This window comes from Bombina bombina, chromosome 6, assembly GCF_027579735.1.
Source record: "Bombina bombina isolate aBomBom1 chromosome 6, aBomBom1.pri, whole genome shotgun sequence".
Lineage (NCBI taxonomy): Eukaryota > Metazoa > Chordata > Amphibia > Anura > Bombinatoridae > Bombina > Bombina bombina.
This window is the reverse complement of record NC_069504.1, coordinates 475,945,360-476,233,717: the sequence shown is the minus strand read 5'-3', so window position 1 is coordinate 476,233,717 and position 288,358 is coordinate 475,945,360. Positions and strand designations below refer to the sequence as shown.

The 288,358-nt window shown below is 39.7% G+C and overlaps 1 protein-coding gene across 1 annotated transcript; it reads left to right on the top strand.

Moving 5' to 3' along the window:
• Window positions 1–67,330: 67,330 nt before the first annotated feature.
• On the top strand, window positions 67,331–265,136 carry LOC128663111 (uncharacterized). The gene is made up of 5 exons (XM_053717275.1): window positions 67,331–67,556; window positions 157,612–157,744; window positions 158,791–158,976; window positions 195,312–195,482; window positions 261,690–265,136. The coding sequence occupies exons 1-5, from the start codon at window positions 67,410–67,412 to the stop codon at window positions 262,142–262,144; spliced, it is 1,092 nt and encodes a 363-aa protein (XP_053573250.1). The 5' UTR covers window positions 67,331–67,409; the 3' UTR covers window positions 262,145–265,136.
• Window positions 265,137–288,358: the final 23,222 nt, after the last annotated feature.

The following is a 288,358-nucleotide window of genomic DNA, read 5'->3' as shown; positions in this document are numbered from 1 at the left end:
TCAATGGGAAAACATTAAAGGGACAATGTACTCAGGCAAGTAGCTGATGAGAGATCATTTTATTCCAAGCACTGGGAACAACCTCCCACAGTGAAGTTGATTTCTGCTGATGCCTATTGAAACTACTGCAGTATTTATATTTTCAGCAAAGGTTTCAACAACCAAATGTCAAACTTTTTCAAATGTCAAATAAACTAAAGGTAAAGTTGCAATTTGTAAATAATTCAATACACTCCAGAAGGTAAAATAGATCACTGGGAACACATGGTTACATATAGTGTATAGTGTAGTATAGTAACATTAGGGTTTTATTGTTTGGGGAAATTTTAATGATGGTAGTTAACTTTTAAAATTCTACAAGGAATCATCATGGTAAGTTTATCTTGCTAATTGTTATAAACCTAAGTTTAACAATAAGATTTTATGTGAAACAGACATATTCTTCAAATTAAAATGAAGTGACAGCTAGAAAGCAGCGCAGGCAATAGAAGTCACAATACAATGGGTTAGGTGCTATCTGCAGTCGCATTGAAATTAGCTCTAGTGCATCCTTTCTAGATTCAACTATCAAACTATATATAACAATAAGGTAACCTATTAATGTCCTTAGGCCTAGATTTGGAGTTTGGCGGTAGCCGTGAAAACCAGCGTTAGAGGCTCCTAACGCTGGTTTCAGGCTACCTCCGGTATTTGGAGTCACTCAAAAAAGGGTCTAACGCTCACTTTTCAGTCGCGACTTTTCCATACCGCAGATCCCCTTACGTCAATTGCGTATCCTATCTTTTCAATGGGTACTCCGGTATTTAGAGTCGTGTCTGAAGTGAGCGTTAGAATTCTAACGACAAAACTCCAGCCGCAGAAAAAAGTCAGTAGTTAAGAGCTTTCTGGGCTAACGCCGGTTCATAAAGCTCTTAACTACTGTGCTCTAAAGTACACTAACACCCATAAACTACCTATGTACCCCTAAACCGAGGCCCCCGCACATCGCCGCCACTCGATTAAATTTTTTTAACCCCTAATCTGCCGACCGCCACCTACGTTATCCTTATGTACCCCTAATCTGCTGCCCCTAACACCGCCGACCCCTATATTATATTTATTAACCCCTAACCTGCCCCCCACAACGTCGCAGCCAGCTACCTACAATAATTAACCCCTAATCTGCCCCCCTCAACGTCGCCTCCACCTGCCTACACTTATTAACCCCTAATCTGCCGAGCGGACCGCACCGCTACTATAATAAAGTTATTAACCCCTAATCCGCCTCACTAACCCTATAATAAATAGTATTAACCCCTAATCTGCCCTCCCTAACATCGCCGACACCTAACTTCAATTATTAACCCCTAATCTGCCGACCGGAGCTCACCGCTATTCTAATAAATGTATTAACCCCTAAAGCTAAGTGTAACCCTAACACTAACACCCCCCTAACTTAAATATAATTTAAATCTAACGAAATTAATTAACTCTTATTAAATAAATTATTCCTATTTAAAGCTAAATACTTACCTGTAAAATAAATCCTAATATAGCTACAATATAAATTATAATTATATTATAGCTATTTTAGGATTAATATTTATTTTACAGGTAACTTTGTATTTATTTTAACCAGGTACAATAGCTATTAAATAGTTAAGAACTATTTAATAGCTAAAATAGTTAAAATAATTACAAAATTACCTGTAAAATAAATCCTAACCTAAGTTACAATTAAACCTAACACTATACTATCATTAAATTAATTAAATAAAATACCTACAATTACCTACAATTAAACCTAACACTACACTATCAATACATTAATTAAATACAATACCTACAAATAACTACAATGAAATAAACTAACTAAAGTACAAAAAATAAAAAAGAACTAAGTTACAAAAAATAAAAAAATATTTACAAACATAAGAAAAATATTACAACAATTTTAAACTAATTACACCTACTCTAAGCCCCCTAATAAAATAACAAAGACCCCCAAAATAAAAAATGCCCTACCCTATTCTAAATTACTAAAGTTCAAAGCTCTTTTACCTTACCAGCCCTGAACAGGGCCCTTTGCGGGGCATGCCCCAAGAAGTTCAGCTCTTTTGCCTGTAAAATAAACCATACAATACCCCCCCAACATTACAACCCACCACCCACATACCCCTAATCTAACCCAAACCCCCCTTAAATAAACCTAACACTAAGCCCCTGAAGATCATCCTACCTTGTCTTCACCTCACCGGGTATCACCAATCGGTCCTGGCTCCAAAATCTTCATCCAACCCAAGCGGGGGCTGGCGATCCATCATCCGGTGGCTGAAGAGGTCCAGAAGAGGCTCCAAAGTCTTCATCCTATCCGGGAAGAAGAGTAGATCCGGACCGGCAACCATCATCTTCCAAGCGGCATCTTCTATCTTCAGCCGATGAGGACCGGCTCCTCAAGATCAATCCGATTGGCTGATCCAATCAGCCAATCAGATTGAGCTCGCATTCTATTGGCTGATCGGAACAGCCAATAGAATGCGAGCTCAATCTGATTGGCTGATTGGATCAGCCAATCGGATTGAACTTGATTCTGATTGGCTGATTCCATCAGCCAATCAGAATATTCCTACCTTAATTCCGATTGGCTGATAGAATCCTATCAGCCAATCGGAATTCGAGGGACGCCATCTTGGATGACGTCCCTTAAAGGAACCGTCATTCTTCAGTTGGACGTCGCCGGATGAAGATGGGTCCGCGGTGGAGGTCTTCAGGATGGAGCCGGTCCTCATCGGATGAAGATAGAAGATGCCACTTGGAAGATGATGGTTGCCGGTCCGGATCTACTCTTCTTCCCAGATAGGATGAAGACTTTGGAGCCTCTTCTGGACCTCTTCAGCCACCGGATGATGGATCGCCAGCCCCCGCTTGGTTGGATGAAGATTTTGGAGCCAGGACCGATCGGTGATACCCGGTGAGGTGAAGACAAGGTAGGATGATCTTCAGGGGCTTAGTGTTAGGTTTATTTAAGGGGGGTTTGGGTTAGATTAGGGGTATGTGGGTGGTGGGTTGTAATGTTGGGGGGGGGTATTGTATGGTTTTTTTTACAGGCAAAAGAGCTGAACTTCTTGGGGCATGCCCCGCAAAGGGCCCTGTTCAGGGCTGGTAAGGTAAAAGAGCTTTGAACTTTAGTAATTTAGAATAGGGTAGGGCATTTTTTATTTTGGGGGTCTTTGTTATTTTATTAGGGGGCTTAGAGTAGGTGTAATTAGTTTAAAATTGTAATATTTTTCTTATGTTTGTAAATATTTTTTTATTTTTTGTAACTTAGTTCTTTTTTATTTTTTGTACTTTAGTTAGTTTATTTCATTGTAGTTATTTGTAGGTATTGTATTTAATTAATGTATTGATAGTGTAGTGTTAGGTTTAATTGTAGGTAATTGTAGGTATTTTATTTAATTAATTTATTGATAGTATAGTGTTAGGTTTAATTGTAACTTAGGTTAGGATTTATTTTACAGGTCATTTTGTAATTATTTTAACTATTTTAGCTATTAAATAGTTCTTAACTATTTAATAGCTATTGTACCTGGTTAAAATAAATACAAAGTTACCTGTAAAATAAATATTAATCCTAAAATAGCTATAATATAATTATAATTTATATTGTAGCTATATTAGGATTTATTTTACAGGTAAGTATTTAGCTTTAAATAGGAATAATTTATTTAATAAGAGTTAATTAATTTCGTTAGATTAAAATTATATTTAAGTTAGGGGTGTTAGTGTTAGGGTTAGACTTAGCTTTAGGGGTTAATACATTTATTAGAATAGCGGTGAGCTCCGGTCGGCAGATTAGGGGTTAATAATTGAAATTAGGTGTCGGCGATGTTAGGGAGGGCAGATTAGGGGTTAATACTATTTATTATAGGGTTAGTGAGGCGGATTAGGGGTTAATAACTTTATTATGATAGCGGTGCGGTCCGGTCGGCAGATTAGGGGTTAATAAGTGTAGGCAGGTGGAGGCAACGTTGTGGGGGGCAGATTAGGGGTTAATAAATATAATATAGGGGTCGGCGGTGTTAGGGGCAACAGATTAGGGGTACATAAGGATAATGTAACCAAAGTTATTTTTATGGTGCGGCCAGAGAAAAGCCAGCGTTAGCTACGCGGGTCCTTACAGACAAAACTCTAAATCTAGCCGTTATATTTTTATCAGTGTTAAAAGTAAAATTTTCCATTTTATAGACTTTACATTGTGACACATATTAGGCAGTTATCGGTTGGCAACTTGAAATGAAAGCTGAAATCCACAGTGTACAATCACTGGCTTGGGCTAAGTAATACAAAATCAGGTCCTACTCCCTGCCCCACTTCACACTCATTGATGCACACTTAACTTACCCCAGATCGATATAGAGGCCTATATTTATCAAAGTCTGGTTGACCTGATCCGACAGTGCGGATCAGGTCCGCCAGACCTTGCTGAATGCGGAGAGCAATACGCTCTCCGTATTCAGCATTGCACCAGCAGCTCACAAGAGCTGCAAGTGGAGTGGGGTGGGGTGTGCTGCGCACAGCGCACTATGTTGACAAAAGTCAAAATTTTAAGGCACCGCACCTCTGCTGCAAGTTAGCCTTAAGTAAGTCCCTACCTGACTGGTGGTGTCACCCCCCTCCAGCATGTCACCCGGGGGCAGTCCGCACCTCCCAAACACCCCAGTGACGCCACTGTTTCCAATGTACTTCTATATAATTAAATTTTCTTCTTAGAACAGCAGGAAGGTAAGTTCAGGAGTGTGCACGTGTCTGCGATATTATATGGCAGCAGTTTAGTTGCAACAATGTTATACATTAACAATAGCACTTGATAGCAGAATTTAATAAAAGTTGAGTCTTAAAAATATTGTGATAGAATCTGGAAAGAGATGTATTATATTTGACTGTTGGGGTGATCCAACAGATATTCCCACATGACAACAACTAACATTACCATGTATTGTGACATGGAAGGGGTTCATTTACTTTAATGCTGCAGTACGATGTATGTAAATGTTTTTCATTTTCACATAAAAATAAACTTAACTTATTTAAAAAAAAAATGCTTGTGTAATGCTCTCTTTCTCTCACACTTACTTGTGTGATGCCCCCCTCTCACACTTGCTTGTGTAAAGCTTTCCTTCTCTCACACATGCTTGTGTGATGCCCCCCCTCTCACACTTCCTTGTGTAATGCTTTCCTTCTCTCACACATGCTTGTGTAATGCCCCCCTATCACACATGCTTGTGTAATGCTTTCCTTCTCTCACACATGCTTGTGTAATGCTTTCTTTCTCTCACACTTGCTTGTGTAATGCTTTCCTTCTCTCACACTTGCTTGTGTAATGCTTTCCTTCTCTCACACATGCTTGTGTAATGCTTTCTTTCTCTCACACTTGCTTGTGTAATGCTTTCCTTCTCTCACACTTGCTTGTGTAATGCTTTCTTTCTCTCACACATGCTTGTGTAATGCTTTCTTTCTCTCACACATGCTTGTGTAATGCTTTCTTTCTCTCACACTTGCTTGTGTAATGCTTTCCTTCTCTCACACATGCTTGTGTAATGCCCCCCTATCACACATGCTTGTGTAATGCTTTCCTTCTCTCACACATGCTTGTGTAATGTTTCCTTCTCTCACACTTGCTTGTGTAATGCTTTCCTTCTCTCACACTTGCTTGTGTAATGTTTTCCTTCTCTCACACATGCTTGTGTAATGCCCCCCTATCACACTTGCTTGTGTAATGCTTTCCTTCTCTCACACTTGCTTGTGTAATGCTTTCCTTCTCTCACACATGCTTGTGTAATGCCCCCTATCACACTTGATTGTGTAATGCTTTCCTTCTCTCACACATGCTTGTGTAATGCCCCCCTATCACACTTGCTTGTGTAATGCCCCCTTCTCTCACACTTGCTTGTGTAATGCTTTCCTTCTCTCACAGATGCTTGTGTAATGCCCCCTATCACACATGCTTGTGTAATGCTTTCCTTCTCTCACACTTGCTTGTGTAATGCTTTCCTTCTCTCACACTTGCTTGTGTAATGTTTTCCTTCTCTCACACTTGCTTGTGTAATGCTTTCCTTCTCTCACACTTGCTTGTGTAATGCTTTCCTTCTCTCACACTTGCTTGTGTAATGCCCCCTTCTCTCACACTTGCTTGTGTAATGCCCCCTTCTCTCACACTTGCTTGTGTAATGCTCTCCTTCTCTCACACTTGCTTGTGTAATGCTCTCCTTCTCTCACACTTGCTTGTGTAATGCCCCCTTCTCTCACACTTGCTTGTGTAATGCCCCCTTCTCTCACACTTGCTTGTGTAATGCTCTCCTTCTCTCACACTTGCTTGTGTAATGCTCTCCTTCTCTCACACTTGCTTGTGTAATGCCCCCTTCTCTCACACTTGCTTGTGTAATGCCCCCTATCACACTTGCTTGTGTAATGCTTTCCTTCTCTCACACTTGCTTGTGTAATGCTTTCCTTCTCTCACACATGCTTGTGTAATGCCCCCTATCACACTTGCTTGTGTAATGCTCTCCTTCTCTCACACTTGCTTGTGTAATGCCCCCTTCTCTCACACTTGCTTGTGTAATGCCCCCTTCTCTCACACTTGCTTGTGTAATGCTCCCCTTCTCTCACACTTGCTTGTGTAATGCTCCCCTTCTCTCACACTTGCTTGTGTAATGCCCCTTCTCTCACACTTGCTTGTGTAATGCTCTCCTTCTCTCACACTTGCTTGTGTAATGCTCTCATTCTCTCACACTTGCCTGTGTAATGCCCCCTCTCACACATGCTTGTGTAATGCCCCCCTTCTCTCACACATGCTTGTGTAATGCTTTCCTTCTCTCACACTTGCTTGTGTAATGCTTTCCTTCTCTCACACATGCTTGTGTAATGCTTTCCTTCTCTCACACTTGCTTGTGTAATGCTTTCTTTCTCTCACACTTGCTTGTGTAATGCTTTCCTTCTTTCACACATGCTTGTGTAATGCTTTCCTTCTCTTAAACTTGCTTGTGTAATGCCCCTTCTCACACATGCTTGTGTAATGCCCCCTTCTCTCACTCTTGCCTGTGTAATGCCCCCTTCTCTCACACATGCTTGTGTAATGCCCCCTTCTCTCACACTTGCTTGTGTAATGCCCCCTATCACACTTGCTTGTGTAATGCTTTCCTTCTCTCACACTTGCTTGTGTAATGCTTTCCTTCTCTCACACATGCTTGTGTAATGCCCCCTATCACACATGCTTGTGTAATGCTCTCCTTCTCTCACACTTGCTTGTGTAATGCTCTCCTTCTTTCACATTTGCTTGTTTAATGCTCTCCTTCTATAACACTTGCTGGTGTAATGCTCTCCTTCTCTCACACGTGCTTGTGTGATGCTCTCCTTCTGTAACACTTGCTTGTTTAATGCCCAATTCTCTCAGATTTGCTTGTGTAATGCTCTCCTTTTGTAACACTTGCCTGTGCAATGCTCCCCTTCTCTCTCACTTGCCTGTGTAATGCCCCCTTCTCTCACACATGCTTGTGTAATGCCCCCTTCTCTCACACATGCTTGTGTAATGCCCCCTTCTCTCACACATGCCCGTGCAATGCTCCCCTTCTCTCACACTTGCTTGTGTAATTCCCCCTTCTCTCACACTTGCCTGTGTAATGCCCCCTTCTCTCACACTTGCTTGTGTAATGCCCCCTTCTCTCACACTTGCTTGTGTAATGCTCTCCTTCTCTCACACTTGCCTGTGTAATGCCCCCCTCTCACACATGCCTGTGTAATGCCCCCCTCTCACACATGCTTGTGTAATGCCCCCCTTCTCTCACACATGCTCGTGTAATGCTTTCCTTCTCTCACATTTGCTTGTGTAATGCTTTCCTTCTCTCACACATGCTTGTGTAATGCTTTCCTTCTCTCACACTTGCTTGTGTAATGCTTTCTTTCTCTCACACATGCTTGTGTAATGCTTTCTTTCTCTCACACTTGCTTGTGTAATGCTTTCCTTCTCTCACACATGCTTGTGTAATGCCCCCCTATCACACATGCTTGTGTAATGCTTTCCTTCTCTCACACATGCTTGTGTAATGCTTTCCTTCTCTTAAACTTGCTTGTGTAATGCTTTCCTTCTCTCACACATGCTTGTGTAATGCTTTCCTTCTCTCACACATGCTTGTGTAATGCTTTCCTTCTCTCACACATGCTTGTGTAATGCTTTCCTTCTCTTAAACTTGCTTGTGTAATGCCCCCTTCTCTCACACATGCTTGTGTAATGCCCCCCTATCACACTTGCTTGTGTAATGCTTTCCTTCTCTCACACTTGCTTGTGTAATGCTTTGCTTCTCTCACACTTGCTTGTGTAATGCTTTGCTTCTCTCACACATGCTTGTGTAATGCCCCCTATCACACTTGCCTGTGTAATGCTTTCCTTCTCTCACACATGCTTGTGTAATGCCCCCCTATCACACTTGCTTGTGTAATGCTTTCCTTCTCTCACACTTGCTTGTGTAATACCCCCTTCTCTCACACTTGCTTGTGTAATGCTTTCCTTCTCTCACACATGCTTGTGTAATGCCCCCCTATCACACTTGCTTGTGTAATGCTTTCCTTCTCTCACACTTGCTTGTGTAATGCTTTCCTTCTCTCACACATGCTTGTGTAATGCTTTCCTTCTCTCACACTTGCTTGTGTAATGCTTTCCTTCTCTCACACTTGCTTGTGTAATGCTTTCCTTCTCTCACTCTTGCTTGTGTAATGCCCCCCTATCACACATGCTTGTGTAAAGCTTTCCTTCTCTCACACTTGCTTGTGTAATGCTTTCCTTCTCTCACACTTGCTTGTGTAATGCTTTCCTTCTCTCACAATTGCTTGTGTAATGCTTTCCTTCTCTCACACTTGCTTGTGTAATGCTTTCCTTCTCTCACACTTGCTTGTGTAAAGCTCCCCTTCTCTCACACTTGCTTGTGTAATGCTATCCTTCTCTCACACTTGCTTGTGTAATGCCCCCCTCTCACCCATGCTTGTGAAATACCCCCCTCTCACACTTGCTTGTGTAATGCCCCCCTTCTCTCACACATGCTCGTGTAATGCTTTCCTTCTCTCACACTTGCTTGTGTAAAACCCCCCTTTCACACTTGCTTGTGTAATGCCCCCCTCTCACACATGCTTGTGTAATGCTCTCCTTCTCTCACACTTGCTTGTGTAATGCTCTCCTTCTTTCACATTTGCTTGTTTAATGCTCTCCTTCTATAACACTTGCTGGTGTAATGCTCTCCTTCTCTCACACGTGCTTGTGTGATGCTCTCCTTCTGTAACACTTGCTTGTGTAATGCCCAATTCTCTCAGATTTGCTTGTGTAATGCTCTCCTTTTGTAACACTTGCCTGTGCAATGCTCCCCTTCTCTCTCACTTGCCTGTGTAATGCCCCCTTCTCTCACACATGCTTGTGTAATGCCCCCTTCTCTCACACATGCTTGTGTAATGCCCCCTTCTCTCACACATGCCTGTGCAATGCTCCCCTTCTCTCACACTTGCTTGTGTAATGCCCCCTTCTCTCACACTTCCCTGTGTAATGCCCCCTTTTCTCACACATGCTTGTGTAATGCCCCCTTCTCTCACACATGCTTGTGTAATGCCCCCTTCTCTCACACTTGCCTGTGTAATGCCCCCTTCTCTCACACTTGCTTGTGTAATGCCCCCTTCTCTCACACATGCCTGTGTAATACCCCCTTCTCTCACACATGCTTGTGTAATGCCCCCTTCTCTCACACATGCCTGTGCAATGCTCCCCTTCTCTCACACTTGCTTGTGTAATGCCCCCCTATCACACTTGCTTGTGTAATGCCCCCCTATCACACTTGCTTGTGTAATGCTTTCCTTCTCTCACACTTGCTTGTGTAATGCTTTTCTTCTCTCACACATGCTTGTGTAATGCCCCCTATCACACTTGCTTGTGTAATGCTTTCTTTCTCTCACACTTGCTTGTGTAATGCTTTCTTTCTCTCACACATGCTTGTGTAATGATTTCTTTCTCTCACACTTGCTTGTGTAATGCTTTCCTTCTCTCACACTTGCTTGTGTAATGCCCCCTTCTCTCACACTTGCATGTGTAATTCCCCCTTCTCTCACACATGCTTGTGTAATGCCCCCTTCTCTCACACTTGCTTGTGTAATGCCCCCCTCTCACACTTGCTTGTGTAATGCTTTCCTTCTCTCACACTTGCTTGTGTAATGCTTTCCTTCTCTCACACTTGCTTGTGTAATGCCCCCTATCACACTTGATTGTGTAATGCTTTCCTTCTCTCACACATGCTTGTGTAATGCCCCCTATCACACTTGCTTGTGTAATGCTTTCCTTCTCTCACACTTGCTTGTGTAATGCCCCCTTCTCTCACACTTGCTTGTGTAATGCTTTCCTTCTCTCACATATGCTTGTGTATTGCCCCCCTATCACACATTGCTTGTGTAATGCTTTCCTTCTCTCACACATGCTTGTGTAATGCTTTCCTTCTCTCACACTTGCTTGTGTAATGCTTTCCTTCTCTCACACTTGCTTGTGTAATGCTTTCCTTCTCTCACACTTGCTTGTGTAATGCTTTCCTTCCCTCACACTTGCTTGTGTAATGCTTTCCTTCTCTCACACTTGCTTGTGTAATGCTATCCTTCTCTCACACTTGCTTGTGTAATGCCCCCCTCTCACACATGCTTGTGTAATGCCCCCCTATCACACATTGCTTGTGTAATGCTTTCCTTCTCTCACACTTGCTTGTGTAATGCTTTCCTTCTCTCACACATGCTTGTGTAATGCTTTCCTTCTCTCACACTTGCTTGTGTAATGCTTTCCTTCTCTCACACTTGCTTGTGTAATGCCCCCTTCTCTCACACTTGCTTGTGTAAAGCTCCCCTTCTCTCACACTTGCTTGTGTAATGCTATCCTTCTCTCACACTTGCTTGTGTAATGCCCCCCTTCTCTCACACTTGCTTGTGTAATGCCCCCCTTCTCTCACACTTGCTTGTGTAATGCTTTCCTTCCCTCACACTTGCTTGTGTAATGCCCCCTTCTCTCACACTTGCTTGTGTAAAGCTCCCCTTCTCTCACACTTGCTTGTGTAATGCCCCCCTTCTCTCACACTTGCTTGTGTAATGCTTTCCTTCTCTCACACTTGCTTGTGTAATGCTTTCCTTCTCTCACACTTGCTTGTGTAATGCTTTCCTTCTCTCACACTTGCTTGTGTAATGCCCCCTTCTCTCACACTTGCTTGTGTAAAGCTCCCCTTCTCTCACACTTGCTTGTGTAATGCCCCCCTTCTCTCACACTTGCTTGTGTAATGCTTTCCTTCTCTCACACATGCTTGTGTAATGCTTTCCTTCTCTCACACTTGCTTGTGTAATGCTTTCCTTCTCTCACACTTGCTTGTGTAATGCCCCCTTCTCTCACACTTGCTTGTGTAAAGCTCCCCTTCTCTCACACTTGCTTGTGTAATGCTTTCCTTCTCTCACACTTGCTTGTGTAATGCTCCCATTCTCTCACACTTGCTTGTGTAATGCTATCCTTCTCTCACACTTGCTTGTGTAATGCTATCCTTCTCTCACACTTGCTTGTGTAATGCCCCCCTTCTCTCACACTTGCTTGTGTAATGCCCCCTTCTCTCACACTTGCTTGAGTAATGCTTTCCTTCCCTCACACTTGCTTGTGTAAAACCCCCCTTTCACACTTGCTTGTGTAATGCCCCCCTCTCACACACTTGCTTGTGTAATGCTCTCCTTCTCTCACACTTGCTTGTGTAATGCTCTCCTTCTTTCACATTTGCTTGTTTAATGCTCTCCTTCTATAACACTTGCTGGTGTAATGCTCTCCTTCTCACACGTGCTTGTGTAATGCCCAATTCTCTCAGATTTGCTTGTGTAATGCTCTCCTTTTGTAACACTTGCCTGTGCAATGCTCCCCTTCTCTCTCACTTGCCTGTGTAATGCCCCCTTCTCTCACACATGCTTGTGTAATGCCCCCTTCTCTCACACATGCCTGTGCAATGCTCCCCTTCTCTCACACTTGCCTGTGTAATGCCCCCTTCTCTCACACTTGCTTGTGTAATGCCCCCTTCTCTCACACTTGCTTGTGTAATGCTCTCCTTCTCTCACACTTGCTTGTGTAATGCTCTCATTCTCTCACACTTGCCTGTGTAATGCCCCCCTCTCACACATGCTTGTGTAATGCCCCCCTTCTCTCACACATGCTTGTGTAATGCTTTCCTTCTCTCACACATGCTTGTGTAATGCTTTCTTTCTCTCACACTTGCTTGTGTAATGCTTTCCTTCTCTCACACTTGCTTGTGTAATGCTTTCTTTCTCTCACACATGCTTGTGTAATGCTTTCTTTCTCTCACACTTGCTTGTGTAATGCTTTCCTTCTCTCACACATGCTTGTGTAATACCCCCTATCACACTTGATTGTGTAATGCTTTCCTTCTCTCACACATGCTTGTGTAATGCCCCCCTATCACACATGCTTGTGTAATGCTTTCCTTCTCTCACACATGCTTGTGTAATGCTTTCCTTCCCTTAAACTTGCTTGTGTAATGCCCCTTCTCTCACACATGCTTGTGTAATGGCCCCTTCTCTCACACTTGCCTGTGTAATGCCCCCCTATCACACTTGCCTGTGTAATGCCCCCCTATCACACATGCTTGTGTAATGCTTTCCTTCTCTCACACATGCTTGTGTAATGCTTTCCTTCCCTTAAACTTGCTTGTGTAATGCTTTCCTTCCCTTAAACTTGCTTGTGTAATGCCCCTTCTCTCACACTTGCCTGTGTAATGGCCCCTTCTCTCACACTTGCTTGTGTAATGCCCCCCTATCACACTTGCTTGTGTAATGCTTTCCTTCTCTCACACTTGCTTGTGTAATGCTTTCCTTCTCTCACACATGCTTGTGTAATGCCCCCTATCACACTTGATTGTGTAATGCTTTCCTTCTCTCACACATGCTTGTGTAATGCCCCCCTATCACACTTGCTTGTGTAATGCTTTCCTTCTCTCACACTTGCTTGTGTAATGCCCCCTTCTCTCACACTTGCTTGTGTAATGCCCCCCTCTCACACATGCTTGTGTAATACCCCCCTCTCACACTTGCTTGTGTAATACCCCCCTCTCACACTTGCTTGTGTAATGCCCCCCTTCTCTCACACTTGCTTGTGTAATGCTCTTCTTCTTTCACACTTGCTTGTGTAATGCCCCCCTCTCACACATGCTTGTGTAATACCCCCCTCTCACACTTGCTTGTGTAATGCCCCCCTTCTCTCACACTTGCTTGTGTAATGCTTTTCTTCCCTCACACTTGCTTGTGTAATGCTATCCTTCTCTCACACTTGCTTGTGTAATGCCCCCCTCTCACACATGCTTGTGTAATACCCCCCTCTCACACTTGCTTGTGTAATGCCCCCCTTCTCTCACACTTGCTTGTGTAATGCCCCCCTTCTCTCACACTTGCTTGTGTAATGCTCTCCTTCTTTCACACTTGCTTGTGTAAAACCCCCCTTTCACACTTGCTTGTGTAATGCCCCCCTCTCACACATGCTTGTGTAATGCTCTCCTTCTCTCACACTTGCTTGTGTAATGCTCTCATTCTCTCACACTTGCCTGTGTAATGCCCCCCCTCTCACACATGCTTGTGTAATGCCCCCCTTCTCTCACACATGCTCGTGTAATGCTTTCCTTCTCTCACATTTGCTTGTGTAATGCTTTCCTTCTCTCACACATGCTTGTGTAATGCTTTCTTTCTCTCACACTTGCTTGTGTAATGCTTTCCTTCTCTCACACTTGCTTGTGTAATGCTTTCTTTCTCTCACACATGCTTGTGTAATGCTTTCTTTCTCTCACACTTGCTTGTGTAATGCTTTCCTTCTCTCACACATGCTTGTGTAATGCTTTCCTTCTCTTAAACTTGCTTGTGTAATGCCCCTTCTCTCACACATGCTTGTGTAATGCCCCCTTCTCTAACACTTGCCTGTGTAATGCCACCTTCTCTCACACTTGCTTGTGTAATGCTTTCCTTCTCTCACACTTGCTTGTGTAATGCTTTCCTTCTCTCACACTTGCTTGTGTAATGCTTTCCTTCTCTCACACATGCTTGTGTAATACCCCCTATCACACTTGATTGTGTAATGCTTTCCTTCTCTCACACATGCTTGTGTAATGCCCCCTCCTATCACACTTGCTTGTGTAATGCTTTCCTTCTCTCACACTTGCTTGTGTAATGCCCCCTTCTCTCACACTTGCTTGTGTAATGCTTTCCTTCTCTCACACATGCTTGTGTAATGCCCCCCTATCACACATGCTTGTGTAATGCTTTCCTTCTCTCACACTTGCTTGTGTAATGCTTTCCTTCTCTCACACTTGCTTGTGTACTGCTTTCCTTCTCTCACACTTGCTTGTGTACTGCTTTCCTTCTCTCACACTTGCTTGTGTAAAGCTCCCCTTCTCTCACACTTGCTTGTGTAATGCTATCCTTCTCTCACACTTGCTTGTGTAATGCCCCCCTCTCACACATGCTTGTGTAATACCCCCCTCTCACACTTGCTTGTGTAATGCCCCCCTTCTCTCACACTTGCTTGTGTAATGCTTTCCTTCCCTCACACTTGCTTGTGTAAAACCCCCCTTTCACACTTGCTTGTGTAATGCCCCCCTCTCACACATGCTTGTGTAATGCCCCCTTCTCTCACACATGCCTGTGCAATGCTCCCCTTCTCTCACACTTGCTTGTGTAATCCCCCTTCTCTCACACTTGCTTGTGTAATGCCCCCTTCTCTCACACTTGCCTGTGAAATGCCCCCTTCTCTCACACTTGCCTGTGTAATGCCCCCTTCTCTCACACATGCTTGTGTAATGCCCCCTTCTCTCACACATGCCTGTGTAATGCCCCCTTCTCTCACACATGCCTGTGTAATGCCCCATTCTCTCACACATGCTTGTGTAATGCCCCCTTCTCTCACACTTGCTTGTGTAATGCCCCCTTCTCTCACACTTGCCTGTGTAATGCCCTCTTATCTCACACTTGCCTGTGTAATGCCCCCTTCTCTCACACATGCCTGTGTAATGCCCCCTTCTCTCACACTTGCCTGTGTAATGCCCTCTTCTCTCACGCATGCTTGTGTAATGCCCCCTTCTCTCACACTTGCTTGTGTAATGCCCCCTTCTCTCACACATGCCTACGTAATGCCCCCTTCTCTCACACATGCCTGTGTAATGCCCCTTCTCTCACACATGCTTGTGTAATGCCCCCTTCTCTCACACATGCTTGTGTAATGCCCCCTTCTCTCACACTTGCTTGTGTAATGCCCCCTTCTCTCACACTTGCCTGTGTAATGCCCCCTTCTCTCACACTTGCCTGTGTAATGCCCCCTTCTCTCACACTTGCCTGTGTAATGATTTCCTTCTCTCACACTTGCCTGTGTAATGCCCCCTTCTCTCACACATGCTTGTGTAATGCCCCCTTCTCTCACACATGCCTGTGTAATGCCCCCTTCTCTCACACTTGCCTGTGTAAAGCCCCCTTCTCTCAAACATGCTTGTGTAATGCCCTCTTCTCTCACACATGCCTGTGCAATGCTCCCCTTCTCTCACACTTGCGTGTGTAATGCCCCCTTCTCTCACACATGCCTGTGTAATGCCCCCTTCTCTCACACTTGCCTGTGTAATGCTTTCCTTCTCTCACACTTGCTTGTGTAATGCTTTCTTTCTCTCACACATGCTTGTGTAATGCTTTCTTTCTCTCACACTTGCTTGTGTAATGCTTTCCTTCTCTCACACATGCTTGTGTAATGCCCCCTATCACACATGCTTGTGTAATGCTTTCCTTCTTTCACACATGCTTGTGTAATGCTTTCCTTCTCTCACACATGCTTGTGTAATGCCCCCTATCACACATGCTTGTGTAATGCTTTCCTTCTTTCACACATGCTTGTGTAATGCTTTCCTTCTCTTAAACTTGCTTGTGTAATGCCCCTTCTCTCACACATGCTTGTGTAATGCCCCCTTCTCTCACACTTGCTTGTGTAATGCCCCCTTCTCTCACACTTGCTTGTGTAATGCCCCCTTCTCTCACACTTGCCTGTGTAATGCCCTCTTCTCTCACACTTGCCTGTGTAATGCCCTCTTCTCTCACACTTGCCTGTGTAATGCCCTCTTCACTCACACATGCTTGTGTAATGCTTTCCTTCTCTCACACTTGCTTGTGTAATGCTTTCTTTCTCTCACACATGCTTGTGTAATGCTTTCTTTCTCTCACACTTGCTTGTGTAATGCTTTCCTTCTCTCACACATGCTTGTGTAATGCCCCCTATCACACATGCTTGTGTAATGCTTTCCTTCTTTCACACATGCTTGTGTAATGCTTTCCTTCTCTTAAACTTGCTTGTGTAATGCCCCTTCTCTCACACATGCTTGTGTAATGCCCCCTTCTCTCACACTTGCCTGTGTAATGCCCCCTTCTCTCACACATGCTTGTGTAATGCCCCCTTCTCTCACACTTGCTTGTGTAATGCCCCCCTATCACACTTGCTTGTGTAATGCTTTCCTTCTCTCACACTTGCTTGTGTAATGCTTTCCTTCTCTCACACATGCTTGTGTAATGCCCCCTATCACACTTGCTTGTGTAATGCTTTCCTTCTCTCACACTTGCTTGTGTAATGCTTTCCTTCTCTCACACTTGCTTGTGTAATGCCCCCTTCTCTCACACTTGCTTGTTTAATGCTTTCCTTCTCTCACACTTGCTTGTGTAATGCTTTCCTTCTCTCACACATGCTTGTGTAATGCTTTCCTTCTCTCACACTTGCTTGTGTAATGCTTTCCTTTTCTCACACTTGCTTGTGTAATGCCCCCTTCTCTCACACTTGCTTGTGTAATGCTATCCTTCTCTCACACTTGCTTGTGTAATGCCCCCCTCTCACACTTGCTTGTGTAATGCCCCCCTTCTCTCTCACTTGCTTGTGTAATGCTTTCCTTCCCTCACACTTGCTTGTGTAAAACCCCTCTTTCACACTTGCTTGTGTAATGCCCCCCTCTCACACATGCTTGTGTAATGCTCTCCTTCTCTCACACTTGCTTGTGTAATGCTCTCCTTCTCTCACACTTGCTTGTTTAATGCTCTCCTTCTATAACACTTGCTTGTGTAATGCTCTCCTTCTCTCACACGTGCTTGTGTGATGCTCTCCTTCTGTAACACTTGCTTGTGTAATGCCCAATTCTCTCAGATTTGCTTGTGTAATGCTCTCCTTTTGTAACACTTGCCTGTGCAATGCTCCCCTTCTCTCTCACTTGCCTGTGTAATGCCCCCTTCTCTCACACATGCTTGTGTAATGCCCCCTTCTCTCACACATGCTTGTGTAATGCCCCCTTCTCTCACACATGCCTGTGCAATGCTCCCCTTCTCTCACACTTGCTTGTGTAATGCCCCCTTCTCTCACACTTGCCTGTGTAATGCCCCCTTCTCTCACACTTGCCTGTGTAATGCCCCCTTCTCTCACACTTGCTTGTGTAATGCCCCCTTCTCTCACACTTGCTTGTGTAATGCCCCCTTCTCTCACACTTGCTTGTGTAATGCTCTCATTCTCTCACACTTGCCTGTGTAATGCCCCCCTCTCACACATGCTTGTGTAATGCCCCCCTTCTCTCACACATGCTCGTGTAATGCTTTCCTTCTCTCACATTTGCTTGTGTAATGCTTTCCTTCTCTCACACATGCTTGTGTAATGCTTTCTTTCTCTCACACTTGCTTGTGTAATGCTTTCCTTCTCTCACACATGCTTGTGTAATGCCCCCTTCTCTCACACATGCCTGTGCAATGCTCCCCTTCTCTCACACTTGCTTTTGTAATTCCCCCTTCTCTCACACTTGCCTGTGTAATGCCCTCTTCTCTCACGCATGCTTGTGTAATGCCCCCTTCTCTCACACTTGCTTGTGTAATGCCCCCTTCTCTCACACATGCCTGTGTAATGCCCCTTCTCTCACACATGCTTTTGTAATGCCCCCTTCTCTCACACATGCTTGTGTAATGCCCCCTTCTCTCACACTTGCTTGTGTAATGCCCCCTTCTCTCACACTTGCCTGTGTAATGCCCCCTTCTCTCACACTTGCCTGTGTAATGCCCCCTTCTCTCACACTTGCCTGTGTAATGATTTCCTTCTCTCACACTTGCCTGTGTAATGCCCCCTTCTCTCACACTTGCTTGTGTAATGCTCCCCTTCTCTCACACTTGCTTGTGTAATGCTCCCCTTCTCTCACACTTGCCTGTGTAATACCCCCTTCTCTCACACTTGCCTGTGTAATGCCCCCTTCTCTCACACATGCCTGTGTAATGCCCACTTCTCTCACACTTGCCTGTGTAAAGCCCCCTTCTCTCAAACATGCTTGTGTAATGCCCTCTTCACTCACACATGCCTGTGAAATGCCCCCTTCTCTCACACATGCTTGTGTAATGCCCCCTTCTCTCACACTTGCCTGTGTAATGCCCTCTTCTCTTACACATGCTTGTGTAATGCCCCCTTCACTCACACTTGCTTGTGTAATGCCCCCTTCTCTCACACTTGCTTGTGTAATGCCCCCTTCTCTCACACATGCCTGTGCAATGCTCCCCTTCTCTCACACTTGCTTGTGTAATGCCCCCTTCTCTCACACTTGCCTGTGTAATGCCCCCTTCTCTCACACTTGCCTGTGTAATGCCCCCTTCTCTCACACTTGCCTGTGTAATGCCCCCTTCTCTCACACTTGCTTGTGTAATGCCCCCTTCTCTCACACTTGCTTGTGTAATGCCCCCTTCTCTCACACTTGCTTGTGTAATGCTCTCATTCTCTCACACTTGCCTGTGTAATGCCCCCCTCTCACACATGCTTGTGTAATGCCCCCCTTCTCTCACACATGCTCGTGTAATGCTTTCCTTCTCTCACATTTGCTTGTGTAATGCTTTCCTTCTCTCACACATGCTTGTGTAATGCTTTCTTTCTCTCACACTTGCTTGTGTAATGCTTTCCTTCTCTCACACTTGCTTGTGTAATGCCCCCTTCTCTCACACATGCCTGTGCAATGCTCCCCTTCTCTCACACTTGCTTTTGTAATTCCCCCTTCTCTCACACTTGCCTGTCTAATGCCCTCTTCTCTCACGCATGCTTGTGTAATGCCCCCTTCTCTCACACTTGCTTGTGTAATGCCCCCTTCTCTCACACATGCCTGTGTAATGCCCCTTCTCTCACACATGCTTGTGTAATGCCCCCTTCTCTCACACATGCTTGTGTAATGCCCCCTTCTCTCACACTTGCTTGTGTAATGCCCCCTTCTCTCACACTTGCCTGTGTAATGCCCCCTTCTCTCACACTTGCCTGTGTAATGCCCCCTTCTCTCACACTTGCCTGTGTAATGATTTCCTTCTCTCACACTTGCCTGTGTAATGCCCCCTTCTCTCACACTTGCTTGTGTAATGCTCCCCTTCTCTCACACTTGCTTGTGTAATGCTCCCCTTCTCTCACACTTGCCTGTGTAATACCCCCTTCTCTCACACTTGCCTGTGTAATGCCCCCCTTCTCTCACACATGCCTGTGTAATGCCCCCTTCTCTCACACTTGCCTGTGTAAAGCCCCCTTCTCTCAAACATGCTTGTGTAATGCCCTCTTCACTCACACATGCCTGTGAAATGCCCCCTTCTCTCACACATGCTTGTGTAATGCCCCCTTCTCTCACACTTGCCTGTGTAATGCCCTCTTCTCTTACACATGCTTGTGTAATGCCCCCTTCACTCACACTTGCTTGTGTAATGCCCCCTTCTCTCACACTTGCCTGTGTAATGCTCCCTTCTCACACAAACGCCTGTGTAATGTTCCCTTCTCTCACACATGCTTGTGTAATGCCCCCTTCTCTCACACTTGCCTGTGTAATGCCCCCTTCTCTAACACTTGCTTGTGTAATGCCCCCTTCTCTCACACATGCCTGTGCAATGCTCCCATTCTCTCACACTTGCCTGTGTAATGCTCCCATTCTCTCACACTTGCCTGTGTAATGCCCCCTTCTCTCACACTTGCCTGTGTAATGCCCCCTTCTCTCACACATGCTTGTGTAATGCCCCCTTCTCTCACACTTGCCTGTGTAATGCCCCCTTCTCTAACACTTGCCTGTGTAATGCCCCCTTCTCTAACACTTGCTTGTGTAATGCCCCCTTCTCTCACACATGCCTGTGCAATGCTCCCATTCTCTCACACTTGCCTGTGTAATGCTCCCATTCTCTCACACTTGCCTGTGTAATGCTCCCATTCTCTCACACTTGCCTGTGTAATGCCCTCTTCTCTCACACATGCTTGTGTAATGCCCCCTTCTCTCACACTTGCTTGTGTAATGCCCCCTTCTCTCACACATGCCTGTGCAATGCTCCCATTCTCTCACACTTGCCTGTGTAATGCTCCCATTCTCTCACACTTGCCTGTGTAATGCCCCCTTCTCTCACACTTGCCTGTGTAATGCCCCCTTCTCTCACACATGCCTGTGCAATGCTCCCCTTCTCTCACACATGCCTGTGCAATGCTCCCCTTCTCTCACACATGCCTGTGTAATGCCCCCTTCTCTCACACTTGCTTGTGTAATGCTTTCTTTCTTTCACACTTGCTTGTGTAATGCTTTCCTTCTCTCACACTTGCTTGTGTAATGCTTTCTTTCTCTCACACATGCTTGTGTAATGCCCCCTTCTCTCACACTTGCTTGTGTAATGCCCCCTTCTCTCACACATGCCTACGTAATGCCCCCTTCTCTCACACATGCCTGTGTAATGCCCCTTCTCTCACACATTCTTGTGTAATGCCCCCTTCTCTCACACTTGCCTGTGTAATGCCCCCTTCTCTCACACTTGCCTGTGTAATGCCCCCTTCTCTCACACTTGCCTGTGTAATGCCCCCTTCTCTCACACTTGCCTGTGTAATGATTTCCTTCTCTCACACATGCCTGTGTAATGCCCCCTTCTCTCACACTTGCTTGTGTAATGCTCCCCTTCTCTCACACTTGCCTGTGTAATGCCCCCTTCTCTCACACTTGCCTGTGTAAAGCCCCCTTCTCTCAAACATGCTTGTGTAATGCCCTCTTCTCTCACACATGCCTGTGCAATGCTCCCCTTCTCTCACACTTGCGTGTGTAATGCCCCCTTCTCTCACACATGCCTGTGTAATGCCCCCTTCTCTCACACTTGCCTGTGTAATGCCCCTTTCTCTCACACTTGCCTGTGTAATGCCCCCTTCTCTCACACATGCCTCTGTAATGCCCCCTTCTCTCAAACTTGCTTGTGTAATGCCCCCTTATCGCACACTTGCCTGTGCAATGCCCCCTTCTCTCACACATGCTTGTGTAATGCCTCCTTCTCTCACACATGCCTGTGCAATGCTCCCCGTCTCTCACACATGCTTGTGTAATGCCCCCTTCTCTCACACTTGCCTGTGTAACGCCCCCTTTCCTCACACTTGCCTGTGTAATGCCCTCTTCTCTCACACATGCTTGTGTAATGCCCCCTTCTCTCACACATGCCTGTGTAATGCCCTCTTCTCACACACTTGCCTGTGTAATGCCCTCTTCTCTCACACTTGCCTGTGTAATGCCCTCTTCTCTCACACTTGCCTGTGTAATGCCCTCTTCTCTCTCACATGCTTGTGTAATGCCCCCTTCTCTCACACATGGCTGTGTAATGCCCTCTTCACTCACACATGCTTGTGTAATGCCCCCTTCTCTCACACATGCCTGTGTAATGCCCCCTTCTCTCACACTTGCCTGTGTAATGCCCTCTTCTCTCACACATGCTTGTGTAATGCCCCCTTCACTCACACTTGCTTGTGTAATGCCCCCCTCTCACACATGCTTGTGTAATGCTCTCCTTCTCTCACACTTGCTGGTGTAATGCTCTCCTTCTCTCACACGTGCTTGTGTGATGCTCTCCTTCTGTAACACTTGCTTGTGTAATGCCCAATTCTCTCAGATTTGCTTGTGTAATGCTCTCCTTTTGTAACACTTGCCTGTGCAATGCTCCCCTTCCCTCTCACTTGCCTGTGTAATGCCCCCTTCTCTCACACATGCTTGTGTAATGCCCCCTTCTCTCACACATGCTTGTGTAATGCCCCCTTCTCTCACACATGCCTGTTCAATGCTCCCCTTCTCTCACACTTGCTTGTGTAATGCCCCCTTCTCTCACACTTGCCTGTGTAATGCCCCCTTCTCTCACACATGCTTGTGTAATGCCCCCTTCTCTCACACATGCCTGTGTAATGCCCCCTTCTCTCACACTTGCCTGTGTAATGCCCCCTTCTCTTACATTTGATTGTGTAATGCCCCCTTCTCTCACACTTGCTTGTGTAATGCCCCCTTCTCTCACACATGCTTGTGTAATGCCCCCTTCTCTCACACATGCCTGTGCAATGCTCCCCTTCTCTCACACTTGCTTGTGTAATGCCCCCTTCTCTCACACTTGCTTGTGTAATGCCCCCTTCTCTCACACTTGCCTGTGTAATGCCCCCCTATCACACTTGCTTGTGTAATGCTTTCCTTCTCTCACACATGCTTGTATAATGCTTTCCTTCTCTCACACTTGCTTGTGTAATGCTTTCCTTCTCTCACACTTGCCTGTGTAATGCACTCTTCTCTCACACATGCTTGTGTAATGCCCTCTTCTCTCACACATGCTTGTGTAATGCCCCCTTCTCTCACACTTGCTTGTGTAATGCCCCCTTCTCTCACACTTGCCTGTGTAATGCTCCCTTCTCTCACACATGCCTGTGTAATGTTCCCTTCTCTCACACATGCTTGTGTAATGCCCCCTTCTCTCACACTTGCTTGTGTAATACCCCCTATATCACACTTGCCTGTGTAATGCCCCCTTCTCTCATACTTGCTTGCTTAATGCTTTCCTTCTCTCAGACTTGCCTGTTTAATGCCCCCTTCTCTCACACTTGCTTGTGTAATGCCCCCTTCTCTCACACTTGCCGGTGTAATGCCCCCTTCTCTCACACTTACCTGTGTAATGCCCCCTTCTCTCACACTTGCTTGTGTAATGCCCCCTTCACTCACACTTGCTTGTGTACTGCCCCCTTCTCTCACACTTGCCTGTGTAATGCTCCCTTCTCTCACACATGCCTGTGTAATGTTCCCTTCTCTCACACATGCTTGTGTAATGCCCCCTTCTCTCACACTTGCTTGTGTAATGCCCCCTTCTCTCACTTGTCTGTGTAATGCCCCCTTCTCTCACTTGTCTGTGTAATGCCCCCTTCTCTCACACTTGCCTGTGTAATGCCCCCTTCTCTCACACTTGCCTGTGTAATGCCCCCTTCTCTCACACTTGCCTGTGTAATGCCCCCTTCTCTCACACTTGCATGTGCAATGCTCCCTTTCTCTCACACATGCCTGTGTAATGCTCCCTTCTCTCACACTTGCCTGTGTAATGCCCCCTTCTCTCACACTTGCTTGTGTAATGCTTTCCTTCTCTCACACTTGCCTGTGTAATGCACTCTTCTCTCACACATGCTTGTGTAATGTCCTCTTCTCTCACACTTGCTTGTGTAATGCTTTCCTTCTCTCACACTTGCCTGTGTAATGCACTCTTCTCTCACACTTGCCTGTGTAATGCTCTCCTTCTTTCACATTTCCTTGTTTAATGCTCAACTTCTATAACACTTGCTGGTGTAATGCTCTCCTTCTCTCACACGTGCTTGTGTGATGCTCTCCTTCTGTAACACTTGCTTGTGTAATGCCCAATTCTCTCAGATTTGCTTGTGTAATGCTCTCCTTTTGTAACACTTGCCTGTGCAATGCTCCCCTTCTCTCTCACTTGCTTGTGTAATACCCCCTATATCACACTTGCCTGTGTAATGCCCCCTTCTCTCATACTTGCTTGCTTAATGCTTTCCTTCTCTCAGACTTGCCTGTGTAATGCCCCCTTCTCTCACACATGCTTGTGTAATGCCCCCTTCTCTCACACATGCCTGTGCAATGCTCCCTTCTCTCACACTTGCTTGTGTAATGCTTCCTTCTCTGACACTTGCCTTTGTAATGCCCCCTTCTCTCACACTTGCCTTTGTAATGCCCTCTTCTTTCACACATGCCTGTGCAATGCTCCCCATCTCTCACACTTGCTTGTGTAATGCCCCCTTCTCTCACACATGCCTGTGTAATGCCCCCTTCTCTCACACTTGCCTGTGTAATGCCCCCTTTTCTCACACTTGCCTGTGTAATGCCCCCTTCTCTCACACTTGCTTGTGTAATGCCCCCTTCTCTCATACTTGCCTGTGTAATGCCCTCTTCTCTCACACTTGCCTGTGTAATGCCCTCTTCTCTCACACTTGCTTGTGTAATGCCCCCTTCTCTCACACATGCCTGTGTAATGCCCCCTTCTCTCACACTTGCCTGTGTAATGCCCTCTTCTCTCACACTTGCCTGTGTAATGCCCTCTTCTCTCACACTTGCCTGTGTAATGCCCTCTTCTCTCACACATGCTTGTGTAATGCCCTCTTCTCTCACACATGCATGTGTAATGCCCCCTTCTCTCACACTTGCCTGTGTAATGCCCCCTTCTCTCACACATGCTTGTGTAATGCCCTCTTCTCTCACACTTGCTTGTGTAATGCCCCCTTCTCTCACACTTGCCTGTGTAATGCTCCCTTCTCTCACACATGCCTGTGTAATGTTCCCTTCTCTCACACATGCTTGTGTAATGCCCCCTTCTCTCACACTTGCTTGTGTAATACCCCCTTCTCTCACACTTGCCTGTGTAATGCCCCCTTCTCTCATACTTGCTTGTTTAATGCTTTCCTTCTCTCACACTTGCCTGTGTAATGCCCCCTTCTCTCACACTTGCTTGTGTAATGCTTTCCTTCTCTCACACTAGCCTGTGTAATGCACTCTTCTCTCACACATGCTTGTGTAATGCCCTCTTCTCTCACACTTGCTTGTGTAATGCTTTCCTTCTCTCACACTTGCCTGTGTAATGCCCTCTTCTCTCACACATGCTTGTGTAATGCCCCCTTCTCTCACACTTGCTTGTGAAATGCCCCCTTCTCTCACACTTGCTTGTGAAATGCCCCCTTCTCTCACACTTGCCTGTGAAATGCTCCCTTCTCTCACACATGCCTGTGTAATGTTCCCTTCTCTCACACATGCTTGTGTAATGCCCCCTTCTCTCACACTTGCTTGTGTAATACCCCCTATATCACACTTGCCTGTGTAATGCCCCCTTCTCTCATACTTGCTTGCTTAATGCTTTCCTTCTCTCAGACTTGCCTGTTTAATGCCCCCTTCTCTCACACTTGCTTGTGTAATGCCCCCTTCTCTCACACTTGTCTGTGTAATGCCCCCTTCTCTCACACTTGCCTGTGTAATGCCCCCTTCTCTCACACTTACCTGTGTAATGCCCCCTTCTCTCACACTTGCTTGTGTAATGCCCCCTTCTCTCACACTTGTCTGTGTAATGCCCCCTTCTCTCACACTTGCCTGTGTAATGCCCCCTTCTCTCACACTTGCCTGTGTAATGCCCCCTTCTCTCACACTTGCCTGTGTAATGCCCTCTTCTTTCACACATGCCTGTGCAATGCTCCCCATCTCTCACACTTGCTTGTGTAATGTTCCCTTCTCTCACACATGCCTGTGTAATGCCCCCTTCTCTCACACTTGCCTGTGTAATGCCCCCTTTTCTCACACTTGCCTGTGTAATGCCCCCTTCTCTCACACTTGCTTGTGCAATGCCCCCTTCTCTCATACTTGCCTGTGTAATGCCCTCTTCTCTCACACTTGCCTGTGTAATGCCCTCTTCTCTCACACTTGCCTGTGTAATGCCCTCTTCTCTCACACTTGCCTGTGTAATGCCCCCTTCTCTCACACTTGCCTGTGTAATGCCCTCTTCTCTCACACTTGCCTGTGTAATGCCCTCTTCTCTCACACATGCTTGTGTAATGCCCTCTTCTCTCACACATGCTTGTGTAATGCCCCCTTCTCTCACACTTGCTTGTGTAATGCCCCCTTCTCTCACACTTGCTTGTGTAATGCTTTCCTTCTCTCACACTTGCCTGTGTAATGCCCCCTTCTCTCACACTTGCTTGTGTAATGCTTTCCTTCTCTCACACTTGCCTGTGTAATGCACTCTTCTCTCACACATGCTTGTGTAATGCCCTCTTCTCTCACACTTGCTTGTGTAATGCTTTCCTTCTCTCACACTTGCCTGTGTAATGCACTCTTCTCTCACACATGCTTGTGTAATGCCCTCTTCTCTCACACATGCTTGTGTAATGCCCCCTTCTCTCACACTTGCCTGTGTAATGCTCCCTTCTCTCACACATGCCTGTGTAATGTTCCCTTCTCTCACACATGCTTGTGTAATGCTCCCTTCTCTCACACTTGCTTGTGTAATACCCCCTTCTATCACACTTGCCTGTGTAATGCCCCCTTCTCTCATACTTGCTTGCTTAATGCTTTCCTTCTCTCAGACTTGCCTGTTTAATGCCCCCTTCTCTCACACTTACCTGTGTAATGCCCCCTTCTCTCACACTTACCTGTGTAATGCCCCCTTCTCTCACACTTGCCTGTGTAATGCCCCCTTCTCTCACACTTGCCTGTGTAATGCCCCCTTCTCTCACACATGCTTGTGTAATGCCCCCTTCTCTCACACATGCCCGTGTAATGCCCCCTTCTCTCACACTTGCCTGTGTAATGCCCCCTTCTCTCTCACATGCCTGTGCAATGCTCCCCTTCTCTCACACTTGCTTGTGTAATACCCCCTTCTATCACACTTGCCTGTGTAATGCCCCCTTCTCTCATACTTGCTTGCTTAATGCTTTCCTTCTCTCAGACTTGCCTGTTTAATGCCCCCTTCTCTCACACTTGCCTGTGTAATGCCCCCTTCTCTCACACTTACCTGTGCAATGCTCCCTTTCTCTCACACATGCCTGTGTAATGCCCCCTTCTCTCACACATGCTTGTGTAATGCCCCCTTCTCTCACACATGCCCGTGTAATGCCCCCTTCTCTCACACTTGCCTGTGTAATGCCCCCTTCTCTCTCACATGCCTGTGCAATGCTCCCCTTCTCTCACACTTGCCTGTGTAATGCCCCCTTCTCTCACACTTGCCTGTGTAATGCCCTCTTCTCTCACACATGCCTGTGCAATGCTCCCCTTCTCTCACACTTGCTTGTGTAATGCCCCCTTCTCTCACACATGCCTGTGTAATGCCCCCTTCTCTCACACTTGCCTGTGTAATGCCCCCTTCTCTCACACTTGCCTGTGTAATGCCCCCTTCTCTCACACTTGCCTGTGTAATGCCCCCTTCTCTCACACTTGCCTGTGTAATGCCCCCCTCTTTCACACTTGCCTGTGTAATGCCCCATTCTCTCACACATGCCCGTGTAATGCCCCCTTCTCTCACACTTGCCTGTGTAATGCCCCCTTCTCTCTCACATGCCTGTGCAATGCTCCCCTTCTCTCACACTTGCCTGTGTAATGCCCCCTTCTCTCACACTTGCCTGTGTAATGCCCTCTTCTCTCACACATGCCTGTGCAATGCTCCCCTTCTCTCACACTTGCTTGTGTAATGCCCCCTTCTCTCACACATGCCTGTGTAATGCCCCCTTCTCTCACACTTGCCTGTGTAATGCCCCCTTCTCTCACACTTGCCTGTGTAATGCCCCCTTCTCTCACACTTGCCTGTGTAATGCCCCCTTCTCTCACACTTGCCTGTGTAATGCCCCCCTCTTTCACACTTGCCTGTGTAATGCCCCCTTCTCTCACACATGCCTGTGTAATGTTCCCTTCTCTCACACATGCTTGTGTAATGCCCCCTTCTCTCACACATGCTTGTGTAATGCCCCCTTCTCTCACACATGCCTGTGTAATGTTTCCTTCTCTCACACATGCTTGTGTAATGCCCCCTTCTCTCACACTTGCTTGTGTAATGCCCCCTTCTCTCACACTTGCCTGTGTAATGCCCCCTTCTCTCAGACTTGCCTGTGTAATGCTCCCTTCTCTCACACATGCCTGTGTAATGTTCCCTTCTCTCACACATGCTTGTGTAATGCCCCCTTCTCTCACACATGCTTGTGTAATGCCCCCTTCTCTCACACATGCTTGTGTAATGCCCCCTTCTCTCACACATGCTTGTGTAATGCCCCCTTCTCTCACACATGCTTGTGTAATATCCCCTTCTCTCACACATGCTTGTGTAATGCCCCCTTCTCTCACACATGCTTGTGTAATGCCCTCCTTCTCTCACACATGCGTGTGTAATGCCCCCTTCTCTCACACATGCCTGTGTAATGCCCCCTTCTCTCACACATGCTTGTGTAATGCCCCCTTCTCTCACACATGCCTGTGTAATGCCCCCTTCTCTCACACATGCTTGTGTAATGCTCCCATACACAAATCTTTTGGGGCTTTTTATATTTTTTGCCATTTAGACTTATAGCACAAAAATTATCTTGTGAAAATTATCTACAATGAGCTTGTTGGCCTCTCAAGTGTCTTTCCAAAAATAAGTAAAATACAAAGCAGCTTATTGGTTTGCAGCTTCTATAAATCTCCCTTCTACAGCTGTGCTGATAGAATCTGTGGAGGAGCAATCACTCACCACCTCCATAGTGTGGTTTACACTTTTAGTGTCTGGTCTTATGTGATACAGAGGTCCATGACCATGATAAAAAATCATGCAAAGAAGACTTCAAGAAGGGAAAACAGTGTCATGTGTAAAGCTTTATTATAGCTGCTACTTAGTTATGGTTGGTGCATTACAACTGCTTAAGGAAAAAATTTTCTGAGAATTGCTGCACAACCTGCATATCTTGAAGAACCACATGTGTGACCTCTAAATACTGAAATTAATTTCTCCTACGTAATGACTTCTAAAACCTTCAGCAATAAACAAACAAAAAGAGGCTGGTTAGTGAAGCTCTGAACCTTCACATTTTGTGACACAGTGGGCAAGATTACAAGTGGTGAGCGAACATTAGCACTAACTTGCACATGAATTGCAGGTTGAAATTTGCACTTGTTGACCTTGCATAAAGTAAAGGGTTAGGGCTAAAATAAAAGTTGCATTAAACACCACATAAATACATATCAAATAAAGTGTTACACTCATATATATATATACTGTCTAATAAAAGTTATTCATGTAAATATCAATTAAAATATTTTATAATGGTTAAAAGGTATATGGTATATCATAGGGTATTTGAATGGATAGGCCTTTGTTATATTAATATTTATATATATATATATATATATATATATATATATATATATATATATATATATATATATAGAGAGAGAGAGAGAGTGGGTGTCTAAATATGTGTTTGAGGGTATATATATATATATATATATATATATATATATATACTTACCATAATTTTTAGAGGTGAAACTGAGACCACCTAGCGCAGTGCCAGCGGGGGTGTGGTCAGGGGTGTGGTCAGGGGCATGGCCAAGGGTGGGGCATTTGCCGACCAGAACTAATTTTTAAGTTAAAGATAAATTTGACAGTTAAAAATAAGAAACTAAACTTTTTTTCAAAATAACATTTTATTAGTCAGGAGGTAATGTAAAACAAAAAAAACACTTAGTGCAACATTAAGAACTTGCAAAATCCTCCTTAGGATGTGTCTCTATGCATCCCATAGATAAAATGACTTAATAATCGAAAATGCAATGCAATACACTCTCCCTTTTGTTAACAGAAAAATAAAACCATAACAATAAAATCAAAGTGAAATATATCTGTTTGGTGAATTTGAGGCCCAGATGTGGTGATTCAACATATTTTTCTTGACAGGTAATATTTTATTCAATCACTAGTACTTCCATATTTTTCACTTGAAACAACTTTTCTGAGAAATTGTTTGTTTCTTTTAATTTTTTCATAAAACTCTAAACAGCTTAAAGGCAAATTTATTTTAACCATCAAAAGACCCCTGACTGTAGCTTCCAACATTTGACCCCTGTCTTCTGACCATACATTATTAATTATAGAAAACACTCGTTCAACTGGTGCAGAAGTACCAGGAAGACAAAGAATGTATTCTACTAAAGCATTAAGATTTTGTACCAATATGTTTTTTTTCTTTGCAATGGACAAAAAAATCTTTCCACTTTTCTTCATAATTAAAATTTTGTATTGGCCAAATTTCTTCCCTAGAAGCCCAAAAGCTCTTAGCAATAACCACCTCATCAAATAATTGATCAATGTTTATTGCTTGCTTGCCTATCTTTTTATTTATCGTAACTGCAGACTCTTCAACAGTTGGCCAAGATATGTCTCCAGAATTTAACCAGACAAAGTCTTCTGCCTGTCCAAAGCTTTCCTTCCATAGGTCTAGGTATGAAAGACATCTTTCATAAAATCTTTCAAATTCTCCCTTCACTTTTTCAATGTTACCACCATTTTCTTCAAGTTTTCTCAGCAAAGCCTTTGCTCCTTGAGGTATAAATTCACACTGTTTCCGTTCATTGATATTTGTAATCAATGTTTGCATTTCTAGTGTGACATCTGCTGCACTGGCATTGTTCTTCTCCATGACCAAAATCACTTTGTTGAAAAGGCTAAGTTGCCCGTGTACAAACCATAAATATATTTCACCACATTCATTGTCAAAGAATTGTTTTATCAATTCTGGGCAGTGTTCTTCAGAACAAAAGTAGGATTTCAAGCCCTCAAAAATGTAAAGAATTCTTTCAACTGCTGGCAGCATTGACAAAAATCTGGTATTACCATGTTGTAATAGTTTTTTGTATTCCACTCCGACAAAGTCACAAAATTCCTTTAAATGAGTTACACAAACTGTGTATATGTGAAAATATTTAAAAATTTTGACAACAAGTGCTTCAATGTCAATTGGTAATACGTCAACAGCTGTTTGGAGACAGTTGTACACAATGTGTGCACCACAGCCAATGCCAACAAGGTCCCTTGCTAGTTTAGCTTTTAATCGGCTAAAAACATTGTTCTTGCCTTTTCGTTTTACACCGCCAAAATTTGTGTTACAATTGTCTCCACAAAATCCAACAACTTTTTCGTTTAACCCGTATTTGTCAATAACCGAGAATAAGGCATCAGTCAAGATCTCAGCCGTCTCACCAGGAACAGTTTGCATATCTAAAAATTTGACTTGTACCCCTTGACCAGGTATATAGTATCGAATCATGAAAGGTATCATTTTTACATCTTTTCTATTTGAAGCATCCATAGAAATTGTGACAAAATTTGCCACTGCTAGGTCTTCAGTAAGTTCAGATTTGGCCATTGGTGCAATAACATTCAAAATCACTGCTTCACATTTTGTTCGTGCCAGATGAAATTTTGGCTCAAAGAATTTTGAGACCAACTTTGACGAACAGTCGGATGTCTTGAAACTCAAGTCATGGGAAACTGTGTGAAAAGCAAAGGTAGCTTCTTTAGCGGCAACGAGAAGTTCCAACTCGGTTGATTCTGAGCTTTTAAAAAAACTATCTACTCGTGATGATGTAGCAACTGAGGCAACACTCACCTTGTGTTTTTGAGTTTGCAAATGGTTTTTAATATCAGACCTCCCTCCGTGAGACACCGAGAACACTGCAAGACAATGATCACATTTTACCCTGTCCAAAGAAAGCTTTTTTAAAAAAGGGTATTCCTGTTCTAGTTCTTTGCTAAATGTGCATGCTCTTTTCGGCATATTAAATTAGAAATTTAAAACTACAAATAAAACTACAAAATCTTTGCCAAAGTAAAGTTCAAAATTTTGTGAATGTCAACAGTCTCTTGCACATGAGCTGTGACCACTGTGCAAAGTCCTAAGTGTTCCCCCTCAGCACCTCAGCTTCTTTGTCTCTATGGTAGGCTTCACCTTGGATTAAGTAGAGCTGTGGGATGCCTGAGGCTACGACCAGCAGCTCACTATCTGGTGCACTCCTGTAGAAAAGAAGGGTTAGTGAGTGGTGAGCAAAGTTCAAATGAAAGATCCTTTGCAACCACTTCATTAAAGTCTTACCTGTAAATCTCCAAGATCGTGGCTCCTGCGAACACTACACTAAACTACACTCCAAAGTGTCAAAATTATTCTGAAAAGAAAATATAAATATAAATATAAGTGGTGAGCAAAGTTCAAATGAAAGATCCTTTGCAACCACTTCATTAAAGTCTTACCTGTAAATCTCCAAGATTGTGGCTCCTGCAAACACTACACTAAACTACACTCCAAAGTGTCAAAATTATTCTGAAAAGAAAATATAAATAATATATATATAAATATAAGTGGTGAGCAAAGTTCAAATGAAAGATCCTTTGCAACCACTTCATTAAAGTCTTACCTGTAAATCTCCAAGATCGTGGCTCCTGGCGAACACTACACTACACTACACTCCAAAGTGTCAAAATTATTCTGAAAAGAAAATATAAATATATTCATTAAATCATTACTACCAAGGTTCTCTCAGTACAAATACATGGCGAGTCTGAGTGCTGACCTCTCAAAAACCCTTCTAGTCACCAATAGCTGGGTGGAAGGATTCCGTATAAACCCCTTCACCTGCTGAGCAGAAGGGGAGGTGTTAAGTATAAATGGGAAAGCACCAGGTGCTTCCCTCCTATACCAATATATGTGGCTGAGGGGGTCACTTTGAAAATATAGAATAATGAAATAATAACAATAATAAACAGGAATTAATACACAAACATTTAGTGAACATCTCAACTAAATCAGATCGTTGATTTCCTGGCCTTTGGAATCAATGCCTTTCCATTTTACTTGTATACCTAGATAGGCTCAGAAGTAGCAATACACAACTAGGAGCTATCTGATGATTGGTGGCTGCACAATATGCCTCTTGTCATTGACTTACCAGATAGCTGCTCCTTCACAAAGGATACAAAGAAAATTAAGGAAATTTAATTATAGATGTAAATTGGAAAGTTGGTAAAAATGATATGTTCTATCTGAATCATGAAAGAAAAAAAATATTTCATACCTCTTTAAATTCATGTCCAAAATCAAGGTTACCTTATAAGCACACCCTTATTAATTATTTCATGACCCCAGCAGCACACGGTTATTAATTATTTAATGACCCCAGCAGCACACTCTTATTTAATTACCCCAGCAGCACACCCTTATTATTTAATGAACATAGCAGCACACCCTTATTATTTAATGAACATAGCAGCACACCCTTATTATTTAATTACCCCAGCAGCACACCCTTATTTAATTAACATGGCAGCAAACCATTATTATTTAATGACCCCCGCAGCAAACCATTATTATTTAAATTAAATAATTGTATGCTGCTGGGGTCATTAAATAGTAAGTGTGTGCGGTTACTGTTATAATAGTTAATAAGATAAGTATTATTTATTTATTAGTATTATTTCAACAAGCCTGCTTTAAACAAACATTACACTCCCCAGTTGAAAAATACATAGCTTCTTGCACAGTAGCCCACACAAAAGTATTGTTCCATTGTTTGACATTTCTGAGTTACTCAAACAAAATGATTTTGTTATTTAATTATTTATTTATTTATTTATTTATTTATAAATAATTAATGATGACCCTAGCAGCACAATATAACCATAATAAATGATGAAGACCCCAGCAACACAATTAACACAATTAATGGATGATGACCCCAGCAGCACAATTAACACAATTAATGATGATGACCCCAGCAGCACAATCAACACAATTCATGATGACCCCAGCAGCATAATTATATTGCAATTATTAATGATGATGACCCCAGCAGCACAATTATATTGCCATTATTAATGATGATGACCCCAGCAGCACAATTGACACAATTAATGATGACCCCAGCAGCACAATTATATTAACACAATTAATGATGACCCCAGCAGCACAATTATATTAACAATTAATGATGACCCCAGCAGCACAATTATATTAACATAATTAATGATGACCCCAGCAGCACAATTATATTAACATAATTAATGATGACCCCAGCAGCACAATTAAATTAACAATTAATGATGACCCCAGCAGCACAATTATATTAACATAATTAATGATGACCCCAGCAGCACAATTATATTAACACAATTAATGATGACCCCAGCAGCACAATTATATTAACAATTAATGATGACCCCAGCAGCACAATTATATTAACATAATTAATGATGGCCCCAGCAGCACAATTATACTAAAGGGACAGTCTACACCAGACTTTGTATTGTTTTAAAAGATAGATAATCCCTTTATTACCCATTCCCCAGTTTTGCATAACCAACACAGTTATATTAATACACTTTTAACCTCTGTGATTATCTTGTATCTAAGGCTCTGCAAACTGCCCCTTTATTTCAGTTATTTTGATAGACTTGCAGTTTAGCCAATCAGTGCCTGCTCCCAGATAACTTCACGTGCACAAGCACAGTGTTATCTATATGAAACACATGAACTAACACCCTCTAGTGGTGAAAAACTGTTAAAATGCATTCTGAAAAGAGGTGGCCTTCAAGGTCTAAGAAATTAGCATATGAACCTCCTAGGTTAAACGTTCAACTAAGAATACCAAGAGAACAAAGCAAAATTGGTGATAAAAGTAAATTGGAAAATTGTTTAAAATTACATGCCCTATCTGAATCATGAAAGTTTATTTTGGCCCTTCAACATAATTAATGATGATGACCCCAGCAGCACAATTATATAAACACAATTAATGATGATGACCCCAGCAGCACAATTATATTAACATAATTAATGATGGCCCCAGCAGCACAATTAAATTAACATAATTAATGATGATGACCCCAGCAGCACAATTATATTAACACAATTAAGGATGATGACCCCAGCAGCACAATTATATTAACACAATTAATGATGATGATCCCAACAGCACAATTAAATTAACACAATTAATGATGATTAATGACCCCAGCAGCACAATTATATTAACAATTAACAATGACCCCAGCAGCACAATTATATTAACATAATTAATGATGACCCCAGCAGCACAATTATATTAACATAATTAATGATGACCCCAGCAGCACAATTATTTTAACAATTAATGATGACCCCAGCAGCACAATTATATTAACATAATTAATGATGACCCCAGCAGCACAATTATATTAACACAATTAATGATGACCCCAGCAGCACAATTATATTAACAATTAATGATGACCCCAGCAGCACAATTATATTAACATAATTAATGATGATGGCCCCAGCAGCACAATTATACTAAAGGGACAGTCTACACCAGACTTTGTATTGTTTTAAAAGATAGATAATCCCTTTATTACCCATTCCCCAGTTTTGCATAACCAACACAGTTATATTAATACACTTTTAACCTCTGTGATTATCTTGTATCTAAGGCTCTGCAAACTGCCCCTTTATTTCAGTTATTTTGATAGACTTGCAGTTTAGCCAATCAGTGCCTGCTCCCAGATAACTTCACATGCACAAGCACAGTGTTATCTATATGAAACACATGAACTAACACCCTCTAGTGGTGAAAAACTGTTAAAATGCATTCTGAAAAGAGGTGGCCTTCAAGGTCTAAGAAATTAGCATATGAACCTCCTAGGTTAAACGTTCAACTAAGAATACCAAGAGAACAAAGCAAAATTGGTGATAAAAGTAAATTGGAAAATTGTTTAAAATTACATGCCCTATCTGAATCATGAAAGTTTATTTTGGCCCTTCAACATAATTAATGATGATGACCCCAGCAGCACAATTATATTAACACAATTAAGGATGATGACCCCAGCAGCACAATTATATTAACACAATTAATGATGATGATCCCAACAGCACAATTAAATTAACACAATTAATGATGATTAATGACCCCAGCAGCACAATTATATTAACATAATTAATTACATTAATTATGGTAATATAATTGTGTTGCTGAGGTCATCATCATTAATTATGTTAATTTAATTGTGCTGCTGGGGTCATCATCATCATTAATTATTATGTTAATTTAATTGTGCTGCTGGGGTCATCATCATCATTATGTTAATTTAATTGTGCTGCTGGGATCATCATAATTAATTATGTTAATATAATTGTGCTGCTGGGGTCATCATCATCATTAATTATTATGTTAATTTAATTGTGCTGCTGGGGTCATCGTCATCATTATGTTAATTTAATTGTGCTGCTGGGATCATCATCATTAATTATGTTAATATAATTGTGCTGCTGGGGTCATCATCATCATTAATTTAATGATGATGACCCCAGCAGCACAATTTTATATTAACATAATTAATGACCAGCAGCACAATATTACCATAAATTATAATTAATGATGATTGATCAGTGACCCAGCAGCAATAATTATATAAATTACACAGCAAATATCATCATAATATAAATATTATAAATAAATATAAATAAAATAATATAACTTGACTTGAATGTACATATTACAATCAACACATAGCCTAGCTGTTAGTAACTAAGTCTATACCAGTGGCAGTTTCTAACTTAGTAACTGCCACTGGTATAGACTTAGTAAGTAGTAAAAAACGACACATATACAGTACTTATGTTATTTTATTTAACTTATTTAAAAATTATCCTCAAGTTACCTTACCAGGCTCAAGAAGATCGGCAAGCTGCTGCAAGAATCAGATTCACAAATGTTCTTTTTTTTTTCTACCGCTGCACACACAGGCAGTCTGACAGTCTAGTCACAGACAGTGTGCAGCCGCACGATGCTTTTTCAGAACCGGCGCCTAAAACATAGGATGAAGAAGAGGAGGAGCAGTGGAACACAAGCTATCTGTCGGATTCTGCGACCCGTCTGTTGTGGTGACGTCACAGTCGCACATTCCGACAGGTAGCAGAGAGCAGAGTGAGACAGCTGTAAAAGGCAGCGCATGCGCAAAACGCTGGATGACAGTAGAACACCGGCGGCCGGGACAAAATGTAAAAACGGGTGGGACACTGGGACAGGGGCTCAAAACAGGGACAATCCCGGTAAAAACGGGACGTATGGTAAGCCTATATATATATATATATATATATATATATATATATATATATATATATATACACATACACAGTATCTCACAAAAGTGAGTACACCCCTCACATTTTTGTAAATATTTTATTATATCTTTTTATGTGACAACACACATATTTAGACATGTATATGTATAACACGTGAGACCTCATATCTTTGAGCCCTTATAACTTTTTAATGCAAAAGTTGTGTGTGTGTGTGTATATATATATATATATGTGTGTGTGTGTGTGTATATATATATATATATATATATATATATATATATATATATATATATACACACACACAGTATCTCACAAAAGTGAGTACACCCCTCACATTTTTGTTAATATTTTATTATATCTTTTCATGTGACAACACTGAAGAAATGACACTTTGCTACAATGTACAATGTATACAGCCTGTATAACAGTGTAAATTTGCTGTCCCCTAAAAATAACTCAACACACAGCCATTAAAGGGACAGTCAAGTATAAATTAAACTTTCATTATTCAGATAGGACTTTTAATTTTAATTGACTTTCCAATTTACTTTTATCATCAAATTTGCTTTTTTCTCTTGGTATTCTTAGTTTAAACTAAACATAGGTAGGCTCATATGCTAATTTCTAAGCCTTTGAGGGCTGCCTCTTATCACATGCTTTATAAATCTCTTTTCAACACAAAGAAACAGAAATTACACGTGGGCTATATAGATAACACTTTGTTCAGGCACAGAAAGTTATTTAAGATCTAGCACAACACAATGCTAAATTTAAGACAATAGATAATAAACGGTCACAGTCATGTGATCAGGGGGCTGGAAGAAGGTTCCTAGATGCAAGGTAATCACAGAGGTAAAAAGTACATTAATATAACTCTGTTGGTTATGCAAAACTGGGGAATGAGTAATAAAGGGATTATCTTTCTTTTAAAACAATAACAATTCTATGGTTGACTGTTCCTTTAATGTCTAAACCATTGGCAACAAAAGTGAGTACACCCCTAAGTGGAAATGTCCAAAGTGGGCTCAAAGTGTCAATATTTTGTGTGGCCACCGTTATTTTCCAGCACTGCCTTTACCCTCTTTGGCATGGAGATCACCAGAGCTTCACAGGTTGCCACTGGAGTTCTCTTCCACTCCTCCATGACGACCTTGTGGAGCTGGTGGATGTTAGAGACCTTGCGCTCTTCCACCTTTCATTTGAGGATGCCCCACAGATGCTCAATAGGGTTTAGATCTGGAGACATGCTTGGACAGTCCATCACCTTTACCCTCAGCTTCTTTAGCAAGGCAGTGGTTATCTTGGAGGTGTGTTTGGGGTCGTTATCATGTTGGAATACTGCCCTGTGGCCCAGTCTCTGAAGGGAGGGGATCATTCTCTGCTTTAGTATGTCACAGTACATGTTGGAATTCATGGTTCCCTCAATGAACTGTAGTTCCCCAGTGCCGGCAGCACTCATGCAGGCCCAGACCACGACACTCCCACCAATATGCTTGACTGTAGGCAAGACACACTTATCTTTGTACTCCTCACCTGGTTGCCGCCACACATGCTTGACATTATCTGAACTAAATAAGTTTATCTTGGTCTCATCAGACCACAGGACATGGTTCCAGTAACCCATATCCTTAGCCTGCTTGTCTTCTGCAAACTGTTTGCGCGCTATCTTGTGCATCATCTTTAGAAGTCCAATGCAGACCAATTTGATGCAGTGTGCGGCGTATGGTCTGAGCACTGACAGGCTGACCCCCCACACCTTCAACCTCTGCAGCAATGCTGGCAGCACTCATACGTTTATTTTCCAAAGACAACCTCTGAAGCACGTGCACTCATCTTCTTTGGTTGACCATGGCGAGGATTATTCTGTGTGGAACCTGTCCTGTATGGTCTTGCCCACCGTGCTGCAGCTCAGTTTCAGGGTCTTGGCAATCTTCTTATAGCCTAGGCCATCTTTATGTAGAGCAACAATTCTTTTTTTCAGATCCTCAGAGAGTTCTTTGCCATGAGGTGCCATGTTGAACATCCAGTGACCAGTATGAGAGAGTGTGAGAGCGATAACACCAAAATTAACACACATGCTCCCCATTCACACCTGAGACCTTGTAACACTAACAAGTCACATGACACCGGGGAGGCAAAATGGCTATTTGGGCCCAATTTCCACTTAGGGGTGCACTAACTTTTGTTGCCAACGGTTTAGACATTAATGGCTGTGTGTTGAGTTATTTTGAGGGGACAGCAAATTTACACTGTTATACAGGCTGTACACTCACTACTTTACATTGTAGCAAAGTGTCATTTCTTCAGTGTTGTCACATGAAAAGATATAATACAATATTAACAAAAATGTGAGGGGTGTACTGACTTTTGTGAGATACTGTATATGTGTATATATATATATATATATATATATATATATATATATACACACAACTTTTGCATTAAAAAGTTATAAGGGCTTAAAGATATGAGGTCTCACGTGTTACACATATACATGTCTAAATATGTATGTATATATATATATATATATTATACATAACAAGTCGAATCTGCACTCTCTGGACTTATAATGATAGTAGAAAATTTATTTCAGTGACGTTTCGGAGCCCAGGAAACCCTTATTATGAAAATGCTAATTTCGGAGCCCAGGAAACCCTTATTATGAAAATGCTAATTTCACTAATATAAATAATCTGGTTAATTTATATATGTTTAAAGTGGAATTTAAATGGTGCTTTATTTAATTTGGTATGATCGAGCCCATCTATTTGTTTTACATTATGGATCACTTGATATTCACATGATATTTGACTATATAGTTATACACATTTATGTCCTGATACACAATATATATATTTTTAGACACCATGGCCTCTAGTTATCAACGTGTCTACTTACCTGCCTTCGCCGGCCCCAATACGCCCGCCTAAGCTCGCCTACCATCGCCGCCGCGGACCTGAATACGCTCGCCAAAGTTATCAATAAATCTGTCAAAAAGCCGCGCACAAAGTACGGGGCGATGAGCAGCGGACTATGATAGTTATCACTCATCCGATCTCGCTGCTATTCGGCTTTTTGACAGCTTTATTGACAAGCTGTCACTAAGCACCAACACTAAACTACACTGTTCTACCCCCTATACCGGCGCCCCCGGAGCCCCCTGCAACTAAATAAAGTTATTAACCCCTAAACCGCCGCTCCCGGACACCGCCACAACTATAATAAATGTATTAACCCCTAAACCACCGCTCCCGGAGCCCACCGCCACCTACATTATACCTAGTAACCCCTATCCTGCCCCCCCTATACCGCTGCCACCTATAATAAATTTATTAACCCCTATCCTGCCGATCCCGGACCCCGCCGCAACTAAATAAATTGTTTAACCCCTAAACTGCCGCTCCCGGACCCCGCCACCACCTATATTAAACTTATTAAACCCTATCCTGCCCCCCCTACACCGTCGCCACCTATAATACATTTATTAACCCCTATCCTGCCCCCCCTCACCGCCGCCACTATGATAAAATTATTAACCCCTAAACCTAAGTCTAACCCTAACACCCCCCTAACTTAAATATTAATTAAATACATCTAAATAAATTTAACTCTTATTAAATTAATTATTCCTATTTAAAACTAAATACTTACCTTTAAAATAAACCCTAATATAGCTACAATATAAATAATAATTTTATTGTAGCTATCTTAGGATTTATGTTTATTTTACAGGTAACTTTGTATTTATTTTAGCTAGTTAGAATAGTTATTAAATAGTTATTAACTATTTAATAACTACCTAGCTAAAAGAAATGCAAAATTACCTGTAAAATAAATCCTAACCTAAGTTACAATTAAACACACAAAGATGAACAGTGGCACTACTTAGACTTTTCCTCTTGTAATAAATCAAAATCAGAGGTAAGAGTTAGATTAATTTTACTGTATGTTAGAGGAAATGGTGCTTGTGCACAAATATAAATATATACACAAAGGAAGAATGGTATAAAGGATACCAGACTACCCAAAGTATGCACTTGCAGCACTCTAGGTCTGAACTAAAGATTGGGATTCCGTAACAGGATATTAAAATATAACTTTTATTGGTATTAAAGTTAAAAAACCAAAATTTGTTTGGTTGATACACACACGATTAAAATTTGCTCCAGTGCTTGAATCAGTATAATGAGTTACACATTAGATCACTATTCATGATAATTCGGCCTGAATAAATTCACTAGTTATAGTGATCTAAAAAGTTCAATGAATCAACTTGCTAATGGTTACCAACAGAGTGTTCATCTGAATAGTAGAGCTTATATATAAATTCTGGTCAAGGTTGTGTACTCTCAGCTATATAGGCTCCTGCTATCCTCATTCAATATAATGGATGATAGCAGAGTAAAGATTATTAATAATGATTATCCACAAATAGGGGTACTGGTGAATTAAATATTCACAAAAACGAGGGTTTGATCGATTCTAACCTAGGTTATAATTTTAACCTGTTTATTGGTATAAATAGTAATGTGTGCGTGCTTGGTGTTACTGTAGTTTTCGAAATTTCATTAGGTATATAATTGGAGTACAGTTATAATCACAATAAGCCTAGTTCTGTGTAGCCCAGACCTTCGATCTGGCCACTTTGGTTCACTAAAGTTATTAAATAGTTAGACCCTGATTAGTCCATATAGCAATGGCTGTAAAGGTTACTATGGATTAGGTTAATCCACCTTTATAAATTTTAGGCGTATGTTTCATGAAAAACTAAATCTACTATCCCAGCGACTCCCAGATTTGTATCAGTTGACAAGTGTCCCAAAGTTTATTAACAGTGCCACAAATTATTATTATTCTGATCCAGTGTATGGAAATTCAGATTGATTGCCTTTTGGCGCAGCCACTGTTATGGTCACAAGTCTTATAATTATCAGTCCTCAGTTTGTAACATTCTTCTCATAGGACATTTATACACTGGGTTTTATAACTACAGTTAAGTTTGGCATACCCACTTTCAATAAATGTTTCTTATGATTTAGTTTCAATTAAATAACCGTGTTATGATATCAATTAATTTCGAAAGCTCTGAAAGCTGTGTTCAAAGTTAAAGCTCGGTCTGGCACAGCTCAGATTATAAATATAGAGTTAACAGTCCATTTGTTTAATTCGCAACTAAGTTGCAGTTTGATATATATGTTTCGGTTTAAGCGCTGTGTGGTACAGCTAATGCTGTCACTATCGGGTAGTGTCAACCGCACTCATACGTTTGTAAGGTCTTACAATACACGCACATTCACACACTAATTAGATAGTTTAAGTTAAAACTGGCACAACCCAGTTATTATAGTAATATCCACAATGTGGCATATAATTTTTAAAGAAACTTAGTTAACTATTAATGGAATAAAGTCTGGCACAACCCAGGCTATATGGTATTAGCTCGTTATTGTATATATAGTAAGAAAGATTTTTCTATAAGCACCATGTAACGGTCCCTATTAGGTACCCTGACCAGATAACTATTAATGGAATAAAGTCTGGCACAACCCAGGCTATATGGTATTAGCTCGTTATTGTATATATAGTAAGAAAGATTTTTCTATAAGCACCATGTAACGGTCCCTATTAGGTACCCTGACCAGATAGGTCAAATATCAAAGTTATAGCTCTATAATTGCGGTAACCCTTTGCTCCACATGATTTTAGCGATACTGGGCTTGTTTAAAATACATAAAGAATAGAGCGTGAACGAGTTCAACACTCTCCCCTGACGCCTTACTATATATACAATAACGAGCTAATACCATATAGCCTGGGTTGTGCCAGATACCAATACCAAAGCTTTAGGACACGGATGAAGGGAGGGACAAGGCAGGTACTTAAACGGAAGGTACCACTGCCTGTAAAACCTTTCTCCCAAAAATAGCCTCCGAAGAAGCAAAAGTATCAAATTTATAGAATTTTGAAAGGGTATGAAGCGAAGACCAAGTCGCCGCCTTGCAAATCTGTTCAACAGAAGCCTCATTTTTAAAGGCCCATGTGGAAGCCACAGCTCTAGTAGAATGAGCTGTAATCCTTTCAGGAGGCTGCTGGCCAGCAGTCTCATAAGCTAAGCGTATTATACTCCTTAGCCAAAAAGAAAGAGAAGTTGCCGAAGCCTTTTGGCCTCTCCTCTGTCCAGAGTAGATAACAAACAAAGCAGATGTTTGACGAAAATCTTTAGTAGCTTGTAAATAATACTTTAAAGCACGAACCACGTCAAGATTGTGTAATAGACGTTCCTTCTTTGAAGAAGGATTAGGACACAATGACGGAACAACAATCTCCTGATTGATATTCTTATTAGATACCACCTTAGGTAAAAACCCAGGTTTGGTACGCAAAACTACCTTATCTGCATGGAAGATCAGATAAAGGGAATCACTTTGTAAGGCAGATAACTTGGAAACTCTACAAGCCGAGGAAATAGCTACCAAAAATAGAACTTTCCAAGATAAAAGTTTGATATCTATGGAATGAAGAGGTTCAAACGGAACCCCTTGAAGAACTTTAAGAACCAAATTTAAACTCCATGGTGGAGCAACAGGATTAAACACAGGCTTGATTCTAACTTAAGCCTGACAAAATGCCTGAACGTCTGGAACATCCGTCAGACGCTTGTGCAAAAGAATAGACAGAGCAGAAATCTGTCCTTTTAAGGAACTAGCTGACAATCCTTTCTCCAATCCTTCTTGGAGAAAAGATATTCTGGGAATCCTGACTTTACTCCATGAGTAACCCTTGGATTCACACCAATAAAGATATTTACGCCATATCTTATGATAGATTTTCCTGGTGACAGGCTTTCGTGCCTGAATTAAGGTATCAATAACTGACTCGGAGAAACCACGCTTTGATAAAATCAAGCGTTCAATCTCCAGGCAGTCAGTCTCAGAGAAATTAGATTTGGATGGTTGAAAGGACCCTGAAGTAGAAGGTCCTGTCTCAGAGGCAGAGTCCATGGTGGAAGGGATGACATGTCCACCAGATCTGCATACCAAGTCCTTCATGGCCACGCAGGCGCTATCAAGATCACTGATGCTCTCTCCTGCTTGATTTTGGCAATCAGACGAGGGAGCAGAGGAAACGGTGGAAACACATAAGCCAGGTTGAAGGACCAAGGCGCTGCTAGAGCATCTATCAGTGTTGCCTTGGGGTCTCTGGACCTGGATCCGTAACAAAGAAGTTTGGCGTTCTGGCGAGACGCCATGAGATCCAGTTCTGGTTCACCCCAACGTTGAACCAATTGTGCAAATACCTCCGGAGGGAGTTCCCACTCCCCCGGATGAAAAGTCTGTCGACTTAGAAAATCCGCCTCCCAGTTCTCTACACCTGGGATATGGATAGCTGATAGGTGGCAAGAGTGAATCTCTGCCCAACGAATTATCCTTGAAACTTCCAACATCGCTAGGGAACTCCTTGTTCCCCCTTGATGGTTGATGTAAGCCACAGTCGTGATGTTGTCTGACTGAAATCTGATGAACCTCATTGTCGCTAGCTGAGGCCAAGCTTGAAGAGCATTGAATATCGCTCTTAGTTCCAGAATGTTTATTGGGAGGAGGGTCTCCTCCTGAGTCCACGATCCCTGAGCCTTCAGGGAGTTCCAGATTGCCCCCCAGCCCAGAAGGCTGGCATCTGTCATTACTATTGTCCAATCTGGCCTGCGAAAGGTCATACCTTTGGACAGATGGACCCGAGATAGCCACCAGAGAAGAGAATCCCTGGTCTCTTGATCAAGATTTAGTAGAGGGGACAAATCTGTGTAATCCCCATTCCACTGACTGAGCATGCAGAGTTGCAGCGGTCTGAGATGTAGACGGGCAAACGGCACTATGTCCATTGCTGCTACCATTAAGCCGATTACTTCCATACACTGAGCCACCGAAGGGCGAGAAGTGGAATAAAGAACACGGCAGGAATTTAGAAGTTTTGATAACCTGGTCTCTGTCAGGTAAATCCTCATTTCTACAGAATCTATTAGAGTTCCCAGAAAGGAGACTCTTGTGAGAGGGGATAGAGAACTCTTTTCTTCGTTCACTTTCCACCCATGCGACCTCAGAAATGCCAGAACTATGTCCGTATGAGACTTGGCAATTTGTAAATTTGACTCCTGAATCAGAATGTCGTCTAAATAAGGGGCTACTGCTATGCCCCGCGGCCTTAGGACAGCCAGAAGTGACCCCAAAACCTTCGTAAAGATTCTTGGGGCTGTAGCTAACCCAAAGAGAAGAGCTACAAACTGGTAATGCCTGTCTAGGAAGGCAAACCTGAGAAACCGATGATGATCTTTGTGTATCGGAATGTGAAGATAAGCATCCTTTAAATCCACTGTAGTCATGTATTGACCCTCTTGGATCATAGGCAGGATGGTACGAATAGTCTCCATCTTGAATGATGGGACCCTGAGAAATTTGTTTAAGATCTTGAGATCTAAGATTGGTCTGAAGGTTCCCTCTTTTTTGGGAACCACAAACAGATTTGAATAGAATCCTTGTCCCTGTTCCTCCTTTGGAACTGGGTGGATCACTCCCATAACTAGGAGGTCTTGAACACAGTGTAAAAATGCCTCTCTCTTTATCTGGTTTGCAGATAATTGTGAAAGGTGAAATCTCCCTTTTGGAGGAGAAGCTTTGAAGTCCAGAAGATATCCCTGGGATACAATTTCCAACGTCCAGTGATCCTGGACATCTCTTGCCCAAGCCTGGGCGAAGAGCGAAAGTCTGCCCCCTACTAGATCCGTTACCGGATCAGGGGGCCAATTCTTCATGCTGTCTTAGAGGCAGCAGCAGGCTTTTTGGCCTGCTTACCTTTGTTCCAGGTCTGGTTAGGTCTCCAGACCGGCTTGGACTGGGCAAAAGTTCCCTCTTGTTTTGCATTAGAGGAAGTTGATGCCGCACTCGCCTTGACGTTTCGAAAGGCATGAAAATTAGTCAGTTTGGCCCTTGATTTGGACCTATCCTGAGGAAGGGCATGACCTTTTCCTCCAGTGATATCAGAAATGATCTCCGTCAAACCAGGCCCGAATAGGGTTTGCCCCTTGAAGGGAATGTTAAGCAGCTTAGACTTTGAAGTGATGTCAGCTGACCATGATTTAAGCCATAGCGCCCTGCGCGCCTGAATAGCAAAACCAGAATTTTTAGCCGTTAGTTTAGTTAAATGAACAATGGCATCAGAAACAAAAGAATTGGCTAGCTTAAGTGCTCTAAGCTTGTCAAGTATGTCATCCAATGGAGTCTCTACCTGTAAAGCCTCTTCCAGAGACTCAAACCAGAAAGCCGCAGCAGCAGTGACTGGGGCAATGCATGCAAGGGGCTGTAGAATAAAACCTTGTTGAATAAACATTTTCTCAAGGTAACCCTCTAACTTTTTATCCATTGGATCTGAGAAAGCACAACTGTCCTCGACAGGGATAGAAGTACGCTTAGCTAGGGTAGAAACTGCTCCCTCCACCTTAGGGACTGTCTGCCATAAGTCCCGTGTGGTGGCATCTATCGGAAACATTTTCTTAAAAATAGGAGGGGGAGAGAACGGCACACCTGGTCTATCACATTCCTTAGTAATAATTTCTGTAAACCTTTTAGGTATTGGAAAAACATCAGTGCACACCGGCACTGCATAGTATTTGTCTAATCTACACAATTTTTCTGGCACTGCAATTGTATCAGTCATTCAGAGCAGCTAAAACCTCCCTGAGCAATACGCGGAGGTGTTCAAGCTTAAATTTAAATATTGACATATCAGAATCAGGTTGAATCCTCTTCCCTGAATCAGAAACATCACCCACAGAAAGAAGCTCTTCTTCCTCAGCTTCTGCATATTGTGAGGGAGTATCAGACATAGCTACAAAAGCGTCAGTATGCTCTGTATTTCTTCTAACTCCAGAGCTATCTCGCTTTCCTCGAAACCCAGGTAGTCTGGATAATACAGCTGACAGTGTATTATCCATGACTGCCGCCATGTCTTGTAAAGTAAACGCCATGGGCGCCCTAGATGTACTTGGCGTCATTTGAGCGTGAATCCCTTGAGCGGGAGTCAAAGGGTCTGACACGTGGGGCAAGTTAGTCGGCATAACTTCCCCCTCGTCAGATTCCTCTGGTGATAAATGGTCTTTATTACTTAAAGTGAAATCAGTACATTTGGTACACATTCTAAGAGGGGGTTCCACCATGGCTTCTAAACATAATGAACAAGGAGTTTCCTCTATGTCAGACATGTTTAAACAGACTAGCAATGAGACCAGCAAGCTTGGAAAACACTTTAAATCAAGTTAACAAGCAAAAAATAAAAACGGTACTGTGCCTTTAAGAAAAATAAAAAAGGTCAGAATTTGAAAAACAGTGAAAAAAAGCAGTAAATCAAACGACTTTTTTGCAGTGTGTATAATAGGCTAACAGAGCATTGCACCCACTTGCAAATGGATGGTTAACCCCTTAGTTCAAAAAACGGATAAAAAAAACGATATAGACGTTTTTTAACAGTCACAACAAACTGCCACAGCCCTGCTGTGGCCCTACCTTCCCAAACAAACGACTTTGGAAAGCCTAAGAGCCCTTTAGAGAGGTCCTATTACATTCAGGGGACTCCTGGAGGAAAACTTTATGTCTTAGTCTGTAAAAGTTACTGTGCAATAAAGCGCTAAATTAGGCCCCTCCCACTCATGTCTAAGCAGTGGAAAGCCTAAGGAAACTGTTTCTAGGCAATTTTAAGCCTGCCATGTGGAAAAAAACTAGGCCCCAATAAAGTTTTATCACCAAAGTACATATAAAAACGTTTAAACATTTCCAGCAAACGTTTTATATTGAAAATCTATAAGAGTAATACCTCTGAAAGTAAGCATGATACCAGTCGCTATTAAATCACTGTATTCAGGCTTACCTTACATAAATCTGGTAACAGCAGCATTTTCTAGCATTTACATCTCTAGAAAAAAATTTTAACTGCACATACCTCATAGCAAGATAACCTGCACGCCATATCCCAGCTGAAGTTACCTCTCTCTTCAGTTATGTGTGAGAACAGCAATGGATCTTAGTTACAACCTGCTAAGATCATAGAGATCAAAGGCAGATTCTTCTTCTATTTTCTGCCTGGGACAAAAATAGTACAACTCCGGTACCATTTAAAAATAACAAACTTTTGATTGAAGAAAAAAACAACTACGTTTCACCACTTCTCTCTTACTACTTCCATGCTTGTCGAGAGTTGCAAGAGAATGACTGGATATGGCAGTTAGGGGAGGAGCTATATAGACAGCTCTGCTGTGGGTGATCCTCTTGCAACTTCCTGTTGGGAAGGAGAATATCCCACAAGTAATGGATGATCCGTGGACTGGATACACCTTACAAGAGAAATAAAAATACAACCCCCCCAACATTAAAACCCACCACCCACATACCCCTACTCTAACCCAAACCCCCCTTAAATAAACCTAACACTACCCCCCTGAAGATCATCCTACCTTTAGCCGTCTTCAGCCAGCCGACCACCGATGGAACCGAAGAGGAGATCTGGAGCGGCAGAAGTCATCATCCAAGGGGCGCTGAAGAAGTCTTCCATCCGATTGAAGTCATCATCCAGGCGGCATCTTCAATCTTCATCCATCCGGAGCGGAGCGGAGCCATCTTCAGACGAGCCTACGCGGAGCCATCTTCTTCCACTGACGGATGAAAAGTCTGTCGACTTAGAAAATCCGCCTCCCAGTTCTCTACACCTGGGATATGGATAGCTGATAGGTGGCAAGTGTGAATCTCTGCCCAACGAATTATCCTTGAAACTTCCAACATCGCTAGGGAACTCCTTGTTCCCCCTTGATGGTTGATGTAAGCCACAGTCGTGATGTTGTCCGACTGAAATCTGATGAACCTCATTGTCGCTAGCTGAGGCCAAGCTTGAAGAGCATTGAATATCGCTCTTAGTTCCAGAATGTTTATTGGGAGGAGGGTCTCCTCCTGAACCGAAGAGGAGATCTGGAGCGGCAGAAGTCATCATCCAAGGGGCGCTGAAGAAGTCTTCCATCCGATTGAAGTCATCATCCAGGCGTCGTCTTCAATCTTCATCCATCCGGAGCGGAGCCATCTTCAGACGAGCCTACGCGGAGCCATCTTCTTCCACTGACAACTGAACGACGAATGACGGTTCCTTTAAGTGACGTCATACAAGATGGCGTCCCTCGAATTCCGATTGGCTGATAGGATTCTATCAGCCAATCAGAATTAAGGTAGGAAAAATCAGCTCTGTCTGACTGAAAATCTATTCAGTGCGCATGGACTTCAACGAGTCACTGCATCAAACATATATGCAATGGGCAATATAATTCCCCCATCTTCACCATCTTTTTTGCCTCTGCCTGGGGGGTTCAAGGGGGGCAAAGCCCCCCTATTAAACCTTATTCCCCATGGTTCACTATGGGTGGATGCCAGAGGATTGGTGGGGCACCCTCCTTGACAGAGGTAAAACCCCCAGGCAGAGGTAAAAAAAATAGTGTAGATGGGGGAATTACAGTGTCCATTGTATATATGTGTGGTTAGCAAGTGTAGAGATTAACTGCGGTGGAGCGCATGCGCAGTGATTCAATTTTTGCTCAGACTTTCTCGGCCCCATAAAAATGCTGGACCGAGGCCAATGGAATGATGTGATGCGCTGGATAATGCAGTGATGCGGTGGAGCGCCTGCGTAGTGTAGGAATTTGCACTCAAACAGCCTATTTCTACATCACCGGAAGTTACTCTGTCCAGCATTCGTATGGGGTTGAGGAAAATTATAGAACACCGGCATGGAGAGATATCACACAAAATCTTTGGGATTTTTTTGAGACCTTGTATTGTAATGTAGGAGTCTCTGTTTCACTTAAAGAACATAGCAACATAAACATTTCTCAAGATAAAATTTGTGTTTTTAATTTTTTTTCAATTTTTCAATTCTTGTGTTGAAGTGATACTCGCAAGGGTTGCAGCACCCAGTGTGCTAAGTGGTGCAGGCTGGGGACTCACAGTCGCCCAGCAACACTGATCATCGGATAACAAAAATACATGAGCTCCAGGTGGTGGGAGAAGCAAAACAGGCTCAGGCTTCCAATAAAATCGACATATATTTATTAAATATCTTATTAAAAAAATGGGTGTAGTATGCACCCAAATAAGTAAAAAACAATGGGAGTTACAGATCGCAACGTGTTTCTCAGCTTGTCTAGCTGTTTCCTCAAGCATCTGTTCATTGTGAGGAAGCTCTAACTTTTAAACCTGTTCAAGAGCCCATGTGCACCTATCTGCACCCTAATAGACAGGTGTAACAAATTAGTGATCTACCTAATTGGTATGTGTCATCTGACACCTTAAACAAGAAATAATACATATTATTTTAAAACAACCTGTGATCTTTTAAAAAACAAGTCAGAGGTGCTAAACAATTAAACAATAGGTGCCAAAGATCCTCTACCAGTGGTCTATCACACCGGTAAAAGCCTATAATCTTAATAATAGTGGTACAAACACATACCTCATATGGATTCCCCTTCCTTGGAAAATATCAATGTTTCACTGACATGCGAATAAATATATTTATAATCATGTCTGGCGTCTGTTCGGTTCTCTCAGGAGTTTATTAATGCCAATATGTGTTTGTGTTAGTGCAAGCTTTGTTAGTGACAATATTGTTCCGGTAAATTTGATGCTTATACATATTCACATAGTGCCTATAAGCTTGGAATCTGTTTGATATAGTCAACATATAACAAGCGCAACACATATTTATAGTAATAGACCTTATATTACTGGTCAGATGGCATGCAAATGTTTTGTTAAACGTACTGCTTAGTGTAGACGTCATAAGTGGGAGTGGGAGATCTTTAGGCTTTGATAGGGTTTGTTTAGGCAGATGGGAGGATTGAATGTCTCTTTCATCATACTGGGGGAGTGTGTATTCCCTGTTTCTTGATAGGGTGGCGGAGCCATGAGGGAATGAGCGCCTTACGTGGTGTGTGGGTGGGGGGAGGGGAGGGATGGAGACGTGGCCAATCTGTGATTAGAATAATAGAGGAGCGTGATTATCTAATGTCCCATCGATCTACACATTTTATCGATCTACACATATAATCTTAAATAGTATAGGGGAGGAGTGTACTATAATAAATCGCGCAGAAAAGACTTATTATAAAACAGGTAATCTTTTAGTCTAAGACGTTATCTCAATGAGCTCTCTAAAAATCTATTGTGAACATGGTAACTAATGAAAACTTAGACTGCCCTCCTATATTCTGGTGTGTGAGAGAAGGGAGGCTTATTGTTAGCCAATTGGTAAATTACATGATCATATAAGGAACGATTCATACCCTAATTTGGAGAGGTGTCTGCAGATAGTGTGTGAGTGTAAAGACAGTGTAATAACTATAGGTGACTGTGAATCAACCTAAATGGGTTAGTGCTGCATGTGTGTGATAGCATGATGTGCTATTATGTACTAATTGGGAGTGGTATTTGTGTGGAAAGGGGGGAAAATTGCTATCATGAAAAGGTGAGAAAAAAAACGCCCTATATGATTTGTTATATACAGTATATGGGTTATGGTTTACAATAATAGACGATATGTAAAATGTAAGGTACTGGCCATCCAGTAGATTGTTAGTGTAATCTTAGTACCAATAGTAGTAGTACCGTATGGGCGTGAAGTGTGATCGTGTTAATTAGAAAAATACTACTGATAGGGATATGTAGTAGTGAACAGTGTGATAAATATCATATCTCCCCTATTGGACTAAATAAAAAATTAAATGTGTGTCTCCAGACTACAAGTGAGATAACGATTGTACTATGATAGGGAAGGAATACGTGTATGTAAAGGAGGGAACCTGGTGTTGAATAGCTCACCGTAGTCTGGTGTATACCAACCATGTACAGGGAAACTGCTGTAAGGTCCACAAGGGGATCTGTATATTGATGGTGGAATGAACATAAAAATAAATTATTAAAAGAGTAATGGTGGATGGGGACAGTAGGACTTCAGTGATGAAGGGATGTGACTATTAAATATAGTATTGTGATATATGATGGGGAAGGGGGTGCTATAAAACTGTGAGTGATATAATTTAGGCTCATATAATCCAGACTCAGAGGCGGGTGGATCATACCCTACATTGATGAATAGCTATATATATATATATATATATATATATACATATAGAGTGAGGTGTGTATAGAATAAAGTGCTGTTATAAAACTATGGTCGGTGTGGTTATTGACTCAATAACCACCTAACTCAGTGATCGAATCTTAGGTGTGTCATTCACACCTGTTGGAACAAATAGTATTTCGACATCTACAAAAATACTGTTAAAATTATATGAGTGATATTCTGATGAATCGATGAATCTGCTACTTCCAATCTCTAAGACCGTGGAATAATGATATCTTGGTGATAGTGCTTATGGAGTATGAGCCAGTCCTTATAAAGTATGTGTTGAGTGTGGTAACAGATCCACATTGACATGTTCCAAAGGAAGAGAATTACAACTTATCAGTACATATGGGATCAATTTCGAAATGCTGCCATGTCTATGTTTCCATTTAACCCCTCCTTTACTTATATTATCAAATTTGCTCCATTCTCTTGTTACCCTATGTTGATAGAGCAGCAAAGAACTACTGGGAGCTATACACATTATGTGAGCCAATGAAATGAGACATATATGTGCAGCCACCAATCAGTATCTATTTCCCTGTAGTATATTGCTGCTGCTGAGCCTACTTAGGTATACTTTTCAAAAAGGGATATCAAGAGAATGAGGCAAATTAGATTAAAGAAGTAAATTGGAAAGGTGTTTAAATGTTTGGGTTTCATGTCCCTTTAAAGCAACAGTCTACACCTTATAGTCATCTTAAAGTCTTACTTTAGATTAAGCAGCAAATATCCTCCTGCACCCTTTCTATATCATGCAGCAGTAACAGTAAAAAAAGTTATTTTAAAGTGAATATTGTTTCTGGTCACTTTAAAATGGCTGCCAAGCCCTTCCCACTGATGACATCACCATCTGAGCTGCATCTATGCTCTCTGCTGAATAGAATTGACAGTCTGTTGAGTCTAACTAGTGAGACATTTGTAACTAGTGAAGCCTTTAATGCAGGTCAGATCATGATGCCATCAATGGGCAGAGCTTGGCAGCTATTTCAAAGTGACCAGAAACACTATTCATTTTGGGGGTCTCCATTTCAGCCACACTCCTAGGTCTGGTAATAGACAAGGAGGTGGTGTTGGTATTTTACTTTCCTCTCGTTGCACCTTTCAACAAATACAGGCCTTCTCTTCCCTCACATTTTCTTCATTTGAAGCACACATGATTAGTTTATTTTCTCCCCTCTCTATACATGTTGCAGTCATATACCACTCCCCTGGCTCCCCAACTCAATTTTTAGATCACTTTGCTGCCTGGTTCCTTATTTCCTTTCCTCAGACACCCCTGCCCTCTATCTTGGTGACTTCAACATCCTTCTTGACAATCCCACTGCCTCCTCTGCAAAACAACTTCTGCAACTCACTTCCTCTTTTGGCCTCTCACAATGGACTGACTCTCCCACTCCTCTCACAATGGACTGACTCTCCCACTCACAAAGATGGTTACTCCCTTGATCTAATTTTCAGCTATCGATGCACTATCTCAAATTTCACAAACTCCCCTTTTCCTTTTTCTGACCATCATCTCCTAACTTGCAACATAACTTTCCTCCCTACAACCCCCCCTTCCTCTACCCCTTACACCAAACTTCACAGAAGCACTAAGTCATTAGATCAGCAACAGCTCGCTAGCTCTCTTGAACCTCTCCTCTCTTCCATCACCTCATTTTCCTGCCCTGACCAATCTGCCACTATAACTCCACCCTTACATCGGTCATTGACACTCTGGCCCCTCCTACCATAGCTCAGAAACCACACTCTCAGCCTAGGCATACTCCTCGTACCTACGCAGATGTTCCCGTACTGCTGAGTGACACTGGAGGAAATCTCAGAGTTCAGTTGACTTTCTTCACTACAAGTTCATCCTGAACTCCTACTATTCTGCCCTTAATCTTTATAAGCAACAATACTTCGCTAATCTCATCTCTACTCTTTCCTCTAACCCAAAACATCTGTTTTCCACGTTCAATACTCTTCTCCGCCCACCCCTACCTCCTAATACAACTTCTCTCTCAGCTCAAGATTTTGCCAGCCACTTCCATAACAAAATTGACTCCATCAGAAATGAAATCACCTCTCAACTTACTACCAATCTCCCACCCCCTCAAAAGCTCACAATCATCTAAAACACAAATACCCTTCAATTTATCTCTTTTGCCCCTGTTACAGAGGAAGAAGTTTCTGCCCTTATACTGTCCTCCCACCTCACTACCTGTCCCCTCGACCCTATCCCCTCATAGATACTCCCCTCCCTCTCTTCTACCCTCACCCCCATACTCACACACATTTTCAACCTCTCCCTCAGCACTGGTATATTTCCCTCATTTCTAAAACATGCACTGGTCACACCTATCCTCAAAAATCCTTCCCTCGATCCAACCTCCCCGTCCAACTACCGTCCTATTTCCCTACTCCCTCTTGCCTCAAAGCTCCTTGAAAAGCTAGTATATGCACGTCTATCCCATTTCCTTACACTAAACTCTCTTCTTGACCCACTGCAATCTGGATTTCATCCCCATCACTCCACAGAGACAGCAATTGTCAAGGTTACCAATGACCTACTTACAGCAAAATCCAAAGGCCACTTCTCTCTGCTTATCCTCTTTGATCTGCCTGCAGCCTATACAACATTGACCACCCTCTTTTGCTCCAAACCCTCCAATCCTTTGGCATCTGTGACACAGCTCTCTTGTGGTTCTCTTCCTATCTATCTAACCGTACCTTTAGTGTAGCCTTCTCCGGAGCATCCTCTGCCCGGTTACCACTTTCTGTTGGGGTACCTCAAGGCTCTGTCTTCAGTCCCCTTCTCTTTTTAATCTATACATCATCATTAGGTTCCTTAATAAAGTCCCATTGGTTTCAATATAATTTGTATGCCGATGACACCCAAATCTACCTCTCAGCACCAAACCTACCTCTTTCCGTACTAACCCGTGTCACTAACTGTCTTTCTCATATCTCATCTTGGATGTCCTCTCACTACCTTAAGCTAAATCTCTCCAAAACTGAACTCCTTATTTTTCCCCCTTTTTCCAAAATCTCCACCCCCCAATTTTCTATAACTGTTGATAATTCCATCATTACCCCTATCCCGCATGCCCGATGTCTTGGGGTCACACTTGACTCAGACCTTTCCTTCACTCCTCACATTTAGTCCTTGGCTAAAGTCTGCCACTTCCACCTTAAAAACATCTATAAAATTAGACATTTCCTTACACAAGACACAACTAAGATTTTTCCCGTCTCGACTACGGCAACTCCGTCCTCTCTGGTCTACCTAGATGCCGCCTAGGTCCTTTACAATCCATAATGAATGCCTCTGCCAGGCTCATCCTACTTACACGTCGCTCTTCATCTGCTGCACCTCTCTGCCAAACCCTTCACTGGCTTCCTTGAGCCTCCAGGATTAAACACAAAATCCTCACTCTGACATACAAAGTCCTCAACTGCACTGCTCCCCCCTACATTTCAGACCTTGTCTCCAGATACTCTCCCTCCCGTCCCCTTTGCTCTGCTCATGATCTCCTCGTCTCCTCCTCTCTTGTTACTTCCTCACATTCCCCTTTACAGGACTTCTCCAGACTGGCCCCATCTTGTGGAACTCCCTGCCTCAGTGGCGTCACTAGGGTTGGTGTCACCCGGTGCGGTAAGTCATGGTGTCACCCCCCCCAGAAAGCAGACACACACAAAAACACAGGCAAACACACATACAAACACTCAGACACACTTAAAAACATACTCAGATGCACACAAAAACACTCAGAAACAAACTCAGACACACACACAAAAACACTTAGACACACAAAAACTCAGACACACACATACAAAATATGTAAACTGCACTGCATTAATTATGAAGCTCATCCCTAGAGCTGCTCCCTGGCTCAGCAGAACATCAAATGAAAGATAAACAGAGCACTCTAAAATAAATCACTGAAGAAAAGGGTTAGGTGCGCAAACTATGAAAATTCTGCTCTCTGACTCTGTTCCAAGTCTGTCAGTGCACAGACTTGGGAGCAGTGAGCACAGATAGGCAGGCAGGTTTAGGCTAGCAGCTCAACTTTGCAAGCCCCACGGCACACCCACAACATTCATAGTGAAATTGGGCAGGGGAGGAGCAAAGTACAAACAAGCAAAAGCAGCAGGGAAAACTATTTGTTGAAATTGCAGCACTGGCTCAAGGGGCAAAAAAATTGTGTGTCTACAACTTCCCCAGTCCCACTAATGTTCACAAATGCCAGCCTCTAATAAAATAATCTATGCATCTCAACATTGTATTTCTTTGAATTTCAATAAAATTAAAAAAAAAAAAATTTTTTTTTGGTGTCACCCCCTGGAGGGTGTCACCCAGGTGCGGCCCGCACCCCCCTAGTGACGCCACTGCCCTGCCTCGCTCCACATGATTCTCCCCTAGTTTTAACAGCTTCAAGCGCTCCCTAAAGACTCTACTATTCAGGGATGCATACAACCAACACTTACCTTTCCTAACTCCCTTGCTTTCCCCATGAACGCCTTAGAATATAAGCCTATAAGCGCAGCTGTTTGTAGATCAACTTCATGAGAGCCGACTACAACAGTGCAACTCTTGGCAGGGCCCTCTACCCATTTGATCCCTATAAATGTTATCTTGTATACCGCCTATGTTTATAGTGCTGCGGAATCTGTTGGCGCTCTACAAATACCTGTTACTAATAATAAAAAAATAATAAAATAACTTTTTTACTGTTCCTGCTGCATGATATAGAAAGGGTGCAGGAGGCTATTTGCAGCTTAATATAAAGTAAGACTTTAAGATGACTAAGGTGTAGACTGTCCCTTTAAAGTAACCTATATACAAGAAGCTCACATTTATCAATTCTATTTTTTTCTCTAACACCAGCCCCTCTTCTGCCCACAGCCAATTTTCTTCATATGGAGAACTTTTTACGCATGTTTAAGCACAGATTTAGGCAGTGGAAGGACCAAATGGGACTGTAGCAATCTAAGGGTTAAGGCTGTAGTGAGTGAGATAGGAGTGAGGGCTGGGTAGTGAAGTAGTGCAACATTGTTGCTAGTTTAGGGAGGAGCCCCAGCCTGACCTTAAAATGTGCTGACGTCAGTCTCCTTGCCCTCTTCTCCTGGATCCTGAAGCAGAGAAGTTTACCTTCTTTTCTTCAGTCGTTTAGGCCTTGTCTGGTTAGGATGCATCGCTCCAGGCGATCAAGCTTGCCTCCTGTTCGCTTCAGGGAACTTCAATTCCAGAGACCTGCAGACAAAAAGCAGATAAGTAGCACTACCAATATGGAAAATGTAGATGATGTTGTCCCCCCAACTCAGCATCCAAGCGTACACACAGAACAGTTTAGTTCACAGCTGGGGGCCCAGGATGCACTGACAGTGATACCGGAGTCCCCAGAACAGCAACAGCTAGGTTATATACAAATAATTTCTGGCCCAGTTGTTCAAGGGGCTGATGTTAGTGGGGGCCCGTTAGTGAGCGCAGCCATATCTGAAGGCGTAGTCGCTAATTTAATTAGTGGTTCAGGGTCAGGGGAATTGGGGCATCCTGGCATGGCCTCTTTGAATGTTGGCTCTATTGACTCGGTAGGGTGTTCAAATATGCCCCCGGGTTTCTATTAGTGCGGGCCCTTCAAATATGGAGCCGGTTGCTGCAGGGCCTTCAAATTTACAATCGAGTAGTGCGGGCCCTTCAAATATGGCGCCGGTTGCTGCAGGGCCTTCAAAATTACCATCGAATACTGTGGCTGATATTAGTGTAAGCAACATTGGTGGTGCAGGGCAAAATATAAGGGATAAAATGTCTTCCATCCCCCAGATTCAATCCGCCATTTCAGGACCTGCACAGGGCACGTATCTGTCCAATGACATAATTGGTGGTTCAGGGCCTACCTCGGAATTTATCGTGCAGCCCCCTCCATTGCCCCCTGTCTTACCTGCCTCCTCGGTCGAATCCCTCTTTGCGTCGGTCCCTCCTGCAGCGGCATCGGCAGTTTCGGCCTTCCTAGCGTCGGTGGCAGCGGTGATGGCTTCTTCATCTTCCTCTCCAGCGATGGCGTCCTTGTCCTCCATTCCGGTTGGTCCACACGCGATACCGGAAGTCGTCAGCGCGCGTTCCGCCCCTTCCGGTTACATCACCGGCAGTCAGTTGGATAGCGGTCCTCGGCAAGAACGGTCCATCGCTCCTCGGATTGCAGGTGAGCATCACGAGAGAGCTTTGGGCCCGGTAGGACCTGGGCAATCAGGTGTAGATATGCAAAGGGGCAATGAAGCTTCAGGGGCCAATAGTGTTAGGGGGGTATTTCCTACACGGGGGCACACTGGAAATATAGTTTGGGCCAGAGGGCGCGGCACGCCTAGGCAACTTATTGGGAGCAGAAATTCAAAAGGGAAAGCTCCGCTACGTAAAGCACAGGGCAAAAGGCCTGGGCCTAGTAATAATATGCCACGCTATACTGAAGCTGCGCAGCACACGGCAGCATTAAATGTTGATTTGCAACAATCCAGGATTACGCAGCAACAAGCAAATGCTGTAGATGCACAGGGTTTAATGGCAATTAATGTGCAGCACAGCAGGGATGGGCAGTTCATTGCCGCGCATAATATACCACATAGCATGGATGGACAGCACATTGCAGCGCATAACATTAGCGGTATACAACATGTCAGGGATGGACAGCACATTGCAGCTCATAACATTAGCGCAATGCAGCACATTATAGATGGTCATGTACCTTTGAATACACAGCATAGCGGGGCTAATTCAGCAACTCCGAGTCAGGCACAAGCAGATAACGTTTGGCAGAGGGTGAATGTTTTGCAGAATGCTTCACAGGCTCATTGTTCTGGAATGATTGTGATGGATAACACTGGGGGTGTGAATGTGCCAACTAACACTGGCAGGATGAGTGACATGCCCATAATTCATGATGTGAATGTGCCAACTAACACTGGCAGGGTGAATGACATGCCCATAATTCATGATCATCGTACGTATGGGCAGCAAGTTTCACATAATGTACCATTAGCAGCTCCTGACATGCCCCAAATTTCACACAATGTACCATTAGCAGCTCCTGCCATGCCACAAGTTCGCAATGCTCGCGAGTTATTTTCTCTGTTACAGGGGGTCATGCAACCGCAAAACCAGGTGTCCGGCATGAGTTCTCTTCAGGAAACATCTATCCTGCCATCCGCCTCGCAGCAAGCATTAGCGTCTGCAGCAAGCTCTTCAGCGCCCAGCTCTACTCAAGTTCACCATGCTGCAACTTCAGCTTCAGTTCAAGCGGCTTCGGAGCTAACATCGACTCAGGTTCCGCCATCCTCCTCTGCTACTGGTGAGTCATGTGCAAATGTATACAATGAGCATAGTACACCTGCATTCACACATGATAGATCTGATTCGGCTGACTCATCCTTATCCGAATCGGATTCAGGTAGTGACACGTCTTTAGGCTTGAGGGGCAAGGGTCAGAAGAGGATGTTTCATATGGTTAAAAAGATGTGGCGCGAGATGCAGTCAGGAGGGTTTAAGCAGAATACCATGGCTACTGAATTAGCCACGCCAGCGGATGCACAATCCTCGGCGGTCGCGCACTTAGCTCATCAATCCTTGGCGGTCGCAAAGTCAGCTCATCAGGGTAGTCAGCTGCAGAATTCCCCATTGTCTGGTATCCCTGAGAGGAAGGTTGCAATGCACGGAGACACTATTCCCTCGTATATGCCTTCGCTGCATGCCCATTTAAAGACCAAGATTATTAAAAAAATACAGCAGGGGAAATACGTCAATATTTTTTAACTATCCCCTGAGGCTTATAGGCAGAAGGAGAAAAGCACCGATGGAACTGGCCCTAAGAGGTTTAAGCGCCCCGAAACTTTTGAGGAATGGCTCATTTGTTTTAGAGTGTTTTCTTCCTGTTATCTAGAGAGATACCCGAATCAGAACCTCACCATTTTAAAATACACAGATTCAATCCACTGGATTCAAAGGAAATTCAGTGAGGCCGCGTGGCGGGACTATGACTCTGAGTTCAGGCGCAAAATAACGGGTAACCCAGTGCTTACATTTGATTGCACGGATTCCCACCTTTGGCAGCGCCTGGGCCCACAGTGTTCTCCCTCCACGTCAACCACAGCTGTGCCTCAGTCCTTTCGGAACCAGAAGGGTAAGCGTAGGGGTGGATTCTGCTGGGCTTTCCAAGATAACAAATGCGAAAAAGGAAGCGCTTGTGGATTTAAACATAATTGCAAGTTTTGCGGGGGGTTGCACTCAGGTTGCGATTGCAGGAGGAAAGATAGCTCAGTTAGTAGACCCCAAAATAGAATCCTTGCTGGCCAAAAAAGCTCACTCCCCAGTGAGGTCCCACGCGCTTGACTTATGGCTGCGTTGCTACCCCGATCGTGAAGCTGCAAATTTACTAAGAGAGGGTTTCAGCAGTGGTTTCGTCATTCCCGTTAATGCGATTGTTAAGGGGTCAATCAAACATAGAAACTTACGCTCAGTATACGATTACCCTCAAGTAGTGCAGGAAAAATTAGAAAAGGAAATTCGTCTTGGACGCATGATAGGCCCCTTTCGGTCACCTCCATTTCTGAACATGGTCATCTCGCCATTAGGGGTAGTACCAAAAAAAGAGCCGGGAAAATTTCGGCTGATACAGCACCTTTCCTACCCTAGGGGAAGCTCAGTGAATGACGCTATTGATAGCGCTCTTGAGCTAGTCCAGGGGTGTGGTGGAGGTGCTTTATTGGCGAAATTAGATATTGAATCCGTGTTTCGTTTGTTGCCCCTACATCCTTCTGCCTTCCCGCTGATGGGTTGTAAGTTCCAGGGTAGTTTTTATGTAGATTGATGCCTGCCCATGGGCTGTGCCATTTCTTGTGCCTTATTTGAGAAATTGAGCACATTTTTGCACTGGGCCGTGGCTCATAGAGTGGGTAGGGATTGCATTGCACACTATCTTGATGACTTCTTGATTGTAGGTCGGAAGGATTCTGAGGATTGCTTAGGAGCAATGAACATAATACGAGACTTATGGCTTTTTTGGGGGTTCCTCTTGCAGAGGAAAAAACCCAAGGTCCAGTTACTTGCTTAACCTTCCTTGGCATAGAGATTGACACGGTGCAAATGATTTGCAGGTTGCCCATTGATAAGGTGCAGAGCATGCTAGAAGCGGTTAAAGCGGCCGTGTCTTCAAAGTTCGTTACTCTGAAACAGTTACAGTCAATCCTTGGCCTATTGAATTTTGCTAGCCGTGTTATTCCCATGGGGAGGGTATTTAATCGCAGGCTCGAGAGTAAATTAAGTGGCAGGATCAAACCAACAGAAAAAATATATATTTCAGGGGGAATGACTGCCGACCTAAAGGTGTGGGAGTCTTTTCTGCAGCACTTTAATGGCATTCGTTTCTGGCGCTCGGAACCTATCTCGAGTCAGCTGCTTCATTTGTTCACTGATGCTGCAGGATCCGGTGGTTATGGGGCATACTTTCAGGGGGAGTGGAGTGCGGGCCCTTGGCCTGCAGATTGGAAAAGTAGGGGTTTAACCCGTAATCTCACACTCCTGGAATTGTTCCCCATAGTCATGACAGTCGCGTTATGGGGACCACATTTTTCTAATAGGAATGTTGTTTTCTGGACAGATAACCTTAGTGTAGTGCATGCCATCAATAGATTGTCTGCCACTTCTGCTGCTGTGCTCTGTTTGTTATGGCACTTGGTGTTACGCTGTTTGGAACTTAACATTCAGTTTCAAGCTAAACACGTCCCAGGAGTGAATAATGTAATTGCTGACGCCCTATCTAGGTTTGAATGGGCGACATTTAGGCGTCTTGCTCCTTGCGCTGCCAGATCAGGCTTACCATGTCCCCAATTTCTTTGGCAGCTTCTGAATCCTGGGTATCCCTGCTCCCTTTAGTCCGCGCATCATTGGCTCCATCCACCTGGTACTCTTATGTCAGGTCTTGGAGGGAATGGGAGTCCTTCTGCCATGATCAGGAAGTGGAGTCGGTTTCAGCTACGCAAATTGTCTTACGTAACTGGCTGGTGAGTTTATGGTCCCAGTGCCGTTCAAGCTCACATGGCTGCACTCGCCTTTTTCTATCGGGCCCTAGCATTACCTGATCCCACAAATTAATTTTTTGTTCAGCGAGTGCTCAAGGGTTGGGGTCGCTTGCAGCCGCAGAAGAAAGATTCCCGCGAGCCCATTACCCAATAACACTTGGTGAGGCTGGTGGCGGCTTTGGAGGCTGTGTGCTCTTCTCCCTATGAAATAGGTTTATTCCGGTCAGCGTTTGTCTTGGCATACGCGGCTGCCCTGCGCATAGGCGAACTGCTCTCCCCATCTAAAAGTTGCACAAATACAAATACAAATACAGCATATTAAAGCATCACCTGATTCTATTTTGCTCTTCCTCCCCCGTTCAAAAACTGATCAGCAGGGAAAGGGAATTTGGGTGACCATTTCCCCAGTGTCAGGTTGCTGCCCTGTCAAATTAGTGAACCTATATCTAGCTACTCGTCCTCCAGTTCCTGGCCCATTGCTTATGCATGAAAATGGTTCTGCATTGTCCACTTACCAGTTCCGCAGAATACTGTCCCGCACTGCTACCATAGCGGGTCTCGATGCGACCAAAATAGCCCCGCACTCATTCAGGATAGGTGCAGCAACGAACACAGCGACATCAGGGCAATCTGTGGAATCTATTAAGCGCTTAGGGAGGTGGCGTTCTAATAAGTATAGGTCTTATGTACAGCCCCTTGTTTAACTCTGATTGCAGTCAGACACAGTTACTAACCCCTTTTTGTTTTTTTAGGAGCATCCCAAGGCGCAACAAGAATTTGGATTGTAGGGCATTCTTACATACACTGGGCATCTCTCCGGTGTTTATCCCGCCCCGGTGGACAAAGTTTTGTGTTCCCCCCTGCCAGGGCGTCAGTTAGATGGTTAGGGGAGAGAGGAATGTGTTGGCCTAGGCTCCCTCCCCTTTTGTCTGAAGCCCTTAATCGCTGGGGTAAGCCCCATATCATCATTTTGCACTTGGGGGGAAATGATTTAGGTGCCCTTCCTGTCCTGCAGCTGATTAAGATTATGCAGGCTGATATAACATGGATAAAAACCTGTATCCCCAATGTCATCTTGGGTTGGTCCAATATTATACCGAGGCTGGAATGGAGGCACATGTCCTCACATAGTGCAGCGTATAGGTTCAGGAAGAAAATTAATTCAACAGTAGGTAGAACCGTCACAGAGCAGGGAGGTTTCGTGGTCAGACACGATGCCTTAACGGCTGACAAGACTGAGCATTACAGGAAGGATAGGGTACATTTAGAGGATGCAGCCTTGGATATATTTATCAGTGATATTTGAAGGTCTCTTATCCCCTTCCTTTAAGTCAGGTGCTAGGTTTTATTGTGGCGGCAAGGATACCGTCTCCGAGGTTATCTTGTGGCGGGAGGTCGTGGCCTTGTTGCGTGGGGAGAGGGTGAACGGGGGGAGCGGTGGCCAATCTAAAAGTGGGAGGGGCGGATAGCCTCAGGTGCACACGAGGTGCCCCTCCTTCCCCTTGCGGGTGGGTCCATCCGCTTGCTTCCCTCAGTAGCATCTCCCAGGGCAGAGGGGACCCTCCCCTCTGCTGCTGTCTACGTTGGGGCCACTGACCTCCTGTAGCGCTGGGTTAGCCAGCTTGTTTGCCGCCAGCTTTGCCTTGTTGGCTCCTAAGTTATCTCTTATTTTGATAATAAACATAATTTTAACCTGTGACGGTTTAAAATTTATCCACTAAATCTAAGTTGTTGTGTCGTTATTTATAGTTATAAGTTATTATAGAGTATAAGTTATTGTTAGGTATTGGTTAAGTTATATTTCCCTCTCTGCTGGTAACGAGCTGTAGGCCTTTAATCCCTTAAGGCAGTGGAAGGACCAAATGGGACTGTAGCAATCTAAGGGTTAAGGCTGTAGTGAGTGAGATAGGAGTGAGGGCTGGGTAGTGAAGTAGTGCAACATTGTTGCTAGTTTAGGGAGGAGCCCCAGCCTGACCTTAAAATGTGCTGACGTCAGTCTCCTTGCCCTCTTCTCCTGGATCCTGAAGCAGAGAAGTTTACCCTCCCTCCCTTCCCCTTTTTTCTGGCGGCTCGAAATTATAGTATCGCTATGGCATAGTTATGATTAGTCAATCTAAGCTCAGTAAGCCCATAGCTGTAGTATATGATTCTCCATTTACTGCTTTCCTCGGTCCGAGCGGCCTGGGGTGGTAGTTATCCTTACAGGAGGAGAAGTCTTGCACCCTGACTGCGGGAGGTTGTGGCCTTGTTGCGTGGGGAGAGGGTGAACGGGGGGAGCGGTGGCCAATCTAAAAGTGGGAGGGGCGGATAGCCACAGGTGCACACGAGGTGCCCCTCCTTCCCCTTGCGGGTGGGTCCATCCGCTTGCTTCCCTCAGTAGCATCTCCCAGGGCAGAGGGGACCCTCCCCTATGCTGCTGTCTCCGTTGGGGCCACTGACCTCCTGTAGCGCTGGGTTAGCCAGCTTGTTTGCCACCAGCTTTGCCTTGTTGGCTCCTAAGTTATCTCTAATTTTGATAATAAACATAATTTTAACCTGTGACGGTTTAACATTTATCCACTAAATCTAAGTTGTTGTGTCGTTATTTATAGTTATAAGTTATTATAGAGTATAAGTTATTGTTAGGTATTGGTTAAGTTATATTTCCCTCTCTGCTGGTAACGAGCTGTAGGCCTTTAATCCCTTAGTATGCAGGACACACCCTTGTTGTTTTTTCAGCATTTATTGTACACATTGCACATGCTAATTTGCAGCAGCTTATTGTTTTCAGCAACATAAAACATGCCTGGGTAACAGTTATCAGGTACAAATGCTGTGCTTCTTCTTCCAAACTGTGTCAGTGTGATCAGGTATTTTATGTGTATCATTGGCAATTGGCTGGATGTTGTATGGTGCAGTACAAATCCCTACATACATAAACGGTGAACATTGTATAAAGAAGCACTTTGGAAGGCAGTATAGGGACTTTTCAGTTTGACCATATGATGTGTGACAGAACTGCTAATGCTATGTTATGAGAAGTCAAATTAAACTAATAATCGTCATAAATAAACAACTTGTTTTTATCAAACAACCTTTTATAGTTTTATGGTTACGGGTTAGCTGGTAGCCACTAATCATTAAACATGGCTGTTACTGGTAGATAATTAAAGGACCAGTCAACACATTAGATTTAAATATAAATATCCTGCTTTCTACAAACTAAGAAGAAACTATTTGAATAGATGGATAAAACAGCTAGAAAATAGGGTTTTATACATTTGTTATCATTTCAAAGGTAAACACCTAGAAAATGTAATATACTTATTTTATGGGTAGTTACACAACTTTACAAAAGTTCATTATTTATTGTGCCCATGTTTATGTAATTTAGCTCTGAAAAATTCACAGAGTAGTAATTTCATACTGCTGATGTCTCAAGGCTAACCCTGTTTCATATGTTTCTTTAATATGATTTATCTTATAAGGACTGCAAAACATTGCACTTCATACTAGCACATTGACCATGGCTAGTCTTCGCTGCAGACTCAAGCTCAGATTGTCTCTTCCCAATAAAACAAGTGGTGGATGGAGTTTGGAGATTGAAAAACAATTGCAGCAAACACAATGTTTATTTGTTTTTGAATTTTTTTGTAAGATATGCCATTTCTTAGCAATACAAAATAAATTACAAGGTGGTTAATGGGTTAAAGGACCATAATTGTCAATTACATATTAAAAAGACAAAGCAAAACCACTTATCTCCCAGTCCAACACCTTGGAGTTTTGTGCTATCTATCTATCTATCTATCTATCTATCTATCTATCTATCTTTCTATATCTATCTACCAGTCTGTCTATCTATCTATCTATCTATCTTTCTTTACCTAAATCTATCTAACCTTTGGCTTAGCACACCTTTGGGTTAGTGTTGTGTGAAAGCCAGAACAGAGTTTTGTATCATGACCAATAGAAGTGTTGAGGGATTTAGTGCGAACTCGCTATCCGATGTTGAGGGATGTTAGCGCACCTGAGGTTTTCGCTCAAGCATTAACTTTTAACTTTCAACTTTTAATATGAGTGCAAGAATAAGAGCGCTGTTGATTTAAGTTGAACACACAATGTATTGCTTTAAAATAAAGGAATAATCTTTTGGAAATATTCGTGGTGCTGTGGCATTCTGTTTGAACTATTGATTTAAGTTGAGCGGTGTTAGGGCTCAATAGCTCTAATATTTTTGAGTTCCACTTGTAAGTTGGGCCTAAGTGTGGCTTATTACCATTTACATAATCTTCATATCACAGACCGCCCTCTTTCAAATCAGGTTTCTTATCACTGTAAGTGGTCTGGGGCCAGAGATATGGACTTTTGACCTTCCCCAGCTGAAGCTTTGCCAACCAGAAAATCCCTGCACCTGTGTTGCCACATCAGGAGGTGTTCTGGCTAGAGTCAGCGACTTAAGACTTTGAACTTAGTACAAAGGATGGCAAAGTGTTTATCTTCCCCCATAATAAGGTTTCTAGAACCACCGCTGCCCATAACCTTGCATACTGTCAATGTTTTTTAAAAAAAAAATGCTAAAAAGGTATGTATTAATGATGCATTAAAATGCATGTATCACCATGTCTCTATAACATCAGTAATGCAGTGTGCATCCTTATTTAGATGAACATTAAATTTGGTCCCAGCTTAGAGCATATCTCTGTTGAGTCCATTGATTTAAAATTAAAAAAAAAAAAAAAGTTGTATCAAGAAATGTATATTTTGGGATAGAAGAATTATGTTGTGGCACCTTGTTGATCTCTAACAATGTTTAATAGTTGTTAATATAGAGGGGCATGTAAATACTATACAGGTGTGTAATTAGTTAAATGCCTGTGAACATGTTCATTATTTTTTTATATGGCGTTTTATTAAATTATTTTCAGAAGTTTTTTTGTTTTTTTTAATACCAGCAATAGAAAGGAGAATCTATTTAACAAAAGGGGTTAAGTTGCATGAACACCTAACACCCATCCCTTTTCAGAACACCTGACTTGCTTTTTATTTACTCTGAACGACTTCCTGGTTTAATTGCTTTGGGAGTTTTTAGCTGGTGACTTTAAGACAAGACGTTAAATAAGGTTTCTCTTCAGAGAATCAGATATACAGGATGGAGATATCAACACCCATTTGGACGTCCAAGGAGTATACATTGCAGGAATATTTGTCGAAATATGCTGATTCATTCCCAAACATCATTAAAGTTACTGAAGGATACTTAGGAAAACAGGAGATAGACAGCCTTAGCTCCAGCATGGTGAGTGCAATTTTAACTTATTCTTAAGCACGACTATCTACTTAAAGCACTTCTATAACCTAAATAACACCTGTGTCTGAAAGAGAAAGTGTGTTTCACGGTAGTGTGAGCACATTTGTGTATCTGGCAATGGAGTATGTACGCTGCGGAATCTGTTGGCGCTCTACAAATAACCGACAATAATAATAATAATAATAACGCTTCATAGAACAGGTAGAAAAATACAGATAAAACAAAGTTAGTTATAGACTAAATTGTCACAAGCTCTAAACAAGGTATGGGACATTGGCTTGCATTTTTAACTAATCTCCTTTATCCCAGAGACGAGAGTAAATATTATTACAGGGTGAGGTAATTAGGTTTTCCGTATCTTGGATTAAAGAAAACATCACATGCCAATAAAACAAGTGCTTGGAGGCATAAACATACCTGATGCCATGCCAGTTTGTCTATATTTTTATTACAGTTTTAACAATCTTTTTAGAATTTTGCTCATTAAGAAACTGCCTTTTTTTAACTGAATCATATGGAGTGTGGTGTACCATATCAATGTATAATAATAATAATAATAGTAATAATACTCTTCTAACGGCAAATAGGTATTGATGAAAATGCTGGAGATGGAAAGCTAGAGCCGATCTTGCAGGTGTTTCTGTTTGACACTCTATGTGGGATCTGTTCTACAGATTACACTATGGATTAGAAAAATCACATTATAAAATAAAAAATCCCTTCTGTGTGATACGGAGTCAGAAATCTTTGTGATCAAAAGCACATTAAAAGTAATACAATGTTAATAAAATATTTAAGCAACATTACAAAATCTAGATTTTATTATTTAATACACGTTATACATATAGAACAATTTTTTTTAATCAGAAATTGTAAAATGAAAATTAGGTCCAAACTGCAATAAATTATTATCGTTTTAAATGTGACCTCTGTTACAATATATGTCAATTTTCACAAAGACTTTTGATTATTTTTAACAGTATTAATGTGTGAGCGTGAAATAGTGTTTTTTTGTAATAATGCTAGGAAAGTGGTTTTCCAACCTTTCCTCAGGCTGCCCCAACAGACCAGATTTTCAGGTAGATTGCACTTGTTTTTGGTAGATTAGAAATTTGTGAGCCTTGATTAATATTATCAGTGTGTTGTTTTTTTCTATAAATGCAGCACTGAAATGCTTTTGCCATTAATGCCCCATAAACTTGTAATCCTTAACTCCAGAAAATAAAAAGCAAGAAATAGTTATCTGCCTTGTTAATCTGCCCATTTTGCAATCCAAAAGTCAAATGTGCAGGACTAATGAGAAACAAAATGGCGCTTTTGTGTTAATGTTACTAGTTACATCACAGGCTGAAGGGTGTGCATGCTGATTGGTCCATTTTAATAGTATTTTGATGTTAATAGGACACAAGTGTGTAATTGTGTTTGTTTCTCTAAGGGATTTGAAAAGGGGAAGTGACTAAGATAAGGGACATGTGTTTGTTGGGTTATCAATTTGCCTAATTTTTTTATTGTAAAAAAGATTATTATAGTTTGTTTTTTTTATAATCGAGGAAGTGTTTGTTGCGTCCTAAGGTCATGTAATATGACAGCGGTAGTTTCAGGATATTTTCTCCAGGCATTAATAGATCATTTGTTTTTTTGATGCGCAGTTATGAGTTGAGAAGTGTTGTCTGGTGTTTATCAAGTCCTTTTAGCTGTTAACCCCTTAATGACCGAGGACGTGCAGGGTACGTCCTCAAAAAAAAGGCAGTTAATGCCTGAGAACGTACCCTGCACGTCCTCGGTTTGGAAAGCAGCTGGAAGCGATCCTGCTCGCTTCCAGCTGCTTTCCGGTTATTGCAGTGATGCCTCGATATCGAGGCATCCTGCAATAACCATTTGTAGCCATCCGGTGCAGAGAGAGCCACTCTGCCCTCTCTGCACCGGACATTAACGGCTACGTTCGTTGGTGGGTGGGAGCCGGTGTGGGAGGTGGGTGGCGGCCATCGATGGCCTTTGTGATGCGGAGGGGGGCGGGATCGGGGGCGGGGACGACCGGGGGGACGTGCACGGACGCGCGCACGTGCACGGGGAGGCCGGGCGGGCGCGTGCACGGGGAGGGAGTGGGTGGGAACCACTACGCTACAGAAATTTTTTTTGTTAGAAGTGGGGATCAAAGGGGTTAATATGTTTATTTTGGTGATCGGTTTGGCTGGTGGGGTATTGGACTGTGGGGGGGAAGCTACACTACAGAAACAAATAGTAAAAAATTAAAAAAAAAACATTTTTATTAGCAAACTGGGTACTGGCAGACAGCTGCCAGTACCCAAGATGGCCCCAATAAGGCAGAGGGGGAGGGTTAGGGAGCTATTTTGGGGGGATCAGGGAGGTTGGGGGCTAAGGGGGGACCCTACATAGCAGCATATGTAAATATGCTTAAAATTTTTTATTTTTTTTTTATTTTTTTATACCTTTTATTTTAGTACTGGCAGACTTTCTGCCAGTACTTAAGATGGCGGGGACAATTGTGGGGTGGGGGAGGGAAGAGTGCTGTTTGGGAGGGATCAGGGGGTGGGATGTGTCAGGTGGGAGTCTGATCTCTACACTAAAGCTAAAATTAACCCTGCAAGCTCCCTACAAACTACCTAATTAACCCCTTCACTGCTGGCCATAATACACATGTGATGCGCAGCAGCATTTAGCGGCCTTATAATTACCAAAAAGCCATATATGTCTGCTATTTATGAACAAAGGGGATCCCAGAGAAGCATTTAAAACCATTTGTGCCATAATTGCACAAGCTGTTTGTAAATAATTTTAGTGAAAAACCTAAAGTTTGAAAAAGTGAACAATTTTTTTTTATTTGATTGCTTTTGGCGGTGAAATGGTGGCATGAAATATACCAAAATGGGCCTAGATCAATACTTGGGGTTGTCTACTACACTACACTAGAGCTAAAATTAACCCTAGAAGCTCCCTACATGCTCCCTAATTAACCCATTCACTGCTGGGCATAATACACGGTTGGTGCGCAGTGGCATTTAGCAGCCTTCTAATTACCAAAAAGCAAAGCCAAAGCCATATATGTCTGCTATTTATGAACAAAGGGGATCCCAGAGAAGCATTTACAACCATTTATTCCATAATTTCATAAGTTGTTTGTAAATAATTTCAGTGAGAAACCTAAAGTTTGTGAAAAAATTTGTGAAAAAGTAAAATAATTTTTTTATTTGATCGCATTCGGCGGTGAAATGGTGGCATGAAATATACCAAAATGGGCCTAGATCAATACTTTGGGATGTCTTCTAAAAAAAAATATATACATGTCAATGGATATTCAGAGATTCCTGAAAGATATTAGTGTCCCAATGTAACTAGCGCTAATTTTGAAAAAAAGTGGTTTGGAAATGGCAAAGTGCTATTTGTATTTATGGCCCTATAACTTGCAAAAAAAGCAAAGAACATGTAAACATTGGGTATTTTTAAACTCAGGACAAAATTTAGAAACTATTTAGCATGGGTGTTTTTTGGTGGTTGTAGATGTGTAACAGATTTTGGGGGTCAAAGTTAGAAAAAGTGTGTTTTTTTCCATTTTTTCCTCATATTTTATAATATTTTTTATAGTAAATTATAAGATATGATGAAAATAATGGTATATTTTGAAAGTCCATTTAATGGCGAGAAAAACGGTATATAATATGTGTGGGTACAGTAAATGAGTAAGAGGAAAATTACAGCTAAACACAAACACCACAAAAATGTAAAAATAGCCTTGGTCCCAAACGGACAGAAAATGGAAAAGTGCTGTGGTCATTAAGGGGTTAAATTAGATAAGTGAAAATGGCCCCTTAAAGGGACAGTCAAGTATAAATTAAACTTTCATTATTCAGATAGGACTTTTAATTTTAATCGACTTTCCAATTTACTTTTATCATCAAATTTGCTTTTTTCTCTTGGTATTCTTAGTTTAAACTAAACATAGGTAGGCTCATATGCTAATTTCTAAGCCTTTGAGGGCTGCCTCTTATCACATGCTTTATAAATCTCTTTTCAACACAAAGAGACAGAAAGTACCCGTGGGCCATATAGATAACACTGTGTTCAGGCACAGAAAGTTATTTAAGATCTAGCACAATACAATGCTAAATTTAAGACAATAGATAATAAACAGTCACAGTCATGTGATCAGGGGGCTGGAAGAAGGTTCCTAGATACAAGGTAATCACAAATGTAAAAAGTACATTAATATAACTGTGTTGGTTATGCAAAACTGGGGAATGAGTAATAAAGGGATTATCTATCTTTTAAAACAATAACAATTCTATGGTTGACTGTCCCTTTAAATGTGTCTTTATGGTTTGAGAATTTGGATTTTCCTCTTAAATTAAAAGATGAATAAAAGGGACAAACAACATTGTATACTATCATAGATTAGTTTTTTTGTGATTGAACTTTCTGTGACATCACCAGATATGCATATTTATGTGAACTATGGAATAGTTGTCAAAATATGACAGGAAATATTTCAGATTGCATAATGTTACCAGGCAGATATTGTCATATGAAACATTCATCATTTGAAGGTTATCTATATTGAAAAGGACAGTAATGTCAAAATTATACTTCCATGATTCCAATTTGCTCCTATTATCCAATTTTCTTTGTTTTCTTGGTATCCTTTTCTTGAAGAGTAGACTCTGAGCAGCAATACACTACTGAAGAGCTAACCACATATCTATATCTGCAACCACCAATCTCTGTCTAGTTCCCAGCAGTGCATTGCTGAGCCTATGCCTGCCTAGGTTTGTCCTTCAACAAAGAATCCAAAAATAACACAGGAAATTTGATAAAAGAGGTTGCTTAAAATTGCATGCTGTATCTGAATCTTGAAAGTTTAATTTTGACTTTACTGTCTCTTTAAATGCAGTTTATTTGTGTGTATGTGTTTAATTTGCTACACTTCACCTCTGCAGGTAGTGAACAAAATGTTATTGTGACCCCAGTTATGGAAAGGTTAATTTTTTCTTCCCTTGACAGCCACAGAAACAAAATGCTGTTGCACGATAAGAAGCATTTACATTTATATTTATTTTAAGTAGGCATTGTTGCAGGCAAAAGTATTTTCTAAAAAAATAAATATATAAAAATAATTGAATTTAAAATATTTAACATTTCTACAAAATTCCATTGAAAGGTACATGATACTTCATACGCTAAAATAAAATGATTCATAATGCGTTACAAAACTTTGTTTATGGAGTTTTTTGTTTTTCTTTGTTGTTTTTTTCTTCTTTGTTAACCCCTTTTGGACCGGGCATTTCACACTAAAACTTTCCCAAATGACCAAAGCATTTTTGCCATCACTCCATTTAAACAGAAATAGAGCCTTATTGTTTTTTTGTTTTTTTTTACCTATCAAAACTATATATATATATATATATATATATATATATATATATATATATATATATATATATATTTAGTAGACAACACAAAGTATTGATCTAGGCCCATTTTGCAATATTTCATGCCACCACTTCACTGCCAAATGTGATCAATTAGAAAAAAAAAAGTATTTTTTTTCACAAACTTTGGGTTTCTCACTGAAATTATTTACATTCTGCTTGTGCAATCATGGCACAAATGGTTGTAAAAGCTTCTCTCAGATCCCCTTTGTTCAGAATTAGCAGGCATATATGTCTTTGCCATTGCTTTTTGGTAATTAGAAGGCCGCTAATTGCAGCAGTGCACCACACTTTTATTATTCCTAGCAGTGAAGGGGTTAATCAGGTAGCTTGTAAGGATAATTTTAGCTTTAGTGTAGAGATTACCCCCCTGATCCCTACATGATACCTCTCAAACAGCTATCTTCCCTCCCTCCCTCACCCCCCCCCCCCCCACACACACACACACTGGTCACCCTGAACTTAGGTACTGGCAGACAGTCTGCTGGTATGCAGTTTTAGACCTTTTAAAAAAAATAATTTTTATTATTATTTTCTTCTGTGTATGATTACGCCCTTACCTTCCCACCTCCCTTATCCCTCCCAAAATGCTCTCTAACCCTCCCCCCTCTAACAAGTTTCCGCCATCTTAAGTACTGACAGCTGTTTGAAAGCACCCAGTTTTCTATCATTTTTCTTTTTTATTTAATAATATTAGTTTTTTTAAATTCTATAGTGTAGCAACCCCCCTCATTTACCCCACCTCCCACTCTCAGTATTGATTTTTGCTCTAGTGTAGCGGACCCACCCGTTCCTGCCCCTCCCTCCCCCTTAAAGCAATGGGACACCCGCCCGCCTCCCTCCTAACCCTCCCACACCACCAACGATCGGCAACACTGCTACCCGATGCTCAGTCACTCTGCAAGTCTTTTTCTTCACTTCCCCACTTGCCACTTTTAGTGAGATTACGGCAGAGAGAGGCCCAGAACAGCAGATTCTTACAGGGTACTGTGCTGTCCCTTAAGGGGTTAAACAAAGGTTCTTGTTTTGAGTAAACAGTTTTCTGTGGGGGTTGTTACAGTCAGTCAGCAAGAGTCCTAGGACTGAGACTCAGTTGTACATATTATTATCCATGAAGGACAGGTCCACCAGACCTCGCTGAATACGGCGAGCAATACGCTCGCCGTATTCAGCATTGCACCAGCAGCTCACAAGAGCTGCTGGTGCAATGCTGCCCCCTGCAGACTCGCGGCCAATAGGCCGCCAGCAGGGAGGTGTCAATCAACCCGATCATACTAGATTGGGTTGTATTGTGGCGATGTCTGTCCGCCTGCTCAGAGCAGGCGGACAGGTTATGGAGCAGCGGTCCATACGGAGCTTGATACATATGCCCAATTGGGTGAAATGACTGCATTGTTTGTGCTACTGGCAGCTGAGGGGTAAATTCACTAAATTGACTTATGGTTAGCAGCATTCTACTTATTTCAATAAATAAACAAACATGGCTTAGCATAGTGCAGCTTTGATCATGATCTAGAGTAGTACTTAGGCCACAGTTTTGTGGAGGCGCCACTATGTGACTCAGTCACTATTTCTGGGATGTCACCCTAAGGATCATATGAGAAACCAGACATGGATTTCTTGCCCAGGGTGCTTAGAAGGATTGCCTGGTATTTTGGGCTGCACTGACCTTGTTAGACAGGATCAGACTGATATACTTCAGAAAAGTTCTTCTCTGTGAAATGCACTATTGGGCTTAAACAAGGCTGCCCCAGGTTGTAATTCACCATAAAACAAACTACTGAGCTGTTCTTCGTCCCTGAAAGAGCTCTTTTTTATCTGTATGAATATATGTCATTATTTTTCAGATACTTTGTTTATACAGAATTACAAGCAATCTATTTATTTAACGAGGAATATGTGCAACGTGTTTTCTCTGGAATACGGCAAATAACAAATCATTTTAAGCTATGTGAAATTCTTGATAAAAGGTCATTTTGATTTTTTTGCATGCATAAGTGCTCCAAACTTTTAAATTAAATAATGGTTATCAAATAGTGGGAAACATTACATTTAAAGGGTCATTAAACTGTTGGGCTAACTACAAACACATGGTTACTACACAGCACAATATTGTTTTTCCTCCTGTACCAGTAGCTCTCTTCAAAGCTGTTCTCTTGCTTTAACCTCTTACTGGTGCTTCTAATCTTTACACTGGGTGCCGCCATCTTGGACCTTGGGCATTTTTGCACTTTGTGACGTAAGTAGTGCGCATTCACAAATTTAGTAATATTGCAGGCTTTTTGACAAGTTGTACATCAGGTCAGTGTGCATGAGCTTTACATTTGTGCATTGACGGTATTGCTATCAATTATCCATATAAAAACTTTTATGTTTGTTATTTAAGTTTTAAACTTTGCAAAAAATTACAAAACTGTAGACCCTTCCTTCTGTATGGTGCCTATATGGTGTGTACTAACTCTAAGCTTACAATATAGCTGTGAAAAAGAGGCAGCCTTACTGATCTGTGAATTTTCACCACTTCTGTCACAAGCAACAAGAATTCATAAGTGCCAAGATGGTGACGTCCTTTATTAAAATGTGGAGCTTCACCAATCAGTAAAATAAGAGAATGGCTCTAAAAAGAGCTAGGCATAGGAGGAAAAACAATAGCCTGGTGAGTAGTAACTGAGCTGTTGAAGATTGTGTCCAGCAGTTTAACCCCTTTGTGACAAAACAATAATGTTGATGTAAACACTATTAGTAAAAATGACATCACGCGATCGCATTGGCTGGGGGACTGCCTACACTACTAGGCATGCTCCCCAGGCCGATCTTTGCCTATGTCAAAGGGGTTAACTGCAGGACACCATATATGGTAGGACGTTCCATGCCATAATAAACTGTGTTAAAGCCCAGCACTGTTAGGATGGCATGGAATATCCTAACGGTGTAAAGGGGTTAATGCCCCTTTAAACCACTGCAAATATAATTACAAAAAAATCCATTACAAAATACTTTCTCATGGTATTTCTGTAAAGATATTAGCATAGAAGGAGGTTAGATGCCTGTCCCATACCACTAAAGATATTTTTGGTTATGTATCAAAAAGACACAGGAAGCTTTTAGGAATACTGCATTAGGCTTTACTTTAGAACATACCATTCACTTGTAAAACAGTAGTCAGCACACAGAGGAAAAACCAATAGAGAAAAAAAGCACAACTTCCTTCCTGTTGGTGAATAAACAAGTTCACAGATATAAACAATTAGTAATCTAAACTGAACAGCACTATCTACAGCCTTAATGTTGTTTATACATGTGGTACAGTACATGATGTTGTATTTCCCAACACCTCTTCTCAACGGCATGTACGTAATTATACTACATTCAGTTTCTTTTGAAGAAAACAATGACGTTCCTGTGACAACGGTTTAGTGAGTGCGTCTGCAGTCATCTCTTCTGATCGGCAATATTGAATGTCAATAATGCCTTGTTCTTGCATGTCCCTGAGCAAATTATATTTTACATCAATGTGCTTGGTTCGAGGATTGACTCTTTCCGATTGTGTCTGATTGTGTTTATACACCCTTGGTTGTCTTTAAGGATTGGTATGGGTTTAGACACATCCAGTTCCATATCTAGTAGAGGTTGACAAATCCAAATTGCTTTTTGACATGCATGTGCTGCTGCTATATATTCTGCTTCAGTTGATGAGAGTGCAACAGTCCCTTGTTTTCGACTAGACAAACTTATTGTTCCTTCTCCATACTGGAAGATGTAACCACTTGTAGACTTGCAGTCAGTGGTATCTCCGGCCCAATCAACATCAACATATCCAATTAGTTTTGGGTTTGATGTTGCTGTCAGTCACAGCTTCATCGGAATTGTTCCTTTTCGGTTCGGTTCGGATCGATTCGGAATTTTTCAAAGTTCGGTTCAGATCAATTCGAATTCGGAAAATTTCAAATCGATTTGTTTCGGATTCGTTTCGGATTCATTCGGATTCAAAGAAATTCGGCTGGATTCGGTTCGATTCGGTTCGATTCGGTCCGGAAATTCGGCAATTCTGTAAGTGTTAGGTGGGATTAGACTAGTATTATACTGTATATTAGGTGTTAACCTAACATACTGTATAATACTAGTGTAATCCCAATGGCCATCCAAATTTCGATTCGATTCGGTTCGATTCGGAAAATTCTGCAACATTTTAATTTGGAAATTCGGTTCGATCCGAACCGCCGAATTTTCTGAATTTTCCGAATTTCTGAATCGAACCAAACCGAATCGCACATGTCTAAGTATAACACACTTTACGGCATTCCAGTCATGTTGATGTGGTGTTGCAACTTTTCTACAGAGTATACCCACTGCTGCGGCAATGTCTGGTCTTGTCACGGTGGCAATGTATAGCAATTTTCCAATTGCCCTGCGGTAATTGTCATTATTGGGTGAAAAGTTTTCTATTCTGTTGTTTTTCTGGTAACCTGGTTCCATAGGTGTTTTCACTTATTTTGCATCTTGCATGTGAAACTGCTCTGATATTTCTGTAATCTTCTTTGGTTAAGAAGATAGCTTCCATCCTCTTCCCTCTCTATTTGGATTCCTAGATAATGAGTGATGTTCCCAAGTTCTTTAATCTCAAAGTTCTGTTTCAATATGTGAACTATTCGGTCGTAATCCCCTTCTTGTTCAAAACAAATTATGATGTCATCAACATAAATTAGGATGTATATCCATTTGTTTTCGTGATGCCTTGAATATGAACATGGACCTGATATGCTTCCTGAGAATCCTTATTTCATGAGTACTTCGTTCACTTTTTCATTCCACATTCTCGCAGCTTGCTTTAGTCCATAGATGCTCTTTTGAAGTTTACATACAAGGTTCTGTCCCTTCTCAAATCAAGGTGGCTGTTCCATGTAGAGATCCTCCTTGATGTCTCCATATAGGAAAGCAGCTTTGACGTCCAGGTGCCTCACTTGCATTCCCTTTCCGGCTGCAATGCTAAGGAGCACTCTGATGGTGGAGTGCTTTACAACTGGAGCGGATATTTCATCATAATCTTCTCCAAATTTCTGACAGTATCCCTTTGCAACTAATCTTGCCTTGTATCTGTGGATATTTCCTTCTGCATCATATTTTACTTTAAAAGTCCATTTGCTTCCTATAGTTTTGCGACCAGGGGGAAGCTCAGTGAGTGTCCAGGTTTTATTTTCCTGAAGTGATTTTATTTCTTCTTCGGCTGCCTTTCTCTATTGATTGACTACCCTTTTTGGCAATTTTTCTATATCTTCCCAGGATGTTGGTTCGAATGTTCCATGTGTTTTAGCGATGTATGACAGCTTATGGAGTGGTATCCCTTTCATCACCCGAGTTGATTTTCTGATTTCTGGTTGTTCAGTGGGTTCTACTGGTTTGTGAGTAGCACATTTTTCTATTGTAAGCTTTACTTCTTGTTCTGATTCCTGCACAGCTTCACTTTAGTCAGCATCTCTTGTTGGTTCAGTGGACAATTTCTTTTCATGGCTTTTGAGGGACATTTTTTCTGATGGTTGGCTTTCATCAAAATAAACACTGCGGCTTATTGTGATCTTGTTAGTCTTTGGATGAAGGATTCTATAACCCTTACTTTGTTCACTGTAGCCCACCAGAATGTCTTCTATTACTGTGTTCTTAATTTGCAGCGTTTTGCACTTGGAACATGGGCGTATGCTTTACATCCAAATACTCTAATATGCCTCATACTAGATTTTGATCCATTCCACATTTCATATGGGGTACTTTCAATAGTTTTTGATGGTAGCCTGTTCTGTAGGTATGTTGCAGTCATTATTGCTTCACCCAAGTAATGGTTAGGTAAATTGGCATCTCAAGCATGCATCTGGCCATTTCTATGAGGGTGTAATTTTTCCTTTCTGCAACACCATTTTGCTCAGGAGTGTATGGTACAGTTGTTTGGTGTACAATACCTTTTTTGCTTAGGTATGACTCCACCTCCCTACTCATATATTCCCCTCCATTGTTGGTACGTTTTATTCCTGGTTTCCGTTGAAATGTGTTGCTGAATGCAGCTATAAATTCTTGAAGTTTCTCTGATGTCTCGCTTTTGTGCTTCATCAGATATCTTGTTGTGTACCTGGAATAATCATCAATGTGGGGGTTTTCATTGGTCCACACACGTCACTGTGTATGAGTTCCATGGGGTGAGGGTTTTTTCTTTGACTGGCTTGTGGAAGTGGGGATGTGTGGCGTATTAAGGGCGTCAGTGGACAGACTGGATCACTGCACGACTTAACTCAGGTAGGGCAAAGCAGACACTGAAATATCAGACACTGACTACTGTAGAAGGCAATAAAATTTTCACGACTCACTAGGCTAGCAGAGGAGGCATAGCTGGTGGTAGTAACATGTAATGTGTGGAAAGCAGGCACTGATTTTTTGATAATTTAGCCTGTCACCAATTGAAGTCGTCATGCATTTTTGCTTTCTCCACCAACACCTCTTTGTTTTGCTCTGTGTTTACAAATCTTCTAATCTAATCTTAATCCAGCTGCTGGTGTGATTAAGATTAGATTAGAAGACTTGTCTTGTAAGCACAGAGCAAAACAAAGAGGTGTGTTGGGGGAGAAAGCAAAAATGTATGACGACTTCAATTGGTCCTAATGTCCTAAGTGCCAGATGCTGGCCTCACCAAGTGAGCAATCTCAGCTCTCCTACCTAAGTAAAAAAATGTTAACCTCTCCTTTGCTGACAAGGGTGAAACTGGGATGTCTAACTTGATAAAACAAACAAAGAAAGGTTTGAAATGCCCCATTGCATATGTGATGTGTAGGTTAAACCACATGGATTTACACATAGGGGGATCCAGTCATTAATAATACATTCTTTCTCATTCATGTATAGCTCCTGAATATCTCTATTTACAGCTTTTTGTTGTTGTTAATATACCTCAGAGATGGCTTGTAAAAATGTGAACCAATGTCAAATAACCATTAATAACCATTAAATTTTAATAGCTAATACATAGAATGAAGTTAATTGGAGGACAATATTAACTAATAAAGATTTTTTTTTTTTCAAGAAGCAATGTGACAACTCCATGAGCATTTTTACTTGCTTGATACTGAGCAGGGAAAGGGCTAGCAGATAAGAACTAATTCTGGAGTAGAAAATAAATTTGTGACATGACAGATTGAACTGCCCAGGGGTTTCTCTTATAAAACCTTCCTGTGGACAGATAAAGTGGAATTAATATAAAAAAAATAATAGATTAATAAAAAAAAGTCACATTACTTCCTGACCAAAAAAATTATATGGCCAAAAATGGTCTTAATCCAGAAATGTTTACACATTTCCTGGCCTTTTTCCAGCCTCATCTTATAAAGTCTGGGCAGCAAATATAGTTTACTATTTAAGTTTGAACGCTCATGCAGTTTGTGTAGTGCAGTCCACATACCTATAGCTGTGTTTTCTTTTCTTATATGAATGAGTTGATCATCCTCCACTAACAGGCTTATAACTACTTTTGCTTGCCTGTTCTTCGTTTCCCATTCTTCTGGGTTTTCAGTGGGTCTGTTTGTATCCAGCACCTTCCATAAGTAGGGTGACCATATTGCCGCTTTAAAAAGGGACACATATGAAAAATACATATGTCAGGGCTGTTTAAAGAAATGTTTGAAATAATGTTCCATTGTAAGAACCCTATCATATGTATTTTTCATATGTGTCCCTTTTTAAAGTGGCAATATGGTCACCCTACCCATAAGTCATCTTTGGATAACAGCATTTCAAGCTTAAACTTCCACAGCTGGTAGTTGGTATTGTTTAGCTTTGCTATTGCATATTTCACATCTGAACCACTTGCCATCTTTCAGTAAATTGGATGCAGCTCTTGTTTCCTCACACAGTATTTACTTGGATCATAGATGCAACACTTACTGACTTGTAGTTTTCTTTTAGTGTCTGGGCCCATAACCTGTTGGTTATGTATCAAAAAGACACTGGAAGCTTTTAGGAATACTGCATTAGGCTTTACTTATACAGATGCAACAGCAGCATTTAGAACATACCAATCACTTGTAAAACAGTAGTCAGCACACAGAGAGGAAAAAACACAACTTCCTTCCTGCTAGTGAATTAACAAGTTCAGATATAAACAATTAGTAATCTAAACTTAACAGCACCATCTACAGCCTTAGGGGCATATTCATCATGCTCCGTATTTCCGGCAGTACCTAGCATTTGACTCTAAGAGGCCTATTTAACAAAGGTCTGTTGGACCTGATCCGACAGTGCGGATCAGGTCCGACAGACCTCGCTGAATGCGGAGAGAAATACGCTCTCCGCATTCAGCATTGCACCAGCAGCTCTTGTGAGCTGCTGGTGCAATGCCGCCCCCTGCAGATTCACCAACCAGCAGGGGGGTGTCAATCAACCCAATCGTACTCGATCGGGTTTATTTGTGGTGATCTCTATCCGCCTTATCAGAAGCACGGGCCCCCAAGCTCCATTCGGAGCTTGATAAATGGGCCTTAAGATTAAGATGGCAACCACCAGCTTGTTAATTGAACTTTCCACCTTCCTTGATACATATAAAGTGGCTTTTGAGAATGTTTCTGCATGCCTTTAAAGGAACACTGAACCCACATTTTTTCTTTTGTGATTCAGATAGAGCATGCAATTTTAATCAACTTTCTAATTTACTCCTATTTTCAAATTTTCTTCATTCTCTTGGCTACACCTTTGTAAATTACTCTGGCCACACCATGTAGCGCCTAATTCCGAAATTTTTGTTATTCCTCCATGAATAACCTACAATACATTCCCAGTAAAGCTGTATAGTACATATTTCACAGATATGTGCATGTGTATATATATATATATATATATATATATATATATATATATATATATATATACACACAGTATAGTATATATATGTGTGTGTGTGTGTGTGTGTGTATAATGACCATCCATATTTATTTTTCGGTCTCTTTATTAAGATAAAAAAAAAAAACAGGAAATATGTACACAAAATATAAAAAAAACACAATTTTCAGAACAAAATGGCTAAGTCAGTTTAGCGTGATCACCCTTGGCACTAAGCGCATCTTGAACTCTTTTGGGGAGAATGTCCTGAAGTTTTCTAAAGTAATTTTCTGGTATATTATACCAGGCTTCTTTAAGCACTTCTCTATAAATATGATTTCACTGCATTAGCAGTGTTATTGGGATCATTATCATGCTGAAAAATAAAACCATTCCCAATCAGACACTTTCCAGAAGGCATGGCATGATTAATTAAAACCTATCAGTACTTTTCAGCATTCATGAACTTATCAATTCAGACAATATTGCCAACACCACTGGCAGAAATGCAGCTCAAACCAGGAAAGACCCTCCATCATGTTTCACTGAAGGCCACAAGCACTCATTCTTCCAACTTTTTTTCTCACATATTGTCAATGATTGGACCCAAAAAACTTCAAACTTGGATTCGTCACTCCATAATACTCTTTTTCACTGATCTTCATTCCAATCTTTTTGAGCTTTAGCATTTCTTAGCATTTTCACCCTCTTCCCCTTCCGAAAAAGTGGTTTCTTGACTGCTACCCTTCCACAAACACAGTTCCTAATCAAGCTTCTTTGGACTGTAGAATGGTCAACTTTGATGAAGCTGCCAGATGCAGAGTCAGGTCCTTGTTGGACTTTTTCCCGGTCTCTCAAAGAAGAATCTCTGAGAAACTTCTCAGCAGATTTTATAAGTTTTCTTGACCTTCCAGTTCTTTTTTCTTTGACCTGATTCTTCAAATTTCTTTATAATAGCTTGAATACCACATCTTGAATATCCAGTTTGTTTGCTGATTTCCCTTGCTGATGCAAAAGTATGATTTTATGTCTGTCAAATTCTGTGATCTTTGGCATTTTGAAGGGAATGATGTGATAGAAAGTTGGCCTTATTAGCAAGCTTCCAATAAATTAAACTCATACCACATGTTGTATATCTTGCACAAACCTGGTGTAATAGTCATTTTGACATGAAATAACAGGACAAATATAAGTGTTAGCAATAACATTAATTAGGCTTCCCTTCCATTTAGGTTTACAAGAGCCAGGTTGCTGCTATTGCTCAAGTGTAAGGGGGTCCCACTAAATACTTGCCACTTTAGCCTTTAGAAGTTTTTTTTCTGTTTTTTGTTTCTGTTTTTTGATACTGTTAATATAAATATCCTGTATTTTCTGTTTGTATTCTAATAAAGAGACAACAAATCAAATGTTTGAAGGACTTTTGCACAGTACTGCATGCGTGTGTGTGTGCGTATGTATATGTATGTATGTATATATATATATATATATAAAAAAAAGCCACCACAAGTTCATGGCTATGCTTTGGTTTGCCTTATTTGTGCTCCTCCACTGAGTCATAGTTATTAATATTAGTAATTGTTTCTACAGGGAATTTAACTTTTTATAGTCTGAAACTTCCATTGAATTAAGCTGTTATATACTATACATATTTTGTTATTTATAACCTTGTTGTAACTTTAATACCTATCTTATTGTTCTCTATAATGTCAATCACCTTGTTATATTTGAGGGCTGAGTTGTCAGCGTCCGAGGCAGCTTGGCATATTTAATTTTATTATATTACATGCAATAATAACAAGGGATTAATGGTTCATAGATTATTAACACTACCGTTTATTCAGGCTATAAGTCCATAGTATGATTATTTTTGTCTCAGAAATACCTTATCTCAGACACCTACTGGTTTAGTTTTAATATCTGTGATTCAGTGGCAGTTGCTTACTAAAACTGGAGCCTCGTAACACACTTTAAGATTGTAGTGTATTATACTGCTTTTCTTAAGACTGTACTAAGCAAGACTTTTATCCCAGAACTCCTAGTGAGTGGTTATTCTTATATCATAAAACATATATCCTCTCAATTTTCTTTGAAGTCATAATCCTATAGTTGATAGCTAGAATTCATTTTTATTTTAGCATAGGCCCAAGGCTGGCCTGTTCTACTATATATTCCCTATGTTCCCCTATTTTGGTTTCAATGTGTGTTTGGGGTCCAAAAGTGACCTAAATTTTTTAGCTGGTTTAATTTTCTGAGAAATTTTAAAATCTATTTTTTTGTTATTTTCAAGCACTATATAAGCAGTCATATATACAATTCTTTTGTTTTGTTAGTATGAGAATAATGGCAATATTTTAGCTTTGGTCTACACTGTGTTTTTAGAGTATATGTGAATTTACATGTTGATGTATTATCCGATCATCTGATACTACCTGATTTATCTTTAAAGCCTTGTAAGCAGGGGTGTATTATGGCCTAGGCCAACAAGGCCAGTGCCTAAAGCGTCACATTTTTGGAGGGGGCACTTTTTGGCTACCAGATCACACTGACTGTGCTCAATATATATTGCTTGCCGCACAATTTAGTTTCCGCTTGATCTCCTGGGAGGGACTTCCGACTGCAGATTTGCAGGGCCCTAGTAATGTAAGTAAGATAGACTTTGTATAAATATAAAAATATAGTTATATATAAAAAAAAAATCGGTATCCTGAAGCCCCGGCCTCACATTATCCACTATACACAGTTAAATGTGCTAGCGTAGCGGCTAATGGAGGGTGCTGGCAGCCAGACACCACGGCGACTATGCGCTCACATTTCAACTTGATTGGAAGGGAGCAGTAATTCATTTGAAGTCTCTAGTGTCTGAATATGCAGCTGGATATGGAAGTAGGTGGGCTGGGGCCTGGCTGATTATTTATGAGAGGCCACATAGACGGGATCTATCTACGGATTATTACAGTGAGAAAGTTGTCCGCGAAGATGGTAGTAGGACTGAGTTTACTAGAGGGGTTGTACACTGTCTCTGACTATAAGTAAAAAAGTACTTTTCCCTTCTTTTATTTTTGGCTCCTCACAAGTCTCATTTTTCTCTTATCCTTTGCTTAAACATCTACATGACGATCTTTTGATCTGAAACTTCATGTTTTATATAAGTTTGTTATGCTTTGGGAGCAACCGATTATAGTCATTCTTAATCTGGTATTGGGTAGATTTTGATGTGAGCATCACTGTTTAAGTTTCTCTAGCTGCATCTATATGAAGATATATAAAGCTAAGAACTTTTATGAATAGTTACCTAACACCTAGATTACGAGTTTTGAGCGCTATAGAGAAATTAACAAACGCAACAAAAGTTACGTTATTTAATTTCCTATAGCGCTGCCATTGCAAGTTTTCAAACATACGCCTTTTGCGTGCGATATGGTTGCATTGAGCTCCATACCGCACACAATCAGAGCGCTGCTGAGATGTGCTCATGCACAATTTTCACATAGACATCAATGGGGAGAGCCGGCAAAATAAAACTAACACCTGTGATCACGGAAACAAAAGTTCCGTAAACCTAACACCCTAACATAAACCCTATGTCTAAACACCCCTAATCTGCTGCCCCCGACATCGCTGATGCCTGCCTACAGTTATTAACCCCTAATCTGCCGCTCCCGATATCGCCGCCACTATACTACATTTATTAACCCCTAAACCGCCACCCCCCACATCGCAACAAGCAAAATTAAACTATATTAACCCCTAAACCTAACCCTAGCGTAACCCTAACCCTAACGTAACCCTAAACCTAACCCTAACACCCCCTAACTTTAACATAATAAAAATATAGCTAAATTAAATTTACAATTATTAACTAAATAAAACTATTAACCCCTAAACCGCCAACCCCCTCACATTGCAACAAGCTAAATTAAACTATATTAACCCCATTAACCCCTAAACCTAACCCTAAACCTAACCCCCCCTAACTTTAACATAATTAAATTAGATCTAAATTAAATTTACAATTATTAACTAAATAATTCCTATTTAAAACTAAATACATACCTGTGAAATAAAACCTAAGATAGCTACAATATAACTGATAGTTACATTGTAGCTAGCTTAGGTTTTATTTTTATTTCACAGGTAAGTTTGTATTTATTTTAACTAGGTAGACTAGTTAGTAAATAGTTATTAACTATTTAATAACTACCTAGTTAAAATAAATACAAACTTACCTGTGAAATAAAACCTAACCTGCCTTACACTAAAACCTATCATAACAAAAAATAAAAAAAATAACATTACAAAAAATTAAAAAAAAACTACCATTACAAAGAATAAAAAAAACTATTGTTACAAAAAACAAACAAACAAAATTATCCAAAAAAATAATAGATTAATCCTATTCTAATACCCTTTGGGGGGCCCTTAAAAGGGTCTTTTGTAGGGCATTGCCCTAAGTTAAACAGCTCTTTTGCTACAAAAAGAGCACCCCCTAAAAAAATACATTACACAAAATAACAAACAAATTATCAAAAATTAAAAAAAAATATTCCTATTTTAATACCCATAAAAAACACCCCAAAATAAAAAACCTAATCTAAAATAAACTACCAATGGCCCTTAAAAGGGCCTTTTGTAGGGCATTGCCTAAAGATAACAACTCTTTTAGTGAAAACCCCCACCCCCCAAACCCACAAAATAAAAAAAAATATCTAAAAAAACCCTAAGCTACCCATTGCCCTGAAAAGGGCATTTGTATGGGCATTGCCCTTAAAAGGGTATTTAGCTCTTTTACTGCCCAGACCCTAAACTAAAACAAAAACCCACCCAAAAAACCCTTAAAAAAACCTTAAAAAAACACTAACCCCTGATGATCCACTTACAGTTGTTGAAGTCTCGCTTGAAGGATCTTCATCCAGCTGGCGAAGTCATCATCCATGCGGCAAGAAGTCTTCATCTATCCAGTGAAGTCCTTATCCAGACGGCAAGAAGTCTTCATCCAGACGTCCTCTTCTATTTTCATCCAGCCGGCGAAGTCCTCATCCAGGCGGCAAGAAGTCTTCATCCAGACGGCCTCTTCTATCTTCATCCAACCGGCGCAGAGCGGGTCCATCCTGAAGACATCCGGCGCGGAGCATCCTCTTCATATGGTCACCACAGTACACTGAATCTTCAATGCAAGGGACGCCATACAAAATGGTGTCCCTTGCATTCCTGAAAAATTTGAATCAGCCAATAGGAATTAGGGCTGCTAAAATCCTATTGGCTATTCAAATCAGCCAATAGGATTTAAGCAGCTCTCATTCTATTAGCTAATTCGAATTTTGAATCGCGTCCCTTGCATTGAAGATTCAGTGTACGGCGGTGACCATATGAAGAGGATGCTCCGTGCCGGATGTCTTCAGGATGGACCCGTTCCACGCAGGCTGGATGAAGATAGAAGAGGCCGTCTGGATGAAGACTTTTTGCCGCCTGGATGAGGACTTTGACGGCTGGATGAAGACTTCTTGCCGCCTGGATAAATACTTCACTGGCTGGATGAAGATAGAAGAGGCCATCTGGATGAAGATTTTGCCAGATGGATAAAGATCGTTCAAGCGGGACTTCACAGTGGATCGTCGGGGGTTAGTGTTAGGTCTTTTTAAGGATTTTTTGGGTGTTTTTTTTTTAAGTTTAGGGTCTTGGCAGTAAAAGAGCTAAATGCCCTTTTCAGGGCAATGGGTAGCTTAGGTTATTTTAGATATTTTTTTTTATTTGGGGGGGGTTAGTTAGGTGGTGGGTTTTACTGTTGAGGGTGGTGTTTGTATTTTTTTTTACAGGTAAAAGAGCTGATATCTTTGGGGCAATGCCCCACAAAAGGCCCTTTTAAGGGCCATTGGTAGTTTATTGTATTCTAGGGGCTTTTTTATTTTGATAGGGCTATTAGATTAGGTGTAATTTAGTTGTTTTTTTTTTAATTAGATACTTTTTGTAATTTTTAGAGTAGTGTTAGGATTTTTTTATTGGTAATTTAGTTTTATTTAATTGGTAGTTAGTTTAATTTTAGTTCAATAATTATAATAGTTTAATTGTTAGTTTAATTTTTTTTTAATTTGACAGGTAAATTTTAATTAAATTTAAGTTAGGGAAATTGTAATTTTAATAAAAAGTTAGGGGTCATTAGGTTTAGGGGTTACTAGTTTAAATTAGTTTATTTTGTTGTGGGGGGCTTTCGGTTTAGGGGTTAATAGTTTATTTTAGTATATTTCATTGTGGGGGCTTGCGGTTTAGGGGTTCATAGGTTTATTATAGCTGCGGTGTGGGCGGACGGCAGATTAGGGGTTAATAATATTTAAATAGTGTTTGCGATGCGGGAGGTCAGCGATTTAGGAGTTAATAAGTTTATTATAGTGGCGACAATGTCGGGGAGCGGCGGAATAGGGGTTAATACATTTTTTTAGTGGTGGCAATGTTGGGAGCGGCAGATTAGTGGTTAATACATTTATTATAGCGTTTGCGATCTGGGAGGGGTTAATAGGTAGTTTATGGGTGTTAGTGCACTTTCTAGCAGTTTAGTTATGAGTTTTATGTTACAGCTTTGTAGCGTAAAACTCATAACTACTGACTTTAGATGGCGGTACATATCTTGTCGTTTTTGGCTGTAACGCTCACTTTTTAGCCGTACCACAAAACTTGTAATACTGGCGCTATGGGAATCCCATGAAAAAATGTAATTTTTACGTGTGCGGGACTGATGTTGCGTTACAGGCTAAAAGGTATGGGGTACACCTATAGTGACAACACTTGTAATAGCTGCGGTGCTGTTTTAACGCTAAAAATGCCATATTTTCAGCGTTACAAGCCACAATGCAAAACTTGTAATCTAGATGTAACTGTTTTAAGTGATCATCAAGCTGAATGTTTAGCATACACCACTACATTCCGCTTTCAGAGTTTGGATATATCCCATAAGCATAAGCGTTGCGCTACGTCACTTCCGCTGCCCAGTCCTGCAGTCAAGAGGTTCCTCTGGGAACTTGAAGCCAACACGCCCATTCCGGTGCTGTAAGGAATAGGGTAGGGAGGCTTCACCCATGCCTCCCAAACGAAACAAATCCAGCAACGAAACAATCCCAACACTCAAAGGTATGGACACACCAAACTCCAAATGTGTAAAAGCAAAAAAGGATTCTTTATTCCATAGTATAGTTCATAAAAAACAGCAGCAATGTGACAAATCAGAAGGAAGTAGAAGTAATCAGGTCAAACATGTTTAATCTGTAATAACGTAACTTCCTCAATGACCTATAGGATTGGGATCTACCATACATGCTTATATAGGGCAAAAGACCCCCCCCTCCACACAATGTAATATCAGGATTAACCCTTTAATTGATCAAATACAATTTCTCAGATATATATGAATAGAATACCTTAACCTAATAATGGCTACCGTTTGTTATCTAAATAATATGTGCACAAATGTACAATACATAATGTTTTCATATCTGACTATTTTAGTCTATTAATTAGTTAATAATTGCAGTTTACTGTAATTAATTTGAATGAGAACTATTTTGTACACATCTTATGTTATACAAATACATGATTATTCAATGGAACCAAAAAAAGAGAAAGGAGGAATACAGAGTTGGAATAGACATTATTTACATTATTTACATTATTAATATATTTTAGACTGAAAATTTACCTATTCGGGATAACAGTTAACAATTAACAAATTGTGTAGAGCTTAAATCCAAATAAAATTGTTACTTCCCATAAGGTTAACAAATAGCATATTATGCATGACTTTAATCAACAAATAATTTTACATCCCATTCTCTCTTTAGGCCTACAGGGATCCTAGTTCCTAAAGTAAAGATCCAAAAAACGTCCTGTTGTTTTAATGATCTAATTCTATTACCCCCTCTGGGATGTCTAGGTACATGTTCAATGCCCTGTACTTGCAGTAAAGAGCTATTGGATGCATGAAATTTGTGGAAATGCTGGGCTATGGGTGTAGTTGATTCTGGATCATCGATTGCTCGTAAGTGCTCCAAAAATCTGTCCTTAAGACATCTGGTCGTATTTCCTACATACTTTTTTCCACAGTCCCTGCATGTCAGCAAATATACTACATATTTGTCATTACAATTAATATAATGTTTGATGTTATAAGTTTTGGATTCATCTTGCGACCTGAACTAATCTTCAAGAATAATATAGAAACATGTTTTACATCTTCCACTGCCACATCTATGTTATCCTGGCTTTTTACTTAGCCAATTCTTTTTGTTCTCTGAGGGTAACATGGAAGGCGACAACATATTTCCCAGTGTTCTTGATTTCCTGCTTACAAATGTGAGACCTGAGTCTAAGATCTTGTCATCCATGCCATATTATTAAGGCTATACCGAAAAGTCAGTATATGAGGGTAAAGAGAAATTGCACCACAATTGACGACTACAATGTACATTCAAACAAAATCACACAGAGGTTTCTTAATAGAGGCTATAATGCAGGACAGCTTGACATTGCGAAGAGACAGGTTGATAGTATGGATAGGGATTCTATACTTAAATACAAAAGGAAGAAAGGAATAACCCTGAAAGAAAGAATGGCAGAAAGGGTTAAATGACCCCACTAGGAAGCAGGGCATGGGGTGAATTAGAGGGCAAGGGGCTGAGCTAGGAGGGGGGGTTTAAGAGGCTACAACAGGAAGTAGGAGCAGTCACTTTTACAGGAGCAGCACGGTGGGAGCATCTGGTCCTGCTTACCTGCAATGGAGGCCTTGTTAGCTGAGCTGGTGGAGGTGGCCAGACGCAGAGGGGTCAGCTGGATCCAGGAGCGGTTGCTGACGGCTGGAGGGGCAGCCACTAGTCCTGAGGAGGCGAGACCCACTTCTGGGGAGGCAGCAGGCAGGAGGAGCGAACGGCTGACCAGGAGGTCTAGGCCGCCAGAGCGCCTGAGTCCGGAGCTGAGCACCGCTAGGCATAGGAGAGGGAGTGCCGGGCCTAGCGGTGGGGCATCTGAGGGAGAGCGGCAGGAGGCGGGAGCAGGAACTACGGCCAGGCCCAGGACAGGGCTGAGGCCTAGAGCGGGAGCGGTTGATGACGTCACAGACCGGCGTCAGCAGCAGGGGCCTAGCGCAACGAGAGGCAGGCGGCGGAGTTGCCGGTCAGGTGCAAGGAGAGCCATAGCAGGTACCGGGGGTGGCCAAGGGGACTGCTAGGTTGGGAGAGGTGGAGGCGGATGCCGGGCAGGTTGGGTCTGGAGCGGGTGGGTAAGCGGAGTGTGCCTGGAAGGGGGGGGGGTGACTGAGGAGATAGATGGCCCAGCAGAGTGGTGGGTAGTGGAAGGGGTTTGTCGGGCTCAGGCATGGAGGCGGGAGGGGATAAGGAGGTAGCGGTGGTCGGAAGGGGGGGGTTGCTGAGGGAAGGGAGACTTGGTTCCTGCTTACGCGGAGGGCAGCAGGAGTAATGATGAGGGGCTCTGGGGAGCCACAATATACTAAAGGGTGAAAGGGATGTCTGCTGTGTAGCTTGGGGGCTGTGTGGAAGGTAAAGGGGGAGATGGTCCTGTAACAGGGGTTGGTTGGGCAGTTTGGGGGCAGGGGCCAGGGGGTAGTGGGGTTAAGAGGGTGGCAGCCTTCAAGACGTTTGGGGGGTCAGGGGAGGTTAGAAAGGGGGGAGCTGCATGAGTTAGAAGTGCATATATAAGGGGAGCACATTTAAAAAAAAAAATAAAAAAAAATAATAATAAATAAATAAAAAAAAAAAAAAAAAAAATAGGATGAAGAAGGGAAGGAAAAGGGGGCATATAGGGAAGCAGCAGAGGTCCCCTGGGGGGGGGGGGGGGGGGGGTCAAGGGCTGGGGGGGGGGGGCTGGCAGGGTAGCATAAGGTCATGTGGGGGGGGGGGGGAGCTGTTATGGGGTACACAGGGAAGGGGATAGATTGGGGGGGCAAGCTGGGTTTCCAAAGGGGGATAAGGGAAGGGGAAGTGAAGGGGGGATAGGGGTGCAGGTTGTTGACTTGTCATGTTGTTGTTACAGAGGGAAGGGCCAGTACGGCCGAGGGAGAGGCGGCTGGCGAAGCCAGGGATGAGGGCTTGGCAGAACAACCGGAGCTGTGGACGGAGCCACCGCTGGTACTGAATGCTAGCGGTGACTTCAGTGGGGAAGAAGATCCGTTGGAAGGGACATTGGCAGGAGCAGCGACGGCTGGCCAGGTAGGAGACATGACTACTTTGGCGCAGCTTTTGAGATTGTTGTCCCCACAAAGGGAAGGGGAAGGAGGGATGGGGGTAAGGAGTGTGAGGGAGGAGAGGAGGGCTAATGGGCAGAGGGGGAGGGATGTAACTGGCTCCTCTTCCTTACAGGCTGCAAGATCTGGACCAGGTACGGGGAGGGAGAGTACTCCCCTTAGGAGGCGTGATTCGTCTAGAGGACGCAGGAGGTCTCGGTCTCCATGGAGCAGAAGGAGTGGAGGTTTGGATGGGCTGTCGCCTACATGGGCCAGAGTGGACAGGTCCAGGGACAGGAGCAGACACGGCAGAGGCAAATCTCCTGCCAGGAGGGGGCCGGCGAGGCGTCTTCTGGAAGCAGACAGAGGGGATACGGCTAGGAGGCCTGAAGGCCCCAGCCAGGATAGGAGTGCGAGGACGGCAGCAGGAGGCGCAGACGAGGGACGGAGAGAAGGACCAGCAACAGCAGGGCAGTCGGCAGGTGAGGCGACTGGTCTGCTTCCTAGGGTGGATGATGGTTTGACTGGAGAAAGAACGGTGTTGTTAGCGGGGTTGAGAAGTATGATTGCAACCTTGGAGAAGGCCAGAGGGTCGGGAGGATCGCCAGCGGCGGCATGGGTGCAGCCAGGAGGTGAAGGGCAAGCGGTTGCCCCAACACCGGGTGGTACGGTGGCTGGGGGAAGTGTGGGGGCTAGCAGCGGAGGGGAGACATTGAAGGTGCCGGAGGATGCATTAAGGAGGCCGTGCCTATGCTCGATAGGGCCATTGGGTATCCATCTGCCCGTTGAGACGAAGGAGAAGATCTGGAAGAGGGAATTTTTGGAGATACTTTCGGTGCTTCCTCTGGACAACGTGCTGGAGCTGAAGGAGGACGAGAAGGAGAAAGGGAAGAAGGAAGAAGAGGAGAGGAAGAAACGTTGGAGGAAGTTACCTAAAACGTTTGGGAATTGGTCAAGAGCATTCTGCATTTTGGCGAGTGTGGTGAGTGAGAAATTTCCAGAACAGGGGTCGTCTTTGTTTTGCTACTACGATGAAATTGCCAGTGCGTATAGGACGTATGGGGGGATGGCGTGGTGGCGTTATGATGAGAGGTTTCGGCAGCGGATGGCGGTTCGGCCAGAGATGCGGTGGGATGACAGAGACATGGGCATCTGGCTCGAGATCATGACACCCCTGCGAGGGAGTCAGTCCTTTCGGGCAGGGGGGCAGGGAACAAGCAGCGGGGGAACTAGTGGGAGCACGTCCACGGCCATCCGAAAAGGACTGTGCTTTCAGTTTAACGAGGGGCAGTGCAGGTTCGGGACATCCTGTAAATATAAGCATGAATGCTCGGGGTGTGGAGGGATCCATTCATTTGCAAAATGCTTCAAGAAGGCCCGGCAGGGGCCTAAGCCAGGAGAAGTGGGTAATGCGAGCGGTGACCCCGGTGAGGGTAGAAAGGATGGTTCCGTGGCTAAGGGATTACGCCAGTAGGAGAGGGCATGCAGGGGATGCAGAGTTATTGTTGACGGGTTTCAGTTCAGGTTTTGTTATTCCGTTTAAGGAACAGGAAAGTTGGGTTTTTGGGGGTAACTTGAAATCGGCCAGGGAGTTTCCAGCAGTGGTTAGGGAGAAGTTGCGGAAAGAGGTGGCATTGGGGAGGATGGCGGGACCGTTTGAGGGCCCGCCATTAACAGGTTTGCGGATTTCTCCGCTTGGGGTGGTCCCTAAAAAAGGGGCGGGGCAGTTCCGGATGATTCATCATCTCTCGCACCCGGCAGGGTTATCGGTTAATGACGGGATTGATCCGGATCTGGTGTCGGTGAACTACGCTTCGTTTGACAAGGCGGTGGGGTTGGTAAGAGTGGCGGGCCCGGGGGCTTTGTTAGCCAAGGCAGACGTGGAGTCAGCTTTTCGGTTGTTGCCGGTACACCCAAGGTGTCACCATTTGTTGGGTTGCTACTTCGAGGGCTCGTTTTTTTGTGGATCTTTGCCTGCCAATGGGCTGCTCCATCTCTTGCTCATACTTCGAGAAGTTCAGTACATTTGTGGAATGGGTGGTGAAACAACGGTCGGGGAAGTCATCAGTAGTTCACTACTTAGATGACTTTTTGTTTGTTGGAGCAGCAGGATCGGGTGTGTGCGAGCAGTTGATGGAGGCATTCGGGGAGGTGACGCAGGAATTTGGCATCCCAGTGGCGGCAGATAAGTCGGAGGGCCCGGTGACGTCATTGAGCTTTCTGGGTATTCAGCTGGATACCATTCGAATGGAGTGCAGGCTCCCGGAGGACAAACTGTGGGACCTGAAAGAGGTGGTGGGGAAGGTGTCAGCCTCTAAGAAGGTTACACTGCGTCAGCTGCAGTCGTTGTTGGGGAAGCTCAATTTTGCTTGTCGGGTTATTCCGATAGGGAGAGTATTCTGCCGGCGGCTTTCTTTGGCAACGGCTGGGGTATCAGAGCCAAGGCATCACATCAGGGTGACTCGGGAGATGAAGGAGGACCTGAGGGTGTGGTTAATTTTTCTGGAAGAGTTCAATGGGAGATTGATGATACAGGAGCAGGGGCATTCGGGGGACAGCCTGTGTTTGTTCACGGATTCGTCAGGGGCCCATGGGTTCGGGGCTTATCTTCAGGGTAAGTGGTGCGCTGAGGCGTGGCCGGACAGTTGGGGGGAGGCGGGCCTAACGAAGAACTTAACGTTCTTGGAACTTTTCCCCCTAGTGGTGGCACTGCGGGTGTGGCCACACATTTTGCGGGACAAGAAGGTCAGCTTTCATTCAGACAATCTGGGGGTGGTCATGGCTATCAATCGGCTGACGGCCAATTCGCCGCCAGTGGTGAGGTTATTGAGAATGTTTGTGCTGGAATGCTTGAGAAGCAATGTCTGCTTCAGGGCAGTCCATGTACCTGGCAGGTTGAATGTTATCGCTGACTCTTTGTCCCGTTTTCAGTGGGAGCGATTCCGGACGGTAGCGCCAGAAGCAGAGGAGGAAGGTGTTGTCTGCCCGAGGGACCTGTGGAGCTTGGGTGGTCTGGAATAATCAGCATGGTTCAGGGAGCATTGGCTCCGACTACATGGAAGGCTTACGCCCGAGTGTGGAAGCAGTGGTATGATTGGGAAGGAGGCGTTCTTTGGGCAGGGGACAAGGGGAACCGATTGGGGGCTTTGTTATCTTGGGTAAAAAGGTGGGGAGAGGAGAGGCTGTCGCCATCAGAGATAAGGAAAAGGGTGGCGGCGTTAGCCTTCTTGTTTCAGTTGTTGGGGTGGGAGGATCTGACAAAGGTGTTTGTGGTAAGAATGGCAATCAGGGGCCTTTGCAGGGGAAAAGGGCGAAAGGATATTAGGAGGCCAGTGACGTTTGCAATGTTGGAGAAAGTGACGGGTTGTTTGGGGGGTTTGTGTTTTTCAAAATTCGAAGAGGTACTGTTCAGGGCAGCATTTGTGTTAGCATTTTTTGGGGCATTCAGAGTGTCTGAGCTGGTAGGGAAGAACAGGAGGGATACAAGGGGTATAAGTGTGGAGGAAGTGGTGGTGAAGGAAGATATGGTGGAGGTGTGGTTGAGAAGATCCAAGACGGATCAGGCGGGGAGAGGTTGCTGGATAAGATTGCGCGAGGTGGGGGGGGGTGTGTTGCCCGGTGGCTGTGGTCCGTTCCTTCCTCAGTCTCCGCCCGGGTGGGGATGGCCCCCTTTTAATCCATGAAGATGGTTCGGTCCTATCCCGGTACCAGTTCCTATCGGTATTTAGGAAGGCGTTGACAGTGTTGGGCATGGATGGGAAGGTGTTCGGGACTCATTCGTTTAGAATAGGGGCGGCGACTGAGGCGGCGAGGTTGGGGCTGGATGTCTCGGTAATTAAAGGGATTGGGAGATGGAAGTCTGACAGGTATCGGGGATACGTGAGGCTGGGGATGGTGGAATAATTGGGGAGGGGGCAGCTGATACAGCTTTGTTTTCTCTTGCAGGTCCAGTGAGGTGCTGGGTGATCGGGCACTCTTATGTTTATTGGGCCAGGAAAGCCGCTGCGGTGAAGGGAGACGGCAGTCAGCTGGGAATGCCTAGAGAAAGAATTGTGCTAAAATGGTTTGGAATTAGGGGCATGAAGTGGGGGCAATTGGTGGGAAAGGTGGTGGAATATGCCAGGCTGTTTTCGCCTCCTCAGATTTTGGTAGTCCATTTAGGGGGGAACGATTTGGGTTTTATGTCCCAGAAGGAACTGGTGGATGAGATGAAGTGGGGGTTGGAGAGATTGCGGCAGCTTTTTCCTGGTTTGATCATAGTGTGGTCAGAAATTGAGAGCCGGGTGGTGTGGAGGTCTGCATGGGATTTGGGGAGGTTGGAGGCTTCCAGACGGAAGATTAACAGAATGGTGGCTGGTTTTGTCAGGAGGATTGGGGGTGTGGGCTTGAGGCACGTGGAGTTCGAGGGTGAGTCGGGTAGGTGCTTTTATTTAAAGGATGGGGTACACCTGAATGAGGTGGGTTTGCACCTTTTCAATTTCACCCTAAAGGAGGGGATAGAAAAGGCCTTGGCTCTGGGTGGCGGCTCTCACCCGGGGGGTGAGTTGTGGCGGGGTGCTTGCTCTGGTTGGTAGAGGCTTACGCCTGGAATGAGGTAGAGTGGACTTCCTGTTTGAGCAGCAGGGGGTTGGTTTAATGGTGGTAGCCCCTCCCCTGAGGTGGGTGGGGCTTGTGGAATAAATTGAGGGGGCAAGCACTGTGATTGGTTAAGAAGTTTATGTTATTTATGTTATTTATGTTTTGGTTATGTAATAATAAATGAGCTGCGGCCTTTTCAATCCCATGCAAGGTGTGAAGTGTGTTTTGTTTTGGGGAATGGGGTAAATGACAAACTTGACGATGTGGGGTCAAGGAATAACCCTGAAAGAAAGAATGGCAGAAAGGGTTAAATGACCCCACTAGGAAGCAGGGCATGGGGTGAATTAGAGGGCAAGGGGCTGAGCTAGGAGGGGGGGTTTAAGAGGCTACAACAGGAAGTAGGAGCAGTCACTTTTACAGGAGCAGCACGGTGGGAGCATCTCCCGCCCTCCCTCCCTAAATTTGGGCTTTTGGTACTTGTCGCAGCAATGGCGGGGTGCTTGCTCTGGTTGGTAGAGGCTTACGCCTGGAATGAGGTAGAGTGGACTTCCTGTTTGAGCAGCAGGGGGTTGGTTTAATGGTGGTAGCCCCTCCCCTGAGGTGGGTGGGGCTTGTGGAATAAATTGAGGGGGCAAGCACTGTGATTGGTTAAGAAGTTTATGTTATTTATGTTATTTATGTTTTGGTTATGTAATAATAAATGAGCTGCGGCCTTTTCAATCCCATGCAAGGTGTGAAGTGTGTTTTGTTTTGGGGAATGGGGTAAATGACAAACTTGACGATGTGGGGTCATAAGAGTTCAATCAAAAAGTATGATAATAAACCCTTTTTATTACTACTTACAGTAGAGAGTCTAGCCAAATAAGTAATATCATTAAAAGTGCACTACCTATTTTGAGAACTGATAACACTATGAGTGAAATAATAAACTCAGGTCTCACATTTGTAAGCAGGAAATCAAGAACACTGGGAAATATGTTGTTGCCTTCCATGTTACCCTCAGAGAACAAAAAGAACTGGCTAATTAAAAAGCCAGGGTATCATAGATGTGGCAGTGGAAGATGTAAAACATGTTTCTATATTATTCTTGAAGATTAGTTCAGGTCGCAAGATGAATCCAAAACATCAAACATTATATTAATTGTAATGACAAATATGTAGTATATTTGCTGACATGCAGGGCCTGTGGAAAAAAGTATGTAGGTCATACGACCAGATGTCTTAAGGACAGATTTTTGGAGCACTTACGAGCAATCGATGATCCAGAATCAACTACATCCATAGCCCAGCATTTCCACAAATTTCATGCATCCAATAGCTCTTTACTGCAAGTACAGGGCATTGAACATGTACCTAGACATCCCAGAGGGGGTAATAGAATTAGATCATTAAAACAACAGGACGTTTTTTGGATCTTTACTTTAGGAACTAGGATCCCTGTAGGCCTAAACAGCGAATGGGATGTAAAATTATTTGTTGATTAAAGTCATGCATAATATGCTATTTGTTAACCTTATTGGAAGTAACAATTTTATTTGGATTTAAGCTCTACACAATTTGTTAATTGTTAACTGTTATCCTGAATAGGTAAATTTTCAGTCTAAAATATATTAATAATGTAAATAATGTCTATTCCAACTTTGTATTCCTCCTTTCTCTTTTTTTGGTTCCATTGAATAATCATGTATTTGTATAACATAAGATGTGTACAAAATAGTTCTCATTCAAATTAATTATGTGCATATATATGTTTTTTATACAGTAAACTGCAATTATTAACTAATTAATAGACTAAAATAGTCAGATATGAAAACAGTATTATTTATTGTACATTTGTGCACATATTATTTAGATAACAAACAGTAGCCATTATTATATATTATTATAAGGTATTCTATTCATATATATCTGAGAAATTGTATTTGATCAATTAAAGGGTTAATCCTGATATTACATTGTGGGGGGGGGGTGTCTTTTGCCCTATATAAGCATGTATGGTAGATCCCAATCCTATAGGTCATTGAGGAAGTTACGTTATTACAGATTAAACATGTTTGACCTGATTACTTCTACTTCCTTGACACATTGCTGCTGTTTTTATGAACTATACTATGGAATAAAGAATCCTTTTTTGCTTTTACACATTTGGAGTTTGATGTGTCCATACCTTTGAGTGCTGGGATTGTTTTGTTGCCAGAGTTTGTGGCCCTTTACTTACATATTTTTATTTTTATTATACACTATATTTCAGTATAAAAGGGTTTCTACTGTATAATCCTATATCATATAAGAACAACTTAGGTTTCAATTATTATTTGAGAAGATAGCCAATACCTGCTATATATATATATATATATATATATATATATATATATATATATATATACAGTGGATATAAAAAGTCTACACACCCCTGTTAAAATGTCAGGTTTCTGTGATGTAAAAAAATGAGACAAAGATAAATCATTTCAGAACTTTTTCCACCTTTAATGTGACCTATAAACTGTACAACTCAATTGAAAAAGAAACTGAAATCTTTTAGGTGGAGGGAAATAAAAAAATAAATAAAAAAATACTATGGTTGCATAAGTGTGCTCACCCATAAAATAAGACTTTGTTGAAGCATCTTTCGATTTTATTACAGCTCTCAGTCTTTTTGGGTATGAGTCTATCAGCATGGCACATCTTGACTTGACAAGATTTGCCCACTCTTCTTTGCAAAAACACTCCAAATCTGTCAGATTTTGAGGGTGTCTCCTGTGCACAGCCCTCTTCAGATCACCCCACAGATTTTCGATCGGATTCAGGTCTGGGCTCTGGCTGGGTCATTCCAAAACTTTAATCTTCTTCTGGTGAAGCCATTCCTTTGTTGATTTGGATGTATGCTTTGGGTCATTGTCATAATAAAAGATGAAGTTCCTCTTCATGTTCAGGTTTCTAGCAGAAGCAGGAAGGTTTTATGCCAATATTGACTGGTATTTGGAACTGTTCATAATTCCCTCTACCTTGACTAAGGCCCCAGTTCCAGCTGCCGAAAAACAGCCCCAAAGCAGGATGCTGCCACCACCATGCTTCACTGTGGGTATGGTGTTCTTTTGGTTATATGCAGTGTTGTTTTTGCGCCAAACATATCTTTTGGAAATATGGCCAAAAAGTTCAACCTTGGTTTCATCAGATCATAACACTTTTTCACACATGCTTTTGGGAGACTTCAGATGTGTTTTTGCAAAATTTAGCCAGACTTGGATGTTTTTCTTGGTAAGAAAAGGCTTCTGTCTTGCCACTCTACCCCATAGCCCAGACATAGGAAGAATACAGGAGATTGTTGTCACATGTACCACACAGCCAGTACTTGCCATATATTCCTGCAGCTCCTTTAATATTGCTGTAGACCTCTTGGCAGCCTCCCAGACCAGTTTTCTTCTCATCTTTTCATCAGTTTTGGAGGGACGTCCAGTTCTTGGTAATGTCACTGTTGCGCCATATTTTCTCCACCTGATGATGACTGTCTTCACTGTGTTCCATGGTATATCTAATGCCTTGGAAATTCTTTTGTACCCTTCTCCTGACTGATACCTTTTAACAATGAGATACCTCTGATGCTTTGGGAGATCTCTGCGGACCATGGGGCCCATTTATCAAACTCCGAACGGAGCTTGTGGGCCCCTGTTTCTGGCGAGTCTTCAGACTTGCCAGAAACAGCAGTTATGAAGCAGTGGTCTAAAGACCGCTGCTCCATAACACTGTCCAACTGCTCTGATGAGGCGGACAGGAATCACCGGAAATCAACCCGATCGAGTACGGTTGGGTTGATTGACACCCCCCTGCTGGTGGCCCATTGGCCGCGAGTCTGCAGGGGGCGGCATTGCACCAGCAGCTCTTGTGAGCTGCTGGTGCAATGCTGAATACGGAGAGCGTATTGTTCTCCGCATTCAGTGAGGTCTTGCAGACCTGATCCGCACTGTCGGATCAGGTCCGCAAGACCTTTGATAAATAGGCCCCCATTTCTTTTGCTGTAGTATTCAACTAAGAAAATGTCAGGAAAGACCTACTAGAACAGCTGAACTTTATTTGGGGTTAATTAGAGGCACTTTAAATGATGGCAGGTGTGTACTGACTCCTATTTAACATGATTTTGAATGTGATTGCTTAATTCTGAACACAGCTACATCTTCAGTTATAAGAGGGTGTGCACACTTATGCAACCACATTATTTTAGTTTTTTTTGCTTACTAACATCCTCCTAAAATATTTTAGTTTGTTTTTCAATTGAGTTGTACAGTTTATAGGTCACATTAAAGGCGGAAAAAGGTTTGAATGATTTATCTTTGTCTCATTTATTTACATCACAGAAACCTGACATTTTAACAGGGGATGCGTAGACTTTTTATATCCACTGATATATATTTAACATAAAGCCCTGGTGAACATTTAATTTGGAAATTATATGAAAAAAGAAAAGAAAAAAAGAGAAAGTCATGTTAAATTCAAAGAAAAAATATTATGGCCACTGCTTGTAAGGCATTGTATCTCAATGTATATGTGAATGTTCTTGGCAAGGTATTTTTTCATCACCTGTCAAAATGTAATTTGCCTGTTATGTTTTGTTTCTTGGCTTCAATAAAAATGATAAAAACAAACACATTTATGATGAGATCAGATCTAAAACACAGAATCCCACCTAGACAGTAAAAACATAAAATAAATAGATGATTATACAGGTGTAATTTTGCAACAGTGGAAACCTAAGGCAGTAGGTCCGGTCTTTTTGCTATGAGGCATCTTTGTCATTCTTTCTACGTATTTGTGACGTACCCAGTGATGTATTTGTCATGTTTGTGTGAAAAATATAATAAGCATGCACGCTAACTTTTTTTTTCCTCAATACTTTATTGAAATATTTAAATACAATCGTTACAGGAAAATAGAGAATATAACAGTAACAAAGAAACGTTTGCCCATATAACTCAATTTAAAGTCCCACGACTATGGGCCAGATTACAAGTGGCGTGCTGATTTTTTTTTCAATCTTGCGCTGTCCGCATTAATGCGCATATTACAAGTTGAAAGTAAAAAGTTAGCGCAAAAGTGAAAAACACAGGTGCACTAACTCAAGGACTTTGGGTATTGCTATCGTGCTAACTTCTTTTTAGGTACAGTTATGTAGATGGGACTTTATCCAGCTATCATACATAGCCAGTTAGCACACTCTTGAAGAGCAGGTGATTTTCGTTGTTTATACAAGTTACTTTTTCACATCTGTTTCATATCTATCATATTACTTTTTCACATCTGTTTCATATCTATCATATCTACAACTATTTTCCAATGTGTGCCATAGTATAGTCTGAGTATGATATGTTAACTATTTTACCACATGTTTTCATAATAATTTGCATGCAGAGGCCTATATATACAGTATATACTGTGTATATATATATATATATATATATATATATATATATATATATATATATAAAATATAAAGAGACATCCCAACTCTCCCAGAAGCTCCGGGAGTCTACCACATTTTTATCGCATCTCCCTGACACTCGCAAATTATTCAATGGTCATAAAATGTAAGCAAGGATAGAGGCGCCTATGGTGCAGGTAAATGATGGTACAATAAGTGCTGATCGCTCACTCTAACACAATGTACTCACATTTGTTGAAGGCACTCACTTGTGCCTACAGAGGCAGGCTGGATTTTTACAGCAATCCAGCTGGCTGTGACAGGGTGGAAAGGCTGATTATCTGGGTGTCAGAGTAAAAAGACTCTGTAGTAGCATAGCAAGGTGGTACCAAAATGACACTGAGAGTGGATGTGTAATAAAAAATGGATTTATTAAAACATATAAAAAATGAAAAGTTAATCCACTCCTCAAAGTGTTAAAAACAACTGGTACATCAGGAATACATGCGACGCGTTTCTCAGTTACAACTGTTTCATCAGGCATGTTTTTGGTAACAAATCTTTACTCCTTAAATAGGGCTATGCTACTCTGTAACACCCACATCCCACCCCCAACAATTAGCAAGCCATGTACCAATCAGAGTCCCTCAACTATTTGTGGGTCAGCCCCTATGTTTCTAGAATGATAAAAAAGCTGCGATCACAGTACAATGGATTATAATATGACTAAATACCTGGCTGCTTTTTTGTATTTGTATATGTATGTGTAGTTGTTTTGGCATATGATTTAAAATACTGACCGATATTTGATAATAATGAAAAATCGTCAAATCTATGTTTTGATAGGGCGTCCTAGCCATCACTCAAAGTGTGTTAGTGAGCACCTGTGTTTGGTGCTTGTGGTTTGTCCATATGACTGTCAATCAAAATTATTCGTCAGTTGTTACTAATGAGTGAGGCTGCCAATAAAAAAGCTAATAGCAGGCGTGCCCCTGATTTTTACTGACGTCCGTGTTAACCTACAATACACACCCACCGAGGGAGTGTGTTATTTGTTACACTGCAATAAGAAGTGCCATAGTGATTGTAAACAATGTCTCCCATTGGTCCCAATACCGGATAGAATATCGAGGCAAGGAACGTTATTGGTCACTTAAAAAAGTGAACACAAGACTATATTATACCGGACCCCAAATGTTGTCAGTTTGAAAGGGGGCTATCTTACCAAAGAATATGGTGAATGCAAAATATGTTTAGAAATGTGTGAATATGAACATGATGGGAATAAAATAATAATATAAGTGAACAGTTTAAAAGTTATGATAGAGAGCGGAGTGTTGTGACGTGTATAGTGATATTAATGTCCATGGATAGTGGTATGTGGTTATTCATATGATTGCGTCCACAACCCTAAGGGTTATATAAAAAAAGGGAGTAAAAATATATATATATCGAAAATTTACACATATTAATGATAGAGAACGGAGTGTTATGCCGTGTACAGTGATGTAAATGTCCATGGATAGTGATATGTGATTATTCATATGATTGCGTCCACAACCTTAAGGGTTATGTAAAAGTGAGAGAAAAAATATATATATATATCAAAAATTTACACATATTAATGCATACTAATGCATTTAATGCCTCAAAAAATATAACAAGTGCGGATGGAAGTGAATTAAAGTGAGACTTGGAGTGACCAACTACTCGTACGGATAACAACCACCACAAAATGATGGGTGGCCAGAAATAAATAAATATATATATATATGTGTATATATATATATATTAAGTGTAAATATGCCCCTCAAATGGGTAATGTGATATAATTAAAATTGTACACATGTGGGTACAAGTGTTCTATCAAAAAAATGTGTATAAAAGTGAAAGTGATGGTAATAAAAAAAGTAAGTATTTAATGAATTAGTAATTCGAAAGCGCCCACTATTGGATATCTATCAAACTTGAACACTAGTGGGGCAAAGCCAACTCTGGAAACTACCCTATTTTAGTCTCTATTAAGGTGCATAAAACCTATATGTCTAACAAAATGCTAGACAAAAGCCATAGAATCAATGACTTCATTTAGCCCTGTTGGAAATAATGTTTGGAATTTAAATATCCAATAAGTTTCCCTTTGTCTTAGGCGCGTGAATCTATTATACTGGTGACTACTGGGAATGCTCTCCAAAGGTGTAATGTTGAATTGGCATTTTCCTGTCCTGCTATTGATGCAATAGTGCCTTGAAACACTATGTTTAGATGAGTGTTTGATTATATTGCGTTTATGTTCCCCCCACCTCAGACGTATCTTCCTAGAGGTACGTCCAATATACTGTACCCCACACGCACAAGTGAGTGCATAAATCACATAACCAGAATTACATGTTAGATGTTCTCTAATCTGGTGGTTTTCCCCTGTTGCATGTGATATTATGGATTTTTTTCCATGTGTAATGAACTTGCACATATGGCACCGTCTATGTCCACATCTATAGGACCCAACATTGTTGCCATTATTCCCATTTGTGTGATCCTGTCTTCTGGGTCCATATTTGTTGTATTTTTTTGTCATAACTATCTTGCTGGGTGCTAGTTTTTGTTTCAGGGTTGGCGCCCTCCTATACACTATCTTTGGTTGGGGGGCCAGTACTTTTTTTAGTACGGGATCTCTGAGCAGGATATGCCAATGTTTTTTTATAATTCTATTGACTGCCTTGAAGTTGGAATTATATTGTGTGACAAATAAAGGTTGTCCCTGATGGCTTGTATTTTCCATCCCTTTTTTGATCTTACAGGATAACAATGAACTTCTGTCTAATAATCTTGCTTTGTTGTAGCCATTTTCTACTAGATCCTTCGGATAGCCTTTTTCCCTAAACCTCTCCTTCAAAATACAAGACTGTTCATCATACATACTAGTAGAACTACAATTGCGCCTAATGCGGCAAAATTGGCTGTAAGGGATGTTAGTCTTCCAATGATTGTAATGGTTACTGGAGTAATGCAAAAAATTATTACAGTCAACTGACTTGAAAAAAGTGGAAGTATATACTGTGCCGTTGGATCCCCAAGATAACAATAAATCTAGAAATTCAATAGTCTGTGTCTGTATATTGGATGAGAAATCTATACCCATATTGTTATTGTTTAGGGAATCGACAAATTCTTGTGCTTCACACATGGAGCCCTCAAAAATGAATAATAGATCGTCTATATAACGGCCATAGAACACCAGACTGCCCCCCCACTTTGTGTTGTAGATGTAAGTTTCCTCAAAGATCCCCATAAAGAGGTTAGCAAAGCTAGGGGCAAATCTGGTGCCCATGGCCGTTCCCTTAATCTGCAGAAAGAACTGGTCTAAAAATTGGAAGTAGTTGTGTTTAAGTATGAAATCTATCAAAGTTATGAGATATTCCTTTTGTTTGTCAGGCATATATATGTCCCTTTCCAAAAAAATCGAGGTAGTTCTTAGCCCCCATTCATGTGATATGTTAGAGTATAAAGCTCCTACATCGCAGGACAGCCATATATAGTTATTTTTATATTGTACATTTGTAAGTTTTTGTAACAAATCTGTAGTATCTTTAATGAACGAGGGTAGATGTTGGACATATTTTTGTAAGAACGTGTCTACATATTCACTTAGCCTATCGGTTATACTGTTGATGCCCGATATAATGGGTCGCCCCGGTGGTTTGAGGGCATCTTTATGTAACTTTGGGAGATGGTAGTAATAGGGCACGCTAGGATGGTCAGGAAGCAAGTATCTTTTTTCTTTCTTGCTTAGAAATACCATTTTGATCTGCACCATTGGCGCCTCCTTCTTGTCACTTTTTCTTAATAGATTATTCAATGGTCATTACTAATGGTAGACGGTCTCTGGAGAAATCAAGAGAGCGAGTGACAGACGTGGTTAGAGAGTGACACAGCACGCATCCTGATTGGTCTCTCTTTGTGCTAACTAATAATGAAAAATGTATGTCCATATTTGTGCCAGCAAACACAAGAGTGTTAGGAATGAACACTCAAGATATAGTTTCCTGAAAACACCTTAAAGTCACTTTTGGACATTGCTTCTAAAATACAAATTATAGTACAAGAGAGCTCTTACAAATCATATTTTTAGGCCCCTATGAAATTTAAATATGTCCAATAGCTGAATATTACAAGCAAGATAAATAACATTGATTGACAGTTTTTGTATATTTGTTAGCCTCAAACATAAACATGACAACTGTATATTTGTAATGCTAAGTGTGTTTAACTTGAAATACACTACCTATCACGGTTATGAACTCATCTTATTGTATGGTCAGGCTCAATGATTTGCAATGGAGTTACAAATATAGAAAAGCAGGCTTAGCTAATATTATAGTTAATTAAGCAGTTAATAATATAGAGGGAGCCAGAGTATGTGAAATAGCTGGGGGTGATACTTACACTACGTAAGAGATCTTTATTATGTGAATAGGTGTATATAAAAAAGAAAAAGGACAAACAACAACAAAAAAAGTTGAATAAACTTCTGTGGTCAGTAGCTGAGGGGGTGGCTCATAACCCTTTGGTAGTTAGCCTATGTTAATCCCTCTGACCTACTTTCTATGTTTAAACATTAAAAAATCTGGGTAGTATTATATACTAGTCTCCATCTCTCCCTTAACATGTGGTTTCGGTCACACTGAGCCCTTTGAAACTATCATGTCTCATAATTTTTGTTTTTTTTAATGCACTGAAATAGAGATCTTTTGATAAGTATTGTAAATAATACATTATAAGAAGCTAAAACAAGGAAAAAGTCTGTCAAACTTGGCCGCTTCAACACTCCATATTTTAACAAAGCCAACTTGTTTTAAAATGAAAGCAAGTTTGTCAGAGTCCGTTTACAACTTCTGAGTTTTACTGGTTTGTAAATTGAGTTTTCAAAACTTAAATTTAAATGGCTACAAAACTTTGAAGATCACTCTCTCTTTATTTGGCAATTGGCATCTGCACATTGAAGCAACCATGGCATGAAAGACTCTTTTCTCCAAACCTAAGCCTAGATTTAGAGTTTTGCGGCCAAAGGGGTGCGTTAGCTACGCATGCTTTTTTCTGGCCGCACCTTTTAAATACCGCTGGTATTTAGAGTTCACAGAATGGCTGCGTTAGGCTCCAAAAAAGGAGCGTAGAGCATAATTTACCGCCACTTCAACTCTCGATACCAGCGGTGCTTATGGACGCGGCCAGCTTAAAAAACGTGCTCGTGCACGATTCCCCCATAGAAAACAATGGGGCTGTTTGAGCTGAAAAAAAACCTAACACCTGCAAAAAAGCAGCGTTCAGCTCCTAACGCAGCCCCATTGTTGTTCTAAATTACAAAAGTTCAAAGCTCTTTTACCTTACCAGCCCTTAAAAGGACCTTTTGTGGGGCATGCCCCAAAGAATTCAGCTCTTTCGCCTGTAAAAAAAAAAACATACAATACCCCCCCCCCAACATTACAACCCACCACCCACATACCCCTAATCTAACCCAAACCCCCCTTAAATAAACCTAACACTAAGCCCCTGAAGATCTTCCTACCTTGTCTTCACCATGCCAGGTATCACCGATCGTTCCAGGCTCCGAAATCTTCATCCAAGCCCAAGCGGGGGCTAGACATCCATCATCCGGCGGCTGAAGAGGTCCAGAAGAGGCTCCAAAGTCTTCATCCTATCCGGGAGAAGAGGCGATAGAATCCTATCAGCCAATCGGAATTCGAGGGACGCCATCTTGGATGACGTCCCTTAAAGGAACCGTCATTCGTCGGGAAGTCGTCGGAAGAAGATGGGTCCGCGGTGGAGGTCTTCAAGATGGAGCCGGTCGTCATCGGATGAAGATAGAAGATGTTGCTTGGATCAAGATGGTTGCCGGTCTGGATCGCCTCTTCTTCCCGGATAGGATGAAGACTTTGGAGCCTCTTCTGGACCTCTTCAGCCGCCGGATGATGGATGTCTAGCCCCCGCTTGGGCTTGGATGAAGATTTCGGAGCCTGGAACGATCGGTGATACCTGGCATGGTGAAGACAAGGTAGGAAGATCTTCAGGGGCTTAGTGTTAGGTTTATTTAAGGGGGGTTTGGGTTAGATTAGGGGTATGTGGGTGGTGGGTTGTAATGTTGGGGGGGTATTGTATGTTTTTTTTTACAGGCAAAAGAGCTGAATTCTTTGGGGCATGCCCTACAAAAGGTCCTTTTAAGGGCTGGTAAGGTAAAAGAGCTTTGAACTTTTGTAATTTAGAATAGGGTAGGGCATTTTTTTTATTTTGGGGGTCTTTGTTATTTTATTAGGGGGCTTAGAGTAGGTGTAATTAGTTTAAAATTGTTGTAATTTTTTTCTAATGTTTGTAAATATTTTTTTATTTTTTGTAACTTAGTTCTTTTTTATTTTTTGTACTTTAGTTAGTTTATTTAATTGTATTTATTTGTAGGAATTGTATTTAATTTATTTATTGATAGTGTAGTGTTAGGTTTAATTGTAACTTAGGTTAGGATTTATTTTACAGGTAATTTTGTAATTATTTTAACTAGGTAACTATTATATAGTTCTTAACTATTTAATAGCTATTGTACCTGGTTCAAATAATTACAAAGTTACCTGTAAAATAAATATTAATCCTAAAATAGCTACAATATAATTATAATTTATATTGTAGCTATATTAGGATTTATTTTACAGGTAAGTATTTAGATTTAAATAGGAATAAGTTATTTAATAAGAGTTAATTTATTTCGTTAGAATAAAATTATATTTAACTTAGGGGGTGTTAGGGTTAGGGTTAGAATTAGCTTTAGGGGTTAAAAAATTTATTAGAGTAGCGGTGAGCTCCGATCGGCAGATTAGGGGTTAATACTTGAAGTTAGGTGTCGGCGATGTTAGGGAGGGCAGATTAGGGGTTAATACTATTTATTATAGGGTTAGTGAGGCGGGAGTGAGGCGGATTAGGGGTTAATAACTTTATTATAGTAGCGGTGCGGTCCGCTCGGCAGATTAGGGGTTAATAAGTGTAGGCAGGTGGAGGCGACGGTGAGGGGGGCAGATTAGGGTTTAATAAATATAATATAGGGGTCGGCGGTGTTAGGGGCAGCAGATTAGGGGTTCATAGGGATAACGTAGGTGGCAGCGGCGTGCGGTTGGCAGATTAGGGGTTAAAAAATTTTAATAGAGTGGCGGCGATGTGGGGGGACCTCGGTTTAGGGTTACATAGGTAGTTTATGGGTGTTAGTGTACCTTAGAGCACAGTAGTTAAGAGCTTTATAAACCGGCGTTAGCCCAGAAAGCTCTTAACTACTGACTTTTTTCTGCGGCTGGAGTTTTGTCGTTAGATTTCTAACGCTCACTTCAGCCACGACTCTAAATACCGGCGTTAGAAAGATCCCATTGAAAAGATAGGATACGCAAATGACGTAAGGGGATCTGCGGTATGGAAAAGTCGCGGCTGGAAAGTGAGCGTTAGACCCTTTCCTGACTGACTCCAAATACCAGAGGGCGGTAAAAACCAGCGTTAGGAGCCTCTAACGCTGGTTTTCACGGCTACCGCCCAACTCTAAATCTAGGCGCTAGCTTTCTCATTGATTAATTTATCAGAGCAGAGGATATCCAAAGTAAACAATGAGTGGGCTCTTAAAGCTCCAGACTTCTCTGCCTAGGTTTCATGACATGATCTCTTAGAGAGCTAGCAGCACATTATTTTAGATTTCTCCTTGACTCATAAACTACCATTTATGTAATTAAATAAAGCAGGGCAGGCAGGGCTTGATGCCATGCAATGAGCTTCAGAATAAGATACTGTGATATTGACAGTGACACAGTCAGTGACAGACAGTTAAGATAACTTCAGCATTAGTGACTCAGAGTTACCCAGGCAGTCAGTCAAAGTGGCACTGGGTCGTGTGGTCTGGCTGCCGCTGCTGGCCTGGCTTGCTGCACTTCAAGTTCTAACAGTCACACTGTCTGACTCTGGTGTTGGGCAGGCTCAGGCTAAGCAGCTCCTCTCGTTCAGTCAGTCCTCCTGGCTGGGGCCTGGCAGTTTGGCACTGGGCAGCATCAGCTCCGCACCACAACTGACACCTTCTCTCCTGCAGTGCGTCCCCCGGCGGTGACCACAGCATCAAGTGACTCACGTGTCTCTAGACTGTGTCTCACACACATGTGAGTCAGCACTGCAGCTCCCTTTTTCACTTAGTTTCCGCAAGTATGTCTGACTCACATGACGTTACGTTATGTAGTCCACGCCCAGTGTTCTGGTAAGAGGCCAAACTTTTGAAAAGAGCGAACCATGTCACTTCCTGTGACGTTACATCAGCTGTTTTACACATTTTGGCCCTAATGCGCATGCGTGCCAGCGTCATCACATACCTGGCCGCATGCGTCACTAGTAAACTATTTAGACCTGTGAAATTCAGAAGCCTTTCTGTAGCGCATGCGTGAGATTTTCTATCACAAATGGGGGGGGTTTATGGAAAGCTGTTTATTCGTTTTCTCGGCAATATTTGGAAGTCCGCCCCCCCCCCCGCTGCAATTACTCCCATTAAGCTGAGTCTCCGTGCGTGTATGACAAACAGCCACTCGGCTATCGCCACTGCTTCTTCTGCTGATCCAATGCTTACTGCTGCAACAAATGTTTAAACAATGACATTGAAGGGAGCCTGTGAAAAGCTGCATTGGATCAGCAGAAGAAGCAGTGGCGATAGGTCCCCTGCCTTTTATCACTGCATGTTGGGGCTCGTGATAAATAACCAGCCATTACAAGTGGTTGGTTAATGCTACTGCAAGTTTGCGGTAGCAATTAGCGCTCCATAAATTAACCAAGATCAGATCTCTGGTTAAGTTTCCAAAAGTGCCCCAATTGGCCCCAAATCTTAGAGTATTGCAGTTTTTTTTTTTTAAATGTAGTTTTTTTTTTAATAAATATTTTTTTTTTGCACTTAGCAGTTTTTATGAGTTAAAGTTGGTGGGTGTGGGGTGTTATAAAAAAATGGCACTGAAAAGTGCCTTTACATTGCAGTCTTTGGGGAACTGTGTGTTCCCTGTAAATATATACATATAAACACATAAATATATATGTATATATTCATATACATATATATTTAACATTTGCTGTCCATCGCTGCGCGACTGAACCCCTTCACTGCGCTAGGTTCTCATGGCATGAGAACGAGGCTCCCATTGGAGCCTATGGAAGTGCGCTCCCGTGAGCATGTACTGGTATTACTAACTGGAGCACAAGTATCGCTTTCGTGAAAGCGATATTTTGCACGCCACTTATAATCTAGCCCGCAGTGTTTTCAAACCTTGAATAATGCAAAGAAACCAAGTTCATATTTATTTTTAAATAATGCAAGACTAAAGTTTTAACTTCAGAAAACAATATTTGGTGGAATAACTCAGATTTTCAATCACAGCTTTCATGCGTCTTGGTATGCTCTCCTCCTGTCTTTCACATTGCTGTTGGGTGACTTTATGCCACACCTGTATCCAAAAATTGTGATCTGCATCTGCGGTTAAAGGTTACCTTACTGGACTGTACACATGCCCTGCAGAAAACTACTATATATTCACTATACCAGTTCTATACTTTTAGTTTCTGCCACATTCCTTTGTATGCTGCATAACTAGTCAGTTATCAGTGAAAGCTTTCTGTGTGTATTTCCTTGTCTTAGTCATCTGACTTGCACTGTGAAATTAATTTATTATGACTCCCCTTCCATCTCCTCACAGCGACCTCTTACTTCTCACTAACTAATTGATTTCCATTCCCAGATTTCATTTCCTTCTAGTTTCTCCCCTCCTTCTTCTTGACCGCAGAGGCTGAGCTTGTTTGAATGTCACATGTGATGTCACCAGCCTGTGGCTGCAGCTGGTGGGTTCTGAACTACAGTACTAGTGCACCATTGAGCCACACTCTCTCCAAACCGGGACATTTGCATGCTTGGTCCTGACTCATCTGTCCAGGTCATTCTTGGACAAGTGGCAACCCTAATGTAATGGGGTTATGAAGTGAAAACTTGGGAGGGGGATGCTTTTAAACTGAATAGAGATACACTTTTATTTGAATAGTAATGCAAATTATTCACAGCTTATTTTTCTTGCATGATTTAACAAAAAAACAAAACAAATGTTCAGTAAAAATCATTTACATGAAGTGTGTCTTTGATAGGATAACTATATACTTCCATAAGTGATGACATGAAATGATGTCATGAAATGTCAAACCTATTAACATATTAACAGGGCTTTATATATATATATATATATATATATATATATATATATATATATATATATACATCTATAAACACATGAATTTACACATGTATGAATTTATATGTGTGTGCATATCTATCTATCTATCTATCTATCTATCTATCTATCTATATATCTATCTATAGCCTTCCCATTCAATCACCTAGTCATATAACATGTACCTTTGAACCCTTATAAAAAAATGTTATTTTTTTATCAGATAGTGTATATATGAGTGCAAACTTTTATTGCAATGTATTTTTGTTGTCTTTAGTGCAATTTTTTTTAAACTCACTAATCAATGCGACAGTTAGCCCACGCTAACATTAGCACTCCACTTGTAATCTAGGCCACTGTAGGCAGTATATATATATATGTATTTATATGTTGTATATACCGGTATGTATTTACAAACTTAAACATCTAATGGTTAAACCGAAATTTATATATAGGAAAGAACCAACTCTAAAAAATATGTTCATACTAAGTAAGATAGTGGTCAACAGAAATCAAATTTTTTTTATACGTCAGCTTTGACTAAAAAGGGAATGTTTAGATGTCTGACCAAATATTGCAGAATGTGCATTCACATCGGACAGGGGGCGAACAGTTTTGTTTCCCATACAACTGGTCAAAAATATTTTCTACAAAATCACTTCATATGTGCCTCATCATATGCTGTGTATTTGCTCACTTGCCAACTATGTGGGGTACAATACGTAGGCCATACTTGTAGAAAGCTGAGTGACAGATGGAATGAACATGTTCACAATATGAAAAATGATTACAAATATCAGTGTCTCTAGACACTGCAATTACTCACATAATGGTAATTTTAATATTTTCAACATAATCCCTGTAGAACACATTCCCACATCACATCTATGCAACAGATTTAATAGACTACACCAGCATAAGACCTATTGGATATATAGATTAAATACTTTATTTCCAAAAGGTCTGAACATGCATTTAGCAGCTTTTAAAAAATAGATAGAAATTGGGTAGTTAGATTACTTATGATACCAGCTATGAGCCATCCATTCTATGTGCCATTTTTTAATGCTATTTAAACTAATAATGAAGATAGATTGTAAGGAAAGTTTAGATATGGGTTTCACTATTAATTTTAGGATTCATTTATTTACTAGCACATTTTATGCTTGTGAGTTAAATCTGTATCTTACTAGTATACAGTATTGATCTGACACCTCACACCTATATGGGCACTTCTGTCCATAGTCAAGATAATATATGTTTAAATGTATCACCGCACAATTTGGATGAGTTTATTATCCAGCGTCATGTCCACTCACTTTTGATTTAGGTTTAGGAAATGTAAGTAAGAGTGAGCACTTTTTAGATATATTTTTGTATGCTAAAATGATTATGCAATTGCCTTATATAGTTAAATACACTTCACCATTTAGAATAACAACACTATATCTAGTGATCACTTAAAGGATAAGTTATATACTTTAGTAGAACATCATAATGTTTTCAACAATTGAGTATGTTTTAACACGATATACTAGCTAACTACAAAAATAGCACAGGTATTTGTGATTGGCAATGATGACAAGTCATGTCAATTGTGTATATGACTTTGATACTTTGGTATTGGTTTTTGTTTAGTTTTCCACCAGTTGCGATACATGTGTCTGCCAGGAATCCTATTGGTCTATCCACACAACTGTGACGTTAGTTGTTTACATGTTTACATGTACATGTTTACATGTGATTGGATTACCAACAATCACGTGATCTGACTTTTCCACCCAGAATCTACGATTCTAAGGAAATTTAATTTGCAACATTGTTTATAGTATTAGATGTTTTTATGTCTTCTTGCTATTGGATACAATTGATAGTTAACAGACACATACGTATGGAGATACAAGACAACATTAACATATGTATCGGATGTCTTACGAGCTGTTTTATGAAATGTTTTTATAATGAACGCTATACTGGCGCGGTTTTAAACTAAGGGGAGGGGGTTTTGTTTGGTTTTGGGATTGGATCCTTATATGCTGAAAAGTCTTGTATATTCATTGTTAATTATCAGCCTGAGGAAACAGTGTTCAACTGAGAAACGCGTCACTGTATTAGTGTGTACAAATAAAACACTTGACTTTTGAATCTAATTGCTTTGTCGCACTATTGTTCGGACTTTGAATATATGCAGTCTACCAAACTGCCTTGGATCCACCATTGGCAGCTGTAAACTTGACCAACTGACACCCACCTGTTCCAGACATGGGAGGCGAGTTAGCCGGGTTACTCTTGAAGATTCGTCCTGCATGTATAGCACTCTCAGGTGTTTCAACAAATGTGAGTGCACTGATTTCTTAATTGTAACATTTGTTGCACCGTATTGTATTACGCAATGAGGCGCCTTCTTTGATTTATCTTTCATATTTATGCAATATTTATTTTTAATAAATGATTTAACTATGGGGCCAAATTATCAAGCTCCAAATGGAGCTTGATGCCCCTGTTTCCACTTAAACCTTCAGGCTCGCCGGAAACAGCAATTATGAAGCAGCGATCCAAAGACCCCTGCTTCATAACTGGTCCACTGCCTCTGAGGCTGCGGTCTGCAATCCGCCCGATCCTATATACAATCGGGTTGATTGACACCCCTACTAATGGCCGATTGGCCGCAAATATGCAGGGGGCGGCATTGCACAAGCAGTTCTGGTAAACTGCTTGTGCAATGTTAAATGTCAACAGCGAATGCTTTGGGCATTCATCGATGTCTGTCGGACATGATCCACTGAGCGGATCATGTCAGACAGACCGATGATAAATCGGCCCCTATGTATTTATTTTAAACTATCAGAAAAGAAAAAATAGGATCTCATAATATAGAGACTCCTTAAAAAGACAGGGGGCACAGCACTCTTTTAGTATATAAAAAAACACCTATTTATTTATATAGTTCCAAACTCCTGAACTGAAGTAAAAATAAAGTAAAGTATGTATTTACTGTAAATAGTTCACATTCCAAAGTTCTGCACATAGGGAAATATGTTCTATGTATTAATAAATAGATATTCCTATATAATTGTATATAGCTATATACAATCATATAAATGTGTGTTTGTATGTATGTATATGTATATATATATATATATATATATATATATATACTGTATGAAGCTACTGGCACCAATTGCTAATATACTGTATTATTAATCTTCAATATATATATATATATATATATATATATATATATATATATATATATATATATATATATATACTATATGAAGCTACTGGCACCAATTGCTAACATATTATTAATCTTCATAAAAAAAATAGAGCAGAATGAAGGTGCACAGGGAGAGAACCATTCAAAGAAAAAAAGAAGAAATATTGGTCCTGTTAGGGGCCACAAGTCTATCCTAACCAGCACTGATTATAAGACTATAGTTTTAACCCAGTAGTTGGCATATGTCACACCAGACATGTTAAGTACATTAAATTTAAATGTATTGCTAAAGGTACAACTACTATTCATAGGCAACCACATATATTAATGTGACCAATCACTAACAATTAATAGTAAAGCTTCCCGGGAAGTTGAAATAATGAAGCATGCTAGAACTGTAACCAAGTCCATAACACCTGTTGTGAAATCAAAGGATATATACCACAATATAATCAAGGCAAAGATTCCTATATCCGGTGTCCATATGCAACTTGGGCAGCCAAATATAAATTATTCCTTGGGATGTTTTGAGTGGGAACTATGTCTTGCTGAGGCCACCCGCTACCACCGATTTATCATTTGTCTGGCAGAGACATTGATAAATGCTGAAAGCATACGCTGTTGGCATGTTTCACATGATTAAGGGGTAACACCCGAAACGTTGTGGACTTTGTCTGTGCCAGAATAAAATTGGTAAAATACCTATGTTGCTGCTTTCTCTGTTTGTATCTATTTTGGGGTTTGCAGGAACCCTGCAGCGTGCATTGAGCATTTAAGGGTGCTGGACTTTGGATTGTTTGGCATTTATCATTGCACAAGCAGTTCTGGTGAACTGCTTGTGCAATGCCGCCCCCTGCAGATTCGCGGCCAATCGGCTGCTAGCAGGGGGTGTCAATCAACCTGATCATATGAAATCGTGCGGATTGATGTCCGCAGCCTCAGAGGCGGCACACGAGTTAAGGAGCAGCGGTCTTAAGACCACTGCTTCCTAACTCCTGTTTCCGGTGAGCCTGAAGACACGCACGGACACAGGGGTATTTGGCTCCTTGATCCATGCATGGCTTGATTATATAGTGTGTGATCTTATGCCTAGAACCTGTGAGCAGCGTATCATCTCCCACATTTACTCAAAACTGCTGGCATATACAACAACCACTATAAAATGCTGGTGGTATGTGTCACATAAAAAAGCCACCGTGTGTACAAGCCTCATAACTGTCCATCCGCTGAAGGTTGCTTCCATTCGTGGGTGCCTATATCTCAACCACTCGTGCATCCAGATCACTTGCCAGTCAGAGCAAGCAGGGGGTCAGCTGATTCCGCCTGACAAACAAACTTCATTGCTGCTATGCGTGTTTCTCCCAAAACACTCTGGCTTTATCTGACTTGTGTATTGCTTGGCTATTTGCCGAGATATATTTTCGTAGTAGAATACCACCCACTGGGTGAAATAACTTTCTAAACAAACAAGTGGTATGCCAAATAGAAACATTGTTAATCTTTTCTTTACATGTGTAAAATTGTAACCACTTACTCAATATTAATCTATTTTAAATTATACATTTAGTTGTTATTTAAAGGGACATGAAACCCAACATGTTTCTTTCATGATTCAGATAGAGAATACAATTTCAAACAACATTCCAATTTACTTCTGTTATCTAATTTGCTTCATACTTTTGATATCATTTGTCAAAGAAATAGCAATGCACATGGGTGAGCCAATCACACGAGGGATCTGTGTGCAACCATTAATCAGCAGCTACTGAGCCTATCTAGATATGCTTTTCAACAAAGGCTATCAAGAGAATGAAGCAAATTAGATAAAAGTAGTAAATTGGAAAGTTGTTTAAAATTGTATGCTCTTTCTAAACCATGAAACAAAAAATGTGGGTTTTATGTCCCTTTAAATCATTTAACGTTCAATAGAGATCCAATATATTATCCCCATACATGGCAGCTTACTTTTACTTTATTTTGTATATTTTGTATATTTTATATACAATATGAATTTCACAATGATGAACTATACTAGACAATCACACTTTATATAATAATTCTTTATGTGTAGTATTCCTAACAGAATATGGTATTTACTTATTTGCTTAAAAGCCATTTCACTAAATATTTATAGAAATGGTGCATAATTTATTTCTTCATTTAAATCACTTGGAGGTAATCATTTTAGATAAAAAATACACCTACATTCCCTTTTTAGTAACGTTTTATCTATATCTACACCTCTTCTCTAGAGGTTTATTTTTTCCAATCCCATACATTTTAATTGCTCCTTTGCGCTTTAATGGTATTTTTTATAATGACGGGCTACACTACTGTATTTTATCTCATTTTCATATCTCTTTTATGTTCTTTGATTCTTTTTTTTAACTCCATATAGTTTTTCCCAACATAGTACATAGGGCAGTTGCAAAACACAACATAAATATCCCCCTCACTTTTACAATTCATTTTTTCTTTTATTTTGTGGGAATATCCTCTTTTGTCAACAAAATAACTTCCTTGTTGCATATTTTTACAGAACATTTCTTGCATTTTTCATTGCCTTCACGTATTGTCATTTTATTTAGCAAATTTTCCTCCTTCTTCCTAACATACGCCTAGATTACGAGTTTTGCGCTATAGAGGGTGCGAAACGAACGCAACAAAAAGTTGCGTTATATTACCCTCCATAGCGCTGCCATTACAAGTTTCTGAAAAGCCGCCTTGTGCGTGCGATAAGGTGGCGTTAAGCTCCATACCGCACAAAAGCAAAGGGCTGCTTTGATGTGCTTGTGCACGCTTTCCACATATACATCAATAGGGAGAGAGTGTTAGAAAAACACCTGAAACGCGGAATAAAAAGCTCTGTAACGCAACCCCATTGATGTCTATGGGGGAAAAAAGTTACATTTAAACTTAAAACCCTGACATAAACCCCAAGGCCTCTATTTATCAAGGTCTGTCGGACCTGATCCAATACGCTCGCCGTATTCAGCATTGCACCAGCAGCTCACAAGAGCTGCTGGTGCAACGCGGCCCCCTGCAGACTCGCGGCCAATAGGCTGCCAGCAGGGGGGTGTCAATCAACCTGATTGTACTCGATCGGGTTGATTTCCGGCGATGTCTGTCCGCCTGCTCAGAACAGGCGGACAGGTTATGGAGCAGCGGTCTTTGTGACAGCTGCTTCATAACCGCTGTTTCTGGCGAGCCTGAAGGCTCACCAGAAACACGAGGCATCAAGCTCCATTCGGAGCTTGATAAATATGCCCCCAAGTCTAAACACCCCTAATCTGCTGCCCCCAACATCGCCGACACTGAAATAAAGTTATTAACCCCTAATTTGCCTCTCCCGACATCTACGCCACTAATAAAAGTTATTAACCCCTATTTTGCCACTCCCCGACATCGATGCCACTATAATTAAGTTGTTAACCCCTATTACCCCGCACCCCGACATCGCCCACACTATAATAAAGCTATTAACCCCTATTCTGCCGCTCCATGACATTGCAGACACTAAATAAAGATATTAACCCCTAAGCCTCTGGCCTCCCACATCACCGCCACTAAATAAACCTATTTGCCCCTAAATTGCCAGCCCCCCACATCGCAAAAAAATTAATTAAACTATTAACCCCTAAACCTAACAACCCCCTAACTTTATATTAAAATTACATTATCCCTATCTTAAAATAAATAAAAACTTACCTGTGAAATTAAAAAAACCTAAGTTTAAACTAACAATTAACCTAACATAACTATTATACTAAAATTAAAATAACTACCAATTAAAAAAACTAAATTACACATTAAAAAAAAACTAACACTACTAAAAAAATGTAAGTCTTAAATTACAAAACATAAAAAATACCAAATTACAAGAAATAACAAACACTAAATTACGAAAAATAACAAGCGCAATTATCCAAAATAAAAACAATTACACCTAATCTAATAGCCCTATAAAAATAAAAAAGCCCCCCAAAATAAAAAAACCTCTAGCCTACAATAAACTATCAATAGCCCTCAAAAGGGCCTTTTGTAGGACATTGCCCTAATGAAATCAGCTCTTTTACCTGTAAAAACATACAAACCTGATTTAAATAGCCAATAGAATTTCATTAGTTTAAACTTATTTTTTTTTAATTTCACAGTTAAGTTTTTATTTATTTTAAGAAAGGGATATTGTTATTTTAATTTAAAGTTGGGGTTAATAGTTTAATTTATTAGTGGCGATGTGGGGGGCTGGCGGTTTAGGGGTTAATCGGTTTATTTAGTAGTGGCGATGTGGGGAGCTGGTGGTTTAGGGGTTATTAGGTTTAGTTAGTGGCGACGGTGTTGGGAAACGGTGGAATAGGGGTTAATAACTTTATTATAGTGGCAGGGATGTGGGCGGGTGGCAGATTAGGGGTTAATAAGTTTTAAATAGTGTTTGCAATGCGGGAGGGCCTCTGTTTAGGGGTTAATAGGTAGTTTATGGGTGTTAGTGTACTTTGTAACAGTTTAGTTATGAGTTTTGTGAAACATTTTTGTGGCGCAAAACTTATAACTACTGCTTTCAGATAGCGGAATGGATTTAGTCGGTATAGGCTGTAACGCAATAATTTTAGCCTCACCGCACTACTTGTAATACCGGCGCTATGGAAATCCCACGCAAAAACATACGCCTAGATTATGAGTTTGGCGTTAGCCTTAAAAAGCCCGCTGGTATTACGAGTCTGGCAGGTACAGGTGTACCGCTCACTTTTCTTCCACGACTCGAACATTAAAACCCACCATCCACACACCCAACCCTACTCTAAAACCCATCCAATCCCCCCTTAAAAAAACCTAACACTACCCCCCTGAAGATCTCCCTACCTTGAGCCGTCTTTACCCAGCCGGGCACAAGTGGACCTCCAGAGGGGCAGAAGTCTTCATCCGTTCAGGGCAGAAGAGGTCCTCCAAGCTGCAGAAGTCTTCATCCAAGTGACATCTTCTATCTTCATCCATCCGGAGCGGAGCGGGTCCATCTTCAATCCAGCCGACGCGGAGCCATCCTCTTCAAACGAAGTCCAAGCGAAGAATGAAGGTTCCTTTAAATGACGTCATCCAAGATGGCGTCCCTTGAATTCCGATTGGCTGATAGGATTCTATCAGCCAATTGGAATTAAGGTAGGAAAAATCCTATTGGCTGATCCAATCACTTTCTCCTATGTCTAAGAGAGATGGATTTTTATTTTCTATGAAATTTTGGTATTGAATAAAATGTAGGCACTTAATGTTTTTTTTTCTGTCAAATAATCTAATACTTTTTGATTCAATAAGCCCTCTTTGAAAGCTATCTCTAGGATTTCATCAATTTGTATTTATACTTTACCCTTCAGTAAACTTACGTTCCTGTATATAATCTAATGTATTTAATACAGCCACATTTCTACCCTTGTCTGATGGCTTTATTGTAATGGTGGAGTCCTCCCTCAGATGTTTTAAGGCCCTTCTTTGTTCTGAATTTAAGTTGTCTTTAAATCCTATTTTTGTATTGTATTTTTCAAAGTCTCTTGACTAATTTTACAACATTTTGAACACTCGGAACAGCAGATAAAGCTGGCATAAATGTAGAAATATTTCTCAAATTGGTGTATACTATCCCCATATATTTTATAGTCGGATCATTTTTCCATACTAAGTTCATCCAATTCTTGTAACACTAATCTATCATTTAAATTGTCTCTTTATTGGTCTTCCCCAAAAAGGTATTTTTTTGTTTTTTTTAGGATATATTTTCTTGCAAAAAGATTTATATACTTTACTACTGTGAATTTATCAATATAATTTACATGGGCAAAATTTAGACCCTTAGGGGCCTATCTATCAAGCTCCGTACGGAGCTTGATGGCCCGTGTTTCTGGCGAGAACCCTGTCCACCTGCTCTGATGAGGCGGACAGGAATTGCCAGAATTCAACCTGATCGAGTACAGCTGATTGGCCTCAAGTCTGCAGGGGGTGGCGTTGCACCAGCAGTTCACAAGAGCTGCTGGTGCAATGCTGAATATGGAGAGTGTATTGCTCTCCGCATTAAGCGGTCTGTCAGACCTGATCTGCACTGTCGGATCAGGTCCAACAGACATTTCATAAAGAGGCCTCCCTGATAGAACTTATGTCTTAGCCTCTGTTAAAATACTATTTGATAAATTAACAACTTGTTTATAATCTTATTTTTTATTTTTGAGGGTATGTTGATTCCTATGGGGTTACCAACCTTTATCCCCTGAAGTTGGCCCTATGTTTCTTCCCCCCCTCATCTCATTTTCATCTTCCTGGGCATTTGTGACTTAAAAAAACCCTTCTATTATATTGTCCTCTCTAATTGTTTATATTATCTCCTTCTGAAAATTTGGATAGTCCAATATAAATTATGACTTGGGAGATGATACACTGCTTACAAGTTCTTGGCATAAGATCGCACAGTATATAATCAAGCTATACACGGATATAGCGTGTCCTACTATAAGAGAGGTGGTAGCGGGTTGCCTCAGCAAGACATACTTCCCACTCAAAACATTGCGAGGAATAATTTATATTGGACTGCCCAAGTTGCATTTGGACACAGGATATAGGAATCTTTGTCTGGGTTATATTGTGGCATATATCCTTTGATTTCACAGGCATGTTATGGACTTGGTGACATTTCTAAATATTTTATACTGGACTACCCAAGTTGCATTTGGACACTAGATATAGGAATCCTTGCCTGGATTATTTTATGGCATATGTCCTTTGATTTCACAACTAAAATCAATAAATAGAATAAATAGAACATATTCATATTTTTATGTCGGGTTTGTGGACTTGAGAATGTGTTCAGGTTAGCGCGCAAGTGGGGTGTTAGTTTTTTTCCACTTTCTGTTTCTCCATTGACTTCTATGGGGGAATAGGTTATTGCGCACATAATAGTAATCATTTTCTGTATGGCTTTATCAGTTTCTCACATTGTTGTGGAGGAATTTTGCTTCTTTACAACGTTGCTTCAGTTCATTGAGGTTTGCGGTCATTCATTTATGCACATCTCTCTTAATTTCCTGCCACAGCATTTCAATTTGGATGAGGTCTCGACTTTGCCATTGCAACACCTTGATTGTTTTCTTTTTCAGCCATTCTCGTATAGATTTGCTGATGTGCTTGGGATGTCCTGTTTAATGACCCAATTTCAGCCAAGCTGTAGCAGTCGGACAGATGGCCTCACATTTGACACTAGAATACTTTGGTATACAGAAGAGTTCATGGTCGACTCAATGACTGCAAGGTGCCCAGGTCCTGTGGCTGCAAAACAAGCCCAAATCATCACCCCTCCACCACCGTGCTTGACAGTTGGTATGAGGTGTTTGTGCTGATATACTTTGTTTGGTTTTCGCCAAACGTATCGCTGTTCATTATGGCCAAACATCTCCTTGGTCTCGTCTTTCCAAAGGACATTGTTCCAGGAGTCTTGTGGTTTGTTCAGATGCAACTTTGCAAACTTAATCCATGCTGCCATGTTCTTTTTAGAGAGAAGAAGCTTTCTCCTGGCAACCCTTCCATACAATACTTGTTTAGTCTTTTTCTAATTGTAATGTTATGAACTTTAACATTTACCATGCTAACAGAGGCTTGCAGCGTCTGAGATGTAACTCTTGTTTTTTTTTTGCAATTGCTCTGAGCATTGCACGGTCTGACTTTGGTGAATTCTGGTACATTCACTCCTGGAAAGATTGCCAACTGTCTTGAATGTTTTCCTCTTGTGAATAATCTTTCTCATTGTAGAATGATGGACTTCTCTAAGATCAATGCTGATGTCTTTCCTTCTTGGTACACCTGAATGCTCCAGACCAGCAAACCGCTAAAACTTCAGCTTTAATAGAGTTGGTCACACTTGTTGATGATTAATTAATCAAGGGTATTTAATTAACAGCACCTAGGGTTGCCACCCGTCCCTTAAAATACGGCATTGTTCCGTATTTGAGAAAAAAATAGCACATCCCGTTTTGAATCAATATGGAATGAGGTTTGTCCTATATTTTAGTAGTGATAAGTATGAGGCATGGAACTTGGAAGTGCTCTGGGGATCCACGTTATTTGTGGCCGCAGTCGTGCTTGTGTGTGAGACGGCACGTTTGGTACTCCGGGGGTGGGGAGAGCTGCTCATGTCACGGAGTTATGCTTTGTCAGTGGGTAATGGGTGCGGAAGATGGCCTTTCTCCCTCACTGGGCTTGGGCCTTGGTGAAGGCGGTGTACCGTGTGCATGCGGTGGCCCTGCTTATAACCGCCATGGTGCTGGCACTGGCAGGTAAGTGCTGTAAGAAGACCTTGTATAATGTTTTGTATATATATATTGTCTGTGCTGGACAGCCTAGAGTACAAAACACAGATTTTATGATGCGATGCCACAGTATAATGCAGTGTTATCATATTCAACCTGGATGGTTCCCCTTTGAAAGAAAGTGCATTGCATAATAAAAAACCTAACATTGAATATCCATACTAATACATTAGACAGTGAAAGGATGGACATGTTTATTCTCTTTGTTGCATAAGTTAGAAATGTATCAAGCAATGAATATAATTATTTTTATTAACTTTGATATAGAGGGATCAATTTAAGGTGACATACAGTGGGAAAAAAGAGTATTTAGTCAGCCACCAATTGTGCAAGCTCTCCCACTTAAGAAGATCATCATAGGTATACCTCAACTATGAGAGACAAAATGTGGAAACAAATCCAGACAATCACATTGTCTGATTTGGAAAGAATTTATTTGCAAATTATGGTGGAAAATAAGTATTTGGTCAATATCAAAAGTTCATCTCAATACTTTGTTATATATCCTTTGTTGGCAATGACAGAGGTCAAACGTTTTCTGTAAGTCTTCACAAGGTTGTTACACACTGCTGCTGGTATGTTGGCCCATTCCTACATGCAGATATCCTCTAGACTCTAGAGCAGTGATGTTTTGGGGCTGTCGCTGGGCAACACATACTTTCAACTCCCTCCAAAGGTTTTCAATGGGGTTGAGATCTGGAGACTTACTAGGCCACTCCAGGACCTTGAAATGCTTCTTACGAAGCCACTCCTTCGTTGCCCAGGTGGTGTGTTTGGGATCATTGTCATGCTGAAAGACCCAGCCACATTTCATCTTCAATGGCCTTGCTGATGGAAAGAGGTTTGCACTCAAAATCTCACGATACATGGCCCCATTCATTCTTTCATGTACACAGATCAGTCGTCCTGTTCCCTTTGCAGAGAAACAGCCCCAAAGCATGATGTTGCCACCCCCATGCTTCACAGTAGGTATGGTGTTCTCTCTCCTCCAAACACGACAAGTTGTGTTTCTACCAAACAGTTCTACTTTGGTTTCATCTGACCATATGACATTCTCCCAATCCGCTTCTGGATCATCAAAATGCTCTCTAGCATACTTCAGATGGGCCTGGACATGTACTGGCTTAAGCAGGGGGACACATGTGGCACTGCAGGATCTGAGTCCCTGGCAGCGTAGTGTGTTACTGATGGCAGCCTTTGTTACGTTGGTCCAGCTCTCTGCTGGTCATTCATTAGGTCCCCCCGTGTGGTTCTGGGATGTTTGCTCACCGTTCTTGTGATCATTTTGACCCCACGGGGTGAGATCTTGCGTGGAGCTCCAGATCGAGGGAAATTATCAGTGGTCTTGTATGTCTTCCATTTTCTAATCATTGCTCCCACAGTTGATTTCTTCACACCAAGCTGCTTGCCTATTGCAGATTTAGTCTTCCCAGCCTGGTGCAGGTCTACAATTTTGTTTCTGGTGTCCTTCAACAGCTCTTTGGTCTTCACCATAGTGGAGTTTGGAGTGTGACTGTTTGAGGTTGTGGACAGGTGTCTTTTATACTGATAACAAGTTCAAACAGGTGCCATTAATACAGGTAATGAGTGGAGGACAGAGGAGCCATTTAAAGAAGAAGATACAGTTATGTGAGAGCCAGAAATCTTGCTTTGTTTGTAGGTGACCAAATACGTATTTTCCACCATAATTTGCAAATAAATTATTTCCAAATCAGACAATGTGATTGTCTGGTTATGTTTCTACATTTTGTCTCTCATAGTTGAGGTATACCTATGATAAAAGTTACATGCCTCTCTCATCTTCTTAAGTGGGAGAACTTGCACAATTGGTGGCTGACTAAATACTTTTTTTTCCCCACTGTAAAGGGAAATTAAGCATTACTTACAACACAAATGGCTGGATTACGAGTTTTGCGTTAGGCTTAAAAAGCAGCGTTGGCCGGTCCTAATGCTGCTTTTTAATGCCCGCTGGTATTACGAGTCTTGCAGGTACAGGTGTACCGCTCACTTTTTTGGCCAGACTTGGAAATACCGCAAATCCACTTACGTAAATTGCGTATCCTATTTTTTCAATGGTACTTGCATAGCGCCGGTATTACGAGTCTGCCAAAAAGTGAGTGGTACACCCTCTCCTGTCAAGACTGGTACCGCATTTTAAAGTCAGTAGTTAGGAGTTTTATGGTACAACGCCGTAGCATAAAACTCTTAACTAAAGTGCTAAAAAGTACACTAACACCCATAAACGAACTATTAACCCCTAAACTGAGGCCCTCCCGCATTGCAAACACTAAGGCCTAGATTTAGAGTTCGGCGGTAGCCGTCAAAACCAGCGTTAGAGGCTCCTAACGCTGGTTTTGGCCGCCCGCTGGTATTTGGAGTCAGTGATTAAAGGGTCTAACGCTCACTTTACAGCCGCGACTTTTCCATACCGCAGATCCCCCTACGCCATTTGCGTAGCCTATATTTTCAATGGGATCTTTTTAACGCCGGTATTTAGAGTCGTTTCTGCAGTGAGCGTTAGAGCTCTAACGACAAGATTCCAGCCGCCTGAAAATAGCAGGAGTTAAGAGCTTTCTGGCTAACGCCGGTTTATAAAGCTCTTAACTACTGTACCCTAAAGTACACTAACACCCATAAACTACCTATGTACCCCTAAACCGAGGTCCCCCCACATCGCCGCCACTCGATTAAAATTTTTAACCCCTAATCTGCCGACCGCCACCTACGTTATACTTATGTACCCCTAATCTGCTGCCCCTAACCCCGCCGACCCCTATATTATATTTATTAACCCCTAACTTGCCCCCCACAACGTCGCCGCCAGCTACTTAAAATAATTAACCCCTAATCTTCCGACCGCAAATCGCCGCAACCTACGTTATCCCTATGTACCCCTAATCTGCTGCCCCTAACATCGCCGACCCATATGTTATATTTATTAACCCCTAATCTGCCCCCCACAACGTCGCCGACACCTACCTACACTTATTAACCCCTAATCTGCCGAGCGGACCTGAGCGCTACTATAATAAAGTTATTAACCCCTAATCCGCCTCACTAACCCTATCATAAATAGTATTAACCCCTAATCTGCCCTCCCTAACATCGCCGACACCTAACTTCAATTATTAACCCCTAATCTGCCGACCGGAGCTCACCGCTATTCTAATAAATGTATTAACCCCTAAAGCTAAGTCTAACCCTAACACTAACACCCCCCTAAGTTAAATATAATTTACATCTAACGAAATAAATTAACTCTTATTAAATAAAAGATTCCTATTTAAAGCTAAATACTTACCTGTAAAATAAATCCTAATATAGCTACAATATAAATTACATTTATATTATAGCTATTTTAGGATTAATATTTATTTTACAGGTAACTTTGTATTTATTTTAACCAGGTACAATAGCTATTAAATAGTTAAGAACTATTTAATAGTTACCTAGTTAAAATAATTACAAATTTACCTGTAAAATAAATCCTAACCTAAGTTACAATTAAACCTAACACTACCCTATCAATAAAATAATTAAATAAACTACCTACAATTACCTACAATTAACCTAACACTACACTATCAATAAATTAATTAAACACAATTGCTACAAATAAATACAATTAAATAAACTATCTAAAGTACAAAAAATAAAAAAGAACTAAGTTACAGAAAATAAAAAAATATTTACAAACATAAGAAAAATATTACAACAATTTTAAACTAATTACACCTACTCTAAGCCCCCTAATAAAATAACAAAGACCCCCAAAATAAAAAATTCCCTACCCTATTCTAAAATACAAAAATTACAAGCTCTTTTACCTTACCAGCCCTGAACAGGGCCCTTTGCGGGGCATGCCCCAAGAAATTCAGCTCTTTTGCCTGTAAAAAAAAACATACAATACCCCCCCCCCAACATTACAACCCACCACCCACATACCCCTAATCTAACCCAAACCCCCCTTAAATAAACCTAACACTAATCCCCTGAAGATCTTCCTACCTTGTCTTCACCATACCAGGTTCACCGATCCGTCCTGGCTCCAAGATCTTCATCCAACCCAAGCGGGGGTTGGCGATCCATAATCCGGTGCTCCAAAGTCTTCCTCCTATCCGGCAAGAAGAGGACATCCGGACCGGCAAACATCTTCTCCAAGCGGCATCTTCTATGTTCTTCCATCCGATGACGACCGGCTCCATCTTGAAGACCTCCAGCGCGGATCCATCCTCTTCTTCCGACGACTAGACGACGAATGACGGTTCCTTTAAGGGACGTCATCCAAGATGGCGTCCCTCGAATTCCGATTGGCTGATAGGATTCTATCAGCCAATCGGAATTAAGGTAGGAATTTTCTGATTGGCTGATGGAATCAGCCAATCAGAATCAAGTTCAATCCGATTGGCTGATCCAATCAGCCAATCAGATTGAGCTCGCATTCTATTGGCTGATCGGAACAGCCAATAGAATGCGAGCTCAATCTGATTGGCTGATTGGATCAGCCAATCGGATTGAACTTGATTCTGATTGGCTGATTCCATCAGCCAATCAGAAAATTCCTACCTTAATTCCGATTGGCTGATAGAATCCTATCAGCCAATCGGAATTCGAGGGACGCCATCTTGGATGACGTCCCTTAAAGGAACCGTCATTCGTCGTCTAGTCGTCGGAAGAAGAGGATGGATCCGCGCTGGAGGTCTTCAAGATGGAGCCGGTCGTCATCGGATGGAAGAACATAGAAGATGCCGCTTGGAGAAGATGTTTGCCGGTCCGGATGTCCTCTTCTTGCCGGATAGGAGGAAGACTTTGGAGCACCGGATTATGGATCGCCAACCCCCGCTTGGGTTGGATGAAGATCTTGGAGCCAGGACGGATCGGTGAACCTGGTATGGTGAAGACAAGGTAGGAAGATCTTCAGGGGATTAGTGTTAGGTTTATTTAAGGGGGGTTTGGGTTAGATTAGGGGTATGTGGGTGGTGGGTTGTAATGTTGGGGGGGGGGTATTGTATGTTTTTTTTACAGGCAAAAGAGCTGAATTTCTTGGGGCATGCCCCGCAAAGGGCCCTGTTCAGGGCTGGTAAGGTAAAAGAGCTTGTAATTTTTGTATTTTAGAATAGGGTAGGGAATTTTTTATTTTGGGGGTCTTTGTTATTTTATTAGGGGGCTTAGAGTAGGTGTAATTAGTTTAAAATTGTTGTAATATTTTTCTTATGTTTGTAAATATTTTTTTATTTTCTGTAACTTAGTTCTTTTTTATTTTTTGTACTTTAGATAGTTTATTTAATTGTATTTATTTGTAGCAATTGTGTTTAATTAATTTATTGATAGTGTAGTGTTAGGTTAATTGTAGGTAATTGTAGGTAGTTTATTTAATTATTTTATTGATAGGGTAGTGTTAGGTTTAATTGTAACTTAGGTTAGGATTTATTTTACAGGTAAATTTGTAATTATTTTAACTAGGTAACTATTAAATAGTTCTTAACTATTTAATAGCTATTGTACCTGGTTAAAATAAATACAAAGTTACCTGTAAAATAAATATTAATCCTAAAATAGCTATAATATAAATGTAATTTATATTGTAGCTATATTAGGATTTATTTTACAGGTAAGTATTTAGCTTTAAATAGGAATCTTTTATTTAATAAGAGTTAATTTATTTCGTTAGATAAAAATTATATTTAAGTTAGGGGGGTGTTAGTGTTAGGGTTAGACTTAGCTTTAGGGGTTAATACATTTATTAGAATAGCGGTGAGCTCCGGTCGGCAGATTAGGGGTTAATAATTGAAGGTAGGTGTCGGCGATGTTAGGGAGGGCAGATTAGGGGTTAATACTATTTATGATAGGGTTAGTGAGGCGGATTAGGGGTTAATAACTTTATTATAGTAGCGCTCAGGTCCGCTCGGCAGATTAGGGGTTAATAAGTGTAGGTAGGTGTCGGCGACGTTGTGGGGGGCAGATTAGGGGTTAATAAATATAACATAGGGGTCGGCGATGTTAGGGCAGCAGATTAGGGGTACATAGGGATAACGTAGGTGGCGGCGGTTTACGGAGCGGCAGATTAGGGGTTAAAAGTGTAATGCAGGGGTCAGCGATAGCGGGGGCGGCAGATTAGGGGTTAATAAGTGTAAGGTTAGGGGTGTTTAGACTCGGGGTACATGTTAGGGTGTTAGGTGCAGACGTAGGAAGTGTTTCCCCATAGGAAACAATGGGGCTGCGTTAGGAGCTGAACGCTGCTTTTTTGCAGGTGTTAGGTTTTTTTTCAGCTCAAACAGCCCCATTGTTTCCTATGGGAGAATCGTGCACGAGCACGTTTTTGAGGCCGGCCGCGTCCGTAAGCAACTCTGGTATCGAGAGTTGCATTTGCGGTAAAAATGCTCTACGCTCCTTTTTTGGAGCCTAACGCAGCATTTGTTTGAACTCTCGATACCAGAGTTAAATTTATGGTGCGGCCAGAAAAAAACCCGCGGAGCGTTAACAGCCCTTTTACCGCCGAACTCTAAATCTAGCCGTAAAATTACATTTTAATAATAATAATATATTAACCCCTAAACTGCCACACCCCCGCCTTGCAAACATTAGTTAAATATTATTAACCCCAAATCTGCCATCCCTAACATCGCCGACACCTACCTACATTTATTAACCTCTAATCTGCCGCCCCCAATGTCGCTGCCACTATACTAAAGTTATTAACTCCTAAATCTAAGTCTAACCCTAACCCCCCCCCCGAACTTAAATATAATTACAATAAATCTAAATAAAATTCCTATCATTAACTAAATAATTCCTATTTAAAACTAAATACTTACCTATAAAATAAACCCTACGCTAGCTACAATATAACTAATAGTTACATTGTAGCTATCTTACGAGTCCGCCAAAAAGTGAGCGGTACTCCCTCTCCTGTCAAGACTGGTACTGCATTTTCAAGTCAGTAGTTAATAGTTTTACACTACAACGCCGTAGCATAAAACTATTAACTAAGTGCTAAAAAGTATACTAACATCCATAAACTACCTATTAACCCCTAAACCGATGCCCTCCCGCATCGCAAACACTAAAATTAAATTTTTAACCCCAAATCTGCCGAACCGGACATCACCGCCATTATAATAAATATATTAACCCCTAAACCGCCACACTCCCGTCTCGAAAACATCAGTTCAATATTATTAACCCCTAATCTGCCGTCCCTAACATCGCCGACACCTACCTACATTTATTAACCCCTAATCTGCCACCCCCAACGTCTCCACCGTTATGCTAAAGTTATTAACCCCTAAATCTAAGTCTAACACTAACCCTAACCCCCCTAACTTAAATATAATTTAAATAAATCTAAATAAAATTCCTATCATTAACTAAATAATTCCTATTTAAAACTACTTGCCTATAAAATAAACCCTAAGCTAGCTACAATATAACTAATAGTTACATTGTAGCTAGCTTAGGGTTTATTTTTATTTTACAGGCAAGGTTGTATTTATTTTAACTTGGTAGAATAGCTATTAAATAGTTATTAACTATTTACTTACTACCTAGCTAAAATAAATACAAATTTACCTGTAAAATAAAACCTAACCTAAGTTACAATTACACCTAACACTACACTATAATTAAATTAATCCCCTAAATTAAATACGATTAAATACAATTATATAAAATGATCTAAAGTACAAAAAAAAAACAACACTAAATTACATAAAATAATAAACAAATTACAAGACTTTTAAACTAATTACACCTAATCTAATCCCCCTAACAAAATAAAAAGACCCCCAAAATAAAAAAGCCCTACCCTACACTAAATTACAAATAGCCATTAAAAGGGCCTTTTGCGGGGCATTGCCCCAAAGTAATCAGCTCTCTTACCTGTAAAAAAAAATTACAAATCCCCCCTCAACATTTAAACCCACCACCCACACAACCAACCCTACTCTAAAACCCACCCAATACCCCCTTTAAAAAACCTAACACTAACCCCTTGAAGATCACCTTACTGGGAGAAGTCTTCATCCAACCAGGCCGAAGTCCTCAACGAAGCCGGAAGAAGTCTTCATCCAAGCCGGGTGAAGTGGTCCTCCAGATGGGCAGAAGTCTTCATCCAGACGGCATCTTCTATCTTCATCCATCCGGCGCGGAGCGGGTCCATCTTCAAGACATTCGACGTGGAGCATCCTCTTCAATCGACTGCTAACACAGAATGAAGGTACCTTTAAGTGACGTCATCCAAGATGGCGTCCCTTCAATTCCAATTGGCTGATAGAATTCTATCAGCCAATCGGAATTAAGGTAGAAAAAATCCTATTGGCTGATGCAATCAGCCAATAGGATTGAAGTTCAATCCTGTTGGCTGATCCAATCAGCCAATAGAATGTGAACTCAATCCTATTGGCTGATTGGATCAGCCAATTGGATTGAACATCAATCCTATTGGCTGATTGCATCAGCCAATAGGATTTTTTCTACCTTAATTCCGATTGGCTGATAGAATTCTATCAGCCTATCGGAATTGAAGAGACGCCATCTTTGATGACGTCACATAAAGGTACCTTCATTCTGTGTTAGCCGTCAATTGAAGAGGACGCTCCGCGTCGGATGTCTTGGAGATGGACCCGCTCCACGCCGGATGTATGAAGATAGAAGATGCCGTCTGGATGAAGACTTCTGTCCGTCTGGAGGACCACTTCACCCGGCTTGGATGAAGACTTCTCCCGGCTTCGTTAAGGACTTTGGCCCAGTTGGATGAAGACTTCTCCTGATAAGGTAATCTTCAAGGGGTTAGTGTTAGGTTTTTTTAAGGGGGTATTGGTTGTGTGGGTGCTGGGTTTTAATGTTGGAGGGGGGATTTGTAATTTTTTTTACAGGTAAAAAAGCTTATTACTTTGGGGCAATGCCCTGCAAAAGGCCCTTTTAAGGGCTATTTGTAATTTAGTGTAGGGTAGGGCTTTTTTATTTGGGGGGTCTTTTTTATTTTGTTAGGGGGATTAGATTAGGTATAATTAGTTTAAAAATCTTGTAATTTGTTTATTATTATTTTTTTTACTTTAGCTAATTTTATTTAATTGTATTTAATTTAGGGAATTAATTTAATCATAGTGTAGTGTTAGGTGTAATTGTAACTTAGGTTTTATTTTGCAGGTACTTTTATATTTATTTTAACTAGGTAGTTATTAAATAGTTAATAACAATTTAATAACTATGGTACCTAGTTAAAATAAATACAAACTTGCCTGTAAAATAAAAATAAACCCTAAGCTAGATACATTGTAACTATTAGTTATATTGTAGCTAGCATAGGGTTTATTTTACAGGTAAGTATTTCGTTTTAAATAGGAATTATTTAGTTATTAATAGTAATTTTATTTAGATTATTTTAAATTATATTTAAATTAGGGGGTGTTAGGGTTAGGGTTAGACTTAGGTTTAGGGGTTAATACATTTAATATAGTGGCGGCAACGTTGGGGGCGGCAGATTTGGGGTTAATAAATATTGGCTAGGTGTCGGCGATGTTGGGGGCAGCAGATTAGGGGTTCATAACTATAATGTAGGTGGCAGCGGTGTCGGGAGCAGCAGATTAGGGGTTAATAATATAATGCAGGTGTTGGCGACGTCGGAGGCGGCAGATTAGGGGTTAATAAGTGTAAGATTAGGGGTGTTTAGACTCGGGGTGCATGTTAGGGTGTTAGGTGTAAACGTAAATTTTATTTCCCCATAGGAATCAATGGGGCTGCGTTACTGAGTTTTACGCTGCTTTTTTGCAGGTGTTAGATTTTTTTTCAGCCAGCTCTCCCCGTTAATTCCTATGGGGAAATCTTGCACGAGCACGTTACACCAGCTCACCGCTAACGTAAGCAGCGCTGGTATTGGAGTGCGGTAATGAGCAATATTTTGCTCAACTCTCACTTCTTGTCTGGTTTGCAAAAACCTGTATTACCAGCGCTGTCTGTAAGTGAGCGGTGAGCATAAACTGCTCGTTAGCACCGCACAGCCTCTAACGCAAAACTCGTAATCTAGGTGAAAGTTAATCAGTGGCTAATAGGCTTGTCATTGCATTAGTAACTCTTACCTAATGCAGGTCCAAGAGTCCTGATCCTACTGTTCTTTATTAACATCTCCTGGTCTGTTAACTGTTTAAAGCTCTGAAGGAATACAAGTCTGGTCATGTGAAACAGATTATAAATTAACTGGTTTATAATGTCCGTCTATTACCATACCTTGAAATATATTTAACTGTACTGTGCTGCACGTCAAATGTCCATACAAATCTACAGTAGTGTTTTTTCAGCATATTTCTTTCAAAACTTGCGGCTAGATTTAGAGTTTGGCGGTAGCCGTGAAAACCAGCGTTAGAGGCTCCTAACGCTGGTTTTAGGCTACCGCCGGTATTTGGAGTCAGTGATTAAAGGGTCTAACGCTCACTTTTCAGCCGCGACTTTTCCATACCGCAGATCCCCTTACGTCAATTGCGTATCCTATCTTTTCAATGGGATCTTTCTAACTCCGGTATTTAGAGTCGTTTCTGAAGTGAGCGTTAGAGCTCTAACGACAAAACTCCAGACGCAGGAAAAAAGCAGGAGTTAAGAGCTTTCTGGGCTAACGCCGGTTCATAAAGCTCTTAACTACTGTACCCTAAAGTACACTAACACCTATAAACTACCTATGTAACCCTAAACCGAGGTCCCCCCACATCGCCGCCACTCGATTACATTTTTTTAACCCCTAATCTGCCGACCGCCACCTACGTTATACTTATGTACCCCTAATCTGCTGCCCCTAACCCCGCCGACCCCTGTATTATATTTATTAACCCCTAACCTGCCCCCCACAACGTTGCCGCCAGCTACTTACAATAATTAACCCCTAATCTTCCGACCGCAAAGCGCCGCCACCTACGTTATCCTTATGTACCCCTAATCTGCTGCCCCTAACACCGCCGACCCCTATATTATATTTATTAACCCCTAATCTGCCCCCCTCAACGTCGCCGACACGTGCCTACACTTATTAACCCCTAATCTGCCGAGCGGACCTGAGCGCTACTATAATAAACTTATTAACCCCTAATCCGCCTCACTAACCCTATCATAAATAGTATTAACCCCTAATCTGCCCTCCCTAACATCGCCGACACCTAACTTCAATTATTAACCCCTAATCTGCCGACTGGAGCTCACTGCTACTCTAATAAATGTATTAACCCCTAAAGCTAAGTCTAACCCTAACACTAACACCCCCCTAACTTAAATATAATTTAAATCTAACGAAATTAATTAACTCTTATTAAATAACTTATTCCTATTTAAAGCTAAATACTTACCTGTAAAATAAATCCTAATATAGCTACAATATAAATTATAATTACATTGTAGCTATTTTAGGATTAATATTTATTTTACAGGCAACTTTATAATTATTTTAACCAGGTACAATAGCTATTAAATAGTTAAGAACTATTTAATAGTTACCTAGTTAAAATAATAACAAATTTACCTGTAAAATAAATCCTAACCTAAGTTATAATTAAACCTAACACTACCCTATCAATAAATTAATTAAATAAACTACCTACAATTACCTACAATTAACCTAACACTACACTATCAATAAATAAATTAAATACAATTGCTACAAATAACTACAATTACATAAACTAACTAAAGTACAAAAAATAAAAAAGAACTAAGTTACAAAAAATAAAAAAATATTTACAACATAAGAAAAATATTACAACAATTTTAAACTAATTACACCTACTCTAAGCCCCCTAATAAAATAACAAAGACCCCCAAAATAAAAATTTCCCTACCCTATTCTAAATTAATAAATGTAAAAGCTCTTTTACCTTACCAGCCCTGAACAGGGCCCTTTGCGGGGCATGCCCCAAGAAAATCAGCTCTTTTGCCTGTAAAAAAAAAAACATACAATACCCCCCCCCAACATTACAACCCACCACCCACATACCCCTAATCTAACCCAAACCCCCCTTAAATAAACCTAACACTAAGCCCCTGAAGATCTTCCTACCTTGTCTTCACCATCCAGGTATCACCGATCCGTCCTGGCATCCGGTGCTGAAGAGGTCCAGAAGAGGCTCCAAAGTCTTCCTCCTATCCGGCAAGAAGAGGACATCTGGACCGGCAAACATCTTCTCCAAGCGGCATCTTCGATCTTCTTGCATCCGGTGCGGAGCGGGTCCATCTTGAAGCAGCCGACGCGGATCCATCCTCTTCTTCCGGCGTCTCCAGACGAATGACGGTTCCTTTAAGGGACGTCATCCAAGATGGCATTCCTTGAATTCCGATTGGCTGATAGGATTCTATCAGCCAATCGGAATTAAGGTAGGAATATTCTGATTGGCTGATGGAATCAGCCAATCAGAATCAAGTTCAATCCTATTGGCTGATCCAATCAGCCAATCAGATTGAGCTCGCATTCTATTGGCTGTTCTGATTAGCCAATAGAATGCGAGCTCAATCTGATTGGCTGATTGGATCAGCCAATAGGATTGAACTTGATTCTGATTGGCTGATTCCATCAGCCAATCAGAATTTTCCTACCTTAATTCCGATTGGCTGATAGAATCCTATCAGCCAATCGGAATTCAAGGGACGCCATCTTGGATGACGTCCCTTAAAGGAACCGTCATTCGTCGGGAGACGCCGGAAGAAGAGGATGGATCCGCGTCGGCTGCTTCAAGATGGACCCGCTCCGCACCGGATGCAAGAAGATCGAAGATGCCGCTTGGAGAAGATGTTTGCGGGTCCGGATGTCCTCTTCTTGCCGGATAGGAAGAAGACTTTGGAGCCTCTTCTGGACCTCTTCAGCATCGGATGCCAGGACGGATCGGTGATACCTGGATGGTGAAGACAAGGTAGGAAGATCTTCAGGGGCTTAGTGTTAGGTTTATTTAAGGGGGGTTTGGGTTAGATTAGGGGTATGTGGGTGGTGGGTTGTAATGTTGGGGGGGGGGTATTGTATGTTTTTTTTACAGGCAAAAGAGCTGATTTTCTTGGGGCATGCCCCGCAAAGGGCCCTGTTCAGGGCTGGTAAGGTAAAAGAGCTTTTACATTTATTAATTTAGAATAGGGTAGGGAAATTTTTATTTTTGGGGTCTTTGTTATTTTATTAGGGGGCTTAGAGTAGGTGTAATTAGTTTAAAATTGTTGTAATATTTTTCTTATGTTTGTAAATATTTTTTTATTTTTTGTAACTTACTTCTTTTTTATTTTTTATACTTTAGTTAGTTTATGTAATTGTAGTTATTTGTAGCAATTGTATTTAATTTATTTATTGATAGTGTAGTGTTAGGTTAATTGTAGGTAATTGTAGGTAGTTTATTTAATTAATTTATTGATAGGGTAGTGTTAGGTTTAATTATAACTTAGGTTAGGATTTATTTTACAGGTAAATTTGTTATTATTTTAACTAGGTAACTATTAAATAGTTCTTAACTATTTAATAGCTATTGTACCTGGTTAAAATAATTACAAAGTTGCCTGTAAAATAAATATTAATCCTAAAATAGCTACAATGTAATTATAATTTATATTGTAGCTATATTAGGATTTATTTTACAGGTAAGTATTTAGCTTTAAATATGAATAAGTTATTTAATAAGAGTTAATTTATTTCGTTAGATGTAAATTATATTTAAGTTAGGGGGGTGTTAGTGTTAGGGTTAGACTTAGCTTTAGGGGTTAATCCATTTATTATAGTGATATATATAGCGATGAGCTCCGGTCGTCAGATTAGGGGTTAATAATTGAAGTTAGGTGTCGGCGATGTTAGGGAGGGCAGATTAGGGGTTAATACTATTTATGATAGGGTTAGTGAGGCGGGTTAGGGGTTAATAACTTTATTATAGTAGCGGTGCGGTCCGCTCGGCAGATTAGGGGTTAATAAGTGTAGGCAGCTGTCGGCGACGTTGAGGGGGGCAGATTAGGGGTTAATAAATATAATATAGGGGTCGGCGGTGTTAGGGGCAGCAGATTAGGGGTACATAAGGATAACGTAGGTGGCGGCGCTTTGCGGTCGGCAGATTAGGGGTTAATTATTGTAAGTAGCTGGCGGCGACGTTGTGGGGGGCAGATTAGGGGTTAATAAATATAATATAGGGGGCGGCGGTGTTAGGGGCAGCAGATTAGGGGTACATAGGGATAACGTAGGTTGCGGCGGTGTACGGAGCGGCAGATTAGGGGTTAATAATAATATGCAGGGGTCAGCGATAGCGGGGGCGGCAGATTAGGGGTTAATAAGTGTAAGGTTAGGGGTGTTTAGACTCGGGGTACATGTTAGGGTGTTAGGTGCAGATATAGGAAGTGTTTCCCCATAGGAAACAATGGGGCTGCGTTAGGAGCTGAACGCTGCTTTTTTTGCAGGTGTTAGGTTTTTTTACAGCTCAAACAGCCCCATTGTTTCCTATGGGAGAATCGTGCACAAGCACGTTTTTGAGGCTGGCCGCGTCCGTAAGCAACTCTGGTATCGAGAGTTGCATTTGCGGTAAAAATGCTCTACGCTCCTTTTTTGGAGCCTAACGCAGCATTTTTTTGAACTCTCGATACCAGAGTTAATTTTATGGTGCGGCCAGAAAAAAGCCTGCGGAGCGTTAACAGCCCATCTACCGCCAAACTCCAAATCTAGCCGTTGGTTTTTCAACCCTGATCCTAGTGTGTTTTATTTTTTATTTTTCTTACCATTGGATATAGATATACACAGATATATACAGCAATTTCTATTTAAAAATAAATAGAACATATTCTGCTATGTACAAAAAAATGGAATTTGAAATATTTACAGTAAATACACAGTATAACACTATATGAAATTTGAATGTTTTCAGCTACGTGACTGCAAAGGGCTCCAAAGCACACACACACACACACACACACATATATATATATATATATATATATATATATATATATATATATATATACACATATATATATATATATATATATATATATATACAACAAATTGTAAGAGATAGGTTCATAAGAACCAGCAAGTCTATTATAGCCAGCACTGATTATAAAGCCAAAATTCTAATAACCCAATAGAGGGCTGAGAGACACCTAGGGGGACACATCAATTCAAAAGACCGCACCCCAAATCATTGAACTAGTGCATTCATTTATTAAAATACCCTAAACCACTAATAACGTAATAAATTAATGCACTAGTTCAATGATATAGGGTGCGGTCTTTTAAATTTATGTATCCCCCTAGGTGTCTCTCAGCCCTCTATTGGGTTATTAGAATTTTGGCTTTATAATCAGTGCTGGCTATAAAAGACTTGCTGGTTCTTATGAACCTACTTTTTTGTATTATTATAGACTCTATTGCCTGGCACCCCTAGTCTGCCACATACTTAAGATTGCAGATTGGGGTTGATTTTTGCTCTACTAACATTTGGTGCTGTGAGTATACACATGTACGTATGTGTTTATATTGTATATATTTCTGTAAATACATTTATACAGTACACATATAAATGCATATGTAGACACACACACACCTGAGACCTCATCTTTGAACCCTTTTAACTTTTTTTGTGCAATTTTTTTGAATAATTTTATTAGATAGTGTTATTATGAGTATAACAGTAATTTTTTATGTATTTTTGAAGTCTTTTGTGACACTCGTTATCTGGCCCTTAATGCAGTAGAGAGTTTATTAAACAACTTTCCACCACTGAAATCTTATTTCCTTTCACTTGGATATGATGATTGTCATAAGGCAATATGGAAAATAATTTCAGATCAGCTAGTTGAAATTGGAATAAAGAAAACCAACAATATAATATCTTTATTGTACTTACTTTTTCATGTCTTTATTTTTAAATAACCTGCTCAAGTTAGAAAACAAAAAATTTCCAGTGATCTTTATTTATTTTGGAAAGATTTCAAAATTCCTTATAAAAATTAATGAGAATTTTTTGTAATGAAAGTTACATTTCCTTTGCATAAAAATGATTTTACCAGTACATTCAGTTAAAACCTTTAAAAAAGACGCACTAGATGTTTACAAAAGAGCTCTTAATTATCTAGAGAAATGGTATAATTTTGAAAATCCAGTTTATAAAGCTTTAAATGTTTTGAATCTTGAAAAATATAAAGAAATCTCCATCCTTGGAGGAAATAACAGAAATTTGGCTGTTGCCACTTTGAAGAAGCGCATGTGAACATGCGCGAAACATGTCAGATGGTTTGAGTTGTTCCTGTCATCTATTACCTTGCTAATAAACTCTAACTGCACTGGCTACCTGTCCGGATTGGTTCTCTTTTTTCTGCAGTTTGTTGCCACTTTGGAAAGAAGAACTTCATTCTTATTAACACTCACCTAGATTGCGAGTTTTGCGTTGTGGCTTTTAATGCTGAAAAATATGGCAATTTCATTGTAAAAGCAGAAACGCACTATTGGGAGTTGTATCGGTATAGCTGTACCACAAGCATTTTAGCCTGTAACGCAAGTCAATCCCGCACTCAAAAAAATAATGTTTTTGTGTGGGATTTTCCATAGCGCCGGTATTACAGGTTGTGCTGTGAGGCTAAAAAGCTTACGTTACAGCCTATACCGACACAATCCATACCGCCATCTGAGAGCAGTAGTTATGGATTTTGTGTAACAAAAATGTTTCACAAAACTCATGACTAAACTGTTATAAAGTACACTAAGACCCATAAACTACCTAATAACTCCTAAACCGAGGCCCTCCAGCATCGCAAACACTATATTAAACTTATTAACTCTAATCTGCCGCCCACCCACATCGCGGCTATTAAATAAACCTATTAACCCCTAATCTGCTGCCCACCAACATTGCCAACACTATTTAAATATATTAACCCCTATTCCGCCACTCCCCGACATCGCCGCCACTATAATAAAGTTATTAACCCCTATTCCGCCACTCCCCAACATCACCGTCACAAAATAAAGTTATTAACCCCTAAACCTCCGGCCTCCCACCTCTCCGCCACAAAATAAACCTCTTAACCCCTAAACCACCAGCCCCCCATATCGCGAAACACTAAATTAAACTATTAACCCCTAAACCTAACACCCCCTAATTTTAAATTAAAATTACAGTATAACTCTATTTAAATAAATAAAAACTTACCTGTAAAATAAAAATAAACCTAACATTAAACTATAAATTAACCCAACCTTACTATTCTAATAAAATAAAAAAACCTACCAATTAAAATATCTAAAATACAAATTTTAAAAAATCTAACACTAAATATCTAAATTACAACTAAAAAAAACAAATCCTACGAAATATTTATTTTACGAAATATACCAAAAATAATAAACACTAAAATCACAAAAAATAAAAAACACTAAGATTACAAAAATATAAACTAAATGATTTTATAGCCCTATAAAAATAAAAAAGCCCCCCCAAAATAAAAACACCCCCTAGCCTACAATAAACTACAAATAGTCCTTAAAAGGGCCTTTTGTAGGGCATTGCCCTAAAGAAATCAGCACTATTACCTGTAAAAAAATACAAAGTCCTCCCAACAGTAAAACCCACCAGCCAACCAACCCTTCAAAATAAAAAAACCTAACTCTAAAAAAAACAAAACTAAGCTACCCATTTGTATGGACATTGCCCTTAAAATGCCATTTAGCTCTTTTGCATTGTCCTTAAAAGGGCATTTAGCTCTTTTTCAAGTGCCAATCCCTAATCTAAAAAAAAAAAAACACGTATTCTCAACCCTTGGCTTTTGTGCGGTATGGAGCTTAACGCCCCTATATCGCACACACAAGGAGGATTTTCAGAAACTCGTAATGGCAGCGCTATGGGGGGTGAAATAACGCAACTTTTGTTGCGTTCGTTTCACACCTTGTTTAGCGCAAAACTCGTAATCTAGGTATATTTGATTAAAAATCTGGTGTATTTGATCAAAAATCTGCCCCAAGTTTAAGTTTATTTTAGTTCTCTGCATCAATTCCTGTCTCAAATTCTGCTGTGGAAATACATTTTAGTGTCATAAACAAAGTATGGTCAGGTGAACGAAACAGACTGTACATGGAATCAGTGAGAAGTGAAATTTTCTTTAATGGTCCTTCAACTGTTCTGAAGTAAAAGAACAGTTTATAAAAATAATAATATTATAAAATGGCACAATCTAACGGTAAGTGCAACTTCTCTGTTGAAAAATGAAGATGACTGCGTATCACATGCTCTAACTTTTTAAATACAAATCTTAATATCACAGCCTGCCTTCAAGATTTGACACCAAGGGCTCCATGTATGAAGCAGCGTAAGCTGCTCTGGAGCGCTTGCGGGGTAGGTTCGCACATGTGAACCTGCTTCCCGCGATGTAAGGTGGCGAAGAGAAATCACCAAGAGCTTGCTCGCTCTCAGTGATTGACCGTCCCTTCTCTCGCGTGATTGGTCATGTAAGTGAAGGGGTGGGCATTACACACTCAGCGGAGTATGTAATACTGCATACGGGCCAGTGGACTAACAGATCTGCTTGTTTCTATCTCTCTCTCTCTCTCTCTCTCTCTCTCTCTCTCTATATATATATATATATATATATATACACACACAGAGAAATGCACTCATATATATATATATGTCTGATGAAGGGGTGAGATCACCCCTTCATCATTTCTGATTTAATTATATTTTGTGCACAATAAAGCACATTTAAAAATATATAGATATAGATACACACACACACACATATATAGATATAGATACACACACACACACACACACACACACACATATATATATATATATATATATATAAAATCTAAAATAATGTGTGTGGTTTTTTTTCTGCCATAAGACCAACTACCATGCTTCAACCCCCTTTCCCAGGCCATCTTCTATCTAGTAATTTTTTTGAAGGACATCTGGCAAGCCTATCAGGAACAGCACCTTTATAAATCTTGGCCTCAATCACATATGTTACATAAGTTTCAGCGCAACTGCTGAAACCCACGTCACCTGTAAGTTCACCTCGCACATCGGGTGAATCACATAACACACGCCGCAATAGGATATACTGGCGTACCCCAAGGCACAACATGCAGTGATCTGAGATGTCATCGTAGAAAATGCATCATGTCTGTAGAAAGAACAGGACACATGCAGGAACTGTTAGCGATTTAACTTTGTAGCGCTGCTCCTCATTAGGCTGTTCTCTTCAAACAACGCTGTGCTTTGGCTGCACTGAGTATGTTTTCCTTATGCACTGCTGCTTTGGCACTGCAAAGCAGCAGTGCATTTATTGTTGACTGGCTCAAACCCACCCCTTAGCCTTCCCCAGTCTGTAAAGCTGATTTTTCTGAATGTAAGATGTTCTTATGACCAATGCACCTTTTTATTACTATATTTGTATGTAAGATCAAGAGAAAAGGAAACAAATTTATTCAAGAGACATTTTACAATTTCTTTTTTTGACTGCAGCTAATTTGCAATCCAATGTTCAACTATTGCACTATATTATAAAACTTTAAAAATTGCTTTATCCTCCAGTTAACCAACACGCTGCAATTTAATTGGTGCTTTAGTGTAACTACCTCATTTAAAATTGAATTTTATTTAAAAAATGAGCTGCAGAAAATATTTCACTAAGAAAACTCATCGCAGAAAGTGAAAAAAAGTTCTGCCTCTGGGCTGGCGTAAGTTGCAAAAACTGGTGAGGTTTAGAAATGTGCGCAATTACACATTTCCAGTATATTGCACGCGTAACTAAAAAATTAAAGAGTAATTTTATTTTTATGTTAAAAAACTGACACGTCAAAACCCCTAAAACGCCATCCCCCCACATCACAATCACTAATCAAATGTATTAACCCCTAAACCGCCACCACCCACATCGCAATGACTAATAAAAATGTATTAATCCCGAAACCGCCATCCCCCAACATCGCAATCACTAATAAAATGTATTAACCCCTAAACCGCCACCCCCCACATCGCAATCACTAATAAAATGTATTAACCCCTAAACTGCCATCCCCCTCACAATGCAAAGTATTAAACTAATATCTAAGCCCCCTCACCTAACACCCCCTAACTTAACCCCAATTAAAATACACTTAAAAAAAGTTAAAATATACTAACTACCTTAAAAAGTGAAAATAAAATTACAAAAAAAATAACATTACAGAAAATAAAAAACCCTAATATTACTAAAAATATTACATCCTAACATTACCAAAACAATAAAAAAAACTAACTACAAAAACCCCCCAATAATGAAGGGCGGCGCTACAACCTATTGGCTGATTTGAATTTAAAGAATCAAATCAGTCAATAGAAATGCAAGGGTACCCCTATAAAAAAGGGGTACCTTGCATTCAATCTTCAGTGTGCGGCTAGAGAGCTCAGTGTCGTGCGGATGAAGAGGACCACAAATGTCGGCGCCGCCGCCAATGGGATGAAACTAGAAGATGGATGAGGTCATTGGTGAGTACCAATTTTGGGCTTAGTGTTAGGTGTTTTTTTATATTTTGGGTATTTTGTTTAAGATTAGGAATTTTTTTAATTTCGGGCAGCAAAAGAGTTGAATGCCCTTAATTGGGGTTAGGTTAGGGGGTGTTATGTTAGGGGGGTTTAGTTATTAGTTTAATAATTTGCGTTGTGGAGGGATGGCGGTTTAGGGGTTAATAATTGAATTAGGTACTTTGCGTTGTGAGGGGATATCTGTTTAGGGGTTAATAGTTTATTTAAGTACTTAGCGATGTGGGGGGATGGTTGTATGGATGTTAATAGTTTTAGTTAGTTTGCATTGTGGGGGCGTGGCGATTTAGGGGTTAATAGTTTAGTTAGTTTGTGTTGTGGTGGGATGGCAGTTTAGGGGTTAATATTGCGCATGCGTTAGGTGTTTGTTAAGGCTTCCAGGGAGTTACAATGCTTTTTTACTGTGCGCAAGGGTTATTGCGCCTGCCTATGTGTGACGAGATGAAAATGGAGTAAAATACATCCATTCTGCGTGTGTAAGTCCATGCACTGCCTTTGTGATATCAACTGCCGACGCCAGTTCTATGTTAGTTTATGGGAGTAAAAATGCGCACGCCATCAAAAATCAACGTTCTTAACTTTTCTGCTGTGCCGGTATGTGATCGCTCGTTTAAATAAAAATTTGGCGACACTGGTTTTTGCGCACGTCACTAGGTATGTGATCGAAGCCCTTGTGGGGATTTGTCGATCCACCCCCTACTGCTCCCATGGTCTTTATCCATCATAAAGCATGTTTAACATAATATAGTTTCAGTGACCCCTTTTTTAGCAAAAATTCATACCCATGAAGTCCCTAATGTGATAGAAAAGAGATTGTTGTTTCAAATAATAGGTAACTTAATCCTAGGTGAAAGAAATTGGATTTGTCATGAAAACTGCATCATATTCTATATGAAAAATAAGCCAACACATTTTATGGAGCAGTCTTTTGTCTTCAAATAAAGAAATACATTACCTTCTAGAAATTGTATGGCTATAACAATAATTGACTTATCTTGCTCCAGAGTGGGATATTTCCCAAGAACAAATAAACAGCCATCACCAACTCTAGATGTTAACTAGGGATCACTGTCATTATAAAGTTGCAGATGGAAAATTTATTGGGCCAGATTACAAGTAAAGGGCTAAATATCACTTTGAAGAAAGCAATATTTCTGCTCCACTGTGTATAACCAGTGCACAATAATGTGCGTTGGTATTACAAGTTTTCAGCAATGCAAATGCGAGCTCAGGTTCACATTGCTGGGAAGCATTGTGATCATGAGAGCTTGCTTCCATAGGCTACTGTAATGCAGCGCAGCGCAGACAGTAAGCGCAGTGATGGGCAGGAATGTAAAATACACTAAACAGTATTTTGGGGGAAGATTTATAAAGTAGAGTACTGACCTCTGGTTAATTTTATAAGTACTAACTGCTACCGCAAACTTGCGGTTCCAATAACCAGCCACTTGTAATGGCTGATTAATTATTGCACGCCCACAAACGGGCAAATCTACCTGTTTGCAGGTGCGCGATAATTTAGCGCTCCACTTGTGATCTAGCCCTTTAAGTTTAACCTGTTTTTACCCTATATCTCTTAAAGGGACAGTAAACACATTATTACAAGACATTTCTCATGTTTTGATACATAATAACATCTTGTTTGCAGCAATTGTTTTTTTTTTTTTTTTTTTTATTTATTCTTTATTGAATTTTTCAAAAAATACAATATGCAGGCACCAATGGGTTACAATATTTCCAAAAAGCAAAAGTCAATTCTAACACTCTATTCTGTGTTCACACATAGCTGTTTCTAAGTTAGATTGTTTAATTATTGGCAGTCCCAATGGTAGGTATTCTGTATTTGTTCTTCTTACATAAGTATTTCCAGTGTTGTATGATACATAACATTTAACTAAACATAAACAAATTAATATTAGCATCACTAACTAGATCAACTACTTGCAGTCTTTAAATCAGTTCTGAGTTTAACAGGCAAGAATAAATCATCATGTTATCACGTTTGATCGATACAATTTATGCTTCTTATCGTGGCTTGAAAGACACTTGTGAGTAACTATCTTTCTAAAATTATTATTATTATTTTTTGTTGTTGTTATGAACCCACATATGAATCCCAATAGAACATCATATCATGGAACGTTGCCAACCTATTTGTTTTGAGGTAGAAGTACCTCTCTAGCATCAAGGTTCCCCCGACTTTTTCTTTCCAAACCTCCACTGTGGGGGCTTTATCTGATCTCCACATGGAGGCTATGAGTTGTTTTGCTGTGTTTAACATAACATATATAACATTTCTTCTGATAACACATTGAACATCTCTCAACACATTGAAAAGACATTCCAATGGGCCACAAGAGATATTACAGGACATTGCAATGTTTATTTCTTTAACTATATTTTCCCAAAAAGTTTTTATCTTCTCACACGACCACCAAATGTGGCCCATATTACCTGCTTCCTGTTTACATCTCCAGCATTTCTCATTTGCAGATGGAAATAGATATTTCATTCTATTAGGTGTTAAATACCAACGAAATAGTATTTTATAATTTGTTTCCAGGGCATATGTTGTATGTGCAGAGTGGGCTAAGCTATGATAGATCTCTTCCCAAACCTTTGGGCTCTGCGCCCCTAGAAGTTCCCTTTCCCACCCTTTTGTGAAATTGTGAGGTTTTGGGGCAGTTGCTGTGAGTAATAAGTTGTATATGGATGAAATTAACCCTTTTTGTGGTATATTTGATATACACATCTTTTCCAAAGGTGTTAATTGTCTCAGCAAATTATTCCTATCTCTGTGTGTCATAATGTAGTGATTTACCTGGTGGTATCTAAACTATTGGTCAAAGTAGCCAACTCCTGTCTCTTGTATTTCCTTTCTTTGATTCAATTTCCCTGAGGTGGTTATAAGTGTGACAGGAATTAAGTCCCTCAACCCATATCTAACACTTGACTGATGCCCCTGACCTTCTTGAAATTCAGGGTTCATCAATATTGGAGTCAGGGGAGAGTATGTGCTAGAAATGTCTCTATAATTATCACATATGTATTTCCAATCTGATAAGGAGTTTGATACCATATGTGTAGTGTTACTCTGTATCTGAGATAGTAATTTGGGTATCCAGCATACCCCCCCCCCCAATTGTGGCACATCACTAATGTCACATTCTATCTGAATCCAGTGTTTTGGGTCATCCGGGTTATATCTACACCATTCCACCATTCTCTGTAATGATATCGCTTGTTTGTAAAGTGCTATGTTGGGTACTCCCAGTCCCCCCATAGTCTTATTAGCATATAAGGAGGATTTATTTACTCGCGCAGGTTTTTTTTTTTTTCATATAAAGCTAAATAACGCTCTTTGTATTTTTAGGAGGTAACACTGTGTATTGGGGAGTGGTAACGTCTGTAATATATACAGAATTTTTGGCAATAATATAATTTTTGCTGTATTTACTCTCCTTATCCACGATATATTTTTAGATAACCACGAGGAGGCCTGGTTAGTAATAATATTCATGAGTTTGGAGTAATTAAAAGTGCGAATTAGGTCTAAGCTATGTGATAGATATATACCCAGATATTTAATGTATCTCTGTTGAATTGCAAATAGACTGTTTTTTTTTATATTGGTCAATTCCACTGGAGGTATGTGTAAAGGTAATAATTCTGATTTACTAGGGTTCACTAAGAAGTTCGAAACCCCTCCATATTCTAACATTTCTAATTGTACCACGGATAGAGACCCTAAAGGACATGACAAAGACATTAAAACATTGTCCGCGAACATCGATAATTTGTATTCTCTATTTTTGATTATTATGCCCTTTATGTTGTTGTTTAATCTGATTCTGCTTGCAAAAGTTTCTAGGGAAAGGATAAATAAAAGTGGGGATAACGGGCAGCCCTGACGTGTGCCATTTCGTATTTCAAATTGTTCTGAGAGCGTACCATTTATTCTAACTTGGGCGGTGGGAAAGGAGTATAGGGCCATGATTCTATTTATAAAAGGAAGAGGGAAGTTGAATTTGTTTAGAGTTGTCTGAAGAAAGGTCCAATCTAATCTATCGAACGCTTTCTCAGCATCTGTGGAGAGGAATATTGATGGAAGTTTGTTAGTATTAATATATTCTAAAATATTTAATAATTTAACAGTATTATCTTTAGCCTCTCTCCACGGCACAAAGCCCACCTGATCCGGGGAAATCAAAGCTGGGAGTAATTTATTAATTCTGGACGCCAACACCTTGGCCAGTATTTTCAGATCTATATTCAATAAGGATATTGGTCTGTAGTTTGCAGGGGTATCAGGTTTTTTACCCGGTTTAGGGAGAACTGTGATATAAGCTTGTAGCATGGTGTCTGGCAGTGTACCTCCATCATCAATTTGGTTAAAGGTATTTAGTAAATGAGGAGTCAAAATATGAGAGAATGTTTTGTAATATGACCCAGTAAACCCGTCCGGGCCTGGAGCTTTTTCAGGTTTTAAAGATTTAATGGCTACTATTATTTCATTGTGACTAATGGGAGCTTGTAACATTGTCCTATCAACTTCAGGTACCTCTGGGACTCGCACTGACTTTAGGTATTCTAGACATTTAATTTCATGATCTGCACTATCTCTCTTAGGGAAGAGATTGTATAAAGTATGATAATAATTTTTAAAGGTATCAGCTATTCTTTTTGTGTCTTCTACTCTCTCCCCTGTGGTTTTTTTTATAGAGTGTATATAAGTTTTTGCTTGCTTAGACTTGAGTAATCTCGCTAGTTGTCTCCCCGGTTTATTAGCTTCATGATAATATTTCTGTTTAAGCTTGAATGCCGTCGACTGTGCTTTTATATGTAGATGTGATAACATTTTAGCTCTATAAAATTTTAATTGTTGGAGGATGTTGTCATCTTGTGGATGAAGTTTATGCAAAAGGTCTCAATTTCTTTAGCTATGTGATCATATTCCTCTCTCAATTTTTTATTTTTGTTGGCCTTAATTTTAATTAGTGAACCTCTTATGACGCTCTTATGGGCCTCCCACACCATAGCTGGTGCAATGCTCCCTTTAACATTGTGAACAAAGAATTCTGTGATTTCCCCCTCTAGCTTTTCACATACCCTTGGATCCATTATCAATGTCTCGTCGAGTCTCCAATTGAAATCTCTTATTGGGGCTGTAGGCCAAATTACTGAGCATTTGACCATGGAGTGATCTGACCACGCTGTATGCGAAATGTTTACTAGTGTAGCGTTAGATAATGTTAGGTGGTCTATTAGAATATAGTCTATTCTCGAATATGATCTATTGGGATTAGAAAAAAATGTGTAATCTCTTCTATCTGGATTAGCAATTCTGCAAGGATCATGCAATCCAAAAGCATTTAAAAAATGCCAAAGCGACCTCAATGTATTTTTTGCAATGTGTATGTTTGCATTTGAACTATCTAATGAGGGGTTAATTGGCACATTGAAATCACCTAACACCATCAATTGTCCTTTCTGTATATCCCTGAGAAGGGGAATTATAGATTTAAAGAATATGGCTTGTTTATGATTAGGCGCATAAATATTTACTATTGTTACTATTTTATTATAAAGGATTCCGCTTATGGCAAGGAATCTGCCTTCCCTATCTTTTTTCTGTTCTAACAATTTAAATAGGATAGACTTATGTATAAGGATGCTCACTCCGTTAATCTTTTTATTTTTATGCGCACAGTGATAATGTTGTGGATAAACGCTATGCATGAATTTAGGTATGGATCCTCTTTTAAAGTGAGTTTCTTGTAATCCTACAATCTCCCCCCCCTTTTTGTCCTAGATCTCTAAGAGCGATTGATCTCTTGTGTGGGACATTAAAGCCTTTTACATTTTGTGTTATCAATTGAATACATGTATCAACAATTCACATATATCTTACCTCCTCCTCTTTTCCAGCATGACATTTTACCTGTATGTAGGGTTGGGTAAGTCTGCAAGACAACTTCCAAAAAATTTCTAACAACATAACCTATAACAATACATATAACTAATAACTGAACAAAATCATGATAATAGTATGGGGGAATGATTAATCAATTCCGAACGGAATTTACTTAACCCACACATTTTTTCATATGTGTTGCATACCATTCACCTCTTGTTACTCTCAGCTTGTACATTAACTAAACAAACTGAACAATTGGTATGTAAACAATTATACTAAACATTAAAGAAAATGTACCATAGTATTGACTATCGTCTAGGCACTTCTTGAATAGTTGCCATATTCACATAGCTGCTTTTATAGAATAATCAAGGAACATTCAACTTGTGAGACAAGAAACACATTTTTTTCATTCAGACACACATCGTAAATGTATAGCATACACTCTTTCACTAATCTCACCCCTGGTACAGAATGTCCTATATCAGTCTATATTCAACCCAATGGGGTCACAGAGTTCTGTGAAGATTGAGATGATGTTTTCTGAGACGTTGTCAACTTAGTCTTGACCGTCTGCCATTCTCTGCGTTAGGGTAAAGGGGCAATACGGGAAGATGGAGCTGTAGTTCCTGCAAAAGTCTCCAATTTCTGATGGAGATGTACATATTGCCCTCCTGTTCTTCCATATTGCCGTTAAGTGGAAAAGGTGGCCCCATCTGTAGTTGATGCTCTTGGTTTGCAGATGTTTTGTGTGCGGCATTAGCTCTTTCCTCCTAAGGAGAGTTCTGTTAGATAAGTCAGCAAAGAGTTGCAGGGTTGACCCTTCCTTTTGTATCAGGCGTTTCTCTCTTGCCGCTGTCATAATGCTTTCCTTTATTTGATAGTTGTTGATCCTCGCTATCACGTCCCTGGGGGGGGCAGATTCTGGGGGTTTAGGCCTCAATGCTCTGTGAGCTCGATCTATAACTACTTCTGTGGTATCAGGTGTATTTAATAGTGTTGAGAACAGGGATTGCAGATATTCTTGTAGACCAGTGATTTCTACAGTCTCAGGGATACCCCTTATTCTTAGATTGTGTCTTCTAGAGCGATTTTCCAAATCTTCTAGTTTGTCTTCTAATTGTATAATCACTTTATCTTGTTGTTCCATTTGGTCACTCATTTTGGTCAGATCTATAGAATGAGCCTGTGTGGTTTCCTCTAGGCCTTCCACCCTGTTCCCTATCTCCACCAGATCTCTTTTAAGGTCTGCTATTTCTTTTTTTATGCATTGTTTAACTTGTACTATGAGAGTTGTAAAGTCTTTTTTTGAGGGGATAGAAGAAATTACATTTTTTTGGTACTGTGACCATATCACCTTCTTCATCAGATTCTGATTCCAAAGATCCAGAGGTAGGGTGCTGTCTAGGCGATATTTGTGCCAGATCTTTAGGTGGTAAGGGAGTGGCTTTGAAATATTCATCCACAGTCGGTTTCATGGATCCTCCCCCTTTATTGGGTTTCCCCTTGTGTAAAGCTTTCCTGGGAGACATCTCTTGTATCCTTTAATTGTAATCTATAAGCGCTCACTAGTGTACCAGGATACTCTAAAATGAACTGCTGTGTTGTTACCCAGTGAAAGTCTATTTTTTCTCTTTTGTAATCACTAGAAGTTCAATGTAGGATGCAATCTTCTCCTATTTTACATAGATTGATTTAGGTGTCTTGTTATATCTTATACACCCGATTCCTTTACTCAATTATTGAGGCCTGGGGTAAGTGCGTGATTTAACCCTTGTTATCTCCTGGGGAGTTGAAAGCTATTCCCCTTCAATATAAGCGGGGGACGTGATAAAGCAGCTGTAATTTTATGTCAGTAATATGATATAGATTATCCTGGCATATTTGTGATTCACTACTGCAGCAGTGGTAAAGGGAACTCCGGTCATTCCATCAACCTCCTATGAGCCAGAGAAAAACAAAAGAAGCGGGACCTGCAGTCCCTGTTTGTACATCCACTCCCTTGCTGTGTGATTAATACATCGCCTGTGTGATGGGATTCATAAGCAAACACTATTGTGCTGTGTTGAGCAATGTCTCTCTTTATGTTATGGCAGAGTTCCTCTGCCTAAGCTATTGTGAAGGTAGCAGATTAAGCTGACTCATAAGTTAATTCTTTGTTGTATATATGTCCCTTGAATATGGATGTGTTTTCCATGCGCCTCTTTGAATTTACTGGCCGAAGACCAAAGCTCCCTAACAGCATTAGCAGCAGAGCAGTGTGATCTATACTACGTGTGCTGAGTAGCTAAAATGGCGCCCGGCACTTTTAAGTGCGTACAACTCTTTTTAAATACATTTGTGTGCGGTCCAAATTAGATGCTTTGCTTGCTTTTACTATTTGTTCCCGGTTCTTTAAAATTAAGGGCAGGCTGTTGGACTTGAGTATGATCGTGTTTTACTCACTGAGTCCTGCATTGCTGTCAGCCATCATGGTTCCTAAGAGCAGTAGCGGGTATCTTTTGCAGGTTTTGCAGGCTTCCTCATGTTCAGCGTCGCATCCGGATTGCAGGGGTGATACTGTTTGGCCTGTGGCAAAAGTTTTGGAGGTGTTGGAGCTGTTGTTGTGGGCTAGCACACCGGAGCTCACCTAAAGTGCGGCCATCTGCATCAAGCGCCGGCTCCGCCCCCCCAGCAATTGTTTTTTAATAGCCAAACTCCTCTCATCAGTTGCCTTATTTGGAGGAGCCAAGTCTGCAGACAACAAGGCTGGCCACAGTCATAATGTTTGTGCCTCCTTTTGCAGTTAGCAGGGTGCATTTGAATTTTTGAGAATTATTTATATGAAAGTGGGCAAAATGAATAATAAAAGCTTATTGCAACTAGGGATGGGCGAATGTGTAAATTTCCGAATTCAAATGTTAGAACGAATGTTATTACCGAAATTCAAATTACAAATTTGAATGTTGATACGAACGAATATTCTTAAAAATTCTATAATCGAATGCTATTTACAGTTTTTGAATGTCACTTTCAAATTTGAATGTTTATAATTAGATCGAATGTCCACATTCGAAATTTCGAATTTAACATTCTATTTAACAAATACTATTCAGAAGTTCAATAGTTCATGTGGTAGGGAATCTAGTAAATTGATACATAATAGAAACAAATATATCAATTTAAATGTTTCTATTTTGATCGAATATTGCATAATCTGAATATTACATTTAAATATAGCATTATAGAAATACTATTACAAATATATAAATTAAAATTTTTCAAATTCGAATATTGCATAATTCGAAAATTACATTTAAATAAAGCATTATAGAAATACTATTACAAATATATAAATTAAAATTTTTCGAATTCGAATATTGCATAATTTGAATATTACATTTAAAGAAAGCATTAGAAATACTATTACAAATATATTAATTTGAATTTTTCAAAACTAATATTTTCTAATGTAATCGTAAAATTTGAAACCGAACATTCGAAAATCGAATGTTAGAATGTTATGTAAACATTCGAAATTCGATTTGAACAAACGAATGTGTTAAAATTAATTTCATTTTTCGAATGTTGCAAAACCTTCGCCCATCCCTAATTGCAACGTTGTTTTTTTACACATAAGTAAACGTTTTATATAAAACTTTCAAGATATTTGCAGTCCCTTTAAGAAAAAGTATATCCATCCTGAAAGGCCATATTTGACTTAAATTTGGAAGGAATCTTCTTGAATATCCTCTTAAACAAGGTTTTTAATTAAATGGTTGACACTGTGGTGATAAATGCAGTATCTAGGGTGCGGTTACTTGCAAATTAATTATAATTTCAGCCCTCTGTATTTTTAAAACTGACCTTTATTCCGACTGCATTCTATTAGGGTAAAAATTAATTATTCCTAGAATACGAGTTTTGCGTTATGAGGGATGCGGTATTAACTTGCACGTTATTGTTACCGCTCACTTACCTACAGCGCTGGTATTACAGGTTTTCAGAAACCCGGCGTTAAAAGGCAAGAAGTGAGCGTAGAGCAAAATTGTGCTCCATACCGCACTCCAATACCAGCGCTACTTAAGTCAGTGGTGAGCTGGTTGTACTTGCTTGTGCACGATTTCCCCATAGACATCAATGGGGAGAGCTGGCTGAGAAAAAGTCTAACACCTGCAAAAAAACAGCGTAAAGCACAGTAACGCAGCCCCATTGATTCCTATGGGGAAACACATTTTATGTTTACACCTAACATGAATCCCGAATCTAGACACCCCTGATCTTACACTTATTAACCCCTAATATTCCACCCCCGACATCGCCGACACCTGCATTATACTTATTAACCCCTAATCTGCCGCTCCAGACATCGCCGCCACCTACATTATACTTATGAACCCCTAATCTGCTGCCCCCAACATCACTGACACCTACAAAATGTTATTAACCCCTAATCTGCCACCTCCAACGTCGCCGCCACTTTAATAAACATATTAACCCCTAAACCACAGTATTCCACATCGCAAACACTAGTTAAATATTATTAACCCCTAATCTGCCGCCCCCAACATCGCCGCAACTATATTATATTTATTAACCCCTAAATCTAAGTCTAACCCTAACCCTAAGACCCCCTAACTTAAATATAATTAAAATAAATCTCAATAAAATTTACTATTAATAACTAAATAATTCCTATTTAAAACTAAATACTTACCTGTAAAATAAACCCTAAGATAGCTACAATATAACTAATAGTTACATTGTATCTATCTTAGGGTTTATTTGCATTTTACAGGCAAGTTTGTATTTATTTTAACTAGGTAGAATAGTTACTAAATAGTTATTAACTATTTACTAACTACCTAGCTAAAATAAATACAAATGTACCTGTAAAATAAAACCTAACCTAAGTTACACTAACACCTAACACTACACTACAATTAAATAAATTACCTAAATTAAATACAATTAACTAAATTAAATCAATTTAGCTAAATTACAAAAACAAACAAACACTAAATTACAGAAAATAAAAAACAAATTACAAGATCTTTAAACTAATTACACCTAATCTAATAGCCCTATCAAAATAAAAAAGCCCCCCCCCCAAAAAAAAATTAAAACCCCTAGCCTAAACTAAACTACCAATAGCCCTTAAAAGAAACAACCCCCCCAACAGTAAAACCCACCACCCACACAACCAAACCCCCCAAATAAAACCCTAACTAAAAAAACCTAAGCTCCCCATTGCCCTGAAAAGGGCATTTGGATGGGCCTCGGTTTAGGGGTTAATAGGTAGTTTATGGGTGTTAGTGTACTTTTTAGCACTTTAGTTATGAGTTTTATGCTACAGCATTGTAGTGTAAAACTCATAACTACTGACTTTAAAATGCGGTACGAATCTTGACGGGATAGGGTGTACCGCTCACTTTTTGGCCTCTCAGGACAAGCTCATAATACTGGCGCTATGGAAGTCCCATAGAAAAAAGACTATACGCAAATTGCGTAAGTTGATTTGCGGTAAGGCCAAAAAAGTGTGTGGTGCCCCTAAATCTGCAAGACTCGTAATACCATCGGTAGTAAAAAAGCAGCGTTATGAGCCTTAACACTGCTTTTTTACTCATAACGCAAGACTCGTAATCTGATGTGTTGGGGGTGGTACTGGCAGCCCAGTTGTGTCATGTCCTGTTTGTGAGTGCTGTCTTTTACCTTTTAAATATTGCCGGCTTTACATGATGTGAATGATATGAATTATACCGGGTTGAGGTATTTCCACTAATTTCCTTTCTGTTCACAGAAAATCCAGATATTGTAAGGTTTCATAAATTCACCTGATTACTGGAACTGCTACTTGTTTTGTTGCTCTAACTGAAAGGGTTTTATTATACAGTATGTCTACATGGATTATATTATTATTATTGGCATTTTGTATTATTTGTTTAGTGCCGCAAAATTCCTTAGCGTTGTGTACAGAGACCAGGTTATGCAATGACAAAGGTTTATGATATGCTACAAATACATAACATTTTTTACTCTTTGCTTTCTTTTTGTCAGGAGTTCCACCTATGTGCTTTAGCAAGTGATTAACAATGAAAGTGAATGCTGCAAAGTAAAAAACTGAAAAAACTGAAACACAAATACCCAATCAACGGCTTTTTTCCATTGAGTTGGTAAAAATGGAGCTGTAAGCTACAGAAACAGCCGACAGCTAAAAGTAGTTTACAGTCCATTTTAGTACCAGGTTTCCATTGAAAAATATTGTGCGTGCAGTCGGTCTTTTTGTATAGGTGTAAGTTAACTATGTGTTAACGCTTCCATCCGATGTTGGATTTCTTGAAAATCTCGCCATAACAAGTTTGTTGCTATGGTAACCCAGCCTTACACTATAAAATGTATGTTTAACGTCTGCGCTACTTATCTGTGATCACCTCTAGAGAGAAACAAAAACAAAGATACATTGAGTTCATTAAAACAATTAATGAAATTAAAAATATTTTATTTAACAAAAAGACATTTTTTGTGCTTTAATATATTTTTATATGTAAATGCATATTGATATTTAAATAGGACCATAACTCCAACTATTCATATACCTGAGCCAGCACTAAATTCTACAAATAACAATATATTTATAAAGTGAAAAACCTGTATTGTTTGTTTATCAACAGTTTCTGACTGTGTAAATTTGCGCTTTTCGGGTTCTATTATTTTCTATGGTCGGTAATGATGGAAAATGGCTCATCGTAAACTGTTGATAAGGGTAATGGCTTCTAACAGCAGTTTGTTCATTTTACGGAGGTGGTTGTGTGCCGGAGGAAAGGTTATAGCTAGCTGTAGGTAAAAAAAAGTGAAACGTTATAATTAGTGTTGGTAGAAAAATCAGCTAGGTGTGGTCATTGTATTTAAAAGCCAATTCTCAAAAGAAAGACTGCTTTATACCAGGATTGAAATTGGAAGTGAAATGGCTTTACAAGTATCTGTTATTGGCACATGGACACTAGGAGCTAAAGTAGGAACTATTAAAGGGATAGTGTACACCAATTTTCATATAACTGCATGTAATAGACACTACTATAAAGAATAATATGCACAGATACTGATAAAAAATTCAATATAAGATAACATATATGGCTGATTTTATTAAAACCTCTCAAGATGCTTGGCAAAAGGCTTCACATTAACAGTCATTGTATGCCTCCATTTTAGATAAAGGGCCATGATTTACAAGTTAGTTATTGCTTCTTTTGGGCATATGTTTTACTTAAATCTTTACTTAATTTACCTAATTGCTAAAAATATTTTTTCTTTATTACAGGTGATCAGAGTTAATTCTGTCTACAACCAGAAGAGAGCAGTTGCAGAGTCTAAAGTGGGGAAGGTGTTCTCGATACCATTCAATGTAAAAAATGTGAAATTCTTACTGGCACAAAATAATGCATCAGTCAGCGGTAAACACTTGAAAAGTATATGTCCTGTGTTAGTAGCATTCAGCAGCATGCTCTGTGTTAGTAGCATTCAAGCCATGTTATTATAATGACCATGAACGAGCACTAATTAGACATGTTCAAATGAACAAAATGGACAAGTGAGCAAAATCATTCTTACTGACACTCCAATATATAAGGGGAGCATTTTGACCTATGCCAGGCTGACCTGTGCCTATGGCACTTGGGTTAGGGAAGTAATTTCTAAGAGGGAGTTCTGTGTCATGGTGCCTTTCCGTAGCTATTAGAAATGTGCGATTAGTTTCGGATCGATTCGGAAATTCGGCCAAATTCGTTAAATTCGGAGATTCGGATCGATCCGAATTGAAATAGTGCAGAATATACCGAATAAATCCGAATTAGTTCGGATTTATTCGGTAGATTTGGATGGTCATGGATTACACTAGTATTATACAGTATATTAGGTTATATCACTCTGCTATGGGTTACACCTAATATACAGTACCTAATACTAATCTAATACACAGCACATCCCACCTAACACATACCGAAATTCCGAATTTCCGAACCAAACCGTATCGAACCGAATACAGCCGAATTTATTCGAATCCGAATGAATCTGAAACGAATCCGAACCGAATTGATTCAAATTTTTCCGAATTTGAATCGATCCGAACCAAAAATCTGAATCGATCCGAACCGAACCAAATTTTTTCGCCATGCACATGTCTAGTAGCTATGTTCTTCAAATTTGTTATGTCTTCGTTTTATTACAAATTAATTATTGTTGGTGATCAAGAGCTAGTACACAACCCATCCATGTCTAGCAGGTCTCTGTTGGTGAGAAATGTATGCAACAAATATAAGCTAAATTGTTGGTGATATTAGGCAGGTCAAGAGGCAACAGACTTCCCATGTCTAAAGCAGTATACAATCTAAATACCCCTGTAGGAAGCCCTAATGCAGTTGCACATTTATCTTAAATAGTTTTTATTTTATTTATTTAGGTAACAAAATTACTTAGTTTTATTTTTCTCCTACAATTCCAGGTATACAACCTATGACCCTGGAAGATATATTGTCTAAATATAATCTCCCTGTGTCTGTTACTGCCTCAAAAGTCATTGCTTTCAAAGAAAAAGGAGACCAGCTATCTCAGGATGAAATGTTGCCTGAACTGACAATACAAGATACCTATGAGCAGGTTTTTTTACTGGGGCATCCTATTGACAAGGGTGAGTGCAAGAAATTACTCTTAATTACCTAAACATATCCACTATGTATTTGCAATCGAAAATTCCTGTAAATATATAAAACATATATTTTGGTGTGAAAGGTTGAGCCATGCATTCCAGTACTTCAGTATAAAATATATTTGTAGCCTATGAAGGGCTTGAGTTATTTTACAGCTGTACTGCAAATTCTGTGCTGATTAAATGGAAAGGAAAGTCAAAACCAACCCGTAAGGACAGCAATATACCCTGTACATTGGCTGTCTCAAGGGTTTCCAGGGCTGCAGCAGTGCAAGTATTGCTGACAGCGACTAGACTGCACTCCAAAGTGCCTGTGCCTATATTATTGGACTCACGGTCACAAAGGGTGTGTTCCAGTACAATAATGTAGGCGCAAGCACCTTAAAATGCACTTTTATGACTGTTTGCACTAAAAAACCCTGTCACAAAGGTGCAATTTCATTTGAGGGTCTTCAAGGCAGATTTAATGTTGCAAGGCAGCGGGTTTAGGCTTTAGAGTTTTAGTAAAGTTTAAATTCAGTATCAAAGATATTATAAGTCATTTCAGTGAAACCCCATAATTGCAATCTTGTTTTCAGATCACCCCAAATATGAAAGGTGCTATTACAAACATTAAAAATAAATATTGTCAAAATCAATAATTGGAAAATGTAAAAGCTACCATACAGAGATACAGAAATGGTGCATAATCTGCCCATCCTGACATCATAAAAGATGCATACAGATAGTTTAGCAGTGGTGCTGATGGAAATAAATTACAATAGGTTCCTATTAAAGTTGCTATTGAGCAATCCCCTTTTAAAACCCGATTTTGAAGATGCCAGTACCGTTAGTGACAAGCATGACAGTGCATGTGTGACTTTCAATCAAATATTAAAATGAAGAATTAAAACATGGTTGCGTGCCCCACAGGGAGCGAGATTACATATATACGGCGTAGGTTTCAGCGCAACTGCTGAAACCCACGCTGCCCGTAAGTTCACCTTGCACATCTAGTGAATCACATATAGGGCGCCGGCAGATCATATACTGCCGTAAGTTGGATAAGCTGTCGAGGTTTAGAAATGTGCGGAAATACACATTTCTGGAGTCGCTAGTGACTTACGATAGTTTATGACCTGCCGGCGCCTAAGTAAAAAACTAATTTTTTTTTAATAACTTGTAAAAATCTAACCCACCTCCAAAAAATGAAGCCAACACGTCAAAAACCCTATATCCACCATCCACCCATATCGTATCTACTAATCAAATGTATTAAGCTCTAAACCGCCATCCCCCCACAATGCAATCTACCTATTTAAACTATTAACCCCTAATCTGCCAATCCCCACATCGCAAACTAGCTAATAAATGTATTAACCCCTTATGCACCACCCCCACAAGGCAAAGTACCTATCAACACTATTAACCCCTAAACCGCCATCGACCCACTACCCAATGTACCTAATTACCCTTTTAACCCCTAAACTGCTACGCCCACATCGCAAACTACCTATTAATGCTATTAACCCCTAATCCACCAACCCCCACAATGCAAAGTATTATTCTAATACCTAAGCCCCCTAACCTTACAGCCCCTAACTTAACCCCAATTAAACTACCATTACATATTAAAATTTACCAAAATAAAAAAATTCTAACTTCACATTAAAATAAAAAATCCTAACATTACAGTAAAATAAAAAAAAAATAACATTACATTAAAAAAAAACCTAAGATTACATGAAAATAAAAATATTCCAAAAAAAATTCTAAGATTACAGAAAAAAATAAATGAAATCATCCAAAATAAAAAATTAAAACTAATCTAATACCCCTATAACAACAAAAAAGCCACCCCAAAATAAAAACACCCCCTAATCTAACACTAAACTACCAATAGCCCTTAAAGGGCCTTTGTAGGGTATTGCCCTAAGTTTAACAGCTCTTTTACTTAAAAAAAAAGACTAAGTCCCCCCTAACAGTACAACCCCAAACCCCAACCCACCCAACCCCCCAAACAACCCCCCAAAATAAATAAAAATATCTTACTATAAAAAACCTTATCTACCCATTGCCCCTAAAGGGGCATTTGTATGGGCATTGCCCTTAAAAGGACAATCAGCTCTTTTAGTGCCCATTAAAAAAAAAAGCCCTAATCTAAAAAACACCCAAAAAAACCTAACACTAACCCCGAAATAGGTACTCACCATTCCTGGAGTCTGGCAGTAAAGGTCTTCTTCCAAGCAGCTTAATCTTGAATCTGCATCCCGGTGTCACAGAGCAAAGGCAGCATCATCTTCAATCTTCATTCAGGGGTCGCGGAGCTGAGGCAGCACGGAGCAGAGAAGGATCGGTGGCGGGGCGGTTATCAAACACGGAGGCTCCTCTTAATTTCAATTGTCTGCCGCACACTAAAGATTGAATGCGAGGTACCCATTTTATATTGGGGTACCTTGCATTCCTATTGGCTGAAAATTTCAAATCAGCCAATAGGATGAGAGCTGCTTAAATCCTATTGGCTGATTTGAACAGTCACTGACAAAAGTCTGGTGCAGAAGAATATAAGCTACATGCCTGGTGTGTTTAAAAATTGTCACCTGATTGTTGCTCTTTACAGCCTCAAGCAGAGACTGGCCAGGGGGAGTGTGTCTGGGCGGCATCCATAATAGGACGCAATATCAGAGACTCTTGGCGAGATCTGGACAATCTGCCGATTATCTTCAGATATTTACAGCATCTGTGGAGAACAAGAATATCTATGAATTCACACCTTGCTGCATCGAATAATATCAGAAAAGCTGACATTATGACCCAGGAGTAGTGATCCGGACCATTGTGGCCTCTAGCGGTGGCCTACCTGTGGGATCTCGGCACATCCCCCCCCCCACCCGGTCATCCTGGTAAGACAGTCTGAGGTAGACTGTTGCTTCTCAGTTTTTTCATTCCCCTGAGTATAATACTGTCCTCTTACATTCCCTTGAGTCTTTTACTTTATCAACAAAACTATGGCACTCTCTCTGCAAGCGCTTGTCTATACTCCTTACTGCTGCTATGACAAAAGAGATTCTACAGATCACCGAACCCTCTGGTTTGGTGGATACCGCGGGGGAGATGGACAGAGCTCACGCTAAGCAAGATGAAGATTCCAGTAAAAGTGCCCCCTCAAAGAGTATCCACGACTTGATCATCCAGCCCGGGTATGGACATAATGTACTTACATAAGGTCCAGTCAAACCTTTGGCTCTTACAGCAATCAAACGCCCACTCTGGTGGTTATCAGCCCCACAATGAGCCCTACGCTGTATTTTTCTCTCCTCAAGTATCCAGCGATGTAGGTTGCTGGAGAGGCGCCATGAACTGCTTGCAAACATTTAGAATAGGAATTGGCTAAAAAAATACATTGTCATTTTTAGGAAATAGCAGGCTGATTCCCTACATAATCTATAGCTCATTTTACTGCTATTACATACAAATATAATAGCAGTAAAATGAGCTATAGATTATGTAGGGAATCAGCCAGCTATTTCCTAAAAATGACAATGTATTTTTTTAGCCAATTCCTATTCTAAATGTTTGCAAGCAGTTCATGGCGCTTCTCTCCAGGAAACTACAATGCTAGATACACTATAACACGTGGCCCGTTATATATATATATATATATATATATATATATATATATATATATATATATCAGACATCCCAAATCTCCCTGAAGTTCAGGGAGTCTCCCTGATTGTAATAGCGGCTCCCTGATGCCAGCAAATGGAATGCAATCTCCCTGAAACTCCAAGTACTATGATCCAATGTGGCCCAAATCAGGAAAAAGTGTTTCTTTAAGGAATGCCTTTAGTTGCTGTGACGTTATAGAACCCTCAAAGCATGCACCAATAACCAAAAAGCCCCCACTGATTTTAATAAAATAAAACACAAATACTACCTTATTTACTGCACATAATTAAACTTCGTATTCTAAAATATTTAAGCATTCAACAAACGTACGATCACTGGAAAATAGGTTTGTTGTATGTGGTTGTGCAATAAAGCTACTTTTTTATGTGACTTAAGTGGAAAGCTACTATAATGATAAGTCTGTATCTTATTTAGGGTTTCAAGGTGTCCAATATATAACTGGGAGGGGAAGGGGGGGGCGGTGCAGTAGTGGGAGAAGCCACCTCCCTGAAATGAGTTTTTGCAGGTTGGGATGTCTGATATATATATATATATAGGTATATGAATGCTGAGCTGCGCTGTGTAAAATATGTTACTTAGCATACTCCAGGGCTAAATCTTCATTTATCTTAAAGTTATTAATAGAGCCTAGCTCCACTTATATCTATAGAAAAAGAGTGTGTTAATAAGACTACAGTATATAGAATGACTCCTTGAAATGAATAATGACAGTATATTGGTATCCTTATGTTACAAGACATGACATTTTCAACACCCTATACTCAGTAACTAAGTGTACTAAGTTCATCTTCATTTGCCCTGCTACACAGTTTAGGTAATTCTTGCTTTGGTCTTATGTACGTTCATACAATATGTGTGAAGTTTATAGTATCTTAGGTTTGTGCACTTCTAAACACTCAGCTACTTAACAATTCCCTTTCATGCTACCAGAGGTATGTAAGCATCTAACTTTTTAGCCATAGTAGTGTGGCAACAACATACAGAGTTGGTACGTTAACATGTATGTTTCATTGTACATTGGTCCTGAGCCTTAAACATAAATAATCAACCATTTCTGCTATGTTCATAACCTGCCCAGGGTTTCTTACTACTTTGTTGGTAGAGCAATATGTTCCCTCTTCAGGGTTAATTATATCTCTTCCCCTATATTTAGCTGTGTTTATGGTAACATTTCATAAAGCTCTGAACCTCTCTTTGGGTAACTGCTTTTGCACCTCCACCTACTACCTCATCTTCACTCTGTCAGCGGCCGAGATTATAAGTATTATCCCTATAACACCTGCAATAGACCAATCACATTGGTATAAAGGATACCATTTAGGATTAGATTGCTATGTAGACACCATGGGGCCTATCTATCAAGCTCCGAAAGGAGCTTGACGGCCCGTGTTTCTGGCGAGTCTGAAGACTCGCCAGAAACAGCAGTTATGAAGCAGCGGTCACAAAGACCGCTGCTTCATAACCTGTCCGCCTGCTCTGAGCAGGCGGACAGACATCGCCGGAAATCAACTCAATCGAGTACGATCGGGTTGATTGACACCCCCTGCTGGTGGCCCATTGGCCGCGAGTCTGCAGGGGGCGGCGTTGCACCAGCAGCTCTTGTGAGCTGCTGGTGCAATGCTGAATACGGAGAGCGTATTGCTCTCCATATTCAGCAAGGTCTGGCGGATCTGATCCGCAGTGTCGGATCAGGTCCGCCAGACCTTGTTAAATAGAGGCCCATAAATGTAGGGACTGTTAGAATCTAAGGCTAGAACTATCAATCTAGTTAATTCATTAGTTCTTTTATATGTATTCCATCAGAGGTTTCTATGTTTTTATTTTTATTTTGTTGAGTTAGATTTGTTTATTAAATATTAATATTTTAATATTTAGATTGTGAATAACTCTGTTTGAGTAAATAATCGATTTTCGAGTATAAGAAGTGGATATTCAAAAATCTATATCCTATTGTTTTATATCCTAAATTTAAGTAAATATTATGAGCCAAAGAGATAAGGAGAGGAGAAAAGAAAATTATAAAGCAACAAAGAATGAACCCAACCGTTTACTAAAAATCCCTACATATGAACTGTGCCTTAAAATTTTAAACAACAATGGAGTAGCACTTGGTATAAAAGGAAAGGGCAACCAGATTACACCCATCTTAAAAAAGGCTTTGTAAAGCTCAAAGGCGTTGATGAGGTAATACAAACACGATGTCTGCATGAGAATATCAGAGCGCTCTGAGTAAAATTCATCTTTTGAATTCATGTGAAGTACACAGACAGAAGCCGGTAATCCGCTTATCTGATTGGTCCACTAGAAACCACGTGACCGGAGCTCACATAGGAGGCGCCTGTAGTGAGAGACAGGGACACCAAAGCTATACACGGACTTCCCAACAGGTATCATTAAAGGCTGTGACACACTGCAAGCGGAGCGACGCGCAGCGTGTACATGCAGCTGTGTGCGCTCAGTGAGTCCTGCCTTTTCATCTCTGAGCACTCTGCTGCGTCAGGTCGCGTAGCTAAGTGCTCAGAGATTAAATATTTGAACTTCAGAAGCAATGCGACGCGGAGCGAAGCAGCTGCTTTAACCTCGCGCCACATCGCTTGCAGTGTGTCACAGCCTTTAGAGCACAACAGAAGATGTGAATCAGAGATTAGAATTCCGGTGAGTTTGTTCATTCCTTCTGAAAAGTTTCTCTATTCTACATAGAAAATATACCATTCATAAGTGCGACTCCTACGAAGGGTGCATCTGCCATACATTACAGAATTGGAGGTTGAATACTTGCAATTGTAGCAACGTACATCTAACAGGGTGTTTTTACAGTGAAATCCAATAATCCAATAATACAAGCACCATGACGGTTTGTTTTCTATGAACTCACGGCCTAACTGTTAGATTTGAACTCTTATTTGGCCATAGACTTGGATACAATATTGTTTAGTATTGCCAATTAACTTTTTAGCAACCATTTTTTATATACATTATCACACATGTTCTTTAATAGAATATCTTGAACGAGCTTATACTTGGTCTTATTCATGTACACTACTGGTGGTTTATATATATATATTTTTTTTCAAAACTGTTTTTAATTAAGAGAATCTTGGAGCATTACAACAAACTTTATACAGTCATTGATATCGTACAGAGTCCAACAATTATAAAAATTATCAAAACAAATTACTTGCACATACATTCTGATTATGCTCAGAAACGTGAATTATTCTAGCATAACAAGACCTTCTGAGTTTTGTGCGTCTGTCTTCCTTTGCACCTGGGAATTGTGAGCACATCGATCTCCCAATTCTCTATCATTTTTGTATTTTATTTATTTATTAACCATCCTAAACTAACTAAACCAAACTAACCTTAAAGGGACATTCTACACCAGAATTGTTATTGTTTTAAAAGATAGATAATCCCTTTTTTACCCATTCCCCAGTTTTGCATAACCAACACAGTTATATTTATATATTTTTTACCTCTGTGATTATCTTGTATCTAAGCCTCTGCAAACTACCCCTTTATTTCAGTTCTTTTGACAGACTTGCAGTTTAGCCAATCAGTGATAGCTCCCAGGTAACTTCACGTGCATGAGCACAGTGTTATCTATATGAAAAACATGAACTAACACCCTCTAGTGGTGAAAAACCTGTTAAAATGCATTCTTAAGAGGCGGCCTTCAAGGTCTAAGAAATTAGCATATGAACCTTCTAGGTTAAGCTTTCAACTAAGAATACCAAGAGAACAAAGCAAAATTGGTGATAAAAGTAAATTGGGAAATTGTTTAATATTACATGCCCTATCTGAATCATGAAAGTTTGTTTTGGACTAGACTGTCCCTTTAACCTGGTCCCCTGTGACCTGAATCTTTAATGTGTGAAGCTTCCTTCATTATATGATACACCAATTCCCCTTCAGTTGTTCCTCTAGGATGTAGGGGACCGTTACAAATGGTGCCACTACTTGCCTATGTAAACCGACAGACAGGGTGGGTTTATATATATATATTTTATTTTTTTTAACATTTTCTGTCTATAAATATATGTGAATATCAAATTGTACATTTGATAAAGTTGTCATTTATTAGTATCTTTGTTCTTAGTATATTAGCCTGACCGATTAGGGCGCTTCCTATATTTCTGATATTAATGTTAGCTACTAATAGCTAGCTTTCTCTGCATTCCTGAACCCACGGAGTAAATAGTTAACGGACACTTAAAAGTTTTTAATTACTTGAATGATGGTAATTTCTGTATGTTGTTGCATGTGAAGGGCAGTGATTGTTTTAAAGAGTATTTTTCTTTCCCTCCCTTCCTCTTCTCTTCTTTCTCTTTCTCACTCCCTCCTTCAACTCCCTCCCTCCCTCAACTCACTCCCTTCTTTCTCTCAACTCCCTCCCTTGCTCCCTTCTTTCACTCTTTTCTTTGCCTCCCTTCTTTCCCTCCCCATTTTCTCCTCTCCCTCCCCACTTTTCTCTCTGTCCCTCCCTTCCTTCTTTCCTTTCACTCCCTTCTCTCCCCTCCCCTTCTTTTCTCTCCCTTCTCTCAGGGAGAAAATGGTATGAGATGCATGCAATTCAACCCACCTGTATGCAAGTGTTTTGCTATCCTATTTTCTTTTGAATTGTTATGAAAAAAATAAAAAAAGCATTTTACACCCTGACCGAAAAAATATTAAGGGGAAAACAGGCCTAAAAACTTTGGGGGGGGGGGGGAGGGGGGCAGCAGAATTTTGAGTGCCTAGGGCAGCACAAAACCAAAATACGCCACTGGGTTGCACCTGTGAATTTGTGGTGGCAGTCAGATTAAATATGGGTTAGGTGGCTTAGGGGACTTGTTAGTATTTTCCAATTTCTCTTAAGTGTAGTATTTGAAGTGGGTAAGCTTAGACGGGTGTCAGGTTCTAATCTGAGTGGTCGCAATAGCCATGTTAGTTTGGGATGGAGGTATTACCACTTCTTTCGGTCCAGGTCCTTTTTTCCCTATTCAATGTTGTCTTTAGTTCTCCTTATGTGTCATTGTCTACCCCCCTTTCGCAATTTCTTGCCTTGGTTTGCCTGGTTCACTCAGTTCTTTCCTTAGCTCCACCTCCCTGCCCCAATTTTTTAGTAGGTGGTTATGAGCTGGCAATCCTGTGTCTGGGCTTTGGTACCTGAAGTAATCCTGTTGGTCTTCGGGTGTGTCTGTATTTGCTTGTTGTCTTGTCTAGCATATGTTCATATGTTGTTGTCAATCTTAAGTTTAAGGTTGTTGGTTGCTTTGCGTGTCGAGTTATTTGGTTTTAGATGGTTGGTGTCTTGCCTCAGGGGTGTATTTTATGTAAATGTGCTAAAAAAAATTGAAATAGGGATGAAGTCATTGGTCCTGTTTTGTCTTGTTCGTTTCTGGGCCCTAGAAGTGGGTTGGGAGTTTTTGGTGGTTTATTTAGGATAGAGACAGGAGGGACAGGTTATTTTTGTGCAGCGGGCGTAGTAGTTTTTCATTTTGTATGAGGTTCTTGTTCAGGACTGTAGATTTTTTCCATTTATTATTGTATTTCCTTGGTGAAGGGGTATCTGGTCCCATCTATCAATATTTATGAACTGAGGCTTGAGGTTGATGGGGGGGGGGGTCGCCTTTTGTTTGTGTGAAAGCATTTTCATTGTCTCTGTTGGTTTGAATGTTTTTGCCTCATAAATGTATGTGCTTGAAGGTTATTGATGCTCATATGTTGTCAGTTGGTTGGGTGTCGTGTTCTTTGAGTGTGGGGTCTGTGGTGGTGGGTGTGTAATAATATTTTGAATGAGGCTCGATAAGATATAAGAGTAGCTTGGGGGTTTTGGGGGACACTTAAGTCAGATGGGCTTTTGTGGTTCAGATGGAGGATGTGGTTTCGAGATACTTTCCGGTTTGCTTCCACTATAAAAACATTTGCATAGTCTTTTCATATTATCACTTTCTGGGGAACAAGATCTCCCTGAGCATGTGCATAGGCTCACCGGTATGCATCTAATAGTATGATTGGATGTCGTGTATCTCATTATATGGGGAGGCAACAAAAAAATTGACGTCTTATTTGAGATACAGATTGGGCGTTGTATTATTGTATTTTTATTGTGATCTTGTTAGTTTTTTATGCATTGTGTGTTTTTTTTTTAAGTTCTGGTCTTCTGGTTTATTAGGTCGTGTTGGGGTGTTTGCTGCGGCTTGATAGAGATGGAGGCCTTGTGCTGGGAATTAAAGGGTTCTTTGAGAAGTTCTTTTTTTGGGGGGGTGCTTTCCAACTTGGTGAGCATATCTCTCACTTTATTAGTTCATCTTGTTTTGAAACAATTTCTGCTTTGAAACCGTTTTTCAGTGTTGTATGAATGGAAGAAATATATACAGTATATAATTTATTTTGGTGGCCTTAGTTCGAGACAGTAAGCTGTGGATTTTGAGTTTGCTAGTTTCTAGGGAAATTGGTCTACTTGAATCCTGCTGGTGACTCCAGGGGACAAGTCAGTTTAAGAGTGGGGTTTTGTCTGGGGTTAAAGGGACAGTCTAGTATAAATTAAACTTTCATTATTCAGATAGGACTTTTAATGTTAATCAACTTTCCAATTTACTTTTATCATCAAATTTGCTTTTTTCTCTTGGTATTCTTAGTTTAAACTAAACATAGGTAGGCTCATATGCTAATTTCTAAGCCTTTGAGGGCTGCCTCTTATCACATGCTTTTTAAATCTCTTTTCAACACAAAGAGACAGAAAGTACACGTGGGCCATATTAGATAACACTGTGTTCAGGCACAGGGGGTTATTTAAGATTTAGCACAAAACAATGCTAAATTTAAGACAATAGATAATAAACAGTCACAGGCATGTGATCAGGGGGCTGGAAGAAGGTTCCTAGATACAAGGTAATCACAGAGGAAAAAAAGTATATTAATATAACTGTGTTGGTTATGCAAAACTGGGGAATGGGTAATAAAGGGATTATCTATCTTTTGAAACAATAACAATTCTATGGTAGACTGTCCCTTTAAGCAATTGCCATAGGGGTAGCATGTAGGACAGGCATGTCACTAGAGGTTTCTAAGTTGTTGGCCTGTTGCGTTAGGTTGCTTGCAGCAATGTTGGGTTTGATATTCCTTTGGTGTTATATCAGGTCTGGCAAGCTAAAAGGTTTAGCCCGATTGGGAAATTTGGTTTCATAGTGGTCTTTCAGATTTGTTTCCTTAAAAAAAAGGGGGGCTTTTTATGGTTGTTGAGTTTCTTAATTGGTTGAACCCCTTTTCCAAGGTTCTAGTGGTTTTGATTGTTCTTGTGGTGGTTAAGTGGATTTCTGTGGATCTTCATGATGTTTGGACTTTTCGAAATTGTGTGAGGTTCCACCCCCTTATAATTGGATTGGGTTGATTGTGTTATAACGGGGAGGTTTCATTGGTGATGTCCAATTATTGTAATTATGGAGATAAGAGTGGTCCAGGTGTCTTAAAACTTGGTGGCTATCTGGGGTATGATATTGATAAGTACAGGTTTGGTGTTGTTGGGTTGGACCAGGGTGAAGTCTTCTCTTCATGGTGGCTTTCTATCTGCTAGTTTTGGTTGGCATCAGTTAGCCTTGTTGTTGGGTTATAAAGGCCTTTGGTTTTGGCGGTGCTCAACAGGGTTGCTGAGCTGTGGCGAGGGTGCTTGCCTATTTGCTGGTGGCTTTGATGAGAATGTGGATTGTTGGTACCTCCTGCTTGATTGGCAGGGGAGAATTTGGTTTATGGCGGCGTGCCGTTCTCATTAGTAGGAAAGGTATGTTTTGTGGCTGGGCAAGCACCCTGGGGTTTTATGGAAATGTTTAACGGTTATTTTGGTAATTTGATGTCTATATTATTTATTGTGTTCAATAAAGAAAGCTGCAGCCTTTATAACCCATATTTCTGTGTCATGTATTTATTTAAGAGGAATGTAGTGCCTAATATGGGGGTCAACAGAACCCTGAATGAAAACATTGAAGTTAACGGTTCATTACCCCAATGTAGGCCAAGTGAAGGAGTCATCTAGAGGCCAGTAGACGGGATTAAGTGAGAATAGGTTGAGGAATGGAACGGAAGGGAAGCACATTTCAGGACTGGAACATGCAAGGAGAAGTTCCTGCCCTCACTCCCTCAATTTCTTTTCTAGGGTTTGTTTTATATGTTGCAGCTTGGGGTGCTAGCGGGGGTGCTTGACTATTTGCTGGTAGCTTTGACGAGAATGGGGATTGTTGGTATCTCCTGCTTGATTGGCAGAGGAGAATTTGGTTTATGGGGGCGTGCCGTTCTCAGTAATAGGAAGGGTATGTTTTGTGGCTGGGCAACGGTTATTTTGGTAATTTTATGGCTAAATTATTTATTGTATTTATTGTATTCAATAAAGAAAGCTGCAGCCTTTAAAAGCCATATTTCTGTGCCATGTATTTATTTAAGCGGAACGTAGTGCCTAATATGAGGGTCATGCTGCTTACATTTTCTCTAGATCGCCTAAATAAAAAAGCATTCAAACCTGGCACTTTATTAATAGTTTGCAAAACCCTGGTGAGTATGTTCGTCTTATCTCCTTTATTTGGGGCCTGTTAGGCCTAGTTATAAATGATTGTGTCCACAGCTTTAAACAAGCACATAGCTGGTTTAGGCAATTTGCAGATTATTTTTTACAATACATTTTACACAAAAGCAAGAGGTGGTTGATGCTCCTAGAATGGTGAAAACTTGGGCAGATTTTACTCAGATTAACCCAGTTTCTTAGAAAAAAGCTATGGGCGCGATCCGATAAAGAGTGTAGTTTGTGGCGCAAGTGAGGGAACCCCCGCCGCCCGCAGTTTCAGCTCGCAACTCGAGCTATCCTATATACGGCACCGTCAGATGCTAAAGTGCCGTAAGTCTGACAAACCAGCGATGTCCAGAAATCTGCGTAAGCACAAATTTCTGGAGTCGCCAGTGACTTACGGCACTTTAGAAACTACAAAACCTGACTAAAGTTTATTAAATCCCCCATACTGTCTAACACGCCTCCCAAACATAGCCCGACACGTCTAACCCTCTATCCCCTATCCCCCCTCACTATCCTAACAATAAAAAAATGTATTAACCCCTAAACCGCCGCTCCCGGACCCCGCCGCCAGCTATATTAAATCTATAACCCCCTAATGTGATCCCCCTACACCGTCGCAAGCTACCTTACCTACCCCCTAAACTGAGCCCCCTACCCCGCCGCCATCTATCTTACCTACCCCCTAAAGTGAGCACCTACCCCGCCGCCATCTACCTTACCTATCCATTAAACTGAGCCCCCTACCGCGCCGCCATCTATCTTACCTACCCCCTAAAGTGAGCACCTACCCCGCCGCCAGCTACCTTACCTACCCTCTAAAGTGAGCCCCTTACACCGCTGCCATCTATTTTATAAATATTAACCCCTAATTTAATCCCCCTACACCGCCGCCAGCTATATTAACTATATTAACCCTAATTACATTAGGGTTAATATAGTTAATATAGTTATTATATTATATATATTAACTATATTAACCCTAATTATATTAGGGTTAATATAGTTAATATCGTTATTATAATATATATATTAAGTATAATAACCCTATCTAACGCTAACACCCCTAACTAAATTCTTATTAAAATAGATCTAATTAATATTAATATTATTAATTAAAATATTCCTATTTAAATCTAAATACTTACCTATAAAATAAACCCTAAGATAGCTACAATGTAATTAATAATTACATTGCAGCTATTTTAGGGTTTATATTTATTTTACAGGTAACTTGGTATTTATTTTAACTAGGTACAATAGCTATTAAATAGTTAATAACTATTTAATAGCTACCTAGTTAAAATAATTACCAATTTACCTGTAAAATAAATCCTAACCTAAGTTACAAATACACCTACACTATCAATAAATTAAATAAACTACAAATATCTAAACTAAAATACAATAAAATAATCTAAACTAAATTACAAAAAAAAAACCCTAATAAAATAATAAAGCCCCCCAAAATAAAAAAAATTCCCTGCCCTATTCTAAATTTAAAAAGTTCAAAGCTCTTTTACCTTACCAACCCTTAAAAGGGCCTTTTGCGGGGCATGCCCCAAAGAATTCAGCTCTTTTGCCTGTAAAGAAAAAACACAATACCACCCCCCAACATTACAACCCACCACCCACATACCCCTATTCTAAACCCACCCAAACCCCCCTTAAAAAAAACCTAACACTACCCCCCTGAAGATCTCCCTACCTTGTCTTCACCCAGCCGGCCTATTCTAAGCCCCCTAATAAAATAATAAAGCCCCCCAAAATAAAAAAAAATTCCCTGCCCTATTCTAAATTAAAAAAGTTCAAAGCTTTTTTACCTTACCAGCCCTTAAAAGGGCCTTTTGCGGGGCATGCCCCAAAGAATTCAGCTCTTTTGCCTGTAAAGAAAAAACACAATACCACCCCCCAACATTACAACCCACCACCCACATACCCCTATTCTAAACCCACCCAAACCCCCCTTAAAAAAAACCTAACACTACCCCCCTGAAGATCTCCCTACCTTGTCTTCACCCAGCCGGGCCGAACTCTTCTTCCATCCGGGCGATGTCTTCAATCAAGTGGCAGTGAAGTCTTCTTCCATCCGGCGATGTCTTCAAGCAAAGCGGCATCTTCAATCTCCTTTCTTCGCTCCTCCGCCGCGGAGCATCCATCCGGCACGAAGACTAAATGAGGAATGAGGTTCCTTTAAATGACGTCATCCAAGATGGCGTCCGTCGAATTCCGATTGGCTGATAGGATTCTATCAGCCAATCGGAATTAAGGTAGAAAAATCTGATTGGCTGATTGAATCAGCCAATCAGATTCAAGTTCAATCCGATTGGCTGAACCAATCAGCCAATCGGATTGAACTTGAATCTGATTGGCTGATTCAATCAGCCAATCAGATTTTTCTACCTTAATTCCGATTGGCTGATAGAATCCTATCAGCCAATCGGAATTCGACGGACGCCATCTTGGATGACGTCATTTAAAGGAACCTCATTCGTCGGGAAGTCGTCGTGCCGGATGGATGCTCCGCGGTGGAGGAGCGAAGAAAGAAGATTGAAGATGCCGCTTTGCTTGAAGACATCGCCGGGTGGAAGAAGACATCGCCGGATGGAAGAAGACTTCACTGCCGCTTGATTGAAGACATCGCCCGGATGGAAGAAGACTTCACTGGTGCTTCATTGGACATCGCCCGGATCGGATGAAGAGTTCGGCCCGGCTGGGTGAAGACAAGGTAGGGAGATCTTCAGGGGGGTAGTGTTAGTTTTTTTTTAAGGGAGTTTGGGTGGGTTTAGAATAGGGGTATGTGGGTGGTGGGTTGTAATGTTGGGGGGTGGTATTGTGTTTTTTCTTTACAGGCAAAAGAGCTGAATTCTTTGGGGCATGCCCCGCAAAAGGCCCTTTTAAGGGCTGGTAAGGTAAAAGAGCTTTGAACTTTTTAAATTTAGAATAGGGCAGGGAATTTTTTTTTATTTTGGGGGGCTTTATTATTTTATTAGGGGGCTTAGAATAGGTGTAATTAGCTTAAAAATCTTGTAATTTTTTTTTATTTTTTGTAATTTAGTGTTTGTTTTTTTTTGTAATTTAGTTTAGATTATTTTATTGTATTTTAGTTTAGATATTTGTAGTTTATTTAATTTATTGATAGTGTAGGTGTATTTGTAACTTAGGTTAGGATTTATTTTACAGGTAAATTGGTAATTATTTTAACTAGGTAGCTATTAAATAGTTATTAACTATTTAATAGCTATTGTACCTAGTTAAAATAAATACCAAGTTACCTGTAAAATAAATATAAACCCTAAAATAGCTACAATGTAATTATTAATTACATTGTAGCTATCTTAGGGTTTATTTTATAGGTAAGTATTTAGATTTAAATAGGAATATTTTAATTAATATTAATATTAATTAGATCTATTTTAATAAGAATTTAGTTAGGGGTTTTAGCGTTAGATAGGGTTATTATACTTAATATATATATATATTATAATAACGATATTAACTATATTAACCCTAATATAATTAGGGTTAATATAGCTAATATATATAATATAACTATATTAACCCTAATAAAATTAGGGTTAATATAGTTAATATAGCTGGCAGCTGTGTAGGGGGATTAAATTAGGGGTTAATATTTTTAAAATAGATGGCGGCGGGGTAGGGGCTCACTTTAGGGGGTAGGTAATGTAGCTGGCGGCGGGGTAGGTGCTCACTTTAGGGGGTAGGTAAGATAGATGGCGGCGGGGTAGGGGCTCACTTTAGGGGGTAGGTAATGTAGCTGGCGGCGGTGTAAGGGGCTCACTTTAGTGGGTAGGTAAGGTAGCTGGCGGCGGGGTAGGGGGCTCACTTTAGGGGGTAGGTAAGGTAGCTGGCGGCGGGGTAGGTACTCACTTTAGGGGGTAGGTAAGATAGATGGCGGCTGGGTAGGGGGCTCAGTTTAGGGGGTAGGTAAGGTAGCTGGCGGCGGGGTAGGTGCTCACTTTAGGGGGTAGGTAAGATAGATGGCGGCGGGGTAGGGGGCTCAGTTTAGGGGGTAGGTAAGGTAGATGGCGGCAGGGTAGGTGCTCACTTTAGGGGGTAGGTAAGATAGATGGCGGCGGTGTAAGGGACTCACATTAGGGGTTATGTAATGTAGCTTGCGACGGTGTAGGGGGATCACATTAGGGGGTTATACTTTTAATGTAGGTGGCGGCGGGGTCCGTGTGCGGCGGTTTAGGGGTTAATAACTTTATTAGGGATTGCGGCGGGGGATCGTGGTTGACAGGTAGATAGACATTGCGCATGCGTTAGGTGTTAAGTTTATTTTGCAGCTAGTTTAGGGAGTTACGGGGTTCCAATAGACAGCGTAAGGCTTACTACGGCTGCATTTTGTGGCGAGGTGAAAATGGAGTAAGATTTCTCCATTTTCGCCACGTAAGTCCTTACGCTGTATATTGGATACCAAACTGCACTGTTTTGGTATACCTGCCTATGGCCCAAAAAACTACGGGCGACGGCAGAAATATACGGGCGTAACTTCTAGGTTACGCCGTATATGTGATACCAAACCAGCGCAAATTTCAGCGTCGCCGGCTTTTGCGGGCGACGCTGCATATGGGATCGGGCCCTATGAGTCAGGGTTTTTGCTTTGCTGATAGTTGTTCTGTATTTTGTTTGCTTTACAAAGCTGTCTATTATTTGCTGTCTCTAGCTTTGCTTCCAAAAAAATTACATTTAATTAATAAAATACTTTTTTTCTTTGCACAAGTTCCTGTTGCATATTTTAAAACATACAGGGGCAGATTACAAGTGGAGCGCTAAATAATGCACCCGCTTAAGCAATAACTGCGCTAGAAGTAAGCTTTTTGCACTCGCCGAGTTGTTCTTGTATTCAGAGTAAACTGTTTTCGCTATGCTTTCACAAATTCCCCCTTAGAAAACAATGGAGGAAAAAAAAAACAACTCACGCACAAACCCGATTGCATATTCTCATGTGCGCTAACCCAACATGAAAATATGAATGTTTCACATTCCAATGTTTTTCACATAGCAGAATATGTTCTATTTGTTAATAAATAGATATTTTTATATATATCTGATGGTATTTTGGTGCAATATATATTTATTCCTATATGTATACATGATTGTTAAAGGTATAGATATATAAATATAGGAATAATTATTTATCTGCTATGTGCAACTGCAGAACATTGGAATGTGAAATATTTACAGTAAATACACAGTATAACACTTTATTAAATGAACTTACATGAACTTTATAAAATATGAAAGTCGAACAAGAACAAAAAGCAACTCCATACATAGGGCTCGTTTCAATTGAGTCGTTAAAAATGGAGCTGTAAGCTACCGAAGTTGCCGGCAGCTAAAAGTAATTTACAGCTCCATTTTAGTACCAGGTTTTCATTTAAATAGTTTGCGGATTGTGTGCAGTCGCCCTTTTCGTGTAGGTGTAAGTTAGCGTTGTGTTAACGCTTCTACCCGATGCCGGAAGTCTTGAAAATGAATAGGTTTACTATGGTAACCCGACCTTACACTACACTATACACTTGATCACATATACGGCGCAGCATACAAGTTTGGCGCCTATATTTTACCCGTTGCTCGCTGTTATAATAAAAGCAAACATGCGCAATATCTACCTCTCAACCGCCATCCCCCCACCGCAATAACTAATAAATGTATTAACCCCTAATCCGCCAACACGCATATTACAAAGTATCAAAGTAATTAACCTCTAAACCGCCATCCCCCACATCGCAACTAATAATAAAATGTATTAACCTCTAAACCGCCATCCCTCCACAACGCAAAAGTACCTATTTAAACTATTAACCCCTAATCCGCCATCCCCCACAACGCAATCTACCTATTTAAACTATTAACCACTAAACTGCCCCCTCACAACGCAAAGTACCTATTTAACCTATTAATTCCTAAACCACCATCCCCCCACAACGCAAAGTATTAATCTAATCACTAAGCCCTCTAACCTAACACCCCCTAAATTAACCCCATTACATAAAATAAAAAAGACTGTTAAACTAATAAATTAATTAAACTACCAAAATTAAAAATCCTATTCTAAAATTTAAATAAAAATCCTAACATTACATAAAAAATAAAACCTACGATTTAATTTAAATACAAAATCTAAGATTTCATAAAATAAAAAAATCTAAAATCACAAAAAATAAAAAAATCTAAGATTACATAAAAAAATAAATGAAATTATCCAAAGTTAAAAAAAATAAACCTAATCTAATACCCCTATAAAAACAAAAAAGCCACCCCAAAATAAAAACACCCCTGAATCTAAGTCTAAACTACCAATAGTCCTTAAAAAGGCCTTTTGTAGGGCACTGCCCTGAAGCAATCAGCTCTTTACCTGAAAAGAAATGCACATTAGCCCCTAACAGAAAAACCCTCCACCCATAACTTCAGGGCAATGCCCTACAAAATGGCCCTTTTAAGGGCTATTTTTAATTTAATCTTAGATTAGGGGGTGTTTTTATTTTGGGGTGTCTTTTTTGTTTTTATAGGGGTATTAGATTAGGTTTAATTTTTTTAATTTTGGATAATTTCATTTATTTTTTTATGTAATCTTAGATTTTTTATTTTTTGTGATTTTATTTTTTTTTATTTTATGAAATCTTAGATTTTGTATTTGAAATAAATTGTAGGTTTTATTTTTTATGTAATGTTAGGATTTTTTATTTAAATTTTAGAATAGGATTTTGAATTATGGAAGTTTAATTAATTTATTAGTTTAATAGTCTTTTTATTTTATGTAATGGGGTTAATTTCGGCGTTGTAAGGTTAGGGGGCTTAGTGATTAAATTAATACTTTGCGTTGTGGTGGATGGTGGTTTAGGAGTTAATAGTTTAAATAGGTACTTTGCATTGTGGGGGGATGGCAGATTAGGGGTTAATAGTTTATATAGATACATTGTGTTGTGGGGGATGGCGGTTTAGGAGTTAATAGGTTAAATAGGTACTTTTCGTTGTTGGGGTTTGCGGATTAGGGTTTATAGTTTAAATAGGTAGATTGCGTTGTGGGGGATGGTGGATTAGGGGTTAATAGTTTAAATAGGTACTTTACGTTGTGGGGGGATGGTTTAGAGGTTAAAACATTTTATTGTTAGCATCGATGTGGGGGGATGGCGGTTCGGAGGTTAATAACTTTTTATGTCAGTTGCAATGTGGGGGGTTGGAAGTTTAGTGGTTAATACATTTATTATAAGTTGCGATGTAGGGGGATGGCAGATAGAGGGGTTTTGTCGTGTCTGGTTTATTTTTGGGAGGAGGAGTTGTATTTCAATGGGAAATAGGTCTCAAAAAGCTAATTTTTCCTCTTTTTACATCTAGTTGAGCTGGGTGTAATGTTTCTCAATGTATCGGCAGGCTCCGACAGTGTAGTAACGCTTTGCGCAAAACCTGGTATTATTTAAAGATTAGCGGCTTCTAATACTTTATATGTGAAATGAAAATGTTTTCGGCAGCCTGAGTCCAGTTGCCGAAATTGAGGTATAACGGGCCGTTGGAAGCAGTCAGTGAACAATATTGCTTCCGACAGCATATTTATCGGTTTGCGAGCGCACGCAAACCTAATTACGGCTCAATGGAAATGAGCCCTTAGTTGTAAACATTGTAACTGGGAAACTCAGAGCTGCGTGAGGTATATAAGCAAGTCTGGTTGTGCCCAGTATAATTAGGCACTTGCCAGCTTCTGTATTGTATTTTTATATCTGTGCATTTTTGTATCAAGGATCATCTTGTAATCCTCTTCTTGGGATATTTTTTTTTATATATAACTAATTAGGTTGTCAAAGTTTGCATATCATAGGTAGGTAAGTTTAAAGGGACATAAACCCACATTTTTTCTTTCATGATTTAGAAAGAGCATGCAATTTTAAACAACTATCCAGTTTACTTCTATTATCTAATTTGCTTCATTCTCTTGATATCCTTTGTTGAAAAGCATATTTAAATAAGCTCAGTAGCTGCTGATTGATGGCTGCACAATCATAGATGCCTCGTGTAATTGGCTCACCCATGTGCATTGATATTTCTTTAATAAAGGATACCTAAAGAATAAAGCAAATTAGAGAAACTTAAAAATGTTGTTTAAAATTGTATCTGAATCACAAAAGAATCGTGAAAGAAAAATGTTGGGTTTCATGTTCCTTTTAAGATAAAATTAAAGTAAAAGTTATTGACTGTATACTTTTTGTTATGAGGTAATGCATTTTGTTTCAAAGTTTTCTGGCCTCTACTTCACATACGGCTAGATTACGAGTTTTGCGGTATGAGTGAAAAAGCAGTGTTATGGCTCTTTTTCACTACCGCTGGTATTACGAGTTTTGCAGGTATATCTGTACCGCACACTTTTTTGGCCGTAACACAACGTAAATACCGCAGCTTTCAAAAAGTCCTTTTACAATGGGACTTCCATAGCGCCAGTATTACGGGTACCTGTCTGGCCAAAAAGTAAGCGGTACAGCCTATACCGTCTAGATCCATACCGTAAACTGAAAGTCAGTAGTTATGGGTTTTACGCTACAAAGCTGTAACATAAAACTCATAACTAAAGTGTCACAAAGTACACTAACACCCATAAACTACCTATTATCCCTAAACCGAGGCCCTCCCGCATAGCAAACACTAAAATAAAATTATTAACCCCTAATCTGCTGCTCCGGACATTGCCGCCACTATAATAAACATATTAACCCCTAAACCACCGCATCCAAGTTGGCGTCCCTTGAATTCTGATTGGCTGATAGAATTCTATCAGCCAATCAGAATTAAAGGTGAAAAAATCCTATTGCCTGATGCAATCAGCCAATAGGATATGAGCTTCAATCCTATTGGCTGATCCAATCAGCCAATAGGATTGAGCTTGCATTCTATTGGCTGATTGGAACAGCCAATAGAATGCAAGCTCAATCCTATTGGCTGATTGATTTTTTCACCTTTAATTCCGATTGGCTGATAGAATAAAAAAATAACAAAGCCCCCCAAAATAAAAAAATGCCCTACCCTATTCTAAAATAAAAAGTTAACAGCTCTTTTACCTTACCAGCCCTTAAAAGGGCCTTTTGCGGGGCATGCCCCAAAGAAAACAGCTCTTTTGCATTTAAAAAAAACATACAATACCCCCCCAACATTACAACCCACCACCCACATACCCCTAATCTAACCCAAACCCCCCTTAAAAAACCTAACACTAAGCCCCTGAAGATCTCCCTACCTTATCTTCACCACGCCGGGTATCACCGATCCGTCCAGAAGAGGGTCCGAAGTCTTCATCCTATCCGGCAAGAAGAGGTCCAGAAGAGGGTCCAAAGTCTTCATCCTATCCGGCAAGAAGAGGACATCCGGACCAGTAGACATGTTCATCCAGGCGGCATCTTCTATCTTCATCCATCCGGCGCGGAGCGGGACCATCTTGAAGCAGCCGACGCGGATCCATCCTCTTCCGGCGACTCCCGACGAATGAAGGTTCCTTTAAGTGACGTCATCCAAGATGGCGTCCCTCGAATTCCGATTGGCTGATAGGATTCTATCAGCCAATCGGAATTAAGGTAGGAAAAATCTGATTGGCTGATTGAATCAGCCAATCAGATTCAAGTTCAATCCGATTGGCTGATCCGATCAGCCAATCAGATTGAGCTCGCATTCTATTGGCTGTTCCGATCAGCCAATAGAATGCAAGCTCAATCGGATTGAACTTGAATCTGATTGGCTGATTCAATCAGCCAATCAGATTTTTCCTTCCTCAATGGGCCGCCAGCAGGGGGTGTCAATTTCCGGCGATGTCTGTCTGCCTGCTCAGAGCAGGTCTTTGTGACCGCTGCTTCATAACTGCTGTTTCTGGCGAGCCTGCAGGCTTGCCAGAAACACGGGGCATCAAGCTCCATACGGAGCTTGATACATATGCCCCATTGAGGCCATTGCCTGCTAATGCCGGGTTTTTGCAAACCTGTAATAGCAGCACTATAGGGAGGTGAGCGGTGGAAATAAATTGCAAGTTAGTACTGAGCAGCTCATAACGCAAAACTTGTAATCTAGCCAATAGATTTTATATACATTCTCAATTACTGTCAGCCGCTCTGGAATCAATCCGGGATGTAACCCAACTGCTAGCGTGAATTGAAAGCACACGCTAGCACACTGAGAAATATCCAGGACGTGACCCACTCAGGAAGCAGATTAGAAGATAACAAAAATGAATATTGTTCCAGAATGCAGGAAAGCCACAAAGGATAAAACGTCCCTTTAAGTAGTACAAAGAACAAAAAGGAAATGCTCTTACTTTGAAGCTTCTGAAAAAGGTCCTCTTTAGCAGGCTTGTAAAACAAAGGAAAAGTTCTCTTTTGCAGCTTGTAAAAGTATAATGTCCCTTTAAGCAGGTTTATAACAAACAGAAAGGCAAAGTTCTCTTTTGCAGCTTGTAAAAGTAAATGTCCCTTTTAAGCAGGTGTATAACAAACAGAAAGGCAAAGTTCTCTTTTGCAGCTTGTAAAAGTATAATGTCCCTTTAAGCAGGTTTATAACAAACAGAAAGGCAAAGTTCTCTTTTGCAGCTTGTAAAAGTAAATGTCCCTTTTAAGCAGGTGTATAACAAACAGAAAGGCAAAGTTCTCTTTTGCAGCTTGTAAAAGTAAATGTCCCTTTTAAGCAGGTGTATAACAAACAGAAAGGCAAAGTTCTCTTTTGCAGCTTGTAAAAGTAAAATGTCCCTTTAAGCAGGTCTTGTTTAACAAAGAATAGGTTTAAAGGTAAAGGCCAAAGCAAGGTCAGGCAGGCAGAAGTCGGCATCCAAATATCAGCAAAAGGTATAGGCAAAAGACAGGGTCAGGCAAGCAGAAGTCGGCATCCAAGTGTCAGCAAAAGGGTAATAGCTACAGGCAAGGTCAGGCAGGCAGAAGTCAATGTCCAAATATCAGCAAGTAGGGATTAGGCAAGAGGCTTGGTCAGGCAGGCAGAAGTCGGTACACAGAAGAATAAAACTGATATGGTACTCACAATCCAGGGAAACAAACAAACGGGCCCAGATTCAGATCTCCCGCCGAGATTTAAAGGGCAGGAGCGTAACCGTCATCAGAGGGGTGTGAGAGAAAGCGTCATGTTGCTAAGCAACATGACGTCAGAGACACAGAGGAGTTCCGGGAGCCGCGGCGACACGGCGATGAACGGAAGCGCTCATGACAGCACCCCCTCCTCAAGGGCCCCTCCGGGGGACAGGACCAGGTCTATCAGGATGAGTCTTGTGGAAGGTCTTGACCAATATTGGAGCATTTACTTGATGAGCAGGTTCCCAAGAACGTTCCGTGACTGGATAACCCTTCCAATGAATGAGATAATACAATTTCTTGCCCCGCAATTTGGAATCTAGAATATGGCTGATCTCAAACTCAGGATGTCCATGCACCAATAACGGTGGAGGTTTAGAAAAAGGCTTAGAATACCTGTTAATCATCACAGGTTTTAAAAGAGAAACATGGAATACCGGATGGACTTTGAGAGACTTGGGTAAAGCTACCCGATAAGCAGTGGAACATACCTGACCCAGTATTCGGAAAGGACCCACATATCGTGGTCCCAATTTGTTAGAAGGTTGTTTCAGGCGAAGAAATCGAGAGGAAATCCAAACTTTATCACCAGGGCGATATTTGGGAGCCTTTTTCCGTCGAAGATCCGAAAAGAACTTGTAACGTCTAGAAGTTACAGAAAGAATACGATGTATCTTCTGCCAATGTCGAGTTAATCTTCGGGCTGTAAGATCAGAAGCAGGATTCACTGTGGAGGAAGTATGCAAAGGGAACGTCCTAGGCTGATATCCGTAAGCTGCATGAAAAGGAGAAGTCTGAAGGGAGGAATTGTACCGGGCATTATGGGCCAATTCAGCCAAAGGAAGGTAAGAAGTCCAGTTAGAATGATAATGATCCACATAATGTCTAAGATATGTTTCAAGACACTGGTTTACTCTTTCAGTCTGACCATTCGATTGTGGGTGGTGAGAAGTAGAGAGAGATATAGTAGTACCAAAATGTTTACAAAGTGACCTCCAAAATCGAGAAACGAATTGTACCCCTCTATCTGAAACAATATCAAGAGGAAATCCATGGATTCTTACAATATGTAGAATAAAAAGTTCAGAGAGTCTTTTGGCAGATGGTAATCCTGGCAAGGGTACAAAATGAGCCGTCTTAGTGAACCTGTCGACCACCACCCAGATAGTATTGTTCCCAGTGGACAAGGGAAGATCGGTAATAAAGTCCATGGATACATGAGTCCAAGGCTGGTGAGGTATAGGCAATGGTTGGAGTAATCCTGAAGGAAGTTGGCGTGGAGTTTTGTTCATGGCACATTGTGTGCATACTGAGACGTAATCCTTCACATCTTGAGAGAGTGTAGGCCACCAGACATGTTGTTTGAGGTTTCGAGTGGTAATACTGATGCCAGGATGTCCAGAAAGGGGACTATCATGAGCCCAAAATAAAATCTTGGAACGAAGGCGTTCAGGAACAAAGAGTAAACCATTGGGAGGTTTACAGGACAAAGGAAGACGCTCTTGAGCGGACTGTAATTCTTGTAACCAAGAAGTTGTTAACTGGGCAATGACTTCATGAGGTTGAAGAATGGTACCAGACTCAGGAACTGGGGTATCTTGAAATTGTCTGGAAAGTGCGTCTGCTTTAATATTTTTTGAACCAGGTATGTAAGACAAATTATAGTGAAACCGAGAGAAGAATAAGGACCAGCGTGCTTGCCTGGAATTTAGTCGTTTGGCTGTTTGGAGATACAGAAGGTTCTTATGATCAGTAAGTATAGTAAATGGCAAAGAAGTACCTTCCAGCCAATGTCTCCATTCATCCAATGCCATCTTGATGGCAAGCAACTCTTTATTCCCTACGTCATAGTTAAATTCGGAAGGAGTGAATTTTTTAGAGAAAAAAGCAACAGGATGAATCCTTCCAGTCTCTGGTATTCGTTGAGACAGAACCGCTCCAGCAGCAACAGAGGAAGCATCCACCTCCAGAATAAATTGAAACTCAGGATTTGGATGACGAAGGATAGGAGCTGAGGAAAAAGCTTCTTTGAGAGATTCAAAAGCTTCTATAGCCTCAGACGGCCATACTTTACAGTTTTGTCCTTTTCTTGTGAGAGAAGTAAGAGGAGAAGTAATAGTAGCAAAATTCTTGATGAACTTTCTGTAATAATTGGCGAAGCCTAGGAAACGTTGTAAAGCCTTCAAAGAATCAGGTCTAGGCCAATCCAAAATGGCAGAAAGTTTAGTAGGGTCCATTTCGAATCCAGATGCCGATATTACATAACCCAGAAAGGGTATGATTTTTTGATGGAAAGAACATTTCTCCAGTTTAGCAAACAGATGGAATTCTCTTAGACGTTGAAGTACTTTCTTGACGTGGTGCACATGATCTTGGTGGTTCTGAGAAAAAATTAAGATGTCGTCCAGGTATATGATAACAAAAATATTCAAAAAATCACGAAAGATCTCATTTACAAAATGCTGGAAAACCGCCGGAGCATTGCATAGCCCAAAGGGCATGACCAAATATTCATAATGCCCAAATCGAGTGTTAAAGGCAGTCTTCCACTCATCTCCTTTGCGTATACGGATCAAGTTGTATGCACCACGTAGGTCGAGTTTGGTGAAAATGGTGGCTCCCTGAAGATAAGTAAAAAGTTCAGGAATAAGGGGCAGAGGATAACTGTTCTTGATGGTAATCTGATTCAATCCACGATAATCAATACAGGGTCTTAATCCGCCATCCTTTTTTCCCACAAAAAAGAAACCAGCCCCTACAGGGGAAGAGGAGGGTCGAATAAATCCTCTAGCCAGATTGTCTTTTATATATTCTTCCAGAGCCATGTTTTCTGGTTTAGAAAGTGGATATGTTTTGCCTCGAGGATAGGCAGCCCCAGGAAGGAGGTCAATGGGACAATCAAAAGGGCGATGAGGAGGAAGACGTTCCGCTTCTTTTTTGGAGAAGACATCCACAAAGTCATGGTAATGCATAGGTAAGGATTCCGGAGTTTCAACTGTGAGAGCAATAGTGAGTGGTAACTTAGTAATCTCTTGAAGACATTTAGTCTGGCATGTAGATCCCCAGGAAGTGAGTTCACCGAAAGTCCAAGAAAAAATGGGATTGTGAATCTGGAGCCAGGGTAATCCCAAGATAATGGGAAATTGCGGAGTGGGAATGACATCGAAACAAATTGTCTCAGAATGAAGTATTCCTACGGTGAGGATTAAGGGTTGAGTAGAAAACTGAATGTATCCAGAACCCAAAGGATCTCCACTGACCGTAGAGACTGAAATGGAATACTCCTTCTTTAGTAAGGGTATAGAATGAGTAGAAACAAATGTAGAGTCAATGAACACACCTCCAGCACCAGAATCAATTAGGGCTTGGGTATAGATCTTCTTTTGTCCAATTAGAAGAGTTACTGGAACAAAGAGTTTCTTGTATAGGGAATGACCACTATTTTGGCTTAACTCAGTTCCCTGGACTAGAGTTAAGCCCTGGCTTTTACTGGCCTAGTAGGACAATCCCTTAATAAATGTCCTTTAAGGCCACAGTACAGACATAAGCCAAGAGTCCGTCTTCTTAAGCGTTCAGTCTCAGTTAATTTTATACTTCCTACTTCCATGGGTTCAGCCTGATCAGTAGTAGGAGAGGCTGGAGTGACTGGACTAGAAAAACGAGGAGCTAAACGAAAAGGAGTTCGAGTGGCAGTCCTCTGTGTTCTATCCTTTTCTTGTTGGCGTTCACGAAACCTGGCGTCGAGACAGATACAGAGATTTATTAAGGCTTCTAAGGACTCTGGAAGTTCACGATACACCAATTCATCCTTGAGACGCTCAGAAAGTCCTTTACGGAAAGCGGCTCTGAGTGCTCCCTGATTCCAAGTGGTTTCAGAGGCAAGGGTGCGGAACTCAATTGCATATTGAGAGACTGGTTGATTTCCTTGACGTAAATCCAGGAGAGTTGCTTCAGCAGCGGATGACCTTCCAGGTTTATCGAATACGTTTGAGAATGTAGATAGAAATGTATCAACATCCAACAGTATAGGATCATTCTTTTCTAGCAAAGGTGACACCCAAGCCAAGGCTTTTCCTTTCATTAAGGAAATAAGAAACGTGATTCTAGAAGAGGCAGTAGCAAAGAGAGTAGGGCTATTTCGGAAATGAAGACGGCATTGATTCAAAAAGCCTCTACATTCTTCAGGATTCCCATCATATTTATCCGGAAGAGGAATCCTGGGACTTAGTTGTACCTGAGACTGATTGTTAGGAATCGGAGGAGGTAATGCCTCAATCGGATTTGGATTGGGATTAGGATTGGGAGGTGTGGTAGCAACCAAATTTTGTAATAGAGCAGTAATTTGATCAAGTTTAGTGTCCAGAGACTGCAAGTGAGTGGCATGAGAACCCAAGAGCTGTCCCTGGTGAGCCACGGCCATAGATAATTCAGTGGGGTCCATTTTTATGGCCCGTTTGTATTGTCAGCCGCTCTGGAATCAATCCGGGATGTAACCCAACTGCTAGCGTGAATTGAAAGCACACGCTAGCACACTGAGAAATATCCAGGACGTGACCCACTCAGGAAGCAGATTAGAAGATAACAAAAATGAATATTGTTCCAGAATGCAGGAAAGCCACAAAGGATAAAACGTCCCTTTAAGTAGTACAAAGAACAAAAAGGAAATGCTCTTACTTTGAAGCTTCTGAAAAAGGTCCTCTTTAGCAGGCTTGTAAAACAAAGGAAAAGTTCTCTTTTGCAGCTTGTAAAAGTATAATGTCCCTTTAAGCAGGTTTATAACAAACAGAAAGGCAAAGTTCTCTTTTGCAGCTTGTAAAAGTAAATGTCCCTTTTAAGCAGGTGTATAACAAACAGAAAGGCAAAGTTCTCTTTTGCAGCTTGTAAAAGTATAATGTCCCTTTAAGCAGGTTTATAACAAACAGAAAGGCAAAGTTCTCTTTTGCAGCTTGTAAAAGTAAATGTCCCTTTTAAGCAGGTGTATAACAAACAGAAAGGCAAAGTTCTCTTTTGCAGCTTGTAAAAGTAAATGTCCCTTTTAAGCAGGTGTATAACAAACAGAAAGGCAAAGTTCTCTTTTGCAGCTTGTAAAAGTAAAATGTCCCTTTAAGCAGGTCTTGTTTAACAAAGAATAGGTTTAAAGGTAAAGGCCAAAGCAAGGTCAGGCAGGCAGAAGTCGGCATCCAAATATCAGCAAAAGGTATAGGCAAAAGACAGGGTCAGGCAAGCAGAAGTCGGCATCCAAGTGTCAGCAAAAGGGTAATAGCTACAGGCAAGGTCAGGCAGGCAGAAGTCAATGTCCAAATATCAGCAAGTAGGGATTAGGCAAGAGGCTTGGTCAGGCAGGCAGAAGTCGGTACACAGAAGAATAAAACTGATATGGTACTCACAATCCAGGGAAACAAACAAACGGGCCCAGATTCAGATCTCCCGCCGAGATTTAAAGGGCAGGAGCGTAACCGTCATCAGAGGGGTGTGAGAGAAAGCGTCATGTTGCTAAGCAACATGACGTCAGAGACACAGAGGAGTTCCGGGAGCCGCGGCGACACGGCGATGAACGGAAGCGCTCATGACAATTACATTGTATGCCCGTAGAACCAATATATATTGTGTACGTTAGATTACAGAATTATGTTTTACGTTTAGGTAAAGGTTTAGTTTGCTAAGTGGGGGGTTGCGGTTTAGGGGTTAATAGTGTAGAGGTTTAGTTTGCGATATGGGGGTGGCAGTTTAGGGGTTAATAGTGTAAAGAGGTAGTTTGCGATGTGGGGGGATGGTGGTTTAGGGGTTAATAGTAGTGGGGACTTTGCGTTAATGTAGGGGTTATAAGCTAGGTTCTTATTACGATTTGGGTTAGCGAGAGAGTATAGGTGTTAGGTTTATTTTTCCACTTCTAGTTTACACAATAGTGATATTGTAAGTTCTCTTTGCGCCAGTCGGGTTAGGGCTCAAGCAATAACTCGATATGTGCATGATTGAAAAATTTGTTTCGGTTCTATCAGCCAATCGGAATTAAGGTAGGAAAAATCTGATTGGCTGATTCAATCAGCCAATCAGATTGAAATTCTATCCGATTGGCTGATCCAATCAGATGGACCTCGCATTCTATTGGCTGTTCCGATCGGATGTCTTCAGGATGCTGCCACTCCGCTCCGGATGGATGAAGATATAAGATGCCGCCTGGATGAAGACTTCTGATGGATGGAAGACCTCTTCTTGCCCCGCTTGGATGAAGACTTCTGCCGGTCTGGATGTCCTCTTCTGCCCCATCGGATGAAGACTTCGGCCCGGCTGGGTGAACACGACTCAAGGTAGGGAGATCTTCAGGGGGAAGTGTTAGGTTTATTTAAGGGGGGTTTGGGTTAGAGTAGGGGTATGTGGGTGGTGGGTTGTAATGTTGGGGGGTGGTATTGTGTTTTTTTTACAGGCAAAAGAGCTGATTACTTTAGGACATTTAAGGGCTGGTAAGGTAATAGAGCTGTTAACTTTTGTAATTTAGATTAGGGTAGGGAATTTTTTTTATTTTGGGGGGCTTTGTTATTTTATTAGGGGGCTTAGAGTAGGTGTAATTAGCTTAAAATTCTTGTAATCTTTTTTTATTTTTTGTAATTTAGTGTTTTGTTTTTTTTGTAATTTAGTTTAGTTCAGTGATTTGCAACCTTTTTTTTTGCCGTGGCACACTTTTTTACATTAAAAAATCCTGCGGCACACCATCATCCCAAAATTATACAAAATGACACATTGTAGCCTAATACAGGATATATATATATATATATATATATATATATATATATATATATATATATATACATATACATATACATATATATATATACACACACACACATACTGTATATACACACACACACTGTACTGTACTGTGCTGTCAAGCCATGCCTCCTACAAACTATACATTACATATTGACATTCTTTTACAAACAATCATAATGATTGTCTGTGAATGAATGTCAATGTCATGGTTGTAAATGATGCCTGATCAGCCTGTCACATACCTCCCAATATTTCAAAATTTGAAAGAGGGACACCCCCTCACTGTTGTCAGTCTGCCGCCGCACACCTGAGGATCTCTCACGGCATACTAGTGTGCCACGGCACACTGGTTGAAAAACACTGGTTTAGTTTATTTAATTGTAGGTAATTGTAGGTACTTGTAGTTAATTTATTTATTTAATTTATTTAATGATAGTGTAGTGTTAGGTTTAATTGTAACTTAGGTTAGGATTTATTTTACAGGTAATTTTGTAACTATTTAATAGCTATTGTACCTAGTTAAAATAAATACAAAGTTGCCTGTAAAATAAATATAAATCCTAAAATAGCTACAATGTAACTAATAGTTATATTGCAGCTATATTAGGGTTTATTTTACAGGTAAGTATTTAGTTTTAAATAGGATTAATTTATTTAATTAATTTAATGATAGTGTAGTGTTAGGTGTAATTGTAACTTAGGTTAGGATTTATTTTACAGGTAAATTTGTATTTATTTTAACTAGGAAGTTATTAAATAGTTAATAACTATTTAATAACTATTGTACCTAGTTGAAATAAATACAAAGTTGCCTGTAAAATAAATATAAATCCTAAAATAGCTACAATGTAACTATTAGTTATATTGTAGCTATATTAGGGTTTATTTTACAGGTAAGTATTTAGTTTTAATGAGGATTAATTTATTTAATTATAGTAAATTTATTTCGTTTTATTTAAATTATATTTAAGTTAGGGGGGTGTTAGGGTTAGGGTTAGACTTAGGTTTAGGGGTTAATAACTTTATTATAGTAGTGGCTACGTTGAGGGCGGGAGATTAGGGGTTAATAATAGTAGGTAGGTGGCGGCGATGTTAGGGAGGGCAGATTAGGGGTTAATACAATTTATTATAGTGTTTGTGAGCTGGGAGTGCGGCGTTTTAGGGGTTAATACATTTATTAATCATGGCGGCAATGTCCGGTTGGCAGATTAGGGGTTAATACTTGTAGTTAGGTTGCGGCGACGTGGGGGGGGCAGATTAGGGGTTAATTAAATTTATTATAGTGTTTGCGAGGCGGGAGTGCGGCGGTTTAGGGGTTAATACATTTATTATAGTGGCGGTGAGGTCCGGTCGGCAGATTAGGGGTTAATAATTGTAGTTAGGTTGCGGCGACATTGGGGGGGCAGATTAGGGGTTAATAAAATTTATTATAGTGTTTGCGATGCGGGAGTGCGGCGGTTTAGGGGTTAATACATTTATTATAGTGGCGGCGATGTCCGGTCGGCAGATTAGGGGTTAATACTTGTAGTTAGGTTGCGGCGACGTTGGGGGGGCAGATTAGGGGTTAATAAATATAATATAGGTGTCGGCGATGTTAGGGACAGAAGATTAGGGGTTCATAGCTATAATGTAGGTGGCGGCAGTGTCCGGTCGGCAGATTAGGGGTTAATACTTGTAGTTAGGTTGCGGCGACGTTGGGGGCGGCAGATTAGGGGTTAATAAAATTTATTATAGTGTTTGCGAGGCGGAGTGCGGCGGTTTAGGGGTTAATACATTTATTATAGTGGCGGCGATGTCTGGTCGGCAGATTAGGGGTTAATACTTGTAGTTAGGTTGCGGCGACATTGGGGGGGGGCAGATTAGGAGTTAATAAATATTATGTAGGTGTCTGCGATGTTGGGGGCAGCAGATTAGGGGTACATAGGGATAATGTAGGTGGCGGCGGTATCCAGAGCGGCAGATTAGGGGTTAATAGTATAATGCAAGTGTCAGCGATAGCGGGGGCGGCAGATTAGGGGTTAATAAGTGTTAGATTAGGGGTGTTTAGACTCGGGGTTCATGTTAGGGTGTTAGGTGTAGACTTGTTTCCTATGGGGGAATGCCGAATTTACCGAGCTAATTCGGATTTATTCGGTAGATTTGGCAGCTAATTCGGTAGATTCGGAAGTATTTTAATTCGGAAATTCGAATCGATCCGAATCTCCGAATTTACCGAATTTTCCGAATTTCCGAATCAATCCGAAACGAATCGCACATGTCTAGCAATAACCATTTTCTTTTAACTTGTAATATGAGCGCTACCTGACTCGTGCAAAGAGAATAAGTCGAACGGTGATAGCGTGCAAGCAGGAGCGGTAATTACCGCTTCACTCGTAATCTAACCTATAGTCATTTTATTAAACATTTGCTCAGGCATTCAGTGAGACACTCAGCAACACATTTAACATGTATGTACACGTTTTTCAATGTATTAATTATTTATGAACATGCATTAATGTATGTATAGTATGTGAGGACAAAACAAATAATTGTAATGGAAAGTAATTTTGAATCACATTTCACTCCTTAACCCCTTAATGATTGGGCATTTCAGACTAAGGCCTCTATTTAACAAGGTCTGGCAGACCTGATCCGACAGTGCGGATCAGGTCCGCCAGACCTCGCTGAATACGGAGAGCAATACGCTCTCCGTATTCAGCATTGTGAGCTGCTGGTGCAAGGGGGGTGTCAATCAACCCGATCGTACTCGATTGGGTTGATTTCCGGCGATGTCTGTCCGCCTGCTCAGAGCAGGCGGACACGTTATGGACCGCTGCTTCATAACTGCTGTTTCTGGCGAGTCTGAAGGCTCGCCAGAAACACGGGCCGTCAAGCTTCTTTCGGAGCTTGATAGATAGGCCCCTAAAACTTCCCCAAAATACCAGAGTATTTTTAGCTTTTGCCATCACTCCATTGAAACAGAAATAGAGCCTTTTTTTAATTTTTTTATTTACCTATCAAAAATATATCTTTTCCTTTAGTAGACAACCCAAATGGATGTAAAAGCCTCTCTGAGATCCCCTTTTGTCAGAAATAGCAGACATAAAAGGCTTTGCCATTGCTTTTTGGTAATTAGAATGCTGCTATTTGCAGCTGCACACCACACTTTTATTTTGCCCAGCAGTAAAGGGGTTAATCAGGTAGCTTGTAAGGTTAATTTTATCTTCAAGATTACCCTCCCACCCCCTGATCCCTCCCAAACAGCTCTCTTCCCTCCCTCACCCCCACTGGTCACCCCCATCTTAGGTACTGGCTGGCAGACAGTCTGCCAGTATGCAGTTTTAGTCCTTTTGTATTATTATTTAATATTATCATTGTTATTATTTTCTACAGTGTAGGATTACACCATTACCTTCCCACCTCCCTGATCCCTCCCAAAAAGCTCTTTAACCCTCCCCCCTCTAACTAGTTTCTGCCATCTTAGGTACTGGCAGCTGTCTGCTAGTACCCAGTTTTCTATCCATTTTTATTTTTTATTTAATACAAAAAAATATTTTTTTCTGTAGTGCAGCTGCCCCCCCTTATTTACCCCCTCCCCCTCCAAGATCTTTTGCCCTACCCTCTATCCCCCCTCTACACTCTAGGAACCCCCTCTCCCTCCTTCCCCCTCCCTCCCACTCTCAGCATTTATTTTTCCTGTAGTGTAGCGGTCCCACCTCTCCCTCCCCCTCCAGCGATGGCCACCCACCCACCTCCCTCCTAACCCTCCCCCAACACCAATGATTGGGACCACCGCTACCAGATGTAGAGAGGGACAGTTTGTCTCTCTCTGCATCAGTCACCCTGCAAGTCTATTTCTGCACTGCCCCACTTGTGGGACATGCAGAAATAGCGCAATCTTGACACTGTTAGTGAGCTAAAGGCAGAGAGAGGCCCAGTACAGCAGCGTCACACAGGGTACGGCGCTGGTCCCTAAGGGCTTAACGTAAGGAGTTAAAGGGACAGCCAAGTCAAAATTAAACCTTCATGGTTTAGATAAAGCATGTCATTTTAAGCAACTTTACTTCTTTTATCTAATTTGCTATGTTCACTTTGTATCATCTGTTGAAAAGTATACCTAAGTACTCTCAGGAGTAGCAGTAAGCTACTAGGATCTAGCTGCTGATTAGTGGTTGCACATACAACATGCCGCTTGTCGTTGGCTCCCCCAGTGTGTTTAGCTAGCTTCTTTAACAAATGATATCAAAAAAATACATCAAATTTCATAATAGAAGCACTAAATGAATCATGACAGAAAAAACTGGCTTCATGTTTCAAACTAAATAAATACAGGTGGCCCTCGTTTTACAACGGTTCAATTTACACCGTTTCAGAATAACAACCTTTTTTTCCAGTCATGTGACTGCTATTGAAAACATTGAGAAGCAGTGCATTTATTAAAATAGCCAGTAGGTGGAGCTCTCCGCTTGTGTGGCAGCAAAGCCAAGTAAGCTGGAATTAATCAGCTTAACATAATCTGAGCTATTGAGCAGATTTCAAAGGAACAAGATCTTCCTGTCTATTAATCAGTCCAGATTGGAATGCATAGAAAGAACTGTTTGCAGAAAAATGCAAGTGAAGTCTGTGTTGTGTGATTATTTTATTAGGTTTTTAATGCTGTTTAGCAAATGTTTTTGTTCATTTAACTTAGTTTAATTATATATTCTGTGTTGTGTGATTATTTTATTAGGTTTATAATGCTGTTTAAACACATAACATAGTAGATAAGGTTGAAAAAAGACTGAAGTCCATCGAGTTCAACCTATACAAATCTAAAATACTTTCAAAAAGTTCCAGTTAAGCTTAAATAACCTCATTAAAATGTGACCCATTTAATACTAGCACTCATATCCATTAATTTTGTTTATATACAGAAATGTATCCAGACTATTTTTAAATGTATCTATGGTATTGGCATTCACTACCTCCTTTGGTAATGAGTTCCACAATTTTATTGCTCTTACAGTGAAAAAACGTTTCCGTTGCAGGAGATTAAATCTCCTTTCCTCCAACCTTAAATTATGACCTCTTGTCAGAAACAATTTTCTTGGAATAAACAGAGCTTCTGCCATCTCTGTATATGGGCCTTGAATATATTTATTTAAAGTAATCATGTCACCTCTCAAGCGCCTTTTTTCTAAAGAAAACAGACCCAGTTTGGCTAGCCTCTCCTCATAGGTTAATTTCTCCAATCCCCTTATTAGCTTTGTGGCCCTTCTCTGAACTTTTTCTAGTTCTGCAATATCTTTTTTAGCAATCGGTCCCCAGAACTGCACTCCAAACTCAAGGTGAGGTCTTACCAGGGCTTTATATAATAGCATTTAAAGTCTTCATTTCAAAGCTTTAAAAATAATGTATTAGGTGTTACTTATGACAATTTTGAGAGGGGCCTGGAACCTAACTCCCTCACTTCCCATTGACTTACATTATAAACTGGGTTTCAATTTACAACGGTTTCGATTTACAACCATTCCTTCTGGAACCTAACCCCGGCGTAAACTGAGGGCTACCTGTACTAGTGTTTGAATGTTTAATTGTTTTAATACCTTTGACACCGTTGCCAAACTAAAAATGTAATATTTTATTCCTTTATTGCACTGACTCTACCTTAAAGTGAATGTAAACTTTCACCAATTACTGCCCGTTTTCACCAATTAGTGCCCAGTTTTTAAAAATACTATGAAAAACAGAGGCACTTTCATTGAAGAAAGTTTACATTGGACCGTATTTTACAAATATTTACCTTTTACTTTTTCAAAGCCGGATCGGCATCCCCTGCCTGCAGGTCCTCTGTAAATACGTCACCAATAACGAAACCGTCTTCCTCCAATCACGGCAGGATCTCACGAGATGGACGCTCTGGGGGGAAGCCCTGATTGGAGGAAGCCGGTTTCGTCATTGGTGATGTATTTTCAGAGGACCTGCAGGCAGGGGATGCAGATACGGCTTTGAAGAAGTAAAAGGTAAATATTTGTAAAATACGGTGCAATGTAAACTTTCGTCAATGAAAGTGCCCCTGTTTTTAATAGTATTTTAAAAAAACGGACACTAATTGATGAAAGTTTAGATTCACTTTAACAGTTATTATGAGCTATTATTAAAAAAACTTTATAATGTTATTGTTCAGAGAACTTAACAACTAATGTGTATTTTTATGATCTCAAGACTTTATAATGAATATTTTGAAAGTGTAAAAAATGCATATAATCTGTGTTTTGTTTTGCTATCTAATTTTATTGTTAAAGGAAAACTATTGATTCGGGAACCCATTATGATCCCAATGTACATGACAGAACTCAAACTTGTGGTAGCAGTTGGATTTGCTGATGGAAACACAGACAGATGGAACGATGTTTGTGCTTGGTTCACCAAACAAGTTACAAATGAAGGAAACATTGCAGAGATTGCTTTGGAGGGTAAGTCTTACATTGATTATACTGTAAACTAAGTAAACCCCTGTAGCTAGTGGTTGTGCATTTTCCATAAGAAAAATCTATTTCTTTCATAAGGTGGTGAGAGTCCACGATCCATTACGCTTGGGATTTAACTCCTGGCAAATAGGAGGAGGCAAAGTTTCTCAAAACTCTCTCAAGAGAACTTTATCCCTTTCACCTTACTTGTATGCCAGTTTAAACTTTGCCACCCAGGGGGTGGGTGAAGAACTGAGGTGCTCTTATGGTTCTTCGTTGAGAGGGCTGCTACTAAGAGACAGACGGGAGACTGGAGTATGGGGTCATGACACAATTATTCCCAGTGATGGAGTTAACCACAAGTCTGTCACAGGGACAGGTCCCTTGCCTCCTCCTTTTGATTTGTCGATATACTCCTTCATTTATATCCTCTGTTGTAATGTGCTCAACACTGGATGGGCTATCCACTGGAAACCGTTACTGTGCAGCAGTAAGCACAGTGGTAGGGATGCTAGACTGGTAAGTAGCACAGGTTACACTGGCACTCACAAAGCCCACATGCTATTAGAAGATACATGAGACATGGAACATCATAGCCAGCAGACATTTTCACTGAGACACTAAACTACCTTAAACCTGCTAATTGTATTGTGGTCTTATGGTCTATGTGCCCTGCAGACTGGGAGGAAACAAGTGCACTCCCGCTCTAAGGATGCATAGTGTGTCTCAGTTTTCATTATTATTTTTTTTATAAATAGCGTGCTACGACTTTTCCTTTTTTTATTCTACACTCCAGATACCTTAAAGGGCTATTTTTTTGTGCACTACAGCTTTATAGCGTGTTCTGGCTTTTACGAAGCAATAATAAAAACTGATGCGTGCTAGTTTTTGTTCTCTCGTTGCAGGTTAGCGTGCGTCGCAGTTCATACGCATTAACATTACTGTCTCTGGCTCTCTATCTACCCGCCTTTGTTCAGTGCATACTGTCTATCCTGTCAGCTTCTCCTCAGCCCACTATGGCTATCATCTCCGTTAGTACTTCTGTATCTCAGGAGGGGGTAAGCTTATCAAAAATTTCAAGAGTCAAATTTATTTTATTTGGGGGGTCATGTGTTATAACAGAGTTCCTTACTAATTCTACACCTATCCTCAAAAAACCTTCTCTTAATCCAACCTCCCCATCCAACTACCGCCCTATTTTCCTATTCCCTCTTGCCTCAAAGCTTCTTGAAAAGCTAGTATATGCATGACTATCCCATTTCCTTACATTAAACTCCCTCCTTGACCCACTGCAATCTGGATTTCATCCCCATCACTCCACAGAGACAGCAATTGTTCAGGTTACCAACGACCTACTTACAGAAAAATCAAAAGGCCACTTTTCTCTGCTTATCCTCCTTGATCTGCCGTAGCCTTTGATACTGTTGACCCCCCCAATCCTTCGGCATTTGTGACACAGCCCTCTTGTGGTTCTCTACCTACCTGACAAACCGTACCTTTAGTGTAGCCTTCTCTGGGGCCTCCTCTGTCCCATCAACACTTTCTGTTGGCATACCACAAGGCTCTGTCCTCGGTCCCCTTCTCTTCTCAATCTACAAGTTATCACTAGGTTCTCTAATAAAGTCCCACGGGTTCCAATATCTTTTGTATGCCGATGACACCCAAATCTACTTCTCTGCACTAGACCCATCTCCTTCCTTGCTAACATGTGTCACTAACTGTCTTTCTCACAACTCTTCCTGTATGTCCTCTAACTACCTCAAGATAAATCTCTCTATAACTGAGCTCCTTATTTTCCCCCCTTCTTCCAAAATCTCCACCCTCAATCTCTCTATAACTGTAAACAACTCTATCATTATCCCTACCCCGCATGCCCAATGTCTTTGGTTCATACTTGACTCAGATCTTTCTTTCACTCCTCACATTCAGTCCTTTTGCTAAATCCTACCGCTTCCACCTAAAAAAAAATCTCTAAAATTAGACATTTCCTTACACAAGACACAACTAAGATCCACTCTTTCATCCTTTCCCACCTTGATTACTGCAACTCTGTCCTCTCTGGTCTCCCCAGCTGCCACCTAGCTCCTTTACAATCCATAATGTTTGCCTCTGCCAGGCTCATTTTCCTTACACGTCGCTCCTCATCTGCTGCATCTCTCTGCCAATCCCTTCACTGGCTTCCTCTTGCCTCCAGGATTAAACACAAAATTCCCACTCTGACATACAAAGCCCTCAACTGCATTGCTCCCCCCTATATCTCAGACCTTGTCTCCAGATACTCTCCCTGCCATCCCCTTTGCTCTGCTCATGATCTCCTACTCTCCTCCTCTCTTGTTACCTCACCACACTCCCGTTTACAGGACTTCTACAGACTGGCTCCCATATTGTGGAACTCTCTGCCTCGCTCCACAAGACTCTCCCCTAGTTTTGAAAGCGCCAAGTGCTCCCTAAAGACTCTACTATTCAGGGATGCATACAACCTACACTAACCTTTCTTTATATCAGTTCCTCTCCTCCATTGCTATCTCCTTGAACCCCCTTAGCTTGTAAGCCTAAGAGCCCAGCTGTTTGTAGATCACCTTCTCAAGAGCTGACTACAACAGTGCGACTCTTGGCAGGGCCTCTACCTGTTTGATCCCTATAAATGTTTCCTTCCGCCTATGTTTATAGCGCTGCGGAATCTGTTGGTGCTCTACAAATAACCAATAATAAGTCCCTTACTGGGTTCCTTTACTCTTATTCCTCAGACTCAGTCTGCATACAGACATCCCTGTCTCCCATAAGGCTTTATACTGGGCCTTTTGTTTTATTTTTACTTGTTTGTTACTTGTTTGCTATATTAATTTTTCATGGAGCATACTGGAGCTATCCCCATTATTACTCATGCTTTAGAGGGTAGATCATCTGATCATTTATTTAACTGTGCTTTTTTGCAAATTGATTCCTTTCACTCCTCCAGCTCAATTATGTAGTTCATGCATGGATCACCTTATGCATACTAAACAGTATAATGCTATACTTACCTCTAAAGGAGTCTGTCCTCCCTCTGTACAGTACAAGGGATTTCTTCTGATTTTGCTCCTGGTTTTAAAGATTTTGTGCGTTCCAATGTGTCTGAGATGTTGGCTGCCATGCCTCCTACAAGTAAGCACAAAAGAGTCTCTAATAAGCAGCTTTCCTCTGATGTTCCATGCACTTATGCACTTTTTTTTTTTACATAGTGGCACAACCAGAGATTTATAGATGGACTAATTTAGTTTAAAACACAATGACTTACCTAAATTAGCAGTTGGATGGTTTCATAGACATAAGACAACCACAAAGGTGGATGGTATATTTAGGTTACCCCTCTGTGTATGATAAGGGTAATAGATATATAATGGTGTTAGGATGTAACGCTGTATTATTCCAAATAGGATAGACCAATCCAGTATAAAGATATGGTATGGTACATATAGTTTACCTGTTGATCGCTATTTAGACTTAACCCTACTAGGCAAATCAGGATTGTATCACCAAGACACGATTAAGTAGGGATGTTATGTTACGTTGGTTATTTGGTATCACTATGTTGACAGCTTTATACAGGTGATGTAAAGAAAATCGGATTAGGACTATAGAATGCAGTCCGGCTCAAAGAATTGCTGTATAACTAATACAGGGGTGTTTTTTTTTTGTTTTTTTTTCTCCTTTTCTTTTTTTTTATTTGTTTTGTGTTTTTTTTATTTTAAAATATGAAAATTCTAGCAATGTGATGTTAGAGTATAACTATACGCCTGTTTAGTGTCATTGGTAAACGTGAAGGCATTGACAATTTAATTATATTATTTCTTTGTGACTTTACTATTTTTTTGTCTTGTTAGGCGTTGATTTTGTATATATGATCTTTTGTTGGTTCTAAAATAAAGATTTAAAAAAAAAACAAAAAAAAAACAAGTAAGCACAAAAGAGTCTCTAATAAGCAGCTTTCCTTTGATGTTCCATGCACTTATGCATAGCTCAGGATCAGAACTGCTAAACAACTACTTGCAGACTCAAATTCTAATTCCACAGATTCCTCTTCTGAGGGTGAAGTACTTTCTGATGATCACGAATAATTTTCTGATACAGGTGCTGAATCCTCCTCCTTTATGTTTAAGACTGAACATCTAAGAACTCTTTTGAAGGAGGTGTTGAGTACATTAGGGGTACAGGATTTAAAACCTACTGAAGAGAAATCCATTAAACGAACAGGAAACCCCAAATTTTTCTTTCATGATTTGGAAAGAACATATCATTTTAAACAATTTTCCATTTTACTTCTTTTATCAAAATTACTTAATTAACTTGTTATCATTTTCTGAAGGAACAGCATTGCACTTCTGGCAGCTGGTGAACACAGCTAGTTAGCCAATCACAAGAGAAAAAGGTGTATAGGCAGTAATCAGCAGCTAGCTCCCACTAGTGTAGGATATGTATGTATTATTTTTCAACAAAAGAGAACAAAGCACATTTGAAAATAGAAGTGAATTTAAAAGTGTCTTAAAAGTACATGCTCTATCTGAATCCTGCAAGTTTAATTTGGACTTTTCCATCCCTTTAAGCAGTTGAATTTAATATTTAAACCAAGATTTTTTCCGTTTCCTGAGGCTATAACAGAAATCATTACCAAAGAATGGTCCAGGCCTGTTCTTCCTTTAAAACTAACTTCTGCATTCAAGAAGATGTTCCCTTTACTTTACACTAGTGTGGAACTTTGGGAAACAAGTCCAAAGGTGGATGGTGCCATTTCTACTCTTGCGAGACAAACTACTATCCATTTAGAAGATAGTACGTCTTTTAAAGACCCGATGAACAGAAAATTTTAGTCTTTCTTCAAGTAGGTTATTTATTTAAACCAGCAATTATTATTGCTTGTGTGGCAGCAGCTTCTACCCTTTTGTGAAACTTTTTATCTGGACAGAGCTCAGATTGTTGATGAAGATTTTCAATGTTGTCTGAAAGATTTTCTGTGATGCTATTATTGACGTTATCCAATTAAATGCCAAAAACATGGCATTGTCAATTTTGACAAGGAGAGCTTTGTGGCTCAAATTTGGCTGGCTGACATGGTTTCAAAATCTAGACTTCTAACACTTCCTTTTAAAGGAAAGACTTTATTTGGGCCTGATTTAGATGCTATTATTTCCACTGTTACTGCAGGTAAAGGTAGAAGTTTTTAAAATAATTTTTGTTCCTTTTGTCAATCAAGGAACCAAAAATCCTCCTTCTCAAAAGCAGGATTCTTCCAGACCTTCCTAGAAATTTAACTTTTCATGGAACAATGCTAAGCAATCAAAAAAACCTTCTTCCGCTTCTAAGTCAGCATGAAGGTGCGGCCCCCGATCCATAATCTTTTGTTGTAGAAGGCATATTAACCCTTGTTCAGTAGGCCTGGTCTCTATCTGTGCAGGATTTTTGGGTTCTCAACTTAATTTTTCGAGTAAACAGAATGAGTTTCAGATCAAGGCCTCAAAGTGGAAGGTTTCTTCTGTCCCATGTTCCAAGGAACCCTTTAAAACCTCAGACCTTTTTTCATTTTGTTCATGAACTAGAACTCATGGGAGTAATAGTTCCAGTGCCGTTTCAAGAACAGGCCAGATTTTTACTTCAATCTGTTTATAGTTCAGAAGAAAGAGGGGACTTTCAGACCATTTCTACATTTAAACACTCCAAACAAATCTCTAAGAGATCCTACCTTCAAATGTAAACATTTCAGACTATTCTTCCTCTGGTCAAAAAAGGGCAATTTATGTCTACAATAGATATGAAGGATGGTTTCCATATCCCTATTCACAAGGATCATCTTCAGTTCCTTCGTTTTGCTTTCTTGGAGAAAAAAAAAATCTGTTTGTAGCTATTCGATTTGGTCTGGTTACTGTGCCAAGAATTTTTAAGAAAGTTCTGGGAATGCTATTTGGTTGTTTCTTCACAACCATGGCTGGAGAGTCAATGTTTAAAAGAGCTCTCTATCTCCTCAAACCAAAGTTGCCTTTCTAGGAGTCATTATAGACTCAATGACAATGAGACTTTCCTTGTCAGATCAAAGGGGAAAAAAATTGCATTCTACTTGTATGAATCTTCAGCCTCTATCCAATCCTACTGTAGCTTAATGCATGGAAGTTTTAGGTCTGATGCTTGCTGCCTACAGTGCAATTCCATTTGCTTGTTTTCACACATCCTTTGACAATTATATATCCTTTGACAGTGCAAGGACTATACTTAAAGGGACACTGAACCCAATTTTTTTCTTTCATGATTCAGATAGAGCATGCAATTTTAAGCAACTTTCTAATTTACTCCAATTATCAATTTTTCTTCGTTCACTTGCTATCTTTCGGCTAGATTAAAAGTTTTGCGTTATGAGTGAAAAAGCAGCGTTATGGGTTATAACGCTGCTTTTTCACTACCACTGCTATTACGAGTCTTGTCAAAAAAGCTGTACCGCACACTTTTTTTGGCCGTAACGCAAAATAACTTACGCAATTTGCGTAAAGTCTTTTTTCAATGGGACTTCCATAGCACCGATATTACAAGTTTTTTCTGGGAGGCTAAAAAGTGAGCGGTACAGCCTATCCCGCAAAATTCGTAATGCAATCTAAAGTCAGTAGTTATGAGTTTTATGATACAAAGCTGTAACATAAAACTCATAACTAAAGTGCTAAAAAGTACACTAACGGGGGGGCGGAGCCAACATGCAATGAGACAAGACGCAGATCCTTGAAGCTCCTGAAAACAAGCTTAAAAATGTTTAATAATTTAGGGTAATTTACCCCAGGAACATATAATCTTTTTAGCGAAAGCACCTCCTATGAAACTAGCACCATGTGGCAGTGGAAATATGAATGGGAACCTTTTGCATCTGCTTGCCAAGAAACTCACAGGGCAAACTACCGCTAGGTCTGAGAGGCGCCATTTGAAACTCATGTGTCTATATTTCTGAGACTTTCCCGAGGTGAGATACTCCACGTTTGTTCAATACTACAACACCCGGATTAGTGATCGCAATGTCACCTCTTAGCCTCGGCTACTCCGACAGTACCTACTATATACAGAGAGCAATGGTGACCCCCGCCGCCATTCTAGAAGTGATTGGCTCACTGCTGCGGGAGTACCGATTAGCCTTTCTGGGTACCTTGCAAGAGACAATTATACCCCTAGAGCCCAATGCTATCAGAGCGCATGGCGGAGGTGGCAGGGCGGAAGGGCCCCCGCCATTGCTACCTGCCACCCCTACAAACATCAGTCAGCCGACAGGAGAACACGGAACCACGTGGGACTATCGGCTAGTCTCTAGCTCGGCTTTTCTGAAGAGGTCAACTTTTACAGATCCAACGGCTCAAGCTTTCAATAGACATACTAACCTTCTTGCCGTTCAGCCATCTACCCCGTGTGCCGCCGGCGGGTTGCCAGATGAGAGGTCTGCCCTGCTGGGTCATGGTGTTGTCGAGTTGCAGGCACTCCTGGAACAGGCTTCTGAGAAGGTAACGGTGAGAGCGCAGCTGGTTCTGTTCTCAATCGAATCCCGGTTCCACAACATGGCTCCTACTGCTGGAAAAAGAATCCTTGCACACTTTGTAACATCAAGGCTCCAATGTGATGTCCCTAAATTTTGGCAGAAATGCGGAATTGGATAAAGTGGCTCCCTTGCAGAATACCCTTTTTTTTAATTTAGCTCGGGACACTTCTATTGACTGCTTTCCACATTACAACAGCCATTTCATGATAAACTCAGGTTGGAAACATTTGGCTGTCCCCCTAATTACTGCCCTAATAGGTATTAATCCCCCAACAGCCTGTTTTTCTGTGTAGGTTACTGTTCTAGACCTATGTTTATATTTACCTACCTCTAGGTTTAGCTTTTGATTACTCCTATATAATCTTGAAAATGTTAGTGAATTATCTATACTGCCTGCTCTATGTATCCCCTGCGTGCATACTCTCAGGGTTTGCAAAAGTTCTCATTTAGTTGAATAGGGTACATTTAATACATTTCCCTTGCACGTTCTCTACAATATCCCCACAGCTGTCTCTCCCAATATATTTGACATATAGGTTTGTAGGGTCCTGCTGTATACTGCATCAGTTCTTGTCTTGTTCTAATTACCAAACAGGGTGCTCTACAGAGATATAATTTACCATTCTCAGAGTTCAACTCACAAGTTCACATAAAGTTGATTGTCATATGTTACCCATTGCTCCCACCTACTTAGCATTAGTCCAGCATAGGAACTCGCATGCAGCAGGTTACTATATGTTAATCAATGATCTCACCTGCTCAACATTTTATGGAGTAGTGATCTCCCTGTGTGATCTCTCAAAGCCTGTGTAATTGTAGCAACTAGATTACCTTGAGTATTTTAGAGAGAGTTAGTGAGAAGGTTCAAGTAAGTATTTCTCTTGTTAAGTGTGTTCAGTCCACGGGTCATCCATTACTTATGGGATATATTCTCCTTCCCAACAGGAAGTTGCAAGAGGATCACCCAAGCAGAGCTGCTATATAGCTCCTCCCCTCACATGTCATATCCAGTCATTCTCTTGCAACCCTCAACAAAGAAGGAGGTCGCAAGAGGAGTTGGAGTTTTTACTTAATTATTCTTCAATCAAAAGTTTGTTATTTTAAATGGCACCGGAGTGTGCTGTTTTTCTATCTCAGGCAGTATTTGGAAGAAGAATCTGCCTGCGTTTTCTATGATCTTAGTAGGCGTAACTAAGATCCACTGGCTGTTCTCGACATTCTGAGGAGTGGGGTAACTTCAGAAAATGGGAATAGCATGCGGGGTCCCCCGCAAATGAGGTATGTGCAGTACAATATTTTCTGGGAATGGAATTGACTAAGAAAACACTGCTGTTACCCATATGATGTAAGTACAACCTTAAATGCAGTAGTAGCGACTGGTATCAGGCTGATAAATGTATGCGCAGTCGAGTTATTTTCTAGGGACTAGAATTTGACTGAGAAAATACTGTTAATACTGAAATAATGCTTAAGCCTTATCTGCAGTGGAAGCGACTGGTAGCAGGCTTAGTGATAACTTTGCATGACATTGAAAAAGTTTGTTTTTAAAACGTTTACTGGCATGTTATTCGTTTTGTGAGGTACTTTGGTGATAAATCCTTTTGGGCATGATTTTTTTCCACATGGCTAATGTATTTTTCTGCATAGAAACCGTTACATCAGGTCTCCCACTGTTGTAATATGAGTGGGAGGGGCCTTTTTTAGCGCCTTGTTGCGCAGTTAAAATTCTAGCACAGTCTTCCTGCTTCTTCTTCCTTGATCCAGGACGTCTCTAGAGAGCTCAGGGGTCTTCAAAATTCATTTTTGAGGGAGGTAATCAGTCACAGCAGACCTGTGACAGTGTGTTTGACTGTGATAAAAGCGTTAAATCTTAATTTGATATCCGTTTTTGGGTATTGAGGGGTTAATCATCCTTTTGCTAATGGGTGCAATCCTCTGCTAATTAATACATTTACCGTTAAGAATTGTTGACTATAACTGAATTAGTTCTTTGTTATTCAACTGTGTTTTTAAAAGCGCTGCAGCGTTTTTTATATTGCTTGTAAACTTATTGAAAGTAATTTCCAAGCTTGCTAGCTTCATTGCTAGTCTGTTTAAACATGTCTGATACAGAGGAATCTGCTTGTTCATTATGTTCAAAAGCCGATGTGGAGCCCAATAGAAATATGTGTACCAATTGTATTGATATTACTTTGAATAAAAGTCAATCTGTACCGATAAAGAAATTATCACCAGACAACGAGGGGGAAGTTATGCCGTCTAACTCTCCTCACGTGTCAGTACCTTCGTCTCCCGCTCGGGAGGTGCGTGAGATTGAGGCGCCAAGTACATCAAGGCACTTACAAATCACTTTACATGATATGGCTAATGTTATGAAAGAAGTATTATACAATATGCCCGAGTTAAGAGGCAAGCGCGATAGCTCTGGGATAAGGACAGAGCGCGCCGATGACACGAGAGCCATGTCTGATACTGCGTCACCATTTGCAGAACATGAGGACGGAGAGCTTCATTCTGTGGGTGACGGTTCTGATTCGGGGAGACCGGATTCAGAAATTTCAAATTTTAAATTTAAGCTTGAGAACCTCCGCGTGTTGCTAGGGGAGGTGTTAGCGGCTCTGAATGATTGTGACACTGTGGCAATCCCAGAGAAATTATGTAGGCTGGATAAATACTATGCGGTACCGGTGTGTACCGACGTTTTTCCTATACCAAAAAGGCTTACAGAAATTATTAGCAAGGAGTGGGATAGACCTGGTGTGCCCTTTTCCCCTCCTCCGATATTTAGAAAAATGTTCCCTATAAACGCCGCCACACGAGACTTATGGCAGACGGTCCCTAAGGTGGAGGGAGCAGTTTCTACTTTAGCCAAGCGTACCACTATCCCGGTGGAGGATAGTTGTGCTTTCTCAGATCCAATGGATAAAAAATTAGAGGGTTACCTTAAGAAAATGTTTGTTCAACAAGGTTTTATATTACAGCCTCTTGCATGCATTGCACCTGTCACTGCTGCAGCGGCATTCTGGTTTGAGTCTCTGGAAGAGGCGATTCGCACAGCACCATTGGATGAGACTTTGAGCAAGCTTAGAACGCTTAAGCTAGCTAATGCGTTTGTTTCGGATGCAGTAGTACATTTAACCAAACTTACGGCTAAGAATTCCGGATTCGCCATACAGGCGCGCAGAGCGCTATGGCTTAAATCCTGGTCATCAGATGTAACTTCTAAATCTAAACTACTGAATATTCCTTTAAAAGGGCAGACCTTATTCGGGCCCGGCTTGAAGGAAATTATTGCTGACATTAGTGGGGGGCAGACTTTCTCTCTTCGCCCAGGCCTGGGCAAGAGATGTACAGGATCCCTGGACGTTGGAGATTATATCTCAGGGATACCTTCTGGATTTCAAAACTTCTCCTCCACAAGGGAGGTTTCATCTGTCAAGGTTATCAAACCTAGTAAAGAAAGAGGCATATTCTACAATGTGTACAAGACCTCTTAGTGATGGGAGTGATCCACCCAGTTCCGCGAACGGAACAAGGGCAAGGGTTTTACTCAAATCTGTTTGTGGTTCCCAAAAAAGAGGGAACCTTTAGACCAATCTTAGACTTAAAAATCTTAAACAAATTCCTAAGGGTTCCATTGTTCAAGATGGAAACCATTCGGACCATCCTACCCATGATCCAAGAGGGTCAATATATGACCACAGTGGACTTAAAGGATGCCACATACCGATTCACAAGGATCATTATCGGTACCTAAGGTTTGCCTTTCTAGACAGGCATTACCAGTTTGTAGCTCTTCCCTTCGGGTTAGCTACGGCTCAGAGAATTTTTACAAAGATTCTGGGTTCGCTTCTGGCGGTACTAAGACCGCGAGGCATAGCGATGGCTCCGTACCTAGACGACATTCTGATACAAGCGTCAAGTTTTCAAAATGCAAAATCTCATACAGAGATAGTTCTAGCATTTCTGAGGTCGCATGGGTGGAAAGTGAACATGGAAAAGAGTTCTCTGTTTCCACTCACAAGGGTCCCTTTCCTAGGGACTCTTATAGATTCGGTAGAGATGAAGATTTACCTGACGGAGGCTAGGTTATCAAAACTTCTAAATGCTTGCCGTGTCCTTCATTTCATTCCAAGCCCATCAGTAGCTCAGTGCATGGAAGTAATCGGCTTAATGGTCGCGGCAATGGACATAGTGCCATTTGCGCGCCTGCATCTCAGACCGCTGCAATTATGCATGCTAAGTCAGTGGAATGGGGATTACTCAGATCTGATCCCTTTACTGTATCTGGACCAGGAGACCAGGGATTCTCTTCTCTGGTGGTTGTCTCGGGTTCATCTGTCCAAAGGAATGACCTTTCGCAGACCAGATTGGACGATTGTAACAACAGATGCCAGCCTGCTAGGCTGGGGCGCAGTCTGGAACTCCCTAAAGGCTCAGGGATCGTGGACTCAGGAGGAGAAACTCCTTCCAATAAACATTCTGGAATTAAGAGCAATATTCAATGCTCTCCTAGCTTGGCCTCAGTTAGCAACACTGAGGTTCATCAGGTTTCAGTCGGACAACATCACGACTGTAGCTTACATCAATCATCAAGGAGGAACCAGGAGTTCCCTAGCGATGTTAGAAGTCTCAAAGATAATTCGCTGGGCAGAGTCTCACTCTTGCCACCTGTCAGAGATCTACATCCCAGGCGTGGAGAACTGGGAGGCGGACTTTCTAAGTCGCCAGACTTTTCATCCGGGGGAGTGGGAACTTCATCCGGAGATATTTGCTCAACTGATTCTTCGTTGGGGCAAACCGGAACTGGATCTCATGGCATCTCGCCAGAACGCCATGCTTCCGTGCTACGGATCCAGGTCCAGGGACCCGGGAGCGGTGCTGATAGATGCACTAGCAGCCCCTTGGGTTTTCAACATGGCTTATGTGTTTCCACCTTTTCCGCTACTGCCTCGACTGATTGCCAAGATCAAACAGGAGAGAGCATCAGTGATTCTGATAGCGCCTGCGTGGCCACGCAGGACCTGGTATGCAGACCTAGTGGACATGTCGTCCTGTCCACCATGGTCTCTACCTCTGAGGCAGGACCTTCTAATTCAGGGTCCTTTCAACCATCCAAACCTAATTTCTCTGAGGCTGACTGCATGGAGATTGAACGCTTGATTCTATCGAAGCGTGGTTTCTCGGAGTCGGTTATTGATACATTAATACAGGCTCGGAAACCTGTGACCAGAAAAATTTACCATAAGATATGGCGTAAATATTTATATTGGTGTGAATCCAAGAGTTACTCATGGAGTAAGGTTAGGATTCCTAGGATATTGGCTTTTCTACAAGAGGGTTTAGAAAAGGGTTTATCCGCTAGTTCGCTAAAGGGACAGATTTCTGCTCTGTCTATTCTTTTACACAAACGTCTGGCAGAGAATCCAGACGTACAGGCTTTTTGTCAGGCTTTGGCTAGGATTAAGCCTGTGTTTAAAGCTGTTGCTCCACCGTGGAGCTTAAACTTGGTTCTTAAAGTTCTTCAGGGTGTTCTGTTTGAACCCCTTCATTCCATTGATATTAAGCTTTTATCTTGGAAAGTTCTGTTTTTGATGGCTATTTCCTCGGCTCGAAGAGTCTCTGAGTTATCTGCCTTACATTGTGATTCTCCTTATCTGATCTTTCATTCAGACAAGGTAGTCCTGCGTACTAAACCTGGGTTTTTACCTAAGGTTGTTTCTAACAGTAATATCAATCAAGAGATTGTTGTTCCATCATTATGTCCTAATCCTTCTTCAAAGAAGGAATGTCTTTTGCATAATCTAGACGTGGTCCGTGCCCTGAAGTTCTACTTACAGGCAACTAAAGATTTTCGGCAAACTTCTTCTCTGTTTGTCGTTTACTCTAGACAGAGGAGAGGTCAAAAGGCTTCGGCTAACTCTCTCTCTTTTTGGCTTCGTAGCATAATACGTTTAGCCTATGAGACTGCTGGACAGCAGCCTCCTGAAAGAATTACAGCTCATTCCACTAGAGCTGTGGCTTCCACCTGGGCCTTTAAGAATGAGGCCTCTGTTGAACAGATTTGCAAGGCTGCAACTTGGTCTTCACTTCATACTTTTTCCAAATTTTACAAATTTGACACTTTTGCTTCTTCGGAGGCTGCTTTTGGGAGAAAGGTTCTACAGGCAGTGGTTCCTTCTGTTTAATGTTCCTGCCTTGTCCCTCCCATCATCCGTGTACTTTAGCTTTGGTACTGGTATCCCATAAGTAATGGATGACCCGTGGACTGAACACACTTAACAAGAGAAAACATAATTTATGCTTACCTGATAAATTTATTTCTCTTGTAGTGTGTTCAGTCCACGGCCCGCCCTGTCTTTTTGAGGCAGGTTCTAAATTTTAAATTATAACTCCAGTCACCACTGCACCCTATAGTTTCTCCTTTCTCGTCTTGTTTCGGTCGAATGACTGGATATGACATGTGAGGGGAGGAGCTATATAGCAGCTCTGCTTGGGTGATCCTCTTGCAACTTCCTGTTGGGAAGGAGAATATATCCCATAAGTAATGGATGACCCGTGGACTGAACACACTACAAGAGAAATAAATTTATCAGGTAAGCATAAATTATGTTTTTTTGGATATTGCCTATTTTCATATGTCCATAGTAGAGGACGCTACCCACATTTATTGCTTTAACTGTTTTGTCCTTAAGGCTGTGAACCAAAATATGAAACGCCTCCTTATGGCGTTGAGAAACTGTTGTATTCTTTGTCTGTTTGTCTCTTATATGTTTGACTGATGGTTCATATACAACAAACTGTGCACACTTAGCTTTTGTAGTTCGTACCCTCATTAAGTACTTCATGCAACATGGATGATTCTTGGTTTAATTAGTTTGGAGCTTCTTTTTTTTTTTCCTACGCACATTGAACATTGAGTAATCTATTTACATTAGTTCTTATTATCTGCTATGCTTGAGTACTCACCTCCCCCCCCCACCAAATAATGTGCCTCCTTGACTAGGAGGACTGCTGAGGCGGTTTATCTCGTCTATACTGCAACCCGTCCTATTCTCTGTACTTATACATTTCATAATAACTCTTCAACTGTTATAATATGTCAATCTAAATGTTTCTCACCTTGGTTAACAAAATCTATTAGCACCACTTATCAGCTGAGTTTAAAATTTCTTCCCACAATTTTCAATACTACCCCCAAATTGAGCTAAAGCTTCTTGATTCTAAACTACTACTTATCATATTCTCTTTACAGATAATTATAAAATAGTGTGGTCCTTGAGTGGCACAAGGAAACTTGAGAGAGACTTATATCGTATCTTAGTGTATATTATTATATGGTAGTACTCAAAAAAGAGGTTTCAGTTTTGATTGTTTATTGTTATAACTACTGTGATATCTGTTTACAATATTTTTGTACCATATCTCATTGTCTTAATTGAAAGAAGTGCCATTGAACAGATGTATTACATGTATATCTCATTTTTGTACCATTTAATAACCTCAATAAAAAAAAATAAAAAAAAATAAAAGTACACTAACACCCATAAACTACCTATTAACCCCTAAACTGCCACCCTCCCGCATCGCAAACACTAAAATAAAATGATTAACCCCCAATCTGCTGCCCCCGACATTGCCGCCACTATAATAAACATATTAACTCCTAAACCGCTGCACTCCCGCATCGCAAACACTAGTTAAATATTATTAACCTCTAATCTGCCGCCCCCAACGTCGCCACCACCTACCTACATTTCTTAACCCTTAATCTGCCGCTCTGGACATCGCCGCCACTATAATAAACATTTTAACCCCTAAACCTAACCCTAAATCTACCCCTAATACCCCCCAACTTTAATATAATTAAAATAAATCTAAATAAAACCTACTATTAATAACTAAATAATTCCTATTTAAAACTAAATACTTACCTATAAAATAAACCCTAAGCTAGCTACAATATAACTAATAGTTACATTGTAGCTAGATTAGGTTTTATTTTTATTTCACAGGCAAGTTTGTATTTATTTTAACTAGGTAGATTAGTTAGTAAATAGTTATTAACTATTTACTAACTACATAGCTAAAATAAATACAAATTTACCTGTAAAATAAAACCTAACCTGTCTTACACACTTAACCTTACACTACAATTAAATCAATTACCTAAATTAAATACAATTAACTAAATTACAAAAAAAAACAACACTAAATTACACAAAATAAAAAAATAAATTATCAGATATTTAAACTAATTACACCTAATCTAATAGCCCTATCAAAATAAAAAAGCCCCCCCAAAATAAAAAAAAACCCTAGCCTAAACTAAACTACCAATAGCCCTTAAAAGGGCCTTTTGCGGGGCATTGCCCCAAAGAAATCATCTCTTTTACCTGTAAAAAAAATGCAAACAACCACCCAACAGTAAAACCCACTACCCACACAACCAGCCCTCCTAACTAAAAAAACCTAAGCTCCCCATTGCCCTGAAAAGGGCATTTGCATGGGCATTGCCCTTAAAAGGACATTTATCTCTTTTTCAAGTGCCCAAACCCTAACCTAAAAATAAACCCCCCCAATAACCCTTAAAAAAACCTAACACTAACCCCTGAAGATCCACTTACAGTTTTGAAGACCGGACATCTATCCTCAACGAAAGTGGGAGAAGTCTTCATCCAAGCAGCAAGAAGTCCACAACGAAGCCGGGAGAAGTCTTCATCCAAGCCAGCAGAAGTGGTCCTCCAGACGGGCAGAAGTCTTCATGCAGACAGCATCTTCTATCTTCATCCATCCGGCGCGGAGCGGCTCCATCTTCAAGACATCCGGCGCGGAGCATCCTCTTCTTTCCACGGCTAACGATGAATGAAGGTTCCTTTAAATTACATCATCCAAGTAGGTGTTCCTTTGAATTCCGATTGGCTGATAGAATTCTATCAGCCAATCGGAATTAAAGGTGAAAAAATCCTATTGGCTGATGCAATCAGCCAATAGGATTGAGCTCACATTCTATTGGCTGTTCCAATCAGCCAATAGAATGCAAGCTCAATCCTATTGGCTGATTGGATCAGCCAATAGGATTGAAGCTCAATCCTATTGGCTGATTGCATCTGCCAATAGGATTTTTTCACCTTTAATTAGTATTCACTGATAGAATTCTATCAGCCAATCGGAATACAAGGGGCGCCACCTTGGATGACGTCATTTAAAGGAACCTTCATTCGTCGTTAGCCATGGAAAGAAGAGGATGCTCCGCGCCGGATGTCTTGAAGATGGAGCCGCTCCGCGCCGGATGGATGAAGATAGAAGATGCCGTCTGGATGAAGACTTCAGCTGTCTGGAGGACCACTTCTGCCGGCTTGGATGAAGACTTCTCCCGGCTTCGTTGAGGACTTCTTGCCACTTGGATGAAGACTTCTCCTGGCTTCGTTGAGGATGGATGGATGTAGTATTCAAATTCGAATATTACATTTATTAAACACAGTTGTAGACTAAAAATACTATTTCGAATTTGAATGTTACATTCGAATTTGAATGTAGCATTCAAATTCGAATATTATATTTATTAAACACAGTTGTAGACTACAAATACTATTTTGAATTTGAATGTTATATATACTATTTCAAATTCGAATGTAGCATTCAAATTCAAATGTAGCATTCGAATATTACATTTATTAAACACAGTTGTAGACTAGAAATACTATTTCGAATTCAAATGTGACATTCGAATATAACATTTCAAAATTCAATGAATGCATAGCTAAACATTCTATTATTCGAACGAATATTTTCTAATTTTATTAAAAAATTTGAAAACAAAATTCGAAAATAGAATGTTAGTATGTTATATAAACATTCGAAATTCGAACGAACGAATGTATCAAAATTCTCTTCTGCCCAGAGTCAACGAGCAATCATCTGTAATCATCTGTAATCTTAATTGCTCCAGGGTGCCTTCTGTGGCCTCTTCCTTTAAGGCCTAATATTCTAACTCAAGGCCCTTTCTATCATCAAGATCTCGAGTCTCTCAACATGAAGGCTTGGAGATTAAACACCTAATTCTAAAGCAGAGAAGTTCTTCAGATGAGGTTGTAGAAACCGTAATCAAAGTTTGAAACCTTGTTACTAGACAAATATTTCACAAGACTTGGAAAGTTTTTTCTATTTTGGTGTGAAAAGAATAGCTTCAGTTGACCTTCCATTACAATTCCATTCCTCAATTTGTGAGGTTTGTATAAGGGCTAATCTGCAAGCTCTGTAAAGGGTCAGATTTTTAGCTTGCAAAACTACTTGGCATTCAGAATTTTGTTCAGGCTTAAGTTAAGATTCGCCCTGCTAGCAAACTAATTTCTCCTACATGGAACCTAATTTTGGTTCTTAGAATTTTACAGATTTTGAACCAATGCATTCTTAGATATCAAATATCTTTCTTGGAAGGTTTTGTTCCTACTAGCAATTGCATCGGCTAGAAGAGTTTCTGAGACATCAGCTCTTTCTTGTGATCCTCATCTTATTCTCCACCAAGATAAAGCAGTTTTAAGGACTAAGTTTGATTTCTTACCAACAGTTGTGTCTTATGAAAATATTTATCAAGAGATTGTAGTTCCTTCTCTGTGTCCTAATCCTCAAAATTCAAAGGAAAGACTTCTTCATAATTTGGATGTAGTAAGGGCTTTAAAAGTTTACCTACAGGCTACCAAATATTTTAGACAATCCTCTAGACAGTTTTTTCTTATATTGGGTCAACGTTAGGGCCAAAAGGCCTTAGCTGTTTCTTTAACTTCTTGGCTAAAGCTCCTGATTCACAAGGCTTACTTGGAGGTGGGTACGTCTCCTCCAAAACACATTATAGCTCACTCTACCAGATCTGTTGCTACTTCTTGGGCTTTTTAAAGGTTCCTGTAGAGAAAATTTACAAGTCAACAACATGGTCATCCTTACATACCTTTACTAAATTCTACCATTTTGATGTTTTTGCTTTTTCTGAAGAGGCCTTTGGTTGGAAAATTTGCCCAGGCATAATTGTCTGGGAAAAAAGATGCCTTTTTTTTTTCCAAACATTTTTATCCCACCCAACATTACTTTTGGACTCCTGGGCGTAATGGATAATGGACTCTCACCACCTTATGAAAGAAAACAAAATTTTTACTTACCTGATAAATCTATTTCTTTCACAGTTGTGAGAGTCCACGAGCCCTGCCAAATTTAAAACAAAAAATGGGATTTTTGGGTGACAGTTCGTTTTTGTTTCACCTCTGTTTTCCCTGCTTTGTCATTTCCTACCCATTTTATTACTATTTCCTTCTTTGCTTGGCTATGAGTATGACTCTTGAGATTTTTGGGAACCTTTACCTCCTCCTAGTGGCCAGGAGTTGAATCCAAGGCATAATGGATTGGGAACTCTCACCAACATGAAATAAATGAATTTATCAGGCAAGCATAATTTTTGTTTTTCTCTCAGTGTCATATAATCATATGTAGGTACTAGTAAGTGTACAGTCCCATCCCTTCATCCCTTCTTGGAGGAGTAGGAAGAGTACAGATGTTTTCAGAAGTGTTTTCTGTATATACTCTTATAGCATGAGTTTGGTTTGTCCCTGTTTAAGGTTATATAGGCTGTTGATGCCTCTACATACATAATGTTCCCTGATGTTCAGCCATCACTGACTTTTGAAGCTCTGTTTAGCAGATTCCTGTCACAAGAACGTTTTTTTTTTAATGTGTCTGTTTCCTGTTGATTCTTGGATAGTGGTACCTTCCATGCACTATCCATTGCACTATTTTTGTAGCCTCTGGTGAAAAAGCAGATCTAAGAGTGTGTGCCATCATTCTTGTGGTCCCTGGAAAAAGCTGAAATAAAAATGTATGTTGTAGCCTCTTGCTTTGGTAACAACAGATGCGGAGAAGGCGTTTGACCGGGTTAGCTGGAGGTTTATCCGATTGACACTGCAAAGGTTCGGATTTGGGCCCGGTTTCATAAATGTCATCATGTCCCTGTACTCGACACCAAACGCGAGGGTGAGGGTGAAAGGCACCATCTCGGAAACATTCCGGATTACGAATGGGACGAGGCAGGGGTGCCCTCTGTCGCCTCTCCTCTTTGCTCTTACAATTGAAGTCCTTGCCAATAAGATCAGGGCCAATGCAGCAGTGAGGGGTCTGATAGTTGGCTGTGTTGAACATAAACTCTCGATGTACGCCGATGATGTCCTCCTGACATTAGAGGACTCGGCCACATCATTGAGGGAGGCATTGATCGTTTTCAAGGGATACGGTGAATTTTCGAATTTTCTACTTAACCCTATGAAATCTGAGATCATAAACATCACCGAACATCCGGATAGGTTTGCAGCCTCAACGACAAATTGCCCAATAAAAATAGCAAGGAATAGTATAAGATACCTGGGAATAACTATAACGTCTAGTGCCCCAGAAATTATTGAACTTAACTACAAAAAAATCAGGGACGAAGTTCTCAGAGACTTGTCCAATTGGAAAAAGAAGAATAGGGATTGTTAAGATGAATGTACTGCCGAGGATCCTTTACATCATGCAAACAATCCCGGCGATGTCGGCTTCTCACTACCTTCAGCAACTGCAAACGGGCATTGAAACTTACATATGGAATGGAATCAGACCAAGAGTCAGAAAGTCCACCATATACCTGTCTAGAGACAGGGGCGGCCTGGGGGTTCCACTCTTAAGAGTATACCAAAAAGCAATATCCCTTCAGAGGATTGTGGAATGGAGTCGGAACTCACCTGATAAGTTATGGATACAAATAGATAATGAAATCTTGCAACGCGGAAACACTGGGGCACTGGCCTGGATTTCTGCTAAAAACCGCCCGTCATCCTTTGCACTATACCCAATGATAAGTGATGCGTTCAAGGTGTGGGACAGGACAATGGACGAGAGCACCTATGTATCAACACACACCTCACCAAATGTTCCAATACGGGAGAACCCTGACTTGGGTATGGAGTTTCCAAAGTGCGCGAGGGGTGTAACATACACCCTAGCTGATACAGCCTTTTAAAATGTTGTGCAACAAAATCAGCTCAAATCGCATACAGATTTGGTAGAATGGGACCAGACGGTATTCACGTCCTGGTTCAGGATGGCGCAAATCACTCACTACTTCAACACTTGCAAAGAACGGGCTGAGTTGCTTAGGAACAGAACACCCTTTGAGGCCCTGTGCACTATGCAACACCCGCCGACACATTTAATCTCTCTCTTATACAAACTTCTGATGAGTAGGGGAGGCACGGCTTTGCCGGCATACACTTCCGCATGGCAGGCGGAATTGGGACTTGACATAACTGTCGCAGACTGGATGAAAATATTTACAAAGAACAGGAGAGCATCTGTGTCCGCGAGGATACAAGAAATGCATTATAAATTACTCAGCAGATGGTACCTGACACCCCAAAGACTGCGGAAAATTTACCCTAACACAGACGGAGGGTGCTGGAGGGGCTGTGGAGAGGAGGGATCTCTTCTGCACATCTGGTGGACCTGTCCATGGATAAAGCCATTTTGGGAGGAGGTACTGGGAGAGATGAGCAAAATTCTCAGACTCATTATCCCCCCAAACCAACTTACCTAATCTTTCACGACCTGCCTAAGGTGGTGGGAGTACACAGACATATAATTTTTCTCCTTATGCTGGGCTGCGCGAAGGGGCTAATTCCCGCACATTGGAGGGGCCCTGGGACACCGACAATCCAGGAATGGAGAAACAAAGTAGGGGACCTACTCAAACTGGAACGATATCACTTTCTCAAAACAGGAAGACTTGTCACCCACGAGATGATGAAATTGACTTGGGAGGGCCAAGAGCTGTGACGGCGGTTCCTGTGACTTTTTCTGGAGTGTTTCTCCAGTCCTTCTCTGCACCTCTCTGCTTCTCGCTTCTCCTCCTCTCCCCTCTCTCTTCCCTCCCTCCCTCCCTTTTTTTTTTTCTCTTTCCCCTGTTCTCCTCTTTATTGTCTTCTCACACTTTTTGTTGGTTGTGACATCAGACTATATGGTTTTTCAGCAACATGTAGAAAACATGCTGAAAACACACACAAGTAAACTTTCTTAATCATCTGATGTCAAGCTTCTAATTTGATACTCTAACTGTTTATAATGATCGTCCTATAAACCGAACTGCTAGTTCGTGGAAACAAGCTCAGACTATCTGCTTTGTTCCTAACATAAAGTTGACAAGAAATCGAGAGAATTGCTGGACTTTGAATATAAAATATCTTCTCTCTATAATATATTTGTACTTAATCATTGTGATAATGATGATAGGGAATAATTTGCTACTTTGCATTATGTAAGAAAATATTATGTAATACTCAGGCAAACACTGTACATGATTTTCTGCTGTATGTCATTTTTGTCAACCTTAATAAAGCTTGTTTGAAAAAAAAAAATCATAAAAAAAAAATGTGTGTTGTAGAGACTTCTGGTGGGTGGGCAAACAAGATGTCCACAACTTAATATAATAGAACCCTCTGGAGGGGAAACAGCAAACCGAGTACCCTGCAACTTTACCAAAATCTGCCCATGTCAGACATCTTTAGTATATATATATATATATATATATATATATATATATATATTATTGTTTTCATTTTTTACCCAAGACTTGTGGCCAAGTTTCTCTGCTAAATTTGAAAATGTATTATGCAATTTAAAACGGCATACAAGGAAATTAATTTATTTTAATTTAAAACTTCTGAGTCATTAGTTGGCATCATTGGTTGGTGTTTAGAAAAACCAGTAACATGTTGAAAGCATAAAACCTCAAAAAAGAATCATGTCTTTAGCAACCCACCATTATTGTATCCCAAAAACATGACAACTTAGATCAGATACAAGTCCTCTACAGCCTCTTTAGGCAGCTATATGTGCAAGCCACAGATTATATTAATACCCCAGCAACTCTTTTAAAGGGACATTTCAGCCAAAATTGGAATCCACATTAATGCATTTCAATTTTGAACAAAAGCAGTTCTGTAATATATATGTATAAGCAAAAATGCTTCTAATAAAAGCTATAGCTGTTAAGTGTATTTAAGTATGCACTGTGCACCAGCATTTTGAACATAGAGAACCTAAGGTGCTTGTAACATCTGGTAATGACTCAGGGCTAGATTGCAAGTGGAGCACTTTCGATAGCGCTAGAAGCGAAAACAGGATCACAAGGTTGCTGTATTTTTACATTCAAATCCATATTACATGTGGAGCGCTATCAAAATAAGCCTAAATTTGTTTGCGTGAACTAGCTGTAATTTATGCTCTCCATATTTTCTATGGAAAGCGTAAAGTGCTTAGTAGCGCTTGTATTACAAGTTGAAAGTAAATGCGATAGTGTATCGCAATCGCCTTTACCGATTAAACTTTTTACGCAACTTTAAAGTTCACGTAAAGAGTTTGTCTAGGTAAATAGTTACACTAAACACACTATTAACCCCTAAACTGCCACCCCCGCATTGCAAACTACCTAAATAAACTATTCACCCCTAAACCCCTATACCCTCACCTGGCACCTAAACACACTATTAACCGATAAACCGCCAGCACCCCCACATCGCAATACCTAAACTACCTTATTAACCCCTAAACCGCCAGCCCCCCACATTGCAAAGTACCTAAACACACTATTGACCCCTAAACTGCCAGCCCCCCACATCGCAATACGGAAACTACACTATTAACCCCTAAACCGCCAGCCCCCACATCGCAATACCTAAACTACAGTATTAACCCCTAAACTGCCAGCCCCCCACTGCAAAGTCATAAACTAACATCTAAGCCCCTAAACCTAACACTCCCTAACTCAACCAAAATAAAAATACACAAAAATTACAAAATAAAATCCTAACTACCTTAAAAAACTTACCTGTAAAAATAAATAAAAAATAATCTTACCTTTAAAACTAAGCCTAACATTACTAAAAAAAACTCCTACCATTACAAAAAAAAAATAAAAAAAAACCCCTAACATTACAAAAAATAAAAAACCTCCAACATTACAAAAAATCTACCATTACAAAAAATAAAAAAGTAATTACCAAAAATTATTTTTTTATCCTATTCTAATACCCCTTAAAAAACACCCCAAAATAAAAAAGCCCTATTCTAAACTCAGCTCTTTAGTGAAAAAAACACTAACCCCTCTAACATTACACCCCCACCCCCCAAAATTGGGGTGTTTTATTTTCTGGGAATTTTCTTTCTCATTTTTTTTTTCTTTTATGCTTTTTTCCCCCTTATTTTCAGTATTTTTTTCTGTACCTTAAAGGGACATTAAACACTTTGAGATGGTAATATAAAAATGATAAATTGTATATATAAAACAACTCTGCAATATACTTTCATTATTTATTTTGTCCTCTTTGCCTGTAATTCCATTCTGAAATTGTGAGCTTTTCAGTTCCTGTTAGAAATGGAAGTGCAGAACACTGTTAAATCCAGCACAACCATTGGCTGCACACGCTAGTGACCTATTTATAACTGTCTCTAATTGGCCACAGCAGAGAAGGTAACACAAGTTACAACATGGCAGCTCCCAGTGTTTTATAGACACTAAGGCCTAGATTTGGAGTTCGGCGGTAGCCGTCAAAACCAGCGTTAGAGGCTCCTAACGCTGGTTTTGGCCGCACGCTGGTATTTGGAGTCAGTGATTAAAGGGTCTAACGCTCACTTTTCAGCCGCGACTTTTCCATACCGCAGATCCCCCTACGCCATTTGCGTAGCCTATCTTTTCAATGGGATCTTTCTAACGCTGGTATTTAGAGTCGTTTCTGAAGTGAGCGTTAGAGCTCTAACGACAAGATTCCAGCCGCCTGAAAATAGCAGGAGTTAAGAGCTTTCTGGCTAACGCCGGTTTATAAAGCTCTTAACTACTGTACCCTAAAGTACACTAACACCCATAAACTACCTATGTACCCCTAAACCGAGGTCCCCCCACATCGCCGCCACTCTATTTAAATTTTTAACCCCTAATCTGCCGACCGCCACCTACGTTATACTTATGTACCCCTAATCTGCTGCCCCTAACCCCGCCGACCCCTATATTATATTTCTTAACCCCTAACTTGCCCCCCACAACGTCGCCGCAAGCTACTTAAAATAATTAACCCCTAATCTTCCGACCGCAAATCGCCGCCACCTACGTTATCCCTATGTACCCCTAATCTGCTACCCCTAACATCGCCGACCCCTATATTATATTTATTAACCCCTAATCTGCCCCCCTCAACGTCGCCGACACCTGCCTACACTTATTAACCCCTAATCTGCCGAGCGGACCTGAGCGCTACTATAATAAAGTTATTAACCCCTAACCCGCCTCACTAACCCTATCATAAATAGTATTAACCCCTAATCTGCCCTCCCTAACATCGCCGACACCTAACTTCAATTATTAACCCCTAATCTGCCGACCGGAGCTCACCGCTATTCTAATAAATGTATTAACCCCTAAAGCTAAGTCTAACCCTAACACTAACACCCCCCTAAGTTAAATATAATTTTTATCTAACGAAATAAATTAACTCTTATTAAATAAATGATTCCTATTTAAAGCTAAATACTTACCTGTAAAATACATCCTAATATAGCTACAATATAAATTATATTTATATTATAGCTATTTTAGGATTAATATTTATTTTACAGGTAACTTTGTAATTATTTTAACCAGGTACAATAGCTATTAAATAGTTAAGAACTATTTAATAGTTACCTAGTTAAAATAATAACAAAATTACCTGTAAAATAAGTCCTAACCTAAGATATAATTAAACCTAACACTACCCTATCAATAAAATAATTAAATAAACTACCTACAATTACCTACAATTAACCTAACACTACACTATCAATAAATTAATTAAATACAATTCCTACAAATAAATACAATTAAATAAACTAGCTAAAGTACAAAAAATAAAAAAGATCTAAGTTACAGAAAATAAAAAAATATTTACAAACATAATAAAAATATTACAACAATTTTAAACTAATTACACCTACTCTAAGCCCCCTAATAAAATAACAAAGCCCCCCAAAATAAAAAATTCCCTACCCTATTCTAAATTAAAAAAGTTACAAGCTCTTTTACCTTACCAGCCCTGAACAGGGCCCTTTGCGGGGCATGCCCCAAGAATTTCAGCTCTTTTGCCTGTAAAAGAATAAATACAATAACCCCCCCCCCCCAACATTACAACCCACCACCCACATACCCCTAATCTAACCCAAACCCCCCTTAAATAAACCTAACACTAAGCCCCTGAAGATCTTCCTACCTTGTCTTCACCATACCAGGTTCACCGATCCGTCCTGAAGAGCTCCTCCGATGTCCTGATCCAAGCCCAAGCGGGGGCTGAAGAGGTCCATGATCCGGTCAAAGTCTTCATCCAAGCGGGGCAGAAGAGGATCTTCCATCCGAATGAAGTCATCATCCAGGCGGCATCTTCGATCTTCTTCCATCCGGAGCGAAGCGGCAGGATCCTGAAGACATCCAGCGCGGAACATCCATCCGGACCGACGACTGAACGACGAATGACTGTTCCTTTAAGGGACGTCATCCAAGATGGCGTCCCTCGAATTCCGATTGGCTGATAGGATTCTATCAGCCAATCGGAATTAAGGTAGGAATTTTCTGATTGGCTGATGGAATCAGCCAATCAGAATCAAGTTCAATCCGATTGGCTGATCCAATCAGCCAATCAGATTGAGCTCGCATTCTATTGGCTGTTCCGATCAGCCAATAGAATGCGAGCTCAATCTGATTGGCTGATTGGATCGGCCAATCGGATTGAACTAGATTCTGATTGGCTGATTCCATCAGCCAATCAGAAAATTCCTACCTTAATTCCGATTGGCTGATAGAATCCTATCAGCCAATCGGAATTCGAGGGACGCCATCTTGGATGACGTCCCTTAAAGGAACAGTCATTCGTCGTTCAGTCGTCGGTCCGGATGGATGTTCCGCGCTGGATGTCTTCAGGATCCTGCCGCTTCGCTCCGGATGGAAGAAGATCGAAGATGCCGCTTGGAGAAGATGTTTGCCGGTCCGGATGTCCTCTTCTTGCCGGATAGGAGGAAGACTTTGGAGCCTCTTCTGGACCGGATTATGGATCGCCAACCCCCGCTTGGGTTGGATGAAGATGTTGGAGCCAGGACGGATCGGTGAACCTGGTATGGTGAAGACAAGGTAGGGAGATCTTCAGGGGCTTAGTGTTAGGTTTATTTAAGGGGGGTTTGGGTTAGATTAGGGGTATGTGGGTGGTGGGTTGTAATGTTGGGGGGGGGGGTATTGTATGTTTTTTTTTACAGGCAAAAGAGCTGAAATTCTTGGGGCATGCCCCGCAAAGGGCCCTGTTCAGGGCTGGTAAGGTAAAAGAGCTTGTAACCTTTTTAATTTAGAATAGGGTAGGGAATTTTTTATTTTGGGGGGCTTTGTTATTTTATTAGGGGGCTTAGAGTAGGTGTAATTAGTTTAAAATTGTTGTAATATTTTTCTTATGTTTGTAAATATTTTTTTATTTTCTGTAACTTAGTTCTTTTTTATTTTTTGTACTTTAGTTAGTTTATGTAATTGTAGTTATTTGTAGCAATTGTATTTAATTTATTTATTGATAGTGTAGTGTTAGGTTAATTGTAGGTAATTGTAGGTAGTTTATTTAATTATTTTATTGATAGTGTAGTGTTAGTTTTAATTATAACTTAGGTTAGGATTTATTTTACAGGTAAATTTGTTATTATTTTAACTAGGTAACTATTAAATAGTTCTTAACTATTTAATAGCTATTGTACCTGGTTAAAATAATTACAAAGTTGCCTGTAAAATAAATATTAATCCTAAAATAGCTATAATATAATTATAATTTATATTGTAGCTATATTAGGATTTATTTTACAGGTAAGTATTTAGCTTTAAATAGGAATAATTTATTTAATAAGAGTTAATTTATTTCGTTAGATTTAAATTATTTTTAACTTAGGGGGGTGTTAGTGTTAGGGTTAGACTTAGTTTTAGGGGTTAATACATTTATTAGAATAGCGGTGAGCTCCGGTCGGCAGATTAGGGGTTAATAATTGAAGTTAGGTGTCGGCGATGTTAGGGAGGGCAGATTAGGGGTTAATACTATTTATGATAGGGTTAGTGAGGCGGATTAGGGGTTAATACATTTATTATAGTAGCGCTCAGGTCCGCTCGGCAGATTAGGGGTTAATAAGTGTAGGCAGGTGTCGGCGACGTTGTGGGGGGCAGGTTAGGGGTTAATAAATATAATATAGGGGTCGGCGGTGTTAGGGGTAGCAGATTAGGGGTACATAGGGATAACGTAGGTGGCGGCGGTTTACGGAGCGGCAGATTAGGGGTTTAAAAAAATATGCAGGGGTCAGCGATAGCGGGGGCGGCAGATTAGGGGTTAATAAGTGTAAGGCTAGGGGTGTTTAGACTCGGGGTACATGTTAGAGTGTTAGGTGCAGACGTAGGAAGTGTTTCCCCATAGCAAACAATGGGGCTGCGTTAGGAGCTGAACGCTGCTTTTTTGCAGGTGTTAGGTTTTTTTTCAGCTCAAACAGCCCCATTGTTTCCTATGGGGGAATCGTGCACGAGCACGTTTTTGAGGCCGGCCGCGTCCGTAAGCAACTCTGGTATCGAGAGTTGCATTTGCGGTAAAAATGCTCTACGCTCCTTTTTTGGAGCCTAACGCAGCATTTGATTAAACTCTCGATACCAGAGTTAAATTTATGGTGCGGCCAGAAAAAAGCCCGCGGAGCGTTAACAGCCCTTTTACCGCCGAACTCCAAATCTAGGCCTTAAACTTTACACTTATTTTGTCACTTTTTAGACAACTAATGAAACTTTAAAAAATATATCTACATGTTAGTCATGGACTAATCTTTTCTTTGAATGTATCATTCTATCTAGCATGTATTTAGTGTTTAATGTCCCTTTAAGGGGTCCTTTGTCTGCCTAGAGACATAAATAAGATGAAATCTTCAACTGAACAAAAAATAAAATGATTATGCACCTGGCTTCATTTCCTGCGTTGCTTACAATGGTGCTTGCCAGCAAGTAGGTGGGCAAGATTAGCAGCAAAAGTGTAAGCAAGGATAGAGGCGCCAATGGTGCAGAAAAATGGTGGTACAGATAGCAATAATAGCCCAATATACACAGAGTACTCACATTTGTTGAAGGCACTCACTTGTACCTATAGAGACGGGCTGGATTTTAACAGCAATCCAGCTAGCTGATCCAGGGTGTAATGGCTGGTTCGTGGGTGTCAGAGTGCAGAAATTCTAAAGTAGCATAGCAAAAAAGTACCATACATAACACTGAGAGTGGATTTATATAAAAATGGATTTATTTAAAACATATAAAAAGGTTTACCACTCATCACAGTGTTAAAAAAGTAATTGATACATAAGGAATACATGCGACGCGTTTCTCAGTTAAAACTGTTTCTTGTTGCTTTTTCTTAAAAGATTAGCAGCAAGAATACAAGCGTTTTTGTATTCTCACTTGCTTTTTGAACAGCATTCCAAGCCAATATGGCCAACAAGCTGTGTATATAAGTCAGCAAGCTTGATTTTGAATGCTACTTTCTAATTCTGAGGTGAGTTTTGATGCAAATCGGCAGGTTCACCTGATTTTGAATAAGAGCCTGTGTGTAATCTATCAGGCTGCTGTTTCTGTACATAAACAAGCATTGCCTGATGCCTGCATTGCCTAAGTAATGTATGGAAATTATTGATTAAAGGGACATAAATCCCTAAACATTTCTGTCATGATTCAGAGAAAGCATACGATTTTAAACAACTTTCTAATTTACTTCTATTATCAGCAGTTTTGCAAGAATGTTATACATTAGCCTGAGCACTAGATGGCAGCATTTTGTTTCCTGCCATGTAGTGCTCAAGACATCTGCACAATACATATATACTGAAGATTTCTCCTAAACAAAGAATAACATGAGAATGAAGAAAGTCTGACAACAGAAATACATTGGAAAATTGTTTTTAAACTTGGAAGCTCTGTCTGAATCATGAAAGAAAAATGTTTGCTTTCATGTCTCTAAATGTAAAAGCACAAAAACAAAATGATGCAATACTGTATGTTAGAGCATTGTATTTTTGTACTATTGCACATAACTTTTGCCTTGATTGCAGCCTATCTGCAACGTCTTTTTGTCTCTTTCAAGTTGACAAAGGCTACTTTTCAATATGGCACAATCACAATAGCATGCTTTCGGCGTATTCCTCTATAAAATTTCTATTGCCAAGAATACTTGTTTGCAGCATCAAAGTTTTAACAAACAAAATGATTTTTATTACATAGGGTTTTTATTACTCGAGTAACTCTGCGACCAAATCGAATCAATATCAAATTACTGATCAATTGTAATTAAGGCCATTGTGTATAACTTCTGATATTTTTTAGAGTTTCTACTTTACCACAGTATGTCTGTTTCCCTATGGGATTTGCAGAGTAAGCATGGTAAGCAGAGGATATTGTTTGTCATTGTCTAAAGCCTGGCATAGAAGATACTGGTTCTCAGATCTGGTCTTTTTGGAAGACCAATGTGCTAGCACTGATGGTTTGGTTTTTGAGCTGCCTTCCACTATGTTGTGAGTCCCTAAGCCAGAAATGTATTTGGCCTCTTAGCAGGTCTAAGCCGTTTTGAGTTTTTCTTTTAGATTTATGCAGTTTAAAGGGACAGTATACCGGCCGCTAGCAGGGGGTGTCAATTAACACGATTGTATTCGTCTTTAGAAACACGGGGCATCAAGCTCTGTGCGGGGCTTGATAAATGGACCCCTATGCCTAATTGTCTTTGACACAACTTTATATGCAGATGTGCTTACAGCCAGAACAGTTATTCGTCTTTCTATATCCTTCACTTTTTCCAAAAGTAGTTTGTTTTCATAGCCTTTGTTCTGAGACTTTGGTTATACCATTATGACCCTTGGATAAAGCCAAAACATGTCAGGGACCAGCTAATTCCTATGCTATAAGCATTTTTTAAACTTGCTAGTATAAAGTGAAAAAGTAGGATGCGCCTAATAAATATATGTATAAATGCATAAGTGAAAAAGAATAAATATGTCATTGAAAGTGCAAAAAATCAAATACTAGTTAGAACACTCCCAATTGTCAAAGGTATTACAAAAATGCAACTATCACTTGAAGCTCAATATGGATTAAAGAGCAACAACAATGTATAACCAAATGTTACACCTGATGAAACGATTATGTTGGATCGTGAAACGTTGTGTTTTTAAGATTAAAGTCTTTTATTATAATTGACTTTTTCCACGAGCTTCACTCTATATTTTTATATATCACACATTGTATACATTGTATACTACCACAACTTCTACTTCAACTATAGCACACAGAGGCCTAGATTTAGAGTTCGGCGGTAGCCGTCAAAACCAGCGTTAGAGGCTCCTAACGCGGGTTTTTTACGCACTCCGGTATTTAGAGTTTATTTACCGCGACTCAAAATACACCTAACGCTCAACTTTCTACCGCCACCTCAGACCCAGTAGTAAACATATACCGCACAAAAAAACATCCACGAATCACAAAACAAATATTACACAAAGTACACTTACACTCATACAAACACAACACTATCTTTATTTTTCGGAATTGTTATTTTTTCTTTAAAATACAAAGGATTAAAGTTGCGAGATCTCGGGTGTTTGAAAAAAATCCACACAAATCCATTTTCCCATTGACTTACATGGACATACGGGAAAAGACCCTCATATACCTACATCTAACGAATAACATTATCACAAACATACACTCATCGATGCATACAAACAATATACACCACATTACATACACAAAATATTTATTTATTACAAAAAGAACACGATTTAGTTACTTTTTCACACAAGCTCATGACGTCACTCACTTTACGAGGAAAACCAGTCTTAGAAAAAAAAATATAGAAATCTTTGGAGCCTCCATTGACTTCTATTGGGAAGACGTGCTCGTGCACGCGAAACCCTCATTTCCCTAACGCACGCAAATAGCGTAGACGGAAAAACTCCAAATACCAGCGCTAGAAAATACATGCTTTTATGCGTTAGACCCAGCTATGATAAATAGATCAAGAAATGACTATTTCCCTATGGTGGATTTATGTTTTTTAATATTAAATATTCACCACACCATAAATATTTTTAACACTTTTAGATTACATCAACTACAAATCCCCATCACTAGTAACACATTATTATTTCAATAAAATTACATTTACAATTAAAATAAAATTCAATACACATTTCTGGATTCACAAACACTACACAATGGGAAACATCTCTCATTTACCTTTATTATTGCATTTCTGTTATTCAACTCATATGCTTGCAGCAACTGCATATCTACATAGGCTTAACACATGATCACTCATGGATGCACATACATTACTTTTAACATTCACTCATACATGTGCATTCAAATGATGGGGGAAAAACACATTACATTCTCTCGAGGAATCACAAAACACAACATATGGATTTTACTGTACTTTTAACATCATGATTCCATCACCAGAAACCATTAGGAATTACCTACAACAATAACATCATTACACCAGATTACAGATGTCACTTTATGGGAAGGAACAACAATGCCAGACCGCTATATAGAAGTCAGCATATGTGGGACACAATCACAATATATACGTACATGTACATAACACGCATCACCCATCACGCAACCACAAAGCACACATTTAGATTTTATTCAGCACACAATAACAATGTAGCACAATACAACAACACAATGAGGATTTCACAACTACATAGGCAGGTTAATAATATCATGACGTCATTACAAGATTCAACCATACACATCACAGATTCACCACTGTACCGCCCCTTTAGGAACTTTAACACTCAATACTACAATACAACATATACGTAAAACACACTTTTGAACAGCATTATTATGGAGATTTCAATGGGACAATTCAGAAATATTGTCAGATCGCACATCAATTATATATATATAATACTACAGATGGCAGCCGGAAGTTATTCAGTATTCGTGCAATTTTTATGGGACGCATACAATATCGTCAGATCGAAAATCACTTATATATATAATACTACAGATGACAGACGGGAAGTTCGGAATTATTATTGCGATTTTAAAGGGACGCGTACAATATTCACATCTCGGCAATCACTTATATATACAATACTACAGATGACAGCCGGAAGTTATTCAGTATTAGTGCGATTTGAAAGGGACGCGTACAATATTCACATCTCGGCAATCACTTATATATACAATACTACAGATGACAGCCGGAAGTTATTCAGTATTAGTGCCATTTGAAAGGGACGCATACAATATTGACAGCTCGGCAATCACTTATATATACAATACTACAGATGGCAGACGGGAATTTCGGAATTATTATTGCGATTTGAAAGGGACGCGTACAATATTTTACAGCTCGGCAATCACTTATATATACAATACTACAGATGGCAGACGGGAATTTCGGAATTATTATTGCGATTTGAAAGGGACGCGTACAATATTTTACAGCTCGGCAATCACTTATATATACAATACTACAGATGGCAGACGGGAAGTTCGGAATTATTATTGCGATTTTAAAGGGACGCGTACAATATTGACAGCTCGGCAATCACTTATATATATAATACTACAGATGGCAGACGGGAAGTTCTGAATTATTATTGCGATTTTAAAGGGACGCATACAATATTGACAGCTCGGCAATAACTTATATATACAATCCTACAGATGGCAGATGTTCCTTTATCATTTACAAACAATATTGCAGCAACATTGATCGATCACATTTGATGCACATTATACACAACTATGCACTTTCATTCATGTTAGCCTGGACGTGTGCTTGTTACTATAACATCGCGTTTAGGAAATATTGATTACGCATATGAACAAACATTACAAACATGCACTGTATGTGTGATATTTGACACTTTCACATTGAGAATCATTGTTTGAAAATAACATTTCAGCAAACAACAAATAAACGCCCACTGTGAAAGCATTCGCGCCGCTCACATACAAACAGGTGAATACAATCAGCAATCATTACAAACTCACTACCATTGGACTAATTGTACTATAAATCCCCCAAACAACATGGCCAATGCATCACTTGTGATCCACATCAGATCAAGTGCTTACCTTGTTACGCTGTTTTGAAAGATGGATGACGATGACATGGTAGACGCTGCTGGTGGTGCTATTGGCGAACTAGCTGTTGGTCGAATCAGGCAGCCTCGGCGGCTCAGACCGAGACGAAGGGGTCGTCTGGTTCGAGGTCCTCGTGTCTACAGGGTGAGACCCACCTTGGAAAACATGAGTGACTTTGAGGTTTTTGATAAGTATCGGCTCGATCGCGAACAGCTCATTGGCCTTTACGAGCTTCTTAAACCTCATTTGGAGCCACGTATACAAATAAGGACTGCTGTTCCCCCCATGAGTAAGATGCTAAGCTGTCTATACGTCCTGGCCTCCGGGAGTTTTCAATCCGGAGAACTGTACATGCATGGCCTGGCTCAAGGTACATTCTCTGGGGTGTTTGATAACTTTCTGAACGCCATGGTACGTATCAGTAAGCAATACATAGGATTCCCACAGAATGATGGTGATTGGAGGCGCCTGAAGCGGGAATTCTTTGATATTGCTCAATTGCCCAATGTCTTGGGAGCCATTGATTGTACCCACATTGCGCTGCGTGCTCCAATTGATGACTTGCCCTTCAGAAATCGCAAACATTTTCATAGCCTCAACGTGCAGTATGTTTGTGACGCACGGATGAGGATTATGCATGTGTATGCGAATTTTGGAGGTGCTTGTCATGATGCCCGCATCCTCTCTCTGTCGTCCCTGTGGAGACAGTTTGAGGAAAGACAAATGCCCCCTGGTTATCTCGTTGGTGAGTATTTGTGCACAACATGGTTAATTATTTTGACAATTGCCCCTGTATTTTTTAACTGTTAGCGTCATGTTCAGCTATAGGATTAAATTTAACCATTTGTTATTTACCGACGCTAATGTCTATTTTTATTGAAATGCAGATATGTAGCATGTCTTACCTTAAGTGTTCAGATAGAGAATGCAATGTAAACATGTAGTTAGCATTTTACACAAGGTTTGGTTTAGGAGAAATACGCATATGTAGCATGTCTTAGATGAAATGGCAAGATATTATCTCATGCAATTTAACCCTGTCATTGTCTTTTTCTGCTAATGTCTATTTTTATTGAAATGCAGATATGTAGCATGTCTTACCTTAAGTGTTCATATAGAGAATGCAATGTAAACATGTAGTTAGCATTTTACACAAGGTTTGGTTTAGGAGAAATACGCATATGTAGCATGTCTTAGATGAAATGGCAAGATATTATCTCATGCAATTTAACCCTGTCATTGTCTTTTTCTGCTAATGTCTATTTTTATTGAAATGCAGATATGTAGCATGTCTTACCTTAAGTGTTCATATAGAGAATGCAATGTAAACATGTAGTTAGCATTTTACACAAGGTTTGGTTTAGGAGAAATACGCATATGTAGCATGTCTTAGATGAAATGGCAAGATATTATCTCATGCAATTTAACCCTGTCATTGTCTTTTTCTGCTAATGTCTATTTTTATTGAAATGCAGATATGTAGCATGTCTTACCTTAAGTGTTCATATAGAGAATGCAATGTAAACATGTAGTTAGCATTTTACACAAGGTTTGGTTTAGGAGAAATACGCATATGTAGCATGTCTTAGATGAAATGGCAAGATATTATCTCATGCAATTTAACCCTGTCATTGTCTTTTTCTGCTAATGTCTATTTTTATTGAAATGCAGATATGTAGCATGTCTTACCTTAAGTGTTCATATAGAGAATGCAATGTAAACATGTAGTTAGCATTTTACACAAGGTTTGGTTTAGGAGAAATACGCATATGTAGCATGTCTTAGATGAAATGGCAAGATATTATCTCATGCAATTTAACCCTGTCATTGTATTTTTCTGCTAATGTCTATTTTTATTGAAAAGCAGATATGTAGCATGTCTTACCTTAAGTGTTCATATAGAGAATGCAATGTAAACATGTAGTTAGCATTTTACACAAGGTTTGGTTTAGGAGAAATACGCATATGTAGCATGTCTTAGATGAAATGGCAATATATTATCTCATGCAATTTAACCCTGTCATTTTATTTTTCTGCTAATGTCTAGTTTTATTGAAATGCAGATATGTAGCATGTCTTACCTTAAGTGTTCATATAGAGAATGCAATGTAAACATGTAGTTAGCATTTTACACAAGGTTTGGTTTAGGAGAAATACGCATATGTAGCATGTCTTCGATGAAATGGCTAGATACAGATTTAGATATAATTTTTTTTTTTTTTTTTATGTTTCTGACAACTTTTAATATGGATTATGGTTTTTAAAAAATATATTTATACAACAATATACTAGTTTAAGTATTCTGTTTGAATTATGTTCTGTTCTAAATTTATAGGTGATTCTGGGTACATGAGCCGGCCTTGGCTCATTACCCCCTTGCGTAGCCCAACTGATGTGTCTGAGGAGCGCTACAATAGGGCTCATAAGAGAACCAGGGCGGTGGTTGAAAGGATGTTCGGGCTCCTGAAGATGAGATTCAGGTGCCTGGACCGTTCTGGAGGAGCACTCCAGTACAACCCAAAGAAGGTGGCTAAGATCGTTGTAGCCTGTAGCGTCCTGCATAATATTGCACAGCGGGCTGGGATGCTGCAGGCCGTCCCGGTGGACAGAGACCTCCTCAGAGATGAGGAGGATGATCCTGTTCTAGAGGGGGAATTCCAGGACGAGGGACTTGATGTCAGAGCAGACATCATCAACCGCCACTTTAGACGGTAAATAATAGAAGTTACACTGGAGTATTTTCAATAGATGTGAACTCTAGGGAAATGACAAGTAGAGAATTGTGCAAACATGTTAGTATTGATAAAATGTTATAATAATATTTATTTCTCATAATATAGGTGATGCTCTGGGCATTGGGTCCTATAGCGAGTCTTTGCCACCTGGTTTTTATAGAGGACATCAGATGGTAAGTAGAAATGTATGGACTGTTGCTGGCATGATTTGTACACAAATACATAATATGGCATAAATTTTTAAAAATATAACTTTGTTTACACATTACTTATGTACATAATCAGAAAGGGATACTCTAGAATGACTATGGTTCAATGTCACACAGAGGTTTGTTCTGCTCAATATGACTCATCTTCACACTTGATAGAAAATAACACAGGTTCATACACAGGCTTAGTAAGCTAGTGATAGATATTTATTATGAAATGGGGGGTGGGAGAGGGGTACAGAACTGATTCACACACTTGTATGAAATCTTTATATATAATTTCTTACATTAGGGAGATGACTTAATATAAAGACTGAAAGGGAACAATTTGAAGCCTGACAGTGAAGATTTCCAAGACTGACAGTGGGGAAAAAGCCAAGATTGAAATTGAAGTATACCAATGGGATCATGTCTGGCATATTTAAATTCTGCTGACCTTGAAAACCATACAAAGACATGTTCACATGGTAAGTGCAAACTATTTGATAGAATAAGGCTGTGGAGACATCCTATTGGAGACACTTAGATGATTTTCTATTTTGTAGATGGTATTTCCCAGTCCTCTATTTAATGAACTGATGAATAAGACACCTATTGAAGATCAACTGTTTACCCCTGAATTGACATTCAAAGACCATGCATTGTCCAGGTTGGTGTACCAATGCATGGTAGTGAAGACTGTAGAATATTAGTAGCTTACATACATTAGTCATATTTAGTTCTTAATTAGATATTTAGGGATCACAATCAGACACTTAGATGATTTTACTTTTTTAGATGGTATTTCCCAGTCCTCTATTTAATGAACTGATGAATAAGACACCTATTGAAGATCAACTGTTTACCCCTGAATTGACTTTCAAAGACCATGCATTGTCCAGGTTGGTGTACCAATGCATGCTAGTGAAGACTGTAGAATATTAGTAGCTTACATACATTAGTCATATTTAGTTCTTAATTAGATATTTAGGGATCACAATCAGAAAAAGGAATACATATTATAGTTGATATAGAGGTATTTGAATGGACATGAAATATTACATTTATGTTCAGCATACATATATTGTTTACATGTGATATACATTATTATGTATAAATTTAATTTTTGAAATTTAAATATTATTTTTAATCAACAATATAATGGTGTATGTATTTCATTAATTTAAAATGAATGTAATGATTATCTTTAAAAAATGTTGATCAAAGTTAGAGCATAGACACCATATGATTTTAAATGTATTTTATGAATATTTTACAACGTGTGTATTAACTTTGTTCCATTTTTATTATTTGTCATTTCAGATTGGCATCTGATGACTTCATGGAATATTTATTTATTTTCTATTAAATATATATTTTTTTTTTAGCAGATTCTAATATATATCAATATAATCTGTAAATAAATAAAACTTGGACTCCCATGACTGGTAGTTGGCTATTTGACAAGCACATGCATAAGAGAAAATAATGCATTAATAGTAGAAAATAAAATTCTTCAGAGAATATTAAAAGATATATTTTAACATTAATTGGGGAGTCATATTCTTCAATGCTTTTATATTGAAAAAGTATATATTAAAAATATTTAGGATATGTATTAATATTATGATTGTTTTAACATTTAATAAGGTGAAGTGGTTCAATTACATGAAAGTGACAGTGTTGTTGAATGTAAAAAGAATTGTATAAGATCATGTATCTTCCTTAGGTATCTCAAAACATTATTAGAAAATATTTTACAATTATTACATTTATAAATGGTAGGTCATTTAACTTTATAATTTTTAATAATTAGTTATTGGATGCCAGGTTAATCTATGTAATTTTCTAGTGGAGTCATTTAACTATACTTAGTAATATTATGTATTTATTACAATCTTACCTCTTGGGTTAGACATCAAATATCTATATAGAATGTAATTTCCCCTTTAGTTTATTTTGTCAATGTTAAATAAAAATACAATATGTTTGGGTCCTTAAAGGGGTCATTCAAAATGTATATTTTGTATACATTGTTACAAATATCATACAAGAATTTAAACATATTTAGAATGTACTATAGAATTACATTCAGTCTTTAAATATACTTGTTAAAATAAAAATAAATGCACATATCTTAGTGAATGATATAAGGCATCTATATGCAAACAACAATCAGCATCAAAATAGCCTATGTAGAGATGTATTTAATCCACGAATATATATAATTACAATATAATGATTGAATAACAAAACATATTAAGTTGGTCAAATATAAGATTATGATACAAAATGCATACATAACATATAGCTTAATGTCCCTCTACGCTGAAGGCTAAAAAATACCTCATTTAATAAATATATTTCAGTCAGTGTGTAAAACAATCTAGAAGTTAATCTAAATTTGCTTTACTCATATGTTAGACTCATTTAGCAAAAGGAAGGTGCCTAGGTTTATGATATATTAAGCATTATTGTGAAATGTTTATTTAAAGGGACATGAACTCAAAATATACTTAAAGGTAGCCATTTAAAAAAACAATGATTTATACATTCTGAATGAGTATTCTATTTTAATCAACTTTAAAACTTGTCTCATATTATGAATGCTCATTGTGATGTTGCTATCATTACTTTAGAAATAAGGCAGTAAATAGCTAATTTATTTGCTTCAGTACTCTGGACAGAACTTGATTGTTTGGAATAATTGATGCAACAATCGTCAAGGACAACCCAGGTTTTTATTAAACAATTGTCCGTAATATAAAATATCATTATTGATTTTCAAAGAAACATAACAAGATAACTTAACATTTGATAATCGTATTAAATAATAAAGTTGATTAAAATTTAATGCTCAATCACCAATGGTAAATTTGTTTGGACAGTGTCCCTTTAAGAGCTTGAAATAGTGTATTTACTTCTCTTCCTATCTTGACATACTTTGCTTGAAAAGCATATCGAGATAGGCTCAGTAGATGAAGATTGGTGGATGCACAGAGATGCCTTATGTGATTGGCTCAACCATGTGCATTTAAATTTCTTATGTTGAGGATATATAAATACTAAGAGAAAATGATTTACATTTTAAAGTCTAAACAATCTTCTATCTCTACAGATCATTTGATACAATTGTTTGTAATGTCTCTTTAAAACTAAAGACGCCATTGCACAATAACATATATGAGCACTTCAGAGAAATACAAGCTCGAGGTTTATTTGCGAATAACAAAGCTGTAGTTTAACATTTATAAACAGATTATCAAAGTTACTGACATTCTTCCCGGAATTTTAACATTAATAAATATTGCGTTGGAAACGCATCTTCAAACACCAGATTAGCATATTTAAACATTAGTGTAATGTCACGCAATAGCACACAATCAATGTGCATTATAAATACATTTAATAGAGCAATGTCAATACTTCACAATCAATTTATTTAAAGAACAATAAAGACATACAATATTAAATGTGTATTTGTATTAAAGAAACAGACCGTTATTAAACCGAGAAATGTCTACAACATTAATAATGTGACAGGATGAGATTTTAAAGAGTATTTAATCATTAATATTTCACGGATCACGGATATTAAATCTGCGTCACACATATCCGCATGACAGGCCCATGAGTTACAAATAAGTCTACATGAAAAATGAAGTTACAGCACCACCAAGCGGTATGTGTAAGGAAGTTACTAAGATATGAAACATTAAGGAACGGCCAATCAGAGTTCATCACACAAACACAACTTGAGTCAGGATGGTCTCACAGACATTATAACAATATTTCAAACTTTTATCCAATCAGATGTACAGATAAATTGTCCCATGGTGCATCTCATGTTTACTTCACCATATAAAAGTCCATTACACGTTGCCATCTTTGTCAGTTCTCTAATGCATGCAGGCAGTCTTATATATTAATATTATTATAATATATTTAGTAGCCAACCGAGCAGGCATGTCAGTTCCCAGGTTCACCAAGGAGGAGAGCGCTGCACTGGTCCACGCCGTCAAGGACTTTTATCCCCAGCTGTTTGGGAACAAGAGGAGCTCGACAGATGCGCCTGTTAAGAAGGCCCTCTGGGAGTCTATCACCAATGCGGTTAGATTGGTGTGTGACGTCCAGAGGACCCAGGATCAGATCATGAGGAGATTCGGAGATATGAGGTTGCGTTTATCGAAAAAAGTCAACCTCATAAGGGACTGGGTACAAGCCCGTAAAAGAGGGGGCCAAAGAAAGGCCCCGCGGAAACTGTACCTACTCCCTTATGAGGTGACTTTATGCGAGCTCCTCAATCTCCGGGTCCCCAAAAGATTTAGATCCTCGCCATCCTCGGCCTCCTCTTCTTCCCTCCCAGCTGCGGGATCTGAAAGTCCTGACGCGGGGGACAGGGCAGATGCTTCTCCGTCCGGTGGCCTGGGAGGACCCGATAGAGAATCTGAACCAGGTAATTATCCAACTTCATATAATATTTATAATGTTAAAAATCCAAAATGTGTATTTAGTCAGATACTAAACCTATACAGATCTCACAACATACACTACATATGATGTTTAGATATCTGATTTTACATTAGTGATACATGAAATTGGAATGATGTTTATTGCGCTCTACAGAATATGCGTCACAGAGCGGAAATCTAATTTCGCATCCACGTTAACATGGGTTTGCGGAAAGTGGCATTGCTTTATACATGTTGGTCAAATGACGGATGCGTAATTCCGCTTGGAATCATTGCGCAATGATCGCGAAAATGGCATTTCTCATCCACGTTAACATGGGTTTGCGGAAAGTGGCATTGCTTTATACATGTTGTTAAAAATTAAATGGAAAATCTTAGATTAGTGAAGAATACAGTATTCTTATTTTAAATATTATATCTAATAAAAAACGAATAATACTAATAAATTATAACATATGGCCATCAATTGATGATTATGTAATAACAAGCATATATTCTTAAAGATACAGTAAACAACACAACTGATTGAAAATAAGAGTCCAGGATATATTTATCATTCATTTAATTGCGGAAACTATTAACTCATGGGACTACCAAAGGATTAATATTTTTCTATTGATTTGTTATTAATGTAAATATTTTAAACATGGCATGATTAGTATTAATGATATGCAATCCTCATTTAATATATTACAGATATGGATGTGGCTGCTGGATCCTCAAGCCAGGGCTTGTCACAGTATGGTATGTCTCATTTTAATTGCCATTTGTCTTAGAAACATGGAATGAACATTACATACTAAATACACATTGTTCTATATTTATATGTAATGTCTATTTAATAGATGAAAATTATATAATTATTCGGATATACTTAAATAACATATTTGATTTTAATTGCATGCTCAATACCATTCATTACATCAACATATGGAGTAGATAATTCATTAACAAACAACAACATTGTGGAATCTATTTAATTTTAGATTAAAGGGATACTGAACTACAATTATTAATATTGTCTTTCACATACAGTATGCAATATTAATAAACATAAAATATAATACTATCATCATATGTGACATATTCTATTGCTAAATGTATTTTAAAATAAATAAAGTACGTTTATGTGCATCTAAATATTTGTTGACCAACCTGGGTTTATATTGATGATTGGTGGATACCTTCAACAAACAATATTTATTGAATCCAATATTCCTTATCTGCCTTTAAGATTAATATCGAACAACATTCGAATTATAATAGGAGTCAATGTTAAATCATTTTTTACAGTTTGAACATAGAAATCAATTATTTAAATTAATCATGTCAGTGTCCCTTTAAGACAAAATAGATTCATTCATCATTACATTATTTTTATTAAAAACTATTGATATATAAATCTAATTATCTGTTGGAGTTACTTTATATATATCTGCATACTCTAACAGCACCATGATTACATATTTGTAATAATAAAGTTTGTTATGTATTGTGATAAATATGTGTTGTGTCCTAAACAAGATTACTGTACATTGAAAAAATGGCTCGATGTGACACATGTTTGTTTAGATTTGTCAACAGATGCTCCTCAATATGTGGTTTGTGTGTATTCTTGTAACTTCTTAAGGACATATGACGGAATTATTCCGTCATAAAACAATTGAGCTAAGTGAAAGCTGTGTCCTTAAAGGGTTAAGAACATTGATCATTGGGTATATTTAGATATGCAATAGCAGCATCTGAGATGAATTTGATGTCTAATGTAGTCTGACATTAAACATATGTTGAATACAGATATGTTTACAGAATCCCCTTGATTCAATCAAGCATTTTCTGGTGTAATGACTGCTCTATTCTTCACATTTTAAAGTTGATTAATGTTAAAATTCTAGACAGATGTGATTTAGTGATATCCAAAATGTGTTTAATAATATATATCTATATCATTCATAGAGAGAGTTGGTGTGGGGAGCCCACAGGAATCCAGCAGTGACATAGAGCCGCCTTTGCGGTCTCCTGGTAAGTCCATTGACTCATTTATATGTAATTGAAGGTGTATTGCTAATCAATATTATGATCATGATTCCGATGAAGCATAACATTATAAAAAATCATAGAATTTATCTTCTGATTATATATTTATTTTTTATATTGAGCGATTAATAATTTCTACTTTATTATTCTACACATTTGTTATTCATAAGATGTCTAACATATGTTTTTTTAAATTTTTTTTTTTTAACAACAGTCATCAAGTGATACACACATGAGAAATCTTAAATGTTCTATGTACTATGCTTTTATGAATTTAACATTAAGACAAACAATACATTAATATTCTGATTTATTGACAATAACAAATCTATTGTCATTTGTATGCTCCATCAAAATGATGTAAATCATAACTTTGTGTGTGTATATCTTTAATGCAACATTGATGTGCGTATTTGAGCAACAGTAACATATGTTATAATATCTGATCTTAAGGTGTACACAACATGTTATGTTTTACAGAGATTGATGTCACATGTGGGATGGAGGAGGAAGAGGCTGCCTTGGAGTCTGATGGTATGTGAAATATATCTATCATGTTTCCAACATGTTTCTTTTTTTGAAATCATTTTATTGAAGACATTCAAAGTCTACAGCTTTTTCCCTTTAAAAAGGAATATTATTTGTCTGTTCAAATACACTACTGCCCCCTTTCTATATCAGGCAGCATGAAAATCTGCTTGTATATATTTTTTTAAGAATATATAATTCATGCCATCATTATGTCACATGCATATTCCATGCCAAAACACAATAATAAGTTTCACATTGTACAGACAGTCATTGAGATTCATCTGAGTGCCTATATAGATACCATATCCTCATTTCAGAATAGTTTACAGATTCAAACACACTTCGAGGTATATTGAAAACATAATCAATTTTAAATGCGTTGATTTGATGTCAGGATGTATGAGATGTTAATATATTTATTTTACATTTTCAGATGGATCCACCACTTCTGGTCATCTGGATTCCGCCCCTGCCCAGTCACAGACCCCTCCCCGTGCACACACCCCTGACCATGGCCACACCTCTGCACACACCCAGAGCCCTTCCCATCACCAAACCCATGACCATGCCCCGACCACTGCCAGCCCTTCCCATATTTCATATCCTGTCCCTCCCAAAAAACGCCCATACACCCCCCTTCGCCGCTCTCCCCGTATTCTGGCCCGTACAGCTGCCCAGACCCAAACTCCCCACTCCCCAGCTGTACGGCCTACCCTGGAGCAGCAGCTCACCACTCCCCAAGCCATTCCCATCCCTCCCCGAGCCAATCCCATCCCTCCCCCCTGTTTAAACCTTCATTGTCCTGGGTGTCAGATTGTCCTTCCCAGGCACAGCTGTAAGTATCATTCTAAATACACTTTATAAGATACTTAAAGGTACAGTGAAGTTAAATTGGTTAAATTGTGATTCAAATCCAGCATGCAATGTTAAGCCAATGTATAATAGAATACTCTTATGAATTATTCGTCATTCTCTTGATATATTAATTGAAAACAACTTATTCCTATAATTAGTTTAAACAATAAAATAAATGTGGCCATCATTTCTTTATTGTTGGATGAATGTATCCATCAACCAGCATGCACAAACAAGGTTCATCAACAAATATTGGCTTCCATAAAAACCAACATTCTTGCATTCAAAATATAGCTTGACAATTAAAACATATAATGAATATGTGTAATTTCTAAAGATTTGTCATGTCATGCTCTATCTGAATCAGTCCATTAAATATTTAGGTTCAGTGTCCCTTTAATTGGATATCACTACATATACCAAACACCACTACTTGGATACAAAATTTTATGTCCAAATGTGGATACATTATCTCTTGTCTAACCCAGTGGGAATGTAATTTCTTCTGGTTGCTATGTTTACACAGCTTGTCCTCAATGCCAAAATGTTTAAGGATATGTGTGCCTACCACAGTCTAAATTGAATTTTTAAATTGCTAATGTAAGTACAATGTAAATCCTTTAACAAGATTTGATACACTCAAGCTGTATAAGTGGATCATCTAAAACCAATTAAAGGGTTCAACATGTTTGAGTAACATGAGCCTTTAATGATTTCTGTCTGTCTGAATAACCTAATTCATGTGTAAAGAATATATGAAAAATAATTGATGTAAATAATTATTTGTCTTTATGATGACAATGTATGTATTAAAATCTTTTATTCTGTTGTGTAATTATCCTTAATATTAATTTTTATTTTATTTTAGGCTGTGACTCAGCATGGCTCATGCTAGAAGGGATAGCAAGAGTAGAGCAGGCCGTGTTGAGGAACGCAGCTGTCCTGAGAGGGATGAACGACACCATGCAGGCCCAGCTCCGGGTTCAGGACTTGACTCTGCGTGAAATTATGCAATTACGTTCAAGGCCTGAATCTGGAGCTGGACATGCACAGGACAATGAAGAGGATGACCAGTAAGTGGAGGATCTGGATATGCTCCATGGTGGCAGATAATAATCCTCTGTCCACATGTTGAATTTGTATTTATATTGTTGCCATTTGGCCTTTTTATGAGTTTTTTGTTGTGCCTGTTGCACTCTTTTACCTTGTCATGTGTCTCCAATGAGGCTATGCTGGCCCTTGGCAACTCTCTTCATGGACTGTGATGCACTGTGTTACCTTGTCATGTGTCTCCAATGAGGCTATGCTGGCCCTTGGCAACTCTCTTCATGGACTGTGATGCACTGTGTTACCTTGTCATGTGTCTCCAATGAGGCTATGCTGGCCCTTGGCAACTCTCTTCATGGACTGTGATGCACTGTGTTACCTTGTCATGTGTCTCCAATGGGGCTATGCTGGCCCTTGGCAACTCTCTTCATGGACTGTGATGCACTGTGTTACCTTGTCATGTGTCTCCAATGGGGCTATGCTGGCCCTTGGCAACTCTCTTCATGGACTGTGATGCACTGTGTTACCTTGTCATGTGTCTCCAATGGGGCTATGCTGGCCCTTGGCAACTCTCTTCATGGACTGTGATGCACTGTGTTACCTTGTCATGTGTCTCCAATGAGGCTATGCTGGCCCTTGGCAACTCTCTTCATGGACTGTGATGCACTGTGTTACCTTGTCATGTGTCTCCAATGGGGCTATGCTGGCCCTTGGCAACTCTCTTCATGGACTGTGATGCACTGTGTTACCTTGTCATGTGTCTCCAATGGGGCTATGCTGGCCCTTGGCAACTCTCTTCATGGACTGTGATGCACTGTGTTACCTTGTCATGTGTCTCCAATGGGGCTATGCTGGCCCTTGGCAACTCTCTTCATGGACTGTGATGCACTGTGTTACCTTGTCATATGGCTCATATATTCCTTATTTTTACAAGATTATTTATAAACGTTGTGTATGTTTTCTTACATACTAATAAAATAAATTTTATTTCACAAATATTTGTCCTCATTCTTCCTGTTATTTTTTGCAAGCTCTAGTTTATGTTGTTTATCCTTAAAGGGACCTAACAAATCTATTTGTTATAATGAAATCATATATGTAAGACAATAGTAAATGACTTTAAGATTAACATCTCCAATGTAATCTTATTATTTGTGTTTATATTATTTTCTCTTAGCTCTATCATTGCCTGATTATGATTAGCAGAGTAATTTCTTTATATATGTATATATATTTTTGTATTTGTGTATATATGTATATTTAAATGTTCATATCCATGTGTGTATTTATAAACTCTGCATGAATTGATGCACCTTTACCAAATGATCTGAGTATTGATACAATGATATAATCCCTGTAAAGTGTTCATTTTATTTAAATAGTATTGACTATGTGTATGCTCTTTTTAAAAACAAAATAATGTCCCTTTAAGTGATGTTGATCACTATTGTAAATGAATGTATTTCCATTTGTAAAGCGTTTTTGTCCTTTTTACAAGAACAAGGACATATAGTTTTATTAATAAACAATCTTATTGTAATGTTGACAGCACCTGTATTTCATTTTCTAATCTATATTATTGTCAAAGTGTAACCAAATCAATCTCTGTGTGTAATACAAATAATGTAGATGATGAATATTAGTTAACTAATATGTTAACAAAATACATCTCCTCCCATATATGGCTATAGGTAGGCTGACCATAATTAAACTTGAATAAATGACACGTTTAATCAATACATGTATAACTATTGTTATTCAACAACAATCCAAAGATATCTTAAAACATCAATGGCATATGTATTTCTCATGTGTATCTTTTAAATGTTAAAGATATACACCATAGCTATAGTTCAAGGGACAGTCAAGTCCGAAAAGATGATTCATGATTTGGTGACATTCCTAGATAGCAATCTACACACATACTAGTTCCTAAAATATAAATACGTTTCTTAATGATATGCCAAGATGTCACTGAGTCCTTGTATTGTCTGCGGTTTTTCAGCGATCTCGGATGCGCCATGTTGCTTAAGACGTCACCTGCCAGGCTGTCCAATGATTCCTTGTATTGACTGACGTTCTTACGTGATCAGGAATATGCCTTTTATTGGATTGCGTTTTGACGCGATCAAGGATGCGCCTTTTTTTTTTGGGCGTTCTTACGTGATCAATAATGTGCCTTTCATTGGATGGCGTTCTTACGTGATCAAGGAAGCGCCATGTTAAGACGGCACATGTAAAGTTAAAAAAACGTGTGATTGGATTGCGTAGTCCCGCAATATTTGTGCACGTTAAAAACGTTTGTGACTGCATGCAATTTTAAAAAGCTTGCGAATATGTATTATTTGCATCATGTTACATTGTTGACCCGTAGCTGATAAAGACCAACACATTCTCTTTTGCTGGATGTCTGGTTGAATCAACGAACGAAAGCAAAATGTTTTCATGCATAGGATATTTCTAGGCAAGTGCAAATCTCTACAGTCCATGTTTAATATGTTTGTCAACAATGTTCCTTTTTCTTAAAAATTAATGTTGTGTTTAATGTTGAACATATCTAATTAATAAATATGCGCTATTGTGTTTGAATAAAGTAATCAATATGCATTTATCATATGCTAAATATATGATGCCGACTTCTTCTAAATGTAATTTCGTTGTATATTTTATGAAAGGTTCATTAGACACTCACATTATAAATAAAAATATTTGATTTTGTCTCTAGTTAGATAGTCCATTGTTTAACCAATAGGTTTATTTTGTCTTGTGTTGTAAGAAAATGTAAGTAATTTTCTTACTCCTCGCAAAGCCAATGAGTTTCATGTGAGTACCATCTCCAGCTTTGTCCAGTTTGTGTAAAGGTTCTTTTCATATGTTAATGATGGGGTATTGTGTTTTACGGTTGTAATGGTGGTTCATCTATATTTAAAATATAGCTAACCCTATTTTATTTGCAAGTGTTTGAAGATTTTTAATATTGCTATCAGTATATGGTAATCTTGTTGTTTGTAGTAGTGTCTATTACATACAGTTATGTAAAAAATATAGGATACTGTCCCTTGAATGCAAATGTTGTTTTTTTGTATCATGTATGAGATCCACATAGTTTAATCTTCAAATATATTTTTGTTAGCATATTTCACCCCCCCACTCCTAAAAGGACTTTAAACCATATTCATTGTTAAAATAAAAATAGTTACAATAAAATATTAACACAATAATGTCTCTTAAAGAAAATAGACTTTATTTAACACGTCAATATAAATGTGATTTTCAAATATTTTTTTTTACAAAGTACATGTAGATATAGCAACAAGCTTAAAATGTGTTAGCATATGTAATGTTGTTAAAGGGACAGTTTCGAAAAAAAATATTTTTACATTATTCGAAAAGTCAATTCTGTAATAACAAGGATATCAAATGTTTCTCAACAATTGAACATTTGCTATCTAAATTTGCTATCTAAACCTATGAGGTTGGTGTGCTCATTTCTTAAATCTTGAAGAGTGCTTGTAATCATTATACAATTTGAGCACTAGAGGGCATTTGGATAGCATTTGTATATGTAAAATCTTGTGCTCATACAGCATATTATTGACCATGTATTGATCATTGATATCTAAAATGTTGTTATGTCAGAACAACAAATAAGTGGTCATTTTTCATAGTCATAGATACAAGGGTAAGCACATAAGTCACACATGTATTTCTCCATGTTTTGTTGTTTCAAACTTTATAATGCGTAATACAGTGTTTTCTTTGTAATCAATAATTTTCTGACTGTCCCTTTAAGCTGTGTTATTGGCATTCAAACAGTAATATGCCATCATGGATAATTGTTATGGTAATTTAGTTAGCGATTCGGGAAACAGTTTGGACATCACATCACAGAAACCAATCAATATCATGAACAAGGATAGGTATGTGATGATGTGGTTTTCACACACTTATAACCCACACTCTGCAAAGAATCTTCCTCCATGGACCCGGTCCCATAGAAGTCGATTATATACAGAGTGTGGTCCACAAGTGTATGAAAACCACATCATCACATACCTATCCATTACACAAAAAACAAAATTTAAGATGGAAAAAAAAAATTACTTCCTCTTCCTTCCCCTCTTCCCACGGGGCTGAGGCTCTGGGAGAGGCAACTGCCGACTCCGAAGAGTCCTCCTTGGAGCTGTTGTGGGAGGAGTGGAAGGAAGAGTACTGGGACGACCAAGGTGAGGAGTAGATGGCTGAGGAGGAGGAGGAGAAGATGGCTGAGGAGGAGGAGGAGAAGATGGCTGAGGAGGAGGAGGAGTAGATGGCTGAGGAGGAGGAGGAGATGGGCCGGCAGGAGGAGATGGCCCAGCAGCAAGAGGCCCAGCAACAAGAGGCCCAGCAACAGGAGGTAGACCAGCATGCGCCTCCCGGAAAAATGTGAACATTTCCTGATGAAGATTGAACATTCTTGTTTGTCCTTCTTGTATTGTATTCAGTATACTGATTATTTCGTTTTGGCCTTGAATTATTTGATTCTGCCCATCAAGTATTCTGCGTCGTCCTTCTATGTTTTCTATCCGGGAGGTACGCATCTGGTCTATGTACTCCAGTAGAACCCGCACCTCCGCTATTTCTTCTTGTTGTGCCTGTTGAACCCGTGCACGGCGGGGTGCCCGTGCACGGCGGAGTGCGGGTCTTTGAGGGACCTCGGGTTCCGCGGCTTCAGCGGCATCCTCCTGTGCTTCCGGGGCCTCTTGATCATCTCCCGTGCGCTGTTCGTCACGGGGGGCCTCTTCCCTCCGAAGTGGGAATTCCTCACCACCACTCTCATCCCGGGGAGATGCAGGAGGCTGTGCTGCCTCGTCCCCAGACTCTGTATATTAAAAAAAAAATAAAAAAAGAAATGTATATATTAGCATATTTGCAAATAAAGGTTTAAATGACTTAGCTTACGATACAATTACAAATGCAGAATCATTAATCCACTTTGAAATCTAACAAACAATCAATACGATTTCCGCTTTTTCTAAACAGTGTTTGTGATATCTGGTCAATGTGAATGTTTTTGCGTTTGTTTTCAGTCTGTTTAAATGCACACCTAACCTATAGCCTAGATACTGATGTAACCGCTAAGTAATAGAATGCGTGTAAACAGCGTAATAGCATTAATCGGATCCTTAACACATGAAACCCAATGTTTTATCTTTCATGATTTATAAGCATACATTTAGTATCAACTTTCGAATGTACTTTTGTTATCTAATTAGCTTCATTCTCTGGATATTCTTTGCTGAAAAGCATATCTAAATATGTTTATAAGATTCTGATTGTTAGCTGAATATAGCTGCCTCCTGTGATTGTTTCACCGTGTGCATGGCTATTTCTTCATTAAAATATATCTCAAGAATGAATCAAATTATGTAATATAAGTACATTTGAATGTTTTGTCAAATTGTATTCGCTACCTCAATCATGAAAGTAAATGTTTGCGTATAGTGTCCATTGAAATACATTCGTATGTGAAATTATTGTTAAATGAGCTTACCGTCAGATGAGAGTGGCAGGTTCCCGGTATCGATTCCTCCGATACCGACTACTTCCACCTCGGAGATGCTGGGCCGCAACATTTCCTCCCATCTGCAGTACTCCATTTCAAGGGCAGGGCCGCCACCGGTCCCTGCGGCATGTCGGGCCTCCAGGCTTAACTTTTTTTTAAGTTCAAGTTTACAGTCCCGGTACCGATGTTTGATGGAATCCATATCCCTGTTCCGGCAACCCACTGCATTGACTGCATTCCGAATCTCGTTCCAGAGCCTCCTCCTGTCAGTCGGGGTAGTCTTCTGGTGCTGCAGCATCCTATACCTGGCCATATAGGCCTCTACGAGGGCCTCCTTCTCCTCCATCGTAAACCTCGCCTCCCTAGTCGCCTTGGCCTTCCCCTGTGACGATGCCCTCTGTTTCCCGGACTGTGAAGCCCTACTCTGACCGCCACTGGGCCCAGCCACTTGGTCATCTTGAACCAAGTGGCTGGGTCCACCCACCGCTTCCACCCCCGCTTCCTGCCCCCCTTCCTGCCCCCCTTCCTGCCCTGTTCCTCTCCCCCTCCCTCTACTCCCCCCTCTACCTGTCCCCTGCCTGGCCTCCATCTCCTCCCTAAACTAAACCCCAAATAATCAAAAAAAAGTGAGTGTGATGAAATGAAAGGGGGTCAAAATAAAGAACTAAAAAGACAAAAAAGGTGCTTAAAGTGTGAGGGATGTAAAAAAAAACAAAGAGGGTAAGGAGTATTTAAATAAACGAAAAGAATAAGACTAAAAGGAGGATATGTAAACTAAATGTAACTAGGGGATGGGTATGGGATGGGTATGGGGTATGGGATAAGAGTAAATGGGATGAAAGGGAATGGGACTACAAGGAATGGGGTATGGAGTGTAGTATGAGGGGGTAGGGGGTATGGAGTGTATGTAGTGTTATTGATAAGTGTATGTATGTATTGAATGTGTTTGCGTGTAAATGTGTTAAGTGTACAGATAAATCACTCGCTCGCTAACTAACACTACTTCTAATTCTCAATAACAAACACTCCCACTAACGCTCACTAACTACCACTAACTGACGCTCACACTAACAACTATCACTAATAACTCCCACTAACTCACTCACGCTCCCACTAACAGACTCTCTCCCACTCCCGCTACCTCCCACTAACTCACTCACTCTCTCACGCTAACACTACCAACTGACTATCTCACGCTAACACTACCAACTGACTCTCTCACGCTAACACTACCAACTGACTCTCTCACACTAACACTAACTCACTCTCAAAAAATCGCAAAATCTCTATTCTTAACTCTCCAAAGACCCACCAGCAACACAGTCAAAGAAGCCCTGCTTGTGTGGTGCTTATATACCCTGTGTAAATGTTTAATGATGTCCCAATTTCCATTGTAATTAGTGTTCAGGTGTGCTTTATTAGCAATTAATATTATTGCAATGTGTATTAGGTGTGTTAATTTGCGCATGCTCATTTTGAGTTGGTATTTGTGGAATGTGTAGAATGCGATGATGTCATAGTGGTCGTTTTCTCTAACATTGTCCAATAGTATTCTTTTTAAATGTGAATTTGCGATGGTGTGTTCTTCGTGAAGTGTTGTATATGTATGTTTTTCATAATATATAATGATATTGAATGCGATTTTTTTTTTAGTGTATGTATATATTTTTTAATCCTTGTTGTTATTGTGCGATTTTCCGCATCTTAAAGTATATGCGTATTCCCCGTATAAATAGTATTAAAACTTCCCCCGCTTGTGAATGTGTAATGCTTGTGTGCTTTGTTGATTGATTGATGTTGTGACATTTGCGGCGTGTTATTGTTGTGCATGATGTGGTATGCGTCATATGACCGAGCTGTGCGTATTTCTCGCGAGATCGAGTGTTAGGTGAAAAAAGCTATTTTTTGCCTTTCCCATTGTTCTCTATGGGAGACTGTCTAACGCGGGCAGGATTACGCGTGTGACATACACGCGTTAGGAGCATCGTTAGATGGTCTTATATTAACTCTAAATACCGGAGTCAAACAATGCCGTGCGTTAGACATAAAACACGCGTGGCGTTAACAGCCCATCTACCGCCGAACTCTAAATCTAGCCGAGAGTGTGTGGAAGTCAATACGGAGCTGGGAAGTGATCAACTGGGAACAACCCTGCTTGTATTCCGTGTGTGGCAGCCGAATAAGAGGTTCGAGTGGCCTACAAAAGACAGGGAAAGTTGTCTGGACAACTTTAAGAGTCCAGGAATCCCTTGTAGCACTTCTCAAGTGCCTATGATCCTGTAAGTACATTTTTATGTGCGCTGGCTTTTACCTGCAATATTGATTGTGCACTATGGTGGCGCCTCCTTCTCCTTTTTAATTCTATTTTTTAAACTTGCAGGGATAAAGTGGTGGTTATTATTACTAGCGGTTTCTGGTATAATTTCAATGACTACACGCTCCGGATGTTTGTGCGTTTGATCATTTATAACTTACCTTAATGTTAGAAGTATTTAGCTTGCATCAGTAACCGCTGTTTACTTTGTTTGAGTTAATCAACAGTTGTTTCAATCCCATATTGGGAGGTATATTACAGATATATGGTATCAATGCAGTGGGAGTATGTCAGCAATCATAATACACTTATAGTAACATATATAACTGTGTCTCAACTAGGGATGGGCGAATGTTTCGCAACATTCGAAAAACGGCATGAATTTTAACACATTCGTTCATTCAAATCGAATATTGAATGTTTACATAACATTCTAACATTCGATTTTCGAATGTTCGGTTTCGAATTTTACGATTACATTCGAAAATATTCTTTTCGAAAAATTCAAATTTAGATTGTAATAGTATTTCTAATGCTTTTTCTTTAAATGTAATATTCGAATTATGCAATATTCTTTTTGAAAAATTTGAATTTAGATTGTAATAGTATTTCTAATGCTTTTTCTTTAAATGTAATATTCGAATTATGCAATATTCGAATTCGAAAAATTCGAATTTAGATTGTAGATTGTAATAGTATTTCTAATGCTTTTTCTTTAAATGTAATATTCGAATTATGCAATATTCGAATTAGAAAAATTCGAATTTAGATTGTAGATTGTAATAGTATTTCTAATGCTTTTTCTTTAAATGTAATATTCGAATTATGCAATATTCGAATTCGAAAAATTCGAATGTAGATTGTAATAGTATTTCTAATGCTTTTTCTTTAATTGTAATATTCGAATTATGCAATATTCGAATTCGAAAAATGTGAATTTATATTCGAATTCGAAAAATTTGAATTTATATTCGAATTCGAAAAATTTGAATTTATATGTTTGTAATAGTATTTCTAATGCTTTCTTTAAATGTAATATTCGAATTATGCAATATTCTATATGGAAACATTCGAAATTATATATTTGTATCTATTATGTATCAATTTACTAGATTCCCGCCCTACCACATGAACTATTGAACTTATGAATAGTATTTGTTAAATAGAATGTTAAATTCGAAATTTCGAATGTGGACATTCGATATAATTATAAACATTCGAATTCGAAAGTGACATTCGAAAACTGTAAATAACATTCGATTTTCGAATTTTTAAGAATATTCGTTCTTATCGACATTCGGATTTAGAATTCGAATTTCGGTAATAACATTCGTTCTACATTGATAATTCGAAAATTTACACATTTGCCCATCCCTAGTCTCAACCTTAGTTGCACTGTGAATCACAACACAGAGCGCTACTATCTAAATAATATGACCGAATTTTAAACTGATCATTAGCAGTCTCAAAGGCGCATATCAGGAGAACAAGCCTGTAACTGTACAATTTCATTACTGATATCTTATTATACAATTTTTCTTTGTAGCCTATACTTTTTGATAAGGTCTCGAAACATGCTGCGGATGTGAGTGCATGTAAATATGAGCATATATTGCAACCGTACTTTGGTAATCTATTACATAAGTGGCTACTTAAAGGCAATTAATAATAAGATCTGTAATACGTTTCAGACCTTTGAAATTCTCTAGCTACCTGACCTGTGACTAACTCATGATATCTAACAGTCTGTACTTATGGTATATTTTGAAACTATTTGAAAGCTGCATAAATTTCTCTATAAAGATCAGCAACAGCTGAATCCTATTATATTAGCATCCTCTATACAGTTGAGAAGTATACTTTGAATATTCAAAGTATACAGTATACAAATATTCAAATATACAAACACTAATTTAACTATTAAGTATACTCTCGTGATAATAGGAGTTATACAGATATCTATCTATAAATAGCAATAAATCTAACTGCAGCTTGTTAAATTGTATATTTTATAATTTTAAATAATCCCAGCCAATGAGTCTTAGTATTTTTTGCTACAAAATATTTTAATAGTTACACATCATGTCATAATCAATCTGACATTGCGTAAAAAATTGTAGGAGAAAGCCAAAGATGCACTCATACGGATCCACACAAACCCCATCCACCAATCTACACATCCGCACCATACAATCCTAAATAAGAAAAAATACAAGAAAAGAAAACAACTAAAGAAAACAATAACATAGATACACCCCCAGGGCGTCCCCAGGGAGTGAAGGACAGCAGCACCTGTCTCATAACCTGTGAAAAAAGTTTTTTTGAAGTAATTCCACTTCAAAGGGGCAAAAGAAATGATGCTCTTTGGAAGAAAAAATTGTAATAAATTGTATCCAATGAAATAGAAAAGTTAATGCCACATAGTCAATACAATTGAATCCGGATATGTAATAATATAGAAGTATATAGTCCGGTTAGTTTTGGCATGCAATGTCCTGTAACAGACTCAGGATACTTATGAATACTTGAAATTACTAGCGATGTTAGTAGTCCATGTTATATTATCACACAGAAATCCCCAACTTCCATATGAGCGACCCCTACTTCTGGTATGCAAACAGCTGTTTGTAAGCGAGGTAAACTCCGGCTGCAGATCCAACCTCACACACTTTTATAATATTTATCTTCACTCACGGTAAGTACATTAGTATAACATAATAACCCAGGTGCTCCGTGTGGGGGTTCACTGTAGGCAGCAGTTTCACTTATGATAGATACGCTGACGTAGCATATAAGCTCATAGATACTCAGTGTATAACCCAAACCAGGGGGTTCAGTTAAGGTACCTTGTTTGTAGCTGGTAAGACTCCTCGCCGTCAACCAGGAAGATAACGATAGTTGATATTACCTGCATTGGTCCGTACTACCGTGAGACTTGTCAGCAATGTTTGGTGTGGCAATGGACAGCAGTAATTTCAAGTATTCATAAGTATCCTGAGTCTGTTACAGGACATTGCATGCCAAAACTAACCGGACTATATACTAATATACTATTACATATCCGGATTCAATTGTATTGACTATGTGGCATTAACTTTTCTATTTCATTGGATACAATTTATTACAATTTTTTCTTCCAAAGAGCATCATTTCTTTTGCCCCTTTGAAGTGGAATTACTTCAAAAAAACTTTTTTCACAGGTTATGAGACAGGTGCTGCTGTCCTTCACTCCCTGGGGACGCCCTGGGTGTGTATCTATGTTATTGTTTTCTTTAGTTGTTTTCTTTTCTTGTATTTTTTCTTATTTAGGATTGTATGGTGCGGATGTGTAGATTGGTGGATGGGGTTTGTGTGGATCCATATGAGTGCATCTTTGGCTTTCTCCTACAATTTTTTACGCAATGTCAGATTGATTATGACATGATGTGTAACTATTAAAATATTTTGTTGCAAAAAATACTTGGCTGGGATTATTTAAAATTATATGATTATTGAGTCTTGGACCAGACTCTATCCCGTGCCTGAGCATTTGACACTTATTAGGTGGTGCTGTCACCCTGTTGGTATTGTATATCTGTTACATAGTCTGGTTATCGACAAAATGACTAGAGGATATAGATACAGCTACCCTACATTATGTTACTATTGTAAGATATATACTATACTTAATCATTTCTCAGACATCATCCTACGCTAAGAACCTCTCCTAAAGCCCCCCTACGGCTAATTCATAAGTGTTTATGATATATATATATATATATATATATCCTGACTATGGATCAATACCGACATCCTAGGCCAGGTTTATTATACATAATTTTCACTGATGTTGAATAAACTGTTGTGTATCTCGAGATATATATTATCCACCATCTCCCTGTGTTTTTAAAGTTGTTTTTTGTGTGTATGTGAACTCCTCCTCCTCTTTATTATTTTTTCTACTAATCTGCCCAATAGGCCTTTAAGGAATGTAAGTGCTACACAACTGTACATTATTGTCAGTCCCTGACTGATTTATTTGTGTTTTGTATACCCAGTACACAGCACCCAGCTCATAATATATTGCTATATATTGTGCCTATATATGTTTTAGATAACTAAGATAAGCATTCCTTAACCCTTTTACATCAGTAGTGCCATTAGCACCCCTGTTCTCTCTCATTATGCAACCCACCCATGCACTCTCCAAATATTGCACAAAATGAATGAGTGTGCATTGGGTGTATGCATAAGGATGAAAGGGTGCACAGGAGTAGCTATGTGTGTGTGCGTAGGGGAGCATGTGTGGAATAATGTCTGGGGGTGTTTTGTGGTGTGCGTAAGGGTGGAAGCAAACGTTTGTTGGTTGTGTACTCTTCAAGTTTATATTTATTTTTAAGAATTGTTCATATTTTATTAAATGTGCATTTTACATATACTCTTAACATCCTCCTCCACACTTTGGTACACAGTATGAAATCATTGTACTTTCTCTGTGCTTAGAGGTTCCTTGGGGGAACAAGGGAGGCAGTATCATACTTGTTGGGGTTGTCTATTATCTTTCACTTTATTAGACATTTGTAAACTAGCAACCTTTGTGTTCTCAAAGCCAGTTAATGTGTGTATATAATGTGGTATGTGAGTTAAACTGGCATTGTTCTGTGACTGTTGGCATTGAATGTGGTGCTTTGTAAAGATTAGTCATATATTCATTTTGGCTCTGTTTGCTGTAAGTAAAGAACAACTGATAAGAGAATATTCTGTCTATTAGTTTTTTTTTTATTATTATTATTATTCATTCAAGGTTGCTCAGTAGATAAACTGTTTTATCCAGTAAACAGTATTATGCAATTTCAGCTGCTAGCTAAAGTTTATTCTTAGAAACTTTTGACTTTGAAAGTTTTGTCTGTATTTTGCTGTTGTACTGTCTTATACTACTATAACACAACATCAATGGTATCACTGATGATATCACACACAGCATCTTTGATGATATTGCTAATAACATCAACTGTGACATCATTAGTGGCATTGATAGTATTTTTCAGTGACTACTAAATTGACATATTTCAGTTACATTTCAATTAAAATGTATGGGATTTTATTCAGACAAACTAGAGCTGCACTATTATCCTCCTATAATATATAAATAAAACATATTTTCTATATTATTCAAATGGTTGAATTTGATGTCTCTTTTACTTCTATATTATTACTTGGACCTTGAACTGTTCACTCCCCAACATGCCAGGTTTTCAGGATTACTTTAGATGACATCAGGTAAAATAACCATGGTTACTAACCAGCTCATTATTTCACCTGTGCTCCAGTTCAGATATCCTCAAAATGTGGCCTGATAGGGAGGCTGAGGACAGGTTTGAAAACCAGTGCTCTACTTGGATGCTCATTGACTTATAAAAGGAACAGGAATACCTTGTAATATAAAGGTTGTTTTATGGGAGTGCACAACTATTATACAATATATGATTGTATTTACATCTGAAATACTGCACAATATTGGAATCTGGTTCTGTGTGCACTTTTCCCCCATTCCCATTTTTCATGGTATTTATGCCCCACACTGAATGCACTTAAAATACAGTAATAAAACATCACATTTTGGGATAATAAATCTCTTTCTAAGACAGACAAATCAAGATAACTAACAGTGGAAACATACTGTATGATACTATGTAGACACGTGCCTGAACTATTCTCATATAGCAGCATTTTGTCGAGTAACAAAGCCAAAAAATTATTTGAAATCCAACTGATCTCACATCTGTTAATTTAGCTTATGTATGTCAAATACTAGGTTAAATAAATTCATAAGTATTCACTGAGCTGCTGTTAGATCAAAACATATAAAAAAAGGTGTCATTAAAATATCAAAACAATAGCTGAGAAAGAAAACTCTATAAAGTAAGAGATAAGGTAAAATATACCTTACAGGTTCTAAACAGATTTCAATATTAATCAGCCACATAAATGAGTAGCATGGGCACTATTCACAGAAGAAAGTCTTTCATTACACTGATGTATGATCTTTTATATCATAAGGAATCTACTCATACTCATATATAAGGAATAACCAGTAAATGTATCGGCAGTAGAAGGTATAGAAAACTGTTAACGTACTCAGAGAATTGTTGTAGGGCTCATAAATCAATGTAAGAGGGCATAAGAGTAAACAGAAATGAATATTCAAATATATGAGAGTTTTTGGTAGAATTTTATCTGATAATTGTTGTATAGTTTCCAGTCTAACTTTTGGTAGCTCAACCATTAATTAGACAGTTTCTCTTGTTAAGTGTGTTCAGTCCACGGGTCATCCATTACTTATGGGATATATTCTCCTTCCCAACAGGAAGTTGCAAGAGGATCACCCAAGCAGAGCTGCTATATAGCTCCTCCCCTCACATGTCATACCCAGTCATTCTCTTGCAACCCTCAACAAAGAAGGAGGTCGCGAGAGGAGTTGGAGTTTTTACTTAATTATTCTTCAATCAAAAGTTTGTTATTTTAAATGGCACCGGAGTGTGCTGTTTTTCTATCTCAGGCAGTATTTGGAAGAAGAAACTGCCTGCGTTTTCTATGATCTTAGCAGGCGTAACTAAGATCCACTGGCTGTTCTCGACATTCTGAGGAGTGGGGTAACTTCAGAACATGGGAATAGCATGCGGGGTCCCCCGCAAATGAGGTATGTGCAGTACAATATTTTCTGGGAATGGAATTGACTAAGAAAACACTGCTGTTACCCGTATGATGTAAGTACAGCCTTAAATGCAGTAGTAGTGACTGGTATCAGGCTGATAAATGTATGCACAGTAGAGTTATTTTCTAGGGACTAGAATTTGACTGAGAAAATACTGTTAATACTGAAATAATGCTTAAGCCTTATCTGCAGTGGAAGCGACTGGTAGAAGGCTTAGTGATAACTTTGCATGACATTAAAAGAAGTTTGTTTTTAAAACGTTTACTGGCATGTTATTCGTTTTGTGAGGTACTTGGTGATAAATCCTTTTGGGCATGAATTTTTTCTCTTTTTTTCCACATGGCTAACGTATATTTCTGCATAGAAACCGTTATATCAGGTCTCCCACTGTTGTAAATGAGTGGGAGGGGCCTTTTTTAGCGCCTTGTTGCGCAGTTAAAATTCTAGCACAGTCTTCCTACTTCTTCCTCCTTGATCCAGGACGTCTCTAGAGAGCTCAGGGGTCTTCAAAATTCGTTTTTGAGGGAGGTAATCAGTCACAGCAGACCTGTGACAGTGTGTTTGACTGTGATAAAAAAGTTAAATCTTAATTTGATATCCGTTTTTTTGGGTACTGAGGGGTTAATCATCCTTTTGCTAATGGGTGCAATCCTCTGCTAATTAATAGATTTAAAGAATTGTTGACTATAACTGAATTAGTTCTTTGTTATTCAACTGTGTTTTTAAAAAAGCGCTGCAGCGTTTTTTATATTGCTTGTAAACTTATTGAAAGTAATTTCCAAGCTTGCTAGCTTCATTGCTAGTCTGTTTAAACATGTCTGATACAGAGGAATCTGCTTGTTCATTATGTTTAAAAGCCGATGTGGAGCCCAATAGAAATATGTGTACCAATTGTATTGACATTACTTTGAATAAAAGTCAATCTGTACCGATAAAGAAATTATCACCAGACAACGAGGGGGATGTTATGCCGTCTAACTCTCCTCACGTGTCAGTACCTTCGTCTCCCGCTCGGGAGGTGCGTCAGATTGAGGCGCCAAGTACATCAAGGCCCTTACAAATCACTTTACATGATATGGCTAATGTTATGAAAGAAGTATTATACAATATGCCCGAGTTAAGAGGCAAGCGCGACAGCTCTGGGTTAAGGACAGAGCGCGCCGATGACACGAGAGCCATGTCTGATACTGCGTCACAATTTGCAGAACATGAGGACGGAGAGCTTCATTCTGTGGGTGACGGTTCTGATTCGGGGAGACCGGATTCAGAAATTTCAAATTTTAAATTTAAGCTTGAGAACCTCAGCGTGTTGCTAGGGGAGGTGTTAGCGGCTCTGAATGATTGTGACACGGTGGCAATCCCAGAGAAATTATGTAGGCTGGATAAATACTATGCGTTACCGGTGTGTACTGACGTTTTTCCTATACCAAAGAGGCTTACAGAGATTATTAGCAAGGAGTGGGATAGACCCGGTGTGCCTTTTTCCCCTCCTCCGATATTTAGAAAAATGTTCCCTATAGACGCCACCACACGAGACTTATGGCAGACGGTCCCTAAGGTGGAGGGAGCAGTTTCTACTTTAGCCAAGCGTACCACTATCCCGGTGGAGGATAGCTGTGCTTTCTCAGATCCAATGGATAAAAAATTAGAGGGTTACCTTAAGAAAATGTTTGTTCAACAAGGTTTTATATTACAGCCTCTTGCATGCATTGCGCCTGTCACTGCTGCAGCGGCATTCTGGTTTGAGTCTCTGGAAGAGGCGATTCGCACAGCACCATTGGATGAGTCTTTGAGCAAGCTTAGAACCCTTAAGCTGGCTAATGCGTTTGTTTCGGATGCCGTAGTGCATTTAACCAAACTTACGGCTAAGAATTCCGGATTCGCCATACAGGCGCGCAGAGCGCTATGGCTTAAATCCTGGTCAGCAGATGTAACTTCTAAGTCTAAACTACTGAACATTCCTTTCAAAGGGCAGACCTTATTCGGGCCCGGCTTGAAGGAAATTATTGCTGACATTACTGGAGGTAAGGGCCACACCCTTCCTCAGGACAGGGCCAAATCAAAGGCCAAACAGTCTAATTTTCGTGCCTTTCGTAATTTCAAGGCAGGAGCAGCATCAACTTCCTCCGCTCCAAAACAGGAAGGAACTACTGCTCGTTACAGACAGGGTTGGAAAGGCAACCAGTCATGGAACAAGGGCAAGCAGGCCAGAAAGCCTACTTCCGCCCCTAAGACAGCATGAAAACAGGGCCCCCTTTCCGGAGACGGATCTAGTGGGGGGCAGACTTTCTCTCTTCGCCCAGGCTTGGGCAAGAGATGTACAGGATCCCTGGACGTTGGAGATTATATCTCAGGGATACCTTCTGGATTTCAAAACTTCTCCTCCACAAGGGAGGTTCCATCGGTCAAGGTTATCAACAAACCTAGTAAAGAAAGAGGCATTTCTACAATGTGTACAAGACCTCTTACTGATGGGAGTGATCCACCCAGTTCCGCGAACGGAACAGGGGCAAGGGTTTTATTCAAATCTGTTTGTGGTTCCCAAAAGAGAGGGAACCTTCAGACCAATCTTAGACTTAAAGATCTTAAACAAATTCCTAAGGGTTCCATCGTTCAAGATGGAAACCATTCGAACCATCCTACCCATGATCCAAGAGGGTCAATATATGACCACAGTGGACTTAAAGGATGCCCACCTTCACATACCGATTCACAGAGATCATTATCGGTACCTAAGGTTTGCCTTTCTAGACAGGCATTACCAGTTTGTAGCTCTTCCCTTCGGGTTGGCTATGGCCCCGAGAATTTTTACAAAGGTTCTGGGCTCACTTCTGGCGGTACTAAGACCACGAGGCATAGCGATGGCTCCGTACCTAGACGACATTCTGATACAAGCGTCAAGTTTTCAAAATGCAAAGTCTCATACAGAGATAGTTCTAGCATTTCTGAGGTCGCATGGGTGGAAAGTGAACGTGGAAAAGAGTTCTCTGTTACCACTCACAAGGGTCCCTTTTCTAGGGACTCTTATAGATTCTGTAGAGATGAAGATTTACCTGACGGAGTCCAGGTTATCAAAGATTCTCAATGCTTGCCGTGTCCTTCACTCCATTCCAAGCCCATCAGTAGCTCAGTGCATGGAAGTAATCGGCTTAATGGTCGCGGCAATGGACTTAGTGCCATTTGCGCGCCTACATCTCAGACCGCTGCAACTATGCATGCTAAGTCAATGGAACGGGGATTACTCAGATCTGTCCCCTTTGCTAAATCTGGACCAGAAGACCAGAGATTCTCTTCTCTGGTGGTTATCACGGGTTCATCTGTCCAAAGGAATGACTTTTCACAGACCAGATTGGACGATTGTAACAACAGATGCCAGCCTACTAGGCTGGGGAGCAGTCTGGAACTCCCTGAAGGCTCAGGGATCGTGGACGATAAACATTCTAGAATTAAGAGCAATATTCAATGCTCTCCTAGCTTGCCCTCAGTTAGCAACACTGAGGTTCATCAGATTTCAGTCGGACAACATCACGACTGTGGCTTACATCAATCATCAAGGGGGAACCAGGAGTTCCCTAGCGATGTTGGAAGTCTCGAAGATAATTCGCTGGGCAGAGTCTCACTCTTGCCACCTGTCAGCGATCTACATCCCAGGCGTGGAGAACTGGGAGGTGGATTTTCTAAGTCACCAGACTTTTCATCCGGGGGAGTGGGAACTTCACCCGGAGGTATTTGCTCAACTGATTCATCGTTGGGGCAAACCGGATCTGGATCTCATGGCATCTCGCCAGAATGCCAAGCTTCCTTGTTACGGATCCAGGTCCAGGGACCCGGGTGCGGTGCTGGTAGATGCACTAGCAGCCCCTTGGTTTTTAACATAGCTTATGTGTTTCCACCTTTTCCGTTGCTACCTCGACTGATTGCCAGGATCAAACAGGAGAGAGCATCTGTGATTCTGATAGCGCCTGCGTGGCCATGCAGGACCTGGTATGCAGACCTAGTGGACATGTCGTCCTGTCCACCATGGTCTCTACCCCTGAGGCAGGACCTTCTAATTCAGGGTCCTTTCAACCATCCAAACCTAGTTTCTCTGAGGCTGACTGCTTGGAAATTGAACGCTTGATTCTATCAAAGCGTGGGTTTTCGGATTCGGTTATTGATACATTAATACAGGCTCGGAAACCTGTTACCAGAAAAATTTACCATAAAATATGGCGTAAATATTTATATTGGTGTGAATCCAAGAGTTACTCATGGAGTAGGGTTAGGATTCCTAGGATATTGTCCTTTCTACAAGAGGGTTTAGAAAAGGGCTTATCCGCTAGTTCACTAAAGGGACAGATTTCTGCTCTGTCTATTCTTTTACACAAGCGTCTGGCAGAGAATCCAGACGTCCAGGCCTTTTGTCAGGCTTTGACTAGAATTAAGCCTGTGTTTAAAACTGTTGCTCCTCCTTGGAGCTTAAACTTGGTTCTTAAAGTTCTTCAGGGTGTTCCGTTTGAACCCCTTCATTCCATTGATATTAAACTTTTATCTTGGAAAGTTCTGTTTTTGATGGCTATTTCCTCGGCTCGAAGAGTCTCTGAGTTATCTGCCTTACATTGCGATTCCCCTTATCTGATCTTTCATTCAGACAAGGTAGTCCTGCGTACTAAACCTGGGTTTTTACCTAAGGTTGTTTCTAACAGGAATATCAATCAAGAGATTGTTGTTCCATCATTATGTCCTAATCCTTCTTCAAAGAAGGAACGTCTTTTGCATAATCTAGACGTGGTCCATGCCATGAAGTTCTACTTACAGGCAACTAAAGATTTTTGGCAAACTTCTTCTCTGTTTGTGGTTTACTCTGGACAGAGGAGAGGTCAAAAGGCTTCGGCTACCTCTCTCTCTTTTTGGCTTCGTAGCATAATACGTTTAGCCTATGAGAATGCTGGACAGCAGCCTCCTGAAATAATTACAGCTCATTCCACTAGAGCTGTGGCTTCCACCTGGGCCTTTAAGAATGAGGCCTCTGTTGAACAGATTTGCAAGGCTGCAACTTGGTCTTCACTTCATACTTTTTCCAAATTTTACAAATTTGACACTTTTGCTTCTTCGGAGGCTGTTTTTGGGAGAAAGGTTCTACAGGCAGTGGTTCCTTCTGTTTAATGTTCCTGCCTTGTCCCTCCCATCATCCGTGTACTTTAGCTTTGGTATTGGTATCCCATAAGTAATGGATGACCCGTGGACTGAACACACTTAACAAGAGAAAACATAATTTATGCTTACCTGATAAATTTATTTCTCTTGTAGTGTGTTCAGTCCACGGCCCGCCCTGTCTTTTTTGAGGCAGGTTCTAAATTTTAAATTATAACTCCAGTCACCACTGCACCCTATAGTTTCTCCTTTCTCGTCTTGTTTCGGTCGAATGACTGGATATGACATGTGAGGGGAGGAGCTATATAGCAGCTCTGCTTGGGTGATCCTGTTGGGAAGGAGAATATATCCCATAAGTAATGGATGACCCGTGGACTGAACACACTACAAGAGAAATACATTTATCAGGTAAGCATAAATTATGTTTTTTAGCAAGGTGGACATTCTGTTTAAGATCTATCTATCTTTATCTCAGCATTTCATCCTGGTAAGGCCACTCTATGGGGCCAATTTATTAATGTGCGAGTGGACATGATACGATGTAGCATATGCTGGCGGCATTTATCATTACACAAGCAGTTCTTGTGAACTGCTTGTGCAATACCGCCCGCTGCAGATTTGCGCTAGAAGGGGGTTTCAATTAGCCCAATCGTATAGGATTTGGTGGATTTCTGTCCGCGGCCTCAGAGCAGACGGACAAGTTATGGAGCAGCGGTCTTTAGACCGCTGCTTTATAACTTCTGTTTCTGGCAAGCCGGAAGGCTCACACGGAGCTTGATAATTAGGCCCCTATATGTATAAAGTAGCTTGTTTTCTTCATGTATTATAAAAAATGACATTGTGTAATAACATGCACTTTTATTTCTGCCCCTTTTATTCCTAGAAATATTTCTGTTGGATAAGAAAGATCTTTCTCCTCAAGAGCCAAGATATTCTACAATAGAGCCAATATACATTGACCTTAGCGAACTTTATCAGAATCATAAGGTGCAATTAGAAAACACAGAAACAGTAACTGTGAATCCAGATCAAGCCTATGACGTCAAAGCAAAGGAGAACTGCACTGAACCTTCCCTCCCACAGTCTCAGGAAAATAAGCATTTTACCAACATCAGTGATATACCATCTGACCTACATGGTTTGAATGTGAAGCAAGTGTGTGAGTGTCTGGAAATTCTCAACATGAAGCAGTATGTGAAGGCATTCTCTGAAGCGCTTGTGGATGGGCATATCTTGTATGAGTTGGATCGGGAGATGATGTTGTCTTGTCTGGGAATGAATGGACTTAATATTGCAAAGCTCCTGAAGTTCAGAGAGGGGTGGAGACCAAATATATAAAGCAGGGAATACATTAGCCAATATGTGTCAGCAGCATAGTATATTATCTGAATAATCATTGAAGAGCAACAGGAACTATTGCTGCTAATGTACGTGGTCTAAATTTAATATGTTTTCAGAAGAGTGTCTAGTGAGTTAAATCTCTCTAATTCTTAGGTCTTCCCGAGGTGCTCATGCACTTTGGAACATTTGGTAAAGATAGTTCATGATTTCATGAATTAGCAGCATAGGATGGCATTAGTTATTATGGAGTTGTTTTCTATCTCTACTTTATTTAAATCGTAGTGCATTTGGGTAAATTTGTTCTAAGCCAACTTTAAGTGGGTTAACGAAATGCGGAGATCTTTTATAGCGGAATTTTATTTTGTTCTCCTAATATTTTAATCTTAGTTATTCTCCATCTCTCTTTACTTTCTTCACCTTTTCACATTTACAACATGTTCATCTGTCTCACTTTATTCACTCACATTCTCCATTGCCTTCAATTTGTTTCTCAATTTCTCTTTGTTTTTCTCATAAGCATTGCCAAATCTCATTTTCATTTCTAACTCCAAAACACCTGTCTCTATGCCATCTCAAACGCTCTTTTCATTTGTCTGTCTTTCTGTCGTTCCTTGTATTCAGTATTCTCCATATCCTACCATTTTAATCTCTTTAGTTGCATTTTTTTGGTCCCTGGACTGGGTGACTATTTACAAAGTTTTGGTGGCACAGGAGATTATTAGCTATCTGAGCATAAATTCAGGTTCTATACCATGGATGGGCAAATAGTGCTTAAGGGGTGTGGTTATTATATGATTTGAGTGTAGTTATAGGTGGGGACTATGTGGACCCACTAGGGAACAAAGTAACAATGAGACAATTCTGAGCTTGTATCTCTTTTTTCTCACTGCTGATAATTTTCCTTTTATATTTCTTTTCTCTTTTCTATATATTATATAATCTATTTCCCTAATGATATTCAGCCGTCTAACTTTTGCTCATTTTATCACATCCCTGTCTTCTTCTAGACTGTTCTGATCCTAATGGCATATTCATCACTTACTCTCTCCTCGATAAGTACTGTCATTTATTTTTATCAATGATTCTGGTAGATTGCCAAATAATAAGAGGTCTTTAAAAGATTAATGGAATGGATTCATTATCTTTAATATAAATCACTTTTGCTAAAAAAAAAAAAAAAAAAAGAAATGCACTTTTAGCAAAAGTCTGACTTTTTATAAACATATAACTTTCTCTTTTTTGATACTTTTTAGAGTATTTAGGATTTGTACTGCCCTAACAAGTAAAATAATATAAAGGTAGATAAAGGCAATATAGTTTAATATCCATCCCACTGTAACTCTTTAAGCAAGTATGTAGTGAGAGAAGTATTGTCATTTTACATCAATGTTAATACATTTTATCTAGACTGGGTCATGGGACTGTCATTTAAAGGAAACATACTTTATTCCTTGTACTGTAAGGTCTTAACTGTTGTTTTATTTCTAGTACAGAGGGGGTACGGTATACTTGACCTATCTATTTAATTAATCTGAACCTAGTTTATAGTGGATTAAATTATCACATTATTTTCATCAATCATATTACATCTAGAGGGTCATGTAGACCTTATTTGAACAAAGTCTCATATAATGTATAATGGTTCTCATGTGTATGAAAAAGCATCCTCCCAGCCTTTATTACTCTAGCCTAGTGTATGTTGAGTTAAATCTGTATTTTTTTCATGTTTCAGAGCTGACCCAATTTTATTACTGAAAACCTGGTGACTAACAGGTTACACAATTGCAACTCTTAAAAAGTCACACTGTCCAAATGATGGTGCAAGTGACTCCACATTTTAAAGAGAAAATTATCCTCATAGGTTACCATATTTGTTTTTGGAGAAGAGAGCAGTTTAGGTTTATCATAACAAACATGGGATGGCACACAAACAGTTTAGAAAGCTGCCATTTTCTCATACTGATAAATAGAAAATCAACTGACATCTCAATTGAAAGATTATATTGCCCTCTTTTTAGTGAGGGTCACATGAAGTACATACTGTGATCAGAGGTATTGCAGGGTATAATAAAAAATTAAGGCTAGATTATGAGTGGCGCTCTAACTCGTGGCTTTTTGCAGGTGTCGAAAGTAGCGTGCATATTACAAGTTGAAAGTAAATGTGTTTGCTTGAGCACAATTGAATTTAATGCATGTCGGGATAGCGCAACTTCAGATCTCTGATTAACTGTTATGCTAGACAAAAACGTTAGCGGGTTAGCACCCATGGGAAAACCTTTTTTACTTTCAACTTGTAATATGTGCGCTACCCAAAGCTTACTTCTAGCGGGAGTGCTAAATAGTGTGCCACTTGTAATCTAGCCCTTCGTTAGTAATATTTAATTGTTTGAATGAAGCTTATTTAAGATTATTTACTAATATGTTATGAACGTTGATGGGTGAATTATTGTACATTTTGTCACTGATATCTTAAAATTTACTTTTTTCTTTCGATAAGGGCCTATAATCAATATTTACTAAATCCCTTATTATTTTGTGAATTGCTAGTATATTTAAATGTTTTCATTTACATAAGACACAATGTACTTATATCAAATGATAAGTATACTCTTAAATTATGGTTTTGCATTTATATAAGTGATTAGAAGTTTCAACATAAAGATAGTAATAATTTAATAATTAATGTAAGTTACTTGTAAGTTGAAAATGAGTAACCACTTAATACAACACATGAAAATTTATATTTTCTTTTGAAATGTTTATTTTAATGTACGTCATCTGGGTTACCAGTTTTTGATTTTTACAAGATGGCGACTAGAAGTCAAGTTATGGAACATTTTTTGACCCATTTTGACTCTCTTGTTAAACACATGTAAATTGCCTGATTTTATAAATGTTTTCTTAGACCTATGTTATGTTTACAGTCCTTGACAAAAGCTTCAGAAACTTTGACTTTAATAAAGGATATACTGGATAATATTCTCACAAATTCATGGTGTTTGAGTGACAAATTACTACACTACTAGATTGATAAAAAAACGCTAGGGGCTAGATTACAAGTGGAGAGCTAAATTATTGTGCCGTAGAACTATCGTCATCCCATCCTAAATCCTTTTGCCCTATGCATAAACTTGGTTGACTTAGGCCAAAATACACCCCTGAAAAGGCAATCACAATATTACCATTGTTTGTTTTACTATCTTGCTAACTTGTTGTATTGCCTAATATCTAAAGGTTAATAATTTTATGCATGTGAAATAAAATTGTAATTAATTGTACTAAAGTGACTAAGTCTAAAACACTTGTTTACCAGATGATGATGTTTATGGTCTTGTATAAATGCAACCTGAGTAGATACTATTAATGTTTATAAAGATCACTGTGTTCTCTGAGAGGGGAATGCACAAAAATCTCTGCTATATGGAATAAATAAATTACTTCCCTGGTCATCCTGTTGCTATATAAGGAATCCTCCATATTTATTTTAAAATACAGTTTCTAGACAGAGGTAATCTAAGAAGGAACTCAATTAGTGTGTGGGCAGCACTCAAAGCAGTACTAGGAAAAGCTTTTATTAATATATGCTTGAAAGCCAGAAAGCACAGCACAAAAACATTAACAATTAGACATCATCAACCATTAACCGTTTAGAATCTGAGCCTTAAATAACTCAATAAGCCTTATACGAGCCCATTCTAATGTTTCATGCAGAGATGAGGCTATATATCATGGTAGTAGAGTTTTAAGCAACTTTACTATAGGCTAGATTACACGTGGCATGCTATCATTAGCTTGAGCGCAATATATATATATATATATATATATATATATATATATATATATATATATATATATATATATATATAGTTAATTGCAGGTGTATGCACTCTCACCATCTGTCACCAAACGCCAGGGTGCTATAAGAATATTTCAATAGTTTCAAACAGAATAAGCACTCTCTGGACTTCAGCTGTCTGTGAAATATTCAATTTTATTTGTGACGTTTTGGGACACAAAACAGTCCCTTCCTCTGACAAACAACAATACAAAATGGCAAACTTATAAAGGTAAGTAAAACCCTCCCCTGTGTTGTGAGCCAATCAGTGCAATCTGTGTATTAAGTCAGGAGAAACAAGCCTCCTGATAGGATAAAAACTAAGGTCAAACTAACCTGATAGGATGAAAACATGTGTAGTTACATATACCATGAGTGAAAGGGAACAGAAATTAATAAAAAGTATATGAAATGTGTAAAAAAGACAACCTCCTTGGTCAGCAAGTGATAAACTACATTATAACAACATCCATGGGTGTAAACAAAAATATAGTATAAGGCTCGTGTGACATAAAATAGCAAAACTAAAGTAACCAATGGTATTTGTTAACACAAAACATACTACCAGATCAACCAATCCAACAGGCTGTCTGGTGAGTTGTAAGATGAGTCATAGTTTCAACAACTCCACCTCCCTAATCACAGTGCCTGTCAGTATCACGATCAGTAAATAAGTCAGTATGTCCAAATGAATGCACTCACCAATCCAGGCTGTGTAGTACCGGGGTGCTGTGTAGCAAATCAAAAAGCAATCTTGAAATCCATTCATCCAGAACAGAACACTGCACTCACCGGATTTGGTTAACTCCACCCATATATATACCCATAGTGCTCATGATTCACAGAACTAGGGCTAATCAAAAAGGATCTTTAACACCTGTCAACAATCCTCCTAGAATAACGTCATATCCTATCTCTGACGATTTATTCACAATATACATCTATCTGTATGATCCCAATCTTATATATAATAACTTGGATCCTAATGAACAAGCCCTAATTCTATTACTGTCTAAAACATAAAACCATAATGTTCAGTCTATGTGCATACATGTTGTGTATGCTACATGATAGGCAGCAGGGAGAGCAACACGCCCCCAAATAGCACATGGCTACTTATGCAGACAAATCCGCATTCACTACTTGACTTCTACGTCACGCTCATCATCATGGTCACGCCCACCTGCATATACATGTATAACTGAACACAGCCCATTATGGGCGTCATCCTAAGCTGTCAGAATCAATAGTTAAAAAACGCTAGACAGAAAAGGCATTGCGCATCTGTTACTGCGCAAGTCAAGGAGTATGGTAGAGACCATGGCTTATACATTCATATCCAACGTATTCATAGTCCGGTCAAATTTCTTCTAAACAGAGGGGCGTTTGGGGAAGATGTTTTAACTTTGTACTAATAAAAGGATTTTTTATTCTAATCAAATTCGGTGAGTGCAGTGTTCTGTTCTGGATGAATGGACTTCAAGATTGCTGTTTGATTTGCTACACAGCACCCCGGTACTAGGGATGGGCGAATGTTTCTAAAAATTCGAAATTTAAAACGAATTTTGATACATTCATTTGTTCGAATCGAATTTCAAATGTTTATATAACATTCTATTTTTTAATTTTCGTTTTTGAATTTTTTAATAAAATTCGAAAATATTTGTTCGAATAATAGAATGTTTAGCTATCTATTCATTCAATTTCGAAATGTAATATTCAAATTTGAATGTTACATTTGAATTCAAAATAGTATTTCTAGTCTAATACTGTGTTTTTTAATGTAATATTCGAATTTGAATGTGATATTCGATTCGGATGTGACATTCAAATTTGAAATAGTATTTCTAGTCTAATACTGTGTTTTATAAATGTAATATTCAAATTCGAATGTGATATTTTAATTTGAAATAGTGTTTCTAGTCTACAATTGTGTTTTATAAATGTAATATTTGAATTTGAAAGTGACATTCGAATTCGAATGTGACATTCGAAAACTGTAAATAACATTCGAAAATCGAATTTTTAAGAATATTCGATCTTATCAACATTCTATTATGTAAATCGAATTTCTACAATAACATTCGTTCTAACATTCGAATTCGAATATAAACACATTCGCCCATCCCTACCCGGTACTACACAGCCTGGATAGGTGAGTGCATTCATTTGGACATTGCTGTATATACATTTTTTGAATTGCACCCCACGAATTTAAAATATGGACATTTATTGTCTTTATGAGTATAACAGGATTTTGAAATATTAAGTGGATTTATTAATCACTATATTACCTTTATCTTTATGTGCTTTGATTTTACTGAAGACAGAAGTGGCTGATTGCTATTGTATCATTAATGTTGGTTTGGGCCCTATAAGAAAAGTATCTGTTAATTACCTGACATATATCTGTGGGACTATTTAAAGTGAATCAACATGGAGATGTCAGCTGCCTGCAAGTGACTATAACAGATTATGATGACTCTGTTAATAAAGATTAATTTATATTCTCAGAGGAGGATGCCGAATGTATACAGGGAGTGCAGAATTATTAGGCAAGTTGTATTTTTGAGGATTAATTTTATTATTGAACAACACCCATGTTCTCAATGAACCCAAAAAACTCATTAATATCAAAGCTGAATAGTTTTAGAAGTAGTTTTTAGTTTGTTTTTAGTTATAGCTATTTTAGGAGGATATCTGTGTGTGCAGGTGACTATTACTGTGCATAATTATTAGGCAACTTAACAAAAAACAAATATATACCCATTTCAATTATTTATTTTTACCAGTGAAACCAATATAACATCTCAACATTCACAAATATACATTTCTGACATTCAAAAACAAAACAAAAACAAATAAGTGACCAATATAGCCACCTTTCTTTGCAAGGACACTCAAAAGCCTGCCATCCATGGATTCTGTCAGTGTTTTGATCTGTTCACCATCAACATTGCGTGCAGCAGAAACCACAGCCTCCCAGACACTGTTCAGAGAGGTGTACTGTTTTCCCTCCTTGTAAATCTCACATTTGATGATGGACCACAGGTTCTCAATGGGGTTCAGATTAGGTGAACAAGGAGGCCATGTCATTAGATTTTCTTCTTTTATACCCTTTCTTGCCAGCCACGCTGTGGAGTACTTGGACGCGTGTGATGGAGCATTGTCCTGCATGAAAATCATGTTTTTCTTGAAGGATGCAGACTTCTTCCTGTACCACTGCTTGAAGAAGGTGTCTTCCAGAAACTGCAGTAGGACTGGGAGTTGAGCTTGACTCCATCCTCAACCTGAAAAGGCCCCACAAGCTCATCTTTGATGATACCAGCCCAAACCAGTACTCCACCTCCACCTTGCTGGCGTCTGAGTCGGACTGGAGCTCTCTGCCCTTTACCAATCCAGCCACGGGCCCATCCATCTGGCCCATCAAGACTCACTCTCATTTCATCAGTCCATAAAACCTTAGAAAAATCAGTCTTGAGATATTTCTTGGCCCAGTCTTGACGTTTCAGCTTGTGTGTCTTGTTCAGTGGTGGTCGTCTTTCAGCCTTTCTTACCTTGGCCATGTCTCTGAGTATTGCACACCTTGTGCTTTTGGGCACTCCAGTGATGTTGCAGCTCTGAAATATGGCCAAACTGGTGGCAAGTGGCATCTTGGCAGCTGCACGCTTGAATTTTCTCAGTTCATGGGCAGTTATTTTGCGCCTTGGTTTTTCCACACGCTTCTTGCGACCCTGTTGACTATTTTGAATGAAACGCTTGATTGTTCGATGATCACATTTCAGAAGCTTTGCAATTTTAAGAGTGCTGCATCCCTCTGCAAGATATCTCACTATTTTTGACTTTTCTGAGCCTGTCAAGTCCTTCTTTTGACCCATTTTGCCAAAGGAAAGGAAGTTGCCTAATAATTATGCACACCTGATATAGGGTGTTGATGTCATTAGACCACACCCCTTCTCATTACAGAGATGCACATCACCTAATATGCTTAATTGGTAGTAGGCTTTCAAGCCTATACAGCTTAGAGTCAGACAACATATTTAAAATATGGACATTTATTGTCTTTATGAGTATAACAGGATTTTGAAATATTAAGTGGATTTATTAATCACTATATTACCTTTATCTTTATGTGCTTTGATTTTACTGAAGACAGAAGTGGCTGATTGCTATTGTATCATTAATGTTGGTTTGGGCCCTATAAGAAAAGTATCTGTTAATTACCTGACATATATCTGTGGGACTATTTAAAGTGAATCAACATGGAGATGTCAGCTGCCTGCAAGTGACTATAACAGATTATGATGACTCTGTTAATAAAGATTAATTTATATTCTCAGAGGAGGATGCCGAATGTATACAGGGAGTGCAGAATTATTAGGCAAGTTGTATTTTTGAGGATTAATTTTATTATTGAACAACACCCATGTTCTCAATGAACCCAAAAAACTCATTAATATCAAAGCTGAATAGTTTTAGAAGTAGTTTTTAGTTTGTTTTTAGTTATAGCTATTTTAGGAGGATATCTGTGTGTGCAGGTGACTATTACTGTGCATAATTATTAGGCAACTTAACAAAAAACAAATATATACCCATTTCAATTATTTATTTTTACCAGTGAAACCAATATAACATCTCAACATTCACAAATATACATTTCTGACATTCAAAAACAAAACAAAAACAAATAAGTGACCAATATAGCCACCTTTCTTTGCAAGGACACTCAAAAGCCTGCCATCCATGGATTCTGTCAGTGTTTTGATCTGTTCACCATCAACATTGCGTGCAGCAGAAACCACAGCCTCCCAGACACTGTTCAGAGAGGTGTACTGTTTTCCCTCCTTGTAAATCTCACATTTGATGATGGACCACAGGTTCTCAATGGGGTTCAGATTAGGTGAACAAGGAGGCCATGTCATTAGATTTTCTTCTTTTATACCCTTTCTTGCCAGCCACGCTGTGGAGTACTTGGACGCGTGTGATGGAGCATTGTCCTGCATGAAAATCATGTTTTTCTTGAAGGATGCAGACTTCTTCCTGTACCACTGCTTGAAGAAGGTGTCTTCCAGAAACTGCAGTAGGACTGGGAGTTGAGCTTGACTCCATCCTCAACCTGAAAAGGCCCCACAAGCTCATCTTTGATGATACCAGCCCAAACCAGTACTCCACCTCCACCTTGCTGGCGTCTGAGTCGGACTGGAGCTCTCTGCCCTTTACCAATCCAGCCACGGGCCCATCCATCTGGCCCATCAAGACTCACTCTCATTTCATCAGTCCATAAAACCTTAGAAAAATCAGTCTTGAGATATTTCTTGGCCCAGTCTTGACGTTTCAGCTTGTGTGTCTTGTTCAGTGGTGGTCGTCTTTCAGCCTTTCTTACCTTGGCCATGTCTCTGAGTATTGCACACCTTGTGCTTTTGGGCACTCCAGTGATGTTGCAGCTCTGAAATATGGCCAAACTGGTGGCAAGTGGCATCTTGGCAGCTGCACGCTTGAATTTTCTCAGTTCATGGGCAGTTATTTTGCGCCTTGGTTTTTCCACACGCTTCTTGCGACCCTGTTGACTATTTTGAATGAAACGCTTGATTGTTCGATGATCACATTTCAGAAGCTTTGCAATTTTAAGAGTGCTGCATCCCTCTGCAAGATATCTCACTATTTTTGACTTTTCTGAGCCTGTCAAGTCCTTCTTTTGACCCATTTTGCCAAAGGAAAGGAAGTTGCCTAATAATTATGCACACCTGATATAGGGTGTTGATGTCATTAGACCACACCCCTTCTCATTACAGAGATGCACATCACCTAATATGCTTAATTGGTAGTAGGCTTTCAAGCCTATACAGCTTAGAGTCAGACAACATATTTAAAATATGGACATTTATTGTCTTTATGAGTATAACAGGATTTTGAAATATTAAGTGGATTTATTAATCACTATATTACCTTTATCTTTATGTGCTTTGATTTTACTGAAGACAGAAGTGGCTGATTGCTATTGTATCATTAATGTTGGTTTGGGCCCTATAAGAAAAGTATCTGTTAATTACCTGACATATATCTGTGGGACTATTTAAAGTGAATCAACATGGAGATGTCAGCTGCCTGCAAGTGACTATAACAGATTATGATGACTCTGTTAATAAAGATTAATTTATATTCTCAGAGGAGGATGCCGAATGTATACAGGGAGTGCAGAATTATTAGGCAAGTTGTATTTTTGAGGATTAATTTTATTATTGAACAACACCCATGTTCTCAATGAACCCAAAAAACTCATTAATATCAAAGCTGAATAGTTTTAGAAGTAGTTTTTAGTTTGTTTTTAGTTATAGCTATTTTAGGAGGATATCTGTGTGTGCAGGTGACTATTACTGTGCATAATTATTAGGCAACTTAACAAAAAACAAATATATACCCATTTCAATTATTTATTTTTACCAGTGAAACCAATATAACATCTCAACATTCACAAATATACATTTCTGACATTCAAAAACAAAACAAAAACAAATAAGTGACCAATATAGCCACCTTTCTTTGCAAGGACACTCAAAAGCCTGCCATCCATGGATTCTGTCAGTGTTTTGATCTGTTCACCATCAACATTGCGTGCAGCAGAAACCACAGCCTCCCAGACACTGTTCAGAGAGGTGTACTGTTTTCCCTCCTTGTAAATCTCACATTTGATGATGGACCACAGGTTCTCAATGGGGTTCAGATTAGGTGAACAAGGAGGCCATGTCATTAGATTTTCTTCTTTTATACCCTTTCTTGCCAGCCACGCTGTGGAGTACTTGGACGCGTGTGATGGAGCATTGTCCTGCATGAAAATCATGTTTTTCTTGAAGGATGCAGACTTCTTCCTGTACCACTGCTTGAAGAAGGTGTCTTCCAGAAACTGCAGTAGGACTGGGAGTTGAGCTTGACTCCATCCTCAACCTGAAAAGGCCCCACAAGCTCATCTTTGATGATACCAGCCCAAACCAGTACTCCACCTCCACCTTGCTGGCGTCTGAGTCGGACTGGAGCTCTCTGCCCTTTACCAATCCAGCCACGGGCCCATCCATCTGGCCCATCAAGACTCACTCTCATTTCATCAGTCCATAAAACCTTAGAAAAATCAGTCTTGAGATATTTCTTGGCCCAGTCTTGACGTTTCAGCTTGTGTGTCTTGTTCAGTGGTGGTCGTCTTTCAGCCTTTCTTACCTTGGCCATGTCTCTGAGTATTGCACACCTTGTGCTTTTGGGCACTCCAGTGATGTTGCAGCTCTGAAATATGGCCAAACTGGTGGCAAGTGGCATCTTGGCAGCTGCACGCTTGAATTTTCTCAGTTCATGGGCAGTTATTTTGCGCCTTGGTTTTTCCACACGCTTCTTGCGACCCTGTTGACTATTTTGAATGAAACGCTTGATTGTTCGATGATCACATTTCAGAAGCTTTGCAATTTTAAGAGTGCTGCATCCCTCTGCAAGATATCTCACTATTTTTGACTTTTCTGAGCCTGTCAAGTCCTTCTTTTGACCCATTTTGCCAAAGGAAAGGAAGTTGCCTAATAATTATGCACACCTGATATAGGGTGTTGATGTCATTAGACCACACCCCTTCTCATTACAGAGATGCACATCACCTAATATGCTTAATTGGTAGTAGGCTTTCAAGCCTATACAGCTTAGAGTCAGACAACATATTTAAAATATGGACATTTATTGTCTTTATGAGTATAACAGGATTTTGAAATATTAAGTGGATTTATTAATCACTATATTACCTTTATCTTTATGTGCTTTGATTTTACTGAAGACAGAAGTGGCTGATTGCTATTGTATCATTAATGTTGGTTTGGGCCCTATAAGAAAAGTATCTGTTAATTACCTGACATATATCTGTGGGACTATTTAAAGTGAATCAACATGGAGATGTCAGCTGCCTGCAAGTGACTATAACAGATTATGATGACTCTGTTAATAAAGATTAATTTATATTCTCAGAGGAGGATGCCGAATGTATACAGGGAGTGCAGAATTATTAGGCAAGTTGTATTTTTGAGGATTAATTTTATTATTGAACAACACCCATGTTCTCAATGAACCCAAAAAACTCATTAATATCAAAGCTGAATAGTTTTAGAAGTAGTTTTTAGTTTGTTTTTAGTTATAGCTATTTTAGGAGGATATCTGTGTGTGCAGGTGACTATTACTGTGCATAATTATTAGGCAACTTAACAAAAAACAAATATATACCCATTTCAATTATTTATTTTTACCAGTGAAACCAATATAACATCTCAACATTCACAAATATACATTTCTGACATTCAAAAACAAAACAAAAACAAATAAGTGACCAATATAGCCACCTTTCTTTGCAAGGACACTCAAAAGCCTGCCATCCATGGATTCTGTCAGTGTTTTGATCTGTTCACCATCAACATTGCGTGCAGCAGAAACCACAGCCTCCCAGACACTGTTCAGAGAGGTGTACTGTTTTCCCTCCTTGTAAATCTCACATTTGATGATGGACCACAGGTTCTCAATGGGGTTCAGATTAGGTGAACAAGGAGGCCATGTCATTAGATTTTCTTCTTTTATACCCTTTCTTGCCAGCCACGCTGTGGAGTACTTGGACGCGTGTGATGGAGCATTGTCCTGCATGAAAATCATGTTTTTCTTGAAGGATGCAGACTTCTTCCTGTACTACTGCTTGAAGAAGGTGTCTTCCAGAAACTGCAGTAGGACTGGGAGTTGAGCTTGACTCCATCCTCAACCTGAAAAGGCCCCACAAGCTCATCTTTGATGATACCAGCCCAAACCAGTACTCCACCTCCACCTTGCTGGCGTCTGAGTCGGACTGGAGCTCTCTGCCCTTTACCAATCCAGCCACGGGCCCATCCATCTGGCCCATCAAGACTCACTCTCATTTCATCAGTCCATAAAACCTTAGAAAAATCAGTCTTGAGATATTTCTTGGCCCAGTCTTGACGTTTCAGCTTGTGTGTCTTGTTCAGTGGTGGTCGTCTTTCAGCCTTTCTTACCTTGGCCATGTCTCTGAGTATTGCACACCTTGTGCTTTTGGGCACTCCAGTGATGTTGCAGCTCTGAAATATGGCCAAACTGGTGGCAAGTGGCATCTTGGCAGCTGCACGCTTGAATTTTCTCAGTTCATGGGCAGTTATTTTGCGCCTTGGTTTTTCCACACGCTTCTTGCGACCCTGTTGACTATTTTGAATGAAACGCTTGATTGTTCGATGATCACATTTCAGAAGCTTTGCAATTTTAAGAGTGCTGCATCCCTCTGCAAGATATCTCACTATTTTTGACTTTTCTGAGCCTGTCAAGTCCTTCTTTTGACCCATTTTGCCAAAGGAAAGGAAGTTGCCTAATAATTATGCACACCTGATATAGGGTGTTGATGTCATTAGACCACACCCCTTCTCATTACAGAGATGCACATCACCTAATATGCTTAATTGGTAGTAGGCTTTCAAGCCTATACAGCTTAGAGTCAGACAACATGCATAAAGAGGATGATGTGGTCAAAATACTAATTTGAATAATAATTCTGCACTCCCTGTACGTGTGGTGGTTGACCTTCATGAGCTGAGAGGGAACTTACCCTTAGATGTGTATCACAAACTATTAAATTTACAAAAGAGAGAGCTGGACCACCATTTACATTCAGTTTACCTATCAAATTATCATAGAAATAAGCAGATCCCTGGGGTTTCTGGATTAAGAATGTTCCCACGATAGGTAGAACTAATCCTGATTTTTGTAGGAAATGGTGCTCAATATTAAATAAATGTTCCTATGATCTCTTCCTCCTAGTAATTGAAGAAACTAACAGGTTATGTATACTAGTTAAGAAAGAGATTGAGCAAGTGAAACAGAATAGTTATCATATTATAACTGAGGACAGCAGTAAAAACTGGGTCAATAAGCTAGAGATACAAGTGGCCAAATATAAAAATGATCTTTTAAATTTTAAGAACAGTAAACTAGTTACCGTAGAGACAGACTATCATGAAAAACTATTATACAAATGGCTATATGGCAAGGAAGACACACAATACCAATTTAGACTTAGAAGGCAATTTAGAGGTAGAAAAAACTTTCATACAGTTGATAGCAGTGGTGGTGAGACATCTGAGAGAGAGAATATTAGTCAAACAGATAATTCTAATACAAGTGGCCCTTTAGGAGGGATAACCACGCGGTCAGCAGCCAAACCCCCTCCTATGTCAATGGCAATAAAAAGTGGCGGAGGAGGTATATCAGAAGGGGAGGTTTCAAAGAAAAAAACTCCCAAACGCAAAAAAATATTGTATATAATCTAAGCGATCATGTATTAACTGAGGGTGAAATGAGGGCTCTCAACAAGGGTTTGTCCTTTGTCCCCACTCCCAAAATTTATACATTTAAAGCAAATGTAGATATTAACAAACTACAAAGACAACTTAAATTAAGGGATTTTTTTCATGACAAGGTACAGACAACTGTGGGCACCTACAGATCACCTTCCAACTTTGAACACCCCAATACTCATCCCTCATTACGTAGTTTCATTAGGGTATTGCCCAGTGACTGTGAGCAAGCACGGATTGAAACACACTTTTCTAATTTGGACAAAGAGGAGAGACTAGCCTTACAGAGTCTTAAGGATGATAAAACTATCATCATACAGGCTGCTGATAAGGGTGGCTCTATAGTTATCCAGAACTACCATGACTATAGAAAAGAAGCATATAGACAATTGGCGGATGCCACAGTATATAGTAAGTTGAGAGGCAATCCGACTAGTATCTTCCAGAAAACACTAAAAGTGATTCTTGATTGTGGCTTAGAAGCAGGGGCTATCAATGAGAAAGAATATGAGTACAAGAATGTACGTACCAGTATTGTATTTACTGCCAAAAATACATAAGTCACTTGCGAATCCTCCTGGCAGACATATTGTGTCTGCCAGATGATCTCTCTGCTCCCGTGTGGCTGAATACATTGATTACCACCTCCAGCCAGTGGTTAAGGAATCATTTTCTTTTCTTCTTGATTCTGCCACTCTGATCAGATGTTTATTGAATGTCACATGGCTTGAACATGATGACCTATTGGTCACGATGGATGTTGACAGCCTGTATATGGTCATTCCTCATGTGGAGGGTATACAGGCTGTCAGATCCATCTTGAATACTTTGTTGGCATATGCGGGTCCACCCATTGAATTTTTGTTGGAATTATTAACTTTTGTTTAGAAAATAATTATTTCAAATTTGAACTTGATTTTTCAGATAGCAGGAACCGCAATGGGTTCCAATATGGCACCCACATATGCCAACTTATTTATGCTGTGGTACAAAACCTATGCCATGAAGATGTTAACTGTTCCCTAGAACAAGTTCTACGTCAGATACATTGATGACGTGTTCTTGGTCTGGAGGGGAACAACAGATTCCCTTACTACTTGGATAGATATGTTAAATAATATCAACTCTCCCATTAGGTTCAAGTTTGAGTTTGATAGGGTTAAAATACCTAAATAAAAAAAAAGTGATAACTAGGACATATTCAGGATCAAACAAGAAGGCAAATGTACGTTTCTCTCATTCAGAGAGGGATTGCCTGGTATTTCAGGGCTGGACTGATATGCTACAGGAAAATTCTTCTCTGTGAAAGGCACATGTTTAGCAAAAAGAGGCTGCTTCTTGGGTGGTAACTAGCCATAGAACAAGCTATTATGCTATTGTTTGTTCCCAGGTTGAGTGCTTCTCTCTTTTTATTTTTGCAAAATGGTTAAAATACCTTTCTTGGATTTAAATATTATTAAACACGAGGTTAATGAGAACATGGTTTTCACCACAACACTATACACTAAGCCCACAGACATAACCTTTTTATTAACTGCACACAGTTTTCATCAAGTGTCATTTCCTCTCAGCTCATGATTATGGCACATAACAACACATTGGATGAAACTAAGAAGAAACAAGAAGATGAGATGATGACCAAATTAAAACAAAGGGGCTACAGTTCCAGAGACATACATAGTGCCCATAACCAACTAACTGATAAAGCTCAAATGACACTCTTGTACAGAACAAAACCCGAGAAAATAAGGATGGAGAGATTAAATTTTATAACAACTTCCTCACCTTTATACAGGGTGATGGAACAGTCCATTAAGAAGAATGGGAACATAGTTCAATCTGACAAAGCGTTACCATTCAATGCAATGATGCAATGGATGCAATGAGAGTGGTCTACAAGAAAGCACAGAATCTAAGGGACTTGCTAGTACACAATGATCCTGTGATGTGTTACCAAAAAGGTACCTGGTTGGATGGGAAAAAAACTGGGATGCTATAAACGTGGAGATAGTACCACCTGCAATAGCATGCTCACTGGACCAACTTTTCATCATCCCCATACTGGTAAGAAGTATAAGATACATCATAGATTATCATGTACGAGTAATTTTGTCATATACACATTATCCTGTCCATGTTCTCTGGTTTATGTGGGTAAGACCTCAACCGCGTTCAGAGAGAGAATGACAAACTCGTTGTTGATCAGCTGGTGGCACGACATTTTGTGCATGCAGGACATACGGTGGCTAGCATCAGAACCATGCTGATTGATTGGGCAAATAATAAATCAGCATGGTTCTGATGCTAGCCACCGTATGTCCTGCATGCACAAAATGTCGTGCCACCGGCTGATCAACAACGAGTTTGTCATTCTCTCTCTGAACGCGTTAAAGAGAGTAGGAGATAGGCATAAGAAATTGTTACAAACCGAAGCACAGTGGATACATCGATTGGATATAGTTACCCCCAAAGGACTAAATACACAGCTGGATTACAGTGCATTCTTGGGTGATTGACACTTCTATGACTGGTTGGTCTAGGTTGTTTATATATTATCCACAGGGATGATCTATCTGAGTATTCCATTTTAAATTTGGGACTGTGTCATTTTCATATATATATATATATATATATATATATATATATATATATATATATATATATATATATGAAAGAATGAAGTTTGGAAAAGCGCACAAGAAAGTACACCTAGTGAAGCCTGTTTACAACAAAGAATTCACTTAACAAAAGTATAATTAACCACTCACGTGATTTAACCTCATCCAGTATGAGGTATAGATAAGACACTTTTGTTATAGTTGATGTCTCCTTCCGCTCTCCTTATATTTTCTCCCCACTGTGGTCCTTCTGTTCCTCTCCAGCTGGTTGACAGACTGTATATCCCCAGACGTGGAGATAAATGAATTTAAAGGGTTAATCCACTTTATAATTCCAGGGGCTTATAAGGGCAGTGATTTTTCAGGCTTTGTATATATATATATATATATATATATATATATATATATATATATATATATATATATATATATATATATATATATATAAAATCGAACACATTTTATTCAAGTCCAGATAAAAATATATGTACATATACAATTACAAAAACGGTTTAAAAGGTTAAAGCCACAGACAATGGCCATTCAGATTAAGCAGCACGAACGGATTAAACTGGCATATGTAATAATATACGTAATGTTGTTCCGTTATTTTGCTGCTGTTAAATATATTGTTAGAAGCAATGTATACAACGTGTGCTAGTAACTCCAGATCACACAATCTAGTATGTAATACTGGCTACTATATTGCACCGGTTCAGCAGTGAATCAAGCTGTGCGTGTGGCGGGGGGCGGAGCCTGATGCATTTCGCAACACCATTGGTTGCTTCATCAGAGGTAGGGGCCGCCCCCCTCCTGACTGATCTATATAGCGTGTCAGTGCTCATTTCAATTAGACTGGTGCCGTGTCTGCCATATTTGTTACTGGCAAATGCCCTTCCCTGCCATTTAAAGAAACTCTTTTTATGAATGAACTATTCATTCATTATTCGTGAAGCATTTTCTCAAAAATATTTGCAAGCTGCTTATTACACTGCTTTGTCATAAAATTCTCCATTTAAAACTGCACTTATTTGAAACTATATAAAAATATAAATATACAGCAACAGTTATAAGAACCGTTCCTGTTTACAATAATAAAAGATTTTTTGCCTACAAATCTTCGGTGTATTATTTCAATCATATATCACATGCTTATATATAAAAAAGTATCTAAGATGAGGAGGATAAAAAAAGGGGATATAAAACAATGCATATTTTAGTAAACTCTTACTGGACAACTCTTTATCTATGTGTTTAATTATTGATTAAACTTTTTTTAAAAGAAAAAGTAAAAGAATTTGTGGCTAGTGATTACAGAGTATTGTTTTTCTTTCTTATCTGACATTCTAAAACTATTTAGGGTTAGTTAATAGTTATAGATAAAGATGACTTCCAATTTTTGGTGACCCTAGATGCATTCATGTTTTATATGTATATACCTATACATCTATATATACATATATACATATTATTTGCAGTAAAACATACATATATAATGTGACTCTATGTGCTTATTTCTAAAAATACACAGGTGCTAGAGGAATGCTGCTAACTCTATATCTTTATTTAGACCATTTTGGCTCTAAGGTGTTTAGCGTGTAAATCCAAAAGGTTTCCCTTTTTCTGAGCTCTAGCAGTCTACTACCCCATCTACTGCCTGTATTAACCTGTTCTATTGCTTTTATATAGAATTCATTTTTATTTTTGTTATGGACCTGACAAAAGTGTTGGATAAGAGGTGTTTTTAGAGTGCCTGTCTCAATGTTTTTAATGTGTTCCAAACACCTGGTTTTTAGGTTTCTTTTGGTGCGCCCTATGTACCTCAGTGGATTTCTGCAGGTACACTCTAGCATGTACACAACATAATCCGACTTGCAATTAAGCAGTTTTTCAATTGGAAATTTTTCAGACTCCTCTGTTTTAATTGCAAATTTATTATATTGTTTTTAATTATGTGTGTGCTCGCAGCAGACACAATTTTTTCTAAAGCATTTATGAAATCCATTTAGTGCCATTGTTGTTTTATTTCTTTGAACTTTATTTTTCTTCTTATTTCTAATAACACTAGGGGCCAGAATAGACTTCAAATTTTGGTTCTTTTTATAGATCACATCAGGAGTATTAAGTTAAGGTTAAGTTAAGGTTATCAAGAGAAAGTTTTGGATACACGTGAATGGAGATAACTAGCAAACCAAGAACCAAAAATGGCTATATATTATTACTTGCCCAAAATTCATAAAAGCCTAGATAAACCACCAGGCAGACCAATAATTTCGGGCATAGACTCCCTCATATCAAGACTATCGGAGTGGGTAGACGTGTTTTTGAAGCCAATGGTATTTAGAACTGAGATCATATCTCAGAGATACACCACACTTGTTACAAATTATAGAAGGTATTGAATGGAAGGCAACCTATAAGTGGAATACAGACAAAGCAAGCGGTGCTTACCCCCCGGCAGTGTGTAGGACGGCTTTCTTCAGCGATCGATCCAGCGCGTCTTCAGCGTGTGCACTGTTCCCATTCCTACGGATGCAGACAGGAGTCAGATCCAGACGTCCCAGTCCGATGACATCAGAGAGATACTGAAATGAACTGAAGAGTATCCAGCTAACCATCCGAAAATATATCCAACTTAGAAGATGAAGGTAAGATGCAAAAGGGTTTATTTCAAAGGTACATGCAGTGCTTAAAAACAAGTGGGCATACAGAAAATAAGCACCAAACGGAACAAGTACGAGTGGTTACAGAACAGTAACAAACATACGCGTTTCGTGAGGGACTTCCTCACTTGTTCACTGCTTAAACTGACTACTAGCCTGTAAGCCTATATAGAGGGGAATCATGATAAATTAAGCACCTGTGTAACATTAGAAACTTAACTAAATTTTAACCCCTCATGTACAGGCTGCAAATGACAGAATTAATACAGGAATGTAGTATGTTTAAAGTGCATTACAATGGAAATATATTTACACAGTCTACAGTAGAGATATAATATAAATATTATATACTATAAAAAACACATTTTATGTTTAAAGAAGGGGGATACCCCTAATCCATACACAATATACTTCAATAGGGATGAAATAATATACAATACACTGACTCATTATTTAAAGGAACAGGATAAGATGTATTATACAAACAAGTTAACATCTGCCTCAATATTTAAGCCAAATGGTACCCTGGAATTCATATTGAAAATCCATCTGACCTCTTTTTTACTCAGCTGATATTACCGGTCCCGCCCTCTTTTAGAGAAAGGGACATGGTCAACAGCCTGAAAAAAAGCTAGGGAGGAATCTCCCTGATGTTCAAATTTAAAATGTGAGGCCACTGAGGTAAATATATCAGGGTCATTTATGTCCCTAATATGCTCTAATACCCTGTCTCTCAACCTTCTTTTAGTTTTACCTAAGTATTGAATGTGGCAGCTTTTACATGTCATGAGGTACACCATATGTGTTGAATTACAGTTTAGGTTATATCTAATTGTGTATTGTTTCCCTGTACTCTGTGATTGGAAAATATTTCCTTCTGTGATATGATCACAGGTTATACACCTGGTACCTCTACATTTAAAAGAGCCAGATCTAGTTGGTAACCAAGTATCTTTTATTACTTCTGGCAAAAAAGAAGGGGATGCATAATTTTGAATACTTTTTGCCTTTCTAGATACGAATTTAACCCCACAAGTAATAACTTTCTCTAAAATAGGGTCAGTCTGCAAAATTGGAAGGCTTTCTCGCACAATGTCACAAATCTTTTTGTACTCTAGACTATAGGGTGTTCTGAAAACAACTTTATTTAACGTGCTTTGCTTACTAAGAGACCTATTTCTTCCCTTTTAGTGGCATGCTGTCTACAACTTGTTTAGTGTTTAACAATAATTGATTATTATAACCCCTATCCTGAAGTCTATTGCACAAATCCTCACTCTGTTTTTTGTACAGGGTTTCATTAGAGCAAATTCTCTTTGACCTAATGAATTGACCCTTCGGAATAGCCTTGAGTACATGTTGTGGGTGACAGGATTTATAATTAAGAATGGTATTGCCACTTGTCGGTTTCCTATGTAGATCTGTTACAATCAGACCACTCTCAATGAATATTTCAATATCCAGAAACTCAATCCTTTCTGGATTCTGACATCCAACAAAGCTCAAGTTATAATCGTTACAGTTCAAATATTCAACAAAAAAGGATGCCGACCTTTCATCTCCATCCCACACCAGAAGCAGGTCATCAATATAGCGGCCGAAATAAATAATATGATCCTTGAAGGGTTTACTATCTGCATAGGCGTGGAACAGCTCCCACCATCCCATGTAGAGATTGGTATAGGAGGGGGCGAACTTCGCCCCCATAGCTGTTCCACGCCTCTGCAGATAGTAAGACCCCTCAAACAAAAAATAATTGTGGGTTAACAAATTATAAAATGTTTAAGATCCTCAGAATAACCAGACATTCTGTTCAAAATATTGGAGATGGATGTTAGGCCTGCCTGGTGTGGGATGGAGGTGTATAGTGATGCAACATCCACTGTAATGAATCTATATGTAGACTTCCATTTAATAGTTTGTAAGGTACTAAGGACCTGTGTAGAGTCCCTAATATAACTAGTCAACTGCGCCACTAGGGGTTGTAAAAAAATATCTATCAGTTCTGAAGTGGGCTCCAAAACTGGAGTGGGTTCACTTTTGGAGCCCACTTCAGAACTGATAGATATTTTTTTACAACCCCTAGTGGCGCAGTTGACTAGTTATATTAGGGACTCTACACAGGTCCTTAGTACCTTACAAACTATTAAATGGAAATCTACATATAGATTCATTACAGTGGATGTTGCATCACTATACACCTCCATCCCACACCAGGCAGGCCTAACATCCATCTCCAATATTTTGAACAGAATGTCCGGTTATTTTGAGGATCTTAAACATTTTATAATTTGTAATTTGGAGTTTTTGTTAACCCATAATTATTTTTTGTTTGAGAGGTCTTACTATCTGCAGAGGTGTGGAACAGCTATGGGGGCGAAGTTCGCCCCCTCCTATGCCAATCTCTACATGGGATGGTGGGAGCTGCTCCACGTCTATGCAGATAGTAAGCCCTTCAAGGATCATATAATTTATTTCAGCCGCTATATTGATGACCTGCTTTTGGTGTGGGATGGAGATGAAAGGTCGGCATCCTTTTTTGTTGAATATTTGAACTGTAACGATTATAACTTGAGCTTTGTTGGATGTCAGAATCCAGAAAGGATTGAGTTTCTGGATATTGAAATATTCATTGAGAGTGGTCTGATTGTAACAGATCTACATAGGAAACCGACAAGTGGCAATACCATTCTTAATTATAAATCCTGTCACCCACAACATGTACTCAAGGCTATTCCGAAGGGTCAATTCATTAGGTCAAAGAGAATTTGCTCTAATGAAACCCTGTACAAAAAACAGAGTAAGGATTTGTGCAATAGACTTCAGGATAGGGGTTATAATAATCAATTATTGTTAAACACTAAACAAGTTGTAGACAGCATGCCACAAAAAGGGAAGAAATAGGTCTCTTAGTAAGCAAAGCACGTTAAATAAAGTTGTTTTCAGTACACCCTATAGTTTAGAGTACAAAAAGATTTGTGACATTGTGCGAGAAAGCCTTCCAATTTTGCAGACTGACCCTATTTTAGAGAAAGTTATTACTTGTGGGGTTAAATTCGTATCTAGAAAGGCAAAAAGTATTCAAAAGTATGCATCCCCTTCGTTTTTGCCAGAAGTAATAAAAGATACTTGGTTACCAACTAGATCTGGCTCTTTTAAATGTAGAGGTACCAGGTGTATAACCTGTGATCATATCACAGAAGGAAATATTTTCCAATCACAGAGTACAGGGAAACAGTAGACAATCAGATATAACCTAAACTGTAATTCAACACATATAGTGTACCTCATGACATGTAAAAGCTGCCACATTCAATACTTAGGTAAAACTAAAAGAAGGTTGAGAGACAGGGTATTAGAGCATATTAGGGACATAAATGACCCTGATATATTTACCTCAGTGGCCTCACATTTTAAATTTGAACATCAGGGAGATTCCTCCCTAGCTTTTTTTCAGGCTGTTGACCATGTCCCTTTCTCTAAAAGAGGGGGGGACCGGGAATATCAGCTGAGTAAAAAAGAGGTCAGATGGATTTTCAATATGAATTCCAGGGTGCCATATGGCTTAAATATTGAGGCAGATGTTAACTTGTTTGTATAATACATCTTATCCTGTTCCTTTAAATAATGAGTCAGTGTATTGTATATTATTTCATCCCTATTGAAGTATATTGTGTATGGATTAGGGGTATCCCCCTTCTTTAAACATAAAATGTGTTTTTTATAGGATAGAATATTTATATTATATCTCTACTGTAGACTGTGTAAATATATTTTCATTGTAATGCACTTTAAACATACTACATTCCTGTATTAATTTTGTCATTTGCAGCCTGTACATGAGGGGTTAAAATTTAGTTAAGTTTCTAATGTTACACAGGTGCTTAATTTATCATGATTCCCCTCTATATAGGCTTACAGGCTAGTAGTCAGTTTAAGCAGTGAACAAGTGAGGAAGTCCCTCACGAAAAGCGTATGTTTGTTACTGTTCTGTAACCACTCGGACTTGTTCCGTTTGGTGCTTATTTTCTGTATGCCCACTTGTTTTTAAGCACTGCATGTACCTTTGAAATAAACCCTTTTGCATCTTACCTTCATCTTCTAAGTTGGATTTATTTTTTTGGATGGTTAGCTGGATACTCTTCAGTTCATTTCAACCTATAAGTGGGCCACCTTAGATGTAACAGCTCTATATACATCCATTCCTCACAAACAATGTATACAGGCTATAAAACATTCTATAGAACTGACAGTTAAGATGGTAGATAATCAAAAAAAGTTAATTTTAGACTCAATAAGGTTTGTCTTAGAGAAAAATTACTTCCAATTTGAAGATAAATTCTATAAACAGAAAACGGGCACAGCGATGGGCACTAAATTTGCGCCAAACTTTGCATACCTCTACATGGGAGCTTTTGAAGATGACATGATTTATAAGGGAACAGGATACAAACATGGTCAAGTAAAGTTTTGGCGCAGATTTATAGATGACATTTTGATAATTTGGGATGGAGAGGAAAATGAATGGAAAAGTTTTGTGGATAATCTGAATACCAATAATATGAATTTGAAATTTTCAGAGACTATAAATGACACGCATATTGACTTCTTAGATGTTACTCTGTCCACTTTGGATGGTAAAATTATAAGCACACTATTTAGAAAACAGACTGATACAAATGGATATCTGGACGCCAGAAATGCTCACCATCCAAAGTGGATAGAGAACATACCATATGGGCAATTCCAGCGATTAAGGAGGAATTGCACACATCTGGGGGACTTTGAAAAAGAGGCAGACATACTACAACAAAAATGTAAAGAAAATAAATATCCAGACAGAGTTGTAAAAAGAGCATATGAAAGAGCAAAGACGCTAGTCAGACAATCTCTAGTACATCACGCAAAGACCAAAACTGATAGGAGAACTACTAAGAGTAAAGTTAAATTTATTACAACTTTCAATGAGGGACACTGGAGAATAAAGAATATCTTAAAGAAACACTGGGGGGTATTAAAAGACGCGATTGGAAATACTCCTGATGTGATCTATAAAAAGAACCAAAATTTGAAGTCTATTCTGGCCCCTAGTGTTATTAGAAATAAGAAGAAAAATAAAGTTCAAAGAAATAAAACAACAATGGCACTAAAGGGATTTCATAAATGCTTTAGAAAAAATTGTGTCTGCTGCGAGCACACACATAATTCCAAACAATATAATAAATTTGCAATTAAAACAGAGGAGTCTGAAAAATTTCCAATTGAAAAACTGCTTAATTGCAAGTCGGATTATGTTGTGTACATGCTAGAGTGTACCTGCAGAAATCCACTGAGGTACATAGGGCGCACCAAAAGAAACCTAAAAACCAGGTGTTTGGAACACATTAAAAACATTGAGACAGGCACTCTACAAACACCTCTTATCCAACACTTTTGTCAGGTCCATAACAAAAATAAAAATGAATTCTATATAAAAGCAATAGAGGTTAATACAGGCAGTAGAGGGGGTAGTAGACTGCTAGAGCTCAGAAAAAGGGAAACCTTTTGGATTTACACGCTAAACACCTTAGAGACAAATGGTCCTAAATAAAGATATAGACTTAGCAGCATTCCTCTAGTACCTGTGTATTTTAGAAATAAGCACATAGAGTCACATTATATATGTATGTTTTACTGCAAATAATATGTATATATGTATATATAGATGTATAGGTATATACATATAAAACATGAATGCATCTAGGGTCACCGAAAATTGAAAGTCAACTTTATCTATAACTATTAACTAACCCTAAATAGTTTTAGAATGTCAGATAAGAAAGAAAAACAATACTCTGTAATCACTAGCCACAAACTCTTTTACTTTTTCATTTAAAAAAACGTTTAACCAATAATTAAACACATAGATAAAGAGTTGTCCAGTAAGAGTTTACTAAAATATGTATTGTTTTATATCCCCTTTTTTATCCTCCTCATCTTAGATACTTTTATATATATAAGCATGTGATATATGATTTAAATAATACACCGAAGATTTGTAGGCTAAAAATCTTTTATTATTGTAAACAGGAACGGTTCTTATAACTGTTGCTGTATATTTATATTTTTATATAGTTTCAAATAAGTGCAGTTTTAAATGGAGAATTTTATGACAAAGCAGTGTAATAAGCAGCTTGCAAATATTTTTGAGAAAATGCTTCACAAATAATGAATGAATGAATAGTTTGTTCATAAAAAGAGTTTCTTTAAATGGCAGGGAAGGGCATTTGCCAGTAACAAATATGGCAGACACGGCACCAGTCTAATTGAAATGAGCACTGACACGCTATATAGATCAGTCCGGATGGGGGCGGCCCCTACCTCTGATGAAGCAACCAATGGTGTTGCGAAATGCATTTAGGCTCCGCCCCTGCCACACGCACAGCTTGATTCACTGCTGAACCGGTGCAATATAGTAGCCAGTATTACATACTAGATTGTGTGATCTGGAGTTACTAGCACACAGTGTATACATTGCTTCTAACAATATATTTAAAATATATTTTTATCTGGACTTGAATAAAGTGTATTCTATTATATATATATATATATATATATATATATATACAAAGCCTGAAAAATCACTGCCCTTATAAGCCCCTGGAATTATAAAGTGGATTAACCCTTTAAGTTCATTTATCTCCACGTCTGGGGATATACAGTCTGTCAACCAGCTGGAGAGGAACAGAAGG

Excerpts from the sequence above, each read along its gene's own strand:
- LOC128663111 (XM_053717275.1), top strand. The coding sequence starts at position 67,410 with ATGGAGATATCAACACCCATTTGGACGTCCAAGGAGTATACATTGCAG. Across the intron at positions 67,557-157,611 it reads ACAGCCTTAGCTCCAGCATG|GTGATCAGAGTTAATTCTGT; the intron begins GTGAGTGCAATT and ends TCTTTATTACAG. Across the intron at positions 195,483-261,689 it reads TGCAGAGATTGCTTTGGAGG|AAATATTTCTGTTGGATAAG; the intron begins GTAAGTCTTACA and ends TTTTATTCCTAG.